General features: G+C 36.8%; 1 protein-coding gene across 7 annotated transcripts; it reads left to right on the plus strand.

The window, feature by feature from the left end:
* The first annotated feature begins 13,347 nt into the window (after positions 1 to 13,347).
* On the plus strand, positions 13,348 to 114,741 carry PCMTD1 (protein-L-isoaspartate (D-aspartate) O-methyltransferase domain containing 1). 7 transcript variants are annotated; one of them, XR_008448617.1, is made up of 7 exons: positions 13,348 to 13,507; positions 31,510 to 31,936; positions 35,848 to 35,950; positions 50,766 to 50,937; positions 52,479 to 52,602; positions 113,906 to 113,996; positions 114,490 to 114,732. XR_008448617.1 is itself a non-coding variant. In XM_054059198.1 (7 exons), exons 3-7 carry the CDS (start codon positions 31,630 to 31,632, stop codon positions 57,833 to 57,835), a joined length of 1,077 nt encoding a protein of 358 aa, XP_053915173.1. In that variant the 5' UTR covers positions 13,350 to 13,507; positions 15,423 to 15,591; positions 31,510 to 31,629; the 3' UTR covers positions 57,836 to 58,115. The 7 variants fall into 7 exon arrangements, 6 of the variants coding, with proteins under 6 accessions (XP_053915175.1, XP_053915172.1, XP_053915173.1 ...); XM_054059198.1 differs by lacking the exons at positions 113,906 to 113,996; positions 114,490 to 114,732 and adding exons at positions 15,423 to 15,591; positions 57,465 to 58,115 and having other exon boundaries at positions 13,350 to 13,507; XM_054059199.1 differs by lacking the exons at positions 113,906 to 113,996; positions 114,490 to 114,732 and adding exons at positions 15,423 to 15,548; positions 57,465 to 58,115 and having other exon boundaries at positions 13,350 to 13,507.
* Positions 114,742 to 288,358: the final 173,617 nt, after the last annotated feature.

Raw genomic sequence — 288,358 nt, forward strand, 5'->3', positions numbered from 1 at the left:
GCTGTGGAGTTAATGCCCTAGATGGGAGGAGAATAATAGTGTGATGCTGACTAAACACAAATCTCCCTGCAGCTGTTTAATAAACTTTCCTCATTACAGTGCTGACATAAATAGGATGTTTCAAAGAATTTTTTGTTAAATTTGAATCTTATTTTATGAAAAATCCAAGGTTCCACTGAAAACTACTAACGATTAGTTGTGGAACATAACTCCCTCCTTCCTTTATGTTAACCAAGGACTGTGTTTCTGAAAACAACTCTTGCAAAATCAGAAAAGTTCTCAGCAAAAGGATTACTACATCAATATCATAAGTTCAGAAGCTATGCAGGTGAGATGCAGTAATAAAACCACATAAGGACATTCCAGGTTCCAAAATAATTTACACTCCATTATTAGGCAGAGGAAATAATGAAGATATTTTGGATGCTTGCGATACCACTGCCCTTGGATGTTACTGACCTGCTCTGATCCTTGCAAAAAATGAAAGAAATGTGTAAGAATAACTCTAAGAATATTTAGATGGTGCTTAAATAATAACCATCAAGGAGGAAGTTTATCAGAGTTTTTTTTTAAGTATATCTATTTATATTTGCACTTTTATTTATATTTAGTAATTTTTTATGGCTTCAGACAAAATGTAGGTATTGAGTAAGTTGCTTTGACATTTTTGAAACTGGTTATAGCAGGTCAGATTACATTTTAGCATGCTGGAAGGTTTACAACATGTCTCATTAAGAAGGCAACTGGAATTATTCAAACACTGGCTCTTTACCTTTCTGTGTCTCCTTGTCTTTTCCCTTCTATGAAAAGAAGAGTATAGTTTATCCTCTAACTATAAATGCCTTCAAACATTGCAATTTCTTGCAGCTCTGAATCACAAATCTAGTACTAATTACAGTCTGGACTCTCAGTATCTGGTTGTGTTACAATTCCGAAGTTCTGATTGTGATGGATGGTGTCACTCCTCTACAACAGTAAAATTAAGTTTTCAATAGTCACACAAACACTACAACCATATAGTTGGTTTATTTCTGTTGCAGAAAACTGATTAGCCTGTGATAAAAGAAATTAATTCTACTGTTTGAGGGGGCGTCAGTGAATCAATTAAATGATGGTTGTTCAAGACTTCTCTTACATTTAATCTCCAGAATAAAAAAGAGCAACTGTTGTCTTCGGAAATTATCCTTCCTGGATGCAGGGTAGAAAGTCAGAAAAAAGAAAACCAAGACATGGACTTCATTAATGTCAGTGACAGTAAAGATAGTACCAAATAAAAGGCCATGAAAAAAGTCTTAGAGTCACTTGGAGATGAACTTGCAACAGCAGCATACCCACATGACAGAAGGAATTGAAGCTACCCTGACAGTCAAAGTCTAATGGGCCCAAAAGTTCCAAGCAAGAAATTTCACAGAAATTTCTAAGGATCTGGGATGAAGTTGGATTGTACAACATCTAAAGCTGCTTCTGTGTCATAACAAGAAAAAATTCTAAACTAGAATCCAATAAAGTGTGTCATTTGTAAAATTATTCAGAACAACTCTTAGATGTCTATGATGCACCATTCACTGTGGCTTTCTAAAATCTGTTGCTTGTGAATTATCCAGAAAATATGATGCTTCTGCTTTCTCCTCTTCCCTCTTCACAGCTGAGGTTCAGGAAATTACCTCGGTTTTCGTCAATGGATTTTTTTCTTTTCATGCAGTTATGAAAATTAAGAATTGATTAAAACAATTAAATAATCCATAATCCCTATGAAGATTTATAGTTGTTTTATTAGCTAATATTTTAAGGGCTTTTTTGTTACTTATTTGAGTTAGTAGAGAATTCAGAACTGCCAGGAGTCAAGATGAACCAATCCTCCACGATTGAAAGGGTGGAGACTTAAGCCCTTTCTCAGATCTTCTGGAGTACAAAATGCTCAGTCCTGGAGTTGTATACAAGATCAAGTAAGTTTTACCAAGGCCTTCCTTAATTGCCAGTATGTTGTAAGGAGAAAACATTGGCCTTGGCATTTGCTCAAGGCTTAACACACGCACTGCTCTGTTTACTTGTCCTTAAGATATGTGCATTGGGCCAAATAAAACAAATGAGAAAGATCACAAACCTACTTAACAGTTAGCCACATAATTTCTACAAGAGACCTAATGACTACCTAAGGTCACCTGAAACAATCAGAAGATTTTTAAGTTGGTGTACCTTAAATCAACAAAATTAGTAAACAAACCAATCACTACAAGTTTAATCTGGTTATTATACCCTGCACTCCTGTATTCAGTGTAAAGTTTGGCCTACCGAGTTATGTCATCAAAGAGCTCCATTTGGACTCGATCAGTTGAAAAGCTAAATGTCAGGGCTGCACGCACCGATAGGCTGTAACAGCCCTGATGAGCCCCATCTGGGACTTCTGCTCACAATCTCTGCCCATGTACCCAGATGATCAAATTTGCCTCAGGTTGCTCTATGCTATAGTTGTACCTACCATCCGCAACCCTGCATTGCCGTTCAGACTTCCTGGATTCAGGTTAGATCTGGCTTGTTGCCTTGCTTTTCCCTTATAATTCCTGGACTGTTCACAAGGTCTGTTGCTGTTACCACTGTGCTCAGCTTATCCAGCTCAGGTGCTATTGGACTGTGCTCTGTCAATGAGAGCACTACTCATCCTGTGCTGTGGCTGCTTTCAGCTCCTGCTTCACCTGTAACCTTAGGAGTCCCACTTTTCCTGCTCCCTGGTACTCAGTGGCCACCATTACTGTTAGAAGCGAGTCTCTCTTAGAAATGAGGCACCCAAAAGCACTCAGTATATCGTGCAAACAGCTATGCATGGAGGAGCCCAAGTCTACCACTCTCATGATCTGCAGACATCACAAGATTTGCCTTCAGTATCTTTTTTGCTTTCTTTTCCTTCTTTAGACGGCCTTCAGAACCTTTCCAAAATGTGCTTGAGACACTTCCTCCACGTTGCATACACTATGAGGTCCAGCTGTGCTTTACTCTATATGGCTTTTCATGAGAATAGCTGAAGGCAGACAAGATCTTGCAGTTAGCACCAGTGGAAACAGCTGCAGAAATGGCCAAAGAGAGAATTGTGTAGTCATAAAAAAAAAAAAAATTAAATAGCTAAAATCTTGAGCTTTGTTTTGCACTGTTCTCATTAGCTGTTTTTTGCAGCCTTCTGTAGCTTCTCAGATCCCAGTTTCTTTTCTCTCATCCTTTGTTTCCTGCCTTGTCCTTTTACTCATCTTCTCCTCCCTACCTTTACATGCCATAAAGTTGTGAAAGTAACCCAATGCTTGCTACTGCCATATAGTTCACTCATAGGCATATTGTTCTCCATAGCTGTATTTAATTAATTCATTTCAACGCTGATATCTTACCTAGCTAGTGTCTCATAATTTTTACTTCTCTCACCATTGCTTCAAGAGCTGGTGGAATAAAACAGGGGAGAATATTCAGGCCATTTAATTTCATGTACTGTGTACCTAAAGGCGTGGTGTGCAACCACAGATGACAGATTCTAGGAAAGTAATCTAATTAATTAGTTGAGAGCAGATCTGTTCCAGAGATCCTTTACATCTCTTCTAACAATCTAGTTTCATATAACTTACTTAACAATGTGCTCCTGAGGGATAGTTACGAAGTTTCAGTTTTACAGCTCTAGGCATCTGTACAGACATCATAGACTTACTAATAGTCAATTATATCATCCAAAAAGGAAAAATAAGTAAAAAAAAATAAAAAAGGTGTAAAACTTGTGACAAATTTGGAGAAAAATATCAATTGTTTTTTTGGGAAAGCTTTAAGAGTTTGGAGGAGGCTAAAAGAAAAGATTATGTTCTGTCAGAAGACCTTTAAAAAGCAATCTGCATCCTGGACATTAAGCTCAAATCTTTTGGTAAGTCAGCTGCATCTAATGTATTCTTTCTCTGTTTCTCATAAAAAATACTTAAAATGCAGAATTTATATCCTATGAACTTAAAAAATATACTATGTTATTTTTAATGATCTCTATAGAAGAAATGACTGTTTCCTTGTCTTTTTGGTAGCCTGTTGGAAAAGGATGGTTTTATACAGCTCAAAAGAAAACTAAATTAATGTCTATAACAATTCAATCCTATTAAGGTATGTAAATTCTCTTAGGAAAAAAAAATCCAAAAAGTTAACCTTCTCACTTTGCCAAAATATTAAATGTGTTAGAAATGAAACTAGAGATATTTGATTTTTGACATATTTACAACATACAGATAGCTTTCCTCATCTTTCCTACTTAGAAGTAAAAGCAGCATCTAAGAAATAGTTACCTAATAGATTATTGATCTAAGTAAATGGCTGGTCTTAAAAACCTCTGACATTATTACACATAGGCCAGCTAACCATCAGTATGAGGATTAATGATAGTGTATTATCAGCCCATGCATAGAAGAGAGGCTCTAAAACTTAAATGTTAATTCATATAAATTAAATTACACAATGGTCCACATTTGATTAAGAAGATCAAAATTATGGGCAAATTCATACAATTATAGAATCATTACAGTTGGAAAAGACCTCTAAGATCAAGTCCAGCCATCAGACCTCTAAGATCATCAAATCCAACCGTTAGGTCAACACACAATGTCTACTAAATAATGTCCTGAAATGCCAAGCCTACACATTTTTTGAACACCTCCAGGGATGGTGAATCCATTCCCCAAATGTATTAATTTCAGAATAAAACTTTTGCTATTATTTAAGATACAAAATGCAGCAACTTCTTTTCAATATGACTCATTCAAGGGAAGCTCATAGACTGTTTGGCTTCAAACTATTAATCATGGTGGCATATAATTTTTTTCAGTTGAAGGACTGTGCTGCTTCTAAAAAAATAGCATTATAAATTTAGCAAAACACCCAATTGATTTAAAAAAAGGATGATATAAAGAGTCTGTTCTTGACTCACTGTCAGTTACAGCCAGAGACAAATCAACATATTTCCATGGAGAATGTCTCGTGCTTGCAGTTTACAATCAATGAGTAGGATAGAGGTGATAATATATGACACTTTCTGCGACACATTCATTTTGTGTCTTAATATACTTCTGAGACAAGTTACAAATGGTTGAAAGCAGAAACACTGAAGAAAGACATTTATGTTGCCATCATGGGTCATGGAAAAAAAAAAAAAGTAATGAAAGTAGGTATCCATAATCTTCTGAAAGAGAATAGCTTAATATACCCTATCATTTGTAAAGTATCAGTACAGATGAATAGATTACTTCTAGACATGAAATCTAAAAGACAAACACTTGTCTTGGTGCCAAATCCTAGAATATTTTTTTTAACATTTGATAGTGTGACTAGATTTTATAGTGCATCACGGTGTGATCATTTTATGGTTATGAACAACACTTGGTTAAACGCATATCAGTGACTACAGGCCACAGGAGCCCTTCCATTGTAGCAACCTCTGACTTGTTCTTAACAGGAGAAGAAAACATGAAGGCACATGCAGTAAATTGGACGAAGGCCAGACAGCAGATCATGAGAGACACATCCTTAAGATCAATGTCTATGGCCACAAATTCCATTTAATTTCATTTTTCATTTCAGCCATTTTCATCTTTGAGTTAAAATAAATATTTTTTTTTCTGTCACATACTTTCAATGCTTTAAAATATGAACTAAGCATAACCAATGTTCTGACAGCTAAAATAATACTTCTGGCTCTGCATCATCCTTTGCCTGCAGTCAGCAGCATTTCCAACACGACTGCTCCAAGGGCCCTGAAAGTGCTAACACTGCGCTAGCAGAGGATTTAATGGCAAGGGGGAAAAAAAAAACCTCCTGCACTTCCCTAGCTAGATATATGCAAGCATATAATCTTTGGCAATTATCACTGCTATTTCTGCTTGGTCAGGGCAACAAAAGATGACATTTCTGCTGCTGTTGTATCACATTTCCTCTAATAAAGCAGGTAAGAGTTGTGATCACTTAAATGGGGCACGAGAGATGTTATGCGCAGATAGATTAAAGGTAATCCAAAAAAATATATGTGATTCAAACTCCAACATAGTTTAGTTGCAATGGTTTCTGTGTGCTTTAGAGCAACATGATCACGATCCACAGCATGTGTAATGCTGTTCAATTGCTTAATGAAATTCATGTCTGAGAAGGCTGTATTTCAAAATGTACAACAATGAAGATCTCTATTCCTAAATATTGCAAATGCCTTAGCAGGGTTACAGCACTAACTGCCTCTCTGAAGTGGGTGGGAAAGGGACATAGTGAGTAGTTCCAAAAGAAAATTGAAGTGGCAACTAAGTATTAGAGACCAGTAGAAATACTTTATGAAGTAACCTGGCATATAAAGATGGCCTGGTTTAAAGAATGATTTCCTCCTTTCAAAGATGCTTTTTTTCAACGAAGTAGCTCTGGAGCTTTTGAGACGGGCTATTCTGATCTAAAGCTTGATCAGCATATGACCACTTTTGTCCAAGAGAGTTATGCTGGTTTTGTTTACCGAAACTGCAGATTAATAAGACCAAAGATGCAGAGGCGCTAGAGCTTGCATACGTAGATCTTACCGAACTTAGAAAGCACTTGTCAAAGCAATACCATACAACTGTGACTAAATTACTTTCAGAGCCAGGCCCCACCTGAAGCAGTGTAGCTGCATTCTGGTTTCAGAGGTCCACATCAACAGCCTACAGAGCCAGCTTGGTTTTTGTCTGCCGATGCAATATCAGGTAGTACTTACTCAGATCTTTGTATAGTCCCACTCAAGCCAATTAATCTGAACAATAGAGAAGGTCTGTGCCTTAAACATTAGCTTCATAGATCAGGCTATCTATTTACTATTTACTATTTACTATTTATCAGTATTTTGATTGTAACTGATTCTACATTGGTTCATCTCTATTTTACTGCTCTGTTGGGATATTTTTTTACAAGGGTTTTCTGGACTAAAAGGAGACCCAAAACTACATGCTGATTTATTTTTTTATTTAATTTTATAGCCTTCAAAAAGCATCAATGGAAAAACTGAAGCAGAAGTAACTTCCAACAAAGAAGAAATTCTGATAATTAGAGATTCTGATCTTGAGGCCCCCCATCAATTACTACTTATTGTTTCTCTGACTAAACCTCTATATAACTAGATACTAGTTATAACAAATACGGTTGAAGAAGTTAAGTGTTGACATTCAGAACACTTCTTCAAATGTTTGTCAGTAGGGAAAATCAATGGCAGGTAACCAACAGAACAGTAAATATCCATAATTAAACCAGCTGCATTAGAATTTGTTTCTATGTCATTGCACACAGTGTCTTTTTCACTCATCTAAAGTGAAAGCCAAGGCAAAAAGGAAAAGATGGAATGAAACATCACCAGAAAAAACTGGCTTCATTAACCACAGAAAAGAGCAGAATCAGAAAATGGTAACTATTTCAAAGCCACTGTAAATTTGGATTATTTTCTAAATAGTTGTGTCAACATTCAAATACACGCACCACAATGTGAAATAACTAACTAGAAATAGGGCTAAGGTGTCTCTTCCATCCTCCTCCTTGCACTAGCTTTCCACAGCTAAACAAGCAAGTAAAGAAATTCTTACTTGATTGGTAAAATACTTAAGAAATCCAACAAAACATTAAAACCTCATTAAAATAAGACTGTATTGAAGGACATAAAAAACATTTCAAACACTGCCAGCTAATGCATCGTCAAAAATAATAGAAGTTTAAGCTTTACTCAATTAACAAATTGGCACATATTTTTTTTTTAAAAAATATCAAAACAATACTTGTTTTGTATATATTTTCTGTAGCATTTGCAAATATTAAAAATCGGTTATTCAGTAACACCTAACATAGAGTTGAAACTGACTCAAATCTAGACAACTTTAATCCAATGATATATAAACAGTTTTCATTAACTAAATTGAGATATGCAAAGAATATAAGCAGTATAAATTACACATTATTTGTCAGTTTTATGTTAATTACATTCACGGAATGGAGTTTGCACCACTCTACTAAAGCGCCATTTTTAGGAAGGCCAAAATGCCGTTTTAGTCCGAAGAACAATTTCCTTTTAGTAAATAAGAACTCAAATACACCTAACTATTCAATATGTATAACATCACCTTAATTTAGAATAATTCTCATTAAAAATAGCTTTGCATATCTAATTTTCTGCTCAATACTGTAAGAGTTAAGTCTCAGTATATAACCTTAATAATACCCAGTACCAAATTTCCAGTTTACCTATAAAATCGTAGTCTAGAGTACTCACTTTTGTATAAGTCATCTCACTATTATAACCTTTGTCTATAGTATAGAATGAAGACAAACTGGAATCTTCTAGCTAGTTCAGTGTCTTTATTTGCATGATCATGAAAAAAATAACAGGACAAAGTATCAAAAGAATAAATAATGCATAAATGCACCCAGAGAGTAGTGGTCAATGACTCAATAGAGATCCGTGACCTGTCCCTCAGGTCTTTCTACTGGGACCAGTGCTGTTTAATATCTTCATCAATTGTATAGACAACAAGATTGAGTGCAGTCTCAGCAAGTCTGCAGATGAAACCAAGCTGAGTTGTTCACTTGTCAGATGAAAAGGACAGGATGTAATCCAGAGGGACCTGGACAAGCTGGAAAAGTGGGCCTGTGTGAACATCATGAAGTTCAACAAGGCCAAGTGCAAGGTCCTACAGCTGGGTCAGGGCAATCTGCAGTTTCAATGCAGGATGGAGGATGATGTGATTGAGAGTATCCCTGTGCAGGACTTTCAGGTGCTGATTCATGAGACGCTCGGCATGAGCCAGCAATGTGTGCTCGCAGCCCAGAAGGCCAACTGTATCCTGGGCTGCATCAAAAGAAATGTGGCCAGCAGGTCAAGGGAGGTGATTCTGCCCCTCTACTCTGCCCTCGTGAGACCCCGCCTGGAGTACTGTGTCCAGTTCTGTAATCTTCAACATAAGAAGGACATGAAATTGTTGGAATGGGTCCAGGAGGGCTACAGAAATGATCATAGGGCTGAATCACCTCCCATATGAGGACAGGCTGAGAGAGTTGGGGTTGTTCAGTCTGCAGAAGAGAAGGCTCCAAAGAGACCTTATAGTGGCCTTCCAGTGCCTGAAAGTGGCCTACAATAGAGCTTGGGAGAGACTTTTTACAAGGGCATGTAGCGATAGGATGAGAGGGAATGGCTTTAAATTGGAAGTGTGAAGATTTACATTAGACATTAGGGAGAAATTCTTCACGGTGAGTGTCTTGAGACAGTGGAACAAGTTGTTCAGGGAAACTGTGGATGCCCCCTCCCTGCAAATGTTCAAGGCCAGGTTGAATGGGGCCTTGGATGGCCTGATCTAGTGGGAGGTGTTCCTGCCCATGGCAGGGGGGTTGGAATTAGATGATCTTTAAGGTCCCTTACAACCCAAACCATTCTATGACTTTATTATCTGCAGAGAGATTAAAAAAAAAAAACAAACAAACTTTCACAGAATAATGAAGTTTTGGGAGCACATTAGCCTACACAATATCTTGTTTTATAAGGGTGAAATTATGTTCACTGTGCTTCAATTAAGACGTGCTCTACATGGGTTTTGAACTTAGCCAATTTATACAGAGCTTTGATGGTACTGCCATGTAATACTTAAACGATGCTTTTTGGGAATATTAACTAATACTCAAAAGATTGCCCAAATTATGCAAATCTCAAATTCAAAATAATGTAACAATGAATATATTTCTCACCAAGATGCAGAAGTTACATCCTGCCACAGAAAATATATACCTTACTTCTGGTTTGACAACGGATAACGGGTTAGAGCAGATTTGGAGAATCGTACATGCCTGAGTCAAATTTTCTGCTGAAGCTTCTTTTCAGCTCTGAGAGGAGATGGTAGAATGACCTTCCTAACTGCATGTCCACTGTAAGTGGAAAAAATGGTATCAGTTCAGGCATAACATGGTAATTTACAGGGGGAAAGCAATCTGAAAAAAATGTCTTCAAAAATAACCAAAATATGGCCATAACTTTTGTCCTAAGTGAATACAGATTAAGCATACCATATCTGACAGGCAGTGAGCATGCCTTAGTCATACATGAGAAGATCTAGGAAGTGATGGAAAGAGAAGGAATGCAAACCAGGAAACCCTCATCCATACAACAGATGGGGAATTACACACACTTATTACATCTATCTAAATATTCTTAATAGAAAAGATATTTGATACTCAAAGGCAGCAAGCAATATTTAAGTTCACTACCCAAGTACAAGGTATATTTCAGTCTAAAAATGGAATTTATTTGTTTCTCCTCCCCTCTTTCTCTCATGCAAGGGGGCATCAGTCACAGCTGCAACATTACAGCAATTCGTAGGACTGTTTGAATCCCTTAGTCCTACTCACAAATGACAGAATTGTTTCTCAGTCATAGCCTAGCAGAAATTCTCCCCCGTATGTTGCTAATTATCTCCACCTCAGTTGTTGCCATTTACAACCATTGTTTGTTGCAGGTATTAACTAATTCGATCCCCCAACAGAGTAATACTCACTCCTGGTCTCTCACCAGGCATGTTTTGGTGCACTTCATTTCTCAGGGCTTTTACTTAGAAATCCTGTTCCACCAGTACTCAAACTTTGGCCAAAGCTCAAAACTGTATGCCTCTCAGCTGCATTTTGCAAAACTCTCAATGCTTAAACCACTCCAGATTAAATTATCATTGCAAATGTCACCAAGTTACCTAAAGCACTGTTTTTTATTGTAATATCCACTCTAGAGCTTCAGGCTTTCACATCCAGAAGCCTGAAATCCATAAACACTACACTTTTTGCCTTATCATTTGGTAAATATGAACTCAAGTGTTCCACAAATGTGAATATCATCCATTTTCTGATACCGATCTTGGGTGTTTCCCATTCCTTTCCCTAATGGAAAACTGATCAGCCAAGCTGCTGCAAGTCCTGACACCTGTGTACTTTTGTTTCTTAAAAACACCAGGAGCAGCCTACTTTCCTCACTCTGACTCCTGAAATCCCACGTCATTCCTCCAGCCCCTTTCAAAACCAAACACCAGGTGATGCTTTACAAACCATACTTGAGACGGAGGCTCAGAATGACCCCGTACTTAATGATCAACTCGGGCTTCACCAGCTGCTACCAGCGCCTGAGGCTGTTTCAATCTGCCCTCACTCCTGTCTATTTCCTTCCACAGTACTTTCTCCTTTCTCAAATTCTGTGGAAATCCCACTTCCGGTAGTTTGTCAAACTATCTCATCTTTCAGAGCATCAGCTACACCAAAGCCTGAAACCTCTTCTCTCAGAAGCACCAGTGCCACTTTCTTGCTCCCTTTGATACTAAAAATGCCTGTAAATAAAACTCTCTTTGACTTGTTTTGGAGTTTCAGAAAGCAAGCAGCCTTTAATTAGGCCTGGGCAACATGAGGGAGCAATCTCCATCAATCATGTGCAACGGGACAAAAGCTATTACAGAATATATTTACCACTTACATGCATATGGATAAATTCTCCCAGAAATCTTACGCATATTCTATTACTTTCTAAGGTCTAATTTTAATGTTGTTACCAACCTTACAAGACTCAAAACTCTTGCTAATAACTCTGGCTCCAGCTCTCTGCCTGACCTTGCATTTGAGATAGGGAGGGACTGCAAATAGAGGTGATTACAGAGCAAGACGCATCTATTCAGCACAGATCATACTTCACACAAGATATTACCATCTTCAAAGAATGAACAATGTCTGGAAAATACATTGTCTGAAAGAAAACATGCTCTCAGAGGGACGTTCCGTCTAACTTCCAAAAAATACAATTACTTAGACTAAACTCAACTCTACTTTAGCCTAAAAAATATCCCACTTTTTGTAATAGTAACTACTTCTTGTATCACACTCGTGAGAGGCCCTGGGACACGGGATCCGAGGAGACCCTGGCCTCCCCACTGCCTCTGCTTGTCCAAGGTGGAAACACCATAAAAGCAGGAGGACCAGTGAAAGCAGAGCAATTTTGGGTGGACACCAGGCATTCTTTAAAAAACGCGTGCCCTCCTTTGTCCTCCTGCAGTGCTGCTCCTCCCCTCTGTCCCTCCTCAGTTTAAGAACTCGGTCCTGTTTTCCTTCCCCAGTGGTTCATGGGGAGAGACAATCGGCCGCCTGCCAATTGACAGGGACATTGCAGATGACACCAAGCTGAGTGGTGCAGTTGCCACAATGGAAGGACTGGATGTCATCCAGACGGACCTGGACAGGCTGGAGAAGTGGGACAGTGAGAACCTCATGAGGTTCAAGAGGGCGAAGTACATGGTCCTATAACTGGGTCGGGGCAATCTCTTATTTCAGTACATGATGGGGGCTGATGTGACTGAGAGCTACCCTGCAGAGAGGACGTGGGGGTGCTGGTTGAGCCAGCCATGAGCCAGCAATGAGCTCAACATGAGCTGGCAATGTGTGCTCGCAGCCCAGGTGGCTATTAATGTCTTGGGCTGCATCAAAAGAAGCGCGGCCAGCAAGTCAAGGGAGGTGATTCTGCCCCTATGCTCTGCTCAGGTGAGACCTCATCTGGACTATTGTGTCCAGTTCTGGAATCCTCAACCTAAGAAGGATATGGAGCTATTGGAACAGGCCCAGAGGAGGGCTACAAAGATGATCAGAGGGCTGGAGCACCTCCTGTATGAGGACAGGCTGAGATAGTTGGGGTTGTTCGGTCTGGAGAAGAGAAGGCTCTGAGGAGACCTTATAGCGACCTTCCAGTACCTGAAGAGGCTTAAAGAAAGCTGGGGAGGGGCTGTTTACAAAGGCTTGTAGTGATTGGATAGGGGCAATGGGTATAAATTGGAGAAGGGCAGATTTAGACGAGACACAAGGAAGAATTTCTTCACTATGAGGGTGGTGAGGCACTGGCACAGGTTGCTCAGGGAAGTTGTGGCTGCCCCATCCCTGGAGGTATTCAAGGCCAGGTTGGATGGGGCCTTGGGCAGCCTGAGCCAGTGGGAAGTGTTCCTGTCCATGGCAGGGGAGTTGGAACTAGACGACCCTTCAGGTCCCTTCCAACTCAAATTATTCTATGAGTCTACACAGGGCCAGAGACATCGCGGCCCAGTCAGGTCCGGTCCCAGGAAGCGGTTTCCAGCCCACTAGAAGAGAAGAAAGCCCGTGCCCAGGCGCTACCGCCTCCCCAAGCGACTGCTGACGAGCGCCGCGGACGCCGCCCTCCCATTGGCCCCCGGCTTGGCCAAGCGCGGCCAATCAGGGCTCTCCCCCCCATCCCCCGTGTGGCGGAGGGAAGGGGGCGGGCCCGGCCGCCTGCAGGGGCAGGGTCACGTGACCTTCTGTTTACATCCTCTCAGCTGTTGGGGCTCCGCCTCCCCTCGCACCAACACAAACGGCGGCGGCGCGCGGGGCCCTCCGTGGTGCGGGTCGAACGCCGGTCCCGCTCCCTCGGAGATCGCCCCGCATCCCCAGTGAGTGTCGGTGCTGCGAAGGGTCCGGTGTCACTGCTGAAGGGGTGAGTGTCCTGTGGGGAAAAGGGAAAAGTCGCACGGGGTATCGCGCAGAGCTGTGCTTTGCGGCACGGAGGCTGCTGTCCTGTAGTCGGGAGGGTAAGTTGTGGAGGGGAGCCGGTTCCCTGCGCCCCCCCCCGGTCCCGGTGACTCCGTTTCCCATTGTCCATGGGCCCCGCACGCAGGCGCGGGGCGGGGGGGGGAGGTTGTTTTCGTGCAGCTGAGGGGGTTGGGAAGGGAAGGGATGGGACGGAGAGAGCGTCCGTGCTTCCTCCGCAGTTCTTTCCTTCTTTTCCTCCTCGTCCTTCTCTACCTGATCGTTCCAAGCGCCCCTTACCCCCCCCCCCCCCCCCCCCCCCCCAATCCGTCCTTTCGCCGCCTGCGTAATAAATAATCTCTGGCCCGAAAAGGGTTGGGAGGAGAAGAAGTGGTGTGTGGTGGAGCTGCCGCGGTCCTGGGGCAGGTGTGAGGGGATGGGGCCGAGAGAGAGAAGGTTCCAGCCATGGGATGTGCGCGGAGGAGGGGGCAGAGGCAAGGTGAGGGCGGCTTCCCCCCCCCCCCCGCAGCAGCTCTGCTCCCTGCCTTCTCCCGTGACGGCTGCTTTCTGGCCTGTGAGCAAATAACAATGAATAGAGGAGCTTAAGATATATTTTTTTCTTTTCCCTTCCCGAGTGCTTTTAACTTAAGGGTCTTTTTGGGGCTGCGTATTCCAGGCCACGGCATTTTAGAGGAGGCAAAACGTTTTGTTTTGTACCGAGGAAAACCTGTGGGCTAAGGAAGGGCATATCTCCATTCGGGAGGAGAGGCGCTGTAGCAGGACTGAGGGGAAAATAACTTTGTTTACGTAAGCAAAGTGTGCAAAATGCACGGTAACTTTGCTTTTCGACCCTTAACGCACGGTGGGTCGGCGGCTGTAGGAGTCGATGGGGGTTCCTGGCGACGGGCAGGAAGGAAAGTGAAGGCTGCCCCTGCCCCCAGCTCCGCCATAAACGCACATTTCGTCTCTGTTTACATTGTGGTCTCTGTTTTGGCTGGGAGCAGCATAAGGGGAGGAGCAGAAACTCGCTTCAGGGCAGCCACCTCCTCCCCTCTCTGTTTTCTTTGTTGTTATCTGTTCGGGGGAGGTGTCCTAGGCTCACGTTTGCCTGTAGCTGAGCTGCAGTCTGGGGTTAATGGGATTCTTTCTCGACCTGAAACCTCGGGCCACCCTCTTGTTGTGCATGTGCAGGTCTTGTCTTTCCAGTGTTGCCCTCCTCCACCCCCCCGCCTTGGCAGTTGTCAGCAGCTCGCAGCGAAGTTGGAGGAAGGGGAAGGGAGGGTGGAGGGGGAAGGAATCTTGGCATTTATTTGATATGCAGTCAGCAGCCTGGGCCTGCTTTGTACAGCTCTGTCGTATTTGACAGCAAAAGGGAAAAAAGAAAAACCTCTTGGTGGGAGGAGGGTGCTGTTCATTTTTCTTGGTGGAAGACTGAGGACAACATCTTCAGGGTCTGCATGAGAGAAGAGATGGGATTACCAAACTGCTGCAGTGAATGGAGAATGCTTGTGTCCTTGCATTGCTTACCGGGTTGCCTGTGTAGCTACTGTTCTTCTAGTGGGTATTTTTTACTCCTGTCAAGTAAAAGTCGAGCACAGTTGAAAAGCAACTAAGGTTTGTTCTGATGAAAAGCAGTAAACTTTGAGATAGACACAAAAAAGACACAGGTAGTGATAGTCTTAGTGACTTAATGAAGATACCTAGTTCCTCTTGGCTATATACCCTCTGTATTACAAACAATGTTTTAAGATGCTATGCAAAAAAATCTGATGCTTAAAGTTAGTAAATGACGAGACTGTGTTGTGAGAATGTCTTTTTAACAGTAGTTCATTATTCTTGCAAATTAATTGTAACGTGTGAAACATTTCCCTCTCTCCCCCCAGGATCTTTACTTTACTCTGGGCACTGGGCAGATCATCTCTGAAGGACTCGGGCTTGGATAAGTGGGGATGTCTTCTGCAGTACTCCTGCCTGATTTTTTGGGGAAGGTTGAAGAATATTTTGGATGTGTAGGTGACAAATCTGTGAAAGGTCTATTAGTATTTTGACTGTGTAAGTAAGTATAATATAATGATAGGAATGTAAAAAGTATGTGAGTGTGGCCAGAGAGCCTCTGTGAAGGCTTTGGGATGGACACTTAGCCAGATGTTCTTTACAACAGTCAGCATCCTTCAGAAATGCAAGGAAAAACAATTGTGTGCTGTTGGGAGGTCAGCAATAAGGAGAATAACGTGAAATCACAGAAGCAGAAAAAGAGTATGTAGTTCTGGATGGCCAAATGTTGTCACTGGTGCTGTGCAGGATTAAGGTCCTTCCCTAATCTTCACTCTAGTATTCTTGTAGTAATCTTTCTGCCTCCCATTGGCTTTCTCTCTGGGTTTTCTTCATTCAGCTGCAGACTTTATGACTTGCTTTATGCATGTGACCAGCCAGTTTCAATTTTCAGTGTTCTATTTATAATTTTATTAAATCTTGCCATTTTTATTGTCTTAATCTTGGCAGTTTGGTGTTTTTTTGTTGTTGTTTTTTTTTATTATTGCTCAGTCTTCTATTTTTCTGTCGGTGACTTCCACAAGCTACAGCAGTTCCTTTCGAAGAAGCTTTTGTCTAAGAATAGAACCTGACTGCCAGACCTTTGCCTGTGCTGGACCAGAGCAGAGCAGAGCAGTCACTTGGTCGTTGCTCTAAAGTGGAAATGCAGTTACTTTGAAGTGGTAAGCGGGTATCCTGAAGCTAAAGGTAGACTTAGGCGTGATACCAGTGCTGGTGGAAGTCTCTAAAAAGCATGTTGCCTGTGCCTTTCTTTAGTCCAACTTGAAAGAAGAAACAGTAACACAAAGATCAAATTTCAAGTGCCTACTACGTGATGTGGTTAGTCATTGAGGTCTTTTTGTTTTCCCCAAAGATGCTCCCAAAACTCAGTACAGGCAAGATAACTTTTCCATGCAGTGTTCCAGAAAGGATTACGCTGGGGGTTTTAAGAGTTCTGTAATACAAATGACTATTGCAGAATTGCTTTTAATGTATGCAGTATGGGAATGCTCATGTAAGTCTTCAGTGCATGGTGAGAAACACCTGAGAAAAGTCATTGATGCTGGTTGAGAAGCATCTTCATACATACCTGTTATTTTCATTTCCTGCTTCATTCTCATTTTCAGCAGGAGTGTTGCAGAGATCTGCTGTTTTACCCTGATGAACTGAAAATGGTGCTCTGCAGCTGATCATTAATTAGTTCTCTGTGTAAGAAAAATGCCTTGAAGTGTGCAGCAGTTGGCACTCTTGAATGCAAACATCATTGAATGTTATCTATTTTACTTACTTAAAATGTAAATTCCTCAAAGCAAAAGTGGGAAGAAACTAAGTGCCATCTTGTTTTGCAAATTAATAATTGGGTATGAGACTGGCCTAAGGCACTCCAGGAATCTTCCGATAGGGACAGAAGTTGATCTGTAAGCTTCATCTTCTCCAACTGAGTGTGGATTTTTTTAGATGTAGAATTCTTTTTATGTATCTGCTTTGCAGAAGTGTGATCACACTGTTCCACTTCTGTGGAATTCTAGGGAGTAAAGTGAAGTAGTTTATATTAAGTATTAAGGGTATAATTACATTAAAACATCAGGAAAGAACTACTATGCTCCAATTCCTTTGGGACTAATTCATGTGCACTGGATGTTAATGAGAGCCTTCAGGCCTGCTTAACCTCTTAAAGCAGTTGCCACTGCTGTGTTGTTTAAGAAGACTGGGATGGACTTTGGTACTTTGAAGTAGAATTTCGCTTGTATGTTGTGATTGCTATTAGTATGTGACTAATTTCTCAATTAATTTTATCAGTCCTTTAAATTGAAGTACAAATATATAACTCCCCTTTTATTGTGGGGAGAAAACAGCAATTGAGCAGTCATTGTAGAGCAGGTAAAACCAAAATAAAGATGAAGCTCTGAACTCCACACCTCTGAAATAGTCAAGGTGACATCAGGAGTCACTGTGGTAACTCAGGCTACAGATTCTGGTGTTTCCACATTGGAGTTCTAGAGTGGGAAGGTGACCCTGGAGCAGGAGTAAACTTCTCTGGTTAAAGGGCAGTCATTTGGCAGAAAGGCTTGGGAGTCCCCTGCTTAGAGGAGGCATTTAGTGAAGGCTGACTTTAGAGCTCTGGTTTAGTTTTGCATAGTGCTTAGCGAAGAAAAGATCATAGAATCGTAGAATAGTTTGGGTTGGAGGGGACCATAAAGATCATCTAGTTCCAACCTCCCTACCATGGGCAGGGACATGTCCCACTAGATCAGGATGTAAAGATCTGGTTTGTTACAGGTGCGTAACATTGATTTCTACAAGTTGCACAGTGTTGGAAATTTAAGATATTGTGAGTGTTGTTAAGGTGACATAAAATATTGAGACTTAGAATTTCAAGTATTGCATTTCACTTCAGGGTTTCTTGAAGTGGTATTTGCTCAGCATACAGTTGCAAAACAAGTGCTGAATTTGGATTTGCAGTGTTTCTAGGATGTACAAGATGACCAATAGAATTATTGTTTTTAAAAATTGTTTGAGGAAACAATCCAGAACTTGACAACAAAACTTTCAAATTAGGTTTAAAAACTAATTAAAAAACCCCAATAGGCTTAGAGCAAGTGGTTTGATAGTGACATGGGATGTTTGGAATCCTGCATCGAGGACACATATGAAAGTGCCATAGCACATCTGAGCTGTAAGCATGAAGCCATTAGGTATGAGATAGGGTTTACTGAAAGCCTGCATTTTTCTGAAGTAAAGAAAAAAGATGCCAGGCAGGATAAAGCTTAAGTAGAGTTAGCAGAGCACTTGGAGAAGGGGCAGCCTTTGTCTTGTTTGCTAACGTGGATGCTTTACTAGGGGTGTGTCTGTTTTATCTAGTTGCTTTTTCAGTCCCAACTAATTGTGTTCCTTTCAAAGGACAGGTCCCCCAGCTTTATATGGTTTATGTTCTGTCTAGGAGTCTTTAATCACACAACAGCAGCTCTTCTTGCTGATTTGCAGGGAACAAAGGCAGGATGTGGCCAGAAGAGTGTTTTGTTGTGTTACTTAACAGTTACTGTCATATTATAGGCCAAGTAGTATATAGTTAGTGTGAGCATCTAGAATAGCACTACAATTCTGTGTTTAAGCACCTGAATCATCACATAGCGTAAAAGGTTTGTTGTTACTGTTGCAAGAGCTTTTATTTTAATGATTTCTAAATATATATTGCTTGTTATAGCCGTCAGTAATTGTGATTATTTCTTCCTTTTTTTAACAGTTAGCTTTTCAGAGTCCTAAATGATAGATGTGTATTTTTAATGGCAAATTAAGCAATCTTGAAAACTGTTTTCAGGATGAACAACAGCTTTGTGATATTGGATAATGTTCCACCAGGAGGCATCTGCTTGGGATGTGATTGGGAAATTTGTTTTTTTTCCGGCTAATGTCTAGAAATTTTTTTATAGGTTGAGCAGTAGGAGTTGAGTCAAATCAAGAGTTCTTGTGCAATAGTTGTTTAAGATGTAGTGAAGGGCAGTATATGGTAATATAGTAAACACAACATAAACAATCCTGAATGTAACTATTCAAAGCAGGTGTATTTGTACTCTTCTTTAAGTAAAACAAATGTAATTTGCTTTCAGTCCCTGTCATCTTCGGGAGTGGAAGGGAACTAAATTTCAAAGATAATATCTCAGAGATGACTTTGCACTTAATTATTTGCTCATATTTTTTAATAAATGTCAATAAAACTACTTCACCTGCATCCATGTATGGCTTCTACAAGTGAAGTGATAGTTACTGGAATTGTTTATGGTGATGGTCAGCTAATGAATCATATCTAGCAATTTGTGTATCCCTGTCCTGATTCTAAGGCTTGATTGCTATAATTTATTGTTTTAACATTGAAAGAGAAATTAGGAACATGTGGGTGGGAGAAAATGAGAAATAGTTACTATTTTGAGAATTTGTGCTATTTCTGTATAAAATGTTTTCAGTGGATATTCAGAAATTACCATGTAGTTTTCTTGACACATATTTGAAAGAAAAAGCCAAGTAGTACTCTTCAACCCAGTTGGGACCACTGTGCTATAAAATAGTCTGTATGTCAAAGTTAGAAAAAAATTTGAGCTGCTAGCCTGGTAATCATATTTTCAACACAGTTTGTTTTTGCTTGATAGGTATGAGTAAAACATAAGCAAGTTCACATTGCTGAAAGAATGAACTCTGAAGTTCACTAAAGGAGATGTTTAATTTCAGCAAAGCAAAAGGTTTAATATTCTTGCAGTACTAAGCATTTCAAGTAAACAGGAATGCTCTGAGTATTTCTACTAGGACATCAGTTTGCCATTATAGGATTTGACTTCCATCTGAAAATCTTTCCCTGAGACCCATGAAGTTCTTGTTTACTCTTGTTGTTCCTGTTGGATTCCGGCAGGTGGAGTTTTGCTGGCTCTTGTGGTGCTAGGGTATGTAACCGTGCTGTTTGTTTGTAAGACTTTGCCTTTTACCCTTTTGATAATGAACTGTGTGGGTTTGTTTCTGTTTAGTGTAGTCACCTGCTGTCCAGTTTTTAAGCATTGCTGCGTTCTTCTTTCAAGAAACTCTAAATCTGACATTATTGCAGTCAGGAGATCCATGAAACTGAAAGCACATAGAAAAGTTGAGTTGCTGAGTTTCTTTATGAATACTGATGAGCTGACAGTTGTAACATAAATCCCATAGGCTTTAGTATCTGCTTATTTACTTCAGTTAATTATGCATTCATTATGAATAAGACTCATTACTGCTGAGTTTCCTGAGGTTCTGTGATATTTTCTGGAGTAACTCAGTTGTCAGAAAAAGTCGGTGTAGGATTTGACTTCTCCATTCTGGGATGATCTGGGTAAACTGGAGTTGTTGCTGATATAACTAAATCAGATTATGTGACTATAGCAGCCTCTTGTGTTATATCTTTAAACTACAGTTCCCTCAGGTGAAAACCATATGCTTTATATGACTTAAAAACCCTGATAGAGCCGGATTGTGGAGATGGAAGATACTCTGATGCTGTGCAAGTGTGTGGCTGTGATATCTAGCAATGGTAAAAGGTTCGCAATTTTCATTTTTTTTGTGAAATATTTGTATTATTACCTTGACATGGTCACTGAAGCTTTCCCAAATGTCCCAAATCCTCTCCAGACCACATCTGCTGTTTGTACTATAAATAAATCATAACTTTGAGCCATGTTTGTGATAGTACTTGATTCATACCTGGAGACAAAGAAAAACAATAGTGCAGATACATTTTCAAGTTACACGCGCTTATGTATTTTGGCTTTTAAAGGCCTATAAGGAGTTTTGTTCAAGTATTTCTAGTGCTTAGTTCAGACACGCATGGTCCTAGGCCCAGCCAGTAGTGAGGCTGAGCACATATGCTCAGTAGCCCACTACACATATTCAGCATGTATGTATACAGATGCATAGTTGGCCACCACATATACACAGAAAACACAGCACTAATGCAAGCACAAACAGTGCCAATTGCCTTAACCCGTTGTCCTTTTTAGATGGTCAAGTTGAATGTTTGCTACTGGCAAGTGCATACATGTATGGATCCTTGTAGTTTCTGGGTTTAGACAACCATTCTGTCCTGAAACTGGCCCTTAGGTTCATTTATGCCCCATTGCCTATTGCAGACACTTATACTCACCTGCCACCCCCCGCAAAGCACCACAGGTTTTCCAGCAGCTCACTTGGATCCTTCTTTTCCGCAGCAGCAAAGTCCTTCAGTTGTCTTACACAGTCTGCCTGCCGCTGGTTCCCAGGCTACTCTGCCAGTTTGCTGGCTAGTCCATCTTGGTACTCACCGTGATTGCATCCTGACCTGAAAAATCTCACCCCTTCCTTTGCTTCCTTTGTTCCCTTTTGCTATGGATCACCACAGATCCATAGGCCCCTGTGGTCTGACTCCACTTCTCATGTAGAAATGTGTACACTGAACAGAGCCCCAGGAAAAGAGTTTCAAAAGGAGATTAATGGGCAAACAGGGCAGAAAGTGGTAATAGAAAGTGGTAATTTGGGAGACAGCACAGCTAGATACACATACTGACCTGCAAGCTGTTCACGTGACCTGCTGCACTTGCCATCATAGCCCTGTTTTCCCATGCTTGTTTCTCCCCAAGCCACTTTGATCCTTCCCTTTTTCCACCTTCAATTCCTCTTCTAAACATCCCGTAACAGGACTTGTGCAATTCTCAAGTGCTTTTCCCCCTCGTCCCATGATAAATCTAGTAGCTTTGTAAGAAGTCACACCTCTCAAAATGAAAAGTGACCTGGAGATGACTAGTGGTAGTAGGTACATGGGGAGAGCCTGTGGTTCTCCTTTGGTAGCATTGGAACAGCTGAGTGTTTGGGTGGATTCTGCCATCTGCAACCATGGTTCTTTGCTCCTATGAGCGTAGAATAGCTTTTTGTCACATAGCCTAGCACTGGTAACTTTACGTGCTGGCAAATTATATGCTTAATCATTTGCAAGGAAGGTGGAAAACTTACTCTAGAAGTTACTGGCTGGCCACAGAGATGGCAATTACAGTGATACTGTTAAAACAGTAGTACTTTGAAATGTTGCCGCAGTGCAGCCTGTTTTAATAGCAACAGGAATAGGGAGAGTAGTAAAATGATGACATGAAACTTTGGAACAGGCTTTGTTAACAATGCTAATGCTGTAACCTTTTTAATTGTAAAATAAGGAGGTCTTTTTTTTCTGGATGATTTGCATTTATGTAGAAAATTCTTTTGTAGATTTTTAAAATAAGTTTAGTTCATACTTGATTTGTATGTTGTGAAAGTTTTGATCAATCATCCCTTTCCTTTGGTAAGAACCATGAAGGGATAGTTAATCTCTTCTTTATATGAAGTAGCTGTAGGATATTTTAAGAAATAAGAGATTTATGGACAAGGTCATGTGATAGTAGAGTATGTTATTTATGGTGTCTCTGGAGAATGAGGCAGACTGTTACTTGGACCTTAAAGTGTGAGGCACTTGGAAATTTGGGGATTAAAAAGAAGAAAGTTATGTGCAAGTGAGTATCTGTCACTTTCTTTGACAAGATACATTAGAGTAACTGTCAGTGTGCTTGTTTCAATAAACAAGTTACATTTCAAAAAAATAGTGAATCTAGTGTGGTGCTTCTGCAAGATTGCATTGGTGAAAGAATTATGTGTTCTGGTTCCAAGGAAGAGAAACGGAAAACAGAGTAGGCCTTTCTTGTTCCTCTGTCTTGAAGATTACAGGACTAAGTAGTAAAGTAACTTCTCAAACATACTATTATATTGCAGTCGATTATTTTAAGGATCTATTAAACAGGATCAGGACTTGAATTTTCTGTTTATTTAGTGTCTCATAATAAGGGTACGCACAATAAATACAAGTTGAGAATCTTAGGCTGCAAAAATCAACATTTCAGTCATACAGTATTAAGAGTTGTTTATACTGTGATTATTGCATGCTCTTTTTATGCTTTTCAATACATTTCTAAAAAACAGAAACACCAAAGACTATAGTGCACTTAGAGCCTGATACAGTTGTTATTTTTGTTTATTTGTGGCTTTTTTTTTTTTAAGGGACTGCAGTAAATGCATAGCTCTGAGATGAGGTTTCAAGTGTCAGGAATGTAACCATCTTCTATTTTTACACTTGACCTCATTTCTATTTTTTTTTTTTTTTGCTAAAGGCAACAGGCGTATGTTGTTCTGTTGCTGCTGGAAGTGAGTTATTTAAATAACTTGAAATGTTTGTGTGCAATAAGCTTTTGAACTTTAGCACCAGCTGAAATAGTGAATATTCTGGTTTTGGCCACATTTAACCTACCTAATTGTAGGAACTGTGACTTGATCTGCACATTCCAATTCTTGTACTAAACCTGCTTTGTATTTCATTATGCAAGAGGATTCTCCTCTCCCTGCTCTCCTACCCCCCACCTAGCTATAGTTGGTTGCTTTCTGAAGATGGTACTGAAAGGAACGTCATATTGTGCTGTGGTTTGGTACCTTCTAGTCACCGCAAAGTACATTAAGTGTTTCCTTTCACAAAGAGAAATAGTTTGTTTTAAAAAAGTTTGAGTATTTGGCTTGTCTGTTATGCCAAGGAGTCTTAGTTGACTTATGATCAGTATAGTAAAATTCACAGAAATGTTTGTCACTTCTGTGCCTTAGGCTATTTCAAGCTAAGAAGGATATTTCAAAGGTTTTTTTTTTACACATCTCTCTACAGCTCTTCTTAACATTTGACTGTTGTGGCTTACATAAACCTGCTCGAAATGAGTATTCTCTGCTAAATACTGTTGCACAAAGCTGTTTATTGTGACAGTGAGTTTTGCAGCCTGGTCACTGTAGTCACTAGTTCCTGAGAAATATGTGCGCAGACAGCAGTTTCTCTTCTGAAGAGCAGGTGCATGATACAGACTCAGTGAATATCAGGCATCTGTATGAATTGAGCATCACTGATAAATATCTGTCTTACGAAGTCCTGATATTTTAGTCTTGTCACTAAGCAAGCCACTATTACTTGGTACATCCTGTTTCTGGCTAGATTCAAAATGATTTTACGTATGCAAATCCTAAGGATACTATGTATTTGAGGTGGGGAGTAGGGAGGAAATCATATTGTGTAGATGACCAACAGGTGGTCTTTACTAGCAATTGAGTCACTAAGTTAGTGCAGTGAGGCAGCTTTTCTGTCTTTCAGCAGGAAGTTTTTGTAGGGTATAATTAAAGGTCAGTTAGTGACCCAGAGGATATTCTGGGGTATGAAAACTGGAGCTGAGTCTTGGTGGCCATAGTGGAAACTATTGGAGAATTGTAAGCATAGCCCTAAACAGGTAGAGAAGAGCTGAGGATTTGCTCTTTGAGGACATAGGGCTGCTCTAGTACTTACTAGGTACAGAACTCCACCTTTAGAGTTTGTAAACTATCCTGTACTTCCTGTTTCACCCCAGCATGTCAAACTACACTATCTGTGTAGGGTGGAGATAGTGAACTCTCAATTTTTTGTTTTGCAACAGTAATTCAGAACACATTCATGGTGTCGCAGGTGGGAGACTTTGAAGAAGAAACTGCTTCTGAAGCCTGGGAGGCTCAACTTTGCAAAAGTTTTCTTGGTTGCCCAGATATTAGGTGCTAAGGAGAACTGAGTCAGGATGTGATGTTAAGCTGCACATTAAAAGTTGCATCCAGGAAATGCATAGGATTCTTTTCTTTGTAATAAAAGGTAATGAATTCTTATGTCTTTATCAGCATACCTGAAAACAGGTCTGGCATATAAGAACTGGTGTGTGGAAAATGTTTCAGCATTCAGTCCTTGCCATCATGTGAAAAGGGTGGGTAGAATTTCAGGTGAGAAAATCCAAATTCAGTACAGAAAAAAAACCCCAACCTGGGAAAGCAATGTACCCCATTCAAAAGAAGGAAAAAGTGTGGGTTTTTTTCTGGGTGGACAAGCAATGAAATCATGTTCTATTTTATTAATTTCACTTTAAGATCCTGTCAACTGTCTCCATTTAAAAAAAACAAGCAGCTAAAGTTCAGTAGACATTCAGCAAGTTTGGTCCAAAAATTATGCCCTTGTGTAACTACCAAGCTTAAGGTCATTTGTTCATGAAATCTGCACTGTTGTGCTTGTCACTGCCTGTATATTTGCTGAGTGCTGTAAGCTTCAGTGCATCTTCTAAAAGAAATTCAGTACCATGTGTGCATTTTGGTGTGATCAAGTGACTAGAGGTGGAGGAAGAGTGAGAGCAAGCACACACCTGGAATGTTATATAAACAGCTGTTGAGGGTCTAAGCACAGGAGGATCAGGCCTTAAGCTTACATTGGACTTGACAAACATTTTCTGCCCAAGTAGGTCAATGCAGTTCAGGTTAAGTCAGTAGTTGTAGCTGTTTACATTCATTTGACTTAACTTTAATCCTGTGGGCTATTTCTTGTTCCATTGCTGTATTACAAAGAACTTTGAAGTATGCTTTGTGGAGTGCATTACGTCGAAGGGCTGACTGTACTTGTTTTTGAAAGCTGCTTGACATGGTCCACTGAACAGTAGGTTAGGAGTGAATGTTTTTGAGTGAGATGAGTATAGACTTAAACGTGCAGTGTTTCCAATTGTTTTCCTTAATGCAGCAAGTAAAATGTTAGTATATCATGAAAGCAGTGGTTTTCTTTCATTCTAAACTATTTAGAGGGACAAAACGGATAACTGGAAGAGAAGGCAGTACAAGTAACACCTACTTTTCCAAAGTGTTCAGACTTTTCTTTGCCTTCTTTAGCAGTTCAGTAGCAATATGTGTAAAAGTCTAAAAAAAAAAAGTTTGTGGAGTCTTTATTCTGAAATACTGTCCCACAGTTTATTCTGATTTTTGTAGTCGTGTACTACAGTTACTTCTAGCGCACAGTTCATATTTTGGTTTTCGCCAACCTTTGGGTGCTGAAGCTAATGTTACAATTTCTCTTTTCATTTGAGATAGCAATCTGTCATTCTGTTTATTCAAAAGGTCCTGCTGAAATCTTAGACTCAGCTCTGCAGTTTGGAGTTGAATTTCCTCTTATGTGGCACCATTGTGATGCTTGAGAGGAAAGGGGAAGTTATGGAGTCCTGCTGTAGGAGTTATTGGATGGGAAGAGGACAGGCAAAACCAGATCTTGGGTTCATTACAGCTGCAGAAGTGGCACAAATTCAGTCTGAACAGAAATAGGTATAACACTTGGATGGTGGCCTGAGAAACGTAAACCTCTGATGATGGTGTTGCTAACTTCTGCCATGAGTAAACTGAAACCATTAAATGGACTGAAGTGTTTCAGGCCTGTGTGTGCTTTTGTGGTTAATTCCCTCCTCTTGCCAGTTGCAGAATATTCCTTTTTGGTGAAATATAACGGCTGATTCCTATGTCTATATGAGTGAGTACTTTAGTGGTTTATTGTTATCTCTTCCCCCTCTTTGCTTCATGGGTAAGAGGGAAGGTTCACCAAGTAATTTTGTATGCCATCCGTGGTTTAAAGTGATGTATCGCAGTCTTGATTCAGTGTGTTGTAGTGTGCTCCAAGCTAGTATCTTAGTAGAAATAGTTCTGAGGAGGAACTGTTTAAATATGGCTGATCCCATTTATTATTTTTTCTCCTATTTTTCACCCTTTGAAACAAGATAGTAAACGTCTAAGATATTTGACGTTATATGGAGTTAGCAAAGGCAAAGTTGTCTGTCAAATTAAGTGGATACCTTGCTAGCATTATATTCTGTATTGTGCAGTCCGTAGTGACCTAAGGAATTAACTGAAGTGCAGATATATTTGTAAAAATCCTGAAGTGTGCAAAACTTCTGTTTGAGAGCTGGCAAAAAAATCTTGGCAAACTTTGGTTACTAACTTGTCACATAAATTTTGTGTAGCTTATGAAATGATAAAAGATTAAAATGCACTCAAATTGTCAGCACTTCTAAGATTCATATAGTCAAAGAATAAAATATTAAAAAAAAAATTAGGAATTCCAGTAAAATTTGTTACAGGTTAGGTCAGAAACAGTTGGGTTGATTTTTACAGAAGTAAAAAAAAAGTGTTGACATTTCATTTTTGTTGTGAATATAAGAAACCTCAAGTTGAAGTGTTCCAACTTGTAAAAATAAATTCATGAATAGCGTGGAATGAAAAAAAACAGGTTTTTTAATTGTAGTTGGTTTTAATCAGTGAATGAACTCTTCTATTCAAGACTATATTGAATGCTTAACTCCTAAACTACAATTTCCATTGGCTTCTTTATTCCAAAGATTCCTAAGGCTAAATTGCTACATGTTGTCAATGTTATACATCCTTTCCTTTTCTTCCGAGATTTCTAGAGCTCTTGGTGTAGTAGGTTTCAGAATGCTGCTTGTTCTCTGTAGACTGTGTTGTGATTTAGGTATCAGTGAACTGGACAAGATGCTTTCTGTGAGCTTTGCAGCTATCTATAAAGTTTTATCATAATATGCTCTGCTGTCTTCACCTTGGTCTGGGTCAGCTGTCACAAGGAAGCCTTGGCTAGCTTGCCATTTATTTTCAGCTGTGCTGAAATAGCTTGTGGGGTGGTTTCTTGTGTGTGTTTAAAATTGTAGAAAATATTTCTGACTTCACACATTTGTTGCCTCTGTTAGAAGCAAGTAATTTTACTTTCATAAGGTAAAAGCTTACAAAGATAAAAATAAAACTTGAGGGAAGTAAAGTATCGCAAAATATTTTTCTGCAGCACGAGGTCACTTTTCATGGAAAGATCTATTTCTTTAGTGTCCTAGGATGTTTTTTTTTTTTTAACAGAAATACTTTCCACTTAAGTAAAATTTTTGCTTATTTATAGCTATAGAGGCCAGAGTAGAGCACCATAGTTGATAACAAAAGCAAACCAAAAGGAAGATATTTATAAAGCAATATCACTGTTTCTAACTAATGCCACCTTTTTCAGCTGGGGCAGTGTATCTAGAATATGTCCTAACCTTCAGCCACGCTTCCAGCTGGCCACTCTATTCTGCTGCGTAAGCGTGTTGTTCTTGAGAGAGGCTATCTGTTTTCTCCCCCACTTTCCACAATGTCATGCTGTGTTTCAGACGTTTTCTGTTCTTGCCATTAAGATTGTGACAGCCATTAATGAAGGTGAAACACCTGGTGGGAGTCGCCAGTGGAAAATCTTGTGATACTAAGGTAACTTTAGCTATCAGATAATACCAAGAATATAAAACTTACAAAATATATCAAGAAATTAAGAGCTTCAGCATAGTGACTATATAGAAATTAGTAAATGTTATTTATAGTAAAGGATTCTTATATGAAAATAGTCAAGGCATTTTTGATAGAAGCCGTGAAGTTTTAGATTTGGAAGAACAGTTTTTTTTTTTTTTCCATATGAGCATTTTGTGTTTGCTCACCAGTAAAGTGTAGATAGTTGGTGAAGTTCTCCATCTGCTGGTGCAAGAGAGTGAATGCACTCTCCAGGTGAGGCTGGAGGTGGTATTTCTGTTTCTGGAATGTAGCTGCATGAGTTTTCAAGAAACTTGGTTCTTGTGTTTACTTTTCAGTTAAGATTATTTCCAAATGTATCTCAAGACAATCCCGAACTTTTTAGGATGAAGGGATGGCAAAAACTTGTTTTAGTCACTGTGGATGAGCTTATTAACTGTCATTTGATTCAGTAGTTTGTGGAACTTTTAGGGGTGATGCAAGTGCAGACAAATGAGCAGAGCTGGAATATTTTTACAAATTGTTTTTTACTTTAAAAAAAAATTCTTCCTGAAGTTCCACATTTCCCATCTAAATTATCCCTTAGATTTTTGGTAATAGACTGTTCTGTGTCTGATGTAACACACATGAACATATTTTTCCTGCTCTGGAACACTCTGATGTTGAAAAGTGCATTTTTTTTTCTAGTTTCAGCAAAGGTTTTCGTTCTGGTTGACAATTGTACCTCTTAAGTTTCTCTGTCTTTCCATGCCAGGGTGTCAGTAAGAATTGGTTTTCTTTAGACACAGTGAAGAACAGTTAACATTTCACCTAGGATTTTATCAGGGCTCTTGCAGCCCTAAGTATTCTGTGCCCCCTCTCCTCCTCCTCCTCGCCCCCACCTGCCCCATTTATGTATGCTTGTAGTTAGGGAGAAGCATTGTGACAGGATCTGGTAATTTGAGTTTGTGTGCTCAAAGTGTGAAATTCTAAACCTGGCTGTATACCTTAGCAGTGATACTACATGGTTCATCTTTATTAGTGGGTTGGTGTTCTTTGAAAATTAATGCAAGGCAAGGATTAAAAAAACCCATTCCTTCAATCAGAATTGCTAATAGAAAAGAGATTTCCTTTGTGAGAGGACTGTTTTGTGATGGCCATCTAGGCAGGGGAGGGGTAGGCATTGTATGAGATCTGACACAAAACAAGACTGTGCCTGTAACTCTTTATTTAACAAATTAAGAAAATCAACTATGATCACCTTCAAAATAGTTCCCTTCTGAGTTGGCGAACAGCTGTGTATAGTGCTGCCAATATTTAAAGCAATTCAGCAGATCATTTTCTGAAAGGCCATTGAGGATCTCTGGTTTTGCTTTCACCACTTCTACTGACAGAAAAATTGGGTTCCTTTGAGCACCAACTTGATGTTTGGGAAGAGGGAGCCAGACCTGGCAAGTAGAGTGGGTGCTCAGGCACAGTGATGATGTTATTGCCTAAAAACGGCTTCACAGACAAAACATTGTGAACTGGCACACACTTGACATTTTCTGACTGAAGGTAATACCTGTATTTGAACGTGCATCTCCTTGTACTGAGTGAAGCAATCAAGTTGAGTGTTGTCTCACTGTGACAGGTTAGAACGTGTTCTGTAACTGTCTCTTCCCTCCCACTCCTGGTTCCCAAGCTATAGGGTTAGTCTCTGTTTTGTTTTGGTTTTTTTTTTTGTCAGACCTTGTACAACTTTGGTGTTGGCTGTACAAACTTTTAAAGCAAGAAGAAAATAGGAAGCCAAGACAAATTTTGAAGTTTAATAGTAGTTTTCACTTTCTTAGGATTATGTGCATCTTTATATATGTCCTTTTGGCACAAATCTTATTTTTAATATTCATTTGATTCTGAGCTTGATGTTCAGGAAAGAGAATCTAATCACCAGACTGCAGTCCCGTCATGTGAGCACATTTTTTGCATTCACAAGGATGTTTCAGTGCTCTACTTCAGAATTGTTGCTGCTCACTGTTTAATCCTGCAGAAAAATTTTTCAGATGTCAAAAGTCTGTGTTTAATGTTGCAGTGGGGGGAAACAAACTATCAAATGTGAAATTGCTTGTGTTTTCTGGAAGTTTTCATTTGGTTTTGTCAAAAGGTTTATTAGTGCTGTTTTGATAGAGGCCTATTAAATGTGGAAAGGATTCATCACTGTTCTAAGGAGGTTCTTAGTTTGAAGTATTTAACCATAAAATTTATGTTGAAGTGATTCCCCCAGTGTAAATTTAGGAACCAGCTTCACTCTGTTAATTTAAATGACGTTGGGCATCTGGATTGTGTTTGTGAATTCCCAATTCACAAATTTACACAAAGCCAAGACAGGAATATACAAAACCAGAATTTGCTGAATTGAGTTGGAGGATATATTGTCTATGGCCATGTCAAGGGGCTGGAACTAGATGATATTTAAGGTTCCTTCTAATGCAAACCATTCTGTGATTCTCAGATAAAATTCATAATTTTAAAAAGAATGTTCATTGAAATACCTTTTGAAGATAAAGGTGGAATTTTTTGAAAAGTGCTACTCAGCAATGCGATTTAAAGAGTGAGGGGTGAGTAGTTTTGTTGGTTTCCCCCCCCCCCTTTAACTGGGTTACCTACAGCAGGCATCAAGATTCATGGTGGTCTTTCTTTTGGCAGTCTAAGCTGACTTGGTGATCAATGTTAATAACTCACTCACTGTAAGATACTCTGTTCATCTAGAAGTGGTGGATTAAACATCTTTGTTTCCGTTTCTTCCACCTTTCTGTTGCTATTTTACTGGTAGTTCATGCATCACCACTAACTTGTCTCCTGCTATGGGGTGATTTCAGAGCATGTAAACCAGGTTCCTTTCAAATGTAACTGAGTTGGTGTGTGCTCCAGCTGCTGTTGGGTATTTTGTTCTCAGGATGGGACTAGTGCTAGTCCAAAGGTAATTGTGATCTCCCTCAAATATATATGTATAATATGGGTGATAGATTCCTAGCACTGTTTTTTGTTTGTGTAAACACTTTAGTGCTTTCTGATGTAGACAGCCCATGTTGACATGTTAAAGCTAAGCTGAAAAACACTAGATTGAGTTAAAATTTGAAAGGCAGATTTTTGGTTAAATACTAGCTGTCTTTACTCTTAATAGCTATCCTTTATAAAAGTTATCCAACACTAAAAGTATAACCCTCTAATAGTTGATTTGTTTCTCCTCTGAAACTCAAAGTTATGTAAATATCTGTTTTTCAGGAGACCGTTGTGATGTGCTTCTGAAAGAAGAACTGAGAAGTGATTACATACTTACACTTTTGGGAAAACTCTCCTCCTAATGTATTTTGCAAACTAATTGAACTGTCATAGAAATTCAGCATGGGAGGAGCTGTGAGTGCTGGAGAAGACAACGATGACTTAATTGATAATTTAAAAGAAGCTCAGTACATTCGCACTGAGAGTGTGGAGCAAGCCTTCAGAGCAATTGATCGTGGTGATTATTATCTGGAAGGTTACAGGGACAGTGCTTATAAAGACTTGGCTTGGAAGCATGGAAATATACACTTGTCAGCACCTTGCATTTATTCTGAAGTAATGGAGGCATTGAAGCTTCAGCCTGGATTATCTTTTCTAAATCTGGGTAGTGGAACCGGATACTTGAGTACAATGGTGGGATTAATATTAGGTAACTTGAATGTTTTTATTTTAATACAAATATTAAAATATTTCTGCATATTCCTAGAATATTTCCTGAAGATTATACAAGCCCTGTAAAAATTTACTTTCACTTCGAAAATGACAGTACTATACTTCAGACTGGGTGTTTGAGATATGTTGTTTAAATACAGTACATTATCTATAAGCTGTTCACTGACACTGCTGTTCAGTGCTGTTTCATGATTTTTTTTTTGTGAGAGGCAATTGTTCTGGCTTGCCTTACTATAGTCTAGAGTTCTCATTTCAAATGAAACAGTCCTTTTATTGCTTAAAAGGAAAGGGCACAGAGGAACTATTTTTGAGGACAAAATTTTTAGCCTGCATTTGCATTATGGTTATGCCCTTGGTCTAGGTTACTGGTTCGACCTTCAGTTTCTAGAAAGAAAAATGTAAATTGTAAAGGCTAATGACTCTATAAGAAACTTAATTGAAAAATAAATCTATCAGTGGGCAAACAATTTTTTAAAAAATACATTTATTTAAATGCTTCACTAGAAAGTTTTGGGATGTAGAATGATGAGACTGTTTATGCACTTGCAGGTCTTTAGGTTTTCAAATTTTTTAACAGATCAGCACTGTGTTTTTTCTTCTATTTTCAAATAAATTTCCTGTATTGAAAAAAAGGTGAAATATTGCTGTCTAAATTTAAAAACCTACCTTAGAAAAATGTTTTAATTTTCTCCTCCTTCCCATATAGATAATGTGTACTAAATATTTTTTCTTAAATGCATTTCATTACATTGAATAACTTCATTTTAGTACGTAGGTTTCATAGATGTAATTTTATTGACTGTTACATGGAGTTTTCGTATTTCCTTGATTGCAGAAGACTTGCTGACAGGTAGTATACAGATTTTGAATCTATTTACATATACAGCTGAATTGCGAAGAGTTGATTTGTTAATTTTCAGTTAGTTTAGTTAGGTTTTTGTCATCCATTTGCATAGATTAAAGAGTAGAATAATGCCTAATAGTAGATAAGAAACATTTGTTGGCATTTCTGGTAGTGTTTTTTGCTCTAGGTACTACCCATTGAGTTTATAGGCATTATGCTGTTCTCTGGTGGAAACAAAATATGTTCATTCACACATTAAAAAAAAGCTTATTACTATAATAGTGTTTCTTTGCCTTTCTCAAGACTGTTTCTCTTTAGAGAGTAGATATTTTTAATTAGATTGTAGTATTTTAAGTTCAGAGTTTTATTTCAGTATTAAACCAATTAGTAAATATTGATGCAATTTGCTTTCTCTAAAATGTGTGCTTAGGTTGTATGTGCTTAGTAAATGATAATATTCATTTATTTCTCTGCCTTTTGGAAAGTTTTATTTCATTATTCTTAATTATGATATTTTATAAAGAAATTGTGGGTTGTGGATATTGCAAATGTCTGTGTATTGATCTAACTGATTCGGAGTGTCTGTTAATTGGCTGTTGAATGTTTCTGGATTTGACCTCTCCTTATAAGCAGGAATTCCTATCCTTCAGAATATTGTATATGGAGTTGAAAAAAAAATAACAAATGGGAAAAGGCTTGTGTTCCACAGAGGCCGAGACTGGCTGACAACCCCCAACGAGCACAGTTATACTACAGATACCCAGCAGGGCTGAGAAGCATGCAATGACGACTGCTCAGCTACTTGCAGAAGCAAACTTTCCATGTTTCCGTGGTGCTGTACTGTATCTGGAAAGTCTGCTTAGTGTTGTAATGTGATCTGAGTGCTAGGCTGAGACCTGGAAAGTGTAAATAAAATTTGTGTGCCTTTTTCTTACTCTGCTCCCTTGGATAAAATTACTAGCTATGTATAATCATTCTGCTTTATTTAGTGTTTGTTTTAAACCAAGGAGTAGTGGCTTTTAAAAAAAGTCAAAAAATGTAATTTTCTGACAAATAAACCATATATATTTTTAAAAGCTCACTTTTTAAAATCATATTTCAGGTTGTGCTGCAATTAGTGATAGAGAACCATGTGTTTTTTGACAGTAGTTGGGTATCTTTCAATATGACTATATAGTGAGTAGTATTTCTGCCATGTTGGCAGTGTCAAAATTACTAAATTTGAAACTGGCAAATACTTTTAACTTAAAAAACCCCACCACTTCATGGAGACTAAATGTGCTGTTGTTCATACTGTTAAAATACAGATGTAGTTCAGACTAGATGATAGAATTGCCAGTGTATTTTGCTGAAAGAGATCACTTGACTTTAGAGAGTAGCAGAGAAGTTCGTTTCACGTTTTTAGGATTGTTGACTCTTTACTTGTGTAGAGTTGTGACTTCTCTGATGAAAGAAGAGAACATGTTTCTCATATTTATGTTCAAATTGTGAATACTGTGGTGTACCATGATGTGGTGGTGTCCTACTGTCATAGATTCAGTTTCAAGTTGTTGGGGCAACTGAGAGAGGTTTTTTTAGTTCTTTGTTTTTCGAAATCAAATATTGAAAGTATGTGAGTTTCGGGACAGATTATATTGATGTGTTTTTAATTAGCTTTAAATTATGAGGTTAAAAGGAATGCCAAATAACTTTTAATTAAAGGAGACATCTTGGATGCTGTTGCATGCTGTAGAACTGTAACTACACTGGGTAGAAATATCAGTCTATTAATGTGCAAGGGAACACTACATAGACATCTTAGGAAGGGATTACCTATGCTAACGGTAATCTTAATCTGATAGGTAATAAATTTACAGTAGATGTAAGTCTCAACAGGAGGTTCACATCTTCACAAGTTCTAGGAACTTTGTTGGATGATCTGTTTTGCTCTTGCCAGCTATCAAAAAGATCTTATGAGCACTGCATATGGTAACCTATTGGATTAGTTTTATTTCACCTAGTAGAATGTGTTCTATGTTAAAAATTATTAATCAGCTTAGTGGCATATACTGTTCTTTTTCCTGCAGTGAAATGAAACCTCTCTCAGTAACCCTATATGTGTTTTGTTAATCAGTGTCCTAGAAATGACAAGTTGTATTCTGTTTCGTTGGGGCAACATCTTTGAGCTAAATGTTTAGGAAAGATTGAGAATGCGGTAAAGGATACAAATATAAGTTTTGTCTTATTGATATTTACCTTCTGTTCTTGCCCTTCTGTCTCTGTATTCAGAGTCTGTTCTCCAGTGACTAAAGTCTCTCAGCTATGACTGCGTGTTAAATATAGAATCCCCACAGCAAATGTGACTGATTCAGATTCCTTCCTGATGCAGATAATCCTTGTAAAACTGATATCTTCTTGTTCCTGAAAAACAGCATTAACTTCTGGCACACAAATTGACTTGGAAATATACATGGAGTTGATTGCAGGGATGCATTATTGCAACTACGATAGGATTGTGATGAGTGGACATAATGTGGTTGCTTTCAGTGTTCAAGATGGAAATTAATCATTATATAAGTGAATCAGGAGCAGACTTCTGATTTTGGAACCTGCGAAATAGAAGAGCAGATGTGGCTAAGGAATATAATACCTCATCTAATACCTGATTTTTGCCTTAAGAAAACTTTTCAAAATTCAAATACCAAAATACAGAAGTGACAGTTTGAAATTGTTAAATTCCAACTACGTACTGTATTGAAAAAAGTTGCTCAGAGTGACTTAAGTGTAGTCAGATTTTTTTTTTTTCTGCATGCTTATAAAGAAATGTATTCTATAAGCTTGTTTTGCCAGAGTTCTGTTCCTGTTCTTTCATTGATCCTTTGGCCTTTTACTTTCCTCTTAAGCATTGATAATGCAGATGCAAAACATCCCTTTATCTAGCAGTATAGAGACTTCTGTGTTTTATGTAATGTTAATGCTTCCACAGGTGAAAGGTACAATGCTGTTCCTTGTGCTGTGCTTAAAAAAAAAAATCTAACAAACCCCCTTGCTGTTTTTGTTTACAGGACCTTTTGGGATAAATCATGGAATAGAGCTTCATTCAGATGTGGTAGAATATGCCAAGGAAAAATTGGAGAGCTTCATAAAATATAGCGATAGCTTTGATAAGTAAGTATCTCATTTGTTAAGTTCACGTCGCAGCAATGTTTGTGTTTAAAGTGAATGTGTTATTGCATACAAGTTTATAATGGCGTCTCACAACCAAAACATAAAACTTCAAGTTTGTGACAGTGGTTCATGAGGTAAGTTAAGGCTTGAGAAAGCACAGTGTATAAGTGTGGGAGTATTCCTGATGTATAGTATTTAAGAAAATAGATTTCCCTGCTTTTTGTTGGTGTGTATGCATACAAAGGCAGAGGTATTTGTGCACATACATAGCGTATATACATAGGTACTTAAGAGAATGATGCAATATGCAGATGTCTTTGCATGTATAGGATAATTTGTATTCATTAAGTCTCTTTTTATTATATATTTGGACATAATCATTCTGTACAGTATTAATTTTTCTCTAATATATCACTGTTGATGTAGACATAAGTAAATTTATATGATTGTCTTCATGTTTGTTACCTGAAGAGATGAATTTAAAAATTCATCTGTGCTTATACACCACTCATGTTTGCTGGTATACTTGTGAATTACAGAGCTTTGAACCCTACTGATTTTTATCTACTGAATGTTCTTTTGTTATTGGTTTTAAGTTGGCCATGAGAATCTGGATCTTGAGTACCTCCACCTTCATGAAAGGAAGAACAAGGTTCTACCTAGGGTTATTCTGTTTTCTGTAAAGTCTTTTTTCTTACAGGCAGTTAGTTCTCCAGTAGTGATTACAAGGTAGCTTCTGGAAATGCAGAAAAGCTTCTAAATTGTAGCAGTAGCCTTAAAATTTGTGCGTCCTACACCTCTTCCCTTTACCTTTGTTGTAATGTGCTTTATGAACTTCTGTACTCTTAGTTATGTAGACTGGAGCTTAATAGACTTCCCATGTCCCAAACTTGTGGAGCTCTGACCACAAACCTTCCTCCTCCAGCTACTAAGTAGTGAAAGTCTCTTAATTAGAGTATATAAATAAGGTTAACTATCATTCTAGTGTTACCTGTATCTGAATTCAGTTCTGTACTTCTGATAATGGCTAGACGATTTTAGTACTATTTTCCCCCATTGGAATAAATAACATCATGTAAGAGGAAATGTTTCATTAATACAGTCTTAATTTTAATGTAAGAACTTGCGTTAGCTGAGGTTAATACATAACAGAAGCAGGAAGAAAAAAAATAGATTCAGTCTAGAACTTTACAGTCCACTTTATATGATCTATCATATAGGGTGAAACGTGGTCACTTTTGATCATTACTAATATTGCATTAGTCATTCTTAATTTGGGTGTACTTAACCAGCTACTTTATTCCTGCACAAACCTGTATTCCTGCATTCCTGTTGGTGTTTGTACTCAGATATACAAAAAGCTGGTTTTGATTGAAATATCTTTCCCATCTGGTGATATGTTTATGTACAGAAATAAGGAGAAACCGAGTAAAGGGGTAGCAAGGAAGTGTTCTTATCATTTAATCAGTGTCTGATTAGGATATTTATGTAAATGATTATCAGAAAACTAGGGTTTACACTTCAAAATGTGCAAGAATTGGAAAAAACCTCAAAGCTGCTAAACTTTGCATAAGTGCCAGCATTATGTATATTATGTTTGAAAGAAATAAGTGATCATATATAGTAAATGATCTTAATTTTGTTAAAGGAGAAGAGGTGTATTTTCCTCCAATTCAGTGAAGATCTGGGGACAGTCTTATAAATGCTGATTGCTATTTACAATGATAATTAAATTGATCTTTAGTTATAAAGTCTTTATGCAATGAGGGGAAAAAGTCAGCAGGTTGGTGAACGTAATCTAAAATTTACTGCTTTGTATACTATATCATGGCAAATGGTATTTACCAATCCACCTTTTCCTTGCAACGGTAAAATACTAATAGGTGGCTACAGAAACACTTTCCTCACCAACCTAACAACAATTATAGTTACGTGAAAATGCTTTTTGATATGGATCTACTTGGGAATAGTTGATTACATGGTTGGATTTTGTTTTGCAGGGGGTGGGGGTGTAACTTATCTGCATAGCTGATTGTGCTTAGTTTGTAAATACTTAGTGTGTCAATGTAGTTAAGATGGTGTGTGAGTTTTCCCATGGTGGGTTCCTTCTTTCTTCTTCTTTTAAATATAAGTGAATTCATACAGCATGTCTTGAATCTGCATTTGAAAGTAATGTGCACTGGGTCAGTAAGTCTGATTTTGATTCTTGTTTCAGCAACTTTTTCCTGCATCTTCATTTATAAGTGAGAGATATTTACCCCAAATTCTTTGGATTATCACATCTGAACTTAACTATTGATTTGGTCAGCTTAGTGTTTGGATGAAAGACTACCCAAGAAAAAGGTGTGCAGTGTCTGTCTACTGTTGAACACTGATGTATACCTTGCAGACATCCTCACAGTTCAAAACAGTATGTTTGAGACTGGTGTGAATGAATTGAGTGGATGTGCTTGTGATGGGGGAAATATACCTTACACTTTTCAGCAGCCTGTAAAGAGGCACATGGGGGACCAAAAGTGCACTGACCACAATCTGTTTTCTTGGCAATAATGGACTTATGCAGAAGGGGAATTCTGTAAAGCTTTGCATTACCACTTCCCTGCATTCTTTCTTTAATACGTAATGTTCTTCAGTCTGGTCTGAATATTTTAAGTGACCGCCTTTAGAAAAAGAAAACTGAGGTTTAACCTTATGGGTGGGTACTTGGAGAGCTCAAACCTAGATCCTAAATAAGCGCTTTGTGATGTTCCTTGAATTGGAGCAATAGACCATTGTCTTTGCATCTGACTTCTGCGTGGTGCTGGGTCATGATGATTTTAGGTGGGTTTTTGCCTGTAAAGCAAGATGGAGTATTGCTTTGCCTTTTTTATTTTTATTTTGGGGGGGAAAGTGGGGGGTATTCAGTGTTGTGTGGTGTAATGTAACGTTTTTCTTGATTCCTGATAAGAGTGTTATTGAGATGTAGTTAAAAATGTACTTTTCTATGATTGGGATAGATGCTTGACTAAAGACTGGAAGCAATGTAAAAATAGCTTGTCCAGAAGGATTTGAGACATGCTTTCTGCCCAAGGGGAGGGTTGTCTACTTCTGGTAGCTGGGCTTCTCTCTGTTTTGGCCTCTTGAAGTGTTCATCGGAGGAAAAGCTTTTCAGGTACTTGTTTCAGAAAGACAAATAATTCTACTAATCACTTGTATCTGTATCCATATCCCACCAATCTATAAAAATAGTTTTCCTCTAAATGGAGTTGGAGTTGTTTATTCTGAGGCTATAGGCTATAGAAAGTTCCCTGAGTCTGAAATTTGTTTAAGGCTCTCTATCATTCTTAAAACCTTCAGGATATGCATGCCAGTTAGGGGGGGGGAAAAAATCATTCCTTAAGAAGGCTCTATCTGAAACACATGTGCAAGTACCAGGCCCCGCTTCACCTGTTTATTGAAGGGGAATGTGTTGTCTTTTCTGCTCCCAGTCACCTTCTAGACCTAGAATATCCAGCTTGGAGAGAGAGCCACAGGGCAAGGCTAGGTTGCCCATCTTCTAGCACCCTATCAAAAACCAAACCTGGGTAAGCTGGTGAAGTCCCTGCTGTGAAAGAAAATCACCAACCCTTCTCAGGATCAAAAGAAACCACTTCAATGGTAAGTGACAAGAACCCTAGTAATACTTCTGGGATAACTGTTGTGGGTGAAACTTCTTCCTGAACTCCGGTAGTAGGTTGTGTCAGCATTGGAAAATAGTAAGCTTAATCTTCTAACAGAACATTTATTTGTCTTCATCAAAATTCAGGGCTCCTTGTAGGACTCTGAAGGCTCACTTCTTGTCAAAACTGTTTGGAAGCTGAAAGTTTCTGGTGTACACACAAAGAAAAGAAAGCTCCTTCCTGCCTGTGCAGCTGGTTAATGATTGCAGTAAAAATGTAAGCAGGGAAAGCAAGCTGTCCTCAAAACTCACAGGTCTCTTTTTCAGTTTAAATCTTAGTTTCAAATAATGTAAATTACTTTTTTAGTGGTGAATTAATACTTGTCACCAGAACAGCACAGGAACTACACGAATTCCAGTGGCATTCTTTGATGCTGATGATTGTTAAAAAAGGAAAGGAAAACAGGCTGTTGCAGTATTCCTTCTTGATACTATTTCTAATCCTACACCTCATAAACAAGAAGACTCCAAAAATGGCAGCTGAATCTACTCATATCAGGGAAGGGACTAAACCATTTTTTCTGAAGTATGTGATAGTTGCAGAAATATTCTTCCCGTTGCAGAAACTCACATAAAATATCATTTGTAAAATAAATCCCCTGGTGGACACTGCCTCTCTGGAAGTCTCTCATTTCTCAAAGTTTTGGTAGTATTTTGAGTGTTTGTACTTTAGAGAAAGTGATGACAACAATTAGTGTATGATTCCTGTAAAATTTGTTGCCTCACAAAAAGCCACAGTATAAAATATGACAATTTCAACCTATAAAACCATTTTTCTCCTTCACTAAAAATAGAAAGCAAATACTCTGCTGTTTCTATACACAGAGGAATTATTTTCTAGGCTTCTATGCATGTATTAGGGCCCTGACAATTAACTAGTGACAATTTTTTTCTTGCTTCCCTATTCCTATCCATGTTCCTTAAAATTCACTGGAGTTGATAAAAATTATTCCTTCAACATAATTCTTAATTTTTTCACCAACATGTAGAAGTAGTACTTTATGAAGTTTAAATTTTGTAAGCCAGTGTTCATGGGAAAGTGGGGTTAGTGGTAAGTATTTATAAGATTCAGTGTTCTAGTTTTTCTTCAGAAATAATTTGAGTAGTGTATTTTCGTCCACTTCAGTACAACCAGTTTTATGAATATCAGAAATTATAAAGAAGATAACTGAAGTAATGTAATAGAAGAGCTAAGACAGTTTTAATCAGAAATGCAGTTGACTACAAGCAGAGTAGAAATAGAGGTTTCTGTACAGCATTGCCTGGAAACGGAAAAAAGAGTCAAGACGCAGTTACTGAGGAGAATTTTTACCAGCATCACTTTTGGCTGTCACTCTAATGCTGGTTTAAATTACTGTAACTGAATGCAAAGGACTTAAAAGTTGTCATTGTAGATTTTGCTTTCAAAGAATTGATACTTTTATTGGTTTATTTTAACATTTGTAGTGTACACACGCAAAGTCGTGCAAATAACAATAATAGGTAAAATATATGTAACTTTTTAACAAACCATGCTATTAATCTGTGAGTGTGCATTTATACATGAACTAAGGACCAGTTCAAAGAGTCTGAAAGAAAACTTAAATACAGTGCAATGAACAGTGGAGAAAAAAGTACAGGAAACAGTGGAAAGAACTTAGAGTGTTGACTTACTTGTGTCCTACTTAATAGGAAAAGGTATTAACACTTTTTAAATTGTTTTCTCATATTAACTGATGCTGGGTTTAAGTTTCTTAGCTAATGATTTAGTCTTAAATGAGGATCACTGACAGGATATGACGTGGGAAGTATTTATTGAGAAACAAATGGAGAAACCTTTTCCTGCAATATGTAAGAAGTACCTCTAAGTGTCACTGATATTGGCTTTAAAGCACTTTTGGAGTCAAGAAAAATGAGAGACCCTTGAGGCCTATTTCATTACTCTGTTGCATGCTTGTGGTATGTTATACCTCACAAAGCCATGTGAGTGTTTACGTTTGTGGTTTTCAATGAATGTAAGTTTTTTTATCTCAGTTTAAAACCTGAAAAATTGACCAAATGATCTGAAAACTTCAGGGTTTCTTTCAGTGAATGTGCTAGTGTTTAAACAGTTTCTAGGAGTTCCTAGAATAAGATTACTGGTTTATGAAATTGTTTGACGTAGGAGGAGCTCTGCAAGTATTGTCTTTGAATGCAAATGGGCAAAGGAGCCAGAACCTCCTAGATTAAATTATTTGTAGCTTTTCAGTCTGTCTTAACCACAGGAAATTCTTGTTTCAGCTGCTGTAGCTTTATTTTACAAAGTTCGGCCAGTTGTGTTGGTGGAAAGAGTAAGAAGCTTCTTAAATCAATCTGCCAGATTTTTTTTATCTGTTTTTACTCCACTCTGAGGAGTCCTTTTGCTGAAAATATGGTCAGCATTATATTTGTATAAGACAAAAATAAGTGTTATTTCCTTGTCACAGTAGCAAAAGTAGTTTAATGTTTTATCATAGGTTTTCAGAGTCTGTGTTTTGCAGATTAATTTTGATGTCTGATTATTAATATATTTGATGTAGTCTTAAGGGAAGTCTGATAAAAAGCTAATTTCTTGAGTTCTTATGTTGGATTTAAATTTTTGTTTTGGAATACGTAGTAAAACTACTACTTTTTCCATGAAGAGTTCTACATGAGATTCGACTTGCAATGCTTTTGAATTCTTTATGCCATTGTAGTGCCACTGTGGTTCAAATGGCAAGAGTTAACAACTTGCCCACCTTTTCCTATGCATCATTAAAGTCCTTTATTGCCCTAGATTTCAATAAATTTAAGTAAATTTAAGTAAAATTCCTATTTTACTTAAATAAAAGGGGAGGGGAACTGCTTCAAGCAACTTGATTGCACTGAATGAGATTTCAGACTTTTTGGAGGGTTTGAGTTGACTGATTAAAGGAAAGGAGTGTGGATGAGAAAACAGTATGCTAAATTCAATCTGAACTGGGTTTTCTTTCAGTAAGGGCTGTGAACAACAAGCTGAGGTGTGTGTGGTTCGTAAATACAGTGGTAGGCACAAGTGTAAGATGAAAACCTGGTATAAGTGGTAGTTGAGAGGTGCAAAACGTAGCTGGAGTGATGCTGGCTTTAGGAACTGATTGACTTTTCTCTTAGCAAAATACGGGTTTAATTGGTTCTTCAGTATTGCCTTTTTTAAGCATCTTGTAAGATGTTTTACTCTTCAAAGACAGGCTTGTGGGTGTTACGCTGTTTTTCCTGCAAATTACTTGATTTTTCTTCCTCATTTTATTGAACTCTGTCCTTTTTAAAGAACCAAGTATGTATACCACTTAAAGAGAAACAGGCAATTCATGCCTACCTGCACCTGGTTTCATCTTCAGGAGATGTCAGTATAACATCTTGCATTCATGAAAGTTGTATAGATGGAGCTTAGCCCAAGAAGCACCCTGCACATGCACAGAGTTGGAAGTAATTAAAGGATAGGTTCTGTGGGTGGGTATTATGGTAGGACCAATGGATTAATCTACTTGTAAAAAAACCTTCTGCTGTTAGGGGAGGTTATTATATTATGCTGTCCTCTTATTAATATCTTGTTATCACACAAATAATAGATTGGTGGATATGGATACAAGAGCAACAAATTTTAATCTTAGTTCTTTGCTATAAATATTTCTGAAATGGATGTTCATTTTATTGCAGTAGTTGTACTTCATTGCCTTTATCTGTGAGGAATCTTAAAACAACATGGGCAGTAACAATCTATTCATACTTTTCTTTAGTTGTGCAGCAAAGACAGAAATGCACTTCAATTCTACAGAAAAATTTTAACATTTAGCTGGAAGAAAAGTCCTGTGACTGTGGGGAGGAATGTGAAATGCCCATTCTTAAGAGACAGATAACAAAAATGCAAAAGGTAGAAAGGTGGAATAGGGTCAATAGATGTTTTATATGCTTTCAAACTGATTATCTTGGGACATTGCTAAATACGATCTGTTGTGCTTGTTGTGGTTTAACTCAGCAGCCAACACAAAGAAGCAGGTGGAGCCCAGTCAGCAACAACTGTGAGGAGCACAGCCCGCAACGTGTGTGCTTGCTCACCCTTTCCCCTTATGCATCCTATTATAGGGAAGAGAATCAAAAACAAAGGCAAAAATTTGTGGGTTGAGATGGAGGGATCGTTCACCGTTTACCATCACTGACCAAACAGAACTGGGGAAGAAAATCAATCTTGTGTATTACTGTTCAAATTGGAACAAGGTACTGAAAACTAAAACCAAGTCCAAAAAGGAACACATTCCCTCTGCCGCTCCATTCTTTCCGAGTTTGACTATTACTCCTAATATTCTGTATGTCCTCCCACTGAGCAGTGCAGGGGAATGGAGAATGGGAGTTTGTTGGGTCATCACACATTCTCTGCTACTCCTTCCTTCTTAGAGGTGAGGACTCTTTCTTTCCCTGCTCCAGCACAGGGTCTGGTCCCTTCCATGGCACAGAGTCCTTCACAAACGTGTCTGATCTGAGTCCTTTCTGTGGCCTGCAGTCCTCCATGACGTGCTGTAGTGCAGGTTTCCAGGGGTTACAACTTGCCTTGGGAGCCTCCATTGGCTGCAATTTGGGGTCCTGCTCGGGCTGCAGGTGGGCATCTACTGGGACGACTCCTGGGCTGCAAGGGGGCAGCCTGCTTTGACCATGGTCTGCTGTGTGGGTTGCAGGAAAAACTCTTCTTCAGTTTCTGGAGCACGTACTGCTCATTCTTCTTACCTGACCTTTGTGTTTCTGCGCTGCTGTTTTTCTTGCATCTGCTGTCTGCATTATTTCTCTTGCACTTGGTGTCTGCTGTTTCTCCCATATCTCTTCTATTTCTGTGTCACTGCCCGGGACTGGTCCCCAACTGGTCAAACAAGCCCTGGCAACTTGGCCACAGGCAGGATGGGGGAGGCTATGTCTCCCTTTCTTTCCAGTGCTGTGCCCTCGCTGTTCATTCCCCCTTCTTAAGTATATTGTCACAGAGGCATTACCACCATCACTGATTGGTTTGGCCTTGCCTGGAGGCAGAGCAGACTGGCTCCAGCTTCTAGCTGCTTCTCACGGAAACTGACCCTGTAGATGCTACCCTGCTACCAAAACCTTGCCCTGCAAATCCAACACAGTGCTTTAATTTGTCCTATGACAAGTACTCATTAAAACAAATTTGCGATGTTATCTATAAAAGGAACCTGTAATTTCTTTTCTTTTTGCTATTGGTTCTCATGTAACCAAGATAAGTTTCAACTATAGAACCTAATGTGAATAAAACTTCTCCAGATGGTTCCAGCACTTCATTTTTGCCTTTTTTGACATCTGATTTCTGAAAGAACATAAGAGGGTATTTTATACTGCATAGATAATTCTATGTAAGGCCACCCTGGCCATTTGGTAGAGGTGAATAAATGGTAAAATAATACTTGGCCTTTCTTAGTTGCATTTCAGCTCAGTTATGAAGAAAACCCTAAGGATTTAAGTGAAATATTACATCATCATGGTAGGTAGCTTATGTGATTGTCAATACTGCATTTTAAAGCAATAAACCATTTGTTTTCAGCAGTATCATCAATCTAATAAAAGGTAACATAGAAGGAAATGGAATATCTGATCTGGTTTGATATCCCAAAGGCAACAAATAAAATCACTTGTTGGATATAGTGACATTTACTGCTAAAAGACTTTGAGTTTGAATAGGTCAAGTTCCATTCTAAAACAAAGTGGTTGATGCCACTTTTCATATAGCACGACTATAACAAACCTGTGATGCTGTTGGTACGTGTTCTTAAAGTTGCTTACTCTCGTGTATTTGCAGAACTTTTGTATTTGTTTTAGGTAGTTTCCTGAGCAAATGGTGGAGTCTTATACTTCAATAAAACTGAACTTAACCTTGCATATTTTAAAAATTATTTGGGTAAGCTAGTACAAATCCTCAAAGTCATACTTTACTCTGTGTTGGAAGGCCATCAGAAATTACTAGATTACGTAAGTATAAAAAAAGGTACATACATTTATCAGTTCTTTCATTTTAAATCTTCTTTCAGAGGTGCATGTATCTTTTTGTGAAATGGAATCAACTGAAGATTTAGGGAGGGAAAAGTGTCTTGTTGCGCCACTGAGGAGATTTACTTTACGTGGGAGTGTGGAGGACTAAGATTGACTGTTGCACAACTTAACTAGATTTGAGAAGTCCATAATACTCTAAGTATGAAATTCATGTACTTTAATTGCTGGTATTTTGTCACTGTTCATGCTGTAGCATGTGAATCAGTTCCTTCTGTGGGCAGCATGAATGAAGAGGATTGGCTGTTGAACTTAGAGGTTGCCATGACAAGGCAAGTGATAGCCATCTCCTCCCATTTTTTCTGCCTACTATTATTTAGTTTTCTGTGTAACAGGAAGCCTCATATGGCATTTCTTGAACTGCCTAGGTTTGAGCGAGCAGCCAGCATACCAGTACAGGCCAGCTGGCTAATGCCATTGCACGCTCAGGTGAACTGAGTTAGACCCCCTTGTTTCTCATCTGTCATAGACTAAAGGGGTGTTTTCAGAAATTACATGTACTTTAGTCCATATAGTGTTTAGTTTTGCTGTGGGAAATGAGTCTTTGGGAAAATTCTTGCTGTTGACAAATTTGGTTGAAACTGGCTGAAGCTACATGGGGGAAGGGTTTTTTTTGAAGTTAGTGGACTAACAAATAGCGAGCTGTTTTGATCATAAAACTTGTGTCTTCACAGAACTGCTAATAACGTGGAGCACAGTACAGTCAATTTGAAGTGCCTTTAGACAGCGTTGGTTTTTAGTGTTTAGCCCATCTCATTCTTATAGGTGTAGTTCTCTGTCTTCATTTGCGCTTTGTACCCGTCAGGTTGCAAGCTGTGGAGCTAAACGAGAAATTCTCTTCAGCTTTTACTGTGTTTGTAAAGACCACTGTGAATTTTCATCCACAGTTCACATATAATTTGTGGAATATCTTGAGGGGTTTTATTTAATCTTGTATTTTTGTTTCCTTGGAGAGTTTGGTGTTCATGCTTGTTTTAGGAGTGTGACAAGTTGGCTTCATGAGGTTTAGTGTGGATTCTAGTAGAGGAAGCAGTTCAAGAGCATGTGGTGGTAAACTTGCTACAGGAGCATATTTGAGATCAGCAGAAGTAGCGGAGATTACTGGGTTAGGCAGGCAGGTTATCTTAATTTTTCTTAAACTAACCAGAGACTGTATTAAGATTTGAAACTGCATTTTAGAAGTGTACTGTATTCTCTCTTTCCCTACCACCCTCCCATCCTTGTACTTCTGAAGCCCACAAATGTACTTTGCTCAAACTTCCGAATTAATATGATGATGCTTGATTTGCACTGTAGGCAACATGAAATTAAATCTGTACCGTGAACTGCCCGATTGACCTTCACTGAATGTAGAAAAATACGTGATAGTCGAAGTGCTTCTGAAATGAGATCTCTTTTTCAGCAAAGTGATCAGTGCTTGGATTTCATTTTCTTCTCTGCATTTAACCTTGCCTAATGACCTAATGTGGGTTTTTGTGCTAATCTAAAATTATTTCAACCACATGCCAGGGTGGACTAGCTGTCCATATGTGTGCAACAAGGCAGTTGTTAGATATTTTCCTTCCCTCTCTCCTTTTTTCTTCTTAATCATAGCATTTCTATGTTGGAAAAGACCTTTGAGGTCATGAAGTCCAACCACACTTGTCCACTACTAAACCATATCCCTGAGCACTTCATCTGCCTGTCTTTTAAATGTTTCCAGGGATGGTGACTTAACCACCTACCTGGGCAGCCTGTTCCAGTGCTTGATAGTGCTTTCAGGGTAGAAGCTTCCCTAGTTTCCAATCTGAACCTCTGCTGGTACAACTTGAGGCTATTCCCTCTCATCCTATTGCCTGTTACTTAGGTGAAGAGACCAACACTCACCTCTCTACAACCACCTTTCAGGTGTTTGTAGACAGTGATAAAGTCTCCCCTCAGCCTCTGCTTCTCTAAGCTAAACAGCCCCAATTACCTTAGCTGCTCCTTGTATGACTTGTTCTCCAGCCTATTCACCAGCTTCATTGCCCTTCTCTGGACACACTCCAGGACCTCGATGTCTTCCTTGTAGTGGAGGGCCTAAAATTGAACACAGTACTTGAGGTGCAGACTCACTGGTGCTGAGTACAGGGGCAGAATTGCTTCCCTGTCCTGCTGGCCACGTTGTTTTTGGTACAAGCTAAAATGCCATCAGCCTGCTTGGCCACCTGGGCACACTGCTGGCTCACGGTCACTTGGTGATCAGCCAACAACCCCAGGTCCTTCTCTGCAGGCAGCTTTCCAGCCACTCTTCTGCAGTCATGTAGTGCTGCATGGGGTTATTGTGTCCCAGTTGCAGGAGTCTGCACTTGGCCTTGTTAAACCTCATCCTGTTGGCCTCAGCCCATCAATCCAGTCTGTTCAGATCCCTTTGCAGAGAGCCTCCTTACCCTCAAGCTTCCTCCCACCTTAGTGTCATCTGTAAACTTAATAAGAGTACATTCAATCCCTTCATCCAGGTCATTGATGAAGATATTGAACAGGGTTGGACCCAGCACTGAGCCCTGGGGAAACAACATTTGTGATGGATCTCCATCTGGGTTTAACTCCCATTTGTCACAACTCTTTGGGCCTGGCTATCCTGCCAGGTTTTGATTCCCAGCAGAGGGCGTGCCTGTCCAGGCCAGTGGAGACCGGCCAGTTTCTCAGGTAGAATACTGTGAGAAACTGTGTCAACATCAGATGTCCTCCAACTGTCACATCTCCCACAAGACCTCTGTTCACACACAACAGGTCCAGCAGGGAGCCTTCCCTAGTGGGCTCACTCACTAATTGTATCAGGAAGTTGTCTTCCACACACTCCAGGACGCCTAGACTGTTCTCTCTCTGCTGTATGATACTTCCAGCAGACATCTGTCTGGTAAGTTGAAGTTTCCAACAAGGACAAAGGCTAGCAATAGTGAGACTTATCCCAGTTGCTTGTACAATAACTCATCAGCCTCTTCTTCTTGTCTGGGTGGTCTGTAGGAGATTCCCAACACAGTATCTGTATCGTTAGGTGCTCCACTGATTTTTACCCATAAGCACTCAACCCTATCATTACCATAATTAAGCTCTAGGGTATCAAAGCTCTAGGGTATCATAGAAGGCTACTCCGCTGCTGCCTCTTCCTTGCCTATCCTGCCTGAGGAGTTTATAGCCAGCTATAGCAGCACTCCAGTTATGCAAGTCATCCCACCACCTTTCTGTGATGGCAAGTACGTATCGTGGTCTTCTTGCTTTACAATTACTTGTAGTTCCTCTTGTTTATTGCCCGTACTGGGTGCATTGGTGTAGGTGCACTTCAGCAGGGCTGTTGATGCAGCTACACTCCTAAGGGGAGTAGTCTTAATTACTAGGTGACTACTCACTGAATCTTCTAACCCATCAGTAATCTTTATATCTGTACTACTATTTGAAGTGTGACACCCCCCCCCCCCCCCCCCCCCCCCCCCCGATTTCCTCTGAAGTGGGAGACCAGAGGTCCCCACCAGCAACTCATTTCCCTGACACTGGAGTGCCATTCTGAGGCTTGTTTTCTATCAAGCCTGGTTTTGTCTTCCTCTCCCTTCACATTCACTGCTTTTCAGTTTTTCCTCTGGATTTGGATGAGGAAGCAGCATTATGGACTATTGGCTACATACAGCACATGAGAGCTATGTAGTAGTTGGTAAAGGATTCTGGGTTCTGTCTGTGACTAGCCAAAGAAGGAAACATTGCATTATTTTCAAGATCAAGCATCCCATCTTGAGGGGGAAAAAAATGCTTCAAGCAGAAACCAGTTTAGTAGAATTCAGATTTATTAATGCTAGTGCTCTACATAGGAAAGTGAGCCAAGCCTTGTAGGCAGCATCCCTAAGCAGTGAAAGCTGCTAAGCCTTGATGTAACTGAAAAAATGCTGATTTGAATGTTGTCAGGTGGTGTACTGGGATTTGCTGCTGCTAGCCAAGTGAAAAAATTCTTTTCCAATGACAGCTTTAAAATTATAATATGTCTCTATTTGAAGAAGTTGTTAGAGAAATTCATTGCTTGTGGATGATGTTTGAAATGCCTGGGACTTTCATACTGCCAGATGAAGTTGCTAACCTATTCCATACAACAAGAACGTGTTAGATGTTACTTGTTTTTTTCCCCCGAAGAGAACCATAAATCCTTTCTATGACATCTGTGTAACCTCTCCTTAATTTTTGAGTGCTTGAGGAAAAGATAAAGTTATTCACTGAAACAGTTTTTTTACGAAAAGATAAATTACATTTGTTATGGTGTTAACAGCATTGAGGTGCTGCAGAGATTTGAAAATTGTCAAAAAACATCTGGACAATAGATGCAGCTTTGGCAGTGAAGCTCTATCCTTAATATCTTTCCTTTGGCATTTTATGTAGTGACAAAAAGTACTTGTAGTCCTTGCAATTTTTGCTATAAACTTAGGTCCATTTAAAAGCAATTGTGTAATTTTAATTTGCTGATTAGAACAGGTGCTTCTGAGATAATATCTTTTCTTACTTTGAGTGTGGTTTGAAAGATTACAGACTCTTCCATAAATTCATTTCTTGAGGAAAAGTGGCTTGAGCTCAAGGTAGAAAACTGTGAGGTAGAGGAAACAGTCTTTTAAAAGCCTAACATTTTTTAAAAAAGGAGGGGGTCTGTTACGAAGTAGTTATTACATTATATTATTCAGTATTTATTTAACATCCTGCATATCACACATTGTTGATAAATGAGCTGTTTTAAAGGTGTTTTTACTGTATAGCTTATGAGGTTTCTATGCAGAAGTCTATTTGCAGATAGGAAGTCTGGTCATGTTTTAAGGCCTTTTCCGTTCTGCAAAACACATTGTGAAGCAGTTATCATAATTTTTCTTTGGTCCTTTAGGTGGCAGAAAAACCCCAGATTATATTCAAAGTAGTGTTGCCATAATACAAGCTTTAAAATATGTATGCTAATCTTTTTTCATTATACAAAGGAAGATATGAAAAATATTTTTCTGTCTTCATCTGGATTGGCTTTTCTTAAAAATCCTAATTTGAAATGTATCCCCTCTTTTTTTTTTTTCTTCCCCTTAGATTTGAATTCTGTGAACCTGCCTTTGTGGTTGGTAATTGTTTGGAAATAGCCTCAGACAGTCATCAATATGACCGGATTTACTGTGGAGCTGGAGTCCAGAAAGATCATGAAAACTACATGAAAATTTTATTGAAAGTTGGAGGCATTTTAGTAATGCCTATAGAAGACCAGGTGACTTAGTGATAATTTCCCCTTTTTATCTTTCAGTGTGAGAAATGTATGATTTAAGGAATGCTTTTAACTGTATGTTTAATTACATTAATGTTCAACTAACGATGTCGTAATTCAATGTATTGCTGCAGTTAGGCAGATAGTAGTCTTTTTAGTGGAGTCTCAAACATTTTTCACTTAAACTTGTAGGAAAGCAGCAATATCCTGCTTCCAACAAAGTTTGTTGTAAAACTGTCTTCAGTGAAACTGAGATTCCATTAATAGTATTTTCATTGTATTGTACCAGTCTCAGGACTGCTTTGAAATCTCCATGCCACACAGATGTTTTCAGTCAGTACTTCAAAACAAACCACCAAGTAGACCAAAAGGAGTTATCTCCGAGAAATATGAAATAGCTGTGATTAGTGGGAGATTGTAAGTAGGGGGAATAACTGGAGATAAAAATAGGAATTTCCAGCAGTTCAGTGTTGCTTTTCCATGTTAGATTAAATGTTTTTCAGACAGGTGTTTTATTTTAATAGTACTTCATACTTTATCACTTTTCATCCTCAAATCTCAAAAGGCTTTACAAAGGTAAGTGTTACTTTCCCTGCTACAGGGAAGCTGAGAAGGACAGTTTGTGCTATAAGTTGCTTTTCTCCTAATTACAGGTAATTACTAGAATGCTTGTTAAGAAACATGCTAGTTGGTTTTTCTTCCAAAAAGAAATTATCACACTATATATCTGCTTTATCAAAATACTGAAGTGATTTAGATGTAGTCTTCATGATTCAGTTCTGTAAGTACTTCTTTTGGTTTAAGATGCTGTCAGTTGAAGTTGATGGAAGCCAATTTTAAAGTAGTCATGATTGAAAGCAAAATTAAAACTCTGAATATTACTATCTTACTTGCAAATGGCTCGGGGGCTGGACCGTGAACAGTATAAGGAGCAGCTGAAAGATCTGGGTTAATCTAGCCTGGAAAGAAATTGCTGAGGGAACACTTAATTCCTGACTTGATTTACTAAAGGGGTGGAGAATTTACCCAGTAGCCAGGAGTCCAGTTCTCCAATCAAGTGCACAGCAAACTGAAAGAAGAAAGTGATGAATGGTAGCAGAAGGGAATTCTGTCCACATATAGGGGAAAACTGTTTTTCCATAATGAGTGGTTGAACAGCAACAGCAGGTTGCCTAGACAGGTTCCTTAATCTCAGTCATAGGAGATTTTTTTAAACTTCATTGGAAGAAGCAGCTAAGCTGCCTGATTAACTTTGGAGCTGATTTTGTTCAAGCAGGAGGCGGGACTCTAGAGGTTGCTTCCAATCTAAAGTATTTTGTGATAAGCCTATGCCTTAATTTTCCAGCTGCCTCTCTTCCTAATGCCAAAGAGCCTTATTCAGTACTCTAGTGACCAAGTAATATTGCAAGGAATATGAAAGTCCTTTCTGTTCATAAAACAGACTTTATAAACTAATTTGGAAGCAAATGAAGATAGCAGTGTCAGTCTGAATAATTTTGAGTATGACAAAACTGTAACCACTGATTTATTTTGTTTTTATGCAGCTAACACAAATCTTGAGAACAGGACAGAACACGTGGGAAAGTAAAAATATCCTTGCTGTTTCATTTGCTCCACTAGTGCAACCAAACAGAAATGACAATGGCAAACATGACACTGTGGGACTGCGTAAGTATCAGTTGTGTTTATTCCCTTGACTTTATGGGTTGTAATAGTGCCTGCTGGTGATGGTTTGGAAGCGGGGAGACCGTGCTATACAGACATAATAAGATGGAACAGGAACACACCATTCAGCAAAGTAGTAGCTTACTGTTAAGTTTTTGTGCTTCTGGCACATGTTCTGTGTTGCTAAACAGTTAATATGCTGAATTAAAATGATAGTGTTTCCAGCTTATTTTTTCCAGACTTTTTTCCTTTTAGATTCAGCTTCTCTCTTTCTAGTGAGTCACAGATAAAATAGCAAGCTAATATTAGGACTTTCAGGAGTGCCAACTATCTTATAGTCTCCTAGAGAAAAATATTTCTTCTCTTTCCCCTGAAATGGAAGGGAAAGGTATAAACTGCAGCTGTGGTACTGTAGGTTAACAGCTGAGTGTGTCTGTGTGCAACTGACATAGTCACGCCTAGCTGATTTTTAGTAGTCATTGGGGTTGGCTTTTAGCTGCTATACTTGGCATTAAGTTAGTAAAGAACTCTGAAAGTACATCTGTTGCCAAGACTATAAACCCTTGCAAAAAGCAGGGACCCCTTCAGCTAGATGAGGTTGCTTGAAGTCCTGTCCAGCCTGGCCTTGAATGTTTCCAGGGATGAGGCATCTAACACCTCTCTTGGCAACCTATTCCAGTGTTTCAGCACCCTTGTGTAAAATTTCTGCCTTATATGTAGTCTAAGTCTGCTCTCTTTTTAAAACTATTACTTCTTCTTTTGTCACAACAGGCCCTACTGAAAAGTCTGTCCTCGTCTTTCTTATAAAACCCCCTTAAAATATTGAAAGGTTGCAGTAAGGTCTCCCTGAAGCCTTCTCTTCTCCAGGCTGAACAACCCCAGCTTTCAGCCTTCCTCATAGGAGAGATGTGCCAGACAGCCCTTGGATCATTTTTGTGGCCCTCCTCTGGACTTGTTCCAACAATTCCATATTCTTACGTTGGGTATTTCAGAACTGGACACAGTACTTCAGGTGGGGATCTCACAGAAGCAGAGTAGAAGGGCAGAATTCCTTCCCTTGACCTGCTGGCCACGCTTCTTTTGATGCAGCCCAGGATATGGTTGGCCTTCTAGACTGTGAGTGCACGTTGTTGGCTCATGTCCAGCTTTTCATCCACCAGTACACCAAGTCCTTCTCTGCAGGGCTTTCTGATCCTTTTGTCCCCTAGACTGTATTGATACCAGGAGTTGCCCCAGCCCACATGCAGGACCTTGTACTTGGCCTTGTTGAACCTCATGAAGTTCACATAGGTCTTCTTGAGCTTTTCCAGCTCCTTTTGGATGGTATCCCATCAAATTCACCGCTTGGCTTGGTGTTGTCTGCAGACTTCCAGAAGGTGTACTTGATCCCACTGTCTGTCATTGGTGAAGATGTTAAACACTACTGGTTCCAGTATGGACCCTTGAGGGACACCACTTGTCACAGGATGTCTGCTGGAACATCAAGCTGATGACTGCTACTTTCTGGATGTGACCATCCAATGAATTCTTGATCCACGGAACAGTTTCCTCCCACCAAATACATCTCTCTCCAATTTAGAAAGAAGGATTTTGTGGGGGACTGTGTCAAAGGCCTGACAGAAGTCCAGACAGATGACATCTATAGCTCTTCCCTTGTCCACTGATGTACACACTCCATCATAGAAGGCCCCTAGATTAGTCAGGCAAGACTTGCCCTTGGTGAAGCCATGCTGGCTGTCTCCAGTCAGCTTCCTGTCTGCATGTGCTTCAGTATAGCTTCTATGATTTGTTAAGCCAAAATTATATTTTTCCTCTGTTTGCTTTAGACCTGGTCCATTATAGGTAGAATGTATTGTGAGTAATGGTGACATACAGATGTGGCTTGTTAAGCTTTCAGCTTACTATGATTTTATACAATCTAGTTCCCTAGAAGATAAAGTAGGTTTTCAAATCTTCTTTATCACCATTGCTGAGTTTTCAGTGTGAAGATAGTACAGACAAGTAGCATTCAGAACTGGATTGTAGTACAATAGAGGTCCTTCTTTTAAGTAGCTTAATATAATAGTTTCAAGATGACTTCTCAGTGAGATGAGGAAAATAACACACAAATCTATGATTAAGTTGGTACTATTTAAAAGAAGAAAACCCCACACATTAGGGGCTTGAAGTTGCACTGTAAAATTAAATTGCCTTCTCTATGGCTCAGGCTGGTCCAGTTTTATTGTTCAGCTCAAAAAAAAAAAGCGCTGTGTGTGTAAAAAGTAGTGAAGCTCAAGAAATAAAAATCCATTCTAATTCATCTTTTATAGTAACATTGTTTCAAATCCACACACCTGTCAATTATATTAAAATTTCAGAGTAGTCTGGTAAATTTTATCCTTCTGTAAACTTTAGCCAGAAATTCCAGCTGTCACTGCTGCTAGGTAAACATGGAGTCTATGCCATACTTTGGACAACCCTTGGATGCCTTCTGGTACATATGTAACATTATATATGGCCTGCGTTTATTACTTTCATATGTGCATAGGGTTTGGTAAAATATTTGTCACCTAGTCATTCTTAAAGTAGAATCTTTTAATCATGGAGAGCTACAAAGATGTTGCTGAAACAATCATTGGTTACTGGTTAGGGCATAGTTAACTGCTGCTATATGACTGCAACCAAGTGAGACATCAAACAATTGCATCATGTTATTCTCATTTATAGAATCACCTTAATATGAGTAGTTGGATTAATGTATTTAGGAGAGAGACTGAGATGTATTGAAGGTAAACCCCATGGAAGTTCTCATGTAATGCTTAAACGATTTAAGGTGTCTTATTCAGCACTGGATTGGTTACACCTGTGTGGTATGTTGCAAGCAAAGATAAACTGCTGTGTTGGGGTAGACTGTCACTGATGGGGGAAAGGTAAAGCACCACTAGTGTTGGTAAAATAAATACTCTGCATCTCAATCAAGTTCTACATTTTAGTAGGGCGTTAGCATAGTTGCATAGCTTCATGGTTAATTTGGTGTGGGAAGTAAATTTGCTTTGACCCACAGTACATGGTGTGTACTAAAAGCTCTGGTCATGAGCCTAGTATATCACTGATAAGTCAGAATGATAGATTTTATTCATCTTAATTTTCCTTCTTATTTAATGGTAATGAGTTGTATTTCTTGGTCAGTTTGTCTTAAATTCATGAATATCAGTGAAACTTAAGGCTATTTGTTACCTGAAGCTTTCCCAAGGAGTCTTCCTGAGTAGTTCTATATTGAAACAAATTTTACATTACCTGTGTAGAAAAACTTGCCAACTGTCTCACTGTAGAACTTCCAAACTGTCTTTCCTACTTATCAAGCATTTATTTAAAATATTTAAAATACAGCAAGTCTGAAGCTTTCTAAAAGCTCATTTTCTGTAAGCTGAATGTGTGTGTGTGTCTGGAATTTCTGAGCACTACAGGGGGTACAGTATAAATTGTTGGTAGTTACCAATTGCAGTTTATGATCTGGAATATGTCTGTGAGGGACCTTACTTTGTTTTTCAGCCTTTTAGAAGTTGTTTTCAAAAGCAAGTAGAATATAGTCATAACTAGCGCTAAAATTATGGTGGTTTTATAGTGTCTTGTGGGATAGGAAAGCTCAGTTTGCTACCTTCACACCTTTTCCAGGACAGTATTTTGACATTTTCTTCTGTCCTCTTTTGAAGGAAATATTTTATCTTCTGATTTTATGAAGTCTCTTATGCAGTTCTTTATATGGGGCAAATGCCTGCTAGTCTATTAGTTCAGATTTATATATACCTTGTGCTTGCATATGCTATGATTGGCATACAATCGGCAGTCATGGCCTGATATCACAAATGTGGTTTGGTTGGTTATGTAGACTTTTGCTCTGTAATTTTGAGTTGGTTTTGTATTATACAAATGGGGCTTGTAATTGTTCTTGTTTTATTTCTGTTGGCATTAACTGAAATCAGTATTGCCAGCGATAAACGTCCTTCCTGTCTCAAATGTAACTAGCATGCAACTGCAGTCAGCGTATGAAACAAAATTATTTGAAATGTGAGTTTTTTAATCTGAATGCAACATTGGAGGTGTAATTATCAAAACTGTTTCTTTACTAACTTTTTCCTTACTATAGTCCCCATTAATTTTATGCTACTTTGTATAGGAAGAAAAATGACAATCCAGAAAGTTGAGCTGACTGCAGTTTTGGTTGGTCTACTTTTTTGGGTTTTTTGCCTTTGAATTAGCCAGCCATTGCTCATCTAAGGCAGGCATCCACTGTCTCAGCAATATTCGGTCATCATCTACCTGTCTGTAACATATGGCTCATGCCTTTTTGATACTTGTTGGACTTTCTTCAGGATTTCAGTAATTTTGATTCATTTTTTGCAGCGAACGTGTGGTGGACTTACCTGGTTGGTCAACTGTGAAGTTGACATGGCTCCTTCTCATCAGTTGGATTCAGTGGGAAGTAGGGAAAAGCATAGTGAGGAGAAGAGGGAGGCAGAAGGCTTGCCTAAACAAATGTGACATAGGGCTAGAAATTGTTTCATGGCAGCAGAATTTTTAAAGTAGGTCCTAAGACTTGGCAGGTGCTAAAAGGTGACAGTATTTGTTCTATGCTTTCTTAAATTTATTTTAATAATCTGTTCATGCCTTCTGTTTCCCCTGTACATCTGTACAAAGGCCTGATTTCCTGGACTATTCCAAGGAGTATTTCAAGGTGGCCTTGTCTGCCCCTGTTTCATTTGCATGTTGTGTCATGTACTAAAATTTCAAATGCTCTTGAACATTTGTTTTACTCTCTTGCAACAATTTTTTTTTTCATTAGAGGGAAGTTTCACATACTGTAACTCACTTTTCTTTCATTTTAGCTCCATGTGCTGTTAGGAATCTCCAGGACCTAGCTCGAATATATATCAGACGCACCCTTAGAAACTTCATAAATGAGGAGATGAAAGCCAAGGGTATTACTCAGAAGGCTCCTCCGAAACGAAAACGCAGAAGATGTCGTAGACGCAGGATTAACACCTTTGTGTTTGTTGGTAATCAGCTCATTCCTCAGCCTATAGATAGTGAAGAAGATGAAAGAATGGAAGATGATAACAAAGAGGAGGAAGATAAAGATCACAGTGAGGCCTTGAAGCCAGAAGAGCCTCCTCGAAATCTGTTGAGAGAGAAAATTATGAGTCTACCATTACCTGAATCTTTAAAAGCATACTTGACCTATTACAGAGAGAAGTAACTTGTTCTAAGTAGAAATAATGCCTACTGATAGTTCCTTTATTCTTGATAATGTAGCATTTATTAAGAAGTGGGTGGACAAATTATTATTAGTCTTTCATCAAGACTGAAGTGCAGCGATAAATCGTAACTTGTCTCTATCTTGTCCTTGCTACAAGGAAGACTTGCATTCAGCAGTAGAATCCCTTTTTAAAAAAATCTATTTTTCTTTAAATTTTGAAAATGCAGTTTTAACTCTTAATAGAAATATATATTCCATTATGCAGCACTAATCAATATTTTGCATGGTAAGTCTTTTTTTGATCCCTAACAGATTTGTATTGATGAATGAGTGAAATTTTATATATGCTAAATAATTGTTAAACATCTGCATCTGACTTGATGAGAAATTTGTCTGTATTTATTGTTATTAGGGGAACATTTTAAACATGCAGACACTTACCTTCTAATGTTGGAATCAGACCCTTTTAAAGTTTATTTTATTATGGCTTTATTGCAATCATTATTCCTATGTTGGTGTAAATGTATTCCAACAACACAAGTGCAATAAATGTATACAGACACTGAATGAGCTGGCTTTAATGAAACATGAAAATACAAGTTCTGAAATGTTAGATGACCCTGCTACTTCTGCATTTACATTTTTTTGCCAAAAGATTTTGAGAAAAGTAACAGCTTCTTTCGGAGCCTTAAAGAAACATCATATTGAATAAGAAGCAAAGCAATGCTTGTTTCAGCTCTGCTTATATTTAACTCCATTCTACACTTTCAGTATTTCTAACAGAGGCACTTCCTCATTTGTGGGAAATATAGGACAATATATTTTGTTTATTTCTACAGCTCACAGCATTGAGTCGAAATGTTTGGTATTACAAGATTGTAATTTAGATTTCAGTCATCTGTATTTACTGCTTTTAAGTAGAGGTAGAATTTCAACAAAGTTTAGTTTGTATTGCTTACTGGGATAGCTATAGTAGTAGCAGTTAGAATTTGTTCAGCAAATGCACTTTAGTAAGTGAATTTTATACTTAACATGCATCTCCAAGAAGGTAGACTTGTGCTAGCCTATATTTTGTTTCTGAGCATGGCTCTAAGCACAAAAATATTTATAAAGTCATATGCATTTTTCAGAAACAAGAGTAGCAGTGCAACTGTGGGGACCCACAATAGTGCTGATTGAAATGCTTTGATTTTTTTTTTTTCCTCTCCTAGTTGTGAAGTTACTTGCAGTTCTCATTTTTGACTTCTGTTTGCTTTTGCCATCTTAATTTCCTCATTCTGTTGTAAAATACCCATGAGGGAAAACACTTTAATAAGAACTTGGCATGATATGCATTAAAAGCCCAAATCATTGGAAACATCTGCTTCTTGGAGCCAGTGAAAAACATTCCTCTTCAAATATCCTGCACGATTCATTTTATATTAGTAGTAACAATTTTCTTTATAACAAGAAAACTAATCACATCTCTCTAAGACAGTAAATGTTGGTAGTCCAAATGTTTATAACCAGCCAATAGTCATGTGGTCTAACAGTCCAATATCGACTTCAAAATATATAAGCATTTTGTTGCATTTGAGAAGGAAGATAATACGTAATCCCATGACACTGACTCTTTATGGTGCATTTCATGCTGTAGTTCCTGGTTTTTAAGGTACATCATAATAATGTTTAAGTGGAACTTCATGAAGGCCTGTTGTACCAGCATGTGGAGTTATTTTCCGCAACATATTTACAATATAAGTAAGCAAAACTATTTGAAATAAGTATTCTGACTTATTTTAAAAGAAGGAAAAACTAATTAGAAATAGTTTTCAAATATAATGATACTAATGAAATAATTGTAATGTTGCAGCTGTAAGAATTGAACATAATCTTGTTTTAAATTGATTTTAGATGGAGTTCAAATAATCAGAAATTTGAGATGGTTTTTTGGTCTCCTTTTCTTGGAATCTACATCCATAAGCTCAAGAGTATGAGGTTGCTAAATATTACTTAAGGACTTTATACAAGATGTTTTTGGAGAATAAATTTCTGCGTTCTTTCATGCCTGTATACTTGGAAAAATGGACAGTGGATGACTTGTCATGATTCTTCAGTATGTAAGGTTTTTTTGGAGTCACTGAAAGAGAATGTTTCTTCTGTGTTCTATATGTGGATTTATTTTACACTCTTGAATTTATATTTACATAAATAAAAAGGTAGAAATGCAAAATGATTTAAAACTTAATTTTTGCCATCTCAGTTGATGATGGGGACATTGTTGGAATAAAGTGGGTTTTTTTGGTGGTTTTTGCTTGAATTTGTGTTTCTGTGCAAGTGGTTTTAGTTATTTGGAAATTCGGATACCTGCTTGTTCATAGTTAGGTCAGTAACTTAATAAAGGCTATTCTTGAACTTCAGAAATAGAGTAATAGACCTTATTGCTAAATTTTGAGTTTTTGCAAAGTTTGGAAGATAAGATGTTATTCATGACAAGGGAAAACTGTTGTGGGCCTGGTACTGTTTCGAGTTACTCATGTGGAGAGTTACTCTCTTCTGGAGAGTCCAGAAGGTATACTGGAACTATACCTTCAACAACTTTGGGTTGTTTTTTTTTTTCTTAAATACTGAGATAGTTGCTCTGCAGAGGGTGAAAACAATCTAGGTCAAAATAAAAAAGGAAAACTTTGAGACAAGAATAACAAAGGTGGTTAGTGACTAGTGAGTCACGCTCCTATTGAGACTCCCTTTTGATGCAGCGCTGTTAGAAGAATAATACAAGGTGGGTAGGTTTTGCTGACTAGCAGTACTATAATGGTGGTCACTGTAAGGAAGGATGTAATGAATTGGAACTTTCAGAGGTTTTTTATTAGCTTTGATCTAGAGGAGGTATTGAGACTAGTGCAGTCTTACAGAAGATCTGGATGTTTTAATCAGGACAAACTGCACAGCTGCCTCCTAAAAATGTGGGAAGTGGTTTTCATTGAAGTGAAGGTGAATGGCTCTGTTCATTTGGGTCCTCTTCTGCCTTATTTAGGTGCTGGCAACTTAGTCTTTTCTTTTTTTTTCTTTATTTTTTTTTGATCTTGTTGGGTTTTTTTCTTCTAAACTGCTTTCTAAACTGCTTCTAAACTGTGCTTTGTTCTGTTTAAAGCTGCTTTAAATATTAATTGATATTTCCTCATGAGTGTCTCCTTCCATTGTTGGTGTAATTGAGTAAAATTAAAAGCTACTGCCTTAGTGTCATTTGCTAATTCATTATAAAACATAAAGCAATTGCTTGCTATGATGTCCTTAAAGGTGTATACAACATTCCACCTTAATGAACTAATTATTTTGACAATGCTTGAGTTATGTATGAGTTCCTTTCTGTAGACTTTAAGAAGGTCATTTGAGTGTTACTGGGGCAGTAAAGCTTTTAAAGTCGAGTGTTTCTTGATACCCTTTCAGTATAATTAACATGGTAAAATCTAGATGGCTGACTTGATAAGTGCTGTCTATTTGGATTCTGTGGCTTCACTCTGTATATGTCAGTCTCTTGTCCCAAGTAGCAAGTGATAGGCTGAGAGGAAATGGCCTAATGGCCTCAAGTTGTGCCAAGGGATGTTTGGACTGGATATTTGGAAGTATTATTTCACGAGAAGGGTTGTCAATCCTTGGAGCTGGTGGCCCAGGGAAGTGATTTGAGTCCCTGGAGTTCGTTAAAAGACATGAAGATGTGGTGCTTAGGGACATGATTTAGTGGTGGACTTGGCAGTGTTAGGTTTAGAGTTGGAGTTGATGATCTTAAAGGTCTTAAATGATTCTATGTCAACTTTGTGAATTACTCTGTTCAAGTAAGCTGGCTTATTTAGCAACAGGCTTGCCACAGTACTTATGGCCAGTATAGAACCAAGAATCTAAGACAAATCTATCAATGCTTTTTAGCATGATGGTAACACTTTCTGTCTAGAGTCTTTTGATTTCACCCATTGTATTCTGTAATGTTTGTCAGGAGTTTGTTGTTAAAGCTGCGTCTTTCCTTGCTGCGAGTGAGGAATCTGTGTAATACCCTGCCAGGATGTTTTGCAAAACACTTCAGTGCTGGAGAGAAGCGAAAGCACTGCAGAAAGCAGTGAGTCATTTTCTCTCCATCTTCCTTCATGCAACCATGATGACTATAGACTGGAAAGAGGGGAGAGGGTAAAAGTGTATGGGTACATGTTGAATACTTTTTTCTTTCTATGAGCATTTACTTGCCATTTTGCTAGTCTCTTCCTCCTGGCTGAAAGAAGAATTCTTTAGAGTTTTCCTGTGTAGGACAGTCCTGAACCATTCTACTGCTCTGCTGGTTTACTGGACTGCCTTACATCAAATGTCTTTAGTACATAAGGATGATCTGCACAAAGTGAAAAATGTCTCTTGCAGGCAGATAAATCTACAGATGTTTTTTGGTTGGTAGACCTTTGTTAGTTTTTTTCTCTTGCATATGCGTTTGAGTTCTTGTGCCAGCATATTGGGTTTGATCACATTTCTGTATACATTTCTGAAGACTGGGGCATGTAAGTAATGAAGCTAACTAGCTCCAGAGCCATTTTCTGATATAAACCACCTTGACTGAAGTGGTCAGTTTTACTTTGTTTGGTTCTTCTCCAGCCAGCACAATTAAAGAAGATGGTTCGTTTGATATTTGGCAGTTTGGAGGCTGACAAGTCTCAGGATAAAATCAAATGGAGGGTTTATTTTGGGGGCAGATGGAATAACTAGATGCTCAGGTGCACTTCCAAGGGAGCAATTTCCCAAAGTTGCAAAGCCAGGTTTCAGTATGGTCAGATTACAATCTGATACCTTGAACGCAGCCAGGGTCACAAGAAAAAGACAACTCTGATTTAATCGGACACCGCCCCGCCCCCGCCCCCCCCCCCCCCCAGTGCCATTAAAGGAGAGAGAAAACAGTTAAGAAAAAGGTGGGGAGAGGGAGGGAAGAAAGATAGTTAAATAAAAAGAGGTCACCACTCCAATGGGCCATGGTGGATTTTATGTAGTCAGTCAAGTGGGGAGGGGGGTAGCGTCTGCTGCTGTGCCTCCTCACTATTCCATAGCAGTCTGTCCAGGACTGAGCCCATCCAGTCGGGAAGGGGAGGTGATGCTTCCTTTTACACTGCCCCCCTCCTATCGAATCCAGCAGTACAGACATGGAAAGCAAGGTGGCTGTTAGTGTTTGAGATAGCACAAATAGAGGAGTTGGTCTTTACAGGTGAACACTTCTTCTCCCTCCCATTCTCTCTTACTCTCTCTCCCCCTCCCTTTCTCTCTCCTTCCCTCTTCCACCCCAGTACCGATACATACACTTACAGACATCTTAACAATTTAAGAGTCATGGTTAGTCTAGATCTAAATGCTTTAGAGTAATGCAGTTGAGTACTGCATTAAAAAATGAAAAAGAAATAGCAGTAACAATCACAGTAACACAGTTATAATTGTTACACACACATTTTATTTCTGTTCCCTTAGAGTTATACTCAACCTCCCTTTATTTCCCTGGTATTAATCCACAACTTGCAACTGCTGAAGGGGGTAACACAGAGTTCTATGCCTCTGCAGTTGCTTGTGGGGGGGAATATTTTGTTGATTTTGCTAGTTTCTTGGTACTCCTCCAGGATCAGCTTGGGAGTCATTTGTATGTTGTATGATGTGCTTCTGCATTTTTTTTGTTGTTCAGTAGCTTCAGCTTGTATCCAAGTTTACCGTGTACAATAATTTGTGTATGTAAGGTGCTACTTTTTGTTGCCCCCAAGAACAGTTTTGTCAAGCTTTGGGTCTGCTTTGGGAGCTTCATCTCTTGCCGTCCCATGCTAGTATTCACCTACACCTGCTTCTGCGTTCCTGCTTCTCACAGCCTCTGCTCTGATAGTAGGACTGCTTTTTTTTTTTTTTTTTTCTGCAAGGTAACATTGTGTGAGAATGTTAAATGTCTTTCTCTGCCAACAATTAACTGATTGTTACTGCTGTTTATATGCAACTAGGGTTGTACCACACGAAGTTAAACATGAACGAAACAGATGGACTGTAAGGCACCAAGTCAACCAAAGAGACTGCTGATAGCTAAACTGTATAACCTATAAGCAGACTGAGGAAAGCTCGAATATAGCAAGTCCAGAGGCCTTGCAAACTCAGTACCATATTACAGGGTTACACAAAGGTGCAAATAAGCTTTCATATCTCTCTACTTTGCTACATGATTAAAAAGGATTTATTTTTGGTTTGGAACAGGAGCAAAGATAAAGGAGGAATAAAGGGTGGGAAATTTGTTTAGGAGGAAGTGACTGGTAAAGAAACAATAGCAACAGATCAGTTTATATCATAAAATATTCGCAAGAAGTTTTGATTCCTACTTCAATTTTTTTAATTTCTTCTGGTTCCCAAATCCGTCCAAACAAGAATCTTTGCATATTAGCTTGAAAGTGTGTTTTCCTCAGTGTTTTGACCACTTTAAAGGGGATTAATCATTCTAACATAAATTTATTTTTGTCCTGGCCCTTGGTTTGCCTGTCTACTAAATAGTGGAGTGCATATTTGTGCTGTAATCAGTAAGAGTGAACATAATGCACTGTATTTGTGCTTTGTGCTCCACACCTAACCTGTAATGTTGACTTTCAGTACTCTGTTAACAGAGCTGACATTTTAGATCAACATGCTACAAAACTAAGTCTGTTATTTGCAGTGCTTTGTTTTGGTTTGTGGTTTTTTTTTTTTCAAAACTCAACTGGTTAATTTTCTACAAAAATAAAAAAATAGTGCATCCCTAGAAAATGCTTTCTAACCTTGCTGAGGAACAGTGTCAGAAGTATTGTACATAATCATACCAAAAGAGGGCAGCATTGTCTTGCAGGAAGCTTGAAGGTTGTGTGCTGTCAACTGGTAGAGAAGACAATAAAATGATAAAACGATATCTGCACTGATTTTCGTAATGATATATTTGAGTAACTTGCTTAGAGATATATCTGAAAAAATGTAGAATCCTAAACTGAGTCCTTTTATCACTTTTCTAAATACTTTTCTGAATTTTTTGGGGTATAATATAATAGGTTTCTTTGAGGGCATACTTTAATGCAGTGTGAGACCTTTCCAGAGCTAGTGATGTGGATAAAGCCTCCATTCATAAAAATTTAAGGTAACACACTGTAGAAGGGTCTGTTAGGGCTTGACTAGCTGTGTAATTGGGCATTAGAGGTCTTCAGCTGCTAGCAGTATTTTGGTTTTTATACCTTTGCTAGCTTGAGACCCTGTGTGAGGACTGAATATTTGAACGTGTTAGGAAAGCATGGCTGTATAGAAAAGTGCCATGCATTATATCATCCATAGCTGTGCTTATAAACCTGTATAGCGCAGCAGCTGGCTGTTGCTCTGCCCGCTGTAAGTAGCTGCTGTACAGTGCTGCTGCTTGTCTCCAGCGTCGGAGAGCAGTGTGATTGCAGAGTCATTGGCCGGAAGGGAGGCTATTGTCGTGAAACAAGTGTGCATTAAGTGTTACGAAGCATGTGGCACTAAAGCCTGGCCCCAGCAGGACACCATGTCCCACGGAAGGTGCTGTAACGGCAAGGGGGCACCTTGGAGCAGTAAGTGCTGCTCTGCTGTCAAGGGCCCCAATAAGAGTTTTGTCCACCCCAGATCCTCTAGCTATGCCGCACCAAGATCCCCATCCTACCATTAGTGTTTGCAGTTACGACCAAACTAGCTGTCCAAGCCTCTGGATTATGCAAACTGGCAGTTTTACAGTCCTGAAGGTTTATAGTTTCTGGCAGTTGCTGATTTACTCCTGAAAACTGGGAAAAAGTACAAAATGGTGGGCCAAAATATCATGTCAGATTTAAAGCATGAGAGACAGACCTGTCATCCTGTTTCCATAGTGTGAGCTCAGCTTTGCTAATGATGCCAGTGCAGAGATGAGCATTGGCAGCAATCTTACTCAGATGCAGTTTCAGCTTCTCTTGAAATACAAAGCACATTTCTAAACTATTGTGATAGCAAAGGGAAGACACAAATGACAAATATTTAAAGGCCACAGTGAGGTTTTACATGGATGCAGAGGTTGGCAAGCTTGTTAGCTCAAATAGCACAAGGTACACAAAGTGCTGCAAGCAGCTTTCAGGCCAGAGTTTGTACATGATGAGATGTGGGAAAGGGGGAACAAGGTGTATTTGCTTATGAAAACCTCTAGTGCTTCATTCCACAGCTTCTCTTTGTAGTCTCAGACACTCCCTAAAATATACTTTGTGTCAATATATTGTGGAAAGCTGTTATAGAATCATCATAAGTAGTCAGTGACTTCTTCCATACCAGGAACTGGGATTTTAGGTTTTCTTTAACACTTTCTAAGTATTTTTAATGAAGATGTGCATCTCGGACTGGACATCAGGAAAAAATTTTTCATGGAAAGGGTCATTGGGCACTGGAACAGGCTGCCCAGGGAGGTGGTTGAGTCATCTTCCCTGGAGGTGTTTAAAGGACAGGTGGATGAGGTGCTAAGGGGTATGGTTTAGGGATTGTTAGGAATGGTTGGACTCGATGATCCAGTTGGGTCCCTTCCAACCTAGTGGTTCTATGATTCATGATCTTATCTCACTTCAAGAAATTGCACTTAAGTATTAATCAGATTTTTTTTCTGCTGAATAATATATATATATTCCATTTTGTGTGTGGAGAAAGGGAGGTAACTGTCATCTTAGGGAGTGATAGTTATGTGATACTAGCTTGAGAGTACTAATTAATGCTGATGTAAGTATTTTCATGTAAACATAATATCTCCTTTTCATCACACTAATATCCTTTTCTCAGCAGTGGTGATAGCAATTGTATGCAACAGTTTTAGTTCTGTCACGGTAACCTTGGGGTCTTTTATCCTCTTCTGCTCTTCCACCTTGTATCTAATCCCTGGACTCTAGTGGCCGCTAATTGCAAGCCACTGCCTATATAAGATGCTAGGAGGAGAAGGTCATCTCCAGGAAGTAACCACAGATGAAACGTTGAACACCAGTGGGTATTGGAGTTATGAGATCCTTTTCAGGCAAAGAAAAACTTTTAAAAATCAAAGAACTTGCATATCGTGTAAGCAAAGGTCCACAAATAAAGCTCAAGGATCCAGCTGCCACTGGAAGAACCTAAACTGAAAGTTTGTATGTCCATAGATTCTGCACTCCTACCTCTAACTCCCACCTGCCTGCTGTGGGATTTCATGTAACTCAATTGTTGCCTAAGTCCCAACAAAGATTGCAGAGCACATGTTTCCGAGTTCATCTTGTCCTGAAAGTTCAAACAGCTCCTGCTAAATTAGGTCTCGGACCTCCGAGAAGGTGAATGATGCTATTGCAGGCATTAAGAGATACTGATGCAAGTGCTTACTCAAATTCAGGAAGACAGAGGTTTTCAATTGAAGTTTCCCTGTGACATGTAAGCAATCTAACTTCTGTGTTGGGAGAATTTATAGAAGTGAGTTAACAGCCATTTTTTCCTCTCTTCACTATTTGTAGCTGGTTTAAATTCATTCCCATGTTGTGCTGACTGCTGTGAACCCCATACTGTTCCCCAGGAATTATGTCATCATACCCCAGGATGTATGGTATCTAGGTAGCAGGGTATCTATTTAACCCTTATGGAGAAATAAAAAAAAGCCCCACCATGGCTTTAGTATCCTAGAGCAAAATGTATATTTGCTTGCATGTGACTTGTTAGGTTCAAATATTTTCTTTCTTTTTTTTTTTTTGTCCTCCACAGATGGTAATTTTTGTAAGTCAGTTGCCTGCAATGATGCAGCCTTGCTTTGCTGCTAAGTTGCTCAGAGATTTCAGAATCAATATGAAAAAGAGGAGGTTGAAAAGGCTATTGGAAGTGCTTGGTCACAAACAAGAAAAGCAAAAATGCCAACTATGGTACTTTGACAATTTTTAAAGCTCTGTGTCAAAGCAATTTCCTAATTAGTGCTTGGGAATATGTCTAAGAACAGACAAAATCATTAACAAAAATAGCTGAACAATAAGCTTCTCACTGCATTGTTTTCTGACATACTAGAAATATTCTAGAAACTTCAAAGAGAATGAAATAAGCAGAATATAAATTTCTGACTTGGATTTTACCTATAACATCAGTTTGCTAGCAGCTGCAAATGTAACAATATAATTAAGTAACTGAAAAGAGTGTAATCCTGATTTCCTCCAGGTCAGTAGGGGTTCTGCTATCAGCTCCAATACATACTGGATTTCACTGTTAAAAAAAAATTCTGTCTATGAAGAGTTTATAGTATAAGACAAAGAAGAGATACAGTGTGTAAGAAAGGAATACTGTATTCAAGTAAGTGTGTAACTGGTTTCATGTCACATTAGTTATTACATTTTATTTTTTCTTAAAAGAATTTGTTCAGATTTAAAGCAGGGCCTTTTCTGGTTTGAAGTACATGAAATGGAGCCTTCAGAGGAGCATAAAGGTTTAGCTAGGATATATGCTGAATAGATGAAACAAAGTAAGGAGGAGGGAGGCTGGAACGCAAGAGGGAATTCTGAGTGACAGGCAAAAAGGGTGGACTTGGTTTGCTCTGGGGTTCTACTAGCAGGAGAGGGAGTGAGTGGGACCACTGAATAGCAATGAAAGAGAACATGCAAAATGGTGTTGATAGTGTTGTATCTTGGAAGAGCAAAGTGCTGCTTCTTAGACCTGGAGTGGAAAGCTCCTGGAGTTTTGTAAGTTTCCAAACTCTATGTGGGACCTGTTGGCTCTAGTAGGTGGTGGTTGGGCTGCTGTGGTACAGCCTTGCTTAACTTTTGACCTCATCTGACTAAAACAGATACCAATTAATTTTCGCAGATTGGTCAGCATAACTTGGAGTATGGCGAGAAAGTTTATGCCGATGCTTATAACACTTCACTGACACATTTCACTGTGTGTTGTTCACACTGAAACCTCTCAGTTCTGCAAATTTTGTTTCTCCAAACTCTCGTACTTCCAGGGTCCAATCTACAATGTATGTTAGATCTCAGAGAAAAAAAATACAGTAAGCAATAGCCCACTGAATGTATGTGATATGCAGCTTGCACTTCTGTGACAGATCAGTGTATTTGAAAATCCTCTTTGTCTTCTGAATATGCTAACTTTTGAGCTGGAGATTAGATAGAAGATGAAAAGAAATGTGATTTTTCTGAGTCTGTTCAACTGAAATTATTTTCATTTATATGAAATAAGGCAGTAAACATTAGGTCAGAGACAAAAAAATAGTCAGGTCTATCTGAAAAGGGGCAAATGAGAGATGGAGAGACAAGAGTTTGGATGAGACATCACTAAATCTAGTTTTTCCTTTCAGGAAAAAGGGACATGATGATGGGAAAGTGGTAGGAACTGGGCAGGGATAGAGCCACAAAAATAGAAACAGTTCTGACTGGAAAGAGATAAAAGGTAGCAGATATGCGGAGGCTGAAGTGGCGGGAAAAGGTCTTTGGCTGCCTGTGAAAAAGGGAATGGGATGAACTCACTGGCAGCCACAGGATACCCCTTCCTTCTCCCTGCTGGATCTGGCCAGCCCTGACCCAGACGCAGTTCACCACGACCACCCCATCTTCCAGCAGCACAGCGTGTTTCCTTCAATAGAGAAGACAAAATATTAGGAAACTCTTTCTGTAGTTATTCAGCTACTGAGGAAAGAAAGAGCTGACATTGGAACATTTTATCATGAGAAAGATGCCTGTGCTGCTCCTACCAGGAGAATGCTTAGCCCTTTCAGTCTCTATGAAGATAAACTGTGGAACTCAATAAACCAGCCTGTTGCTAACAATGTAAAATTTCAGACTCACCTTCTGGTCCTACCTTTTCCTCAGCATTTTCCTTGAGCTGAATACTTTGCCTGGCCTAGGCAGTTTCCCTGTTACCTGGCCTCGTCCTTGATTCTGGGGTGTCACAGGCACAGAGCCCACTGGCGTGCAGACACCATCCTCATTCATTACCTCAGGTTGCAGGGCAACAGCCTTGCTCTTCTGGGTTTCTTGAAAGCTTCAGGGAGAGGTCAGACCACAGATGATTACGTGGGTTGCAAGAATTTGAGTGGCAAGGAGAGATGGGCCTGGGGGCAACGGGAAGGGGAAAACTGTCCCAGTGCATGAGGAGAAACTCAAAATATTTGAATTTCTGGAAATACTGAAGGTGAAGGTGCAGTATCTCCAAAAAGCTTAGTGCTGGCAGGACCTCTGAGCAGAATAAAAGGCAGCAGCAGGAGAAAAAAATACTTAAATAGGGAGTGCCCATTTCCTGCATTGTGTGTCTACATCACACGGTGCTCAGGTGTCCCGGTTGAATAAAAAAGCTGCTTGACACTGGGGTAATATAAATAATAGGAAATGTATTTATATGCATGGATGCTGAAGCATATTGGATGGCAGCTCTATTCATTGAGGCACACGGGTGATCACTGATGGAGGAGGCTGATGTGCACTTGAAGTTCTGGAGCTTGCTAATTCTCCTTGCTGCTGAGCCACGATACCTTTTTCTGTGCTCATGAGATAAGCCTCCCACACTGTAGGTTTTAAAACAAACTTCACTGCGCAGCCAGTAATGGCAGATGTTTTTCAGCTTGATTAGTTCAACTGTCATTTAGTTAAGGTTCCTACATGTAATTTTTCTCCTTATGTTTGTACATTAGAAGAGGATGTTTGGAAATGCTTGTTTTGTGGGAGTGTAAAATGAACAAGGCACACTGGCTAATGATTACAGCAGCATGGGATTATCAAATGACTTATTTCAGAATATGTGCTTGTAAGTGATAAAGATTTTGAACCTGCCACCTCTTTGTGAGCTGTTCAAAATCAAGATTTGACTATAACTGATTAAAACTGGTGTGGACAACATGCTTTGTTTGCCCAATTCTGTATGTGTGTATGGGATGATCTGAGTCAGGAGTTGTGCTTGCTTGCCTTAAGGAAGAGTTACAGCAATGCTGACAACTTTTTAATCTTTTTTTTTTTTGTGTGTGTGTGTGTCTTTATAGCCACAATAGTGCTCTGCTTGGTGCTTTTTTGGAGCCTGGGAAGCAAGTGGCAGTTTATTAAATGGGTGAAAAATGGATGGCTGGAAATTACAGAGGAATGAAATAACTTTGGGTTGGATTTGATCACAATTGAATTTATCTTCTCAAACGTAGTGTATTACCTGAAACTGCTAAGCAGTAAGTTTTATAGCTTCAACTCTGTGTACTGTTCCTTTAAATTCTCTTTCCTTAGATCAATGAAAATTTAGACTAGACATAAGGAGGAATTTCTTCATGATGAGAGTGATGAGACACTGATCAGGCTGCCCAGGGAAGCTGTAGATGATGCCCCATCCCTAGAAGTGTTCAAGACCAGGTTGGGTGGGGCCTTGGGCAGCCTGATCCAATGGGATGTGTCCCTGTCATAGAATCATAGAATAGTTAGGGTTGGAAGGGGCCTTAAAGATCATCTAGTTCCAAGCCCCCTGCCATGGACAGGGACATCATCACTGTTGCATACCTTCCACAGGAAGGAGCGTGATTTTATATCAAGATAGTTTTTTTTTTTTTATATTATCGATGCTGTATAATTAGTGTAAAATCTTAAAAGAGAATTAAAACCACATGCACCACAGAAGGTGGAATATACATAGAAAATTAAAACTCTGAGAGCAGAGAGATTTATTTTAAAGTGTCTAATTTAATGGTAACGAAGGCTTGCAATGCATTATAAGCAGTGTCTTGAACTTCCACAGTGTACCATTTTTCAGGCATATGACCTAAAAAAACCATACAAGTGATAAAATTTCTGCTCTGTAACAGATCTGCTTACTTATCATAAGAATAAAAAAATTACCAAGCACTGCAAATGTACCCACAAGCACACTAGGGAAAAGTTTGTATGCATTTAATTGACCCTGTTTACTTTATTTATTAATTTAAGCTATAACCTTATTCTGTCAAAGTGTACAAAACTAGGGCTGTTTATTCATGAGCCAAATAAACTAAATGCAGAACTACATCTGCTTGGAAACTTATCCTTTATCTTCAGTATTAACCTGGTGATACATGTACGTGGCATACCCTTAAAGTCCCTTAAAGAGAATGAATGCCCTCATCAACCTAAAAGATGCCTAAATATTCTGCTTTTGGAAATGGATCAGAATACTGAGGGATTTTAAAAATTCTGATAATAGCTATAGATTTTAGATGCAAACTAACTGCTTGATAACAGAGTCTAGCATTGCCTCGACTATTTCAGCTGCGTGCTCTACATCACTGCAATATGTCATGCAATTCTCTGGTGAATTGTATGGGTATGTATGTGAAAGATAAACGTCAGCTAAAGAAAAAGTCAAATAAGTGCAATAGTTGGTTGTCATTTGAATACAGGCAGTGCTTTCTCAGACATAAATTTCAAATACCTCTTTAAAAGTTGGATTTTTTCATATATTTAATTTTCATTTCATTTTCACATATTGTAGGATGCATTTCTCTCACTTGGATTGTGTCAAATCTATATTAGATCTATTTACAGCATCTTTTGTTTGGATTAGAAATGAAGAGTTTACCTATTCCTGTGAAGAAATGAAACAAACTATAAAAAGAATGAGGTTGTTCAAAAACATACATTTTCATCTTGAAGAAATAATTTCTGCTTTATCTAGGACAAAGTAGGATTGTGATTGAGAGGTAACAGTTCTGATTCAAGATGTTAAGCTACGTGTTTTATTGGACCAAAAGAAGTTCATTTTTCCTTAGCAGGAATAGTGATCATCTCCAGCTTTTTCACATCTCTGATGATATGCCTAAAGCTCTAATCAAGTGAGTGGGGTAGAATTTCTTTCTTTTATCATGTGTTGTTACTCTTTCAGCTGGAAACCCTTTCAGTATGGATAAAAATAATTTTTTTGCAAGATGCTTATTAAAGCACTCGGCTGTAGATATGTGGTGAGCTTGGACCCAATTTGATACCCGATTTGCTGAATAGAGTCTTACTTCTCTATCTATCCCTCTTCACTTGATCTCTTGTCAAACCTGCCACTCACAAATAGCCATTCAAGAATAACATTTTTGTGTGTATATTAATTATGTCTAATTATGAATCTCCCAGTAGCTGACTCATCTCTTGTCACTAGCTTATATGAGTTGACTTTTGAAACCAAGAAAGCATGGATGGTGTCTATCTAGCCTGAATTTTTTTGCTTTGCAGTTTGTTATGAATATTCCTGGTGTATCACTACTCCAAAATCAAAGGAAGAAGCAAAGAAGACATGAGAATTTTATAGTAGGGATGTCAGCTGTTCAGGTTTGAGGTCCTTCAGAATGATCAAGTGATGTTAGGATTCCAGTAACTTTTTCAGTGGGTCACACTAACAAAAGTGATATATTCTTCTTCTTTAAACGTGCACTTTGTTATATGCCATCATGTGGCTGCACAAATTTGCTTTGATATTGTCAGTGTCCTGGATTGTGGGAGAGATTGTCAGATATACCTCAGGAGAGGCAGGATACTTAGGCAAATGCATACAGAAATCAGTCATGTTTAAGCTTAAAACTTCTATGTGTATCTGTTTGCATCTCATTCTACAGTTCTTAGCAGGGAGAAAGTTTTCTCTCCACTCTACCCTGCCTTGATTCTATGGTAGATACCTACCCTGATTCTAAGAGTTTCTGAAAGTATTCATGATTTTAGGTTTAAGCTTGACAAATTAGATTTAGAGCATTTTTTAAAACATCATAAAAATGTTTTGTCCAGGTTTTCTTTGGTAAGGAATATCCTATCCTTTAGTGTAAGGATAAGCAATCTTCACAATGGTTTTATGTTAACAAGACTTAAGAGACTCCTGCTCAAGTCTTACCCCATCTATGCCTGCAAAATTCTGGGGCGCATGCCAGACTCGCTTGTGAAATTTTTACTCATAACACAAACCATTAGAGCAAACTGAGCTACTGAAAATGCAATGAACCTATTGCATATGCTAATAACCAGATCCCTAGAAAAGCTACCTGAATCAGTAATTACAAGTCAAATTTAAAGTGTCTACGTATTAATACATTTAAGGAAAATTCAAGTATACTTCCTGCAAGCATAAGTGTGTCTGTGTGCCCTTTCCAGATATTGGGTGCTCCTGAGCCTCTGTTCAGTTTCCCTAAATATCTCCACAAATTAAGAAGCAAAGCATCATGGAGGATTTTTCCAGAACAATTTCCGGTGAACGATTTCCCACTCTCCAGTTTGCTCTGTTTAGAAAAGTTTCGTGTAAATGTCTCCCTGTCTCTTAGAAATCTGTTTTTTGTTCTTTTCCTTGGCTGACAAGCTGTGTTCTGGGGGAAAAAAACCAACAACCCCCCCCAAGTCTGTGGCTGTAGGAATCATCTTTTCCTCAGTTAGTGAAAGGTGGCTGCTTATTGCTGCCATTGAAGAGCCCTGTAAAACAGTCCTCTGATTTGCTGCAGTTGTAGCGCTAATGAACTGCACACAGCTGATGCCTGGGAAGCACAGCCTGTCATTCATGGAGAACATAGAAAATACTTCCAACACACTCAGCAGTGTCACTTTGAAAATAATTTAATGATATCTCCTCTTGCAATATGCAGCCAGAAATGTCTCATGTAAAATATGCAAGGAGGCATGGATAGCAGAGGAATCTCAGAACTTTGCAAAAGAATGCTTTCAGCAGAGAAAAGAAATTATTTTTGCAAAACTTTATTTAACTATGCTTGTAGGACAGTATATTGCATTTTTTTACTCCCTTTCTTTTATATATATTTGTGTTCGCAAAATTAAACTGAGATCAGATTTTATTGTATATATAGAATAGCGAGAAGTACAGTTTATTTTCATTTTTATGCAGTTCACTGGAAATTATTTAAAGAATGTTATTTCACAGCATCATTCAAAAATTGTCAGTTAAGATACTAACAGGTAATGATTTATAAAACTATAAACTTCAGTTTCTGGGTACCAATATTATGTTGTTATGAATTCACTATTTAATAAAATCCTTTATCAGTACCTTTCTGGATACTGACTCTATTACTGTGTAGAGGCGAATATAAGTTCATAGAATATATAAGTTACATAAATGTCCTTGGAATAATTTGTATAGTCTTTTGGAGATGGGCAGGCTCATTTCTGGTGTAAGAAGCGGGGAAAAAACTTTATCAGGTTATTGTCCAGTCTCTAAATATTGATAGATGGTTTTTCCCATCTGTCGATTATTAGATTTTTTTTTTATATAGTACTGGTCCAGCTGTAGACAAATCCCATATTGATTGCACTGTCAGTCTTACCCTACAAGACTGCCCGTTTCTTGTTTCCCAGCTACCTTCTAGCATTAGCTGATGACTGGGTAGTCACCACGCTCTACAGCAAATGGTGAATGACCATATATGCACACCTCTTCCTTGTCAAAACTGAGATAAAGTGGTTTAATTTAAAGTTTTTTTATTAAAATTAATTGTACAGAAGGCACCATGGAAGGTGCTGATGCTATCTTGGTGGCTACAAACACATTGAAGGGTTGGAGTCGGTGGTGCTGCAGAAGGGTTCCTGAGTGGCTGAAGACAGCTTCTGGTGAGGACATTCACCAGGGGAGGTACCAGTGGGTCCATAGGGCAAACATTCCTCAGAGGCTCAATCAGAAACTCAAGAAGTTATTTTGATAATTATCTTGTCATAAGGGGATGGAGTTAGATAGCAGTTGTGAATGGATCATATTCTTGAGAGGTTTTTAAATGCGATATAAGCATTTAAACTTTTGTCTATAAAGGAAAGGTTTCTGAGCATATGAAGCAAGTATTAGTAGAGGGGTTATAACAGCTTACAGGGAATAGTATTAATAAGTTCAATGTCAATAATGTAAAAATGAAGGACTATAAAACTATTAAAAGGATGTGCTTAAATTTGTAATGGATTAACTAGCTTAACAAAAGCTTCTGGTAATTTTTTCTTTTTCTTTTTTTTGTTTTGTTTTTGAGTAATAATGGAAAAAAATCATTCAAATTTTTCTAGGTTTGCATCTTTCACTTAACTGGAAGAGATCAAAACAGATTTAGTGTAAGTACAGATCTCATTAGTGTATGCTACTCTAATGGTGTTAATGCCTGATAATTTATTCCAGCTTCGATTGACAGTACAGCTTATGGCCTGAGCTAACAACCAGCATATTCATGGATCACAGGCAAGTTTGGGTAGGACTTGTGGCAACTGCTTCCTAATTAAATTTATCTTTTCTAGAAAACATGATAAGTTTCTTAGGCAGTTTCTCCTGATAGGCTGCAATTTCTAATGATTGCCATGCTTATTATTTTGTATTTGTTTGTGTCTTAACCTTTATGGATAAATAAGCCTAGAAAGAAATTCCTGGTTAAATAAAGTAAGTTCTCACAGGGAAAAGTGGGACTAGAAGGTACAGAGAAACCAAATTAAGCATATGCAGAGGATACTGCAAGTTCTTTGATTTCTGTAAAGAGGTAAACCCCAAAAGCTCGCTGTATCAGTGCCGGTCTGTGGAAAAATGCTTTGCATTTCAGAGGGTTGGGGGTATTTTTTCAAATACACTGCCATATTTAATTTTAAGTGGGGAATGTTTGCTTCCTGACTTTGGGATATATCTGCTGTTTTTCAGCAAGGCCAAATGCAACATGCCTTTGCTGTTGTTCATTTATTTACTCCTTGTGACCTTTTTATGATATTTTTTGAGCCTGATGCAGATTTTTGGGACAGTAAATACTGTATCAGACTACTAAAATCTGTGTACCAAAGAGCAAATGACTGCTTTGTGTACATACGCAATGCTGAGGGTCACACATCTCCATTTGCAAGGTGAGTTACTCTATCAATCATTGCAGGTTCATGTTCTTAAAAACAGTTTAAGCCATCAGTTTTGTGGGGAAGAATTGTGGAAACAAAATAAAATAGACAATTAAGTTTGCCATAGAGAATTTTACTTGATCTCTTGGACTGAAGTCTAAGTTCAGTAGCTGTGAATGTGAACTGTAATTTGTGTGTTTACACTAACAATGGGAAATATCTACCAGCAGAAGTGTATAAAAAGACAAAATTTCAATTTTCTTGAATGTCCCTTCATGGGAGAATTGTCTTAATAAGTAAGACTGAAAGAATTTATTTCATTATAAATACACTACGTTTCAGAAAGAAATTATTGGAACTTCAGAAAAACAAACCAAATAGACGAAAATTTATCAGGCATTGAACAGAAGAGAAAAACATCGAAGGTTGTGGGTCTGTGTGAAAATAGCACTGCCACAATAATTATCTTAATTGTTAATTGTAGAGAAAGTGAATTACTGTACAGTAATGAATATGGACAAGGAATTAAAAATCAGATTTGCAAGGCTTCAGCATAGACTATCTTCTCAGATTATTTAGGAAGACCTTGTACGTAAGACGTGTCTAGAAACAAATATCTCTTGTATATTTGACAAAATGCATGTCTCAGAGCTGTCTCAGAGCTTGGCTTCTATGATACAAGAAATTGTCCTGTTTTAATTTAGTGGAGAGGAAAAAATCCTTTTCCTTTCAACTTGAATATTTTTTCAGGACTCTGACTTAGCAGTGAATTTGGTAAATCGATCTTCTTGCCTAACTGCATAGGAGATAGTCTTATAACAGTGTATCAAAATTACTGCTTATTCTCCCAAAAGGAAAAGAAAAAAGTTAGAAAGGATTAAAAGAAAGCCTCTTACAGGATGCAGACATGCTCTGTTGAGTCAAATGGAAACTTTTTCAGAGACTAGCAGAAGTCATACTAGATCTCAGATAAAAATATATAACTCTTACCTGTTGTAAGTTCAATACAGCCCAAATAGTAAAACCTATGTTTAAAAATAAAATGTAATGTCTGAGGAATTCTTGCATCTTCTCCCTTTTGTTTAATCTGTTGACAGCAGCCATGATTTACATGTCATATTCTACTACAATATTAAGTGTGCACCACCACAGCAGATGCTGTTTCGAGGTATTTGGCCAGCAAAAGTCCAGGTCCCTCCCAGACAGCTCTTGATTGGTGGATGCATGGTGGCTTGAACTGACCAAAGTGGACATCTCTATACCTCAGTCTCACCTGCTGATGGCCCAGCAAAAACCCTTTTTGACTGTGTATGAATACCTGTGAGTAGAAGCTTTATGTCAACAAATAACATTATGCAGGAATTAAATGTTCCACTTGCTGGTTCCTACATGGTATTTGACTCTTAGCTGCTGATACCAGTATTATTCCTATCAAACTACCTCTGTCTGAATTTTCTGGTAATTACTTGGAGGCAGAATACTATCAAATTAAATGGTAGAAAGAATAATTGGATTACTTCAGCAAAATTTCCTTTGTGTGTAGGAAGTGGTATAGAAATAGACTCTGTTACTTTTTATTTTAAATTATCTGACTGATTTGGAACTACATTGCAATTTAAACTGCAGAAGAGCAAGGTACGCTGCATTTATCCAATCTAAATACAATTTTTCCTTCTCTCCAGAAATACTTTAATATACTTTGTGGCACGCACTTTGTGCGATTTCAATTGCCTTTCCTTTTTTAGGAGTATTTCTGCTCCTTTTACAAAGGCTGCTAATGGTAATTCTTGTTCTTTTTTATTCATGAAATTCAACATCAAACAGAAGAGCACAGCTTATCCTCCGGCTTACTTAAATTGTCTCATTACATTTGTGGTCTCAAGTAGGATTAGCAGCATTAGTCCATATGGTAGTTCTTTGCAGTGTTGCAGAGACCTAAAAATGCATATTATGCAGATTACATGACTGACAAGAATTTGATTTTTTTTCAAATTATTTTTCTTTTTGTTCCTTACTGTGTTTTATGGGAAACTTAATATCCACACAGAACCCATATTCATAGTGTTGGCTAATCTTATTCTTTTTCTGTCTCTGGTGAGAAATTTACTCATTTTTCACACCACTCAAAAGTCTTGCATAACCTGTCAAATATCTCGATAAACCAAAAGATGGGGAAATAAAACAGAAGCAGTCTAGAAATTATACTTAACCTCCTCCCCTTCCAAAATCCAATCAACTATGCCCTGAGTACAACTGAGTATAGCAAAGCCTTTTCTTGTCTCTTGTACCCAAGTACCCTCCCCTCTACATGCTCAATTATAGAAACATAAATGCATGCTGCTATACTGAGGTGCAGGAGAGCTCCCATCATCAGTAACCGTTGACCTACCACAGTCCTAGTCAGTGATCAATAGATGCTACTTTTCTGCACAGCAATTGCACAGAGAAATTGCACAACCCGCTGAGAATTTGTTTTTGACACACAAACTCAGCTGATGGCCTTCAACTGTAACAAATGTCAGAGAGTGGCAGGCACCCTGGGGCACTGTTAAAGTACTGCTGGAACTTGACTGGAGGAAAAAAAGAATGCTATCAAAATACTAAGTGCATTCCAACAAATCACATCAAAGTGGAGAAAAAGCCTGAGCAAAAGAAAATTACTGCTTTCATTTTCTTTCTTATCTTCTGCTCTGACACAGTATGTGTGCTGCCTTATGGAACGCTACCAACTACTGTACTAATGAAGAGTTCAGCTGCATGAAATGATGAAGTTTCACAGTGCTGGCCAAGGGGCTGTGTTGCAGGAGAAATTGGAGAGATTAGGAAGAATATGTACTCGTAGGAACACATTAGCTAACTTTTTATTTCTGCATATATAGATTCATAAATGTGAATATTTGCTAACATTTTACCTGTAGATGACTGTAGGAATTCAATCCAACCCAGTGCAGAGAAGAAAGCTAAATTAAACACAATTTTTCTCATCCTTCTTGTGTTATTTTACATATGCACGATATTTAGCACAGATGTTTTGCTCACTTGCAGTGCCGTAATTCCTGGAGATATTAATTCAGAGTCAGGACTAGGCTAGATAGTGTTTTTTTTAATTTGTTGACAGCTTTAGCCACCACAGTATGGTCATGATCAGCAGTACTGATGAGACTGAACATGCAGGTGACTACAGAACTACACAGGTATAGGGTCAGTTTATTCCCAGGAAATACATCAAGGACAGTTAGTGAAAGAGTTTATTAATACTTAAAGAATTCTGTCTCCCAAAGGTAAATAACAAGGTAGCTATCTCTCTTTATTTTTTTTGGGGTCTTGAAATGGGTTATTACCATTTCACCAAATGTAAAGAGGAAACATTTTAAAAATGTTAATAACATCTTCAAGTTCTCTCATCTTTGAAATACAAAGCCCCTAATGTTCCTTATACTTGCGCACACACTATGCACAGTTCTCACACACGAAAGGTCTCATTACAGACAATAGAACTAGCTTAGTACTTCAAAAGAATACTGTACTTCTGATGGCAAAATGAAAAATACATCTAGGAAGAGGGTGCAGTCCCCTACAGCTGTGCCCTACTGTAGCCTAGGGACCATGAAAGAGCAACTTTCCCAATAGTACTTTATAATGGAGATACATAATACACAACTGATCGTTGTGGCTGGGTTTAGGACATGCAAATCTCATATTGCCTTAGCCTTGCAGTGATTTTTTCCTCCGAGCAAAATGAAGAGCATCTCTTGTGCAGTACAAATTTTGTGTGTGTGTGTTGGGCCTGAGGAGATTGTGTACTCACTGCACTCCTGGACTGGGCAGGGCTGGTGCCAGTTTGCTGTGCACAGGATGTCTAGAAGTTCTGCAGAATCAGAAGCAAAATATACAGCTGACCTGAATTCTGGGGAGGAAAGCTCCGGTGTGCTTAGAGAAATATGAACAGACAACGTGGTATAAAATTAAGCATATATTTTAGATTGTAGTCCCGTACAAACTCACATAACATTATACCTAGATATTCATTATGATACAACTATTTTCTTTTTGAAAATAGTCATACTCTCAAAGGAAACTGAATTCTGTCTTGCCCTTTTGTAAGGAGTTGTGTGAAAGAGTTCTCTTAATATTTTTCTTTAAACTCTTCTTATATTTCTAAGTATGAAGTTACAAGGGGTAGGCAGTGCCAGATTTGAGTAGCTGTACGCCTCATATATATACATAGAAAATTAAATAGAGATATACGTATGCCATATATATACCTATTTGTAAAGCCAAGAGATTACTGTGAGTGCAGAAGAAATATTAGCAGTCTAATTCAAGAACCGTCATTAGCCTACATCTAATGGTACAGAAAACCAAAGATCATTGGCCTACATCTGATTGTACAGAAACCCAAAGAACAGTGTATTCAGAATACTCATACAGAAAATATCACAATGATAGTAATAAATACCACTGAAGACTGCATTTGCCCTTCTTCTTGTTTTCTTGATGTGATGCTCACCCCTTCCATACTCCAAAGGGTCCAAAAGTCGCTGGTATCTGGAGTTCTTCACCAAGAGAAATATGATGTTCATGTTACGGGTTTCTTCTCACATAACACACTTGGAATCCACCATTTGTATGTTTGCTAACACTTCTGTGCTGGTTTTTTTCATCACTGCTATGAATCTCCGGGTTATGTCCAGATTTACCATATATGGTAGTCTTTGTATATATCAGATGTTATTTCTTTGTTCTCTTTGTTACCCCAGTGTTGTCTTTTTTTTTTTTTTTTTTTTTTTAACTGACCATCTACGCTGGACATATCTCTTACCATCCCATGGTAATATTCACCTACACCACTTTCTGTCTCCCCATTTCTCAGGGCCTCTTGTCTCATACCAGGGTTGCATTTCTCTGCACTACACCATTGTGTGAGAGTCATGAATGTCTCATTCTACCAACAATAACTGCTTGTTACTGCTATCTATATAAAACTAGCTTTGTACCATACAACCATATAACAAATATCAGTAAACCACCTCTGGACATCAAGTCAGCTGGAGAGAATATTATTGCAGCTAAACAGAGTAAACCAAATCTACAGGCAGGTGAAGGAAAGCTCAGATGTAACAGCACAGAGTCCTTGCAAACTCAGTACAGGAATGTGATCTGTTACTAGTAGTAGCAATACCCTCTTACAGAGCTATGCAGCTACAGAAATAAAAAGTGCCTTGGAATACATGTGACCATTTTTAACGTGGTGCTTGTGCTTCTCAAAAATTAGCCTTGTCATCAGCTCATCTCAAACATTTAGGTAGCTTATAAAAGCCCTTTGTTTTGGATGCAAAAAACTGCTCTTCTCCAAAGAAAACTTTCAATTTCTAATACACAGCAAGAACAGCGCAATCCTATTTAGGTGTCTTAGTTCAAGGAAAGCTGTTCTGTTTGCTTTTTAACACCCTCCCACCACCCACCCACACACTCTGATAAACTTTAGCTTTTAAGATTCTCCAGCTGTGCCTCCAGCAGTAATTGGGGTCATTAGTCTTTGCCTCCCCAGGCTAATTACCAGCACAATCCAAATGCCATCCCCTAAAGAAATGGAGCTGGAACTGGTTAAAGGCTGCAGCCGCATGCAGGTAGAAATAAAAGGAAAGAGAAAAGATAAGTCAAGACTGTTTTCTGTGCCCATTAGTATTTCATCCTCTATCTTAAACAACAATTGTACTTGTTTCTGCAGGCACTGTTTATTTAATGGGCTCCTAAATCTTAATTTTAAGTAAGACAAGCACAACATAGATGTTTGTGTCTTGATTGTGTTCACATTTAACTTGTGTGCCTCTTAAGTATATGTCTTAAATAGAAATAAAGGCCTTTATATTCTAGTCTGAAGGGCGCTGTTTTCAAGTTCTAGTATCTGTTAACTTTAATTCTGGCATGGTGAAAAACTAAGAGATGTTTTCAAAGTTTAAACAATATACCAAAAGCTCAGTCATGAACTTGGAAAAGCTACAAGAGGGCTAATGCACTGTAATATCAATTCTTTTTTAAGTCAAATTTTGAAATCAATCTATGATGACTTGTATGTAAAAATACAAGTGAAGAGAGAGAAATGTAAAATGTATCTTTCTTATAAAGAAAAGTTTCAAATCTAGCCTTAAAATATAACATCAACTTTTTATCAACTCTTGAAGCCATAGTACTAATATATAGAAAGCATTTGTTTAAAAGCTTTATTTGGGCAAGTTTCTCTATTTGTGACTAGGGAAAAAGCGTACATTGAAGTGCGTTCCTCTGATGAATAGAGGAAAATTACACCAGATGCATAATTTAGCTCTAAATTGTTGGTTGTGGTTAGCATAGTAGGTACTTAATAACAGGGTAAATCAAAGGTTCTGACAGTTTCTAAAAGCAATTTTGAGGAAGAGTTCACCGTATCACCTTGTGTTGCAGATAACCTACATTCATGCTGAAAAGTAAAAATGATTGTATGAGGAAAAAAAATGCAAATTAGTGCGTCTCTAGGGCAGGATTGCAGCTATATTTTCATTCCTTTAATAAGACCATAAGACAGGAATATACCCTTCGCAATATGTTTTCCCTAGATAAGTATACAGGGCTCTATAGTGTACTGAACTTTAGGGCAAGCTTTTGGTCACTGGAGAGTGGATGTAGTGAAACTGCTTTAGGAACGTTTACTATTTGGTGTGTTTTCAGAGCTACAGCTTTTGGAGCATGGAGGGTTTTGCGTTTCTCTGAAAGGGAAAGAAAATGGAAAATAGATCCTGCTTTTTATGCAAAGTAGCTGAGTTTTTCCTTATGTGCTGTATGAGCAATAAAAAGAGATCTGAGAGTTAGTTTTAAGCCTGCTGCTTAGGATTACAAGAAAACACTTTGCAAGAATGTGTTCTCAGTAAATGGAGGAGTTCTGCTCTCCTAACCGCTTTTCCATTGGTGTTTTCAGCCTTTTTCCAAAACTTGGATATCATCAATTTACACAGTTTTGAACATCCTTCAGGCTACCTCTGGAGGATAAGTTCAGATTTAGAGAATAGAATAGTTATGCAGTTACACGGGAGATGTGACAAAGTCCTTATCTGTGAATCCCAGACCTAGCAATATATGTAGATTTGAAATCATTTGTGGCTAGTGTAGCATATTCACAAGTAACTAAGTCCTCTATTACAGATTTGATTACAGCTGAAGCAAACTGTTCTCCTTTGTGATAGAAGAGTGCTGAGTAACAGAAATCATAGACTGTATGGATACAGGAGACCTATTTAGATCTGTAAAATTTCTCTTAAAAACACCTTGTCAGTAGTGAAAAGCTTTCATTTATGACTTGATCTTTACTTGAAGAAGACGACCTTGGGTGTGGAGCAATTGCTAAGGGGCGAGAAGAGGATAAGACATCTGCAGACAGAAGACGTGGTGTGAAATATAGCATTTACTGTGAAAAAGGTGCTTATGTATTTCCACTGCTGCAGGTCATGGGTCTGGGGGTAAAAGTTAAGGGAGTAGTTTCAGAGTCCAGGAAGTCCTGAGAAGCCAGGAATGTTTTGCAAAAATGTATCTATGTGCCTGTCCCACCTTGTGTGGAGTAGAAAAGCTGGCAGCAGGTTGAGGGGACCCTATAAGCCTCCCAGCCACTTAGGAGAGGATGTTTTTCCCAGATGTGAGAACTGAAAAGTGTAATGGATTTAAAATTTTCTGCTGGAATGATATGTAGTAATGCATATTTGCAAATATTGAAATTTTGTGTGAAAATATTGACTTCTTTTTCCCTAAGAGAGCTGAAATGGAGATTTTCCAGCTTCGTACTGCAGCTGCACTGCAGAGGAAGCAGAAAAACTTGACTTGATGCCTCTTCTGTGGCTTGGCAGGGGAAATAAGCAGGAAGTGTGGGAATTACTCAAAGGCGCTTGGGGCAAAAGACTTCTCAGTCTCACTTCTCTAGAACATAAAACGGGAATGATGAAGTTCTTTCAAAGTCAGCAAGTGAGTTTCGAGTGGTATATTACTTTTGCAAAACAGGTGTTTCTGAGAAATCCGGACTGCAGTATGTTCTGCAGGCTGGATTTTTGCTGCCCTTGACTCTTCTTGAAAAGAACCCACAGTTTACCTTTAAGAACAAGTCGAGATTAAAACTTAACATGTTGTTTCATGATTAATTATGTTTTGTTAGTGTTCAAATAGCTGACATAATTTATTGCATCTTTTCATAGGCCAATTCATCTTTTTGCCTGAAAAAAAAGCTGTCAGAAAATCTTTTTATTTGGTATTGTACTATATATGCTTAGGAATATTTCTTTTTTCTTGGTAACAAATTACAAAAGTGCATTTTGAAACCTCATTGTTCCTTGGAAATTATTTTCCTCTGTAAAGAGGGTAGAATATGTATTTAGATTTTTCTTCCTCTCTTTAGTTTTATTAAATTTGTTTGACATTTGTTTTTCTGAACAGATTCTTTTCTATAACTGCAATTTGAGAGGTGCCAGCACTGATGCTGCTGTTCTACCAATTCAAATGAAAGTTTCCTGTTCAGGTGTCTCTTGTTATTAGCGTGGAGAGATTGTGCCCCAATGGTTCATTACTTAGAGAGAATTCAACAGTTTTCAACAAAACAAATAACTTTATTTACAGGCAAGCTAAGAGATTGTTCAACAGAAACACTAAAAATCTTTTACCTAACTCACTTGAACAGACTGTAACTGACTGTTTTGGGCTGGAATTCTGAATGAAGTTGCAAATTGAATGTAAATTATGAACATGAACACCATTATCTGTTTTTCCAGTTCGTCTCTCTTGTGTGGTAATTCTGCTTGTTACCCTTTCTGATTTATTATACAGCTCTGTGAAGAGGAGAAGAAGGCATGTGTATGTGTGTGTGAATGCATGTGAGACTGAATTCTTGTCAAATACTGGACCAGATCGCTGGGTTCTTAAAAAGATATTGATGTCTAAATTTTTTGTTGCATCCTCATGTGGCTACACACTACCAAATCAAGAGATTTTCTGAGAAAAAAGGTTTTTCTACTGCCTTTGGTTTTCAGCAGATAAAACTACAACTTTCAATAATAAAATATATTCTGTTATGCCTTGCCAATAGAGTTACAGCTAAATCCAACTCACTGTCTCCTCCAGGATTCCCCTCTGGTGAAGGACAAAAAGGTAGAAAATTCCCAAACTGATTTCTCTTTTGCCCCTTCTAACTCACTGTAAAAAAATGGTGTGTGAGTAGTGTGTTGTTCTCAAGCTTTGGCAATCTTTGCTTGACATAAATAATTTTTGAGATTACTTCTAACTTAAACTGGAGCCTGGCTGCAGTTTAGCTGGTAAAGCCACTATTTTACCTTTCTTCCTCTGTGCTGGATATTCAGGTCTTATTCAAAGTACTGTATGTTGTACATAGAGTCTTATGCAGTCTTAGACAGACTTCCCACAGTTTGTATGTATGGACTTCAATGACTTATACCCCTGTTTCTGAAGACTGAAAGGATAAATCCTAAATTAGTGAAATGTGGTGGGTTGGTCTTGGCTAGCAGCCAAGCACCCACCAGCTGCTCTCTCACTTTCCTCCCTTAGCAGGACAAGGGAAGAAAGCAGGAAGAACAGGAACAAGAAAGCTTCTGCGTTGAGGTAAACAGGGAGGTTGCTTACCAATTACTGTCACAGGCAAACGAGATTCAACATAGGGAAAATTAGTTTAATTTACTGTAAATTAAAATAAAAATGCAATTAGTAGTGTGTAGATAAAAGAACAAACATTGAAACAAGACCTGTCCTTCCCTCTGTTACAGACTTACTCTTTCACATTAGGCTCTTTTAGCCCCTTTAAGCCCCAAGCGGCACAGCAACGAGGTATATAGAGAATGAAGACTTGGGCTGAGTCCGTAACAACTCTCCTCTGCTGCTCTTTCTTTACCATGCTTTTCTCCTGCTCCAGTTGAGGCTTTCCATGGGCTTCCATTCACCAGGAATGGATCCAGCATGGATCCTTCAGGGGCTGCAGGGGAATTCCCCACTCTGACACTCAGAGCACCTCCACCCCTCCTTCTTCCATGGCCTTGATGTCTGCAGGGCTGTTTCTCTCACATTTTTCTCACCCTTCTCTCGCAGATCATGTGAAGCATATTTTACCCTGTCTTAACTATGTTACCACACAGCGTTGCTGATGGGCTCAGCGATGCCCATCAACAGTGGTCTGTTGATACTGGCTATTTCTGGCACAGGGCAGCCCCAGCCTGTCCTTGCAGAGGCCACCCCTGCAGCCCCCCTTGCCAGCACCCAAGCAACTGCACCCAGTACAAGAAGCAGCAGAAAGCATATCTGGGATACATTGGAAATGAACTCCAGATGCTCAGTGGCTCCTCTGCCCAGGATGTCAGGAACGTATCAGACCCCTCTGCTGCTGATGCAGTCTAGGCTTCTCCTTGAGCTAAAATTTAGCTCTTTTCTTCCAGATATTAGACAATGACAATGGCCTTTCAAAAGCAGCTCATACCCTGAGGAAGTTGCATTGCTTTTTCTTAGAAGCTCACAACTTCTTAAGATCTCTTGGACATACGGAAAGGTTTGTAAATAAAAGGAGAAGTTGAAAATTTAACATGGGTAAAAAAAATCAGAAACATTCCCTTTCTCTGTTCTGTTCTGAAATGGATGAGAAACATCAATTTGAGGATTTCTTTTAATCATCCTTCAAAAAACTAGAAAAACAACAAGCAGATATGTACTACTGCTATTTTCTTTCTTCCATTAGTGCTATGTGAAAAAGTTACAAAACCACACAATATCTTTTCTCTGCAATTCATTTCATAATCCTCTTTCGTGTATTAACAGAAATGGTTTAAATGCAATTTTAGCCATGTCTTTCATTTCAGAAGTAATTGTTTATAAGTAACCACTAATAAAAGGATATTTCTGGTGAAAGTGATTGCTCATTAAGTAGATCTTCCCAAGATGCCTCTACTGAAAACAGGTTATTGATTACTGAAGTTAAATTAGAAAAAGTTATCAAGACTTCTGGAAGCTGTTCTCTCTTTAATGCACTTAAATATTTTTGACAGACATTATTCTTGTGTAGGTGTCTTCTTGTTGCTTATGAAATTTCCGAGCAAGACTTTGAATTCCCAGTGTTGTACTTGTGGCTAAGCTATGCTTTTGTTCTTTTCCTTACAGAGGTGTGGAGGAGCCTTCTCATTGCACAGAGATATGTATACAGGTGTAAACCTTATGAAAAGAAGTTATAGACTTATTTTTTTAAAGAACTTAGGAAAAAAATGTGTTTATGAAAAAGAAAGTTATTTTGGGAAGCCAGGTATTCTTTTCTTTTCTGATAGCTTGTATAGCCTGGCTTTGGGAAACACAATATTTTTGTGGAAGCAGAAATATTTACTACTTCAGAATGAAGATAAAGACCAGTATGGCTTTTAACTTTCTCTATTCTTTACCTAGCTATGAATGAGAAGCTCAAGCTCCAGAAAATTTTAGTATAATTAATTTGCATGACAAATACTAATTTCATAAGAGGGAAAAGGTGTAATCTGCATTTAATATTCTTTCTAAACATTTTGCATTTTAGGAATCCATTATTTTAGATTATGCTAAAAGACTTTCTAAGAACAGACAAGCAAAATGAAATAATGGCCTACATAAATCAATGAAACAAAACTGATGTATGATTGGATACTGTATGACCTTTTCAGGTAAACTTTTCATGCTAGTCTCCTGCAACAGTTGTCAGAGTCAAAATCCCTCCTAGCCTGCAGTTCTGATCTATTTCTACTTGTCTGCTTTAGCATGAGATTAATCACATCCTAGAAGGCATATATTCACAATACAGACTCTAGAGGAAGCCTTGGGTGACTAGCTCAGGTTTAAATGTCTGTGCCTTAAGATTAGGGAAGAAAAACCCCATTCCTCTTACCTTATTTATTCTTGGTGCATGATGGGAATATATGAAAAGTAGGTAATTCTGTAGGTAGCCATTGAAAATACCACATTTTGAAGCATAGAGGCCTTGATTCTATTCTCAGTAATATTTCACAAACTGCAAATAGAGTTTGGTAGCTTACAGAGAATGCGTATGTTCCCGACAAGTCACCTTCAGGGAAATGTTCTTTCTTACAGTCTTGGAAAGAGAAATTGTTTAATGATATACTTCTGCCTGACTGATTTAATATCCTTGCTTTAAAGGAATGAGTATCATACTCATCTTCTTGAGGCTGTTGTTCAGATCCAATTTCACATTCTTACATGACACTTGTAAGTACCTCATCTGCACAAAATCCCATGAAGAAATGGAAAGAAGTGGAAAGCTATTTTTCCACTTTCTAGAAATAGGAATTTTAAGCATAGACAGCCTTTGATGCTGGCCAAGTCCCACAGCAAATCTATCCCAGACAAGAAGACTTGAATACATCTCTTCCAGGTCCTTGGCTTTAATTGGATCAATCTTTTTTCTTTGCAGCAGACATTGATAGGAAAGCTCATCAGTATCAAGTACAAGTATGTGATGGTCATAAATCCCCCTCGTTTCTCTTGTCACCAATTTGATTGTGTTTACCACAGACCTTGCTAATGAAGTTGTGCTTCCTGAATTGGTCTCAGTTTATCACTTTGCCATGCCTACAGAAACATACTTTGCCTCAGAAGTATTTCATATATGCCTAACATGGTATCAAACTGTGAAGTGAGTCCTAAAAGTAACAGCAGCGTAATCCTTAGTATTTATGTTCTCAAAGAGTCTGTATTTATAGAAGTGCTTGATTTCCTCTGATTGTGAAGAAACATTTTGACTTTAATAGGTTAAACCATAAAAAAATATTCAGAGATGAGTGTAACTACTAAACAAACCCAAGTCTACTAAAAGGTAGAATCATAGAAAGCTAGAATTGTTAAGGTTGGAAAATAACTCTAAGATCATCAAATGTAATCATCAGCACAATATCAATATGCCTAGCAAACCATGTCCCAAAGTGCCACACCACACCTACACATTTTTTAAACACCTCCTGGAATGGAGACTCCACCACTTCCCTGGGCAGCCTATTCCAAGCTTCACCACTCTTTCAGTGAAGGAATTTTTCCTAATATCCAATCTAAACCTTCCCTGGTGCCACTTGAGTATCTTCCTGCATGAATGGGTATCTGAAGAAATAAACAAAGTTATATTACTAGTGTGTGAATATCCATTTTTATGTATGCGTATATATGTGTGTGTGTGTACACATACGTAGGACTTACTTAGTTGGAGCTTTGTTGTTTTTAACCTAGCTGACCTGGCACTGGTAGTACGCTAGCTGAGATCAGCACAGGCTGCCTGACTTACTGTAGAGAAAGCTTTTGAATCTCTGATGTACTTTCAGTTCTGTGGCTGGACCTGTACAGGTGTTTGAACAAATTAAGCTACTTCTGGCTTGTGAATGCTGAGTAAACATACTTAGGACCAATGCATGATGAAGAGTGATCAATTTGTCTGACAGCACATGATAATACATTATTAAGTTGATTTTTTTTTTTCTGATTCACAATTACAGTTGTGAGTTACGGTCTTACAGCATCTCTGTGTTGGTTATGCATGAAGCTGCTTTTTCAGACAACTGGGAGGTTAAATTACAACAAGTTAAGTGGTAAACACTAAAGAAAGAAAATCAGTTTATGTGATTACAGTTGAAAACAAAATATCACCATTATTCTAGGCAAGGAATGAGAACTTGTAAGCAGGAGATAAAGAAGCATATGGAGTTGGGCTTATCAACAAAAAGGTATGTCAGGCATTATGAAGAACCAGATGCTGAAGGGTGGTGATCTGGCTGTAGGTGCCTGCTAAAGGCATGTAAATGCATATTGCTAGTGGTAATTTAATAGAATGACGAGCAGAAATGTGATAACAAAGAGGAAGTGGGATTTTTTCCTCTTCACCGTAACTTAAGCAATTTTTTCTGAGGCAAGCAGAACATCTTGTAATGACAAATGTGAATGTGGTAGTCTTGTCCCTGCTGAAACGACACATAACTGTAGTTTTCCCAGGGCAGCAGTATTAGCCCCAAGAGTAGACCTTTGCTGGACTGTGTATTGTATGAGCGCAAGACAAAAGCTGTCCTTTGAGCCCAAGCCTCTGGGTGGAAAATCCCTCTTCAATCTGCGAAACAAGCAAATACCAGCTGAAACATTCCTCTCCCTGGAAAATGTACCTTGTTTGTTTGTTGTGATTTTGTTTTGAATATGTGAGATGGAAGGCAGAGCCTCTGCTAAAGATTTTCCCCACTTTCCAGACAAGTTCTTTGATTTTGAGACTAGAAACTAGACCAGAGAGGAACTTGCCCCTCTCAAACCTTCTTCCCTACAGAACTGCTTTACCATATGTAGAAGAATGTATTGTCTCGGTATCTCAGTGCAAGACCCTGATGCCTCAGACACACATCCTGACTGCTTCACCTACTTTTCTCTGGCCCTGTGAATAATTGAGTGTTTTATAAAAGGTAAAACATTTCAGCTGAGACCCTGAGGGGGATGTGCATCAGACAAGTACTACTGGGTGTGTTTCTGAGCACAGTCAAGTCCCTAACTCCTGGTCTTGCTCTCTTCTAGTCTGGCCAGTAAAAAGATACTGAAAGTACTGAAAAAAAAAAGTACTGAAAGTTCAATGTAAAAACTCATATATTTCCTCAAAAGCTGCAGTATCCATGCAACATGTTTTTCTGGTGGAAAAGAAAGAAAGAAAAGCAAAATAAATTCCTACCCAGCTCTAATTCTTATGCAGACAAGAAACTCCATTATCTTCATGGGGCTGACTTGTAAAATCCACTCCTACAACTAAGAGTCTTGCAGAATTGAATTTTAAATCAATGTTTTTTCTTTTCCAAAAGCCAGACACCCCGAGGAGTGAGAAAACAGAGCCTCTGAGGACAAATTGATAGTGTAGATTTCTGCACTAGAAACAAATACTTTAATTTGTGTTTGTAGGAAAAACATTGTGCTGCCTGATGCAAACCAGACTTGTTCATTAACGTTATATTCTATCACTAACACTCTCCACCAGATAAACACCAGTTTTCCATTTAATTTCATGGTGCTTTCAGGCTATAGTTCTTTTCTATTTTTTTTTTTTCCTTTCCTAGTAACTATTAGTACAAGAATTTATTGCCAATATTAAAACAAAGTTAATGCTATAAACAATGTTTATGCAGTTTTCTTGCCATGAGTTTAATTCACTGTTGTTATTATATGAAAACTAGAATATACCAAATACAGTATGTTTTGTGATGTAGATTTTTTATTTTTTTTTTCTTTTTATTCTTCTGAGTTTGAAACACAGCCTCAGGAAATACCTGGGTGAGTTTAGGTTCTGTTTTCACCTCTGAGCTATGTGGATAATATCCCCATATCCCATTTTTCCTATCCTTTTTTTTTTTTTTTTTCCTTACGAAGCATTTTTGAGACTGTTCAGTGTTTCCTCTTTTTGGATAGAGTAGATGTTATCAGACGACCTTCTGCATTCTGAGGTAAAACATTCTATATCTCTTTCGATTCTTGTCCTGAAATCAAGCCGAGGAACTGAAAAACTTGAGTAGTTCATCAATAAACTTAAAGTTGAGGAGGAAAATTGAAAGGGAGTGGGAAACTACAGGAATTCTAGATGTATGTCTTGGATGACTTGAACAGATCCTGTCAGAGAGTATCTCACGGATAATTGCTTGAAATTTTGCACCTGGGGACCATAACCTGCTAAACTGAAAGTGGAGCCCTGAAATCCTATACCACCATAGAGGGCTTGAATTGCTGCTATTGGAAGGATTGTTCTTTTTTCTGCTCAAAGTATAAGCAGCTGCTAGAAAGCTGTGTTCAGTATTCATCCTCCCTAGTGTTTCAGAAATGGAGCTAAGGAGTGACTAACACAAATGATACCTCTCGTGTGTGTGTATGTGTGTGCCCTTATTTCACCTCAAAGTGAAATTAACAAAATTAACAAAAGTCTGGATCTAAATGACACTGAAGCAACTTGAGTCTAAACTTGAATGGGCAAGTGAGGCCTTGGAGCCACGATCTAACAGTGCTCTTTGATGAACAGAGTGGATCCTCTGCCTGAGATGAAGTGTTCCTTAAATACTTACAGGTGTCCTGGTAGCAAAGGCAGCCTTGCTGCCTGAAGAAATAGAAAAAGATAGTCATTCTCTACTAGCTCATACTGGAAAATATTAATCAGGCAAATGTGTCAGCTCAGCAGGAGAAGAGCAGAGATCCTTGAATTAGGTCCTAATAAGTATGGGGACACCTGAGCTTATTAGCTTATACATATCATCTTAAAAACATACTGCTTTTGGGATGTATGCCTGGATACCTTCATGGGGCTGAAGTGAATGGTATACATGTTTTATAATCTACTGTAAGCTCAGGGATTTCTGTGCTTTTCCTCTTTATGTGGAATAAAATCCCTAGAGAAATCAACTGCTTTCAATTTTTCTGCCCATTGCCCAGGTGACTCACCAAAATAGTTTCAAACAAAAAAATTTGGGATGAGGATAGCCGTGCACATACAAGGGGATTGCAGCAAGCATTAGGAAGATAAATGTTGTTTTGCTCCCTAATTCCCAGAGGAGAACCATTCCTTTTGTCTCATGGCACAGTATACGGGGAGATGAAAGATAAATGCATGTAGGCTGGCTGTTAGACTAGTGTCACTGCTTTTTAAAAAATATGTTGTTCCAATTGTGCAGCAAGCCTATTAGTCTTGGCCACCAATCCCAAATTCCCAAAGGTTACAAATGCTTTCAACTATTAAGTGGTAAAGAGTTCCTGATGAGCACTGGAGGACAGCTTGTCCAAGGACTGATGGGATTCTCTGAGAGACAGGATTCTTGCCGAAGGAGAAGAACATAGGTTCATAGGTGAGGATTTAAATGGTTAATCTCATCTACTGAAATTTAGGTCAGTGAGTGTTTTAGGAACCTATTTTCCAAGCACCTGTTTTCAGGAGCATGGTTAGGACATATAAAAAAGCTGCACTCCACATGCACGAAGGAAAGTTTTCTAAGGTCTCTTTCAATTTTATTGTAACAAGTTGTACCTATAAGAACCATCACATCCTTCTGATTGAGAATGTTTGTGAAGGCAGTGTGTTTGCAATGTTTGTTTACTATTGTACTCTTATTTAGGTAGGCAGTTTTGCTCATAAGTTGAAAATGTGCAGCTATAGTCCACCAAATGACTCAAAGATCATTAAGGAAATAATCAAGGAGATGAGTCATTACTGCTCTGTCCACTCAGTCTGCACAGAAGCTCAGTGGCACTCGGAATGCTCCTTGAAATAAAATATAGATTTAAATTTTGTATGGAAACTTTTAACTATACCCATGACAGACAATGTTGGGGTCACAGATGCTAATGCCAGATCTCAGGAAGTCATGGATTTTGTAAGAATGGTGCAATCCAACCTGAAACCTGCATTTAAAAATTCCCCTTACCAGAGAGCTCAGGAGTTATCTTAGGCAAGATAACTTAGGCAATGGTAAGCAAGGACTGCTGGGGATCCCTTCAGCCAGGCCTGAGCTGTTTCATTCGCAAGACACCAAATCTAACTGGGGAGTCTACTGTGTTTATACTGATCACAGGTTTAAACTCCTTTTCATGTGGTGATAGTGCGGGGAGGCAACGGAAGCGCTTATAATCACACTTTCCTGTGTTTCTTGCTTTTGTGTGCACTGACCACATAGCACATGTAACGCACATTTGAAACAACTGAACATACTACGCAGGAGACTGGAATTATAAAAGGGTAAAACGGGTTAGAAAAAAGTTATTTGCAGTCTTGAGTTCTGCTGTTGAGAAATTCTGTCTAAGCCATATTCTGTGGTACTTGTTGCTCAAGAAGTCAAGAACGAGTTGTCTCCTCCTTGTGAACCTGTTGACCTTCCAGCTGCTATTTTCAGAGCAAGGTTCGTGTTCTGTTTTTCCATTAGCAAGGAAGAAGTTTCTCTCCCTGCTGATTATCATGCTGTCAAAAAATTGGAAATTTGCCTCTTCATTTGGACAGTGTCAAAAATGTTGGGAAAGCTGATAGGTCTTCCTCTATAGCTTGCTGTCAAAAGGCATGTGTTCCTGCGTGGAGTGATTTTGAGTTCAAGACTTCAAACCTGTTTGAAACTTCTCAGCACTTTCACTTCTGCAACTGCTCTCTTTCAAATGGCACTTGCAGGAATCATCAAGAAGCTGTCCAGGTAGCGAAGTTCTTTCTGTTGTCATTTTCTCTCTTTCAGGTATAACATGTGCCTATGTCTAGCAGTGCCCATTCTGGTTTAGCCAAGGTTCTCAGCTTTGAACATAATATTTATTTCTGTTTTATTGCATCTTCCCATGCTGCCATTCCAATGGAACAAAAAATGCCTCTCAGGCTTTCTAGCAGAAAATGCTTGTGAAGGAAGCAGTTGGCATAAAGTATTTATGTGTTGAACAAACGTCCTTTTCCTGTTTTCACAGTGAATTGTGTCACCTGTGATGTGTCTAATTGCTCTGAAGTCCAGGCTTTATACTCTTTGGCAGAACATTTGCAACAAAACTCTTGTTTTCATGAGCTAAGGCAACTGTGTTAGGTAGTGCCATATGTACCAGCTGGTAGAGAATAAACTCCTAGGAGTTAAAGAGAGAACAAAATATTGTTCCAAATGCATGGAAGTATGCCTAAAACAGTCAGTTGTGATAAATAATCTATCTCCATTTCAGAAGTTTCATAATGTTTTTCTGCTTTTGTGTTCGTTTGGGTCAATGCATTGCTTATCTGCTACAGAAAGCTCAAAGTAGTTTGTGACTTCTTGTGGTCTATTTAAAAATGATTCTGTAGCTGAATAACATCTTGTTTCCAACTGTACACTTATGAACTAGATGACTTAAAGCATCCAAGAATTTATATTAAATTCTAAAATTCAAGTTATGTGACTGTTGTTGAATATATATTGGACAAAATTACTGGTTTTCTAATTCTTGGAAATGGGATGTCTATATAATGGTATATCTGAGTTATGTTTACACATTTTAATTTATAATAAAAATATTTTGCGTATCAATAAAGAAATCTTAATTTGTTTTTACATTAATGTGGTTGCCTAATAGGGAATATAAGAAAAATCTGTGAGTAACAATAATGATTAGCACCTTTATATTGCTTGGAAAAATGAACGATATAGTAGCTACTATGTGTCTTAGAGCAGGCAGACTCCAAGGTAAGGCTTCAACCGTGTGTACTGTGTATTTAAACAGAGTCAGTGCAACTGTTTCTCTTGCGTGTTTGGTCCATAGCAGGTATAATAGCTACAAAAATGCTTCATATGAAATCAAAATTTATATCCATACTTTGCGAAAAGTTTACTCAATCTTCTTTTTTACCTTTACTTGAACAGAATCCCAACTACACAAAGGAGTTTGAACATATGCCTACAGTAAAGTACACAAACCTCATTAAAAAGTACCTGGAACTATATTCATTCTATTAATGATGTATTTCTCTCTCTTTTATCCTGATATACCCTTCAATTTCTATTCACCCTTTTTGTTTTGAGCTTTTTAATTTAGTTTCTGTTGCTCTAAGAAAAAGAGTCTTAATAGAAAACTGAAATTTGCATATATGTTCTATACTGAACCAGAAATCATAGAATCATAGAATCACTAGGTTGGAAAGGACCCACTGGATCATCGAGTCCAACCATTCCTAACAATCCCAAAACCATGCCCCTCAGCACCTCATCCATCCATCCATCCATCCATCCTTTAAACACCTCCAGGGAAGGTGACTCAACCACCTCTCCAGGCAGCCTGTTCCAGTGCCCAATGACCCTTTCTGTGAAAAATTTTTTCTGATGTCCAGCCTGAACCTCCCCTGGTGGAGCTTGAGGCCATTCACCTTTGTCCTGTCCCCTGTCACTTGGGAGAAGAGGCCAGCTCCCTCCTCTTCACAATCTCCTTTCAGGTAGTGGTAGAGAGCAATAAGGTCTCCCCTCAGCCTCCTCTTCTCCAGGCTAAACAACTCCAGCTCTCTCAGCCACTCCTCATAAGAGTTGTTCTCCAGCCCCCTCACCAGCTTTGTTGCTCTTCTCTGGACACGCTCCAGAGCCTCAACATCCTTCTTGTGGTGAGGGGCCCAGAACTGAACACAGTACTCAAGGTACGGTCTCGTCAGTGCCGAGTACAGAAGGAGAATAACCTCCCTGGACCTGCTGGTCACGCCGTTTCTGATACAAGCCAAGATGCCATTGGCCTTCTTGGCCACCTGGGCACACTGCTGGCTCATGTTCAGTCGGCTGTCAACCAGCACCCCCAGGTCCTTCTACTCCAGGCAGCTTTCTAGCCAGACTTCTCCTAGTCTGTAGCACTGCATAAGGTTGTTGTGTCCCAAGTGCAGGACCCGGCATTTGGCCTTGTTAAACCTCATGCCATTGATCTCAGCCCAGCGGTGCAGCCTGTTCAGGTCCCTTTGCAGAGCCTCCCTACCCTCCAGCAGATCCACACTCCCACCCAGCTTAGTGCCATCCGCAAACTTGCTGAGGGTGCACTCAGTGCCTTCATCCAGGTCATTGATAAAGACATTGAACAGGTATGGACCCAGTACCAAGCCCTGAGGAACCCCACTTGTAACTGGCCTCCAGCTGGAGGTAACTCCATTTACCACCACTCTCTGGGCCCGGCCATCCAACCAGCTTTCAGCCCAGGAGAGTGTGCGCCTGTCCAGGCCAGAGGCTGACAGTTTCTGCAGCAGAATGCTGTGAGAAACTGTGTCAAAGGCTTTACTGAAGTCCAAGAAGACAACATCCACAGCCTTTCCCACATCCAGTAGTCGAGTCACTTTGTCACAGAAGGTGATCAGGTTATTTTGGCAAGACCTGCCTTTCGTGAACCCATGTTGACTGGGCCTGATCACCCAGTTCTCTTGCGTGTGCTTCATGATAGCACTCAAGATCACCTGTTCCATGACTTTCCCCAGCACTGAGGTCAGACTGACAGGCCTGCGGTTCCCTGGATCGTCCCTGCAACCTTTCTTGTAGCTGGGCACAACATTAGCCAGCCTCCAGTCCAGTGGAACTTCCCCAGTCAGCCAGGACTGCTGGAAGATGATGGAAAGGGGTTTGGAAAGGACATCTGCCAGCTCCTTCAACACTCTTGGGTGGATCCCATCCAGCCCCATAGACTTGTGGGTGTCTAGCTGGGCAAGCAAGTCTCTAACCTCCTCCTCTTGGATCGTGGGAGCCCCATTCTGCTCCCCTAACTCCTGGGTTTGTACACAGAGGGAACAACTTCCCTTACTATTAAAGACTGAGGCAAAAAAGGCATTAAGTGCCTCAGCCTTGTCCTCATCCCCTGTCACTGTTGTTCCTTCTGCATCCAATAGGGACTGAATATTCTCCCTAGTCCTCCTTTTCTTGTTAATGTATTTATAGAAGAACTTTTGATTATCTTTCACAGACTTAGCCAATTTGATTTCTAGTTGGGCCTTAGCCCTCCTGATTTTTTCCCTGCACAATCTCGCTTCTCCCCTGTAGTCCACCCAAGATGCCTGTCCCTTCTTCCAAAGCTCATAGACATTCCTTTTCTTTTTGATGCATCTCAAGATCTCCTTGCTCGACCAAGCTGGTTTTTTCCCCCACCAGCTCCTTTTCCAGAACACAGGGATGGCGTGCTCCTGAGCTGCTAGGATTTCATTTTTTAAGAGCGCCCAGCCCTCGTGGGGCTCCTTTGCCCTGAAGGACTGTCTCCCATGGGACTTTGCCAACCAGCCTTCTGAACAGTCCAAAGTCTGCCCTCTGGAAGTTTAATGTGGTTATTCTGCTAAACCCCCTCTTCATCTCACCTAGAACTGAAAACCCTATCATCTCATGATAGCTTTGTCCCAGGCGTCCGAATTTTTTTGTGAAGACAAACTCTGAAAAGAACCCAAACCAACACACCCACCAGTATATTAAGAAAAACAGTGTGTTTTTGTTGCACTTGATCAATATTTTTCAGTATGAATGATGAGTGAAGTTTTGGGGTAAAGAATCTAATTTTCTGTTTTTATTTTTATTGATTTTGTTTGGTTGATTTGCTGACTTATGTGTTTTATTCAGTGACCACCAAAATATTCACAGCCCCTGCAGTATCCCTCTTAACTTATTTGGATTCCAAAAGACTCCTTAGTATTTTTTAAAAATTAAATTACAAAACCTTGGCATGAAAATATCTGCTGAGATTGACACTTGTTGCTACTGTTTGTGAGTTTTTTAATCTTCAAAATCTGCTTTCTTCTGCTTGTTTCAGGTAATTAATCAGGATATTAAATGAGGTGCTACTTGAAAAATTAAGATACTACTGAAAATCGCAATAAATTTAGACAGCCACTATGGCAAGAATACTTGGCAAATTTAGAGCTGATCATATATTCTCTTCATCTTCATGGATAATTCACAAACTCACCTATTCAGGCAGAGAAAGCAGAAAACTGCTCTAAAGATACACTTATATATACTTGAATGAGTGCTTCTAGAAGCCCAGAAACACTTGCTTGTCAGCCTTCTGCATTGACACAGGAGGGCTGAGGTGGTTGGAAACACCGGTGCTCTTTATCAGGACAACACATGTGGATGGCTTTTGGTAACTTAACACCGGGGTGTTAGCTGATGTGCTTTTCTCTTAATCTCTCAGGAATACATAGTTCTTTCAGGATATGAAAACAAGCTAATGGCGTAAGTCCTGAGCTTTGACCAGGCTAATATGTTCTGTGTATAGCTAGAGATGTTGCAGCAAAACTGTTTTGTTTTGTTTTTTTTTTACATTCATCAGGTATTTGTTTTCTTTCCTTACTTAACTCTTCTTGGAGTACTGCTGTGCCTGATTTTTATATTGCTACTGCCTCTTTAGTCCTCAGTTGTTTAGGTATTCTTTCTTTGAAACCTCTAGCCTGTGTAATGTTTTTGTCTTTGATCTATAACAGTTCACTGTTGCCACTTTTTTTCAGATAATCTTTCTTTCAGATTGTCTCCCAGAACCCATAAAATATGTAAGAACTGGGCATGGAAGTTGTGAACAGTGCAGGACCTGCAGATTTTTCTGCAGGACTGCTGTGTTAATTATGTCCTATTTACCACTGGCCAGAAGGGTGATCCCATGAGACCAGTGTGCTCTATAGGACAGAACTGCAGAACAGTGCATCTTCAGTAGTCCTCGTGCAGCTGCAGGCATCTTACCAACTTTGGGCAATGCCTCTACTCACAGGCACTGGACAGGGTGATGCAGACACATCCAAGTGTTTTAAATGGAGCCAGTGCAGGTCTGACTGTGCTTGTTAGGCTTGACCTAGCCCAGCATCTGTCGGGCTGCATCTGAGCTGGTTTGTGCAGAGCTACTTTGGCAGTTCTGCTACCTGGCCTTGTAGTACTGCTAAGAGAAATACAGTGAAGCTCTAAAGTAATCTGCAGGCTGACAGGTTGTGTCCAGCAGGGCTTGATGACTGCAGGAGTTTTGAGACTGCAATAACTATACCGGTATAGCACTCCACTCTCCCACTGGAGCTGGACTAGAGCACCCTAACCCGTTTTATTTTGCAACAAGGGCTGCGAACAACAAAGCTGCTATATAAGAAGTTGTCATCTGCATCTGCTTTAAGCTGTCACTACAAAAGCTGTGACCTGGAGGACACAAAAGCAGCCTAAGTTTGGGGTTTTTTTTTAGTTTATTTTTTATTGAACACATGCTTGGCCTGGGGAAAAGAAAGCAAGCAACAGATAAGCTTTGTAACAGGAGCCGTTCCTCTACCCGTTCTTTAATGGGGGAAAAGAAAATCATACCTTTCATGAAATCCAACATAAAATCTGCTAAGGCAAAAACATTATGCTGACAAAGCCAAGTGCTTGAAAGAAAAGAGTATTCATTATCTTTGGAACAGATGCAGATGATCAGGAAAGTTGTAATGGACTACAAAACGTCTGAGGATTTTTGAGTTCATGATTATAGTGTCTTGTAGAACTCGTAATTGCCACAGAGAGTAATAAGTGAGTCTCAAATACATTCACATTGGTAGAAAATTTTGCACTGTATGTAATAGACTCTGAGTCAGACATGACTTGGATATGTTGCCTTAATGTTATGCAGCAAAAGTTCTCATAAAACACTTCAGAAGGAGGTATAGAAAGTTGAAGTCTGAAAAGACAAGAAAGAGAAATAAAGTAAGTCTCTAGTAGTTATTAATTTGTGAGATTCCACTTGAAGAATACTTCCTTGTAGACTCACAATGAAAAGAAAGTGAAAAAACTCGACTTGAAGTTGTAGTGCCACAGTATAATGTTGGCTATGATTCATATGTATTGTTATGAAGGTGCTGGAATAAAATAAAGGAACTGAATGTTCTCATTGTAATTCCCTTGATAGATGAACAGTCAGCCAGTTATCTGAGTAGAGGATGGTATCAGAAAAGAAATGCAATAAAGCATCAGATCTTTTTCAACTCAGCCACCCTTTTATCTGGCGATAGTTACAAAAAAAAAGGTGAGAAATGTGTTTTTTCTCCCTTTGATCTAAAGGAGATATTGGCACATATAAAATCTAGAAAAGTTTTTTCAATCCTTTTTGTTCTGTCTCGTAGTGGCTATTAGGAGGCATTCATCTTATGAGGGATTTTTTTTCTTTCTTATATGATACTACCTGGCTTGGGACTTCAGTGGTCTGACACAACTCTATTTACAGATTTGCATAAGCAAAGAATTTAGGATTTAGAAAATTCTGCTCTTTTCTGAGCAAATGCAGGGACTGGTGTTTTATCTTGTTGGCAGCTGTGCTCAGAGCAATGAGAGGTCTTAGGAAGGATGTATACCTGAAGCTGCTTAGTTCTCCAAAGTGAGATGTCTCAGTCCACCAGCACACCATTAGGCGATGAGTGGATTTGCTTCTTGGAAAACTGGACCATAAGCTGTTAGGAGATACTTTGCTTACTCTTCTGGTGTCTGTTGGCTTCTGCCAGGGCTCCTGAGTGCTATTTCTGTGGCTGTGTCTGAAGTTGTTCTTCATGTATAGTCTTCATTAAATATGTTCAAACCTATCAGTTATCATTTACCTATGTAAACTTTTAATTGATTATGTAAACTTGTTCAGGTGCTTTCAAAAATTTAAGTATCTGCAAAATGTTAAAGAAGTATTTATTTATGCAGAACAGCCTGTTGAGAGACTGGTGTAGTAATTCACTTTCTTGGTGCGTCACCACCACTAAAGCTTAAAAAGCTACATTTTTATTGATGCTTCTGTGCTTCTTGTGTTACAGAGAAGCTCTTTTTTTGCTGCTCTTTTTTTGCTCTTTTTAAAAACAAAAATAGTGAATAATCTGCTTTAGAAAATATGTAAAACAAGTTTCAAATTTCTTAAAAAAGCAGATAACTGCAAATCTGTAGGATGCTGTGTAAATAAGTCCTAAATAAACCAAAGTCCTTGAAGAACTGCTCCTAGTGTACAAAAAGAGTGGAACAGTACTGCAAATGCTGATCAATAGAAGAAATTCAAAAAAATTCCTCAAGCAAAAATAAATGCACCTTCTGGAAAAAAATTATTTGGCCATAACATATAAAGATAGCTGGTAAGTTCAATTACAAAGGAAAGCAATTTGGACATGAAAGAGAGGAAACTTAAACTATTAGAGTAGTTCCTCTCATCAGGAATTCTTAATCTTTCACACTATGTGTTACCTTAAAAATCCTCTAAAGAGCTATAAAGTGAGGTTAACATTACAGTTAATCTGAGTAAATGAAAATTTCTGGGTTTTTTTCTAAAAAAAGGAAATTTTCCAGCCGCTGGAAGTCCCTGTCCTCTATGAGTATCAACTTTCCATTTACTTTCCATACTGGTCACTGCCGAGGATCACAACTGTTCTGGAAGGACTTAGAGCTTAGATTCCCTCTATCTTAGATTCCACTTTAGCCCCTCTAAGAGTTTAGAGGACCAAGCTATAGCAAAAGTGTTAATGTTGACTGCTTTGTAAATGTGTGTATGTGTTGAGATACTCTTGAGTGTGCTGTAATAACTGGGTCAGGTAAATATGAAGTGATTTGGGCCATTTAATTTCCTAACAGAAGAGAAAGAAATTGTGAATTTTTGATACCTTATTTAATGCTGAAAAGATTACTAATAATATCCTTTGTCTGACATTGTGTATTAGGCTCTTTTTGCAGGCAAAAGGACAGTTTTAAGGTGGAGGTAGTGGCTGGAAGAAACACCTCTGTCTTTCCCATTTGTAGTTTCAGGCTGCTTCTCAGTCCAGCGGCTGCCCCTACTCCACCCTTCTGAGAGCCAAGACGTGCAGTGATGTACCTGGTATTTAAGCACAGCCTACCTTGGGGGCACTTCTGCTATTCAGGTAGCAACATCAAGAATTCTTCCCCTGTGAGAGTGAAGAGCTGCTGAACAGGATGTAGCAAGAATAGAGCTTTTGTGGAGCTCACTTGAGAATCTGTGTGTCATGTGTATTCCACAAGATGTATGTGATGAGCAGTGACCCCAAACCATGTTTCTTGCCTTTGGGGAAAAAAACAAAAACAAACACCTTGGTAGGTCAATTTTATTTGCTGCTTGTGGCCTAAAGCGTGAACTAAAGCATTTGAAAAATAACACAGTTCAATAAACTATGAACAGTCTTTTGAAATCAAAACTTACTAAGTGGGTTAGATATAATGGGAGCAGCATAAAATGCAGCCTATTGAAGTGAAAAGGATCCTCTGTGTTCTGCATAATCTTGATGTCTTTAAGAATGTATTAATACAAGGCAGCAGTAGGCTACTAGGATCCCAAGATGCTGCTGTCAAGTAACATCTGCCAAAAAGAGACTTGCTTCATTACCTTGAAACCTCTCCATTGCTCATTAGGTCTCACCAGATGGGGATTCGGTATTTTGAAGTCAGTCATCCTGTATGAAGTAGTGTGTTTGCGACACTGATGAGCAATTATCTACACATACAGTTGGGACTTTTATGCTGTTTATTTCAATTGAGTGTCAGCACAGGGCACTACTTTAGCGTTTAGTGGTAAGAATAATTGAAATACAAAAGGTCAATTGGGCTACGGTAATGAATAAGACTGAAAGTTTTCTATAAAAATCTGTAATTTATTTCCCTGTAATAGAATTTATTACTATAACCCCTAATAAGATTTTTCTACATAGTTTTATTTACTTTACTTTTTCAAGTACTGAAAATTCGTAATTGTCTATTCAGAAATACTGTTCCAGCCCATTCAGTGGAAGATAAACTGCTATGCATAATAACTGTTTTCTTTCTGTTGGCTGATACATGTTTAATGGTTTGTTAGAAAACTAATTGCCAGTTTAATCAGGAGAGTGACAATAATAACTCACTTAAATATTTCCTTTATCACCTTCAAAGGCTGCTGTAAACATGATTCGTTATAAATCCTGCATATAACCTATGGGTACAAATATACAGCAATCCTCTGGAAACAAAATCCTAATTTCTATTGAATAGTTTATTTTCTAATTTCTTTTGTTCATAATCCTTGTCATAGACAGACTGAAACAAAACATTGTCCCATGGGTTATGAATCATCCATCTGTGAGGTATTGTGTTGATGAATATCTGTAGCATTGATTTAAAAGTGATTAAACCTCTTAAATGATAATTTAAGACCTTTTTTCCTTCACACCTTTCAAATAACTGAAACAAAATAGGCAAATATGCAAAGATATGTGTCCATACACACATCTATGTACATATACACGGTAGAAACTTATAAGGGAAATTATCTGAAAAAAAACCCAGTAACCAAACCAAGTTAAAATTATTTCCTTTAAAATTAATAATCATATTCCATGACCAGTTACTGCCCTCACTGAATTCTCAGTAAACTATATTTTCACTGACTTCAACAGGAAAATGCCTTTAAGAAGACTTCAGAGGATAACCCCGAGGTATGCAAGTCGCCATGGACAACAGGAGGCAAACAGACCTTTTCATTGAAAATGCATGTATAACATAATTTTAAACTCCTTTTTTTGGGGGGAAATATACTAGTGTATTTAATTAACTTCAGCAGAGCATTGCCTTTTTTGAGGTCCTTTCATGGCCATAGTAAAGGAAATGGAGAAGGAGACTGTGCCAAAACCCATAGTGTCACTGACCAGTGGTTTCTTTCAACAGCAGAGGGATTTACACCCTCGTTTATGCACATTTTCAGGAACTTTTCAGTTGACTGAATAAGGAAAAGTAGAGCAAGGTTTCCCTTCTTTTACAGTATGATGAGAATTGAGGCCAGTTTATGAAAAAGGAAGCTGTCTGCTTCTTCCCTTACTTTCCAATTTGCTTGGAGAACCTAGAGTAGAGATCCTGCTTTGCAGTTCTGCTTTGGGCTCATGTTCAATAGAAAGAAACTTTTTTTTTTTTTTAAATTTCCTTCTCCCCACTGCTTATATACTTAAGTAACCACATCTGATGCTTCTGCTATTGAAGAATAGATTTTGTGCTACAAAGAGGGAAAACAAAATCTCTGTCTAAGGCTCTGATATTAAATAGATCCTTACAAATCTCAGTAATAAATTAAGTAAGGAAATAAATAAGTAAATGTTACTTTCCTTAAGGAACTCTAAGATGAACTCAAGTCTTCAGTTGAAAGTATCTGGAGCCACAGAGTATTTGAGGACCACAACTTTCCAGTAAAATTTCACCCTTATAAATAGTGTGTACCTATAATAAAAGTTAGTATACATGTATAGGTAGACATAGAGGAAGACTTTAGAAGCACTGTTAGAGCCAAGTCTACATAACTTGATTATGAACACTTCTCTTCAGAAACAGGGTGGAAATTCTTCTCTAGCCCAGACTTTAATTAAGCAAGGAGTTCCCACACCCTTCTTGAAGTTTCAAAGTCAATATATTTCTTGGTATGTAAATTAAAAAAACAAAAAGGATTATTTGTAATGAACATTGAATGAGACAGATTTACCTTTTTTGCGACTTAGGTAAAAAGCGGTGTCAGCAGGAAAAAAAACGTAGTGCAGAAAAACCATACTGAATTGGAATGGGAAGAAGATTTTGCAAGCTGGCAGATTTCAGGTTTTGTATTACCTTGGAGTGAGGAAGAGACCCGTGTTTGACAGCTCCTAGTGGAATACAGTAGTTATTTGCTGAAAAATCCCTACCTCCTCTTTCCATCAATTATGCAAGAACTGTGTATAATTGCTCCATACAGTTGGCATACTGGCTAAGGATAAGAAAGTATTCATTTTGTTGATGAATTGCAAGGAATGCATCTTTCAATATTCCTTAGTGTATTAATGTCAGCAGATTATACCCTGTAGCATTTGCAAAGTGGTGAGAGACAACTCTTCTGCCTTAATGGTAAAGTCTACTGAATCAAGGTTCTGCAGATTAGACATACTGCCTCAAGAGGGTAGAAGGATTTAACTTCATTACAAGTTACACTTTATAGATGTGCCACTTTACAGGTGACAGGATAAGCCATAAACTGACTTGCATAAGCATCAAGAAGCAGGATGTGTTTTTCCAAGTGAGAAGTTTATGGCAGTGTTTTGGCAAAGTCTGTCATTTTCGTTTCTTCTGCACTATCATGCTTTATTTTCCCATATGCTGAAGAATGGGATGTTGCTGGACCTGACTGCAAGAACAAGGTCAAATGTAAGGGCTAAATGCAACATTTCTTCAGGTTAGTGGAAGGGTGTGAATTTAATTTAATTCTGGTGGTTTTTGCTGTAAAATTAAAGATGTGCAATCATCATCTTTTCTAAAAAGGTTTATGCCTGTAATGATAGTAGTATATTTTTAGTATGTGTGTTCCTTCGCTTCAGAAATCATTTAGAATGTATCTAATGTATTTGTGTATATTTGAAAACCAACCCTCATGAATAGCAGAGACATCTTACTTGTAGTTGCATAACAGCAGAGCATCAACATCTCTGTGCTTAATTTACTTTTGTTGAAAAACCTTATATAAAATTCAGTGCTTGGCAGCTCTCAGCTGCTGTTTCCCTCAAGTTAGATGACAAGTGGCTGAGGACTCTTAGTTTAAAACACGGTCTTCTCTGGGAGAGCTGAACCAGAAAAGCTTTTCTTATTTCCCATCTGCATGCCAAAAGTAATTTATAACAGTAGTTTTATTTTTTAAGCATTTAATTTTTAATATATTTTTATTATGAAATAAAGAATATGATGTGAGCTCTGGCAGGTTTACTAGCAGCTTGTGACACTTAGGTCTTTTTCCTCCCATGGCTAGGCTGTTTCATATATAATTTACTGTGTCTAAACACTGGCCCTACTTATTGTCTATAAATACCTGACTGTTAGAAATGTGTCTGAGATGTAGCTTTTTAATGGTTGCATAATTTTCTTGGACCTGGAGTTAATGGAATAATAAACAACTTTTTGGTTGCAAAAGCAGTGAGGCATAAATGTTCCTCCATAAAAATCAGTTTATTGTAGATATATAGATATTTTATGAGAAACAAACAAATACAAATTCTTCTTATCTCAGTCATAGGAATATTTTTGACAGTGCTGAGATCATCATATCATGAGCAGGATTTGGCTGTGTGCACTCACTGCATAAATAAGAGTAAATGTTGTCACTGTAGCGAGCCTCATGATGATACTGTAAGTAGTGCCAGTAGGGACATGAATTAGATTTTGATAAATACACATGGTTTCCTCCTCTTACACAGAGTATGGAAAAAAAACCCCAAGCCTCTAAAGCATATAAATAGGAGGTAGTTAAATATGCAGTACTCAAGAAAAAGTTCATAAAAACATAGTTCATAAAAAAAAAAAAAAACAAACCCACCAGCATTCACAGACTTTGTGTCGAGTCTTAATTGTGGAGCTGCAAGGTTGAGAAGATTTGTAAAATGAGCACATCAAAAAATCAAGTGTGTTAAAGATATCACTCCATCTGAGGCAGCAGTTAAGAAGAAAGAAGAGTGAATTTACTCATCTTTTAAAAATTATTATAACCAAAACCAAAAAAAAAAACCAGAACAACTTCCATTTCTCTCAAGCAGAAATCCTATCAGAAAAATGTTCACTATCTCTCTGTATTTCTCTGTGAAATACAAGACTTGGACTACTCAAAAGTAGTTAACCAAGGCTATATACTCAGATCATCATTCTTGGTGAAATATTTATTTGGACATGAAATATGTACACCTTATCTGAGTACTGGTTATGTAAACTAGTTCTGTATAATAAGACACAATCTTATTAAAATGACAAAATGTAAAATATATCTATTATAAGTCTCTGGGTTGGTGCTAAAACCAACATCAGTTTGGTTTTGATTCTGTACTTAAACAGCTGATTATTCCAAGTAAATTTAGTATTCTACACTTCAATTGCAGGTCTAAAAGTTGAGTAACTTCTTGTCAAAATCCTTAAGCCACTTGATACCTCTCCTTATGCAATTTTGCTAAAATTGCCATCAGAAATTCTTTTGCTTTCACATCCACTGCACCCTACTTCCACATAGTTCTATGCTTGCCTTAATAAGCTTTGTACCATTTCAGAAGTTTTCCCTCCCCATATCCCTCAGCTTTGCATTAGAAATGAGCAGTGGTTCATAAAGGAGATGATTACTATCTTCTGAGTTGGCAAAACTACACAGCTCCTGAATCAGCCTTTAGAAGGGCTGTTATTTACAAGCCTCCTGCTTTTGGGCCATCTGTGAGGCTTTGAAAAAGTCCTCCTTTCTCTATTCAGTGGAATTCAAGAGCTTGTGATACATAAATATGTCTAATGTTCCAGTGAGATAGTTTAGTGTGCTGAATAAAGCAGAGCCCAAGCAGGGCAGGGATCAAGTTATCCAGTAAAGGAAGTTATATATTGGCTGCCAAGTTTTAGCAATCTCACCGTCCCTTTCTAAATTTTCAAGAAGCACTTGAAAATGTATCTGTGTTAGGAAACGTCATGAAATAATCACTATCAGTGCAATCAACCTCCTTAACTGACAGCATTACATTCAATGTTAAGTCTTTAGTGCAGCTGATAAAAGTGAGCTGCAAGAGTTGCTTCTGAACTGTACTCATTAGTTCTCCTACTTCACTATCTGATTGTTGAAGAAGAGAATCTTTTTTCTCTCTGACAATACTATTTTAAGGGGGAAAAAATCTTTGTAAGAAATTGTGGGTTTTCTACAGAGAAGTTTTTATGCTTTTATTGAAGTTCTGAATATAGACAGTGATGTACAATGGTATTAGTTGGGCTAGACTGGAGGTTAATCAATCCTGTCAGAGCCCTGTATTAGAGAATATCCCAGAACTGATATTCTTGGTCAGACAAGATCATATTTTTATGTGAAAACAATATAAGACTTATTTTGGACTTAGGAATTTTTTTTTAAAACACCACCACCCTTTTTACTTATATAAATTTTGTCATTTTTATTTACTGTGTTTTAGCAGTATGCCTGTCTTTAAAATATCAGTGAAACTATTAATTGAGGTAATCAAAGTCAATTTAATAAAAATGAATTTTGAAGTGAATCGAGGACTTTTCACATTCAGTTGGAAATACTCAAAAATGTACTTTGAGGAGAAAGGAACGTGGAAGGTGAGTGAAATAGTACTGCAAAGAACTTCATATGCATGAGTTATATGGAAAAAGGGACAAATAACTATGAAATTGTCAGATTAATCAAGCAATATCCCTTTCAAGATATCATTGAGATGTTCTTTTTTTTTAGTCTCATGAAGTGTAAAAATTTCTTTTTTTTGGCAATAAAAAGCCTTTGTGCTTGGAAATAAAGTTAAGTGCATAAAATGCACACCAAAGGGAATTTAATTTATGATGAGTTTACTTTATTATTGGTACTACAATAGCAGCAGAATGGAAACCTGAGAATTTTCTTGGCAGTCTAAAAGGTTTAATGGGGAAAAGTCAGGAGGAGAGGACTCATTTTTTTTCTTCTTTCATCTGTTTTGAAGTATGTTTGACTCTAGCAAGGCTTGCATTCAGACCAAGTACATGACAGGAATATAGACAGAAACTTTATCATGTGGTTGTGAAAGGGATGCTCTTACTGAAAGCCATCTGTTTACTTATCTACTGATGCTTCCAAATAGATTTATTCCTCAACAAAACATGCTACACAGCATTAAAATACTAATTAAAATATATTAATAAAACAGATTGCTGTAGAAGAAGCTATTGCATTGCACTGAGTGAAGTATTTCCAAATATATTGCTTAAGTTGTTATAATACTATGTTTTTCTGAGAATATCTAAGTCAACAAAGGTGTGGGGAATGCTAGTTGCATTTACATTACATTGCATTCCTGTTTAGTACATCTACTGCTTCATTCTCTAGCTTTAGAATCATTTTGGACACCCTATTTCAGAGAATATTGTGATTTCATGAACTTTAATTAAAAGTTGCCACTTTTAGCGGTATTGTCATTTTAATTCACCACCATTAGGGGTTTTCTATTAATAAGCAGACTTAATACTTCATTTTAGTCAGTTTGACGGCTGTGTAAAGAATGCATAGTTCCTGTTGATGCCAAGGACACTGTGGCATTCAAAGTATATCTTTTAATCCCTAGTGGCTCTTTTAGTTTTCCTTGTAATGTTAGACATATTTTGACTGATCCTAATGTATTTTAAAAGACCATAGAGTGCCTTCTGATCTCTGCTGGATCACAAAGCAGACTCTGGAATAGTCTCTTCTAACAGAAAGATTAATCAATGCTAGTCGTCTGAACTGATTCATCAGGGCTGGCAGCTTTCCAAAGTACCAACTTTTCTACAGTTTCAGCAGCAATAACTTTTCATTTATCATGTGTTTATTGCTTATTGAGATGTTTTAGGAGAAAATTGTCTCTGAGGATGAAAATTAAAATGGTGCAAATAAAATAGTTATAAACCACACATGAATTCTTAAAAAAGTCATTATAAATCACTTGTCATAAGAAAGTGGTTACAGCACAGTATTCTCAGTTCCTTTTACCTCAGTCTTGCTTTGATAACTGCATCTTGAGTGAAAATCATTTCTATTTTGTGTTTTTCCTTTGTTGAGGAATATTTAAGTAATGCATAAACTTGGATTTATTTCCAAAATTGTTAATGAAATTGAATTGCTAATGAACTTTGTTTTTGAAGTATTCTGAACTGAAGAACTGCACGGATGCGAACATGTTAGATGATTCTATGATTCTATGTAAGAAAGCAACCTTAGTGCTTGCTGGAAGCAGAGCTGATGAAAGTCCAATCTTTGCTGTCAGTTTGTCAGGCATGTGTTTTACTGGATCCTTTCTTTCAGGCTGAGATGATTTAGAGTGGTAAATGCTCTGGTAAGATGGGACTGTGAATGCTAACTACCTGACTGCTATAAACTCAGAATAATTAATTCATATTGTAACGCGCTAGCTGATTTACCATGTGTAGATCTTCCATAAACAGAGCTGAATCAGTTTCTAATGAGACATGAAACCATCTCTTCTTGCATGCTTGAAATCTTTCTTAAAAAGTGTTAATGAAGCCTTTACTTATAAGCTGTATATTTTTGTTAAGAAACCAATTATATTCAGTGTGCAGAAAGTGGGATGCAGATGGTTTTTCCATCATATTAAATAAAAATTTTTGTTCTCTTTAAAGCAAAAATTAAACCATATTAACATTAATATTTTGTGATACTGTTAGCTTTTTATTAACCTAGTTTTCCTGTTTGCCTTTTTTGAAGTATCTTAAAATCCATGTAGTGATAGGACAAGGGCTAATGGCTTTAAACTGAAAAGGGGTTGATCTAGACTAGATACAAGGAAGAAATTCTTCACTGAGAAGCTGGTGACACACAGCAACAGGTTGCCCAGAGAAATTTTGGATGCCTCATCCCTGTAAGTATTTAAAGCCAGGTTGGTTGGGGCTTTGAGCAACCTTATCCAGTGGAAGGTGTCCCTGACTATGGCAGGGGGTTTAGGACTATGTTATCTTTAATGTCCCTTCCAACCCAAACCATTCTATGTTTCTGTGATATCATACCAGTAACCAAAATCAGACGGGTCTTAGGATAACTACTGCCTTTTGAATTAAAGGTCCTGTTGAAGCTTATCATTCTTGGTTAAAGTGTGTTTGACACGGTGTAGCTTAGAGTAATTTTATAAGTGAAGCATATGGTTCACTTTGCCACAAACAGTGTCTTGCTTTACGTGGAAATTATGTTTTCAGTGTTAAGAAAATACTTTTGGAAAAAAAAGCAGAAGAAAAACCAAAGTTTTCAACCAAAAAAGGGGGGTGGGGTGGGATTGGCTGAGGAATATAGCTAAACACGATGGGCATTTTTAACACCTTCAGAACTGTATCCAGAGCAGCAAAATACATGCAGACAACTTTATTTCTCCCTGGTAGTGTGAGTCTCTTGTTCATGGTCTTAGGAAGGTTATAGCTAGTCTTTAGTAGAAATGAAATCTATTGCCAAGTGGCTAATTAACATTTCATTTGTGTTTATTTATTTATAGAAGAGCTGTTTTTAAAAAAAAGAAAAAGACTGTCATGGTGGTTTCTGGCTAGTGAGCAAAGCTGTTTTAACTATCTGTTACAATGTACTAATTGGATTTGATGCCTGTAATTGTAAAAAAAAAAAATAGTTCAAATTTATTATTAATTACAATTCTCTTCATAAATTATTTCTATTAATGAAGTTTAATGTATTGCTTTATTTGCAATCCATTACCAGAGAAGCTGAGAACTGCTTTTCACTGCTCATTGTCACACTATGGCTATGTGGAGAAGAGTAGTGGGTGTAGTAACAAGTTTTAGAAGAGGGGTAATATTGGGACCAAGCATTATGAGGAATCTCCCAGAAGGAATCCAGGCATTGTTTAATACCTGAGCTTTCACTTTCTTCCCTCTGTTGGGAGAGAACAGTCCACTGAGTTGTTCTTGGGAGAATGAGTAGTTGTAAAATGCTGATGCTTTTATCTAAAAAATGATAACAATTAAAAATAAAAGAAGTAAAGGGCATTGAAATACCAGAAAATGTTCATTTAAGTTTTTCACACAAATATTTTTGCTTTTCAACTTCCTAGGAAAAAATAAAAAATTAAGTGAAAGTAGGCTTTTTGCATCATGGCAAAAAATATCCCTAACTTTTCCAATTTTCCAACTTTTCCACAAAGTCAGCATTGTGGAGAAAAAATGATTCATTTGTTTAATATGAGCAATAAATGTATTTTTCACTATACCAGGCATGCATTTATTTTTCAGATATTACACCGTATTTTTCTTTTGCATACTTAATAACTACAGAGAGTAAATTATTTTCCCTGCGTAGGAATGTTTTCTTCTAATATATTACTAATTTTCTATCCTGGGGTTTTATATTTTATTCACCTCTGCCTTCATCATACTTTACCTGCACTAATTTTTCTATTGCTTATTAGGTCCTAAATGTGTCAGTGAACTAAAAACTTCTACTTATGTTTAAATCAGTGCTTTCAGCTACATAACACATTCATGAAAAGCAGATGATGGTTTCTAAAACTGTGAATGTTTACACATGGCTCAGTTTAGATGCTTAGAACAAACTAAAAGAAAACAATCTGAAAAACGTCTAGTACAAGTGTAAATGACTTCTCCAATGCACTTTGCAACTAGCAAACAGAAAAACAGTAAATTAATTGATTGCCAAGTATTCCTTCAAATTTAACTTAATTGAAGTGTGTCAACATCAAAGGCAGAGCAGAGATCTGGAAATGAAATCCTGCTTTTGTCAAAATCATTGAAAACTTTGCCTTTGATTTTAACCAGGCCAGGACTTAATTTCATTTCTTCTTTCTGGCTTTCCTTTAATGTTTCCAAGAATCTATTAGCAAGTATCCTGTGGCCCAAAACATCAAGATTCAATATTAAGTATTGGTGTAATACTTGACTTTGGTAGAAAATGCATCCTGGCTGTTTCTCTTACAATATGTAATACTTGTTCTAATGGGAAAAACCTTTCTTCGCACAAAAACCATGCAATGATCTTGCTTAGAGAATAAAAATCCCCTTTAAAATGTTTCCTGCATTAACTTTCAGAATTCTGTTAAGAACAGCGTACAGACTGTTGGAGAGCATTACTGAACTTTCACTCATTTTGTCTTTGCCTTTCACAGGAAGCTAATAGTGTGTGTGCCTGTGTTTAGGTTAAAGGGGTCTTTACTGTAATTATACAATAGCAGAAGCTGAATCCTTTCTTTCTTTCGTAATTAGACTAGTTGGGAAAAATTAGGCAGGATACAAAATTTGGGTCAAAACCATATGACCTGTCTTTTAGTGGCAACTGATTCCTACTTATTAACTTTCCGCAGGGTATAAGCACAAGGATCCCATGGCCGGGTCTGGATTCTGACCATCATCACACCCTGGACTATAACTCAGGTCCATTCTCCAGGTTCAAAGGTTTGTATTGTTTCTCTTCCTTGTCACCGTAAAAAGTGAAAAGAAAGAATAAAATCTTCCTAAATATATTTTGTGCTACAGCTACTTTGTCAGAAATTAAATTGTACCCTCCCAGCCTATCATATCCAATTTAGATTAGTATTACTGGATGGTAAGGTAATGCTCAGTAACACAGTATTGATTCTGCAACCTAGGCCCAGCGACTGGAGGATTGAGTAATGAAAATTAGCTTTATCCATACAGCTGTGTGTGTCTGTCCTTTAGCAGCTGAATGATACCTGCCCAAACATGTACTGAAAGGGTTTTATTCCTATCTTGAGTGTTCTGATTTGAGTGTAAGTAAAATCAGTTTTCTAACTTCAGATAAGTCTCATCTGAGTAACGTCATTTTCTGAAAGCTAACTGCATGTTTTTCAGGCAGTGTTTTGCTCTAGAAGTGATAACATGAAGCATTGGTATGCAGAAAGGCCATTGCTTATGTTTATTCCTGTAGAAACCAAGACCTTCCATGAGCCGGTGAAATGCTGTAAGTGAAAGGCGCAAAAAAGGGTCGTACTTACAGGGAGGATCACACAGGACAGGTGACCCAAAACTGACCAACAGGGTACTCCATTCCATAAACATCATACTGGGTATAAAACTGAGGGATTGTAAGGGTCAGTCTTTTTTCTTTGATGGCCAGAGTCTGGTATGGATCTCATCTGTCTTTTTGCCCTGATACCACATCTGTGCATTCCTGAATCCAATTCCTGCATCCAGCTCCCTCCTGCCACTGAGTCCAGCCTGGGACCTTTTCCTCGTGCCTGCTCTGCGGCATCTGTGGTCATGTAGTCACTGGGGGCAGAGGGGCACAATTTCATATATTTGTATATATTTTCTTATTAATAATATTTTCCTTGTTATTGTTATTATTATTATTTCATTAAAAATGGTTTTAGTTTTAATTTCCAACCCACAAGTCTTTATCTCTCATTTCACTTTGCCTTTCTTCTGGGGCAGGGACAAGGAATTGGGACCTCCACAAGTGGTCACGTTTAGCTGCCAGTCAAGTTGGGCTGGGACTAAACCACAACTTGGTAGACTAGAAGAAGCAGAACATATTTTTGGATGAGAAATTCCATGAGATTGTTTTATGTTACATATCCCTCAGGTATTTTATTAAAACTTGTGTTGCTCCTTTAATATTTACAGCCACAGCTCCTCTGTCTCAAAACTAATTATTTTGCTTGCTGCTCATGACGAATACTTTTAGCATTATGCTAAAACTATGTATAACTATAACCCAGGATCCCTACGCTCAAAAACTAAACTACTGAAAAATCAATGTTGTAATTAATTACACAAATATATGCCATTAAATTTTTTTATTACCACACTTTTCTGTGAACTGCATTCTTAATTAGGCATGTAGCCTCAGTGTACTAACAACATTAAACATGATCACTTTTTCAAACTAAGAGCATATTGTGTTACAAAATTCTATGTAGTTATTATTACTAGAGGGTTATGAAGTTTCTCAAAATTTTTACATCTAGATCCATTTTTTTAATATTGATGTCCATGTTGAATGAGGTTTCCAAGTTTCCTTTACTAAGGACAATATCCTGACAGCAATGAAGGTAGCTAGGCAATCCGAGCCAGGTGATCCTGAGGGGAAACCAGCTGAATCCTTGCTCCTTGATGTCCAGAGACTGTTCCGTTGAGTTCAATGAAACAATTTCCAAGGCCTTCAGTACAACTGAGTGGGAAGCTGCATTAGATTTCAGTGCTGAGACAGCTCCATTAATAAATTGCTGATGGATATATTTTTCTTTCTGATAGAAATGATACTGCAAACACCCCTTGTCTTTGAAACTGCAAAATATATAAATCAATCACAGAATAACTAAGATTGGAAGGGAGCTCTGGAGGTCATCTGGTCAAACCTCCTGCTCATGCAGGATCACCTGTAGCCAGTTGCCCCAGGAGCACGTCTAGACGGCTTTTGAATATCTCCAAGGATGGAGAACCCACGATCTCTCTGGGCAACCTGTGCCAATACTCAGTCATCCTAACAGTCAAAGAATGTTTCCTGATGTTCAGAGGGAATCTCCTGTGTTTCATTTTGTGTTCGTTGTCTCTGGCCCTGTCACTGGGCACCACTAAATAGAGTCTGGCTTTGTCCTCTCTGCAGCTAAATATCTTCTGGTATTTATATACATGGATAAGATTCTGCCTGAGTCCTGTTTTCCTTAGCAGTCTCAGTTCTTTCAGCATATATGCAGTTTCTTAATATAACAGCATTGAAGAAGCACTCATCGTTTTGACATCAAACACCAAAGTAAGGCTGGAGTTGAGCTTAGAAGTCAGAAATTTTCCAGAAATCTTGATATAATAGTATATGATTCTGACTTTGAATTTCTTTTAAATTTTATAACTTTCTAGTTTCTCAAAAAATCTTTGGAATGTAAACCTATATTTTTCTGAAATTTATCCTAATGCAATAGCATATTTTTTTTGTTCGTTTTTATGTTGTTTGTTTAATATGTAACTCCTGACAATCTCTCATCAGTCAATCCATACAAACCAAATTATTAGTAAGAATTTGTGTTATTTTGTACTCCAAATGTAGGGAGTACTGTCATTCACTTATTTTAAACTGTAGTGTATTTTGTTGTTGTATGGTCTTAAGTACAAGAATACTTGAAAAATACTTTTGAAAAATTATAAATTATTTTTGGGTAAAATATTCATGATGACTGCTGCCACTGAATAGCCTAAACTAAGTCATGGAGATAAGTTTCTAAATGCCCAAGGTAATTTTTGATAATGAAATAGTTATTCCAAGTGAATCTAGAAAGTTACTTGCTCTCATAACTGCTGGGAAACATACTCCAAAGTATAAAAAATTTTGACCCCAAACGGATTAATGAGAAATTGGATATTATTTTTTATGATGACCATTTTGAGTATGATACCGATATTTTGTCATACTCTTGCTTTTCAGACTAAAAACTAATCTGTGGAGGAAAGAAAAATTTTCTGTGGGACATATTTTTTGTTTTGATTTGTTGGGCTGTTATGACTGCCCTCACTGTGGTGAGGTGGTGCTCCTGAGAAATAAAAGAGAAAATATAATGGTTATGTTGTTTTTATTGCTCAAAAGGCAGATATAAAATTGCTGTCTATTAGATAATATTCCCAGTGTTCTAGTAAACCTTTAATAATAAGAAAGACTTTTAAAATCAAGTTTTCATTTAACGTTTCTTAAACTGTTAAAAGCATGTTATAAATGAAGTTCTGTGACAATATTTGTTGTCCTTCTGATCTGCAAATTGAATAAAATTGTGAAATATGCAGTCCACACCCACACAGATATTTTAGTGGCCTGACTCCAGTCATGGTGAAATCTGTCCTCACTCTCAAGGTGGTAAAAGATTAGCATCAGAATAACCACACTAGGTACCATGGAGAAAAAAAATGCTTACAAGATTCCTATTGCAAAGTTTACCTAAAGAATCTTTTCTACCTGATAAATATTTTAGATGAAGACTGTTTACCTCACATTAGTTTAGACCAACTGCGTGTTTTGTTTAATGTCAGTACTTTGTTTTCATCATGTAGTGGTGTCACATCTATTGCTTTGAAACTGATGCTCGTTTTTACACAATTCATAATATCATGCCTGTTGAAATGAGTAAAAAATGCTTAATATATTCATGGCGTTACTTCTGTAACATTTTCAAGGTCAGAGATTTAACTGATGTTTGATTCCAATTCTGTCAATGTCAGTGAGTTCATTTTATAAAGGGGAAGTGATAAAGAAAAGATTTTTTAAAATAACTTTTAATATCTGAAGTAGATAGAGAAAATTTTGTGAAGGTTTTACACCTGATTTATGTTGATTCTTCTACATGATGAGAACTGTTTATGATATAGTATACATTTTATTTTTGGGCAGTGGCATAATTATTGAGAGTTTTCAAGGCTGTGGCCAACGGATCCAAAATCTTTCCAAGAACAATACTGCATATATATTTGGTTCTCAGTTGCAAAAGTTTGTTTCTTCAAAGTGGATTTTATTTGGCCATATTCATAAATCTTACAGTCTTTGGAAGTTGTTTTATGAAGCTTCTACTCTCCTGGGAGAGGAGTCAGGCTGCTGGGCAAAGAAAAATTACTGAATGAAGGGTGTCCAGAGTAAACAGCAGTCTGATCATTCATCCTGGTCCCTCGATATTCCAAGCTTATGGACCACTGGTTCTTCTAGGTTGTCATCAGCCCCTTGGTACGCTTGGATAGAATATCCTTAGGCCAGCCTGCAATTCATGAAGCTGCTGGACAGCTGGAGCTGAGATATGTTGACCTTCAAATAGGTGCACTCTATTGATTTTCTGTCTTTTGCTTCAGTGTAACAATGACAGAGCTGGAAAATGTTGGGAACTCATGTTCACCAAGGGATTAATCTGACTTCCAAGAACAGAAATGGGTGAGACATAAGGACGTTCAATTAAACTGATTAATAACTCCTTCTTAGAGAGTTACAATACTTTATTTTGGGGGATTGCTATGCAAACAGAAGTAGGATGGCTCAGATTTAACTGATTGCCCCAAAGCTATCCTGATACAGCACTGAAGATACCAGTCTTAGAAAACTCACTTTGTAGACCAGATCTGTGGCTAGAAATAACATAACATAAATAACATAAATAACATAGATAACATAAATAACATAAATAACATAAATAACTCTGCAAAATAGACAGAGTCGAGCAAGCTCAAGTGTGAAAACTCCCACTAACCTTCTAAACACTTGCAAAAAAGTGAAGAAGCATGTACAAGAAGCAAGAATGACATAGTTCAGTTATGGAATGTGGAGATGAACTAGAAATGGAGACAGGAGTTGTAAAAAAATGGAAATAATAAAATGTGTCTTTTGGCATTTTTGTTGTTTTGTTCCTTCAGTGAAACTACAAATGTACTTGGAAAAGTTTCCTGATGTATTCTTCTGGTTAGTTTAATACTTGTTTCAACATACACTTGGTCCCCCTAAGTTTTAAAAAAATGCAATAACTCTTGTTTATTCAACTCTATTGAAATAAGGTGATACTGTAAGAGTGATATGTGTTGGACAGATGGTTTGTCTCCTGGGAGGTCTGTGGCCCTAAAGAATAAAGGAGAATGCAAAAACCAAAATGTAGTTAACTTTCTTTAAAAAAAAAAATGTTACTGCATTATTAAAAAAAAAAAAGTAGTTGCGTTGCAGTTTGGTTTTCTTCATTTCTTGCCACATTCTTAGGAATTCTACCTCTAATGACACAAAGTTTGATGCAGGTGTAAATTCTTTTGCTTTGCAAACCTAGGGAAAACCCCCACAAAATAGATCATATCAAATAGGGGCGAAGTAGAGCTGAAGAAGATAGTCTGGTCCATCTGTACATAGGTAACGCTGACCCTACCTAAACCATTCCCAATGACTGTGTGCCTAATCTATAATTTACAAGCCTCCAGTGATGAATTTTCACCTGTCAAGAAATTTGCTGTCTAGGCAAGTTTTAGCAATCTTCGTTATTTAGAATTCTTTTATTGTTTAAGGTCTAGCCTAAGTATCTTCTACAACACTAATTGCACCTATTATTTACTGACCTGTCCATAGCAGAAGTGCAACATAATTTCCTTGTGTCAGTCTTGAAAGTTACAGACTTTTAGACTTTTCTAGCCTAGATGCTTTAAATATCTGTTCATGGATTGTGTTCTTGAAATCTGAGTGTTCTTACTGCCCCTCTCAGACCTTGTTCTGCTGTTTCACCACCTTCTCGAGAGAAAGCCCAGAAGGGAAACGGTGCTTCAGATGGACTAATCCTAGAAACCATGCGTAGAAGGTCTTTTTTCATTTGAAGATTTGCTCTCAGAAAACAGTGACAAGGGTCATTCCTGACTGTACTCCTATACTACTTAAACTAGTCTTCTCACAAGAAATTCTTCAGTGTATGCTTTAGCAGTTAAAATATTCCAGGGACAGTTTCTCGTAAGAATGGAGCAGACATTAGGCCACTTACTTTTGGATGTTAAGGCTACTCAGAATCATAAATTTGGATTGCTCCACTGGCATAAGTGTCTAGGCATGTTTCCAGGATCACTTAGTTTGCTAGTATGACTATTATGACTGCCATTGAAGAATTGTTCTTTGTAGTAGCAACATATATTCTGCTTTAAGTTTTCTAGTTTCTTATCAGATTGTTTTGTAGTGAAAAAATATTTGACAGATGACTTTCTGAAAAAAAGTGTAGATGCACTCTTTTCTTAAGTCTCTGGTAGCCCCAGGACAAATGTTTTATTTTGAACATTTTACTGGGGATTCATGTTTTGCTTTATTTTTTTTCCATTGTTTTAAACCTGTGGTTAAAAATGTATTTGTAGCACAGGCTTTTAATGAGAGGGGATGAAGAAAAAGAGAGACATTTCATATGCTAGAATGAACAAAGCTAGGGGAGGAACTGAAGCGCAGAGCTCTATTTCTGAGGTCAGTGTCTAGCTTAACGTGCTGTTGGGTATCTGAGCAATATCTACCTGTGGAAATGTAAGAAGTGAAATATCTTGAGTTAGCTTATTCACAATGTCCTCCAAATACTTGTTCGAGTAAGATGTCTTATTACCCTCTTTTTGAAAAAATATGCAAAATTTAGAGGAAAAATATAGGTAAGTTTAGACTTTTGTCTCCTCCTTGTTCTTATATTTGCGTCTCTCTCTCTCTCTCTATTACTGTGGGGAGGGAAAAGTTCATGTTTTACGCTCAAAACACTGATGATATTTGTTCCATAGATGAATAATTATAGCTTCAATTCAGAGCGTCTCAGTTTTACTCTAGGAACTATTTTTTCACAATAGGTTGTGTTTCCTGACTTTCTGATATGCATTTGTACCCTATCGCTTGCTTGAACTCCAATTTTGAATTTTGCTCTTTAATTGAGGGTTCGGTTGAATAAAACCTACATGACTCGGATCCTTTGGATGAGCAAAGAAATGAGACAATTGTCACTATGCCTTGTTCTTTAACAGGGAGAGTTACATTTCTTATTGAAGTCTGAGTTTCCCGACTCCTTTTTTCTCTTTTTAAAAAGAGACCCCTGTGTCTGTATGTGAAACCTAAGACATTTGAACTTGAAAGGCATGACAGATCACAAGTACATAGAAGGAAATTAGAGTTAATTCATCTTCAAAATAATTGTTTTTAAAGTGACTTTAGGAGTGTGGGGATTTGGCTAATGGTTTTTGAATGACTGAGATGAGGAATAGGAAAAATAAAGACTGTGATGCATAAGATAATCAAATATTCTGTAAAACTGAAAAGCATAAAATGACTAGGTCATTGTACTTTGTCAGTAAGTGATGACAGGATATATGTTGTATTATTCTTCACTGTATACTTTGTCCAGATATAAGCTGAAGGTTGAAAGCATTCAGCCATCAATATTGATAGTGAAATCCAGTCCTCAGGGACCTCCCACTCAGGAAACTGAAGCAGAAATGATCTTATTAGAGTGTGTATGAAAGCAAATTAAAAATTATGCAAATTGTACAGCAGTGCATGACAGTGAGCTTTTTTGACATCCATGAATCACATTGCTCTGATCAAATGTAGACATAGATTTGCTGTCCTGTGATATATTATCCCTGCTTTATATTAGCAAAACCCAAGACCTTTGAAATGAGGGTTTGCCCTTTTTGTGGAGTATGAAATACTACAGGGTCTGGTGGACCTGCCCTGTCTCATCTAATCTAGGGACTGGAGATTGAACTGGTTGCCATTGTTTGGTGTCTGTCATCAAGTTGACACTGCTTGGGCCTGGAACGTACTTCAGGGATGAAGTACGCTGCTTTTTATCTTGAAACTAATGTCTGTAGTACTTGGTTTGGGTGCTCTGCTCCATATTCTCTTCTATAAAGGTGCAAACACACACACTTATTGTTAATTTGTGGGATGTTCTGAAGTAGTTATCCCTCAGCCACTGTAGTTAACACGGTTGCCTTTGTATAAAAAAATAGTAAAAATAAGGTAAATGTAATTGATACTCCCAGGTGTCCCAATCAATGACCTCTGGTGATGGAAAACATCTACAGAATCTGCCCCACTGTCTTTATTTTTGACCATTGATTTCTCTTGGATTTGTACAGCTGCTATTTCTGATTACAGTTGTCAAAATTACTGAGCGCAGAGGTAGAGATACTAGCATTTTCAGATCTCCTTCATTAATAGACACCGCATGAGTATATTCTTTCTTTGCGAGAGACATTGCCGAGTGCTGCCAACACTGCTAAACTAGGGTGCTGCTTCACTGTTACTCCTTGGAGAAGTAAGTATCTGAGCAGACTAAATACTGACCCTCGTGGCCTTTGCATGGAGGGGTCTGCTTTGCCTGAGATGCATAGAAAATACAGTATTCCAATACACAAAGAAGGAAGAGGGGAAAAAACTCATCTCCTTTTTTTCTGGTACTTTCTGAATCTGTATTTGCTTCTGGTTATGTAAAGCATAAGTTGTACTTCAGGTCTTTAGAGAGGAAGAAGAAAGAACACTTCATATTTTTTTCTGCTTATCAACGTCTGGTAATTTTTTGCCAAGTTCAAGCTCCTTTTTATGACTTGTGATCATTAGTTTTTGAGAAAGCTTTGTGTTTGTTGTTTAGTTTCTCAGTTGTGATTAGCAAGAGGTTTCCACAGATAAGACTTCACTCTGTTTTTTTATCTGTGCTTGGAAGTCATTTGAGTGTATTTCTGGGACTGACTGTCATCTGTCTAATTACTGACAACTTCAGAAAAATTGGCCTATGCAGTGTGTCTTAGCGTTTAGTGAAGCTAAACAAGACAGAGCAAATGTTGAGTCAGTGCGTCAGCTCTGTGAGGTAAAAGTCTGTCTCCTCTTCTCCTTATGTGTGGCACAGAATAGTTATCCTTTGGTGAGATAACCATCCCTGAACTGCCCATTTTTTACTGTAGGATCACCTGCAGAAAATCATGCATGTGGTATCATATAACTTTGTGCAGGCAAAGTGTAGTAGCCTTTTGTTGAGTCCCGAGGACACACACCTGGCATGAAATGACCTTCTCCTCTAGGATATCCACTTCTAGACACCAGAATGCTGCTCAACAGAAGGGTGAAGTTGCCTCAGGAGTTGGCCACAAAGTGTTAGAGGAGAAGTGGGGAAATCTGCTTTGCATAGATCCAGAAAACATCAGCTCACTCTGCCCCCAAAATAAGCATCAAACAATTTTGTCTTACTCTATATGGCTAAACAGTTGTATTATAAACTTTTGATAGCATTGTTTTATAAAATTGAAGTATACATTTGTAATAAGTATTTTGTGTATGCTTAGTTTATGTGATTTGGTGCATCTCATATTGAAATATTTCATTTTTAACTTTGGTAAAATTTTCATTTCATTAGTTTTGTGTGGCAAGTGATAAATGTAACTGTGTAAACTCACAGTAGCCTTCTGAAGGTTACGTGTAGTACTGTTTGGTAAGTAATGTCCCTTATATTTAAACTTGCGGGGAGGGGGGGAGTTTAGCAGTTGAATAGGTAGTTAGGTGATCTCTTTGTACCCAAATACCGAATAAAACCCTTCAGCTTGAGCTAAAACTCATTAGCTGGTACGGAAAGAATTATGATACTTTTTGATCTTTCTGCGTCAATCAAACATGTATGACATACTTGTTATTAAGCTCTGCCTATTTGGTCTGCTGGGCTAGTCCTATTTAATTATGTCTCACAATTCCACACTGCCTGGAGGAAAGACTGCATGCTGTATATGTATATTAGCAGTACACAACTGAAGGTATAAAAAAAGAGTTTATATATTAGTATGACTTTATTTGCATCAAATAAGACACATAAATCAGAGTGAGCACTAAGTATGTTAAATTGGAGTAATTGGTCATTTTTTTATGATATCAAAATACCTCTAGAATGTTTATTTCATTTCCCAGCATCTTTTGGACATAAGTCAAAAATATCTTATTCTTGTTGACATAAAAATCAGATGAGTTTCATGAGGCTAAATGGCATCTCTAATAAGTGTAAGTGTTTCACATGTAATAAGTTGATCCGATCTGGACTCAGAGATAAGAGATGATTTCTCCTCTGATTTTTCTGAGATGAGTTAGTGTAATTTGCTTTAAATGTTTTCTATAGAATTGTACTGCTGATAATAGCCTTAATTCACTAGCTTTCTTGGTTATTACAATTATTATTATTAAAATACTAACAGTCTCTTTATGCAGTAAGGTGTCTGTACAGTGTGAAGTCACTGTGAAAATCATGCAATTATCAAGGACAATCACTACATATATTACTCCAAATGTCTTTTCACAGAGTTATTCACAGCTGGATTTGTTCTGCAGAGAGTGCTTTCCTGGGTGTCTCGAAGCAGGTCTTGAAGGCTGTGGTGCCATCTGGAGCTGGCTGCCTTGCTGGGATCTCACCTGGGGTTTCTGCCACATAATCCCTGAGAGACTGTAGCACAGCATTTTTGGTTTAGCCTCTGACCACAGGAAGGGAGAGATGGTGCTTGAAGATGGGAAATGTGTCCTTGTTCCCAACCGGGTTTCCTATTAGGCTTCTGGGGTGAAAATTCAAGTCACTGACAGAGGAGTGTTTCCCTTATACTGTGGGATCAGGCACTGGGAACCGTGCTAACTTCTCTTGAAGAGCAGGGAAAGGAAGCTATTTACTGTAACAGATCTTTACAATACTTTACCCTTGATAGTTTCGAGACAGCTGGCTTAGATGCACTTGCTTTTACTTAAAATTTATAGTATCGAAATCTGACAAGAATAGGGCACTTTAGTTCTTTTCCTTCTTTCTCAATTGTGGGACTGAATTTATTATTTTTTCCCACTTGTTTCCATCAGGCTCTGTAGAGGGAGTGCAACTCCCAATGCTGTAGAACTTCGCATTCATCTCTAGCATTCATGAACAGCTCTATGTACTATTGACAAATTACATAAAGATACCTTGCAATTTCTTAACAGTTTCTTACATACCATACGATATTTTTGTAATGGCTATAGGATGGAAAGTAGCTAAGAAGCATATCCAAACTCTAATCCTATCTTTACTAGATGCAAAATTCTTTGAAATACTTGCTCTTTTTCTGGATTTTGTTTTAAAAGCGAAGAGACCTTTGTGATCTGATCATGTAAGCTCTGCAAACATTTGTGGAAGGGTGGTTCATCATGCAAGAACCTCAAATGACTGCTGAAGTAATTACTGTCAGCTGGACGAAAATAGACTTTGTGCCAGCTTCAGAAATGTAATGAAGCTGCTAAACTTTTAAACTCCTGTTATTTATTTAATTCATTTGCTTCATAGCTGCTCCAAAAACCAGCTACAGTTACTGCTGTACTTTTATTCTTTAAACTGAATGATAGGATTATTTCAACTTTTGTATAAAAAAAAAAACCATTAAATGAATTGCACTAAAGAAAAGTGACATATTAATAACTCAGATGATACAGCGATTTTATTTCCCAGTGCCTACTTTGGGTCCTCATCTTAACTTCAAAGCAGTTTCTTTGGGATCCAAGAATGGAACTTGAGTGTGACTTCAGCATTGAAAGATTGCTTCTGACTTTGATAATTCCTTATATATGCAGGGATAGTTCTCTCTGCCTCTATCTCTCTTCTTTTTTTTTATCTCTTTTTTTTTTTTTTTGTTAAAGCTTTATAGCTGAGCTTATTGAATGCGCTGGTTTTGTGAGCAATGATGTGAAAATAAATTCTTTGTCAGAACATTACATTTGCTTATTAATATTTCTCAGAGCAAGCTGTAAGGTAAAGGATGAGCATAATTTCTGTATCACGTAATAATATAGTATAAAAATATATATAGTATAAAAAAATATATATAGTATAAAAACAAATATAAAAAAATATATATAGTATAAAACCAGTATTAATTTAGAACAAAATAATGTTAAACTCTATCCCATAATGAAAGGAGCTAACTTTTCATTAGTAGAAGTCTTGGTAAGGTATTCTTTTTACCTGAAATAGGAGTGGATCATGTGTCTTTTGGAAAAGTGAAGAAAACCAAAGTCTTTTTCATTAGTGATACAGTGGGATGGTACCAATAATTGATTAAAATTTGTATACTGGCCCTCACCTTTTATTTACAACTACTGATACACTTTTTCTCAAGACTAGCTTGAGACTACACACCATAGAAAATCCCATTCCAAGTGAATGATGTGAGTTTCCATCATTAATTTTCAAGTCGAAAAACTTCATCCTTTTGCTGTATTGATTTGCTAATGACTACTTCTGTGTTCTCCTCTCTATGCTTCTTGTTTGTATACTGGCAGAGCTGAGGACCCAGAACGATCTGAAGGTGATAGGTGTTCTCAACTGGCCAGTTCCTAATTTATTATATCTGAAATTCCATGTCCTGAGTTTGTCTTGAAGATTCTTCTTTTCTGAAGGATCCCTATTTTCTCAGCTTTCTCTGCTTTCTAATAAGGAAAAAGATAAGACAAAAGAAAATATGGAATGCTTTGCAGACCACCAGTTCTGTAATTATAAAAATGCAGCTTCTGTGACTAGCTGCATACGTAAACAAGACAATGCACATAAAATTAGTGTCCACATAGCAGAAATAATTTTAAGATTTCTGCCTTTCAAGCCTGGTAATGCCTGAAGAACTCTGAAAATGTATTTCATGCAAAGAAGGAAGCTCTTGTCTCTTCGTCCCTTTTCCTTTATGAAAGCACTCTGTGATACTCCTTGACACCATTTATTATTATTAAGATGATATTGTGTATGAAATGTCTGTAATAAGAAAGGAGGAGATCTTTGAGGCAGTGTGTTATAGACAAAAAGACTTGTGATAGAGGCGTGTTGTAAAACTCTACTTCTATAAGTTGAGTAAAAGCTTTTTCATGTTTTCTGAAGAAAATATATTTTTTCATCCATATTCATTTGTACACTTTAATTTTCTTTTGACTTTTTTTTACTTTATTTTTTGTTTCATAAAATAATGGCAGGGTTAACAATGTTCATGGAAAAGTAAAGGTTATCAACAGGAAGTTTTTCTGTGATTTCTCTGGTGGTTGATCAGAGAAATCAGTTTCTCACTGCCTAAAGAGAAAAAAAAGGACTCTACATTTTCTCATGTTCCCATTTCCATATTTTTAAGGGGATACAAATATGTTTATAGCTTTGTGTTTATGATCTTCTTAAAGACTAATGAATAAACTCACTGTGGCCCTACTCATGCATCGCTACATTAAAACTTGAATCAAAAATTCAAGTCAAGATTAAGACTTGACTCAAATATCAGTATTTGTCTTGCTTGGAACTTTACCGGCCAGCTCTTTGGCAGATCATTGACAACAGCTATGCCCATCCTCAAGTAACACTCCCTTGCTCTGCCCAAGCACTTTGCCTTTTTCCTCCTCTCTCCCTCCTACAGCTGAAGAAAATACTGGTGATAAGTACACGGTTTATGAGCCACATGGTAAGCACTAGATCCTTAACAGAGAATCCACCTTGCTATGGACTTGCTCTTATTAGAGATCTCTCCTTGACCTTATTCTGTTCCACCAATAGAAGGGAAGATGATCTCCCACATTATTAAATATGTGAGGAACAACTTTCTTTAAAATACAGCAACTGTTAAAAATCTCTCTTAGACATCCACAGTCTTTTTGTTCCCCATATTTTCTGTGCATACACATTGCCAGTTACCTACTTCTCTATCTCTTCCTGGGACTAGGTGTACATTTGATGTGTGTTCCCTTGCTTTTCCCAAGAGGGAACAGCCACAGGAAGAGCAATTCCTCCAAGTTTCTGAAAAAACAAAAAAGCTTTCTCAATCTTGCTTCTCTCCTTTTGAGGACATCCCTCAGACTGCACTGTAATTGGCCACTACTGCATGATAATGACATTTTATTTACTTCCTGGAAGTACTTTTTCTACAGCCCTCTCGCCTTTGAGGCATCTCTGCTTTAGTGAAACTAAACTTTAGTGAAACTTAGTGCTCATATATCATGTCTGACCTTGCTGGGGTGGGACAGTAGTGCTTCCTATTGCTTTTACATTCTTTCAGTGCCATACATTTCAATAGTCCTGTAGCCAGCAGGCTTCTAAATTACCATGGTACACATATATTTCTAAAAAAAAAAAATGTGGAGTGAATTAGTGTTTCCGTCAAAAGGAAATACATAAGATGAAAAAGTTAGGAGAGGGTGGTAGTAAGAGGGAGTCAGGGAATTAAGAAAATAGAGATGTCTCAGGACAGTATTCCAAAATTATGGAAAGAGAAGAGATATTTTTACCACCTCTGAATGCTGTGGAGCATGTATTGGAATTTTAGTAGCACTCAAGCCCTTCCCCTGTTTTAGGATTAATTCAGAGTATACTTTGTGAACACTTATTAAAGCTTAAGAGGGTTCAAATTCCACAGTATTTTACCTGATCCTGGTTATACCATAAGCTTTGCTGAGTAATGAGCCATCTCTCTCATCTGCCACAGACGGAGCGTTTGGGTAATTAGGCAAGGCTGAACTGTTCTTAATAATTTCAGAAAGGAGTAATTGTTCTTTGTTCACAATAACTGCTTTTGCTACATTGTTGCCTTTTGACCTTTTCTTAGCTGTTTTATTACCCTACACGGACAATTTTTCTCTCTCTCATTTTTACTCATTCAGCTCTGCCTCTTTGTGGGTAGAAATTTCAACAAGCCGTAGATTGCAGAAAATGGGTTTTCGCATCTTAACATTTTCTGGTTGATTTTTTGCTTGTTTGTTTGTGGTTCTTTGTTTTTTGCTTTTGCTTTTAAATATATTCAAAATGTAAGTATGTAAGTGGCTAAGATCGCTCCCTTGTGCCACTATGTATTGTTTTTCAGATGTGCTGTTTGATGGGAATTCCACTACCTATAATTGTCCTGTTTCTTCTATATCCACAGAAGGTAGTAATTTATTCATGAGTTCTTTCTCTAGCATAGCAGGGCAGTTTGAGTTTCTCATCAAAAACAGGTGCTGCTGTCTGAAAGGGAACTGATATGTGCCCATTACTGAAATGCTATTGGCACAATCACAGTACATACATCTAATTTCCCTTTTACCTGCAAGTGTGAAGCAGGCAAAGCTGTCCATTTACCTTTTTCTTTTTGATCATACAAGAAACTATTTTTATTATAGTTGAAAGGAAAATATAGTTGAAGGAAAATATTTGCTGAAGTAGTTTATATTAAGCCACACGTTGCTGGAAGGTTTTTTTGGTCTGATTATGAAAGTATGTCCAGAATAAAGAATAAGATAGAAAGAGGAGAGATAAATGCGTTCTATAGAGTTGCCAGGAGAGTTATGTTACTTTGTGCTTTTAAAGTTTTTGCTTTTTCCATAGATAGTTACGTTTATGGGAAGAAAAACACATCAGAGGTGCAACAGTTCCGTCGCTTGTCTAATTATACGAGTGAAGAAGCCGCTTACAAACATATTGCTAGCTTTATCTGAGCAATTACTTTCTCCATAGGATAAACAATTTCATCTGCCACCTGAACTTGCATCTTTCAGGGGACAAGTTAGTGTACCCTTGCAGGGTACTTTTTTTTGTTGTTGTTGTTGTTGGGGTTTTTTGTTGGGTTTTTTGGGTTTTTTTAATTGGCAAAAAGTCATACGTTGCCACTGACACTATCTGGTAGCTTGCTGCTGTCAAAGGTGAGCATGGCCTGTGACTTATAGATCAAAATGTCATCCAATAATAATGAGGCTAGGAGTAAAGAATCTTTACTTTTCACATTACATTCTGCATCTACCAAAAAACCATACTGCTATCTAGCAGTTTCTATCCATTTCAATTAATTGCTTGAGTTTGAAAGTGGCCAAACTAGGAACAAATCATCTTGGTTGTACTATCTAATTCCTTGGACCTGCTTTGCTAGGACACAGTCATTCTGTTACAGATCTACCTACTGAATTGCTTGTACTGAAATAATGTTTATATGGTGCAGTGGTATTGACAGGATTAGCGGTTCTTCAGGCTTGCTTTTATCAAGGGAAGTACTGGCTTTAGGTGTGAAGCAGCTTAGGAAATTAGTTCTGTCCCTTTCCAGCTTGTATTTGTTCATTTGCAGAGCAAGCATGAACTATCTGTGATAGCATCCTGTTAGATGGTTGGATTAAAGAAGAGAAGGCTCTGGGGTGAACTTGTTGCAGTATTTCAGTACTTAAAGGAGGCTTATAAGAAAGATGGGGATAAACGTTTTAGTAGGGCCTGTAGCAATAGGACAAGGAGCAATGGTTTTAAACTAAAGGAGGGTAGATTCAGACTAAATATAAGGAAGATATTTTTTACAATGAGTGTTGTGAAACACTGGAACAGGTTGTCATAGAGATTTTAGACACCCTGTTCTTAGAAACGTTCAAATTCAGGTTGGATGGGGGTTTGAACAACCTGATCTAGCTGAAAATCTCCCTAGGGGCGTTGGATTAGATGGCCTTTAGAAGTCCCTTTCAAGCCAAATCATTCTATGATTCTATGAAATGATTCCAAACATACCTGCTTATCTTCCTTCAGATGACCTTCACAGCAATTCATGGGTTAATGTGGGACTGATCATCTGTGAACTAATGGTACAGGTAGATGTGGTCTACGGATTGTGTCACAGTAATGCATTTTTCTCTTTTTCATGGGTCTAGGGCACATATGAATAGTGGATCTTCTTTTATTTTTCACGTAGGACATTTCTAATGTCTTCCAGTTTGTGTGCATGAGAGGTGTGTCAGAGGAACTATGTAGCTTTAGATTTTTTTCCCAATTATCTTCCTTTGAAACAGGAGGAAAAATTATGTTTTGAAAATATTTCAAAACAGAAGGACAAAATATTCATATACTGGCAATTTTATCACATGACTTTCTTCACTTGGCAGGTTTAAACCAGGATGCTTTCTTCACCAGGCAGTTCTCTTGTATACATGAGAGTAAAATACATGCCTCTTCTGATTTCTGTTGCAAATCTAATGATTGCCTAAAATGTTCCACATTGCAACTGACTCAGCTATCACCTGTCTTGCAAAGAATTGTTCTAGTCTAGATCAGTGATAGGCAAACCCATGGCTGGTGCTCGTATAAAGCATTACTGAGGTACTGTGCTGAGAGTGCCGTGGTGATTCATAGAGTGTCTACAGTTGTCGCCTTGCAGAGAACTGTTTTGGGGTTGTTTAAATAAGAACTACTAGCACTTTTGGCTTCTGAATACCTCCTAATAGAACAAAATTAAATACTCCCAGGAAAAAAAGTTCCCTTCTATTCCTTTTTCTGTCAAGACTCCAATATGTCAAGGGATGGAAATCTGAAGCCCTCTTGCTTCATGTGTATAAATATGCTACCACAGTGCTCTTCAGCTGACTGCTTAACAATGTAATGTCAATATCTTTCTAATTCCAATTGCTAAGTGAATTTCACAGCTGAAAGTGTTAGTTCGATTCAGTAGTATGGAAAATACATACAGATTTTTCAACACTGGTTATAAGTCTGTATCACAGGTATTCAGTAACACACCATAGTTACGTTTTTCAAGTTTGAATATTTTTCTCACTGAGGCTATAATGTGACATAGATATAAGATACGGAAAGAAGAAATAATAATATTGTCACGGCAGGCAATAAAAGCTGAGAAAAGCTGAAATTCCATCTAAGAAACTGACATACCAAGCCAATTCCCTAACAGTTGGGTAATTGAAATGCAAGTAGTTTAGCAAGTACTCCAGGCAAAGGCTGTTTTTAAACATCAGGGAAATCGTTACATGGTACTTATAGACAGTTTGTAAGTACACAGATGCCCCCAAATGTACCCACTACTTATCCAGAGATGCAAAGTAGGCACAAAAGGCTTAGAGTTTTTCTCTAGAAAGGTAGACAGGCTTGAGCTTAGAAGGCTGCTTAAAATAAATGTAGTAATTTATATAACCATAAAATAAACAGGTATATATATCAAAGTTCTTACATATACGATACACGTTTTGTATTGTATACATAAAGCATATATTATTTGAATAAAAGAAATGCCTTTCATAATTCTGATATTATTAACTAATTTTTCTTTATTTTGATTGCTAACTGAAAAAAATCCTAAAATAACAAACCAAACCAAACCAGTAACACGTGAGAACAGACAATGAATTTCTCAGAATGAAGCTGTCAGTTAAGCTGGTAGCATCTGGATACTCTGACCTTGTACCTCTGTTGGTAGCAGTTATTGTATATGACTGGATTAGTTGTTTGGAAATTAGGGTTGTCAAAAGATGTAATGAGTTACCTCTCTATTTGCTACTTCTATTCATTAGTCTAAATGCTGTGGGAGGGTAAGCATAGACTGCTTAAAAATTAATGCAGAACTGACTGTCTGACTTATGAAATTTAGATGTGACAAAAGTGTTTGTAAAGCCTTTTGCTATTGTTGACATCATCGTTTCTGTATAACCACATTTCACAATTCAGGTATCTCAGTTACTCCTTGTAGCTCTAATTAGAGAAGGTATAAGGTAAGGTTAACGCTGTTCAACCTTTTGAATTGATTCTAACTTGCATTAATAGACACTTTCATAACTATAGAAAGGGACTTAACTATGTTTTGTCAACTACAAAATTTCTTATTGGAAGAAAAATACTTAACAGGTAGGCTATGCACAGTAAATGCTTCCAGGAAAAATTTAGAGTACAGCTTGGGTTACTTGCTTGGAAGCTTCATTTCCTCAAAGAAAAAATCCCTGTAGCAACAAAATGAAAAAACTTTTATTCTGTAAGCACTGAATACTTCATTATTGCCACCAAATATTCATTGAGAATATTTGAGTAGTTTGGGAGGACTTATTTATGTGTGGTTTTTTGTTTGTTTTTGGTTTTTTTTTTTTGTATTAGTTCAGGTTTGCTTCATTTTTTAAGGCTTTGGGGACTTCTCAGAATTTATAGTCTTAACAAGGACTTAAGATTTAAAGTTACTGCTTGTTGAGTTTTCTATTTTTTTCCCCCAAAACGTCAATTTCTATGCTGTACCTAATGATTGAGAAACGTGCTGTGTTTATGAGTTGTCAAAATTCATCCTGCTGGTGCTGGAGAAGCATCTCTTGAGGATTATCAGCTCCTCTAGTAGCAGTCAAGTAAGGATAGAAAACCATTCCCTTGTGGAAAATGCAGAAAACCACGAGGAAGTGAAAGATACATCCCCTTAATAAGATCGATCATTCCTGCATTAATGATTACTATGAATTCATTCACTAATTCTTTAGACTGCTATTATTTCAAAAGCTATTCACTGTATTGGTGTTCAGATACTGAGGATGAATTTGAATTCCTTCCCTTTGGTTAACTCTGACTTTTGAGAAAAAAAGTAAAGGACATTTTAAAATTTAAGTACAATCCTGTTACAGATTTTATATATATTTTTTTAGGATTTGGATAAAAGAAATCAGAAACTTGTGATTTTCCTTTGATTTAGCATAAAATGTTCTCCTTCAAACTAAAGATAAACTGAAATTGTGGAAGGAGAGCTTTGTTAAAGCTGTTACCATGAGCTGTCAGATAATCAAGTTTAATAGTTACTTATTTAATCTAAAATGGTTAACACAGAACTGTCAATCGTTTTCTAAATGGTACTTAGTGGATAGTGTAATGAATTGTACATTTTAAAGGCAATCTTGGCATTTGAACAATTCACAAGCTCTACTGTTTTCACTTATCTAGATCTTTATTTCCTTGCTGTGATTAATTTTAATTCCCATTGCCTTTACAGGCAGATTATAAAGTAACCCAGTCTCTTGGTTTGCTACTCTAATTTGTATGCAGCTAAGTTCAGAGGTAAGAATGAATGGGTTTTTTGTGATGAGGAGCAGATGTTCTGTGTGGTATCACTACCTGAAAAATTACAATGAGACTATATATCTTGTTCTTAATGTTTTCCTGTTAAGAATTATCCTGTTTTATCTGCCATGTTTCTGAAAAATAACATTTCAAAGTCACTTTGCAGATGATGCCACAGTAGCTCTATATGTATAGCTGCATTTGAGCACATTTTCAAATTTTTATCGTTATAGGACTTGCTTTAATTTTTAGTGTATTCATATTTTCCTTCATTGATTATTTTGCCCTAATGAATCTGAAATTCCTGCTGTTTCTGTCCTCATACTGTCCTGAATAAGAGATGACTAAGAATGAAACATGATTGTCATTCTATGGTCGGCTAGGAATTGCTTCACTGTGCATGTCTCCAGATCCTGTTGGCTATGACAATATGTACTTTAACACTTTCATGCCCATAGCACCCTAATGCCCCTTAGCATCCTCAGCATGTGCCTCTTATAATGCTGGTACATATGCACAGTTGTTTGGAAGTGGATGAGCTGAAGGCCAGTAGGATTGGAAAGCCTCTTTTGAGCACCACCTCAGGGTCTGCCTTTTGTGTGGCTCCATCTAGTCACTGTCCCCTAGACTGCAGCATGAGCTCTGAGAAGGAAAAACCACTTAGTACTATATGGGGTTTTCCCCCTCCCCAGGCTTTAGTTTCCAATATGGAAGGATGGGACAATGTTTTATTAAGGCTGGAGTAGTACTGTAGAATCACAGAACAGTTAGGGTTGGAAGGGACATTAAAGATCACCCAGATCCAACCCTCCCTGCCATGGGCAGGGACACGTCCCACTAGATCAGGCTGCCCAAGGCCCCATCCAACCTGGCCTTGAACACCTCCAGGGATGGGGCAGCCACAACTTCCCTTGTCAACCTGTTCCAGTGCCTCACCACTCCCATCGTGAAGAAATTCTTCCGCATGCAAGCCTAAATCTGTCCCTCTCCAGTTTATGTAGTTAGTGTTCTCCAAGACGATCTGCAAAGAAATGTGTGCAAAGATTTCTTGTACACATTTCCAAGTGAATATTTACATGAGAGTAAAAAAAAAAAACAAAACCAAAACTCTCTCAAACGTATATTTTTTTCTAAATACTCTAGAAACTATAACATGGGATGAATACTGGCTGAGAAGCATAAAAAAGCAGTAATGCAACTATGCAGTGGTATACAGTGCTGGAAGTAAGAGATGGAAATTGTCTGGAGTTGATGTTGAGTTGACTTTATTTTTATTTGTCCTTTAATGATATAAAAGGAAACACACAAATTTGTATAGTAGAGGCAGAAACTTATCAGCAGGAGTTGTGCATCAGTCTAATTGTAAAGTAGAAAAATAATGCAGTTTAGATAGAAAAAAGAGCAGGACAACACAGTTGGAAAAAAAATAACCCGAAGTATGGTGTTTTGGTCAAATGGAATTAGTTGAAAATCAGAAATGTAACTATCTGTTTAGAAATAGGCATCAAAATGCTTATAAGTATAAAATACAGTAAATCATCTGAAAAGTGAAAGCATGTTGCAGGGAAGGAAGGAAATAGTGTGATCAATTTTAAGTACACAGAGAAATAACATGTCATCATATGAATGATAGTTCCTGCCTGCATTGCTTTAAAGGAAACATTTCTGAGATATCCTGTGACCTCTTCACTCTGGAAAATGGCAAATGATAAATGCTGTTACTAGAAATGATTAAGCACCTGGGAGAAATATGTTCATGAGAAAAAAAGAAAAGAAAGATGAAAGACCTTTCATGCATACAGGGATTAAAATCAGTGATATGATGGGAAACTCACAGTCATTTTCTGTTCTTCACGTCCGGTGTTTGATCCTTGCACAGGCTGCAGCAGTCAGAGTTTAAGAGATTACCAGCCCATGTTGTTCAGCACTCTTCCTTCTACTCACCTTCTCCTCCTCTCCTTTTTCCGCCCAGCTGTACTGTCCCTGGCTACTTGCAGCGCAGTGCTAATATGTGTGGAGTGAGCCAGGATCCGCGAGTTGCCTGTCCTGAGATAGGGATCTTTGCAGTGCCACAGCGATTAATACCTGCTCTTCAAAATATTTGTGTGGTCTTCATAACCAGAAAGTTTCTGACAGCTCGAGTTTATTCAAAATTTTCTAAATAATAGAGATAAAACTGGGAAATATTATTATTACACCACTGGCTAAAGCCCCAGTCTCCTTGTAAGCTTACTGGTGAGTGCAATTCAAGTTCCTTCTACCTAAACCAATGTAGTTGGAGTAGAGAGGATAGCAAGAACAGGCAGCAGCCACAGCTGAAAGTACAGAATGACAACAAGAAGAGAAATTAAATAGAAGGGTATGATTTTTGAATTGTAGAGAAGAGACAGATGAGGAAAGATAAAATAAAGACCTCTAAAATCTTATAAAGAAAGTAATTTAGAATGTACTCACTTTTTCTTTTGATAAAAGGGGGACGGGACATAAAATAAAAGTGGTAGGCAACAGTGGATAATAAAACTTTGAGAGTTTTCACTGTGAAAATTGTTTAAAGTTAAGCTTAGGACTTAAGAGGAACTGGGCAAGTCTATGAGGGAAAAATCTGTGGATGGTTATTAAATAAAACACTATTTTGGCTCAGGAAATTCCTTACCCTCCTTCAGGCTGAAACAAGACCTAGGGGAACAGGATTATGTGACTCCTTTTTTCTTAGACTCTTTTCTAGCCACTTGGTCTCCGAAACAAAACACAGTATTGAAAGGACGCCTGGTCTGCCCAGTAAAGGCATTCTTACAGTCTTAGTGTTGATGCCTGGAAGAGTTCTTCCAAGACTCTTTGTAGGGTCTTCAGTTAGAAGACAAAGAGATACAATCTATAGTTTTAGTGGTATCATCCAGCTACATTAAATTTTGTCTTAAATTTTTAAGGTGATACAATACTCATTCTTACTTCCTGCCTTAAACTGACATTAGTCACATGGTGCACCCTGGCCTGGAGATGGCTGTGTTCAGCATGGGATGAATATATATTCCCCTACATTAAATTTGTAAAAGGTTTTGGGGTTCTTTGAGAATAAATGAGATATATATATGCATGCTGGCATTATGTTTGCAAAATCTGTGTGTCTGAGAAGATCAATTTTCCAGAAAAATGTCAGTACATACAACCACTTTATTATTTCTGGAGGCCAAGAACAAGAAAGGGATAGAAAATAGACTCAGCATACTGGATAAAACTGATCTATTTTGATTTCTTTTCCTTCCTGAAAGAAAAGAATGAATTCTAGCAAATATGAAATAATACTTTAGACTTGACCTTTCATAGTTCATATAGTCTGTCATCCTTCTGTATCATACCCTTTATCTTTCTATGGTAACTAATAACATACATATATATATATATATATGAGATATAGTCCAATAAATTTGTTATTAAATATTTAAAAGCATTTTTCAATTTTTTTTAATTTATTTGTTAGTAAAGTAGAAATTTGTTCAGATGCTGGTGTGTAAACAGATAGGTTTACGCACAGAATTCTTCCTTCCTGTGTATTTCACAAAGCCACATTTTAAACATTCATCACAACATATTTTTTATCACAATCTTTTCTACTGAATTTCAAAGAGGAGATCTAAAATATAGAAGTAAACTCAAGAATTTTCCCAGGGAAGTTGTGGATGCCCTCTCCCTGAAAGTGTTCAAGGCCAGGTTGGATGGAGCCTTGAGCAGCCTGATTTAGTTGGAGATGTCCCTGCCCCCCATGGCAGGAGGATTGGAAACAGATGGTCTTTAAGGTCCCTTCCAACCCAAACCACTCTATGATTCTGTGACTCTATGATTCTATGAAATTTTCTGTTAAAATCCCTCTCTTTCTAACTACATTCAAATTACAAATTTTACAAATCTTCTATAATATAGAATTTTTAAAAAAGTTCTGTAACAAAAAAGTCCTTAGATGATACATTTCTCAAATGATCTACTTGCAACTTGCTGCCAGTATTTCTTACTAAATAGGCTCATTGAAGAAAAAGATATTGTTTTGTTGCACTCCATGTCAGCCCATTGATGGTAATTTGAACCACAAGCCAGAAAGGATGCTCCCTGCAAACGACTTGGCAAGAGGAACTTAAGGTCCTGGCTCCAAAGTGTAAAAACTCCCAAGTCTGAAAACACAAAGGGGCCTGAAAAGGGAGGCCATCAGCCCTCCACTTAGAAACCTTCTGCCGTTCATTAGTTTACATTTTAGATTCTGGTGTTCCTCAGCTATCCCAACACCCAGCAGGTACAAATTCCCCTCTGTGATTTCCATTTATCTTTCAAAGTAGCCACCAGCAAAAAGTTTCTCACTGTTGCTAAGGAAAAAAAAAAAACCAAGAAGATCTTGAAAATGCATTGGCCCAGGGGTGGTAGAAGTCCTCAGGGTACGTTTTGGTTTTGCAGGAGAAAATTCTGAGTTGTCCTGTAAGAGTCCATGTTGAAACACCGTTGATTTTGATCTTTTCTTGTGATGCTACATGCAAGATCCTTAAATCCCTCCCTGAGATTCGGCTGAGAACTCCCACTGATCATGAGGCAGAAAAACAGAAAAGCTCAAAGCAGTTTATGCATTTTTGTTATGCTATTTGGTTGTTGTTTCCAACTCCAGGGCCCCGTTCTAATGTTATTTGAACTGCCAGAGTTTTGATCCTCTATACTATTGCTCAGTAGATTTTGTCATGTGTTTTCTACTAAGTTTGTATGGAAACTCAAAATGTAGAGTGAAGGCTTTTCAAATCATATGTGTCAGCAGGTATTTAGTCTGTCTTCTAGATAGTTTCTGTTACTTTGTGATCAATATCTGAGTAGTCTTTACAGTAGTACTCAGTTTGAATGTGTCAGTCCCTAGATTTTAACTTCAGCCTTTGACATAAGACATTAAGATATTGGTCCATTTATTTTCTTTTTCTTAATTTGTTTGGGTTTTTTATGCTCCTCACAAAATAGTAAAATATAAAACACCCACTTAGTATTAAAAGTGGGAATCTGAGGCACAACAAAACTAGAACCTCAAAATATTAGCTGGATGGCTGAGTTACTTGCCTCTTTACCCTAAAAATTAATACCCTATTTCATCTATACAAGAATTCTGCTTTATTATATAGGAACTTGCATGTTTGTACTAGAATAAGAGAAAATTGAACCTGATCCATGATTCAATATACATCTTTTTCCAGCCAGTGTTGACTGTGAACTATTGCAGTACCTCTGCAAACAGCAGTCCTCCAGGCACTTGCCATCTGTTGCTTACCCAGGAATGCTTTTTGGTCCATAGAGCTAAGCTGATGTAAACATTTTGCTGCTACTCAGAATGTAGTCCTTTCCCCTATTTCTCTGTCTTTGACTGCACTTTTATATTCTTTGGTTTTGGTCAAAATTTGCACTCATCTTAATTTCCAGCCGATTAACCCTTTAGAAACCTTTCTTTCTGCTGCAGGAGTTAGTCTTGTGCTGGCACAAAAAGTGGCCATATCTCACTGAAAAGTGCACAAGCAGTTTGCCTTGTTCTGTAATAAGTGACTGGCCCTTTGTAAGACCCTCAGTGACGAATTAGTATCACAGCTGTTGTTTCTCATACCACTGCAAGTAATGAGGCAGGGGGAGTCCACAGAGGCAACACTAAATTCCTATGTATGCTTTCTGAGTAGTATGGACAAATGATGTGGTACGTGCTACCGTGACGCATTCGGTGTTCTCTAAACCCTATTGCCACAAAAAAGGTTGACAAAAGGTTTATGAAAAGAATAGCTTCAACTAATATGACCAAACTTTGTCTAAGACTACCGCTTTGAATGAAATGTGATTAACTTTCATTAAGAAATATAAACATTAAAAAAAAGTATTGTTGTCAAAATATAGGGATCTGAGCAGGCCATCGTATTTTAGCTTTGGGCAATATTAATTTTGTGAGAACTGAATACATTTTAAGTGAAGCTCAACGTTTAGGTACTTTTAGATTTATAAAAGAGAAGTCTTGGTTTTGTTTCCTTTGCCAGAACTGGCTCAGTATCTTAAGGTGCCATTTAAGAGCTGGAGTAAACAACATTTATTTTTACAAGTTGATTGTACTTGTTAAAATAAAGTTGGATTTTGTGGTCATGATGTTCTAAGGATGTAACAGAGCTTAATCAGGTAGGTAATATTTTTTAGTTTGCCTATGGGTGCAGCTTGGAAAAATAAATCAGCTTTCCTTTATGTGATGCCTTTACTATGTTACACATAAGTGATAAGAGGAAGCTGCATGTTACAAATGTAAATTGTTGAGGTGGAAATATGAAGATCAGTAGAGTGGCATCTTTTGTCCAGACTGCTCTGTAAAGAGACCATAAAGGAATGATATAGGTTGTGGTAGCCTAAGGAAGCAGCTGTTTACTCATACAGGTGAAGGCTTAAGGCATTTTGCTTATAAAAAAATCTACAGAGCTGTTGCAGGTAAAGGCATAAAAAATTTTCCAACATTTAAGCATTTCAGCCCGGTTTTTCAGTAATTCTGATTTCAAGCATTTTTCATACAAGCTCAGAAGAACAGTCACTATGGTTTACTGAAAAAATAAGTTGAAAATATTGATAGACTTATCAGAGGTGTACTTGATTTACTGAATAACTGGAATCTACTTGAAGTTCAGTTTTCAGAGGCTTGTTGGTAATGAAAGTCCAATATATATATATAAAACTATTAAGTTTAAATGTTCTCTGATAGTATCCTTTAGACAGTGCTTTCACACAAAGCTATGTTTAATGATACTTTCAAGGTATCAAGATGCTTTTAAGAAAATAAATCAGTTTTCTTTCCTACATTCCAATTTTAATCCTGTGTACTGTCCAAAACTATGAAAATGCTCGTATAAGAGTTAGATGTTATGTTTCCAAAGTCTGAAGGCAGAAAAGCTGTGATGGTCGCCTGGCTGCCATGAAGCAGTAGTGCTCTGTGGAATGAAAAATAAACTGGAGCACATGATGTTACAGGTAAACACTGATAAGTCTAACTGGTAAATAGCTTTTTGTTTATTTGACCTTGGGGATTTCTTCCCTAGTGTGTTTAAAAGATAAAAATTTCTATCAAAGGAAAATAACTGCTATCTACTTGCTGCAGGAGTATTTCTATTCCCAGGCTCTTGTACAAATGCGTAGGACTGCACCGCATTGTGTGGAAAATCCCATCTCTTAAACAAGCAAATTAAAATTGTGCACGGAATAATTTCTGGATCTGTTTTTTTCTGCTACTTTTCTGATTTTACTGCCAGTAAGGCTTGTTTTTTCAGTCCTGTGTTGAGACTAGTTATCGAAGGAAATCAGCTTCATATCCTGAAGCAGTCTTTGCAAATACAAGAAGTCTTGTTCTGAGTGGTATCTGCAGAGCTGGTCCTTTGATTTATTGTTCTTCTTGCCCTTTATGTGGGATGATACTGAACGCAAGTGGAAATTCTTTCTGAAGCATATGTTTATGTGAGACAATTATATGCGGTTTAAAAACTCTTAAAAGTGATATCTTTTGACTGTCCATGCCATATATGCACTCTGTGTAGTCCTTATATTTTGTAAAAGGTCCAATATAATCAGTTATTGTGCAGAAAAGTATATGAAGCAGTGTCAAGTCTGCCCATGTCTATTCAGTGTAGTTTTTCACTTAAATGCTTTTCTCAATCTCAATCACACAAAAAAAACACCTGTAAAGGTGAAAGGAAAAGAAATCAGTCCTCTTTGGTCCTATTCCAACTTCCTTCATAAGTAGACATGCTTCTTCCTCTTCTCCTTCATCCACCTTCACCCACCACACCTCTGACTTCTACATCAAATGAGGATAAGCTCTATGCAGCAAACATAGTTTTCCTATGCAGTACTAGAAGTCCCAACAATGTGGTGTTTTAATACATGAAATGATCATGTTTTAAAAAGTCATACAATTCAAGTTAAAGCTTTCAATCAAGTTTTGTGGAGGGTTCCTTCCCTCTATAACCCGTTAAAAATAAGGAGATTTTAAATTTGTTTTTTCTGTACTTGGCAATGAGTGAGGGCAGAGAGAAACTGTTATTTGTATTCATAACATAAGCAAACAGGGCAAATTCACATTGTCAGTCTTAAGTGAAGGGGTTTTTTTTACATTCTCAGAGTTCTTTTTTACTTTTGAGAACTAAATAACTTCTTTATAATGTCGGTGTATGTAAAATAAATACGTACATACACATATACATGTGTATTTATGTCTTAATGCTTCTTCCAACCTCATATTTTTTCAGCTTTGTACGTTAATAAAACAGCTTATTATTTTATTGAAAAGATACTTTCACAAATATTCCTTTGAATTACATAGCATCTCCTGATTCATGCATATTTTACTTCTCCATTTGTAAACACAGCATGAAGTAAGTACAACTGTCTCATGTGGGTTTATGCCTAAAGGTCCTTCCAGTAGAAGTAGACAAAGAGAGACTGCTGATACCAAAAATCAATCTGCCTCTAAGAAAGCCACTGTTCTGACCAGGTTAGACCCCATGTGTAACAAGAAGTAAAAAATTAAAAATTGCATTAGGAGAAAATAAATGATTTGTCTCATTCAGTGAATACATAGAAAAATAAATTGATAGAAACTCGAATCAATTTTCATGCGATCTACAAACAGTAGGATTGCTCTGACCTTCAGATAAGATTAATTTGCAACTAATAATTCACTATGTTGTAAAACTCATTGCGTTTGCTGTTTTCATTAATCCTCTGTACTTTTTTTTCTGTCTCTTCTCCTTTTAGTCGCTGCTGTTTAGGTGCCCCGAGGGTAGAGAGGCTTGGGATGCTGCCAGGTGGTCTGGCCTAATTCCAAGCCTGAGGACTGACTCTTCAGCTATCCCTCTTCCTTATACCTCAAATAGGAAGCAAATAACAATAATGTGCTGATTATTTTTTCTTAAGGATTCAGAGAACAGATTTTAAAAGAGGTGTGAAGCACATAGTAAACTAATTTCATCTCAGTCTATGCAGAACTCGTAACCTACCACGTCGGATGCAAGTAAGACACCCAGAAGCAAGGGGCCTATTGAACAGTTACTTACCTTAATGTTGATATATCTAATATTTGTTTTTACAGATTTGAGAATTACAGGTAGAGGTGGTTTGTAAATTATTTTTACATATGCTGAGACAGTAAATTGTTTAATCTTTGCTTTTCAGGGGTTCTGCTAATGAAGGGATGGTCTTCCCAAAGTGTTATGTTGTAATCTACCTCAGTTAAATGCTGTACCCCATACATCAACTGTTTCAACTCTTCTTGAAGAACCGATGTATTTTGGGGTTCAGTTTTTATTTTGACTGTTAGCAGTGATTTTCTTCCTGTATGAAAAAATCTGCCTATGGCCTCAAGAAAATAACATTAAACAAGATAGGAAGACAAATGTGAAAATTATTGGCCAAAATTAGCATTCATGTCATAGGAATTTCTAAAGATACTGGTTGTCCATATAAATCTTATAATGTATCATGTATCTCTTGAACAAGGATCCTGTAACAAAGGATTATGAATTGTTACTAAAAAAAGCAATGAATTTTAGATGTCATGAATTCTTCTGTGAATTCAAGATTATCTCAATATATTCAGAAACTACACTTTGTATACACCCACAAACACCTCTGCTAAAAAGTAGACTGTATTAGTAGAAAATCAAATGTACTAATTGCATGTTTAAAATTAAAGCTGACTGGGTCCCACAGTCTTCAGTCTTCCACTTCTGCTGTCTATGCATGCATAAATACTCATAGAAAGGGAAAATTAGGCTCTTACGGACACAGAGAGCCAATGATTTGCAGAACAAAGCATCTTTTCTCTGAACAGCTAGGTTCTCAAACAGAAAAAGATGTGAGACATCAGTATCAGTATCAAAAGCCTGTAATCTGACTCCTTAAGCTTCAGCTGCAATAGCATTCCAATCTGTGTATTGTAACAATCAGCTATAAGAAACAAATATTTAATGCATAGTTTTCAAAATATTTATACTTCTGTGGTGACTGCCATATTTTTATACTCTGAAGTATCTCACAGTGTCAGCACTTGTTCCTTCTGAACAAGTGAAAGTCTGATGGCTAGTTTTTTTCTTGTCTCTCTTCTTCATCAGTAGGCTGGAACTAAGCTCTCCCATGGACCACCTTTAAACGTTGTTGTCAATTCCTAACTTTTAGCACTTGTGTTGTGTTTAACAGCAGTGTGCTGTGTTTATTTTTGTTTCATAGCCTGGCTGGCTGGCCAGGCTGTCCTCTTCTGCATCTCATCACTGCTTTGAGTCATGCAGTTTACAACTTTTTTAAGAATATCTAATATGTTTGATAAACTTTTTGGAGTAAGGTTTGCTATTGTGTCACCGGTAGTTCTGCTCTCATCTTCAGGAACAATGCATGCCTTTTGGCACCTTGACATTTACATGCTTTTGTTTTATCTTTTTTTTTGTGCTCAGAACTGCTTAGTAAGGGTTCATTTCAAGTCTATATCCTGCCAGAAATGTATCCTCTTGTTTTTTGTTTTCACTTTAGGCTTCAAAAAGCAGAATATATCTTGAGGTTTCTTTGTATCTACTTTATCAGTTTGACTCAACTGATCATTGATTCTGTTTATCTCCATCCGTAATGTGGTTCTTTGTACTTCATCTGATCATCTTATTTTCATTATAATGATTAAAACATGAGAGGACCATTTTGTAACTGGCAAGATGCAGGCTGTTTTGTAAAATTCTGCTATCAATATATCCTATAAATATCTGTATCTTACAGTCTAGTTTTGATGATAGGAGCTTGATCCATTTCCTACTAGTTCAGACAGATATTGTTCTACTATTTCCAATGAGCTTTAGACCTTCAGCATTTTGGAACAGATATGTCCTTTGTTTATAACTATGAAGTACTATGTAAGCAATGTGCATAATTTCTAAACTCAAATATGTTTATCACTAGACAATCTTTTAAGTGTAGTGCTTTCTTTTAAATAATTCTTTCAAGAAGAGACTTACGAATTTCAGGAAAGATTAACAGGTAAAGATATGAAAATGAGATTTTTATTTTTATTTTTTTTTTCTGTTTTTGATATCATGACATGATAAGAGTCTAAGCATTCCTGCCAGCAATCTGGTTGATGCCAAAATTATAGAGGTAGTTTGGGAACACAGCTTGTCTTGACCTTGACTGGAACTTGTTCGATACTTTGTTTTTCAAGTACTTTTATGAGGAGCTAAAAGTTAAATCAAATTAATTTCTAAATGAACTACCACATACATGAGCAGAAATGATAAAATACACAAATGAGGTCCATTATTATAATGGAATTTTATTTCCTGAGGAATAGTGAGTGAGGAAAAATCAGAATGACCTTTTAGTTGATAGCTATTTAATGACTTGCCTTTTTTCTTTTTCTTTTTTTGACTCTAGAAAATTATTGTATTGTTCTGTAATCTCATTGATATGACTGCATTTTTTTCTTAAAAGAAGGGTTGCTACTGGCACTGTATGAGGTAACCTGTAGTTTTGAATGGTAAATCTTTTGCACATGTCTGAATGGAAGACTAAAGGAGAACATGCAAACATAGGGATTTAGCATATGTAATTATTTTCTAAGTAGCAATGGAAAACATATCATGGCTGTACCTGAGGTAATAGAAATTTTTCTGTTTGCAACTTTCAAGAAGAATTTATGAATGTAGAAATCTACAAAAGTAATTTCCTCTTTGCCATGTATCTACTGTTCAGCAAATACATGGAAAAAGTTCTTGCTGTTGTTGGTTTGTTTTACATGTTCTTGCTGCCCTACTGTAAAAGAGCAGCTAATCTGGATTTCATTTGAGCAGCTAATGAAACAGGCTGTGACCTTTTAATAGTGACAGTCTCTATGAGGTACTATGTTTCTAGATGTTCTGTGTTCTCCCTGGATTTTGAAAGCGGTACCACTTCATATAGACCCTTTTAACTTAAACTTTTCACCCAGTGCTCTGCTTTCTTATATTTACAAACTGCAGCTGTTAACAAGACCCATAAATGTTATGAGAGAAGAATCGCCCCTTCAAGAATGCAATTTAAATAATCTTCCAATTCTTCCTTTCTTTTCCACTTCACTATTTAGCCATGATCCGCATAATCTCACTTTACTTAAAGAAAAATTGAGATAATTTGAACTACCTGACCTCCCAAAGCAGTTGTAGTAGAATGAATCTAAGCCTGGTGTTATGGAGGAAAACTTACTTTATCTTTAAAAACAACACAATAAAAGTTTGTCATGAAAAGCAACACTGAACAGAAAACATTTTTTTTGCATTAAAACTTCAATAACTTTAATCACTTTTCCTAATGATTTTTTTTTGATATAAAGAGTTAAAAAATGTTAGTAATAATCCATTTCTTGTATAACCTGAAAAGTTTGTATTGGTGTCACATGTAAAATTATTGAGAGAAGTACATAAACTCATGGTCTTCTCTGTGTTTCAGATTTGCATTTATAAGTACAGCTGATTTTTCAGCTAGCAGAACAAACTAGTTTTTTTTCTCTTTACAAAGCTTCCTTTGTAATTCTGTGAGCCTAAGCCTTTTCTGAATCTACTTTGAACTTCTGCTTTTGTTTGGAAATAGTTTGTTTTTTCATGTCTCTGCCTGCACCTGAGGAAGGCTTGGTTTCTATCAGCTTTGATCCATCACTTGTTTGGACTACAGTCATTGAGGTTAACTGTTCTCCATCCCTTATTTGGCCTCTGTGCTCAAATTATTTTTACAGTGTGATGACTCCATATATTAGTATATATGTAATCACATATATATATATATCTATATTAATATCTATATTTTCAAGGCCAGGTTGGATGGAGCCTTGGGAGCCCTGATCTAGTGGGAGGTGATCCTACCCATGGCAGGTGGGTTGGAACTAGATGATCTTTGAGGTTCCTTCTAATCCAAAGTATTCTATGATTAAAGTAATTTATATAACAGACAGCTTTCATCACATCAATGTCATTATCTCCGAGTTTTTAATTTTCCATGAACAGAATTTCCTTAGACTTTAGTAGAGATCAAACATTAAGCACATCTGTAAAACACAACTATTTTTACAAAGGAATTCTCACATTTAGTAATTAACTCAGTAAATAATTGTAGTGATAATGATTAAAACTATCTTGTGTATTGTGCAATTCAGACTACAGGCTTGGAATCTGACTAGCTTGTTTCTATAACAATGAGGCTGAGGACATGCCAGGACATGAATCTTCTTCTAAGAGCTCTCTTTTGTATTTTTCTGTCCTTTCCCTTTCAATTATAAGAACATTGATGGAAGAAGAAAGCCAAATACTCAGTTGCTTCATTGGCATTGGAAAGAATATTGAAGCATCTTTCCTCAACAGTACACTAAACTGAGGAATGAAATCAGAGGCAAATGACACCTTTATTTTCTAAATCTTAAAAAAAAAAAAACCAAAAAAAACGCCCAAGCAAAACAAACCCCAAACCCTCTCTTAGGCAGGGGACAGAGTAAAGTGAGAATTCCATAGGCATCAAATGTGTTTAGTAGGTAAGCAATGCAGACTCTTCTGAATCTTGCCTACCTTTGCCACTGGCTGATGGAGGTTGGGAGATGCTTAGCTAGCCTTGAGAGTCTAACTAAACGGATGTACAGGCTAGAAGCCAGGTTACACTTTATTTTCATAGAATCACAGAATCATAAAAGAGTTTGGGTTGGAAAGGGCCTTAAAGATTATACAGTTCCAACCCTCTTGCCATGTGCAGGGACATCTCCCACCAGACCGGGCTGCCCAAGGCCCCATCCAACCTGGCCTTGAACGCTTCCATGAAGGGTGCATCCACAACTTCCCTAGTCAACTTGTTCCAGTGCCTCACCATTCTCACAGTGAAGAGATTCCTCCTTACGTGTAGTCTAAATCTGCCTCTTTCCATTTTGTAGACATTTTGGTCTGGAACTCATCTGTCTTGTGGCAGTAAAAGGGAAATTAGTCACAAAATCTCTTCCTACATTCTGGCAAGAGGTCTTCCACAGTCTGTTTGGCAAGTGGACTCAACTGCTCCCCAGAAATGCTGGGGAGCTGCAGCCACAAAGGAGTATGGCAAAGCAGGATGTTTCTCTGCAGAAATTCTCAATCCCAGGGTAAACTAAGCATGTGGTTAATTACCTGGATTAGCTCCAAGCTCTTTGAACTGTAATTACCAGAAACAATTTCCAGCTTCTCCTTTTTAATTCTCCAAGATCAGTGTAATTTCAGGTGTGTCTGGTTTTGTGTTAGCCTGGTCGCTGATCCCAGGAATGAAATACAGTCAGCCTTTCAGCTCTTCTGTCATCTGTGAGGAATTTTCTTTGATTGCTAAACCAATATCAGGTGGCATTTGTGTTCCTACTGTATACCTGAAAGAAGATGATTGGATATTTTTGGCAAGATGGTAATGATAATGAAGTCTCTGATCATTTTTAAGAGCAACTGATGTCAGGAGATGTCAGTTTAGGAGAAAATTATGCTTCTTCCTGGAAAGAAATAAATGAACAACTTCTCTTCCTAAAAACCTATCCCTTGAACAGAGAGTAAATGACGGTGGAACTTATTGAAGTGGTTTATTCTGAAATGGCCAATAGTTTTGCATAGGCTTCCAATGTGTGTTTGTTCTTAATTCTGGTGTTAGTTTTATTGTTAAATATGAACACAAAACTGAGGTGAATTTCTTTAAATGTCAACACTATAAGTACAGGATAAACACTGGATAGCATCTTGGGGTTTGTCATGTCAAAGTTTTTGTGAGAGATATATACGCACAAGATGAATAATCCTATTCCCATTTCATCTCTGGTAATTTTCTAATTTTTGTTATTTTATGGCAAGAAATTGGTCTAAAACAGAGAGCTCAGAATTTGTTTACGGAATTGTAGAATTATTTAGGTTGGAAAAGATCTTTAAGATCATCAAATCCAGCTGTAAACATAACACTGGCAACTCCACCACTGAACCATGTCTCCAAGCACATCTTTTAAATAACTCCAAGGTCTTTTAAATAACTCCAAGGATGGAAACTCAATTTCTTGCCTGGACAGCCTATTCCCATGCTTGACAATCCTCTCAGTAAAGAACTTTTTACTAATATCTACTTCAAACTTTTAGGAAATGAGATGTGAAGTGTCCAGCCCCAACAGACTTTCTTGGCAGAACTTGGGGGTGGGTTTCTTTTGAGTGACTGTGTGGCAGCCATGGAAGTCATCACAATTGCTCCAGGGGTCTACTCAAAATTCCAATCTTTACTTTGAACACAGCCAAAGTTACAACTCTTTACTTTGAGTTCAAAGTCCTACTCAATTCTCGTCCGTACTTTGAAGGCAGTCAAAGTTGCAACTGTTTACTTTGAGCTCAGTCAACAACAGTTTACCACAAGACACAACTGAATTCAGCCAGAAGTGCCAAAAGAAAGAAAACTGAGGGAGATTTGAAGAGACAATCAGGACAGAGAGCGAAGAAGAAAAGGAGCAGAAGAAAGGAAAATATAATATAAAAGTAATCACTACCCTAATTAATCCACTGAGGATTTACACAGAAAATGTGGTCAGTGGAGCAGACAGTGCATGTGTGCTGCTTGGCAGGGGTAGAGGAGCTCTGTCCTCTATTAGCATATGAGGTGCTCAGAGGAAGGATCTTGCCACACCTGTAGAGTATCTATGCTTGGAAAGCTCTTGAACTGTTGTGTGCACGGAAGGTCTTTGAGGAAAGTTCTCGAATTGTGACTGGGGTCTTCAGGCATCACTGGCAGTTCAATGAACCTTTGCCAAAATAATTCCACACTCTCCTCCTCATCTCTTGCCTTGCTGCAAGGCCTGAGGGCTCTGAGCTTGGTCACAGCCGTGCTGCGTGGCAGTGCTGTGCCCGCAGGCACGGACAGGCAGTGGGCACCTGTGGGACAGAGCTGCCTCCACAACAGCCTTTCCATGAAGAGAGGGGATCTCCTCAGGGCGGTGCCTGAAGGCTCAGGGCTTCTAAAGATTTTTGCAAGAACATGTCCTAGATAGATGCCCGGATGAATATGCCAGTGTTCAGATAAGTGGGGTTTTGTGCGGCATTGGGTCGGGCTATGGTTTCCTTTTCCAGTGAGACCTCCTGAGAGGGACTTGAAGGACCAGCAGAGCAGGGTCTGGTCTGTGCCCATGTGCACTGGAGCCTGCACAGAATCTGCCCCAGAGTGATCACCCTGGAGTAGCCCCTCACAACCACCATTCCACTTGAACATTTTGGACATGCAGTTGCAGTCAGGGATGCTCCTGTGCAAATACCCCAGCACCAGATACAGTGCAGATGGTCTAAAACATCTATCAGCCAACTGCAAGCATGAGAGGGGAGGAATTGCCAGCACCTCCTCCCACATCTCCCTCTCTCTCCTCTGCTGCTATCAAACTGTTTAAAATCCAAAGCGCACACACAGAGTTTCACACCAAGATGGATGTTTAAGATGTACAGATAAATACAAATAAAGAAGTCCATCTTTACATGTGAGCCCATGGTTTAGACTACAAGGCTTAAGCCTGAGCCACATCAATACTTTCAGTTTCCCTCTTCTGTTCCAATTCCAGCCTATCAAGACTTGTACATAAATATTGAAGTGCCATTGGGTCCTTCCATGAACATACACAGGCTCATAGAAGTCATTCAGCAGTTTATGATATTGGGTTTTCTCTTTTTCTCTTCTGCTCTCAAACCATTTCCCTTCTCTTTGCTCTAACCTACATTTTCATAATGAAGAAAAATAATTATCTCCAGAGTGGAACAGGGCAGGAAGGATAGGTTAAATGTGGACACATTTAATGAGTTTCAATAGCCAGTAAATTCAGATACAAAGTGGATTTTTAGATATAAACAGCCAGCAATCCAAAACACAGTTTAACACATGCTTAATGTTAAACACATGCATAGCATAGAAATTGTATATAGGCTGCAGGCAAACTCTAATGTGTTACATAGCTTGTTTATATGTGCTCATTTCAGCTAATACTGACTCCTGTGGTTTTAATTAGGAAATCTGCTTATTTGTTCCCTGTTGCAACTGCTGACTTTTATGTTGGTGCTTGCATTTTTCATGCTATAACACAGGCAGAAATCCAAATTGTGAGACGCAGTTATTTGAATACATAAGGATATATAAATGTAAATATCTAATTCACTCACTTTATTAAAAAAATGTCCTTTCCAAACCCCTTTCCATCATCTTCCAGTGGTCCTGGCTGACTGGAGGCTGGCTAATGTGCCCATCTACAAGAAGGGTTGCAGGGAGGATCCAGTGAACTACAGGCCTGTCAGTCTGACCTCAGTGCCGGGGAAAGTCATGGAACAGGTGATCTTGAGTGCCATCATGAAGCACATGCAAGAGAACCGGGTGATCAGGCCCAGTCAACATGGTTTCACAAAAGGCGGGTCTTGCCAGACTAACCTGATCGCCTTCTATGACAAAGTGACTCAACTACTGGATGAGGGGAAGGCTGTGGATGTTGTCTTCTTGGACTTCAGTAAAGCCTTTGACACAGTTTCTCACAGCATTCTGCTTCAGAAACTGTCAGCCTCTGGCCTGGACAGGCGCACACTCTCCTGGGTTGAAAACTGGTTGGATGGCCGGGCCCAGAGAGTGGTGGTAAATGGACTTAACTCCAGCTGGAGGCCAGTCACAAGTGGGGTTCCTCAGGGCTTGGTACTGGGTCCAACCCTGTTCAATGTCTTTATCAATGACCTGGATGAAGGCATTGAGTGCACCCTTAGCAAGGTTGCGGATGACACTAAGCTGGGCGGGAGTGTGGATCTGCTGGAGGGTAGGGAGGATCTGCAAAGGGATCTGAACAGGCTGCACAACTGGGCTGAGACCAATGGCATGAGGTTTAACAAGGCCAAATGCCGGGTCCTGCACTTGGGGCAAAACAACCCTGTGCAGTGCTACAGACTGGGGAAAGAGTGGCTGGAGAGCTGCACGGAGGAGAAGGACCTGGGGGTGCTGGTTGACAGCCGACTGAACATGAGCCAGCAGTGTGCCCAGGTGACCAAGAAGGCCAATGGTATCTTGGCTTGTATCAGAAACGGCGTGACCAGCAGGTCCAGGGAGGTTATTCTCCCTCTGGACTCGGCACTGGTGAGACCGCACCTTGAGTATTATGTTCAGTTCTGGGCCCCTCACCACAAGAAGGATGTTGAGGCTCTGGAACGTGTCCAGAGAAGAGCAACAAAGCTGGTGAGGGGGCTGGAGAACAAGTCTTATGAGGATCAGCTGAGAGAGCTGGGGTTGTTTAGCCTGGAGAAGAGGAGGCTGAGGGGAGACCTTATTGCTCTCTACAACTACCTGAAAGGAGATTGTGGAGAGGAGGAAGCTGGCCTTTTCTCCCAAATGACAGGGACAGGACAAAGGGGAATGGCCTCAAGCTCCACCAAGGGAGGTTTAGGATGGACACCAGGAAAAAAAAATTCATGGAAAGTGCCATTGGGCACTGGAATAGGCTGCTCAGGGAGGTGGTTGAGTCACTTTCCCTGGAGGTGCCTAAGGGATGAGTGTACGAGGTGTTGAGGGACATGGTTTAGGGAGTGTTAGGAATGGTTGGACTCGATGATCCAGTGGGTCCCTTCCAACCTAGTGATTCTATGATTCTATGAGAATGAATTGTCTTAGGGTTTGCACAGTGTCCCTGGAGGATTTTTGAGATTTTGGTATAACTGGGAACTTCATAGTGTGTTATAAATTCAATTCTTTTTTCAGGTATTGACTATATTAGTATCTTACTCTTCTACATGTCTGTGTAATCCTGCACATACAATTTGCTGAAATTTGAAGAGTTAGAATAAACACAACTGTCAAACAGAATGAAAAATTACTGTTTGGGGTATTTCCAAAATAACTTTACTTTCACATTCATTCTGCCTGAATGTTTAAAAGTTTGCAATCAAAAGAAAAACATTTCTGTAATGTTTTTTTCAATACATCTCAGATTTGCCTTGATTAAGGAATATGTTTTCAATGTTGTTCATATTCTCCTTTCCCTACAGAGTCTTCTGTTCATATTGACAAGGAACGTGCCCGCAATTTTCTCTTTGCAATGTTTGCTGAAACATAACCCAGAAAAACATAAAAATATTAGTTGGAACTAAATATTCTAATGTATTTTTGAGTCCTATTTTAATTGTTCTTAATGAGAAATCAACTTTAATATTCTTGTGCATTTTAATTACAAAGCCATGATCCAAAATCGTCTTACTGTCTTTTTTACAGTGTTCCTAATCCTTCTAATTTTTTATTTTTCTGACAACTACTGTCAGTGGGTAAAAATGATTAATGTGTAGTCAGATGCATCCTTCAGCTAGCCTTTGTTAAAAAACAGAATTTACATTGCTCTGTTCTCACTCGAGCATATTCACACGCAGTACACATGGTTGCTCTTCTACTGTAACAGACCTTTAATTTGGACTGCAATTATTTTGAAGCTAAGATAAATTAGCTCACAAGATTCAAGAGCCTGATAGGGTAGCCTATGTTATTTGTGTATGCACTATATATTTATACATATGGATATGCTGCATGTGAGAGGCTTCTTTGCTGCGTAAACAATGTCTTGCCTGCTGCCCATTAACTGGAGTATGGTGTTATCAGCTGTGTTGAGGAATAATACAAGTGGTCTCTTTAGGAGGAAAACACAGAGAAAGAATGCACAGCAAAAGTGTGCTGACCTTCTAGCAGACTTTACTGTCAAATTTAGAGTAGACCCACTGTGCTTCTACAGCTCTGCAAAGCTGTGAAGCTGTGAGTGGCGTTTTCACTCAAAGTCATTCTGTGGTTTAAAGGTTGACCTCCTCCTGCTTGATTTCTTGTGTGGCAGGTGGCTCACAGGGAGATGGTTTGCAACATCCAGCTCTCACAACAGGCAAATGTATTAAAGGAGACAATCGGAGTTTTGTTGTGGCTGGTTAATAGAAATATACAGAGCATGGTTCAATAAAATAAAGGGCAAAAGAGGAAGTGAAGAGGGTGAGAGAGAGACATGTACAATGGAGTGAATTACTTCACTCTGAAATGAAAAGAGGATGTCGATGCTCTGAAACAATCAGCACACAATGCACTGTTGAAAGGAAGTGGGTTGCCTCAGAAGACTATTTTTCTTTTCTGATACACTAGGCACTGCTTCTTAAAAAAATCAGCTGCAAGGGGTGATGAAACAACCATGTAAAAGGAATTATCTTGGAACTGCCTCCTTTTTTTAAAAAACAACCCAAACAGTTACTTTGTAGAGAGGAGAAACAACAACAAAGTTGCCGTAGTTAATTCTGGGCTATATTTCTTTTGTATATTCAGTTACTGTTTTGTTGTATGTCAGTACAGTTCCTTTTATCCTGAAGGATAAACTGTACATGAACAGGTCATGTACAGTAACTATATGTATCATTTGTTTTCTTGATTACCCACTCTGTAGTGGCAGCTGAGCCATGGTGAACAGTGGCGCCTTTAACATGTCTCATTATGCCTTTAAATATCTTTGCATTTAACTGAGATCTTTGCTTTACAGAAATTATGATTTTTATGGTATCATTGTTTCCATTAGATTAAGCAGTTGCATTCAGTAACTCAAGAGCTGAGTTATTAACTCATGAAGTTAGTAATAGAGTAATACTATTATTTTTGAGATCTTACTTAAAACTTTTAATCTAAGCAGAGCCAGGACCACATGAGTCAAAATCACCTGCTGTCTGAGATGGAGTCACAGGCATTCACAAATGCCATTGCCTGCAGATAGCTGTTAGGTAATGTAAGTATTGATAACTGTTGGTGTTTATAGCTGTTGATGCTTTCCCATAGGTATTGACAAATATCAAAAGGCACTGATGCATATCGGTGCCAAAAGATACTGATTGTATCAACAAACCGTGTTGTGAACCTGGGATGAGAAATCAAGATTATTTTTTTTTACCAGCATGTCCAATATTTGGAGTGGTTATCTCCTACAAATTAATAATAAGCCCCTGATTTGATAAGTCCTGATTTTGCAGGAGCAATTTATTCTTTTCCTAAACACAGTGATGATCCCTTACCTTGGTTATTTTACATTCCCACATATTTGTCAATTTGTGACCAAGTAGGAAACTTAAATTAAAAATACCAATTTCTACCCGATCATTCAAGAATGAAGAATAATGAAAATGATCTGCAGGACACTTCTTATGCTTTTTAAATTCATTGGATGAAAATCTGACCCAAGTAGATATTGCCCACAGCTTCAGTGGTATCAGCATTGGATATTTAGAAATATCATTACTTTAATTTGCCAGACAAGACAGTGCAAAATGTCTTCAGTAGCAGGTTAATGATTAAGAAATTAGATATTTATCACTCAAATCCAATTTATTAGTCCTAGAATCACAGGCTGATGCAAATCGTGTTGGGATTATTTCAGTGTAGTGGTTAGAAAAGATGCTTGATTAGGAGGAAAAATTAAAAACCTCACTTAGCTAAAACCTGTTTTTAAAATTTCTGGTGGTTCTAAAATGGTAGATTATGATAACTGTCAAGATACATAGAAATATTATAATTGCACCAGGCTCTAAAATGTATTAATAGATCAGCTGTATGACTAATTTTATGGCTGTGTTTCAGCTGAATTTTTTTTTTCTGTTTTTTATAGGCTTTTGAATAATAGTCAAATTTGGAAGATTTCAATAAATTGCTTTGAGAGTTTTTAAAATCTGCAAAAACTGTAACTCAAAATAGAAATCTCACTCTGATGACCTCCAACAGCTAAACTGTGATTTTTAGTTACTAAAATACAATCCAAAATGCCTTACTGTCATGTTTTTTTCTGAGATAGAGCTGGTGTATTGCTATGTTTTGGATAATACTTGTTTGTCTTGAAAACACACTGATGATTTTAATTGCTGCTAAACAGTCAAGAACATTTCAGCTTCAACTGCAGGCCTGCCGGTGAGAAGGCAGGAGGTGCATAGGTAGCTGGGAGGAGACAGAGTTAGAGAAACTGACCCAAAATGGCCAAAGGGATATTCCATACCATCCAATGTCATGCATAGTATATAAATGGAACACTATCACTGTGACTATCACTATCACTTTTACTATCACTATCACTATTACTATTACTGTTCTTTACCTTCCACTCTCCTATTAAACTGTCTTTATCTCAACTCATGAGTTCTACTTTTTTTTCATTTTTCTCCCCATCCAGCTGGGCAGAGGAGGAGAGTGAGTGGCTGCATGATGCGTAGTTGCTGGCTGGGGTTAAACCACAACAAGTAGTAAAGCACAAAACAGTTTATTCACAATCTGCCACATTTAATTTACACTCACTGAAAATCATGCAGGTCAGCGAAGTGTGACTGCACTAATGAACTAATGAGAAATAATTTGATTCTATGTGTTTTATTCCTAGTTGCTTACTTTTGAAAAAGACTGTGTACAAGCAAGGTGATCCTTTCTGTTTTCATTGGCTTCCATTAAAATTTTAATGACTAACCATAACTACTCATGCTTATGTCTATACTTTTGGGGATTTGTGTCACTCCATTTCACATCATGTGCAAATGACAAAATATTGATGAACACAATTTTTACATTGAAGAGTTCCTGTGTAAAAAGCCATATTCACTGACTTTAATTAACTTAGATATAAATGCTTTGCACGTTTCAGGTTCTGATGAAGACTGCTTTAATGTTAATGTAATTATTGTATTAAATGTGAAAAGCACGAACCTATCAAAAAGATTCATCTTTTTATGACTGAAAGCTTAATGCACTTAATAGTTATAACTTGCACATAGAATAGATTGGGGAAAGAATTGATTGAAGATAATAATCAGGCAAATTCAATGGTGTTTTATTGAACAGGGAGCCAGTAAAATATATCCCAGAGCTCTTCAAGAATTCAAGCCGAATTACAATGTGGAATAATTAACCGCAATATCCAAGACTTTGTAGAGTGCATGAAATATATAAAAGTTTATTCAACGTGTATACTTCTACTTGGAAAAAAAAAAGGTACTCTAAGAAGAATGTTCTAATTGAGACAGTTTCCACATATCAGAAAGCCTATTTCCTGAAATAAATGTTGCAATAGTTGATTTATAAGCACCTAGGGGATAAGAACAGATTTTTCAATTACTGATAGAGTTCAGCTAACATGTTTGTTGTGACGCGTTGTCAGTCCTTCTGGCTAGGGCAGAAGCAATGGATGACTAACTTCACACACTTTCTTTCACACACTTTCATCTGATGTTCTTGTAAGCAATCTATGGAAATTAAGTCTAAATGAAGCAACTGACTAATGGGTAATCAACACATTGGAAAACTTGATTTAGTTGATAGCTCATAGCAGTCTGCTGTTAAGCTGAAAGGACAACGTGAGCAAAGTTTGTTCTTAGTTCAGCTCTTTGTTGAAGTTAAGGTGTTAGAAATCAGCAGTAAAAGCAGTTCCCTAGTCAATGTATTTATGGATGAAAGTGCTGCAGGGAAAGAAAAAGTGCGTTGTGAGTGCAGTTTACTGGAATACTCACTTACCTGCTTTAGCATTACAGCACTGAGAAAGTAAAAGATTTACCCACCAGTTACATCCAGACACTTCAGCAATGCAGAACTCATTTTATGTCACCACAGCTTCACTGTGTTTTGAATTTGTTATATTTATATCAACTCAGCTTCCTCTTGATAGTATACAAAACTTGGCTGTTCAAATTCGATCCATTTAGGCTTAGTACAACAGAGAACACATAAATCTTCCATTATATAGTGCTTGGAAAATGAACTAATCCAGGCAGAGGAATAATGTAGCATAAAGACACCTCATGTGTAACTCATAAAGTTATTTCAGTTTATGGATATCTGCAATTTATGGATATACCTTGGAAGGCAGAAGAGAGGCCTGTGTTTGCTGCTTTGAGTAAACAGGCCTGTGTCATAGCTTTGAGTAAACAGAAAGCTTATAGTTAATTTATTTATTCTCAAGGCTCCGAGGAAAACACAAAGCAAAACTGCCCACCAAGTAACCACCATGTATTGTGCTATAAATAAATAAATAAACAAACAAACAATGTTAGTGCTGTCACCTACTCCTTGTGTAAACACTTCATCTCTTCAAAAGGGTTAGGAATTGGCTTTATTCATCCAAGTGCTAATCACTGCACTGAACAGTTTATTGTTCAGACTTAACTATTATACATTAGATTTTAACTTCCTACAGTTGTCATTATATTTTATTAAAACTTCCAACATATAACCCTGGAACACTGTCTTGTATATTTTTAGCACTTTATAATCTGCCTTTGCGTGTGCTATAGTGTTCATCTAAACCATTAGTCTTTGACAGTTATGACAATTGGTCTCTTTTCTGGCTGTTAAGAGTTTGGATGGATCAATATTTAATTCCAATTTGTCACCAAGTTATATGGTAATCATCCATTTATGCCTAATATTTATAATACAGATGGTTGATTCAATAAAATCTCTACTTGTTCTTATGAATACAGATTTTACAGAATGAAGACATTGTTCAAACTCACATGTTAATTGAAAGAATCTTAAAGGGGATAGGCTGACTTAAGACTTTTTATAGCTTCTCATAAAGCTGATAAAAGCATGGGAAGCATATGTCCCAATTAAAAGACCTCAAAGCTTTTTCTAGCATACTGCCCCTTATATTTTTCTTTTTTTTTTTTTTTTTTTTTTGCCTAGTCTTTCTTTTTGTTCCTTTCTTCCTTCCCTTCTTGGGAAGGTTAAAATTAATAATACTAACTTTGCATAAGTCAATATGTCTCCTTTTTTTGTGATATTATTCACAATTGACCATTTGAGCTGGCTGGGAGGTATTTATGCTTTTCAATTGTCCACAGTCTCAGAGCTGGTCTTGGCTCCTATCATAAACACCCTTTCTAATTTCTCTTGGTGAACTGAGGACCTCCAAGCACAAATGTTCCTTTCTTGTTGTATGAATGATGTTGTATGAAATAAAGAAGTAATTTCAGAGATTTTCTGTAGTTTTGGAGTACAGAAAAAAGCCCCAGATGCTCATGCATACATTACCACATTCCCATAAAGAGGATCTAGACAACATTGCTGTATGTGGGGAAAATTCGCTTGTGTACTAGAAGAGTAATAGAGGAGATTTTGTAAGGAACCTAGTACCTTCAGTACTTACTAATAAAAGCAGGGCTGCCTGACACTGCCTTGCAAACTGCCCTTCACTTGAAGGAATTGGGACTGTAACTTAAATCTTGCAAGAATCTGGGTTGGAGTTCTTCATCCTCCTCAGGCAGCTCCTGAGGTAGATCTGCTCACCAGTTGACTGAACAAGTATAGTACTCTAGAACTGGTTCTACCCTGTTGAGAGTGCTGAGGTGTTGCTTTATAGTTGCTTGGCTGAATCTCATCACAGCTGTACTCTTGGAGCTTTGTACCAGTTAAAAGTCAGTTTTTCAGCCACGTTTTTTCAGGTCAGGATTTGTCATTGCTATGTCACAGGGTATACAATCACTTAGTTCTACATGTGGATATCAAAGCATGTACTAGGGTGATCTTTCATATTTTGAAGGCCATTATAATATCTCATTTGTTTGCCTGTTTTTCTTCTCTTTTTTTCTTTGATTATAAACCCAGTATTCTCTAAAATTATGCGTTTTCCTGACCTGTCCCCTTTCATATTCTTCTCTAGACTCTTTATATAGCACCCTAATTAGATCTCAGTCATACCATGTAAAGGGTTTCTTGACATCTCATATATAGTACTCTTACTTCTTCAGGGCACTTTTTGTACACACTTCATGAGCACTGCTCCATAACTGTCCACACCCAATTGCATCATCTTATTTCAGTAAATTTCCAAAACTTCTCACATTTTCAAATTAAAAAGTATACTCACTTGAGCACTGGACAAGGAGCTGTTGCCGTACAATCCATCTCAGTGCATGTTTCTGTTGATGACCACAGGCCATTTACAAATCAGTTTTGCCTTCATCCTGCAGTATGCTTTTCCAGACAACAGGTTGCCTCCACTGTTTCCCTGGAGCAAAAGACAACTTGAGCAGAAAAGGAAACTCAATGATACATTTTTGTGTCTGCCTCCAAGCTGCCTCCCTGTGTCACATGCAGGGAGGAGTGGCACTGAAGGTACACCTTCTTGACATCTTTGTGCAGCCAAAGGGAGAAGAAAGAAAAGCTGCCGCTGCGCCTCTTGTTGGAGTCTTGTGCACAGTATTTCCCAGAAAAAACATAACTTGTAGATTTTTTCTCTCCAGGTTACTTGCAAGGTATAGATACATTACATAGATGACTGTCATGTAAAGGAAAGAGGCTGCACAGTATAAAAAGGCATTTTTTTTATTCCCTTCTTCTCTGCTTTTGCAGAACACTCTGCTTTTCAGGAAACCATCTGGCTACATTAGTTATGCAAAGCTCATTGCATTTAACTTCTGCTGGCAACAGACCTTTTGCATGACCTTTTAGAAATCACGGAACAACTGTTGTTGCTGACACCTTGAGAAGGTGAAATCATGTAGGTGACTCATAGGTTTTGGAGGTGTCAAAGAACCTGAGAATCATCTGATCTTGGCCTAGCATGGAAGTAGGAGGCAATGAAGCAGAAGTCACTGACAGTAAAATAAATTGGGATCCCCTGTCTATATTTGCTAAGACTGCATACAACAACGCTATCTGAAGGTTGTGACAAAATCTGTAGCATAGTTGTAACACAGTCCTTTTGCTTTTTCCCTCTGCACAAGGTTTGTTATTTTGATAATTTGAAAATATTTAGTCTTGACAAGTTCACATTGGCCATCACGTATTACTCTGCATAGCTGAAATTCCTGAGCCAACCTCTCACAGACCTTGAACTTTCAATTGATTTTAACATGGCTAAGATGGTGGAAAAAGGTTATATTCTTTATAAACAAAAAAGCAACTTGGAAGAAAACATATATATTCTTTCCTATTCATAAGCAGACTACATTATATGAAATTTTGGGGATAAAATATTGTTTACTGAGATGATGCACCTAAAGAACTGACTGCATACAGAAGTGATTGAACAAATACAGGCCCTAATTCCTATCAGAAGATCACTGTAAAAAGCTTTTCTATTCAAAAAAGTCTTTTCATCATTCAAGTGAAAAACCCACCTCTGATCACTTACTTAATCTTCATACTTGTGAAAGACAGATACATCTGGGGTTTTGTGCATTATCTGCTTGTTTGACTACATATTCTGCTTATGAAAAAAATAGTTAATTTTGCCCAGATAACTGAAAAAGCAGCAGAAAAAAATTGTACAAATGTTTCTGATGGGAGTCTGTTTACCAAAATTTAAAGTAACAGATGCTGTTCCCTTTGGAGTACACTTCAGCATGCTGAATCCTTCACTCTCACCTCAGCACAAAAAAGGAGTGCACCCAGGTGAGAAAGCAAAGCAAAGCCCTTTCGTGTAGACAAATATATAGTTAGTGAAGCCTAAAAGCAGAGAGTAGCAGAATATAGATTGACTCATTCCTCTCTCACCCACCTTCCCTCCGCACAAAAAGTGAATTCCTGAGATTCGTTAAGTTTACCAGATTTGCTAAGTTTACCAGAGCATTAAATAAGAGGGAAGAACCCAATGGCAGGTTAGTGATGCAGCTGTCATGAATTCTGATACAAAGCTAACTCTGCAAGAACAGCTTTTGGGCTGCAAAAATGATTTGAAGAGAGATTTGAAGAAGCTGCTAGGTTTCAAAAACTGCGATAGCAAATTTTCTATTAATGCTTGGAAGTCACAATAGTTTACAGTGGTACAAAATGTTATGTTATTTTACGATAGGTATTAAAGAGTTACCTCAAGATAGTATTTTATTTATCAAATAATTAAAAAGAGGATGGTGAATGATTATAATGGAATTCTGTCCCACGAAACGGAAGGTGTGGTTTTCCCAGGAAATTCTCAATTGAGATTTTTTTTTAAGCAGCACTTATAGTTTTGGATACTGCCAGGGTGGAACCAGCATCTTTTCAGGAAACCATCTGGCTACATTAGTTATGCAAAATTCATTGCATTTAACTCCTGCTGGCAACAGACCTTCTAAAAGGGATTTAGGAACATGTTTCTGTTATAAATCAAAGTTGGAGGAGTTACAAAAAGGCATCTCCTACAAGTGCTGAGTGTTCCTGGCAATATAGTAATTTCCCTTGTACAGCAACAAATTCTTTATTAGCATCTGAACTAGCAGTGGTAGGAAGTCTTTACAGGCAATAGAAAAAACCAGAGATTTTTAGGTAATGTCAGCATAGGTACTAGACACACATTCAACCTATTCCAGATATCTAGTTTAGGGCAGGCTATTTAAGCCACCAAAGTTTTTTGTTTGATTGTGGGGTTTTTTTCACCTTTTAATATGCGACTCTGCAGTTTACCAGAAAGTTTCACCCGCAAGGTGTTAGTGACATATCTTGGTATCTTTGGTTCATTTTCTGCATTTAACACTCTGTAAGTCCATGTATTTCAAGTCTGATATGTTTTTTTGAGAATTGTGATTTCTATAGGACATATATAGTTCATTCAAAGTGAAAGTACTTTACTTTGTTTCCAGATGTAATCAGCAAAACTAGAAATGTATTGAAAAGCCTTGTAAGTCTTGTTTATGAAGAAGGTGGAAAGAAAGCACTATTTTATAAATCCTTTCATGTATGTATTTATTTTAAGTCTGTTATAACTCAGTGGAACAATAAACAGTTACTTGACCTAAAATCCTCTTTCTTCTGTCACTTACAAATCAGTTCATAATATGAAACAGGATCATTTATTTAAACAATAGCTTTATCAGGAAATGAAGGAATGTATAGAGGATATTATTAATTTTTTTTACTGTAGTTGTTAAATGCTTTTTACTGCTACTTTTCATCAAATGATATCTTTGCAAATGAATATTGAAAGAGTAGAGGAAATGAAATTACGAGCATATGTTGTTGGGTTTTCCACAAATACTATTCTGAATAATATATTGTACAAAAAAATCAATTTCTTTCAAAAAAAATTACAAATGAATAAGTGGATAACATAAAGTATTAATTCCCTGCCATCTATGTTTCATCAGGGGGAAGAATCTAATCTGAACTTCTTGCTTAAATGCTAAAATTTTTTGATTATAGGAAAGCTAAGAATTTGAATAAGAGACAGTTGTCTCACATGTATTTATCTTTGCAGCTATCTGTACAAGAATAAAATTCACACAGTATATCAACACGCATTTAAGGGACGTCATCTCTACAATAGCTGTAACAGACATGAAACCATTTACTGAAATGTCTGCAATAAAATTTCTAGAAACATTTTATTTTTAATTGTTGCCTTAAAATATGAGAATTTCTACTTTCGGTCTGAGTAAATTCATTCTGTAAGTATAGGCACAGTTGCCATAATTAAAATTTGCCAATGTTATCTTGTTTAAGAATAACATTAAATTAATTACAGTACTTAGAGTAGAAGGCTGTTCTCCAAACTTCTGCCGATGTAGAAATAAACGTAGAACAAACCTTCAATATTATATGCATTGCATTGATTCTTGGAAAATATTCCTGATTTCCATTCATATGAAGGGACCTTTCAACTACTTGATTCTTTATTTGAGTGCATATGTGTTGTCTTCCTCCCCTTGCCCCTGATAGTCTGAATATAGACTGGTATTTAAATTACAGCATTGAATAATAAAAAGAAATGAAATATAGTGCTACAGCAAAACAAATAAATTGCATGTTCAGTAGAATAAATGTCACCGAAACAACAGCTAAGTTATTCTGCCTTTTTAGCTGTTAGTCATTGAATATTTACCTTGAAAATTTTACCTTGAAATTTACCTTTGAAAATTAAAGATGACTTTGGATTGATACTGCAGTCAAAGTAAAGATTTTAGTTTTCTGTCATAAAACTAGCATGAAGCTAAATATTACTTCCCATTGCAAACAGATGCTGAGAATAATATTTTAAGGTCATACAATTATCAAAAACATAGTTGATTATTTCTTGAATGTTTCTGTGTCATTACTTAATTCTACCATAAAAGTACTTGTAACAATCTATGCCATATTTCAAATACCGTATATTCAATGTATCATTCTTAGAATTCTTCTTGGCCTCATTTTCTAGTATCCACACTACAAATAGTCTTTTTTTGCTCAGCTGTGTATATCAAACATGTATCTGAATTAAAGATGCAGACATTTAACGACGACAGGAAAATATTGAAATAGTGCTTAAAAATTGACTTAAGGTTCCTTCTAATGTGTTTCACTTTAATTTGCCAATTAGAATGTATTCTTGCTCTGTATGAGATTTTGACCATGTTTGTTATAAAAATTTTAAGAAATGTGTGAAGACAAATATTATCCCTGTTTTCAAAGGGAAGAACCATGCATGAAGAGTTAGCTGGCTGAACAACAAGCAGATTGATAAAGGGTTAGGAGAGCTAGACTTTGCATAGTTGAAAAGCCATATGTAGCCATAATTCTTTGTATTTTCTGAGTGACTTCATAACGTAGTTATTAAATCTGGGAGAAGAAGGAAGAACTGATTTTGCAAGGGATTTAAAAGCTTGTTTTCATTTTAATGAGGAAATTCCAAAATAATATAACCATCTGCAAAAGGAAATTGATTAAAAATAATTACATTTATTTTCCTATCTTTTGAAATACATTTGCTTTTGTAAACTAAATTTATTTCAGCTGCAACTATTTTAACTTTTTTTTTTATCTTATGCAATATACAAGAATAATACATTTTAAGGAAGATATGGATTTGAAATGAAAATTTTGAAATATTTCGTGTTGCTGACATCAAAATGTCCTCAAACATGTCATGACACACTTTCTGCTCACGGAAGGGCCACAAAGATGCTATAGGGACTGGAGTGTCTCTCACCTGAGAGAAGGCTGAGAGAGCTGCAACCCTTCAGCCTGGAAAAAGGAAGGCTCACAGGGGATCTTATGAATTTATATAAATACCGGAAGATATTTAGCTGCAAAAAAACCCAGAGCTAGGCTTTTTTCAGTGATTCCCAATGACAGGACCAGAGGCAATGGGCAGAAACTGAAACAAGGAGATTCACTCTGAGTATCAGGAAACATTTCTGTCAAGAGTGACTGGGCACTGTCACAAGTTGCCCAGAGAGACTGTGAAGTCTCCATTCACCCTTGGAGGGGGGAAAAAAGTTCTGATATTTTGGATGTAACAAAGTAATTTTTTATTTGTACATAGAGAAGTTTTTATTAGATAACTGGTAGAGCTAGAAAAACTAACTTAGAGTTGTATTAAATACATAGCAGGTCAATTGGAGCAGGGAGGGATATTAAATGAGGAAATGGAAGAAAGAAAGAATGGAGTAGTAATTTCTCTAAGAAGAAATAAAAGAGTGTATAATATGGAAATATGATTTTAATGTGCCCAAAAAGCAGATTCTTTTACCCAGTGAAATTACTAGTCAGTTATTAATCAGTTCCATTGATAATAATGAGAAAATAAAACCTATACTCCTTATTCTCTTTAAGATATTGGACTCATGATCAAAGTTCACAATTTTGCTGTTTTTCTATTTCAGCTGTCACACTCAGTTACATCCAGACTATGACTCTTTTTTTAGTTTCTCCAGCAAGAACCCTAGAATCTTAGCTTCTTCTTTAATCTGATAAGAGGACTTTTATCTGAGTCATTGAGACTTTAGGCTTTCTCTTATCTTCTACGTGATACACTCTTTATCCTAGAAAATGCTTCATAAATATTGAATCTTGAAACCTTTACGACAGATCTTTTGTTTTGCTTTTACCTTTGTTTTTGTTTTTCCTCCTGTCCCAACCACGTAGCAAGTGATGAGTAAAATTATTAATAGTACATGCATTCCTCAAAAGCCTAGGTGACTTTAGAGTTCAGGGGAATTATACATTCCCTGGCCTACAGCCAATCCTGCACATGCAGAAAGCAAGGCTGCTTTGCACTTAAGCTGTGCTCATATGAAGAAGAAACAAAACTACAGAGCTGCTTGGCTCAATGAACTTAAGCATACTGTGAAAGCTGTATACCTCTTCCCAGCAAGCCTGTAAACCAGTTGGTTAACTCTGAAAGTCGCAATGCTTTCAGTCTGTCTCACTAACTCAGTTCCCTCTTAATGATATTATCTTTCTGCATACAATATAGTTATTCATAAATCACTCGTTTCCAAATGCCAGTAGAAACAACTGCTTCTTCTTCTAAATATTCCTGTGTAAGTTTGTATTTGCTTTGCATTCCCTCTGCGATGCAGAGCACTTTTGGAACTGTATCCTTCAGAACCCTTCTTGAAGATCTAGATGTATTTCAATGTTCCTGTAAACTGCCATGTGAGGTTGTGAATGGATAACATGCATCAATGAAAACTGTATTGCCTGTTAAAAGTTTAAAGCACTCAAATGCATTCAAAATGTGATTTGAATGCTAGAGATTGTATATATAATAAATTTTCACATCTTCTGGTTATTATTCCTTCACTGTTCCTCTCTCTTTCATGCTTTCTGCATAGTTTCAGTATACTATCTCATCACTGTCTTGACTCAATCCTTGGGGTATTTTTCTGTGTGTTTGTGCATTAAGTGCCAAAGTTGAGCTTAGTGGTTGCTACTCAAAATATTGTTTTTTTTCTGCCATTGTGATATTTCAGTGAGAAAGAGCAGGACAGGATCAGCCCCTGTTGTGTTTCTACAGTAAATCATCTGGAACAAAAGACAGAAGAACTGTGGTTAAATAGCTTTGATTTAAATGTACAACTTGAAAAGAAACTTGCGACCAAGCTTTGCTTTAGTAGTGGTAGGATCAATGCACAAAATCCAAGTGCATTTTGGAAGACCTCATATTCGAAGGAGTCTAACTGTCTTAAGAACTGGGATAAAATTTTGTTCAGGAGGAGAATATAATTTATTTATTTGTTTCAAGCTCTTGCTGGTTTGCTAGTTAATTAGACTTCGGTTTTAAGTACCATAATTTTTTTATGTCTTTCTACTTAATCATATATTTTTATCAGGACTTCACAGAAATTTTGGGTCATGCTGTTTCATCTTTTCATGTATCATCCTCAGAAGAGCATGTTACTTCACTGCAGTGCACTAAAATGAGTCTCATTAACCTGTTTTATGTAACAGTTAACATTCAGAAGCAGTATTAGTTTTAAATCTTGAAACTCCACCAAAATATTCAAGTATAGATGTAAAAAGTTGGGCTTCTCAATCTGTAGCTGAAATTTCCAGATCAAAGAAACCTCATTTATAGTGAGCTAAGTGCCTTTAGATAGCAAGGTAATAAAATTCTTGTCTCACTCTTATAGCAAGCAGTTAGTTTATATGTTCTGATAAAGTCAGAACAGTGTTCTTTTTAATTATTTATGAGGAAGCTTCTTGATGTTTTATCTTTTAAAATGTCAACAAAACTGTGTTAGCATCAAATTTTAATTTCATATTTTTGAAAAGATTCAACTCCTCATTGATAAATTTCTGTTGAAGTTTAAGTGTTGGTGACCAGTAGCAGGCAAAGGAGGACAGTTTACTGAGTTATGCGTTGCATTACGTTCTCATGCACTGTAAGTATCTTGTTTATTGCTATCTGAATTCTGTTACTATCATAAATAGTCTGATAAGAGAGAAATTTCTTGTACAGCCTCTCAAAATTATAATTTCTAACCCCTGAAACCAACTCCTGAAAAATATTTTTTTGCTCTCCAACAAGTCCTTATCACAGGGGATCTCACCTGGACTGTTCCTTTGCCTACTTCTTTCTGGTACTTTTCACCTACATAGGTTTTCTTAGGCAAAATGTACATTTAATGTAAAATTCAGAATCAGCTGGGAACAGTAAAAATTGGAGCTGATTTATTTGTTTACCTTTCTGAAAATGAACCACTGGGACACTTGTACTGCTTTAGCATCATCCCAGTACAGCTTCAGCATCATCTCAAAGCAGTGAGAGAAGCACAGTGTCTGCAGGAGCATCAGTCTGAGGATGGGAAGTAAATTTGGACAACCAACACCAAAGTTGTTGGCAAGAAAAACAAATGAATAAAAGACCCTGAGAGAATGAAAACAACTGAAATAGGAGCAATATTACTAGGAGGGTTGAGTAATTTTTTTCCCTTTTTCTGTCTCTGGCAGTGGATAGTGGGCCATGGGCATGGATGCTTCATTTCAAGGAAAAGAATGAAAAGCCAATATATAAGATTATTATTGGGGAATAAGACTTCAAATGGTCAAACGATATTTGGAGGAAAAAGTGATTGTAATGCAAATACTCCATTTCAGCAAGCAAGACATTTAAAGTAACGTATATAATGGTTCTCTAGAAAGCAAATGTCCTCTTTATTCTAGAAAGTAATAAACATTAAACAGAAGTTCATAATAATACTTTAGTTTGGAAATGAATTTCATTTGTTAAAAACTTGTGCCAGGTTTTCCTTTCCAACTGATACCATCTCTAGCTGCCTATCATCATTGTCACACAATTTTATTTGTGTACGCTCTGTCATTCTCTTGCTTGATGAAAGCAAAATAAAACCTTAATGTATATATTTTACCAGGGTATCAAAATATGGTGTTTAGCCAAGATTAGTGTAGCATTTTAGAAAACCGCCGTAGATATGTTGTTATATTTTCTGAATTTTTTATCCTTTTAAACCACTTGAAATGTAACATTTCTAGCATCAACTTTTTTGTATATATATTATATACAAAACATAAAATCCTTTTTACCTTGCCCTATGCAGTTCTGACAAAATGTAAATAAGTTTGGGTTTTTTTGCCAGCTCATTAGTATCTATCCTTGACCAGTGATTATCTTTTTGGATGAATCCGTACATAAAAATAAGCTGTACAAGTGTACTGCAAGTGATTATGCAGAGAAAATGATATCACTATTTCTTACTTCTCCAGTCTAAAAATCAGCGGTGGCATTAAAAATCTCAGGATAAACAAGCTAAGAAAGTTTTTAACAAATGCATTTTGGCTGTTTTGTTTGAAAGTGACTTAATTTGCAATTCTAACAGTATAGAACGTTAACAGCAGACTGTGAATATATTTCTATCCTGTGTAGCAATAGCTTTACAGCCAAACAGTGATTAAAAGTAAATGTTTCAACATAAATGCTATTTTCTTAGTATCATCTCGAGTAAAAAGCCTTCACATATAATCCCTTTTCTTCTTCCTGTGTAGCAATTTTAATTCTCACATATTTTAAATTTTCTTTTTTTTTTTTAAGGAAAGTCTTATAATGACAAAATATTCTGTAAAAAACCTTTTCCTTGGACCACTTTTGTGTCTGCAGGTTTTGAAATAAAAATCTGACTCATTGTCTATCCTGAGATTGTTCTTCTACCTGCCATCAAAATTCTGGGTGTATCTTGTCATTTTGCTTTTTCTTTTTGTGTTTAAATCACACATTTTGCAACTTGCCAGTGACAGTGGTGAAACTGAGAAGGAAGGGGTATGGTTGACAACTCTAGAGCACAATGCAGGTAAAAACAGGTGGTGATATTACATTTAGTGGATGTAGCACCCTTGGAGATTTTTGCAAGCCATTTGGACATGGTCCTGGGCAACTGGCTCTAAGTGGGACTGCTTGAGTAGAGGTGACATTCAGAAGTTCCTTCGAGCCTTAATTATATTGTGATAACAAGTTCCTCTGAGTGCCAGGCTAAATTCTAAACCCCACAGCTGTTGCCTCAAAAACTTCAGGTTTTCCCAGTGTATTTTTTCTGATAATTATTAATTTACTTTATAAGGTAATATGTAGAAATTAACTGTATTAGAGGCTCAATTCCATAAAGGCAGGTGGTACAGTATACTCAGGTAGAGTCAAATATTGCAGAAGTGCATATATATGTATGTGCAAATGTACATTCATAGCAATTAAGAAACACACTTACTTTCAATGAAAATCTGTGTTTTTTTCTTTCAAGGATAGTATTTTAAGGGCAAAATATTTCTTTCCTAAAACTAGGGTACTGAGAAAAAAAAAATGAGGAGCAAAATTACTACATCTCCAGAGATTAGAGCAGAAGACTGGAAAATATTTTAGCAATTGTGGCTAAAAGAAGTTAGAATAGGACGCTATTCTGCAAATTCACAGCAGTTTTCTATGCATAAAATTGTTATAACCTACCATCCAAGGGACTGATTACTGTTGGTTAGGTGTGTTCAGATCTTTGGGTGAGATACTAAACATTTTCATTATTTCCCTTTTGATATCCAGCATAAGAGTCATGTAGGTACCATGTAATAATTATGATTTTTTTCCCCCCACTGAACAGAATGTAGCAGTATTCATAAAAGAAATCCACAGGGAAACAGTTTAGTAGCTATCAGCAGTTCTTTGATCAAGAATATCTGCTGCTCATTATGTGGAGATAAATTAAGAAAGCAAGCAGAGTCACCAGAAACAATTCAGAGCCAACGTTAATCAAAAGCAATCTTAAGTTTCCTTTGAATTTTATCCAGCTGTGCTCAGTTTCACTGTGGAGAAAAAGAGCAAAATAATAATAAGGTACTCAGTAAACCAACTCACAACATTGTCTGCTCTTACTTTCAACTGGGATTAGAGAAATACTCATTTAAAGTCTAACTAGCACGCTTTTGGGCTACCCAGTCTGGAGTTAGAACATAGATTTCAGTTGGGAGGTACCAACAACCATCATCTATTTCAACTGTCTTCTCCACGCAGTGAATCGTGCATTCCCAGGTTTATGCTGAGGGACAAATATTGGCCAATATGAATGCATTATCTACTGATGGGTACTACCTGCCAGCACTGTGCCTCCGTAACCTACCCCACTCTCCTTCCTCAGCACTGTGCAACATAAAACATGCATCATGACCAAAAGTCATTTTAGGATTGATGCCTTTTTTTCCAAATTTGCAGAGACTGCTTTTCACTTAACCCATACATCCAGATTTCCAGAAGAGAAAGATAAACCAAAACGTTGAATCTTTTTCATCAATTTTACAAAGTTGTCATTGGATGGAGAGAAAAAAAATAATGAAATAAAAACCTTCAAATGTTTTCTGCAAATTTTAATTTATTTGCTCTCTGCTGCTTTTCTCCACTGCTTATAAGGCATTTTCCTCATCACTTGTAAGCTATCAAGTCCTTTCTTTCCACTTATATTTCAAAGTATTTTATATCTTTCTAACATAGCCCCACTGAAGAGATAAAAGTGACCAAAAGTGGAGAAGCAAACAAAACCAACAAGTGTATGAGTATTGTTTGCACTACTAATTTTTATGAGGGTTTTTTAGCCAATATTGCCTTTCACATGTTGTCTGCTACCCTGGTCTGGTTTATTTCACCAGTCACTATTATAATAAGCAAAATGTGTAATATTAGCTGTATGTGAGTGCTCCTCTGATGAGGAAAAATTACATGGGATGTTTACAGAAATGTGAGGCAGATTTGTTGTGAAATTTAGAATCCGAAGAAAGGGCTAATATCACTCACATAAAATAGCTTTCACATTTCCATAAATGTTACTATGCTTAGTTCTATAAAGTTACTTTTTTTAATAGCGATTATTCCTGTCTTTATGTCTAAGTGTTGCTATGCCCACTGTCCTACCTGTTTTCTGTTCATGTTGATTTTGAGCAGGGAAATGCTTACTGAGTGACAGAATGCTATTTTCTCCTTAGGTTCCTGTGAGCCAGCCTATTAGCTGCTGACATTCTTCATTGAATCAGCATGTGGCTTAAATACAGAAATGAATTATAATGTAAGATCAGAGTTATGGTCTCAGAGAAAAAACAATGTTAGTACATTGACAGCTGTGATCAAAGCTGTTTCTATTTCTCTCAGAAGCTGAAATCCCTAGGTGGCAATCAAAGGTTTCATGGGTAAGAATTACAGACAGAATTCATAATGAGCTCCAGCGAAAGTAAAAAAAGGCAAAAGCTGCTACAAGCAAAATACTCTCTTTCTTAAGACCTAAGGATCTGTGGGCTAATTTAAAACATCTCCCCTCCCCAAACAACGTAGCCTCACCCCAAAATTCTGGGAAAAAATCTATCTAAACATAACATATTTAATATTTTCATATTTTCCATGCAGGATATTAAATTAAGAATATATATATATAAATATATACATGGTCATGTACTCATTTCCTCCATTAGAGATATTTGTAATTAGTGAGAAGGTCAAGTACAATAATTCTTATTTGTTTAACGGCTAAAGCAAATGCAACACAGGGCCACTGTTTTTTTTAGACAGAGGTAATTCCTGGGATCATAGAATTGTAGCTGCAAAGTGAGAGGGGGACAAAACCAAACTTGATAGAAAAAAGCCTGGGAATGGCACTCCACTGTCTGGGGAACAGGGTGCTGGTGAGGACCTTTGGTCGGTCAACTGAGAGAAAGTGGGGGTCGCACTTCAGATGCCAGCACAGTTATAAAGATTACTGATGGGTTAGAAAATTCAGTCAGTAGTCACTTAGGAACTGAGACTATTCCCCACAGGAGTGTAGCCACATCAACAGCCCTGCTGAAGTGTGTCTACACCAATGCACCCAGCACGGGCAGTAAACAAGAGGAGCTAGAAGTAATTGTAAGACAAGAAGTCTACAATATACTTACCATCACAGAAAGGTGGTGGGATGACTTGCATAACTGGAGTGTTGCTATGTCTAGTTATAAACTCTTTAGGTGGGATAGGTGAGGAAGGAGAGGTGGTGAGGTACATGTGTATGAGGTAAATACTCTATGTTGGAGAGTATTTTGATACCCTAGAGCTTAATGATGTTAATGGTAGGGTTGATTTTTTATGGGTAAAAATCAGCAGACCTTCATGGGAGGGCAGGGCAGGGCAGGCAAGGCAAGGTAAGGCAAGAGAAGGCTAGATTTGAACATCCTCTTGGTAAAGAAATGTTTCTCAGCGTCCAATCTAAACATCCCCTGGCACAGCTTTGAACTATTCCCATGCATCCTATGCTGAATCAACACCTCCCTCTCCAGTATCCCTTCTCAGGAAGCTGTGAAGAGCAATGAATTTGCCCCTCAGCCTCCATTTGTCAAAACTAGACAAGCCCAAAGTCCACAACCACTTCTCACTGGATATTTCTTCCAGCCCTCTCACCACCTCCTTTGACCAGCTGGTTACAAAGTGTTTGCTACATCACTGGATGCGGTTTGCCCACTTGGCTGCCAAGGCACACTGCCAAGGCCTCTTGTCTACCAGCATCACCAGATCCCATTCTGCAGGGCTGTTCTCCAGCCACTCCTCTCCTAATTCATATTTGTGCCCGGGGTTACTCTGTCCTGGATGTGGAATCCAACAAAGAGTTCTTGCAAATGTAAGAACCAAATATCACATTTCACTTTGCATTACTTTAAGTTTATGTGCCTTAAATGTCTTAACTTCATTTTTGTTCTTTCCTGTTCACTTATATCACTTTTTAGTGGTGTATTTTTTCAACGGAAAAAAGAAATAAAGAGACACTTTATCTCATAAAAGTGTGTGTTAGTTTAGCCCTTAGCTGGCAGCTAAATACTATGCTGCTGCTATATCATCCCTCCCTACCTAGGGAGGAGAATCAGAAAAGGAAAGGAAAGCTCGTGGGGTGAGATGAAAACAGTTTAAATAGGACAATGAAAGAAAATAATAATAATAGTAGTAATAATAATAATAATAACAATAATAACAGTAACTGTAACAATAACAACAACAACAATAAAATGTACAACGATACTCAGCCTGTCCCAAGTAGCTCACAGAATATGTGCTCCAAACAGTAAACACCATAGGCAAACACAGTGAGCACAACAGTTCCAGTAAGCCCAGAGGTCACAACCAATGCAGAGATCACCAAACATGTAACACCAAAACCACAGCACCAAAAGCTGGACTCTGAGTGCAGGGTGCTGCGACCTCAGAACACCAAAAGCAGCTCATCTTCAGCAAAATTCCAGCTTATAAATGGATCGTGACATTCATAATATTGAATATTTCCTTTGGCCAGTTTGGGTCAGATATCCTGGCTCTGCTCATATAAGATATATAAGCAGTGTTTATACACCTGCTTACTCATAAAACATGAGAAAACTGAAAAAAAAATCTTGACTTACTAGCAACGATCAAAAACATTGACATATTTTTCAGCATTCTTCACATGCTTAGAGCTAGAAAAAGAGCAGCTTTTGGAAAGAAAATTGACTCTATCTCAGCTGAGTAATAAACATTACCTGGCAAAACCTAGAACAATATATGTTTCCACATTATTCTTATACCAAATCCAATATACAGCAGTTACTGAGAAGACAATTGACTCTTCCCAGCTCAAACTGGGACAAAATATTTTTTTTTTTAATTGATGGTAAATTATGTCTGAAAGTCAAGAAGGTACTTTCATCTTTTTCTCTTTTCTCACATCAGGAAATAATAGCTTAAAGTTCTCATTGTGTTTCCTTTGTCCCTATAGTTATGAAAAAATAACATTTCTAAGCTCCATGGGAATTCTTGACTCAGCAGTCCCCAAACTAAGTCAGCATTCTAGCATCTATTTCTAAAGAGTTCGGACTGAGCTCTTTGCTATCAAGAAATGCTCAGTATAAGAAGGATTTTCACAAAGCACCCAGGTGTTTCCAATACTTTTGGAAAACTTAGGAAAACTTAATTGCACATATAAAAATCTATGAATTCATAGAATCATAGAATTCTTAAGCAATGTTTGAGTAAAAATATAAAATGTATTTGCATTTTAAACTTAGTTGTATTATTGTTGATATTTTGACACTCTTAAAAAATACTGCAAGAAATCCCCAATGCCTACATCCTTGGCTTACTCCTCATCAAATTGTAGGATCAAAGGTGAATACTGGAGAAAACAGAGCACCGTATGATCCATCAAAGCATGCTGAGTGAATAAGGCTGTTATCCTGGCCAAGAGATATTAAGGATTGATATCACTTGAGATTGCAGTTATTCCCTCAGAGTTCTGTTGTCCTGTCAACATACACATGTAATCCCCATTAATGATAATGAAAACTACGTAAATATATAGAGATAAGACTAGGTTATAGAGAAAAGTAACATTTTAAACTTAAGCCCACCACATATGTAAACTATTCAAAGAACGAGAATGTGAATATTTCAAAGACCATATTACATATCTCTTTCAGATCTCAGTTTCTGCTATTTTACATTGGGTTATGTATTCATTTTGATTTAGTCTTCCAAAATTCAAAACTGAGTCACTAGGAGAGGCGAAAGCATTATTCCTCTGATAATTATTAAAGAAAACTATGAAATTTCAAAGGATGCCAGGCTGTTGGTAAATTCTTTAAAACATTTTCCTATATTTAACCTTTCCATTTAAAATAGTCAAGATAAAAGAAATTCTTAAAGATAGTCCTCATTTTCCAATGGGAATCAATTTACTAAAGAACTTGCAAAAGCTATTTAAGCATGGCAATGTTCCTTAAAGAAAAATGCTAAGTAAACAAGCCACTGCTGGGATTGAGGAGGCTAGCAGTACACTGCTGCTCTGCTTTCATTTGTCAAGTCAAGACTGGGATAGGAAATTGATTTATTTATTATGAATTGACCATAAACCATACCATCATGGTAAGATACAATCCATCAGCTCATATGTGATAACGATAAATGCAGAATTCTGCAACAGGACATAATCCTTTTTTATTGTATGGCAAATTAAATAGAATTTCTTTCATATAAGGTAAAAGCAGAATAGCAGGCAGCTATTGTACAACTAATTCGACAAAACTTGTGAAGTAGAACTGAAGTATTCACACATCTTCACCTACTGTGCCTTAGATTTCTGTCTGTTAGAGGGGACAATAACACTTCAAAGTTCTCCAAGTAAGTGTATTAAAATCCTTGACTTTCTGAAGTGCTGTATTTTTGGGACTCCTAAGTATCTGAGAGCAATAGAAATCAGATTGACCTTATTATCTTGACACATTTCTTTCAGACTGACAATCCAAAATGCATCACAACAGGCTTGGGTGAACAACATCACAAAAATAACTGTAAAGATCGTGGCTGTTCCGTCAATTAGTTTTTTATGTTGATAGACATGAAGAATTTAGTCTTCAATCTTAAGGCAATCTTACCTTACCACTGTGAAATAAGACATACTTAAACATAACTTTTTGGAATTTTTTTTTTACTATCTGACATTTATAAGAAAATATTTATCATTTGAGTGAAAGTGTTGTATAGAAAAAAGAGTTCTTAAAACTAAATGGTAGCCCTTAGGAAAATGCGTATGAAGGGGTTGGTTAAGTCTCTCCCTAAGTGACCCTGTGTTGCAGAGGGTGGTCTCTGCTGCCATTCATCTGAACACTAGGCACATTCAAGTTTTTAAACATTTGTTCAGTGGGATTTGATGTCTAACTTAATTTCTTTTCAATCTGTAATCTCAAGGAAGCATTAAGTAAATATTCACCCATCATCCCGTAAGGTCAATTTTTGCCAGCCAATAAAAAAATGCTACTTTTGGAAGTGAATTACATAGCTGTCCAATTTAAAGACCTCTTCGGGTCTCCAAACTGTAAGGAGACAGGCTGAATTTAGTAGCTCTGTAATGGTGGTGAGAAAAAAACATTCCCTACATCTCTTTCCTCTCCAAACTACAGGGTAGTTAATGACAATTCTAGTTGCTCAAATAGGCAATAAAGTTACAGCCATTATTTCAGCTAATTTCTTCTGTTGACCTGGAAAGAAATATCCTACTTCTTAGCTGGAAGAAGCATAAAATGAACTTATGCTTCTTCCTTTGTGGTGTTGTCTACACAGACCTTTAAGGAAGCATCAGCTGTAGGGATAGCTGTACTTTTCTAGTACAGACAGATTGAACAAGGCCAATTGCAGGTCCTGTACCTGGGTTGGAGCAGTACTCGTTATGAATACAGAAAAGGGGATGAATAGATTGAAAGTAGCTCTGCAGAGAAGTGTATAGAGAGTTTTTGTAGAGACATGGCTTGAGGAGAAGGGACATGAGAAAATACAGCTGGTGAAATAATAGCAGCCTTGTACAAGGCCACAGTCTCCTTGAGCAAGAAGTTAGGTGATAACAGGGTGTAAAAACAAGACCTAGAAAAACCACAAACATCCTAGGAATGTAGCAGTAGAGGCAGGGCTGACATTCTGTATCGGACCAATGATGAGCCTTACTTTTGCAATATGTATGAGCCTTATTACTGCTATTATAAAAGCATGCCTATCGTATCAATAAATTGAGACTTGTTGATCATCATCGGATGTGTTTGTCTCCCGTCGACTCCGTCAGAGAAGGACTTGGCGGTACTGGTGGTTGAAATATTGGATGTGAGCTAACAGTGTGTGCTTGCAGCCAGGAAAGCAAACTGTATCCTGGGCTCTGGTGACACCTTACCTGGCACGCTGCATCCAGCTCTGACTCCCCAACTACAAGGTAGACATGGACCTGTTAGACCAGGTCCAGAAGAACGCCACAAAATGATCAGAGGGATGGGACACCCCTTCTATGAAGAAATCCCAACAGAGCTGATGTTGTTCAGCTTGTAGAAGAGGCGGCTTTGGACAGACCACTCAATATGTAAGGGGGATTTGTAAGAGAAACACAGAGACTTTTCTTTAACCAAGGCCTGTGGAAATAGTACGTGTGGCAATGTTTTTAAAATACAAGAAGGCAGGTTTAGAATGGGCATAAGGAAGAAATTTTTTACATTGAGAGTGGTGAGACACAGGAACATGTTGCCTAGAGAAGCTCTGGATACCCCATCCCTGGAATTGCTAAATGTCAGGCTGGATGGGGCTTTGAGAAAAATGATCTAGTAGAAAATACCCCTGTCTGCGGCAGAGAGGATGGACTAGATGAACTTTAAAAGTCTTGTCCAACCCAAACTGCGTGATTCTATGAACATCCCTTAAAAGATTGAGCCCTGTGGCTCAAATTTGCTTGAACTTACAGGAATCTTGTCATTAAAGTTGCCGTTTTTAAAGAACATGTTTTTTAGGTCTGCCCTATTTCAAACAAGACTTTACTAACTAATTATCTGTGATCTTCATCAGTGGGAAATACCAAGTCTTAGAATTAAAGAGTGTCTGTCCTGCACAGATGTATGGGCACGTATTAATTAAAAAACTGTTCTGGAGGGAATGCATCAATGTCTTAAATGTAAGAGTAGCTGTTAATTGAATCAAATGCGCCATTCTTTAGCATTAATTGCAGAATTTATTCTTTCATGCGCGCACAGTTTTGTCACTGTGACTTAATATTGTTGGTCAACTTAATAAAAGAATAAACTAATTACAGGCTTATCTAGGCTGCTGCAAACTGAGACTACCCAAAGAATCTTTAGGCAGAACAACTGGCTCTTTAAGAACTCACCACAGTTAAATCCTTCTAGTAAGCTGTCTGCATGTGTCTTTGGACTTCCGCTGAAAAAAAACATCGGAATTCTGATTTTTAACTTTACAGTTTTAATTTAACTTGTTTAAGCAAACTTTACAGGTAAGTATTTAAAAAATGAATTTGTGATTTTAGAAATTTCTAAAATGAAGGATTTTTTAAGTTATTTTGATTATACATCCTTTTTTTCTTTTGTACATACCATCTCAATTTTAGTAATTTCTGCTGGATATCTTAAAGTAGTTCAGTTCCCTCTGTTATCTGGTAGTCATTAGGAGTTTTCAGTTAAATATTTTATGGATTATATACAGAAATAGTCTAACTAGTTATTAGTCAAAATTCACCTTATTGTCTTTCTATCAACTATGGCATATTCAGTAAGCCCTTCACCTTCACAGACAATAGCGCCTCTACTTGCATGCACAGTAAATAATTTCATTGATGGTATTGGAATTGTTCTGACTGCTGAGCTTATGATTCTGAAAGTACTTTCCAGTTTTGGTCTGATTTCTTTTTTCCTAAAATTACTTTTTAGAAGCTACTTAGTTGAGATTTTGCTATTAAAAATGTGCTAATAATGAAACTGCAAGAATAGGCATGTTAAATTATGTTACTTGATAAAAGCATTAAAATGTGAAGATTCATATTTGATTTTTTTTGTGCTTTAACTTCACTTCATATACACAGATACACGTATACAGGTAAATAAGGGATCTTCATATATGTGGGCCAAAGACTTGTTTAATTTTCTTTCTGGTATATATATACACTTCATAAGTGACTTTGGTCTTTGACAGTAAACCAGCCTGAGTACTCCATAGCCTCTAAGTATATCAATTTTGTCTTATGATCATTTTCTCCTTCATTATGGTAGTATCTCAAAACTGATTCCTGTGGAAGTAAAATTTATGCAGAATATAACTGTGCAGCTGCAGAGCTGCACTACAAACATTAACATGAGGTAAACCCTTTCCTGTTTATTCATTTCCCATTAAAAAATGAGGATATAAACAAAAATATTTTTTAAAAAATGGGTGAAGTATGGGTGTAGGGAATATTTGTACATTCTTTTTAGCTAAGTGCATATTTTTTAAATGCAAGATCACTATAACTCAGTGTACGTTTCCATGGCACTTTTCATCCAAAAATAGACACTTTTTTTTGATTCTCTAAGCCAACCAGAAGATATGTGGCTGTACTTAGCAACATGCTGGTTTAAGTGATTGAAACCATATTGAATTTTTATAAGGTAGAGAGGAAAAAAAAAAGAAAAAAAAGAGTCAGTGTTTGGAAAATGTTGACTACAACCTGCGTGTGAATAGGAAGTTTCTTCATTTCTGAAGAATTAATTTCACTACTGCTTATTACAGAGTTTCTCCTCCCCTGTCATTGGCACCAGCTATGATGTTAAGCAGCACAAGGCACTGATGGACTATTGCTGTGATGACATCACTCTGAGGCAGGATCTGATCAGCCTCCTTCACTCTCAGAGTTGACTCAATAAGGACATTTCTTTAAGCACAGTAAGAAGAACTTCAGCTTGTAGCTTCCAAATTATCCAGATTTCCTGGAATCAGATTAAGCATCCCTCACTTATCTAAGAGTCTTGAAAACATTTACTGAGGTTATGGTATTGGGAGTCTGTCTGACAAGTGAAATAGTTACAGATTTAATAAGAGATTAAAATAGCTTAATGTTTACTGACCATAGAAAACAAAAAAGCAGTAAAATATAATTTACTTTCAAAGTTATTTCAAACCAGAATTATCTGAATATACTAAATTTCAACAGAAAAAAATATGAAGCCTAAAGCCCTTAATCATAAATTCAATTATCTTCAAATTAATTTATCTTAAGGTGAGAGGTGATTAACAGTGATATTTAACTTAATGTCACCCTATTTTTGTGATCTTTTATGACAGATTAAGGCCACGAGACTTTTCGTTTTTGTCAATGAATTTTTAAAGTGCTTACTCATTTGATAGCTTATTAGGACATCAAAATATTAATTAAAAGTTCTGCTTCGAAAGCTTCTTCTCTGAGACACCCTCTCTACCCCCGTTTTTGTTTCAGCTGAAACAAGACCCAAAAAGGGGTGGCAAATTTTCTGCCATTTTAAAATATCATAGGCCAGGACAGGAAAAGTATTGCAGCTAGAAAATCATAAATAGGACACACTCCAATTTAAAAAGCCTTGTTATTTAATGAAATAGATATTCAGCAATTAGTAATGCATCATTCTGACTATGATTCTAAGCAGTTTTCTGAGTACACAAACAGTACTTTGAATACAGTAACATTTCTTTGAAGCCAATTAATGTTATTGACAGCCTGTCAAAGGTAAGATATAACCCTAATCTATAATTAATATTGATGGGCTGGTGAAAAATACATGGATGAATACTAACGAAGTAACAATAAATTATGATTTTTAAAACTATATACTAGTGCAGATGTGGAGAAGGCTTTAAATGTTTTTTGATTTCATGTGTTTTTTTCCTCTTTTGAAAATATTATTAAATGCATCATCAAAATTGTTACAAAACAGTTACAAATATGGAATTTTTGTAAATGGAATTGTTGGAAATGGGTTTTGAAGAAGAAAAAAATCAATGCTTTAGCACAAATAATTTCTAGTTATAAGAACAAATGAACAGAGATACTTTATGTCTGAAAATGTTGAGTCACTTTCCCTTTCTATTTTGACTTCCAAAATTTAAAAACCATAGGAAACACATATACTTTACTATAACACTGAAAACTGAACACTAAGTGTAATTAGTATCGTAGGTGACACATGTAAATTCATATTAGTGTGACATCTTGAACAGCTTTGTTTTGTTCTTTGGAATTCAAATTACCCACTATTTAGAGTTTGGTTCCATAATGAATCAATTTTAAGATTAGATTTAAGGTTTAGATTTAAGATAAAATTATCCCATTTTCCTTAATAAACTTTTTGTTATCTTTTAAGGTCACACTAAGGAAACTCACTAACATACTTAATTTGAGATACGTTTTAATATCTACTCTATCCTTACCTTTTTCCCTTCTATCTAGAGAACCTTACATTATGTCAGAACTGCATGTAACCCTAGAGAAGGTTGTTTATTTCACCTGCACAGCAGAAGGAAAACCTTCAGCCAGGATAATTTGTATACACATCAAGTAAATGATAACCAAGTGGTTCATATGAATGTTGTTCAGTTTCCAACAAGGCTTTGACTTTGGCAACTCTATGGCTACTATATTTCACACATCCATATGCGTGGGAGTGACAATCGATGTATATAGATGGCTGATTTTTTTTCTGATTTAACGGATTCTAAAGAAAAATAGCTATCAAGAGATCTATGGATAAAAAGTGCTGCTGAAATACATTTTCTTAAAGGCTTTCAACTTCAGCTATTTTAAAAATGATGCAAATCGCAGCATGTAGTGAAAGCTTTCATCACGTTGAAATGTCCTGCTCTTATAGGAAAATTGTGAAAAGGGTTTTTTTTTGTGAGATAACGTTGAAAAGGAAGTAAGGTTTTAAATAGTTTGCCCAAGATAATAGTTGTTATAATATTCCTGTAAAACCCCATGTTTCCAAGATGCAATCACTAAACTAGAGTGTCTCTGTGAAGACCGTTTTGATATTAAATTTATTGACACCAATATTGCTACATATATATTGCTAGACACAAAGTCTACCAATTATGCAGACTTTGTAAATGTTCTAAAAGCTCTAATATAAAAGTTATGTAACAGTGAATACTTTTTATTTGTGTATTGTATTTTTTAAAATATGCAATAAGGAAGAAAAACAATGAACAGATTAAAAAAAAAGTTCAATTCATAGTTAAGACATTACCTGTAGTATTGACTCTGACACTCCTAATTCTTCTTTTGCTAAAAATCATCAATATGCAAAAATACTATGGAGCTCTTCTAAAGAAAAATGGTGTTACACAAGGATGTGTCAGTGAACAGCCATGATCAGAGGCCAAAATACGTGAACCAAGAGAAAGGGCTTGGAGATGATTTACAGATCACTCTCTTCTTGTTCTTGAACCTCAGTATTGAAAACCCAGAATTTCTTCATATATTCCATATGCCAGCATCAAAGGAGTGTATTGGGGCAGTCACAGATCCTCAAAGCAAAGTATTTTATCCCTTAGCTTCAAATCCTTCCTGATATCTGAATACAGAGATAACAATGGCATTTTTGCCTACTGCTTGTGTTACAAAGAAGCCCATATTCTGTTACTTGGGAAAGAGTTACCCCTACACACCTCATGCCTTTGTATGCAGTGCTGAAATTGCTAAATTCTCTCCTATTTGCTTTTAAAGTGCTAACTCAGTCAGTCAAGCCACACGGATACAAATATTACAGTGTTGATATAGTTGTGAGTTCTTACTTTTCCATAGTTTTAACAGATCAGCTAATATTTACTGCACTAGTACAAACACAGTAAAACTATACTTGTGTGACTGAGGAGCAAAATTCCACCCCCTGGGGGCATGTAGTCCACACATATTCCTAAAATCAACAGATAGGGTTGATTTATAACACCTATACTATAAAAAAAAAACCATAAACTTTTCAGTCTCTTTAGCCAAGACCAACTACTTGTACTGAAAAAGAGAACAAAGAGACTATGTTCTCCCTTCAGGATATACATCCCATATTCTTCTCAAGAATATTTATTACTAAACTATACCAAATATCCAAAGCTATTTGATTAGCTGACATTTCCCTTTTAAGAATGTCTTTTTTAAATTTGAATATTATAAACAAGTTGTTTAAAATAACTAATAAAAATTGCTTCTTATGGTTACATATTCATCTCAAGGAAAAGATGGGAATAGTGAGTTTGCCTGTTTGTCCACCACTCCCACTGGAGATGCTCCAGTTTCACATGTACATGTGCACTGCCCTGCAATTCCCTAACTGTATCAAAGTAAGCTATGGCTTGTGCTGTTTCCCGTTCCAGATTTCCTCCCACTTCATTGCAAATATTTGTGCTTCCTCTATGCATCCTTTCAGGATAAACCTTCTTTGCCTAGTTACTGCTTAACCCACCTCATTGTTATCTTAATCTCCAGCATTATCAGCAGTGGTAAATGCCCCTACACAGTTTTGTGTGTCCCGTTTGTGTGCACTATTACGCATTCCCTACATCTGCAATTCAACTATTTTTCTAAGGGCGGGTTTTGTGAGCATCTCCACAAATTGGAAATAATTAAATACATTTCTTTCCAGTTTATTTAAGTATTGCTTCCTCACTGTGACCTTTTCATTCACTATTTTCATGCTTTAACACATTAACTGTGCAAATGCTGAAACTTGGAACCGTAACGGTAACACAGAGTATATGTAAGATAAGGTGAGCTTTCTGACTTGTCTTGAAGCCGGATAAAGATGCATATGGAAGAAAAATGGTATTTCATAACTCTGTGTTTTGCACCTTTTGAGGCAAACCTTAAATAGAGACTGTTTAAGAATATTTTATGGTAATAGGAATATGCTTATCACTCAGTATATTTGTTAGTGATTTTGACACAACAAGAAAAAATATTCTGATGACAGGGTTAGTGAGTTTGATCACTGTGAGATGGGTCAGAAGACTGTACAGGACAGCCTTCTGTTACGTAGATCAGGTGAAATACAGCTGTCATGAAACTACACTTAAATTAATTCAATAGGGCTATTCAAGGACAAGCACCAAGGTGCTTTGCTGGAGCCATGCAGCTTTTTTCTCCATACAGCTAATTAGCTCCATTAATTTCATGGAACACTGCAAAATGCAGGGGTCTTGCTTTGAGGGGTCTTTGGTAACACATTCAGAGAAACTACATAACCGGTGTTACATCCCACCGCAGTATGCAAACATAGCTTTAGAGACTAGTAATAAGAACTGCAAGAACACTCTTGTTTTGAGAATGATCAATGATCAAAAGTACAAATTTGTGCATTTTGTGAATCGTGAAAGGGTATGAATTGCTGCTGCTGCTGCTGGAAGAAAAGCAAATATAGTGCTAAGAAGAGTCATAGATGGAATTCTAGTTTCAGACTAGGAATCTGAGAATTCTTGTACCTGGTGAGACCTACTTTAATTGTACTATATATAGTGTTGGTCAGCCATGTTTTGAGATTGAACTGTTTGAGCAAATGAAGTGAACTTCTCATTTTTAATCTCACTGCAAAGCAAACCCATGGAAAATAACAGAATATAGTAACTTCTGGCTGAGTAGTTTTCACCAGCTTAGATTTGACCAACTCTGACCCTCATACAATATTACATTAATTTAATTTTTTTTATTTTTTGACGCAAAAAAGGTTATTCTTCATTCCAAGTTTTCTGACCTTATACTTTCACCTTAATAGCTTGTATCTACCTTTTGAGCTCTTTTGCCTGGATCTAAGGTGACTAAAATATGCATATCACTGACATCATTAGAATCTGAAATGTAGCTTCTCAGCTTTAAAACAATATGATAGAAGTTACCATCTGCTTGTCCTTCCATTCACTTTATGGTTTCCTTGTTACTTGTTATGTATTGTGGTTTTTAATTTACTTTAGCCGTATCATTAATCAGCCAACTGGTGTGCAAAAAGCAGCTTTTAATTCCTTCCAAAGCAGCTTGCATTTTTAAGGATATTATGCCTTTTTTTTTTTTTGTCATTTCAGCAGATGTTTCATTTCTGTGTCTATGGTACCTCTCTATTTTGCTTCAGTAACTGAAGAAAAAATTAAAATATCCCCAATGTAGACTGCCTCAGAAGTTATGAATAAAATTTAAAAAGTTCATGTTGAAATGTACATGTCAGTGAGTAAGCCAGGTACTGTATTTTTTGTGACATAGAATAATTAATATTGTAAGTAAGAATTCATTCCCATTATGTATCTTTATAAAGAATGGTGAAGCAAATATTGCAGTGGCTGATTTTAATCAGACTATAAATCTTTATTTATGTTGTAAATATAAAAATAATAGTAAGTCTTTACAAGAATTGCCAGTGGAAATATTTTTTTCCATGTGATGTTATAAATGTTCTTAAAGTTTGGAGGTACTTATGGGATTTTAACCTGATAAAGGTATGAAATAGGCAAGTTATCACCAGACTATAAATACCAAACTGTCTCTAATTTAAAGGTCATTTCAATTTCCAGTATTTTCTGAGTTAAAGCATGGTTTCCCAAAGATACTATCTAGCAAGAGACAAAACAAGAGAGAGATGACAATGATAAATCCATTTTCATTTTAGTCTCTGCTTTTCCCTTTCAATAGTTAGTATAAGATTTTGCACGTATTTTTTGTAGTTCAAATTAATTCTCTAAGACATCTACTGCTACAATATCCCCTGAAAGTATTGCTGCTTAGGACCTTAGAGAAAAGTCTCATTACACTTGATGATATATTGCCATTACTGAACTGCTCTGGCAAAAAATTAGTGTCTTTTGTCTGTGACACCATAATTAACAGTAATTTTTTTATAGGATAGCTCTTATGGGGGAAGAAGTATAAATAGTTATTAATTTCCAGGGAGTTACAGTCTTTACAGGCTATATGAATGTTTCTGTAGTAAGTGTTCCATTTTAGTTCACATGAAATGGGTGCCATTATTTTAATAAAATATAAATCCAATCATGCAGCCATCAACTTTGCAAAGATTATACTACAGATTCTTAAAGCAATTAAATGTGATTGCTAGATAGTGCCCATTGAACACTGGCAGAGACGGCATCAACAAGAAAATAAGATGAGTGGGTACATCAGTACCATGGGTTTAAAATGCTGTACAAGATTTCTATACTATTCCTGAAACCAAATACCAGGAAATTCAGGTTAAGATCATTCAACATCTGAAATAATTTCACTAGTGCTGAGGCATGAAAATCTATATTTTAGGAACAATCATTACCCTGAACTTCAAAGATCATCATAAGGGAAAACCAACATTAAATTAAAGTAATTTTAAAAAGTCACATTTACGTATTCTAGAATTATATTCAGTAAGGCATCTTATTTGTAATGGCATATTTAGCAGACAGGCATTTAGATACGATGGTTACCTGTATGTGCAGTCAGTAAACATAACTTAAATTTGTTTGGAAGAATCTTTCAGGATGTGTTGAAGCTGGCAACAAGAGAACAATTTGAATGTAAGCATATTTTTCAGATAAACGATTTTGTGATATCGTTAAAAAATATATATTTTCAAATAATTTTTGATCACAGATGGCTGTCATACAGTGCTTATATTAATTTTGCTAATTTTGCCTAATTTTGCTTAATTTTGCTTAATTTTGCTAATACAACTGAAGGAAGCATTCAGTTTCATGCCTTTTTTTTTTACAATACTTTTTAGTGGTTTGCTCTGAACCTAGTCTTAATTGCCTTGAGTTTTGAAATCCTTCTTTCTTATGATTAATTTCTTCTGTGCTATTCTTTTAAAATTTCTGATTTAGGGAAGGCAATATAATTACACATCTCGTTATCAGCCTGTCTAGCCCCAAATAAGCATTCGTTGCATGGAGATAAAATGGAAATAGAAAAACTCTTCACTAGTAGGAAATTTAAATGTAGGTGTTACGATATATACAATACACATGACGAGGAAGGAAGTTAAGAACACAGATTCTTTTTCAGTCATTTTTTCTTCTGAGAATTACAGGCAAGATTTTAAGTTTTTCAGAACTATAATGGTTTCATTCTGCCCAGCACCACTAAGTCTGGAAAAGTAGGTTTAGAGTTTTGCTTTCGATTCATGATTATAGATGTAAACATGTGCACTTATTTCTGTACATATTTACTTCTTAATATTAGCATTTAAATGAGGGTGAATGTTATAGTGAATGAAGTAATTTATACTTTATTGGTTGCTGGGGGCAAGGGAGCTTGTAGCTATGAGGATGAATTGTGGTGAGAGGCATCGTCTCTTTCCCATCTCCTCTTTTCTACTAGTTATTTATTCCTTGTTCAATCAGCTTATTAATCTTGCACTGCTTAAAAAATTCTTATTGGAGAATGAGTTTTTTAATAACACAGTAATCTTGTTTTACTACAAAAGAGAAAAAAGTTTTCCAAGCTTCCAGTCTGTAAACTGTAGCCAGCCATGTTACCTTATCTTTCTACTTCGCCATTTAAGACTGCCTCTTTCGTTACACAACTCATTTTATTTTTGTAAATGCAGAAAGACACGCTGTATTCAGTAACAATTACACATTTTCTATATAAATGTCACAGTGCCCGGAATTCTTTCATTGAATATCTTTATGGAAGGACTTTTCTTACCCATTCAAATTGTCTCTTATGTTCTGTTTTATCACAAAGCACTAAAGAAGAAAGAAAGAAAGAAAGAAAGAAAGAAAGAAAGAAAGAAAGAAAGAAAGAAAGAAAGAAAGAAAGAAAGAAAGAAAGGAAGAAAGAAAGAAAGAAAGAAAGAAAGAAAGAAAGAAAGAAAGAAAGAAAGAAAGAAAGGAAGAAAGGAAGAAAGAAAGGAAGAAAGAAAGAAAGGAAGAAAGAAAGAAAGAAAGGAAGAAAGAAAGGTCTTATTATATGGAAGAACAATATTATATCCATATAAAAAACTTATGACAAATTAAATAAAAAGTTTTGAGAAAGAAGCCTTTTATATATGGCCTCCGAAATTTTTAAATATTGAACGACCTATGACAATAATTTCTCACGACTATTTCTCAGTAGTTTAATGTGCTATAGGAAGCTGACTTCCACACAATTGATGTTGAATTCTGTTGCCTAATGAAACTTTACACATTGCACATGGGGCCCTGCAGGATCACAACCAGTATGAGTCAACCTATCATCATGTTAGGGAAGGTGAGAGTGACCTCCGAGTTGAGTGTGGAACCCAAAGCTAACATCCTTATCCTTTAGATGGATTTTTTAATTATTATTATTTCACTTAATTGTGAAATTTTTGGCAACCTGGATTTATATTGTAGAGAACTGTATTGCAAAAAAGAACAACCTAGAACAAAGTACTAGGAAGGTACACAAAATCTTCAAACACACACAAAAATGTATAGATTAGGGCTTTTTTCAAACTTGTACCTTTTCTAAAAACTATTTCCATCTATTGCAGAGATAAATTCTTGATTTTTCTTGATTACTGAGTTTTTTCTCCTATGCTCTGTACCCAAACACTGGGAGAGACAGTGTGTAGCAGCTGACTAAGGACCCTATGTTTTAATCTAAGGAGGGAGTGTGACATTTAAGAAAGGAGGATATTTGGCTTCCTCAGGCTTGTGTAGTATGGGTCATGATGAAAAATATCTAATAGAATTTATTTGGAAAGTGACTTCTTTTTTTTGTAGAAATACATCATACTTCAGACTGGAAGGAACATCTAGCGGTCATCTAGTCCAGTTCACAGCCCAGAGAAGAGTCAACTAGGTCCTGAATTGATCTGGTTTGATATATTGTAAGCTGGCTTCATCCAGGTTACAATAGTTTCTGTTACAGCATATTGGGTTTTCATATCTGCTACTCATGGATAAATTTGTCCTGACCTTTGGTATAAATTGTACTTCAACTTCTGAATGCATTGAAGATATTTGAGATAGTCTTTACATGTACCTACTTTTTTTTTCACATTTTCTCTGGTTATATTTCTAAGAAATTATGTTTGCCACGATAACACATGATCATTTTCACCACAACATAATATGCATTATCCCACTGATACCCAAAATTCATAAAGGGGCTTCTCAGCTACCATCAAACATTTACAGTACTGTTGTTGTATCGGATATATGTTCAGAAGAACTTAGGGCTTACTTATTCAGGAGTATGGTCGCTTTCATATTTTAACCAAGTAGGATACATTTACTAAACCATTAAAAGTTTTAATACATTTAATGCATGGGTATAAATTTTATCCTCATTTCTTCTGAGACGATAAGGGATCATCAGAAAACTCTGAAATGGAATAATTATCATGGGATATGAATATTTTAAACTATGGTAATTTTGGAAGACAGGAAATGATCAGATTTGAAAGAGTAGTATAGCAAGAAGTTAGAGGTTATATGTTTAAAGGACAAATTTGACTTGAAAATTGAAATAAAATTGCCTTAGAATCATATGGAAATCAACCATCCTTCTTAATAGACATAACAAATGCATTAGGAGCATCCAAATCAAATTTATAGAAGATAATTCAAACTTTTCTTTGCTTCAGTAGTTGCAGAGATTCCCTGTCTTGTGTCATTTACAGCATGTTATTTTATGAGAGTCTAATTTTTGTTTTGTCAGCTTCAAGAGTCTCAAAGAGCTGAATACCACTGTCAGCTCTCAATTATTCCCCCAAATTTACTGTAGCCTGTTATGCCATTTTGAGGAGGCAGGGTTCAGCTGACAATGAATAAACTAGGTATTGTGAAGGTTATTTGACCAGAAAAACACACCCATAAAATGAGTTGTTTCTCTCATTTTCCTCTTATTTCAGCATGGTTTGATCATTTGTTCATTCCAATAATTTCACTAGACTGTGGTAATTTTTTCTTGCATACCTTTTGAAGTCAACATTACTGTTACAACTTACATTAGCTCATGATCTGCACTGGAATTTTCAGTTTGATCCATAGCAAAGATAATCAGTATTTAGACAAGGACTCCTGTGTATGCTGAAAGATAATAATTAAGTAAAGAAAGTTTTTTTTTTTTTTCCTTAAATTCTGCATCTTTGCTTGTATTTATTGACCACAATTCATCCAAGCTACAATGTTTTTCACCTTCTTAGAAATTAGAAAGAACACAAATATTCTTTGAGAAGCAGTTAGACAGTTAGTACATACAGATGAGCAATCATTATTGCAATTACAATGTGCACATAAAACATAGGGATTAACATATCAGTGAGAATGGAGATGAATAACACACATACTACTTCTCTTTGTTTGTTGTTAAAGTCAGCCTGGTCCTTCTCTTTCAATACATCCCTTCAGAATTTTCTGAGAAACCTTTGCAAGTGATGTTTCATTTAGGATAGGATTTCGGCTGGTTTAACAATGAATTTGACTCTGACTTTTTTTAAATGGAAAAATAGAAAGAATTTGTTAAGATGTATTTTGGTTTTGTCTGTCTTTATTTGTAGGCTGGCACTTCAGTTATGAAAAGTAACAAGTTCCCTTGTAAATTCTGAGGGCAACCTTACTATCAGAAATGCCAGCCATGCACAGCTTTGCAAGTAAGCATCTTTTAAAATAAATGTCAAATTGTTAACATGGTTAGATAGTAGAACTTCTATAGGCATAAAGTTAAATTATGACATATGTTTCCAGCATAGTTGAAATACTTGTGCATTCCTGCAAAAAAAATCTGCAGATCTCAATACATTAATTTGTTCAATAACTCTGACCCATAATTTTCACGGAATAAACGCTAAGAAAATCTTCTCTGGAAACCAAAATGTAACACAAAAGGCAAGATGGAAAGTTGTTTCAGACTTAAAGTTTCTTAGTCATAGAATCATAATTTGGGTTAGAAGAGACCCAACTTACAACCCCTCTGCCATGGGCAAGGATGCCTTCCACTACATCAGGTTGCTCAAAGCCCAATCCAACCTGGGACTAGACATCCGAAACATCTCTAGGCAACGTGTTCCAGTGCCTCACCTCCCTCAAGGTGGAGAATTTCTTCCTTATACTGATTCTAGGTCTACCCTCTTTCAGTTTAATACTATCGCCTGAACTGTGTTCCGTTTTGAGCCCCTCATTACAAGAAAGACATTGAGGTCCTGGAACATGTCCAGAGATGGGCAACAAAGCTGGTGAAGGGGCTGGAGAACAAGTTTTACAAGGAGTGGCTGAGGGAAATGGGGTTGTTTAGCCTAGAGAAGAGGAGGCTGAGAGGAGACCTTATCACTGTCTACAACTATCCAAAAGGAGGTTGTAGAGGGGTGGGTGTTGATCTCTTCATGCAATTGATAGGCAAGAGGATGAGAGGGAATGGCCTCAAGTTGCACCAGGGGATGTTCAGATTGGATATTAGGAAAAGTTCCTTCATCAAGAGGGCTATCAAGCAGTGGAACAGGCTGCCAGGAGATGTGGTTGAGTCACCATCACTGGAGGTATTTAAAAGACAGGTAGATGAAGTGCTTAGGGATATGTTTTGGTAGTGCACAGGTAAGTTTGGACTCGATAATCTCAAAGGTCTTTTCCAACATAGAGATTCTATGATCCTATGATCGCTTGCCTACCACTATTGACCACACCATTTTTGATACAAGCCAGGAAGCTGTTGGCCTTCTTGGCCACATGAGCACACTGATGGCTCGTGTTCATCCAGCTGTCAAACAACACTCCCAGGTCTTTTCCAACAAACTTCTTTCCAAGCACGCTTCCCCAAGCACGTAGCTTTGCATGGGACTATTGTCATCAAAGTGCAAAACCTGGCATTTGGCACTACTGAATCTCATACAGTTGGCTTCAGCCCATTACTGCAGCCTGTCCAGGTCCCTATGCAGAGCCTTCTTGCCCTCAAGCAGATTGATCCTTACTCCCAGTTTGGAATTATCTGCAAGCTTAATAAGGGAGCACTCAATCCACTCATCATTAATATCACTGACAAAAATATTAAAGACCAGACCCAACACTTGTGACTGGTTGCCGACTGGATTTAGCTCCATTCATTACAACTGTCTGGGCTTGGCCATGTAGCCAGCTTTTCACACAGTGAAGAGTACACCCATCTAAGCCATGATCCACCAGCTCCCTCAGTATCCTTGGTTGGATCCCATGTAGTCCCACGGACTTGTGAGCGTCCAGGAGGCATAGCAAGTCATTGACTAATTCCTCCTGGATTATGGAGGGGGTTATCCTGATCTCTATCCCTGCCTTCCAACTCAGGGGGCTGAATACCTTGGCGATAGGTGGTCTGACTATTAAAGACTGAGGCAAAGAAGGCATTAAGCACCTCAGCCTGTAAATGATATGTAAAATTGTGAATAGTAAGGTGACAAAACTTATTGAAGTTATTGAGTTATTCGGGGCAATGAAAATAACTGTGAATGATTTCAGAAAGATGAGTGCTTTCTGAAAGATGACTGAATTTGTAACAGCTCCTATCTAAGTACTGTCTAAATAGGTCAGAATGCAGTTAAGCTGTAGGACTTCTTGTGAAAGCATTAATGGGTGCTGAAAATTTTTCAGACATCACACAGCAATTTTGTCTCTTCATGGCAGAGAAATCAACTTAGACTATGGAATATAAATCTTAGTGTCAGTAAGTCCTGAAGGTGCAAATTAGAAGAGCTGGGATCATATTCTGGGGAAGTAACAATCCACATTTCCTTTGTTCCAGACAAGATCTGTTACCCATAGGTGGAAACAAAGCTCTGTTGGGATGGATCTTCAGTCTGACTTATACAAAGATCCTTGTATGCTCTTGTATGTCAGAGAGGTGGGGATATTGCAGGACCACTGAGCTTTTTGGATGTTTTTGTTGTTTCTGTTCCTGCGTTTTTCATAATGCTCACAAATGGACTCGATACATTCTGTATATGACCTCCTCAAAAAACCAAAACAAAACAAAACAAATTTTTTTCTCATTTACTCTCATTTAATTTTTACTTTGTAATGTATAGCCATAGTCCTTGGATGTTGATAGAAAGCAAAAAGCACATGGGAAGTACAACATCTGTTTGAGAGATTTCATGCACTTACAATTTATTTTATCTCTTAGGATGTTAAGTCTCTCCTAAGGATTGTAAAGTATTTAAGAACTGTTACATTTCAAACCCAGATATTTAATCTTCAGAAGTCATTTTTTCTATTCCTTGAACACAGTTTCATCAGCCTTAGCCATAGAGAGATCTATTAGGATGAAAAGCGTGTCAGTCTATATTTGCTCCATAACTTTTCAACAACACATATAGTCTAGAAATATGGGAGGGAATTTGTTTTAGGAAAACTGTTAAACAGCTGGTTATAGTCAATAACCAAATCTGAATTAGTTACATAAAGTTAAAAGACTCTTACCATTCCCATGAAAGTTCTTCTGGATTTTCATACCAAATCTTCATTATATTTCTGTCAATGGGATGTTTTGAAGTTCCTTTGTTCTTTTCAGACTTGCTGTGCTTTGAGAGTGTGTAGAAGTCCTGTTTATGTCACACAAAATTTAAACTTTTTGTTTAAAAGTGAAAAATTTCTTGAGCTGTGAAATTTTTGCAGGAGCACAAGACAGACAAGAAAGTGATATTTATATCTATGTTTGATCATCTGTTCCCAGAGGTTTGGCAGAACAATTAACACCACAAGAAGAAAATTTTTTTCCACAGTAAGAATTTTTTATTCTGCTTACTTTCTGTCACTTTCTTGAACTGCAAAAGTGGTACATTAATATAATTATCAAAAAACTCTTTTTCCCTTCTAGCAGTCAAAAGTGAGCTGCAACCCTTCATGGTTTTCTGGAGGGGTAGGGGCAGGTAGCTTTGGGGTTTTGCCTCTTGTTGTTAGGAAAATTTTTGTCAGGTATTTTTTTGTTTTTAATTGCGGTATCAGATACCAACCAAAGACAAGGAAGCTATTCTTAGTACTTACAAATTTCCCAGTCATTTCTCAATTTGTTTCTTTGTGTAGTTTTATGATAAGCCAATTTACAGAAGACCCCTATCTCATGGTTTCGTAACATCAACAAGAAATTACAAAGAATATCCTCAAAAAAAATGTTTATTTATCAACAGAACCTCCTTCTTGCAGAACAGAGACAATATATTTTTTTCTGTTAGAAATTTTCCTAACACAGGGAAGTCTTAACACAGCATTATATATTATGAATATTGCATGTTGTATGTCCACAATACTATCTCCAAACTAAATGATGGGAATTATTCATATATTTGCAACAGCTGCTGTTAAGTTTCAGAAAATGCTCATCGATCCTGACTTTCATTTTACAATTGTATTGATGAAATGTTATCTTAAATGTGAGTCAGATAAAGCCCTTTTTTCTCCCCATGAATTTTCTTAGGATTTTTTTTTTTTTTTGGTAAAGCAAGAGGAACAAAAACATTTGTTTAATTATTGGTGAATCCTTTTTTCTGCTTCTTTCCTCAGCTTCCTAAACTCTTTCTATTCTTCTTGCTGGCTGACATTTACACATTTTATTTGCTTACTTTCTTTAAGTGTTCCACTTGCATATTTTTTTCTTAATTTGAATAATCCCTTTCTGTAACCCTCAAGGTCTTCTATTTAATTTGAAGTTCATTTTTTTTGGATTATCTCCTTCAAAATACACACATAACCATCTTCAGTCTTACAAATTCTTTTAAATTCAATAAATTAAATAGAAAAGCAATGATATTAATTTATTTCTGTAAGAGACAATAACATACTTTTCAGCCAGATACACATTAATATGCATTATTTTGTGTACTGGTCTTGTATTTGATTCTCCAATCTCCTCTTCACTATCCAGTGATTTTCTCTGTCCATCCTAAATATCAGTTTTAATATTGGAAAAAGAGATAAAATCAAGTTTTGAACTCACCTTGCTACAAAAATGGACTATTTCTTTTGTACAGAAAACCTGTCAAACAGAAGAAAAGCGGCATATAATTTTATGAAGTTCCATGTAATTCTGAAATGGTTAATTAACAAAGCTGTTGTGTAAGTTGTTCCTAGGGGTACTTTTGTGAGAAGTGCTTTGTTCAGGTATTTGTATAAGAGATATCGCTGCATATTAGCAATGTAGATTTATTAATGCTTGATTCGCATCCGGAAAAGTAAAGTTCCCCGCAGTGTTTCCATGAAATTTCATGTGAGATAGATCAGTCTGTTAGTTTGATCATTCACCTTAGTACGTATTGTAGGAACTGCTAATCATATTTGTGGAAAGCTGACACTTCTATAACTACAGAAGCCAATATGAACTTCCCGTTCCTGTCAAAACAAACAAGTAAATCTGTCATCCATCTTCTAGCACCATGGGAGATCCGAACTTGAAATTTGTTTTGGAAGTTAAACCACTACACTAAAAGTGAGGAAAAGGTTTGTGTCAAAGCTGAAACCCTAAATACTACCTTGTCATCATAGAAATAACAGATCAGGCTGAGAGACCTTTACACACAGCTTTCCCCTGTGCAAAATAAAGCTGACAACATTTAACGTTTCTTATTTGGAATACTTTCCATGCAGCATAAATGTACAAAAAAACCCCTTTCCATCTGCATTTACAAATAAAATATGTTGACGAGAAAAAAATATGTTCTTCACATTTTTCTCAGATTTTTGAGTAGAAACTGGAAAATATTAAAATTAATAGATAAAATGCAGTTTCCCTGAGTATTGTAGATTTCTGAAGCCTGACATTTATTTTGCTATTGCTTCCTACATTCTTTAATTCATATAACTTTTTCTAATTGAGTAGATCTTAATCTTACAAAAGGTTGATATATAATAATTTATAAGCAAAAAGATTTAACTTCCAAGTGTGATATCCTAAAATTTTTCAGGTGATATAAACAATACAGGTTCCTTTGTCCAGGAGCCAGGCTGTTTAATGTTGATTTTGTTACCTGTTTGTACCTGTAGAAGACCTTGAAACGCAAAATAACATTGCTCATAAAAGTATTATGCTCTCAACAAGACTGCAGGGCTTTAGCATGGATAATTTCATGGTTAGAAGGTTACAATGCTATAAAAGACTGATTTCATAATGACAATAAAATAGAAGTTTTGAGAGCTTTTCATTAAGCTGAAGGGCTTAAGGGAGCATACAGAACAGTACCTTCGGGAGCACAGGGTCAAGCTGAAATGTTTTCAAGGCTGGACAAAATGAATCACAGTTGCAAAACACCTCCTTCATAATGTGTTTTTCCAGTTCAAATGAAGAGTTTGAAGGGCACAGGTGCAAATAGCAAGGAAGTTGCATAGAGGAATTTAGTATGCATTTAAGGAGCACGTGAAAATTTCATTTTAGAAATTAGGAGGGAGGGGGGTTAGCTCTTCCTCTGTCCCTTCCCTCCCCTTTTTAAATAAAGGAATACGGCTTGCATTTAGTGACAACTGGTTACTCTTCATCAAGCAATATACTTAATGTCACAAAGTGAAATTTTTCCTCAATAAGAATACATATTTTTAAAGCATATATTAGCCTAATTATTATATTAACTGTTTAAAGAGAAACCTAGTGCTGGACATGAAATATGCCTATGCAATCCCTAATATTTTTCCTATGTAGATCTATATTTCAGTCACTACTTCCCAAGGATATCAAGCATTCATTTTTTAATACTACTATGAAAACACCAAGACAATTTCCAAAGGTCATACAAAATTAAAAGTCTATTTGTTCATGAAACAGTGCTGTAGTTTTACATTTACAGTGTTATTATCCATTAAATTGTGCCCATTAAAAAATTTTAAATTCAAGAAAATATGAAAATAAATTTTAAAAATATCAGTCAAGTTCTGAGTTTCTGCCATACTTTACATGTATTTAAGTAGACAGCCTTGCACATCTCTGAGCATAATTTTGTGGCTTGTACTTACGGTCGAAGACAAAACTACTGGCACAAGAGAGGGACCAGTTCTAATGTGTCTTTTTGTACTTAAATTTTAACATCTCAAGTATGCACAGCAGTAGTCAAGTTTATGATACCGAGGCTTTGTCTGAGGAGTGCTAATTTTACAGCACTTGTAGTTTACACATCAGATTTAATAGTGTCTAATAATTTCCATTATTCCATTATGACTTTGTATAAGGAATTCTACCACTTGATTGAGAGATAAATTAGGGAAAAATTATAATTTTTAAATAATTCAAACTCCCACAATACTCCTCTTGCTCAATTTTCAGTCTGAATTGTCAGAATTAGCTAAATAAGGATTAAAAATATTGTTGGGGTTTACACTTTACTGGCATACCAACCACAGCCTGAAGCGAGAACAGGACAGGACAGTTTAGCACTGGGAGACAGTCTTAGCACAAGAGTAAAATTTGAATTTAAATGATGGCATTTATGAATGTTTTTCAGCTTATTACTTTGAAAAGAAAGTATTCAGTAGATCTGCACTGAACGATCAAATAGCCTCTTGCTGCAAATAAGTAAACAAACCAGCTTAGCTGACTATAGCTTAACCTCCAGGTCCTAAAAGATATTTGAATTTCTCTGTCTTCTTTTCTACATAGGAGAATTTTTCAGAATTTGTTAATCAACACATGCTATGGTCATTAACTATATTCAGGGTTTTCACGTAAACCCAGGGTTTAAACGTAAACCCCAGACTTTCTCATCTATCAGTTCACAGACACAGTGGCCATCAGAAGCAGTTATGGTCCTCTGCACATTTCCATGCTGCTTCCCAATGTCAAATTTCTGGATTTGCTTCTTCAAATTCAGAAATCCTTCAAGGTAAAAGCTGCACACTCAAAGTGTTGATAAGGAAATACCAATTTCTTTTTTTTCCAAGTATACTGCTAGAATCATTATGACTGACTGGACTGAGGACAATCCTAGAGATGAGCACAAGTGTTCTGGCTGCAGGCAGGGAGTAATATAACTAAATCTAAGTGATTATTTAAGTATCTCACTTAATGGCCCAAGAACTGGACATTTTCTTCGTGATCTAATCAGACTTAATCTTAAAAATTTCTGGAACAGGGGCAATCAGGGTATAATAATAATAATACCTTATGTAAAAAATACTAAGATTCAGTAGTGAACTCCAGCTTAAATGATGACTGTATCCTTTAATCTTCTCATGCCTTCTTATCATGCAATAAAATATGACATAGAGGAGAAAGAATAGGGAAAAAAAAGGATAATTTTAACCTAAAGTTCAGGATAATTTAGTGGATTTTGAGCAGGAGAGCATGACCTTTCCTACTTTGCTATTATTTATCTATTTTGAGCTAACCTTATTAAATCTGAACACAGTGATTTGTAATGAGAACATACTGTCACTACAGTGAACAATTTTTAATCTAAAAGGTCTTAAAAAATACTGTGTGCTGCTGTCATGTTGCTACCACCAAGAATGTGTGAAGAGATTACTTTTGAAACCTTTTATAAGGAATACAGTATAATTGAATATTTTTGGTCTCTTCTTTCCTCAAATAAAGTCTTAATTCTGAAATTATGAAGAAATATGATAATAGAAGCTAGAGCATACTCTAATATAGATAATGAAGGTAGCTGTGCTTTTAGCAAATTGCCAGTTTCTTATTTTCATTCTAGATTTCTACATGCTGAATTTTAATCATTAAACAACTTTAATGTATATTAAAGTACATATAAGATGAGATACGTGGAGTTTGAAAACTTGTTTCAATACAAGATAAGGCTATATCATATTCAAAAGAACTATGTAAGATCATAAAATCTGTGAACTAAATAGAACAAATGAAAGTAAATAAAAATATTTAACATGAAAGCCAATAATTGGGTTTTTTATCCTAGAGAAGAGAAGGGTCCAAGGGAGAACTTATTGCAGTCTTCCAGTACTTAAAGAGGGCCTACAGGGAAGCTGGGGAAGGACTTTTTACCAGGGAGTGTAGTAGTAGGACAAGGGGTAATGGTTTTAAGTTGAAAGAGGGGAGGTTTGGATCAAATATTAGAAAGAATTTTTTTTCTGTGGGGATTGTGAGCCACTGGAATAGGTTGCTCAGAGAAGTTGTGGATGTCCCATCCCTGGAGGTGCTCAAGGCTAGGCTGGATGGGGCTTTGAGCAACCTGATCTAGTAGAAGTTGTCTCTGCCCATGTCAGGAGGCCTGGAACTGGATGGCCTTTAAGGTCTCCTCTGTTCCAAACAGTTCTATGATTCTATCATAGATATCTTCCCCAATATTTGCATTCTCTGGTATTATCTTTGCCTTATTATCACTGTTCAGCACCATGTTCAATACTCAGGTAGTATTTATAATAAATTTATTTTATTTGTTTATTTATATATTGTCTGCTAAATAGATCTTTGTATTAAAATCCTGGACTTTTCACAAACTCCCAGTTTACTCTCTTTGTTTCGTGTGCCCTGTGACAATGGTGACAACATTCAATAAATCCAACCTGATGTCCTCTTAAAAAGGAAAATGTCCTCTGGATTTAGTCAGTTACAACAACCCCTCAACGATCAATCTAAAAATTTGGCAAAAATGCTACAATGACCTACAGCACTCTGGAACAGAAGTAGCAGATGGAAAGTCCAATTCCAAACTAAGAATGTTTATAAAATGCTAGAATTGTCATTTAATATACTAATATATTAAATATAGTAATTAATATATTAATATAGTAATATAGTAATATATATACTAATATTACATATTTTGACAGGATATTTAGAAGGTGAACTGAGTTTTGAATAATAGTTTTAGTTTCAAATACTGCAGTTTCTTGGTCAAGTGCCCTGTTGAAAAGGCTTGTCTTGAACATTTATGTTACTTCCTGTAATACTGTAAAAGCCAAAAAGGCTCTCGAAAAAGAATATTTTTGCCAACAGAGAGTGACGAAGTTTCTCACTAAAGTAAATACTCTGATGTGAACTTACTTTCAGTGTTTATTCCCTTTTAGCAGATTTAAAATATCCACCTAGTTGAATTTATTTAGGCATTAACTGGAGAAGACTGCTTATCATTTACTAGAGTTAATAATTATTGTTGTTTGTAACTGTTATGATTGTAATGTATGAAAAGTTGAACTAGTAATTTTTCCTTTGGGGCCAGTTTAGAGAGAATATCTGCAGATACTTTAGAACTACAAATGAGTTTTTTCCTACCTCAGGACCACAGATTTGGAAACAGTGTGACCTAGGTTGGATTCTTAATGTTTTAATACTATGTAGTTATCCAGTAATTATTTTTTTTGTGGGATATCTCCCAGTTGTGATTTTCTGCTAAGTAAGAAGAAAATTAGTCAAGCTGGTTTTGAGTTATAAGTCATTAGCCTGAATATGAAGCTACTCTGTAAACATACAGATTGGCATAGTAAATGCTTAATATAGCTTGCAAGGGTTCACAGAGAACTGTGCCCCAGCTGCTGCTCTGCAGAAGGGACAAAAAAGAAGGAAATGGTTCTGAAGTTCAAGGATGATTTGAAAGTCAAGGGAGGGTATCATGCATGTTGTGCTTTAGCTTTTGCGGCTCAAAGGTACAAGAGAAGTAGATTTTGAGGTAAAGTACATGTTCTTCCTCAAACTGTAGGAAACAAAGGAAACTGTGAGTCTTACATGACTCATTAAGTTAGGATGTAATTAGAGAAATGAATGCTGTATTAAGTACTGAGGTGGTTGTCACCACCTGCAGTCCTCTGCAGTCAGAAGGGTTGTGATATTGTAAAGGATTTCCATCCCTCTGTAAACTCACCTGTCCTTTATAAGTGAGTCACTATTTTGAACAGCCAATCACAACTAGGGTCAGGCAAAGCGGGTAGAAAAATCAAGTAGGTAATTCTGGTTTTGATTTCATAGAATCATGGAATCATAGTATACCACGTTGGAAGGGACTTCAAGGATCGTCTGGTCCAATATTTCTTGGCAAAACACAGTCCAGACAAGATGGCCCAGCACCTTGTCCAGACAAAACTTGGCCAATGCTGGGGAATCCACCACTTCCTTGGGGAGATTATTCCAATGGTGGACTGTTGTGACTGCAGATAATTTTCTTCTTGTGTCCAATCAGAATCTCCCCAGGAGTAACTTGTACCCATGACTTCTTGTCTTTTCCATGTGACTCCTTGTAAAAAAGGAGTCTCCATCTGCTTTTACACACCCTTTAAATACTCTAACATGACAACAAGGTCTTCCCTCAGCCTTCTTTTGTCAATGCTGACCAAACAGAGTTGTCTGATCCTTTCTTCATATGTCAGGTTTCTTGATCCTTTGATAATCTTTGTAGTCCTTCTTGGACCCTCTTCAGCCTGTCCACATCTCTTTTGCATATTGGAGATCAAAACTGAACACAACATCCCAGTGTGCTCTGACAAGAGCTGATTAAAGAGAGGAAAATACTTTTTTATCCTTACTGGTGATGTCCTCATTGATGCAGCCCACCATACTGTTAGCTTCTTTGCTGCAGCAGCAGCACACTGTTCTCTCATATTGATCTTGTCCACCAAGATCCCCCAGGTCCCTGTCTACAGAGCTGTTCCCCAGCTAGATCGGTCCCAGCCTGCTGAGCTGCACTCCTGGATTATTTTTTCCCAGGTGCAAGACCTTACTGTTGTCTTTGTTTAACTTCATAATATACTTGTTTTCCCACTCTTCCAGCCTATCCAGTTCTTCCTGTAGGAAGACTTCTGTGATCTGATACTGGTAAAGGTGTTCCTAGGAGTTGAAGCTTTTTGGAAGAAGACATAATTCCTGAATAAGGAAAGCTTCTCTAAGGGATGCATGGGCTGTGGGCTGGCCCAGAACATACTGAAAAATAAAATGCCTATGTCACTTGTATATAATTTGGGAGCTTGAGTTAGTTCAGCACCAGTTTTAAATGATCCACCATGACAGGATCATGTCAGGAAGCTCAACATGAGCCGACAATGTACGCTTACAGCCCAGAAGGCCAACCATATCCTGGGCTGCATCAAAAGAAGCGTGGCCAGCAGGTCGAGGGAGGGGATTCTGCCCCTCTACTCCTCTCTTGTGAGACCTCATCTGGAATATTGTGTCCAGTTCTGGAATCTTCAAGATAAGAAGGATATGAAATTGTTGGAATGGGTCCGGAGGAGGGTCAGAGAGGTGATCAGAGGGCTGCAGAACCTCTCCTATGAGGACAGGCTGAGAGATTTGGGGTTGTTCAGCCTGGAGAACAGAAGGCTCAGAGGACATCTTATAGCAACCTTCCGGTACCTGAAGGGGCCTACAAAAAGGCTGGGGAGGGAGTGTTTACAAAGGCTTGTAGTGATAGGACTAGGGGCAATGGGTATAAACTGGAGCGGAGAAGATTTAAACTAGACATAAGGAAGAATTTCTTCACCATGAGAGTGGTGAGGCACTGGCACAGGTTGCCCAGGGAGGTTGTGGCTGCTCCATCCCTGGAGGTGTTCAAGGCCAGGTTGGATGGGGCCTTGGGCAGCCTGATCTAGTGGGACGTGTCCCTGCCCATGGCAGGAGGGTTGGAATAGTATGATTTTTAAGGTCCCTTTCAACCCAAACTATTCTATGATTCTATGATTCCTTGATCTTAGCTGTATCCAAGCTGCTATGTACCTGATTTCATCGCATTTATCACACACAATTTTGCAGCCCATCAAATCTGTAACCACCAACTGTTACATAAGGAGAAGAATTTGTTTTCTGACCATAGCAAGAAGGTTACAAAGATCTAGATTTTATTTTTGATATTGTCTAAAACATGAAAAACTGTCACTTTGATACATGTATAGTTTTGAAAGACATCCTCAGGGTGTCCCAGGAGGAAATTCATATCAGCCAGTGAGAGAAGCATTTCTATCTGAAAGAAATGCACATGAGCAAAGCCTTCTAGAGCGAGATTGGAAAATGTTAAAAGTATAAAATAGAAAACTGAAGTGAGTTTTTTAGTCAAGGAAAGAGCTTTTCTGCTAGTGAGCTGGTGGAAGGAGTTGGTTATGTTTACATTTAAAAAAATTTAAAGGACCATATGAGATTACATAAAAGTAGGAAGAAAAGGGAAAAGTGATGCATGTCTGTTATGTATGTCTCTTGTCTCTATGTGAGACAAGATATTGTTTCTCTTTTTGTCCATAACACAGCAATCAGATCATAAATCTGAGCTTTAATAATTGTGAAACTACAGGATGTAAGACCTCATCTGAAATGAAGATGTATGTACAAACTTCTTTGGAAATCATAGAAACTGTTTTGGAAACACTCTGTCCATTCCTGATGCTCATCCCTCATGTCATGTTTTAATAAGGGTTGTATACAGGTAATAAAGTTTTTCTCTGAGTTTCTCAGAGATTTACGTGATGTCACTCACTATTTTCACATGTGCATAGGATTATTCTGCTATGATTACTTTTTTGAAGTATTTTATTTTAGAGTGCTTTCCAGAGTTTTGACTTTTCTTTTATTAATATATCTATGCATTATTTTGTCTCTTCAGTTTGGTGTTATCTCTTTCCCTTTGTGCTTCTCTCACATGTAATTTGAATTTTCAATGTCCTTAGACCTGGTATATTGGTCCTTGAGCTTTTTACCATAATAGATGTTAACAAGTTGTTCTGAGATAGTAAAGAAACCCCAAAGTTTGAGAAAGTGCCTTATGCCATAAAGTTAAACATAACAACTAAACCCCTAAACAAGACCAATTGTAAAAAAATGTAAAAAAACAATTTTATGGAGTAATAATCTCATTAAAGTTTGCTATGAGCTGTGGAATTCTGACTTTCTGCAAATGTGTTTGAAGACACTGTTTTCATTAATCATGCAGCAGCTTTTACTGGAATTAATTTATTAAGGAAATATTTGGCAGTGTACTAGATCTCATGCTATGTAAAATTTCAAATTTCTTTAGTCAGCAACAAACCTAAGTACTGTGAGCATTTCATCTATCCCACAGACACTTGAAAAATGTAAAACACAGCTATTTCAAATACCCAGGAACTTTAGCATCAGAACTTAATGTGAAACTTCCATCTGCAAATTACAAGGCCAGATGGTTGTATAAATCCCAGTAGAAAACATACATCTGTCACTTTTTTTTTGTGTAACTGGTCCTATTTTACAAAGGATTTATTTAATCATCTTGGCACATCATTTAGTTATTATTCCTCTCAGCCTGTAGCCTGTAGCTCTCTTTGTATCAAGTCCTCTTGCATTTGTAGAATGCAATGAAGGTAATAATTTCTCTAACCAAGATGACTGTTGATTTAAATTGTTTTATGCAGAAGTGTGATGAAGAGGGGATGAATGTAATTGAGTAAAGTTCTTCAGTAAAGATTCTTGCTGTCAAGTCTACCTAGATTATGAACAACTGTCAATTTCTCTTCAACATACCAAGGAAAATCTTTAGCATGGTAATGGAAATAAAAATTTTAATTAAGGGAACCATGCTTTAGGGTTCTATGCTGCTTCATTAATCCAGATGAACAAAAATAACTTCTGAATCCAAAGTCTATAAAAATTTAAACTCATGCAAATGTCCAACTGGACTGTCTTCCTAAGAATTCTTTAAGCCAGTACTTCAGAACAGAATGTGAACATCTACAAAAATACTAGTAAAAAGAACATAAGATGAGGGGGTTTATTCTGGATTTTGTTATAATCTATTTGACAAGATAATTATGTGCAGTAAGAAAATAAGAGCATTAATTCTCTCCTAAGATCAAAATCTTCTGTGTGTTTAATTGCATTAGATGTTCCTAAAATTTCCCAAGAAATGTTTGGAGAACAGCCCCGTGGCCTGAGTTTCAGAAAAAGTTGCTCACTACAAACAGACAATACACAATATACAATATATAATGGAAGTAAATTATATCATGCATATGTGAATTACTTAGTTTTCACAAATAGATTTCAATTGTAAAAATTGCCGTTTATTATTACAACGTTTTTAAGGACGCCCTCCTGTCAGGGAAGGGAAATAGCTAAGGTCAAGTAATTTGAATAAAATTAAAGTTCTTCCATTTAATAGCATACAAAGTACCCCTTTGAATGATACAAGTTTTAACCTGTAAGCAGAGCCAAAGATTTCAAATTACCTTTGTCCTTATTTAATCTCTTTTTACCTGATGAAAATGAAATAAATCTGAATATATTGTACTACTCTGAGCAAACAGAAAAAGCAAATAATTATAAAATTAAAAGCCAGTCTATTATTTTCAGGAAATTAGATGCAGTGGAAAAAGCAAATAAAAATAAATCCATTTGATTATATTATTAATAAATGAACAAGTTTGATTCAGTGGGTTCTGAAAGAAGGCAGTTTTCTTGCTGAGAAACAGTGTTCATCACTGTTATTTTTTAATTAAGTGATTAGAGGAGGTATTCGTGGTAGCCAAAAACTTCACATTTTGTTCAGCCTGCATGATGAACCAACCTACCTTAGCCTGCATTCTTGCCAAGGGGAGCACACTGTCAATGAGCAACAGTTACACTTGTGGAGGCTTCAATTTTATCCTTCTAAGGCATCAGCGTCACCTGATTTCCTTGCTGCATACTCATCTGCATCTTCTTCCACTTTCACTGTGGTGTTATACTTACTGGGTCTTGGTTTTATTCTTCAGTTTGCAGAGTAGCTGATAATATTTTGAAAAATTTAATATGAGGTGTATTTTATCATTCATAATAATAACCATTTAATAATACTGAGTCTTAACCTAAAAAGAACATTATTAAAAGTAGTTAGTTGGAAGAGATTGATAGCTCCTGAAGAGATCCTGGGTGACTCAATTTCTCCACAGCTATATGCAGACATTTAAGCGCTTACAAGTTCTGCGCTTCTCACCTACAAAACAGACAAAGAAAAGTGCAGCACAACCTCTTTGTACTTCAGTTCTCATGAATCTTAGCTCTCATGCTGTTTATAAGATAGAACCTATCAAGGACCTTTAAATGGGATTGCCTAGTTACTACTAAAGCTGTCAAGCAGGCCATCATCTTTTTGAATCATAGAATGGTTTGAGTTGGAAGAGACCTTTAAAGGTCATCCAGTTCAATCCTCCTGCACTAAGCAGGGGAATCATCAAGTAGATTAGGTTGCTCAGAACCCCCTCCAACGTGACCACGATTATTTCCAGGGATGGGACATTTACCTCCTCTCTGGGCAACCTGTTCCTGTGTTTCACCACCTTCAATGTAAAAAATTTCCTCCTTATATCTAGTCTAAATCTACTGTCTTTTAGTTTAAAACCATTACTCCTTGTCCTCTTGCAACAGGCCTGCTAAATGTCCATCCTTATGTTTCTTATAAACCCCCTTTACGTACTGGAAGGATGTAATAAGACCTCCCCAGAATCTTCTCTTCTCCAGATCAAACAACCCAAACTCTCAGCCTTTCTTCACAGAAGAGGTTTTCCATCCCTCTGATCACTTCTGTGGCCCTCCTCTGGGCCCGCTCTGACAGCTTCAAGTCTTTCTTGTACTGAGGATTCTGGACCTGGATCGAGTAATCCTGGTAGGGTCTCAGCACAGTAAAGAAGAAGGGCAGAATCAACTCCTTCAACCCACTGGCCATGCTTCTTTGGATGTAGACCTGGACATGGTTAGCTTGTTCGACTACGAGCACATATTGGTGAATCATATGCAACTTTTCATCCACCAGTACTCCCAAGTATTTCTCTGCAGGGCTGGTTTCAATCCTTTTATCCTCCAGTGTCTATTAATATTGGGGGTTGCCTCTAGCCAAGTGCAGGACCTGGCACTTGGCCTTGTTGAACCTCATGGTGTTCACATGGGCCTACTTCTTGAGCTTGTCTGTGTTGTTCTTGATGGTATCCTGTCCCTCAGATGGGTCAAATGCACAACTCAACTTGCTGAATGCGCATTTTGTACAGATGCATGATGCAAATACAACTAGATAGTACTTCTCGCATCTTGCTTTTATTTAATTAATTATTACTTTTCCTTCCATCATAGTAAAAGGACTCAAGGAAATGGCTGTGACCTTGAGATTTTGCTTTTTTTTCAGATTGGTTTTTCTAAAGACAGGAAAATATAGTGTTATATTTGTATGTTCTTACTTTATCCTTCTATATTCAAAGTTGTAAAATGAATTTATTGTATATGTTTCTCCAGATATGTACTATGCACATAATTCTGTAGAATTTAGGACAAGGAACATTGCTGTATTTTGGGTAATTTTTAGGGATCTTGGAAGTTTCTAGGTCAAATATGGCATAGACAATTTCCTTGATTCTTTGATCTACTGCAATTTGACTGTATCTACAGTCAGTCTTTATTTTCATTATGAAGAAATTACCCTTCCCAAACCCTAAAACCTATGGTATCTTATCAGGAATAAAAGAAGAAAGGAAATATAGACGTGATGCTAGGTTTTATATTGCCACCCAAGATGGATTTGTATTGTTTCAGAATAAGTGAAAATGGAGTCTCGGAACCCTTCCTCTTGTTATGTAGCAATTAAGTCTAAATCTGTCATTTTGCAACTCTTTTTTTTTTTATATTTTATAGTGTCCAGGGCTAGTGAAAATACTCGAGCTTGATATTTCTTTTCTCGCTGTACTGAAGTACTGAATTTATTTCTACCCTGGTAAGAGTATTTTTCTGACAAAACATTTACATAGTCTTGAGGGGGCAGTATATTTTCCCTCAACTTTGTGTATGTTTCTAGAACTCCATTGTTCTGTTTGGTGACCATAACTAACAGTCAAAAGATTACTTATTTTTTATGAATAAGTAAAGTACTTTTTTCCACTTTGCTCATATTTACAATATATTGCTTTGTGGGTTGAGTCGACACTGACCTGAAAAAATTCTGTGTTGATGCACTGAAACTATCTTGAAGTTATTGAAATGTCTTTGTTTTAAAATCAACACTGATTGTTTATTTTAGTCTACTACAGACTACAAACACTGAATTTGACAAATTGTGACTGATGACAAAGTCTTCAAACTCTATTTATTCCATCCGGGAATACTGGCAAGTTAATAAACTCTACCAGCTATGAAACACAAGGGTATCTTTGAGGGATTCCAACACTAGCAGGAGGTAGTATTCAGAATACACTACTAGTCCTCTGTCATGGGATTTTTATGACTCTGAATGACAGAATACTGATTTTGGGTCTCTTAGAGGCAGCACACTAGAGCACTTGTCTGTACTTTCATTGTCTGGTTGTTTCTACTTAGTACTCTTGACTTAAAACATTGAATCCTAGTGTCATTTCAGAAAGGTATTTAACAATTCTCCCCTTGCTGCTCCCACCAAAATTCCAGCCAAAAATCACAAGAGGTGCATAGTCTTATCAGACTCCCATATGTTATCTGTTTAACTCTAGTGGAAGGAACATCTCAATATATTTGGCATGTTTATGCACTCATAATACCTGACTATGAGCTTAATTTCCTTCATCTCTCCTGGACTGGTCCTGCTGCGTTAATTCCTGCTACTTTTAAGTTATCTGACAGCAATATTGTAAACGTAAGTACCCTGATTTTAAGGATCACTTCACCCAGAGAGGTGGAGTGCCTTGTCATTTATCACATCACATAACATCAACTTTTCTAATAGATTTCCAAGGATAAAGTACTAAATTTACCTATCTATTTTGCAGGAATGAAGAATTTTTTTTTAAAAAAAAATCTTTGTCAGTTATATGGAGAGTTCTTATTCAACTGTTTAAAGATTCATTGATAAATGCTTTTATTGCACTGTGTGCAAATATTCATGAAAGAAGTGTAACTAGTTACATATCTGTTCTTGTTTTTATGACCATCGTGAGCAAAGGCTGAAGGTAGTGACTGCATTGGTATGTCTATTATACATGCCACCTTCTGCGGATGCTGCTGATTTTACTAGGTATTCTTGTGACAAGGTACTCTCTCATAATTTCCAAATACATTTGAACATCAACAACTTGTGAACTCTAACTCTGGTCTCCTGCTTGTCATTGGAGTAACTGCTGCCAACTCAAATTCATCACTTGTATTTGAGCAATTGGCGTAGATTCTGAAGTTAGGAAATCAATCCTAATGCCAAGTCTTGTGTTAGTTACACAGAATTCTTTTTGTGAAGTTATTTTCATGCTGGAGAGTTTCCATTTCCAAAGAACCTACCTTTTAAGTATCTTCTACTTCTCATAAGTAACTTGTACTTGTTGGTTTAATCAAATACTCCTTTATGGTAGTCAATGCTATATGTTATTGGAACTATAAATGTATAGGAAAAGGGATTATTTTGTGCCTTACCGAGAAATGGCATTAGTCCACCTTTTAAAGTTAGTCCACAGCTTTTAAAGATGATTATCTCAGTGGTATTCCTGAGTTTAAACAACGGTGGTCATGCTAAAGTAACCAGATTCAAGTCAATGTATTTATTCCTGTGAGTAGGAAAATGAATGGGTGAAATGTGTAAGTTACACAGAACAGCAGTGAAGCAAGATGTAGCATCACTGTTGTTCAAGCACACTGTTTTTTTCAGCAGCAAAAATAAGTCAAGACAAAAGCTGGAAAAGTTGTCTTTTAATAACAAATGAAAGAAAATACTAATACAACTGTTTCCTGGGCTGACCAGAAGTCAAAACTGAATCTCAGTCCCTAATATTTCCCTCTTTTGGACAGGTATCTTGTGATCACCTTCTTTCAGATATGTTGACTGACTTTGATTTGAAATTCACAATCTTGTTCTCCAGAGACAGCAGCAGGGCTAACTGGCAGCTTTCTTATGGTATTTCCATAAAAGAAGCATTCTGAATTCCACATTTGCAAAACATTTCTTCTGTCATATCTGTTAACTAATTCACGGGACATCAGCTGCAAAGGAGTAGTCTTGGCCCACCGTTCAAAAAGGACAGAAATTGTTTTGTGCTGTGGAAAGACTATTTCTGCTAGCCATACAGAAAAAATGTATGAAATCAAGAAATATGAAAAGCTAGAGGCAAACTAAGGAAAACAAACTCAGACAATCTATTTTACTGGATTCCTAAACATCTAATGCGTGTGGCAAGCAATAGTTACTTCATCCTTAACAAGCTGTGCTCACCATTAAGCTAATACTGCGTTGTGGAAGCTCTTTCAAGTTACCTGTTTTGTCTTCAAACAAATTATCTGTAACCCATAAGACAATTTTTTAGCAACTTTAATTCTGATTAGAGCCAGGATTTAAATATCCATTCAAGAAATCCGTAGCATCAGTGTCTGCTGAGAGTTTAACAGTGGTGGTGCACAGAAATGTAAACTCTGAGCATCTTTTTTCAGAGTAATGCTTTGGTCTTTTTTAATGTGAAGTAGTTTTAGAAAACACATTTTTTTTTAAAAATGCTATCAAACTGTTTTCAAAAGCCCAAAGGAAGTGAAGTAATTGGAATTCTAATGCAATTTCTACCCCATAGATAATAAAAAAAATTGTATCTGCAAAAATTAAGGATTTATTTTGGGTTCATTTCGGGTCTGGTCATCTTTATTTCAGTTTATTATAATTTCATTTCTGAATGATAAAGGTTATCTCAGAGTCCATTGTTTAATATTTGAAGCTAAAACTTGTTCCCCCCATGTATGTAGTTTTATCTGCTTACAATTTCATCTACAAAGTCAGTCAACCTCATAAGTTCTTTTTCCAGATCTTCATAATAAGCCTTTGCTTTCATTATTCTCCCCTCACTTATCATTCCTTTCTCTATACTATTTATGGATATATTGAACAGTAGAAGCCTTAACATTGTTAAATGGTGAAGACCTTATTCTACCTCAAATAAATTCTTTTACCTCACTGTAATAGAATTGTGTGACGTTCCTTTGAGATTTCAGAATTTTTGTCTTGTGAAAGAATAACATAAGGAAGTGAATGCTGTTCTAAATTTTCTCCAATTTTTGTTAAATTTTCAAGATAAAATATGTGATTTCCTTGTGAAATCTGTCATTTAGATGTAATTTTATTATTTTCCAGTATTTATTTTTTATTTCATAGTGAAAAAACTCACCATAGAAACATAACTGAGGGAAAAAGCAGTTCCTGAATAGTGTTCAAAACTTTTCAGTTTGCTGCCAAAGCGAATATCATCACAGCTTTCAAAATTTTTCAAGTGGACCTGTCACTCTTTGAAAAATTATTTCTCATTACACAATCATAATTTTCTTCTAGAATTGTCTGAGTGTTCCGACTCTAGAGTACTTAGTGATAATACATAAAGTATGTTTGATTCTTGCAATATTCTATTTGAGCTGCCCATTTATACTTACTGCTGCTTCTACTAAGTAAAATATCAGTCTAAACAATTACCTTTTGAACAATTGCATTATTCACTGGAACAGGCTGCCCAGGGAGGTGGTTGAGTCACTTTCCCTGGAGGTGTTTAAGTGATGGGTGGATGAGGTGTTGAGGGGCATGATTTAGGGATTATTAGGAATGGTTGGACTGGATGATCCAGTGGGTCCTTTCAAACCTAGTGATTCTACAATTCCATGATTTATGATTCTATGATTTTGGAAAAGCTATTTATAAAGCATGTTGAAAACATTATTTTCCTTACTTCCTAGAGGTCAGTTTTTACTTGTAACAGGCCTAAGCTGATTGTTATAAATGTAATTAAACTACAATTTTGGTGGAAATTATACCCAGTCTGCTGTAATTAAGAAATACGTAAATTATTTTGTGGTATTAACGTGGTATTGCACAAGTTTGTCTTCTGCAAGAATTAACCATGAAAACACTTAACTGGAATTGTGCAGTAATACATCGTATATGTTTAATTAGACATAAAAGGACAACTTCATTTAAAAACCTTTCTCTTTGGTTCATTGAGGAGGATTTGCAATTTATGACTCTGTCTTGTAGGCAATAACATGTGCTTTGGAATACTCTGGAGATCCTGATTTTAATCTTTTTTAAATACCTTTCCTGTGTCTTAATCAATTTTTATAACAATGAAGTGCACACACTCCTTTAGAAAGTGCTTGGTTCAGAGAATTTTAAAATAAGAGGTGATTATTATTCTACTTCTTTTCCTGGTGCTAGACATATGATATTGTTACTTCCTCTGGAACAAGTTAGCATATAGGTGTGGCTTATTTTTTGTTTATTTGTTTATTTCTTCGTTTGTTTGAGTCATGTTCAGGAAAATTTGCAGGATAAAATTTATTTGAATTCTGCAAGGCTGAAATTCTTCATTTATATAGTGAGTAAATATATGTATTACAATAGCAGTTAGGACCATATCAGCAACATATTTTGTCAGTTGTGAGCTGAATGTACCTTACACAGAATGGATTTTCACATGGATTTTTTTTTGTTTATTTCTATTGAAATATATTTTGTTGAATGTATATAATAAAATTCCCAGTAACTAAAATATGAAACAGTATTTATCATGAAATTTCAGTGCTTTATGCCTGAATATGAACATAGTGTATTTAATGAGGGTGAATATTTTTTACTACCTTTTTTTCAACCTACCAGTTTATGAACAGCTGGCAAAGAATAGGTTAGTGCTATACTCTACATGCATCGTTCCATGGATGTGATCTAAACACTATAAAGTGCTTAATCCATTAATTTTGGTAATAAAACTGCACATCAGAATATGAATTTTAGGGACCTGATAATGCAGTGCTTAGGAACTAGATAAATGAATATAATTGAACGGAAAATTTATTGAATGACAAATATCCACCCTTGCACCAAAGTCAGATCCTTACAATTTTCATTGTGCCATCATCACTGTTATTTCCAAATGGAACATTTTGTATTTTCCACTATGTTCAGTGGCTGTTATTTTGAGAATTATTTCAAAAATCTTCTTAATAAATATTTGCTTGGAGGAAGGGATATGCAAAATGAATTAGCCTTCCATAGCAGGCAAGCAGGTGGACAAACAATGTATCATAGCAGTCACTTTACTTTGGCCATGAAGAGCAAAATTTAAAAAGAATTTGCAAGAGATTCACTCATTTAGGGGATGTGTTTCCCTGTCATCATCATAATCATTATTTTGCCATAATCTTTGAAGGATTAAGAACGATGTCTTCTTTAAGCTAATGTTTTACTCATTATCTCATTTTGCAAGAGTCAGTGTCAATACCTGATCTAATCTGTTTGCTTTTGAGAAACATTTCTACTTAAATATGAAAGATCTCCAGTCAGTCAAAACAATAGGAAGTTAACGTTCAGTGGCAGTTGCCTATGTTTTGAAGGTATCATGAGATGCCTGGATGGACAGATAGACAGACACAGCATAACAAGAGACAGTTCAGATGCTGCTTATGATGGAACCTCTTATGTTACTGCACTAGTGGCCATACACAAGAAAAATTTGAAAAGGAATATGTTAGTATGTGAGCTAGTGATAATAAAATTCATAGATATATTTATATAGGCCTGACCTCTTCCAGCATGTGGCTGTCAGAAAATATCTTACTGGAATTCCTAAATTCCTTGTTAATACTTAGAAGAACTCTTATTCCACTGTGCATGTGGAACTCCTTTTCCATGAATTTTCAGTTGTCTGAAGGCTTTATAAAAGAATTCTGTATTCTTCCATTTTTCCTTCCTTTCTTTCTTCTTCTTTCATAATACTGTTGTTCTACAACAAACTCTTTTTCCCAGAAGTAATCACCAAAGTGAATCTGAAATTACAAGTTGGAGGTGAATTACATAATACGGAAGTACGAATAGAACAAAGAAATGACGCAGACAACATGCAATTTATAGTCGTTGAATGATACTATAGGTTGAAGTTTAAAAAACAGCACACAATGAGAAAGTGCTCAGATGAATGCCATATGAAGAGGAAGAAATTCTCTCATCGTGAAAAGAAGGAGAAAAGACTTTCAGTGCTCTGATTGTGGATGTACTTATGTACTTAGTTATTCTCTGTGTACAATCTTATGTACAAATGCAAATGTTTATCACTGTAAACATGCATCTTCATCAGAGATGTACTGGTAGACATGCAGAAACATGCATAGCAATATACTGTGCAGTCACTTGGTGATCGTCCATAGATCATACGGGAAAGAGCAGATTGCATTTGATACCCAACTCAGAGGCACAAAACCCAATGAAACTGAGTGGAATAGGGCTAATGAAATCTGTTCCATTCTATGTCTTTTGAGCCAAAATATCAACAAGAACTATATATTAGGACAATTTATATTAAACTGCAGTCTTCGTGATAACCAGAAAAATAGAAATAAAAATGTGAGAAAACCAGAAATATTTAAGAAATCTAGAAAGCTAATTTTATACTTTATATTTGAACCGAAGTTTGTGTTTCAGAACGTGTATTTTGAATGAGTACATATGCAAAGGCCTAAGCTATATAGATTTAGAAAATGTAGTTTAATTGAAGAACCCATATGGTGTAGTAATAAGTGTTTCCAAAAGTAAGTGTTAAATGCTAATCTCAACATTAATATATTGTTATAACTTCACATTCTTTGAAGAAAGGCAGAAGAGAAGCATGTCCCTTCTTGGCTTGATTTCTCAGATATACGAACCTTGTAACTTTGTGGTCAATAAATAGGAGAGTTTGGTACATGAAGAAGTAATTTCGAAGTGCATTCAGTACACAAAAAAAAAAAAGTAAATTCTTTAAAAATAAAAGAAAACACTTTCAAGCATAACAAAAATCTCCACCAAGCCCAAGCAGTGTACTGTTTCAGCACGATTTCTATCCTTTGTCCCTTTGTGTACTCACACTTTTTTCAGCTTTCTGCACAATCAGTATGCTACTGACAGGCAGTTTTGTAACAGTTCAATATGTGAATCATTGCAGTGATGCAGAAATATATTTGAAATGAACCAAACCAACTTGCCATCAATTTATACACATTTAAGCCATGAAATGAGTTTATTATATATAAAGCTAGATTTGCTACCATAGTCAGCATATGAACTGTAGACCACTTCTGATTCTAAGTACTGCTGTGGTGGAAGATGTTGAAGCATAAACTAGTTTGATTTTGCTGTTAAGAGCATTGAAGTCTGAAAGATAATGCTCTATGACATGTAATATAGTAAATGGGCACTACTGCTGAATGGACTCATCCATGTTTATCCTGTTTCAGCATACTGTCATGTAAGAGCACACCAAGGGAAAAAATTATGAGACATTTTTGTGAGTCTTATAGCTATGTGTGGTCTTCACTAATGTATGCTCTACATAATCTGCAACAGAGAGTAGCAATTCATATTTCAGGCTTTCATTTCAGGAAAAAAAAAAATTACTCTGAGGCACAGTATTCTGTCAAATTAGAACTTCCACCAGAAAATAAATTTGCAGTACTGTAAAACTACTGATGCTCCCATTTTAAGTATAGCAGTGTCTATAAGTGCCACCCAACTGCGCTGAATTTTCTTGTATCATCTTTTGTATTTGAAAGACAATGTTCTTTTTTGAACATAATTTTATTTATTTACTTAAGGCTAGGTTTTAATTATACTCAGATATCTCAAAAAATACTATGTGCTTTTGAGGTCCTTTAGGATTCTTTCTTACCCAGACACAGGCAATGAAATGCTCTATCTTACGTATTACTTACTGTTAACTACAGAAATTAGCTGAGTTATGAGTCTTTTATTATCACACTTGTTCTTTATACCTTCTCTTTTCCATTAGCATTTCAGCTTCAGAGAAAATTCTCTCAAGTTTCCTGAAAGCGATGAGATCATGCCATGACCTTTATTAGCTGTAATGAAATCATATACGTGGAGGAACTTCTTCACTCTTTTTTGATAAGCGGATTATCTTGGAATAGCTGCAGCTTGTATTTCACCTAGTACAATGAAAGGTCCCAGTGTAGGAAGACTGTAAATTTTTGAATACGTGGCTGCTTTCTCAGTCCTCACATCTGATGTGTCTGGATTTGCTTTGCATATCACCCCTGGATGTGAGAGTTTGCACTGTATGATAACTCTGAGCCCAATGTGTTATCTGTTTAAAGTCATCATCTATTCATACCACATAAACAATACAAATATTCAAGCATAAACTTTAACAACCATTACATTACACAAGGGAAAAAAAAAAAAAGTGAGACCTTGCTCTAACTTGAACGTGTCAACCTGCTCTATCATGCACTGCAGTGATGTTGGACAGAAAATTGGAATGAGGTTTACCTGTCAGATAGACATCAGCATTGCCTCCTTGAAAGTCATGTGATATCAAAAGGATGTGCCAAGCAAAACCATCCATTGGATGTCTTAGGAAACCTGCCACTGCGATCTGGATCTCTAAGAGATCTTGACTGTATGAATGCACAGTGCAAGGTCAGGAAGAGTATGAGGCCATCTTCTTATCTTGGCCCTTGAAAAGCGTCATATGTGTATAGAGAAGGTATTGAAGGTCAGAGAGCCAGGGAGATTTCTAGAAAGATCTGGTCAGGGAGCTGACTTGCCAGTAATGGCTTTGAGATTGATGCCTCTTGTAGAATAATTAGGGCTTATGTGACTACCAACATTAAGTGCTGTGTGACTTTCCTGCAGAGTACATGGCATTTGAGGTTCTAGTATTCCACTGTTGAAGCCATCATGAACTGATGGGAAGTTTCAAATCTGAAAAAAATGCATATATGCATCACAGGCATGATCTTCCTTTTTTTATTTTGTACTGTTTTGGCAAGTTAATAAAAATCCCAGGACTTGATCAAAATGTATCAAGAACAGACTCGTGTATTTAAAGATATGTTTTCACATTCCGCATACAGATTTCATTAAACTGCTAGTACTTGGCATTCCTGCAAAATAAAAATGTTGGGATTAGAATTCAGAGGAAATAATCTCTAGAAAAAAGTTTCTTGACTGACTTCGTTAAATGCTGTGAAAGGGAGGAATCATACTTAATGTGAAGTGGAATGTAGCCTTCTTTTTCTAATATAAAGCATAGATTTAATCTAAATTTCAAAGCAGAAAGTAGTACCTATTCTGCCTTGCTCTTTTGGGTAGGTCTTTTATTTTTCATGTAACTGATAGGGACATCAAATATGGATAAAAGTGCAATAATTGCAAGAAAATTAAATATTAACCATAGATGCATTAAGGGCAGGAAAAAAAATGAAAATACAGATGACTCACACTGAGGGCTTTGTGGTTTGAAATAGTTTTAAGGCTTTAGGATTTCTTAAGCTTTATTTTCTAGTCTTTCTAAGAACAGTGATTTACTAAGTTGTGATACTCCTTGTCTCAGTTTCTATCTTTTTTCTATCCTACTTCCCTCTGCTTTCTGCAGATAAACAAGCTGGAGGCTTGCCTTAGGCAGGAAGGCTGCATAGACAGTAATAGGACTCTATGGAAAAAAAAAATGAACACTGGAGGAAGGAAGACTGCATTAGCATGTAGCTGTTAGGTATGTGCTGCTGAAAGTTCCTCTACAGTTTATTTTCCTCTTTGTTCTGTTATAAGGCCAACTGCAGCAAAATATGAACGTTTTCTTGTAACTTTCTGTAGTGTAGGGGCAGTAGTGAACATGAATCTGTCAGTGGAAGTCTAAAGATTTACCATAATAATGAATAAACAAATAGAAAAAAAGACACTTGTGTTGTATTAAATTCTTATTTTGATGCTGTTGTGTCTTATTTTGCTAATTCTTCAGTAAAATAACTGTTAGAGGTGCAAGCTGTTATTTCTTCCTCTCTCTGAGAAGTCTAGTAAGAGCAGCTTGTTCTTGACTATATATTTAATGTAGAATTTACGTTATCTTTCTGCCATTTTGGATCTTCTTCATGGGATTATAATCTTGAAACATAACAGACTACTATTAATTGATACACTTTTTTATATGCTCCAGCAGCTGTTCACCTTTTATCCACCACACATATATGCTCTCTATTCTGTCTTCTTACAGAACCAGCTTTGGCACCTTCAGTAATATCAGAGAGACTACTACATCCTTGTTCCTGAGTATTTTAGCCAACAACAAGAAGAAGGAAAAATCTACTTTAATATGCAAAACCTTAACTTGTTGTACTTGATATCAAATTCATATAGTGCAGAGAAAAAACAACAAGTCTCTCCCACTTAAGTTTTGATTGTTTCCCTCAGGTTAGAAATGAAGGACTATAAAAAAACATCCTGTGTGCAAGTGGTAGGAATTAAATGGACGTTGCATTATCCATGCATCTTTCTACACTGGAAAAACATAATCTCCTGATGTTCACTTGTATGAAATGTCTTAAAGATCATTTCTTTATATATGCTATAGAAACTATGTATCCCAGCAGAATTATTTGCAGGCAATTAGTTGAGAAGGGTCTATTTATTTAGGTTTCAGAATAATTTCTTCTTAAGACAGTCTCTTTTCCATCTTGTTTGACTGCATTTGGAATTTATCTAAATAATAGTTATCTTTTTTAAGAAGTACTTGACATGCACCTGCTTTGTGTTTTTGTATTCTATTTCTTTGATTCAAAGGCCTGAAAACCTGCAGATTTTAGGTGAAAATATGCCAATGTTCTAATGTTTCTTTCTAGAATGGCTGAATCATCTGTACTGTTGAAAACTATGCCTTAATAAATCATATAGTTTCCACAAAACTAGAAGGAGAAAACAGTCCGGTGTTTGAAGTTGATAATAATAGCACAGAAACACCAGCTAAATTGAATACTACTCTTCTGAAAATGAGCAACTTTTGCAGCTATCTGATGGAGGATATAGCTTCCAAATGTGTGTATCTGCCAAGCATCTATTAATACTGCTGATTATACAATGTGCACTAGAATGTTTGATTTAAATCTGCATGATGACTAAATCGTCATGATGATGGGGATCTGCTTCATAATTACCTTTTGTTATCCTTAAATATTATGGATAGGTGAGGAACATAACGAAGGAATGTACTTAAAAGCCTTTTACAATTCAATGTATGTTCTGATCTGATATTAGAACATTTTATACATTAGTTTAATAAGTTGAGCTGCAGATTTTCTTTTACCTTTTCTATTCTGGTCAAGAAGTCAGGAAGAAAAATCAGAAGCATAATATGTCTTTGAACTTCAACGTTCCAGCAAAAAATGAAAGATCTTTCTGAAATTCAAGCTCATTTTAGTAGGGTTTTCTTTGAATAATATCTTTCTGGACAAAAGTTCTAGAAAAGAAGTGTGTGTGTGTGTGTGTATGTGTATAAACATATATATGGCCTGCGGTATTTTCTTTTTTTGTATTTTATTTTTACTTCTTTTTTTTCATATTTTACTTTTTTGTAGCCCTATATTATGGGAAACTGTTTCATCCAAAGCTCTGTTCTGATTCCACATTAATATTATGATGGCTTGTTTCTATCAGAGTCGAAATAGGGTAGAACAGTTCCTTGAGAATTAATGGTGAGAAATTTAAAGCCTGTGTAGGTGATTTTGCCATTTCTATACATGTGTTGACCCAAGAAGGTATTCTCCTTTTATGTGCGTGTGCACATATTCTTCACACACAGCAAAAGCTTGCTTGTGTGTCTTGTCCATATGCATAGCATCAAAGTAGATGCCTTAACAAGAGTATTTTATAATATGACCACTTATGTACCAGATTCTGAAATAGAAGTATAGTTAACTTAGTTACAAGATGGGATTTTTAGGATGTTGATAAAGTTTATACATAGTTTTCAGGGTGAGCTAAGAAACTCTGGCAGCACCATGTCATTTATTTCTATGAAAGATATTAAAGTATATTTTGAAAGCGGTATTATATGAGGGTTGTGTCTCTCTTTCAGAAATCTGGAAAAGCTATACCTTCAAAATTCAATACATCACCCTAAACCCTATTAACCTACTGATTGTAGTTATAATTGAAGCTGTTGTTCTCGAACTTGATGATCTAGTTTTGAAGACAGCTTATTCAACTTCAAGGGAATGTCTAAGATCTTTCCTGTTTTCCCACAGTATCAGTTGGTCTGACAGCAGAAGTACCGCTTCTGTTACAACAGCGCTTCTGTTATAAACTTAACACTTCATAGCTACAATGTCACTGTTGCATATATGCAGTTTATTGTAAATGAGCTTTATTGTGCAAGCAAGACTGAATCAGCAGAATTTAGACTTTAATGTCAGCATGTCCAAGCACATTTTTTACAGTTTCAATGGCATGACATCTCTTAAAGGGATCTGTAAAAACTGCCATGCTACATGGCTGGAGAACAGGTCTTATGAGGAGTGTCTGGGAGAGCTGGGGTTGTTTAGCCTGGAGAAGAGGAGGTTGAGGGGACACCCTATTGCTCTCTACAACTGCCTGAAAGGAGGTTGTGGAGAGGAGGGAGCTGGCCTCTTCTCCCAGGTGACAGGGGACAGGACAAGGGGGAATGGCCTGAAGAACCTCCAAGGGAGGTTCAGGCTGGACATCAGGAAAAAAAAATTTCATGGAAAGGGTCATTGGGCACTGGAACAGGCTGCCCAGGGAGGTGGTTGAGTCACCTTTCCCAGTGGAGGAGGTGCTGAGGGGCGTGGTTTAATGAGTGTTAGGAATGGTTGGACTCCATGATCCAGTGGGTCCTTTCCAACCTAGTGATTGTATGATTGTATGATTCTATGATTGTATGATTCTATGATTTGCTGGACCCGAAATGATAAAATCTGCACTGCTTCCCTCCTTCAATTATTTTCTAACCTTTTGCCACCATTGAATTTTTACAGTAGATTACTTTTTAATGGTATAATTAACATAAATATCCTAATAAGTATAAACATTGCACAAATGTCATTAAACTACATTCACAAAATAGCTAACAAATAGATACTTATTCACAAACAAATCTACTAGTTATGCAGGGCCAGAAAAAATCAGAAATCTGCCATTTAAAAATCTGCACTCATATACAGCTGACATAACAATGAAAGTGTTGTAATCAGAAAGCAAAACATGAATAATCAGTTTCATGCTGAACTATGTTGAAGAAATTCTACTGAAAGTAACGCATACATCTGTAAGAAGATACATCACAGCTCTCTAATTAGGCAGATTATTTTAGAGGGTTATGAATAAAGATTTTCTTTATGACACTGCAAGGTATGTTATAAAACAGACCAGGATTTGACAGTTTATATTGAAAATGCTCATTTCTATTGACTTGATAACTTACCAAGTTAGTATATTTAAGAATTTTTAATTAAAATAGTATAACACCAAATCTTTAATAGTTAAGCTATGATAATCATTGATATGTACTTACTGAATCAATGCTTGCAGCTGAGTTACATACTTTAATAGTTATGTGGATGTGTGGATGGAACATAAATGATATGCATACCTTGGTCTGGCTTTGCATATAGTATTAAAAAAACTACAAAATTTTCATCTGATTGTGTCATTTTTGTACATTGTGCTCTGAGTGTTCACAAGAAACACTACTAGTTGATAAGTGATTAAATTAGACAATTTTTTAAAAGAACAGAAAGAAAGCTCTAGGAATCATGTGTGTTAGGTCAGTACTTAATTATTCATTCTCTTATAAACAGTGTCACTGTGAGGACCTATACTTATTTGCACAATTTCATTGAGATCAAATATAGATGTTTCGTTGAGAAAAATTTGCAAGAATGTGTTTTCAGTTCTTTGTGGCCTTCATTTAAAGGATGGTTCATACAAAAGTGAAAAGTAATTTCTGGGTAGGAAAGCCAAAATAGATTCAATGCAATTATTAAAGTTCTCTCAGCCAGAGCAACAGTGTTATCAACACTGTTGAAAAATCCATACCTCTCAAGCATCTGTAGCACAACAAGTTGGAGGTTTTTAAACAGATCTATACGGCAGTTTCTGAAGCTTCCAGTTCTGACAGTGCAATATTTTAAGTACTTTCCAATATTTCTCTTGAATCTGAGACAGTGGAATCATCAGCGCTCTGAAAACTGCCCCTAGAAAGAAGATTTTTATGCATACAGGTAAGAGGAGAAAATATTTGTATGGCAACTGTTATGAGTTGTTGACAGTGAATTCTGTCTTCTGAAACCTGCCTTCCATCCTGCTGTGGAAATTTTTGACTTCCCAGGTGAAAGGAACATGGATGTTTTATCCCCTTTCTCATGCAGTGGATGAGGAACTTCAAGAAGAACACATACAATGGCTGCTACTGACCTAAAAGGCTTTAATCACAGCCATTCAATAGTGGAAGTTGTAGGTGGACAACATATTGCCAAGAACACTAAAAAGTTTATAAATAATCAATTTTAGGGCTCTTCAAATGAAAGAAGTGAAGTATACCAAACGCATAAATCAAAGTCATGGCTGTGACAGTATCAACCTAGAACTTCACCAGTGCTGTGGTTATCATCGCATTAACTCTCATGCTATTGAAGAAGTGGTTTTAAGCTTAGATGTCTTCCTGAAAAAACCTTCCTCTTCCACTATGCAAGAAGCTACCACAGCTTCTGGTTTGTTTTTGTTTTTTTTTTTTTTTTTTTTTTTTTTTTAATTTCCCCTTGACAGTTCTTATGTAAAGATTCAAGTTAAATGCAGTAATTCACCAACACATCTTGTCCTAGCCCATATTAAATTACAATATCATGTCTTCTTCTCTGCTCTACTGATTATTTAAGAGCTAGAATGGGTGCAAACTATAATTCAGTGTTGATATGCCCCAGCTACAAATTATTTCGGTTAGGACATAGAAGATTAGAAGAGGAAAAAAAGAGCTCTGTTAAGTAGCAAAGTTCAAGTTTTATGTCTATAATATAGGTTATAGTAGAAAAAAATAACGTAGAGAGATTATTCTTGCTTGAGAGAAGAGATAAAGAACAGAAATTGTACAAAAGCTATCATGGTAGAGTATTTGACATTACAAAAGTCAAAATTATTATTTAGTAAAGAATATTGTTACAGTTGTATGACAGTAATTCCCAAAGGCACAAATAGTGAGATCAAGGCCTCACTGTGCTCAACGATGTGTATATGCATACTAGGAAATAATCTCAAAGGCCAAAAGATAGCAGTGTAAATAGCTGAAGGCAGAGAAAAGAGAAGAAAAATTATTTCTTTCTGGTAAGATAGTAAAAGAGTAGAATAGCCATTAATAGTAATATAGCCATTACATCACTCTAAAGCATTGCAGTTAATAGATTCAAGTAACAATATTGCTTTGGGATGCAGATTGTCTCCAAGTAAAGCAGGACTTTACTGCAGCTGCACAACAGAGCAATCATAATAAACAAAATGAGATTTGGTTTTAAAATTAGATAATCACCTAGCATCTGAAACAAACAAAAAAAAGGTGGCTAATTAATTACTTTTTGTATTAAAACTTTTAATATTATTCTTTTTACATACAGCAGTATCAAGTTGTTTGTATAGGTAAGAAGGTTCCATGTTCATGAGAAATGTACTGTGGATGTACTATAATTCAGCTGGGGGTTTTATAACTATAATTTATAGTGGAAGATATTTATGTTCTCTAATTGCAAAATAGTGTCTTGTTGAGATCTATTGAAAATAACTACCACAGACAAACACATTATTTATAACATAACATAACATAACATAACATAACATAACATAACATAACATAACATAACAAAATGATTTTCATCTCCTCAGTCCTTTTAAACAAATCATCCTCAATGATCAACATCTGAAGATGAGGATGACGATTACTTTTTAGACAGGAGATTATTATCTGGGAAGAATGAAAACTTATTTCAGGCATACATGAAGACATCGATAACTAATGTAGGTAAGTTGCAATAACCCAAATTATATCTTTTTACAGTAATAAAAGTAGAAAAATCATATATGGTGTTGGGAATACTTAGAATGACACAGCGCTAACTTCTCTCAGCTTTCTCATAGGACAGAATAGAATGAATAAAGTACAACAGAATAGCTTGAATGAAGCCTTTGGCACACGTAGAAATAACAAGTGTCCTCTGAAAAAGATGATGCGTTTTGGTGATAATTTAAAGCCATTTGCCTTATGTACTCAAATACACCATTAGACTATCATCTATGATTTTGCAGCATTAAGTGTCATGACTTCTTTCATTTTTCAAGTGTCCATAATCCACAATTTTAATTTGTAGCCTCCGGGAAAAAGCTGGGTTTAGAAAGTTCCGGCCCTACTTTTCTAGCAGTCATTGACCAGCAAGGAGGATAAATTAATAAAATGTAAGATTTTAATATTCTTAAAATGTCCTTGTAAAAACACTGTGCATTCTTGCAATGCTGTTCATTCAGGTTAACATTCTAAGAGATTGTGTACCTTATTGACTCTTCTAATTTCACTAACTGTATTCTCTGGTGAGGATGCAGTTTGTTCCACTAGCTTCTTGAACAGCTGTGAAATAGGAAATATAACCTGTACAGGTTATTCTCAGAAATGAAAACACACTGAACTTGGAAAGTTAAAATCTTTAGCCCTATTGACTTCAGTTAGACCAAATAGTCATTTTTAATAGCCATTGCTGCAAAACTTTAAATTGAGCACCTGCAAATTGAAGACCTAGAGTTCTTCACCATCATTTGTTTATTGTCAATTTGTGCTTATTAAAAATGTATAAGAAACTTGTTTTAAGTCTCTGCTGACAGTAAGCCCTCTGTAATCCAAGCATTTCAACACCATTCTTATGCTGAATCTGGGAAATAATATTCACACCTGCTCTATTTAACAACACTGATTGTGAGAATTCTAACATTGTTTTTCCCTTTTGTTTTCCTGGTTTTTTTGATTGATTCTTAGACAATTTCAGTGTGCATCTGCATGTGAGATTCACAGCAATGTATCTGCATAGAATATCTCTCACTTGAAAGGTAATAAGTAGAAATATTAAACAAACTACACATCAGATTCAAGTTTTAGAATATTATTTTCTTCTACTCATCTTGAAATTGACTACTGACTTTGTGAGAATCATGCAAAAATTGCGAGTCCTGTAGATTTTGGAAAGAAAAGCCATCATAAGTGTTAAGCCAGACTATCTCCAATCCTTCACCTAGTTTGCTCTTAAAGATGTGCCTGTTAGCTGTACTTTCAAATGCTACTGCCTTCAGATGATTGTTACTGCAAAACGAAATAACACAGTGCAATGTTTCCCTAAGTACCTTTTGGACATAAAAGCAATCCACGTTAAAATTTAGTACTGTTTTTTTTATCAAGTCCAAGAATACATTTCACACTCCAAGCTGAAAAGGAACCAGAGTGGAGATGTCAGCTGAGTGGCTTATCTTGTTGTTATGCTTGTAATATTTGTCTGCTTTTAGTGGAAAACTTCCTTGCTGTCAAATTCTGTAGAATCATTATATGAAATTAAAATGAGAAGTTATTCTTTGCAGTAGTATGTTCAGCTTTGTATTTTTATGACTGTACTTTGTACTAACAAAATAAGGATCTTATAGCAGTAGATGTTTTGAAACTTCATTCTTTAATTTCACTAAGTCACTATGGTGTTGGAGATTTTCATCACAGAGGTAATCAGAAGCACTCTCTGATAAAGAGCAAGTAAACATCCTCATTCATTACATCAGTGACGAGGCATATGACATTCTTGGAAATTTTCCGTTTAGGACTGCTGTAAAGATGAACTATACAACTGTTAAAAAGAATTTTAATGAAGGCTTGCCCGGAAGTGAAACTCAGTGGAACAGCAAGATTTTACCATGTAAGGCAGTTTCACACCTGTTTTTATCACAACTGTGTATACATTAGAGAAGCAGAACAGCTAGAGAGATTCCTTAGTCTGGGTTGTACCTGGATGGTCAAGCAGCTCAGTGAAAAAGAATTTTATCTGAGTCAGTCAAAGAAGTGCAGTCAAGAAAATAAATGATTGAATTTACAGTGGAATGTTCTCCTAATTAAAACCACCAGCTCTTTGAAATTCTATCTTCTACAAGACGTCAAATTAAATAAAAGTAAATGAAAACTGCCATGATATTTAATTGCTCCTTTTGACATTTATCATGTCTTTCTCTACTGAATAGTTTTAAGAATTTTTTCAAATTGACACTTTTCTACTTGTTTCGCTAAAACTATGTGCAAAATCAGAGACAAATCAATAATGGTCCCAATTCTGCTCTAGAAAGCAGTGATCAAATAAGAAGTACATCTGCAAGAAAGAAGACTAGCAATATTCTGCTGAGTGATTGCACTTTTATTAGTTATAGATTAGAAATATTACAATTATAGTAGCTTTCCATGAAAGCTCCACATAGAGGCATTGTGTTAATCTCTGGAAGGTTAGATTGTGTCTTTGGAAACATTGTAGTTAAAAATAAAGGCTTATTTTAATGCTGAGAGTAACTCTTGGAGATCTGCTTTTGCCTCTGTGCTGGATCCCGTCTATGTACATCACAGTGAAGGTAAGATTTCAAAGAGGAATTGGGAAAAACCCAGAACTCATATGCTTTTGACAGAGAGTTAGTGCTACTGAAGAAGAGAAGCAGAACCGTGCTGTGCATCACAGCTTTGCTCCTCAGTGCTGTTGTCTCGCAAGTTAGACAGGTTTATTTAATCTAGATCAAGGAGCATTGAGTTTAGTATGTATATTCACTGAGTCCTGCAGTTATCTGGTCAATCAGATCAAGGACCAGGAAGAACACAACACATCTCCTTTCTCATTCCGTTAAACTGATGTAAATCCCATGGGAATCAAGATACAAAGGGAGTTGCAGAGGAAGATTGGTATGTACTCAGGGCTCCTCCTGCAGTCCAGGTGGGACCGGAGGGTGCTACTCTACTTTGCAGTACAAATATGATCTGAACATTCTCCATTATGCTAACAGTCACAGTAAGATTGAAGAGTATATCTGTACTGCAACCACAAATGAGCTATACTATGTTCAAGGTACTGAAATTTACTAGCAATGTCAAACCATGAAGTTGCAGTAACTCACATGCTGTCAGCTGTTAATTTCACAGCCAGTGTTAGAGAAGATAACTCTACAGAAGTTACCTCTGTTTGATTCAACATGGTGGAAACAGAATTATGGTTTCAAGCATAGATATGCATTAAGAAAACCTTTCCCTTCTATGCCAATGTTTAATGTAATGTATAGAATCTACTAATATTTTCCAATAAAGCAAATGAAGGGGATAAATATTCTTCACTGATTTCAAAGACGAAGAAAGTTTTAGAATATACTTCATGATGTTTTCAACAATCCAACATTAGATTCACATGAGCTATTTTAATAAAAATTACAAACTGATTTAATATAAAATCACAGGTTGCTTTTAATATAATTGTAAACTGTTTTTATTTACTGCAGACAGGTTAGAATTAAACACATGATCCTCTGTTCTGCATGATTAATTTGGAATTAAGTCTGAAGGAAACTGTACTTTGCTCAAAACTAAAAAGAAGTGATTCTAAAGGTATATTTACCAGATCACATGCTCTGTGTTTTGTCATTTTTGTCTAGGACTGACAGTAACAGTACGATAATTTGAGCTGGGAGAAGACTAATATTTCTAGAAGTGCAGATGAAGATGCAATGGAAATTTGGAGAGGTAGTTCACTCAACCCAGCTTCTGTTGGGTTACTTTAAGTGAAGTGTGGTAAGAACGTTTGTATAAAATTATAGATAATTTGATATACTCCTAATAAGATTAATCACGTAAATACGAACACAGACTGATGTGAAACTTTTTATAGGAAGAGGAATCTAAATCTCCGTCAACTTAAATCCCTGTTTTTTCCAGAGTATTTGATAAGTAAAGCAAATACTGTAGCGTGATTAACACATTCTTTTGTACAAAGAGCTTAGTTTTTAAACTATTGTAGTCCACTCTGTAGACCTCTGTTAGCTGACAGAAATCTCTTCTGTAAACCAGGAGACTATAAATTAAAGTGGAACTCAGACAGTTGTGTATATTCTGTAGCGTTGCTAAGTTTTGTCTCTGATCACTCAAGAGTCACACAGCAGAAACTGCCATCAGTCATCCTCACCACAGTGAACCCAATTTAATATTCCTATCTTTGGTTAGTTTGGAATTATTCATCCTGATAGTAATTTGTGTGCTCTTATCTAAATCTGTTACAAATCTATACTTTTCTTCAGGTAAACGGTCCAGTGACACATGGATAATGATCAAGTACCTGCTTTCTTGTATATAAACGGATCAGCTACCTTCCAATCTCAACCTTGGCAAGCTGAAGAGCGGAGACACTTTTGTGTGTCAGCTGAGGCACTTACTGTGCCTGTAGCAAGAATAGTCTATCTCCTTGTTTTCTTCACAATGGTTTATGTTGCAGTCTTCTTGAATCAATATATTCCACACTCTGGAAAATAGAAATGCTTTCAAATGTTCTTTTTACTAATTTGTTAGGCCTGTACATCCTTATGCATGCAGGAAGCATGGTAAACAGCATGTAGATTTATAGAATATCTGAACGAGAGTTTTTGCTAGATTCCAGCTGTTGCACAGGTTTCTGTTTTATTATCATTGTAAAGAATAGCTATTAGACATTTCAATAAGTTATGACTCAAGCTGTCTAGAAATAACAATGACAATATGCATGTTGATCTGTGTTTCTCTCATTGCCTCATCAATTTCCTTTTTGTAATGTGGTTTTACACGAAGTGTGCCTCAAATTTTTAAAATTTGTTTAACCGCTACTACTTTTTTTTTTGTTGTTTTATCTCTTCAGTGCCTCATTCTCTATTTGATAGTGCCATCAGGCATTTCCCAAAGGTTAGGCCAAGAGAGATCAAGAAACTGATGCTAAGAATAGTAAGCTGCATCATATCTATCTACAGATGAAAGATCTGATCAAGCTTCAGAAAAGCTTAAAAGACTTGAAAAAGCTGTAAGTTAAATCTTTTGCATTAAGGTGGATTAATTGTTCCTTATTTATTATTCTTTCAATGACCTCATATCCTTTTGTCTTCCTCAGATAAAAGAATAATGTGCTAAATGGCCAATAACTCAATGTTACCTTTTGCAAGCTGAGTAGTATGGATTCTTTTCCATGTTTTTCTTCCATTTTTTCAGCTATACACATATTTAAATGGGAATATAGATGTACTTAATCATATGTTTGTGTGCTCATTAACTATTGCACCTTAAAGTAATTATGTCAAATCTCAAACCATTATTGCACTGCATTACTTAAATATGAAACGTGTGTGTGTGTGTGTGTGTGTATAATACACACACACACACACACATATCTCCCAATTAGTTTCAATAGAGGATGGGGGATGATGTGATTGAGAGCAGCCCTGTGGAGAAGGACTTGGAGGTGCATATTGATGAGAAGCTTGACATGAGCCTGCAATGCACACTCACAGATGAAAAGGCCAACCATATCCGCTGCTGCATCAAAAGAAGCGTGGCCAGCAGGTCAAGGGAGGTGATTCTGCTCTTCTATTCCTCTCTTGTGAGACCCCACCTGGAATATCGTGTTCAGTTCTGGAATCCTCTGCATAAGAAGGATATGGAACTGTTGGAACAGGTCCAGAGAAAGGCTACAAAGATGATCAGAAGGTTGCAGAACCTCCCATACGAAGACAGTCTGGGAGAGTTGGGGTTATTCAGCCTAGAGAAGAGAAGACTCTGAGAAGACCTTATAGGGAGCTTCCAGTGCCTGAAGCGGGGGTACAAGAAAGGTGGGGAGGGACTTTTTACCAAGGCATGTGGTGATAGGACTAGAGGGGATGGCTATAAACTGGAGAAGGGAAGATTTAGACTAGATGTAAAGAGGAAGTTCATTACATGAGGGTGGTGAGGCACTGGCACAGGTTCCCAGGGAAGTTGTGGATGTCTCATCCCTGAAAGTGTTCAAGGCCAGGTTGAATGAGGCCTTGGGCAGCCTGATCTAGTGGCAGGCATCCCTGCCCATGGCAGGGGGTTTGGAATTATATGATCTTTAGGGTCCCTTCCAACTCAAGGCATTCTATGATTCTACGATTCTATGATTCTATGGCAATGCTTCCAACTACACTGCAAGCTTCTATACATGACAGTAACGTTAGCAAACTTCTCCGAATATTAGTTTCTTCATACAATTACTGGTGATGTGCAACTCACGCAGATTTCAAGGGTGTGTACCTTTTTCATTGCCCAATGTAAAAGTGAGTTTGTGTGCATCTACGAGACAGGAAGAAACATAGCCTTCCAAAATCAAAACAGATGTCTTTATATCCTCCAATCTCACATGTATCCTGTGTACTCATGGTAGATTTTAATATTTTCTAGTGAAAAAAAGAAGCATAAAAATCCAAAATATAAAGCTTTTAGGAGGATTGTAACATCAAACAAATTAGATTTGTGTGTGACTAATTGCACTGATTTCCTTCCTTTTTTCATTTTGTTTTTCTTCATCTTCTTTTCATTTTCTACACTCATTTGAATTTGCATAAGGTATATATGAAAATTTTGCTTTCATTTTCTGAACTAATTAAAATGAAAGAAAACATTGTTTTTGCTTGTGCAAAATTATCTTACAGTTTAAGGACTGTATGATTATTTTCAGTGTCCTTTTGCCTTTATTATTTTATTCTTTTAAAGTAAATGCTATTAATGTCTCTTAAAAACGCATGGGATTATGTACAGTTATTGCAGAGAAATAAAAGGGAGAGGACATTATCTGGAAAGTGCTTTTGTTTGTAACCACTAAGAAGAAAGTATTTCCCACCGCAGTCTGTATTTCCAGATGATTTCCTTTGTGTCGTAAAAGCTAGGGATAGAGAAAGAGAGTTTCAAGTAATCTAGTCCTTCTCCCTGTCATTGCAACTATTCCCTATTGTAAAACTGGACTGGTGTGTCTAATGCAAATTGACCAGAGTAATGGAAAACTCATTGTTGAAAAGTACAGACTTAGGTCTGAATTTTCAGTTTCATAATTTTATCCAATTACTCTGCTATTTATGTACCTACTGTAGAAACTTGAACTTCATTCTTCCTTGATATTCCTCAGTTGATATATTCAGATTACTCTGATGATCTCCCACACTAAAGCCTACCTAGACCACACATATTTGATTATTTTAGTATTTCTTATCAGTCAATCATCACAATTGATTAATTCATTGTCTTTCTTGGATATATTGGTTTATGAGCCCATCTGTAATAAGACAATAATGCTATATGAGGACAGATAAGATCATCCAAACACATAATGATGAATAGTCACATATTAATAGATGTTTCTACATTTCTAGTAGCAAAAAGTCAACCATATTTCTCTCATATAAATTGGTATCTAAAACTCTCTTGCACCAGTAATTCTCAGTTTCTTTTACTGTAGTTTTCTTTGGATGGGTTGGAAGCCATATTAAATTCCTATTTGTTTTTGTCTGCAAATTTCTGAACATATTTTATTCTATATTTCAAATTGTTGTGGCCCTTTGTGTTATTTCTCTGCATTTGTTGTAATATTTCCCAATTTAACTGTCAGTTTCATCAGTTTTTTTTCTACTTCCTCTTACAAAATGTAAATGAAGATGTCAAAACTAAATTTAACATAATTGCTGAAAATATACCCCACTTCAGCTTCTCATAACTGAGTGCATTACCCTTTATCATTAGCCTTTGTCAAGAAACCTTAAGTCACTTCTCAGTTCAGCTCCTTAAGCTGATTTTATTTAAGCTAATTCTGAGGTATGTATGCAAAAGGTGACAACGTATGCTTGTATGTGACACTACTGATACTCTGAGCACACAACCTTATTCATAAAACAGAATATTTTTCACAAATTCACCGTGCAGATCACCCACTACTAAAGCAATCCGAGATACAGAGCATGTCCCTGATCTCTGCCCCTTAGACCATAATGCTGTAAGATTTTTCATTGCAGAAATTTGTCATAGACTGCTTAAAGTATCTCGTGGCTTATGGCACATAGAAGCTGATGAAGTAAATATTCTGCAGTTATGCACATAGTTATATGTAATACCAGAGAGTATAACTCATCACTTCAGGTATTACTCCATAAACTTTTGGGTTCACTATGTTAATTTATTCATATTCAGTGACATATTTCTATGCTTATATTGTTATTGACTTTATTAAAATCATGTAATTACACATGGAAATAGGTCATGCAAGGTAAGCAGATAAAGGTGTTGCTCTATGTAAATGAGGTAAAAAATGAATTTTTAACTTATTTCTACATATAATTTTCTTCTGAAAATAATCATTCAGACAGCTTTCTTGATGTTTAAGTGAATGTACTGGTACTGTTCATAGACCTGATATCCTGAAGGTCTTTATATGAATATTATCACTTTCATAGACAAACAAATTTCACTAGATATACTTCTTTATTCATGGTTATATAACTATAAAATCAATTGTAATGGATTTTTTAAATGAAATCAATGCCCCAGAGGCAATTATATGAATGCCGGTGGCATAGAAACCACATATTTCATATATGCAATCAGTTTCTAAACAGCTCCCGAAACACACAATATAGTGTGCGTTGCTCAGTGCTCCTGAGCTGAATCATCAAGAATAATGCAAAGGCTTTATAGAGGTCCTTTTTTCAAAACCAATATTTTTACTGAGAAAAGCAAATTTAGAGCTTAATTGAGAATTCATGCTTCCTCTTCTGCTTACTTAAAAGATTTTCTGACCTGAAATGATAAATGTCTCTGAGTCAGCATCTTTGGAAAAAGTTGATGCAAGGGGCCACAAGGGCTGACTCCTTTGCAAGGAAAGGCAGTGTGACAGCAAGGGAGGCAGAGGAGGTGTCCTCTTAGGACAGAGGGTCAGTTCTGGAGAATATGAACAAGAATTGTAGGGCACTGTGTTTGTTAAGAATGATCCATGTATTTGCTAAAGCAAGAAGGTCCCTGAGACATACAGATTGACTTTGATATCTTAATACCTCTTTCAGAAGAGAGTTAAGTCCCATCACTGACAACGGCTCTCCCTTCAGAAGCAAGTATGTCCCATTTCTGGTTTTCCTGTCTGATTAAAAACTCAATTCAATTATATGACTTTCAAAAATAGTTGAAAAAACCTTTTATTTTTCATAAATTGTCCTGGAAGACATAGCTAGAAAAATGCAAGAAGCAGCATGCTTGAAAGCAGTGGCAGAAATCATTGTTAGAAGACAGGACAGGAATGAAGAAGATTTGTTGCCTTGTAGATGATCTGTCGCATAATACAAGTCACCCATAAACTTTGACATTAAAACTTTAAATATGCAATGAAGGGTTGAAATGTTGGGCTCTTAAGTATTTCTATGCTAAGTCAATGATGCCTGTATTAACACTGTATATGAAAACACCATATATTGTTTTGTATATAAGGGCAAAGCCATGCTCCCTGTTTCCAGTACCTGCCTGTGACACACTCAAGAAGGTTCAGGCTTGATAGAAAGGTGTCAGGAGCTGGCAATGACTGTAAGGCTAGAGATGAATTTCATAAGACTGCTTGACAGAAATGTTACAGAAGGGGGTTGCAGCCCTATTTGTGTATATGAAAGAATCGAACTGATAAACCTGTGAGAAAATTATTAAATGCGTGAACGAAAGAAGAGTACAATGATCAAGTGCTGCATAGGTGTTAATTTACAGAAAGATCTTCAAAGTTTGGAGGCGTCTCTGAAGATGTAGTCAGCCTCACTTACGCAGAGAGGTAACACGCCTGAAATCAGTGGCAGAAGTTATCTAGGGATAACCGGCCATATCTGAACATACCATGTACGTACCATGAAGAGCTTTCAAAACCAAAACAAGTGCCAACTCTGTAGAAAGGAAAACTAGAAAGTTCAGACATGAGATACTTAATTGTTCTGCATGTATAGATTTTGTGAGCTTCTTTTCCAGAGTCTGTGGATATCACAACCCAGTGGTAATAAAATTTGAAGTGCATTAGTTAATCTTTGTTATTTTCAGCTGTGGGAACACAGGATGCTTAATGAACCGAGGAAATCCTGTAATGGTCAAGTGTAAAAAAAAAAAAAGCATTTTTGTAGTTTTATTTTTGCTCAGTATACAAGGAGGAGTGGAAAAAAGGAAGTCTTAAAGTGGATAGCTTTAAAATGCCAGTGGAATAGATTGTAAGGCTGGACAGAACAGTGAAAAATCTCACGATAAAGTGCTAAAGAGCAATATGTATACTGAACCAAGAGAGTAAAGATTGGAAAAAAACAGGAACAATCACAAGACTGCAGTTCCTATTACATAAAGATAGTTTTGTCGTGTTCATACTTGCTGGTTTTTGATTTATTAAAATGTTGAATGTACACTTCTTCTACCAGAGACACAAAATAATACAAGCTTATGCTCTAAGGTTGTAGAGATATGCATTTTTTTGAAAGCTAATATAATTTTTCATGTTATTCTATCAGGCCTTGTGGGGTGGGAGATTGTGCTGGGTTTGTTTTTTTTTTCTTCTCATCTGCAAGCCAAGGATTTATTAAAAATTGGAAGAGATAATCCATTCCTATCCTTCTTTCTGAGTCTTTTAGTGTAAATGTTTTCTGCTTACTGATGTTCGTTACTAAAATTTTATGTATATCCATGCCATCTCTAATAGGATCATAGGATAATTCAGGTTGGAAGACATCTCACCCCCTTACTGTCTTCACAAGTATTTTTTTTTGTAATACAGATACAAGCAGAAATAAGAATATAAGGGTTAAAGGCCTTAGACTGTGCTTTTTTCATACAGCATTGGTGTATAAGATCTGAAGTGGTTTATTTATCACTCTATATCAGCTTTCTTTGAGATTTCGGAGTAAATTGATCACTTTGCCATTTTCTTTTTTTTTTTCTAAAGAATGGTAGGCATTTTTTAGAGCCATATTACTCTATTTTCTTTGTTAATTACAATACAAGCCCACAAAGTGAAATTTTGAAGTTTTTCTTAATCTTGATTCATATAGTGAGCCTGGAAGTCTTTTAAGGAGTACAATAAATTTATTAAATTGTAATTGGAATGTTACATTCATTGCAAAAAGTGGAAGTCTCACTTTAACTCATACAAGGTAGGTAAAGGTTTATTCATCATTATTGTACTCATTATTAAACCTTTAACTGCATATTCATTAATTAGGCAGTTTCAGGCATATGTAGTTATGGGTTAAAACATGGACCATTAACAAATGTAACAGTGCATTACGTCTAGTTATTATGAAAACTATTCCAGAGGTCAGAAATGGTTATCTATTTCACAAAGTACATAGAAAATGTGCTGTTCAACTGTGCACAAAACTGGAAAGTTAGGTAACAGAATCTTGTTTTTTAATGATTCACTCTGATATGTTCAGAGATATAGTAAACTAAGAGGAAGTAGGAAATAGTTTAGTATTTGCCAGTATGGTGACCACTTAAAAGACTGTGCTAACTTAAAATCAATAACCATAGTTGATCTTCTTAAGTGATGATAATGAGGTCTCTTTACGCAGGCTGTCTGTCTCCTGTTTATGTGTAACGACAAACAGTGCCTCTGGATGGGTCTTTCTTTGCTCATTAGCTGAAGATAAAGGTACTATTAAGAATTAGATGTCTTTTTATATCTCTTTGCATGTAATTGTTCACCTGTTTAGTGAAAGATGTGGCCTCATTTGTTATCAGATTCTCAACAGCACTTGTTTGCGTATCATGTATTTCTTCATAATAAATTTGTTTACAATAAATGATATTTCTCATTAGAATTATTCTTGCATCTAAAACTTTTGAAAGGCCTGTTTATTTTAATTATTTGAGATTCTAACTTTTTGTTGGAAAATACATGTATTTCTGCAGTTCACTTCTTCAGAACCTATGAAAACATGAAACCACTGAGTTTATAGGATAGGGTAGGAATTAATCAAGCTAATGACCTCAATATTTCTTGTCATAAGAATTCCTACTGATATCAATGGGATACTCCTCATATGTGGTCCTATAGAAAGGATTATATTTTCAGGATTGAATCTAAAAATGATACTTTGCCTGAGTCCATACGAATTATAACAAAACTTGCAAGCTGCTAGCTCCTGAAAAACTCAGAAAAAAACACTTTGGATTTCAGATTGTCTAGAAAACAAAATAAAATATTTTCAGTAGTCTTTATAGTTAGAGAAATCACATTTTTCTTGTGCAGCATCAAACAAATCAAAAGGCGTATAAAACCAATTCTGCCTTTTGCCACAGTCAGCTTGAAAATGAAACTTGTTCCCTAGGTCTCCTATTCTTACCCTGCAGCTTCCATGGGTTTCAGATTTTAGAGAACCATGCAATATCCTTTAAGTTTCCCTTAGAAAAATGTCTTTGTTATCTCAGAGGTTTTACTGAAACCTTTCAGAACTCCACCAGCGTCATTTCTGCTGCTAGCTCCCTGCTTGCTGGAGCTCTCCAAACTTGCTCCATTCTGTGCTCTAGAGTTTCTCTGGTTGGAGGAGCTTGGCTCTATCATTCCTGGGAGGGAACACACAGCTCCTGGAGGACTCTAGATGACAAGGAGCACCACAGCCAGAACAAGGCAACACAAGAGCTTTCTCTTCTCTTGGTTACTCATATCCCTTTAGTGGACTAGAGCAGACAACAAAGAATAAACTTGCAGGCAAGACCCCTGGGCTCATTTTGAGAGAGATACTGAAGCTCACTAGAAGGATTGCCAAGCATTGGAACAGACTGCCTCTGGAAGTGGCTGAATCACTCCTCCTGGAGGTGTTTAAATGATGTGTAGAAGTGTAGATGTCGTGGACATGGTTTGGCAGTGGGCTTCGCAGTGTTAAGTTAGCAGCTGGACTTTTCCAGCTTTGGTCTTTTTTAACCTAAATGACTATGAGTCTGCTGGAACATACCTCCCACTCCCTGCAAATGCGTGGGTTGATGGGACTGATACAAATTTACTGTTATCTAAATACCCCCATAAACATTGTTAGACTAAAATCAAGACTGGACTAAAAGTAAGAGTATCTTTTCAGCGACACAGTGATCTAGATCCCCTTTTATTTCCCTTTTTTCCTCACATAGATGCTCTATGTAGTAGTAGTAGTATGTAGTAGTATGTTAGTAGTAGTATGTAGTAGTCTGTAGTAGTCTGTTAGTAGTTCTAACAGACTAATGCGTACGATTTAAGTATCCTTTTCATTTCCTTGTTTAGGTGATCAGTCTAAGAATAAAAGAGCTCAAGAATCTGGTCCTGTCACACCAAAGATACATGCCAGTGGAGTCAGAGGGAGGAAGTTTTTTCATGATTACTAATGGTGATATGTTACCTCCATTTAGTGTAGGGACTGAGGCATTTCTTTGGTTGTTTTCTTCAGGAGCAGGGGAATCACCCTAGGATTCCCAGCACAGGAAGAATCTGGGCCTGGCCATAGATACTGTTTCTTTTTTTAGTCCTCATTTTAAAGACTATTTTAATACTGCTCAGAATTCTAAATTAGCAAGTATTTAAAAATTTATTATATGCTACAAAGTATATTATATTTTAAGAAATAAAATTAGATGCAACATCTGTGTCTGTTTTCTGAGCAAGTCTATTTGGCATTGTTTTGGGGAAGCGTACTTCAAGTCTTGCAGAACAGCTAATGTCAGAGTTCCCTAACGATTGCAGTTGTCCACTCGGTCCTTCACCATTCTGTTCACATTCTGCTTCAAGTGGAGCAGATGTTAGTTTTAGATGTTTGTGTTTCCAGAGGAATGAGAAATTTTGTGTCACTCTGTTCTAATTCAGGACAGACCTGCTCTGCAGATGTACTAAACACTCAGATTAGAATATTATGTATTGATATATAGTCAGGTACTGATATATAGGGACAGATGGTCATATACTCAGTGAATGCACCTTTTTCTCCAAGTACCCTACTTAAGGGATCTCTTTCTCTCTGCTTTATATTCGTTAAAATTCTGTGAAGATAGCAAGAATTGTTCAGAACTTACTCTTTTATCTCATGTTTTATCTCATGCTAGTGTTGTCATAGGTCTGCTTGTTCATTTCTTTATAAACCTTTAAAGTTCAACATTTCGTAAACATATGACCACTCAGAATTCTTTAATCATCAGCATCGTAGTATCTTACTTGTTAGGAAATTCACAGTTAATTTTTCTGCAGTCTTTTTGTTGCATGGTAGATGCAGTAATCTCTTACAGGCAAGGCAGAGATGCTAAAAAACTTTTGGAAAAAGTGTAGTGGATGGAAACCTAAAGATTAATTTCACAGACCTGCATGATAGAGAATTAAAAATTAAATGTGTATTGAAAATGAAACCTTCATACCTTTGAGTGTAGTCTATCTCATGATTCATCTTGGCAAAGCCAAGGTGCTTAGGTGATCTAGTCTTCTTAACTTTCTCCACTACCCTAACATCCTTTCCTGAACTTCTAATCTTTACTTTCATCCATTTGTCTCATGACCCCTGCAACTGATTTTCCACTAAAATCACCAGATATGTTTCTTGGTAGGATTGTGATTTTCTGTCTGTTCTCATAATACACTTGATGTAGTTCAACTGAAAGTTTTACAGTATTGGTGCTGAGGTGTTCTTCTACCCCTTTCCATTTCTCTCTGCAGAGAGCACATGAGGTGGTCTATTCAACCTCTATGTCTTGCATACCCATTGCAGATAAATCCTCTGTTACCATGTAATGACATCCTCAGGTGCTCAGTTACAATCTTGTGTTTTTCATGGAATTGTTCTATGAAATGGTGTTTCCCTGTAGCATGCTTTCTACCATTTGAATGTTGTGAAGTATCATCACATTAGGGGGCTGTCCAACATATGGTAACTGCACTCAGCTCTGCATGTAATGTTCTCATTTCTAGGGAGCTAATAAAGTTAGTTATTCAAAATCACCAAGTATACCATTAGCATTAAAGCAGGCCTTCTGATTTTTTCATTCACTTATTTCACTCAACATCCTGCATAAACTCTTTTAAGACTTCTGCTTCATAGTGTTATACATCTGCTCCTTTGTTTCCTCTAAGGGAAATCTTTGCATAAACAGTACGTGCTGAAGCACTCTAAGGAATTTAAGCATACATTTCTTGGGAAGAAATATACCTTTTATCATAAAGCAGCACAATAATCAGTTTCAAACTTTCCACATGTGCATTTATGCAAAATTTATACTTTCTAATAATGTTCTGGGTCATATAACTTTTGAGGTTTTTTCTCTATCCCCTCTCCCAACTTCCTACTGGCTGTTGTTTTCCTTTAAAAAAAAGGATTTATATGATGGTTAAATCATGTAGGGATGCCAAAACCTTAAAAAAATAAAAAAGGGATAAATATTTATAATTAAATGCCCTTTTCATCATTTATGGCTTTCATAAATTCAGTGAGATTCAATGAATATTGCTGCAGCAGGTGAATGTTTTGCTTACATTTTTTAAACTGCGAGATTTGTTTCCGTAGAATTGTCTGTTATATTCCACTGCACTTAATGTGATATACCAGAGTAAATGTAGTGACCTACAGGTTAGGAAACTTCTAATAATGAATTCTTTATGTCTTCCTGACTATAAGAGCTTTCAGAAAAGTATTTTACCGGCAGTCCTTGTAACAGAAATGCATATACGTGTAATCGCTTCTTCCCCTAATTACACTGTAAGAAAAGCTTGACTGTGGAGGTAGGGCCTTTAGTCACTCTCTGCTCTTACTGCTATAATTCTCTGAGACAAGTATAATTACTCTGCAGCAAACTACCGTAATTACCAGGAAGTGCAGTACATAGTATTTCTTCTTTCCAAAACCAGAAATAAATACCAGATTACAGCACAGCAGAAGCCATTTTAAACTTACTAGATAATTTCTTCTTCAATTATCATAGCTGCCAGGTATCTCTTAGGTTTTATTTGCAAATTTATACAAAAAGACAGTTTTGAAAATTTGACCTCACCTCTTTAGCAGCTTCCAAAGTAGACATCAAACACAAGTGAAAGAGAAATCTGTGTAAGTCAGAAACTGGATGAGACAGCTCAAGGAACTTCACATTCCTTCTGGTTTGAATAATATGGATAACAGCTTGAAGGAAAGTCTTCATAAACAAAACTGTTTAGGTATTTCATATGAAAAGATTCTCTGTCTTTTACCTTGCAAATAAGAGCAAAAAAAGAAGTAAAAGTTTTGAGATGGACAAAATTGTAAAGATATAGATCTGAGTTGTGAACCCAACTCATGCTGAAAGTACAGAATTCTTAGGTCTAAGGTTCTTCACCTTGGTTTGCCTTGGTTTTAATTAAAAAAGCTATTTGCAATTTAAGATATTTTTCAGGTCAAAACATTATGACTGATGATTGGGCTTTAGAACTGCACTTCAATTTTCTATCAATTGAATTCAGTTAACCTGAATTGCTCTCCATCATTTTGTGATTATTTGAAGGTTCACATGAGTGTGTTCTTCATTCTGATATAGACAAGACAAGAACTCTTGATTACTTTTTGGCATTTTTTTGACCAGGAGTTGCTGTGTCATCTCTTCTCTTGGGTCTCCATAATATTTGAACTTAGTTTTGAAGTTTCTGAACTTCTATTTAGCACTCCTTTTTTAAACAAATGTTCCTAGCTGTATTTTGTGACTGTTTTACAAGTTATGAAGACTCCAATTCTGCTTTGGATTCTGGGATACAGTTTTCTGCATGCTAGTAGGATTAAGTCCTGTTCCTGCTGTACTGCAGGTCAGAGTCTTAGTGAACCTCTCCTTCTGGTTATATGCTCCCCTCAGGGTGCAGCTAAGGCAGTCAATTATCTGTAGGAAATCTTTGTAAACCTGTCATATACTTAAAAAAAGGAAGCTCAATAAAGCAAATTTTGAAAATAGCCCCTAAAATGTAATCAATAATTGAGAACATATCTGCAACAAGTGTTTAAAATATGGACATTGATATTTTGTCTTCCTGTCTTGTATTGACATTTGCTTATAGATTCATAGTTTGATGCTTAGTTGAAAAAGTTCCCTTTTGAAAGAGAATTCACTGAGTAGGACTGGAAAAAAAATATTTTTTATTGCCTTCAGCATAATTCTAAATTGGCTTCCATTTGGCAGAGCAATGCTAGGAAGATCTGTACTGAATATTAGACCTTGACCCAACAAGGTTTTGTCTGTGGTGAGTTGATCTTTGTCAGCACTCAAGAACTCCCAGAGGTGCTCACTCACTCCCCTCTCCTGCAGGACAAGGAGAAAACAGAAAGAAGGCAAGAAGAATTGTGGATCAAGATAATGGTGGCTTAGTAGTAAAAGCAAAAGCTGCGCACCCAAGCAAAGCAAAAAAGAAACTCATTCATGGCCTTCCAGTACCTGAAGAGGGCGTATAAGAAAGCCAGGGAGAGACTTCTTCAAGGGCATCTAATAATAGGACCAGGGGGAATGGCTTTAAATTGGAAAGGGAAATATTTAGGTTAGACATTCAGAAGAAATTCATGATGAAGGTGGTGAGGCATTGGCACAGGTTGACCAGGGAAGTTGTGGCTGCCCCATCCCTGGAGGTGTTCAAGGCCAGGCTGGGTGAGGCCTTGAGCAGCCTGATCTAGTGGCAGGTAGAACTAGACGATCTTTAAAATCCCTTCCAACCCAAACTGTTCTATGATTATGTGATTTTCTTATTCTTTGATTCTCTGATTCTGTGATTCCCATTGGCAGGCCCATATTTATCCACTCTCTAGAAAGCATGACATGTAACTCATACTTCGGAAGACAAACACCATACCTATGAACATCCTTGCTTCCTCCTTTCCCCCAGATTTCCTTGCTGAGCACGCCATGTGGTTAATTCACATCATCTGTCACAACTTTTATAGTTCCTTATTAGTATATCCTGTAAAGAGCACTGAAAATATAATCTGAAAGTGTGTAGCTCATTGCCTGACGTATGTCGCATGCCTAGCTAAAAACTTATATAATTGTTAGAGAACCTAGTGTGGGAGCCTGATTCTTTTATTCAAACTTGAAAAATTCATGGTTTTAACTTTGTGACACCCAATGGCGAATGATTATTATTAGAGAAGCATAAAATTTCTCCTTTATTGTCACTTGCACAGGTAAGAAATATCAAAAAAATGTCAAGTTCTTGATAGTACACAACCTGCTTCGCTGTCATTCGAAAAAAAAAAAGATCGTCCTAATTCCTAATATTGCATATAAACATCACATTAAGAGGATTCAGTTAAGCAAATAAAGCCAAAGAGCAGAGACATTTATTAATGCTGCCTATATTTTTTTAGTAGCACTTGCATAGAACTACATTATTGCTAAAAACAGGCAGCAGAAGTTTCAGGGATAGTTGTGATATACAGAATTTGATTTAGACAAAAGGCATAGAGTCTAACTGAAAAAAACATGTGCCTATGGAAGTTTATGGGCTGATAGAGTGAGATATTGGTAATACTGTCTAGTCCCTGGTAAAAAGGTCATATCATTTATGTAATGTTGACATTTCTGATAACTTCAGAGATTAAAATAATTGTTTCATCTGTTTAATTTAAATGAAAATAATATATTACAATGCTGTGTTTGATAATGTTGTCTCAAACCATATAGTTCTAAACTAAATCACTCTTCTTCACTAGCAGAATTAGAACTCAGTAAATGTGAACATATGGAGAAAATTCATCACTTCATCTAGCCCTGTTGAATCCTAATCTCATTTATTCTTCTCCAGCCTCTTTTTCTTTTTTTTTTTTCCTTCCTGTTATGTGCTACTCATTTACACAACAGCTAATTTATTTATTCTCTGCTTGCCGAACTTTCTGTTCAGTCACCACGTGCCATGGGAAATGAGACAATCAAACAACAAGTTACACCCCTGGACTTCAGGAGAACATATATTAGCCTATTCAAGGCTCTGCTTGTCAGGGTTCCACTAGAGACTGCCCTGAAGGACAAGAGACTAGGAGAGTTGCTCGATGTTCAAGAACATTCTCCTCAAGGCACAAGAGCAGCCTGTTTCAATGAATAGGAATTAAAATCAGTAAGGATGAAAGTGGGGCTCCTGATGGAGCTCAGATGCAAAAGAAAGTGCACACAAGGTAGAAGTGGGATGGAGTTACCCAGGAGGAACACAGAGGCAATTGTACCAGTTAGCAGTACATTAGAGAACTCATCAAGAATACAGAAAATCATGATGTACTATTGCCTCTTCTCTTTCTCAGGGGAAGTTAATTTGCTTTCAGATTTTTTTTTGCAATAACCAGTGAAAATAATATTGTATTTAATCTCATTAATCAAATGAATTAGTCTCCACAGATACTGACCAATAAAATAAAATAATGCAGTGACTACCCAAAATATAAGTTTAATAACATGGCAATTGCTCATTAGCATTCAATTCTAGTGTTACATCCTGGAACACATACTGGAACAATATGAATGTAAAATGTCTTTCACTAGACAAATATTCATAGATCAAGCAGATGCTACCGACCGTACCGGGTTACTGCAAAATGCTGACTTTATACTTCTGGTGTATAAGTTTTCTTATATTTCTGTATACTTCTCATAAAAGTTTTCATTTTGGGAAAATTAGTTGAGATTTTTCACTCCTGTGCTCATTTTTCCTGACTGAAGTTAGCGGATTTATAATAAATTTGTATAATTCAGTATAAAACAGGACAATTTTTTTTAACCTTTTTTAACAGTGTAGTTAAGCTTTTTCCGAGAAGACTTGTCTCAAATTCCTTATAAGCTTTTGCTTCTCTTTATTTTATTTGTTTATTTTTGGAGAAGAACAAAACCTATCAATGCTTGGTGATATTTTGGTCCCTTTTTAAATGTGTGACAAAACTCAAATGAACTAAGAAGGCTTTTATAGTTAAAATTGCTGAATATTTTTGCAAAACTTCTCTGTTGTGTACACTGTTGGAAGCAGTGCACAGTATAGTACATGACTATATTTTTCTACATTTAACATTCTGTAATGCAAATATGCTTACAGAAAAATTTATAGGTGCCAAAGAAATAGAGAACATCAGTATTTATTCGTATGCTGATTGGTTAAATTCATCAGTAAACTCGTTATGTAATTCTTCAATTTCTAAGTAAACACAGTTTAAAAGAGTACCTTTCCTTCAACCAGAGGCAGACTCAACTAGCAAGGTTTTCCTACTAATATGGTAGGATATCATCTTGTAAGCCAGTTGAAAACTGGGATTTCGATTTAAAATGTAGGATTAAGAAAAAAAATTTCATTTTCTGTTATTTTACTCTTATTGCATCTAAGCTTTAAGTGAGGGCAGTACAAATGGTATTTCACTATTTTTAAAGGTTAATCAAATGTTTTCAAACAACTTTGATTACAAATAAAAGTATTACGGTAGTTCTTTCATAGATTATTACAGTATCTTACACCCCATATTATTTATCTGGGAGATAATTAGGAAATATATCATGAAAATTCCTATGGTTAAAGTAAAATCTGACACAAACCCTTTTATTATGCATCCATTTTTAAAAACAAAGAATTCATAGTAAAGAATATGCATTTATTTATTTTCAGTATGTAAACCTTCAAACACTTGATAATCTTCTTTTTATTTCCCCTAGTATTATACAAGTTTTGAAAGACACAAGTATAAACTCATCCCTGCTTTTCTAGTCATGCATACGTCCAGAAATATTAAAGGAAATTATTAAGATGCACAGTAAGAAGAGAATATAATAATCGTTAAATTCCCTCTTAAAATAATATTGCTCTGATGAAAATATGTGGTCTCACTTGAAGAGAAACAGACCTTGGATTAATTTAGAAACTTTTCTCAAAACGTTTTTTTTATTTCATCCGAAAAGTAGGACAATCAACACCTGTCTTCTTAGAAAAGCAATCAGGATAATAACAGAATCCTACCATGAGAGTTTCCTCTTAAAAAGTAAAGAAATATACATGACAACAATTTTTTTTTTACCTGCAATGTTTTTTATTTTCAACTGAAAGCAATGATATGCAATAATCGATCTTTACTATTTTCTTTTAAGCAGTGGTGAATGCAGCTATTTAAAGCTGATATTTTTTTAATAAAGACATTGGAAATAACACCACTGTCCATCCCTTCTTCATTTGAAAATTCTGAAACCAGTATTTTCAATATAATCTTCAAACTGTATTATAAGTTACGGCTTGGGGCAATACGTATTTAGTGTCATTATTTATATACAATCTACAGACACAACTTAATTTTTTCAATTAATTACTTTATTGATTTTATAATCAACTTTTTGCTTTCACTGGTGTCAATAAAATCTAGAAAAGAGACTATGATTTTTTTGTTGCTGAATAGTTACTGCTTTAATACTCAAGCTTTTAAATTATAATCCAAATGAGAGTAGAAAATGTGCTCATTTCCTAATTTTGCAAGTGGATTTCATAGACATCAATCTCTCTTATAATATATAATAATAATAAAGATGTTAGAAAGAGTCATATTATATTTTAAGAATTTAATACATTTTGTTTACTCTGCCCTTCTACTTACTGTGGTAGAGAGCTAACACCAATGGAATTTCTTGGCAACAGTGTGACCCCGATGCAAAATACCAGTACGGACTTTTTCCTATAATACCATCTGGATACTAATAATTTCAGCATTTTTTTTTCCTGGCTATTATCTTAGCATGCTTAAATTTTGGATGTTCTCCAGTAGTGGATTTGCTTAAAAGGACAAATGAGGGTCAGTCAGCTTATTTCCTCTGTGTGTCTAAGCACCATTTTTATTTGTTAGAATCTTGTCTCTGAATAGCTCGTCTTCTATTTATATGTTAGTATGCTTTTGTACAAAGAGTATTTCTATGAAACTTGATATCAAGGCTTTATTTCTCTTTAAACCTCATCAGCAGAAGAATCTGCCAGCGCTATGTCTGCTATGCTTAGGAGCACAAAACAAGCAATTAAAGCAGCTAATTATTATACTACGTATTAGTGTTCATAAGTATTTTGTTATTAAAGTAGTACATACTACAAAATGCCAAATGTAGCAGATAGTTCCCTAAGGAAGAGTTTCAGTACAGATGTTTTCATGTCTATATTTGTTAAAGAAAATTTATAGTTTGATTCTGAACTCTCATTTTTGTTGATGATAGACTTGAGTGCTTTCCAGTGAATTCCCTTAATGGAAATCAAATCACAATCATCTTCACAGCAGGCTTTAAGTAAAGCATTTGTTTTGCAAACTTCAATGAACATAACCTTTTCTCTGTCAGTAGCGTTTTGTGTTGCTTGGATGAGAAATTTTGAAATTATTATCTCTCAATCACTTATTGGCATTGTTAACTATTTATATTGTTGTAATAACCAGGGTCACTGCCACAGTGTTCGGCAGTCACAGGATATGAAGTACAACATGATCTGTGTTCTGAAGTACTGAGAACTGAAAAGACAAGGAACAGAAGTCCCATGGGAAATTGCAGACTAATGATAAACATGAATAGTGATCTTACTAACTTTTTTCTTCTGGCTCCATGGAAAGAAGCACTTTGGAAAGGCATAAGAAAGTCAAACATGCCATGTATATACTTAAATGTGTATTCATGTATGCATGTACATGTGAATGTACATGTGTACATATGTATATACCAACATACATATGTATATACAAACATATCCATGTAGGTAATATTCATAATCATATTTAGTAAAATTCAGCAAAAATGCACATATAGGTTTTCACCTGCAGGTAACTAATGGAGTTGTCCCAGTAAATGATTCTTGAAAAAATATTTAAAATAAAACTCTATAGGAGACTCATGAAATTGTTTGTGAAAGGCATTAATTCAATACTCAGTGGATACTGTGACGGATAATAAAACAGATATTTGTGAAGTGGGAAACCAGACTGCTGGCCCTGTGCTACTGGACAAATCAAGAGTTTTATTTCAGAGAATATAAACAAAATACTTTTACAGTTGTCTGAGAGAAGCTTAAATTTGTTATACAAGGAAAAAATAAGTGATAGGTATGTATTTAGATTGGCAAATCCTGGTAAGTGTGACTGACAAGATAATCCTATGATTTTTTCTTTGTTAGTAGCTAATGGATCTGAGCAATAAAAGGAGTCAGAGATAAAAGGAGGCTGCAGTAGCTGTAATTAGAGACTTAACCTTCTTAATTGTGGAGAAAAAAAAAAAAAGGATTTTTAGAAATTTTGGTGCATTTTAATAGAAAAATATTTGTCTGCTTAGAACTGATCTGGAGATGGAATCTAAGATGAGCAGCAGACAGATTGCAGAAGCAAAGGTGAACTAAAGAACAATGGATCATGCTCAGGAAGATTGTTCCTGTGGGAAAGCAGGGACAAGAAATAGAAAGGACAACTTGGGCATGCATATCGTCCAAGGTACAAAGCAGTGATAAAGCAGAAGAATGAGAGCAAATGCAAGAGTTCAGACACAATCTACTCGCTCTTCAGAGAGTCAAGAGACTAATTTCTTGATGCAGATGACTAGAGAGGGGGAAAGTGGGTAAACATAAAGTCTTCCAAAGGTAATCAGTGGGCCTTCAGTTGTTGACAGACAGAGACAAAGGACATCTCCACAGGGGATATTAGAGACAGAATCTGAGCAAGATTAACCTATAAATGAAGTAAGAGAGGACATAAACTGGTAACCTAGAAATTGAGGTAAAGGAGGAGGATGGTCCCCTGGCAAGGGGCACCAGAACTATAGAGTTGGAGGGAAAGTCAGGATTTGGTCAGTTGACCGTTTGGTTATTGACAACGACATGTGGTAGGTTCTGTAGGCCAAATTTGCTATTTTTTGTTCTAAGGGCTTGTGTTGTAACAGGTATTAGTTTTATGGAGGTCATATCCATCTCCCAGAATGCACTTGAGGACTATCAGCAAAAGAATTACAAAGGACCTTTATGTGGTATAAACCACAATCTTTTGAAAATACATCTGGGTAACAGAGACTTCTTTCCTGCAGAGCCTACAATCCAATCCTTGAAATAATTCAGCAGAGAAAGATTTAAGCTTTAACAATTACTCAGTTTCTTTCACACTGTGACCCATCTGTATAGGTTTTCTGTTTAGTCTGCTTATTTCCTATTGACAAGACTTTTGGTGATCTTGCAAGGATACTTGACCTAATTGTTTTTCACTTGATTTTGCCTTCCACAAGTTTCCTTCCTGTCTTGTCTCCCCTAGTAAAAACAAACACTTATCTTCCATGCACAAATGGAGAAAAACTGTCAAGCTGAAATTAAGAAAAACACACCTTTAAAAACACAGATACTTTCAAATGCACTTACTTATTTTGCAAGGTGTTGTGTTTTAACACTTTGAGGTGTTCCAACACGACTTCATGCAGAGCCACTGGTCCTTCAAGGTGTACCTGCTGCAACATGGACTTCTCCACAGCCACAGAGACTTTGAGGTATACCTTCTCCAGTGTGAACCACAACCCCTTCAGAGATATGCCTGCAGTGACACAGACAAAACCATTATCACTGATGATTATATGAGCTTATCGATGAACACTGATGTTTTGGAATGTCTTGCTCCCACATGAACTCATCCACAGGTCAAGATACCTTCAACTCAAGTTCACGCTGAAGTTCCAGCCAGTCCAGAACAGCAGCACAGAAACAGTGATGCCCTGGTCATTTGCCAGTCCAGGCATATCACCATTTTTATCAAAATGTCCCCAGGCACAGTAGAGTAAGATGATAAGCAGTACAGAAGTTCAGCAAGTAGCAAAATAAAAAAGCAGGCTCTAACAGGCACTAAACTCTGATATACAGTAAATCAAGCAAGCCTGATGGCAAACAAATGAGCCTGTCAATAGATAGCTAAACAGGAATAACAGCTGTAAATTTTGTCTATGACATTCCAGTCATATCTGCCGTTATCTCAAATGTTTAAGCAGCACATTGGGTGCCAAAAAGGATTGTTATTGTTCAACCTCAGCCTGTAACTAAGTACTACACAGCCACTTGCACACTCCCTACCAGTGGGATGAGGGAGAGAATCAGAAGAGTAAAAGTGAGAAAAGTGGTAGGTTGAGATGAACAGAGTTTAATAGATAAAGCAATTAGGAATTATTTCACTTTTCAGGTGTACAGCAGGCAGATGTACAGCCATTTCCAGGAAAGCAGGGCTTCATCACATGTAATGGTTACTTGGCAAGACACATGTCATCACTTCAAAAGTCCCCCCTTTCATTTGTCTTCCCCCAGATTTATACACTGACCATGATGGTGTATGTTTTGAGATATGCCTTTGGGCAGTTGGGGTCAGCTGTCCTAGCTGTGTCCCCTCCCTTCTTGCTCACCCCCAGCCTACTTGGTCATGGGGTGATGCGAGAAGCAGAAAGGGCTAGACACTGTGTAAGCCTTGCTCAGCAATGACAAAAAACATCCCTGTATTATCTACACTGTTTTCAGTACAAATCCAAAACATACTACCATATGAGCTGCTATGAAGAAAATTAACTGTCCCAGTCAAAAACAGTACACAAAGTTGTTCTGAGACATAATTCATTTGTGGTTGGTGAAAAGGCAGGAGAAAGAAATCATTAAAGTTGTCGAACAACCACAAAGCTGCAAGTTTGCTTCATAAAGTCAACAGGGGATGAAACGAGTGGATTTGTCTGAGATAATGAACAAGATGTCCCATTAAATCACAATTAATAATTCTAAGATACAAGGCTGGATGAATTACAAAAAAAGCTTTGCTGACAGTTTTATTAAAATTGTTAACAGTGCTATAAAATGGGCTAGTCTTAGCTTTCAAGGAGTGCCTCTTCTATTCTAGTTTAATAGATTAGACAATGAGTTTCTGTATTTCTGGAGGCTATAGATGATGCACATGCTGGTGAAGCAAACGCTTGGAATAATGTAATACTTGGAAGAATTTAATTACCTGATTAAATAGCTGTAATAAAATACCATGTGTCTTAATACAAGCAGAAGTTGAGAAATCATCTTCCCACTGAGTACAGCACTGGTATAACTGCTGCCAGAACAAGGAATCAAACTTTATTAGCCCAAATTCATGGAAGTTTCACATTCAGAAACAGTGCAGACATTGGAAAACCTGTCTTATAATCAACATTTTTGCAGCTCCATTGGTTTTGCTCATTAACAAAGAGAGTAGGTATTATCTTCTTGTAGTTACTTACACAAGGGAATTATATCCCAGAGTAGGAGAAAGTGGACTTTTAATTGAAGGGATATAGACTGAAATTAGGGAAATATAATCTGGAACAAGGTCACAAAGCCCTATTAATGAAAGTAGTTAGTACTAGAGCAGTTTGGGACAGGCAGTCAGGGTGTTTGCTTCATTAAATTTTTCTTCACTTCTAGAAACAGTCTGAATTTTCTGAGAACCAAACCAGTTTCTCCACAATTACGGTCATTTCTGAGAGATTTGTTCAGCCTGGTGAAGAGAAGGCTCTGCAGAGACTTCATAGCATCCTTCCAGTACTTAAAGGGGGTGTATAAGAAAGCTGGGGAGGGGGTCCTGATCACGGAGAGTGAGCTCGTGAGGCACTTGAAAAAAGTTGCCAGAGAAGCTGTGGAGGAGTTCAAGGTCAGGTTGGGTGAAGCTTTGAGCAACCAGGTAGAATGGAAAGGGTCCCTACTCATGGCAGGGGAGTTGGAAATACATGATCTTTAAGGTCCCTTCCAACCCAAACCATTCTATGATTCAATGATTCCATGATTCTATGATTCTATGATTCTATGATTCTATGATTTCCATTTCATACATTCATACAATTTCATCAAGAATTCATTGTAACACTGCTGATATATTATCTAGCTGCTGGGAACCCACTCTCCATCACAGTACCCTGGGGAGCAAAAAAACCCAATCAACATGGCTTTTAACTCTGAACAACTCATGTATGATTTTTTTGGTCTTGGGGATGTTACTGAATTCCACTGTATTGATTCTCTCTTGGTTTTCTGGATCATACTTGTACATAAATATTCAAGTTTCATCACAAGTTATTAACAAATTCAACAAATCTGGTTCATCCTCACTGCATTGCAAAATGTCCAAACATAATTCCTTGTGACATTCTTTTTGTTCATCCAATTGCGTTTTTGGTAGTATTCTGCATGAATACATTTTAATGTTTAGTTCTTCTGTTAGAACTTGTTGAACTCTTCTCCTGTCCAAATGAACTTTCACAGCTACCTCTAGAACACTCAACCTCCTCTTTTTTCGAATCACATCTCACGCTATTTTATGTTGTCATCAGTAACTGCTGTACCTGGGCGATCATCATCTTTCTGCTTTCTCTGCCTTCCAAAAATCATTTGGGCCATTCAAACACAAGTGCATTAAATATGTAATCTTCACTGTAAGCCTCAGTCAATAACTGAAAAGTTTGTGTCTTGGATTTCTTCAGCTTCACAAGAAACTTGATGTTAACTCACTGTTCACCCTCTGACAAAGGATAACAAAATGTCTATATTTGAACATGTGTCCACTGGTACTGAGTGAAGTGATCAAGCTGAGCCTTGTCTCACTGTGACGAGTTAGAATATGTCCTATAACCATCTTTTTTTCTCTCCTCTCCCTCTCGCTGGAAGCTGAAATATAGGGTTAGTCTCTTCTTTTGTGTTGACCTCATGTTCTCCATATTCAGCTTTCGATACTTCAAAAGAGGGAAAAAACCAAAATTTGACCAAAAAGAAAAAAGTATTTCTCCTATAATCAGCTTCTGTGGATTATTCTAGCTGACCTTTTCCTTTAAAACAAGTTTCTCTATTACTCTTGTTTTTATAATACTGCAAATCTATTAAGATAATGATTAAATTAAAGTCTCAAGTTTCAGAACTTCAGCGAGTCATACTTTCAAGGTCAGGAAAGTCTATTTCCTCCGTGTGGCTACCCATTTTATTTAGTTTTGACCCTCCTTCCTCTGAATACGAAAGTGACTTGAAGCATCCACATTATAATATCTCACAGACAAAAGGGAATATCTCTATCCTAGAAGCTGACAATTACATCCTGAGCTGTCTGCCCTATTCCCTATGCATAGGTATAGGAGCAGTAGTTACAGCATAATATTTTAAGATAAACCATCTGCAGTTTTGGTAAACTGCAAAATGCTTAGTTCTTAGCTGTGGCAGTTTAAAATCTGATTGAAAAACAGGTCAGGCATCCATGTATGAAGAATAGAAGGGACAGCAGGGAGAGTAGCCTTGTCGGCTTCTGCAGGCAAAGCAGTCCGTTCTCATCAGACATTCTTTGATTCCTTGCTAGTGTGTTTTGCTCCCAGGATGTGGGTCAACTGATAGCTAGACTTGGAGTCAAGGAGAAATCATCTGTTAACACTCAAAGCTGACTGTATTTTTATTCAAGGAAAAAAAATAAACACTTTTGCTTCCATTTATCGTAAGAGAAGAAACCTTCAAAACTATAGCAGCAGCTAAACTTGTTGGAATTATCCCCAGGCAATGTTGTGGATTTTTTTTCTTTCCTTAAAGTCGTCCTGGAGATAGTAGGTTTGTTCTTATTATTTACTAGTTTATTTGAGCTACTAAAATATTTATAAGCAATGGTCAATCAGAATGAGATATCTGGTATAACAGAAAAGTCAATAACATTGCAAATTATTCACTATGTGTTAAAAATAGTTTGGATGATACAAGTTTTAAAAACATCAGCAATAAAACTTTTCTTTGACAAAATTTTTATGATGATGATGACGGTGATGCTATGAAAACCAACCATATATAAAAAAAACTTTAGTTTGTACTGTAGAAAAATATTTTCCTGTGGTCTTTCAAACTGTTTTTTGAAAGAAAATAAGCCCAGTTCCCTGTTTTCTCCATCCTCTAATTGTATATTACAAACATCTGCTCTGGTTTACTGTATGTTCTGAAAGGAAATTAGAGTTATCTCTGAACTCTTGCATTATTCAAACAAGTTTTCCAGTGTTAAATATCCTATCTGATTTCCAATTTTACTTTGAAATTACCTGTGCAAGCCCAAGGATATTAATTATTCTCCTGCAAATTTGTTTTTCAGAATCCAGTATTACAGATATCTTTGTGACCTGCAGCTGGCATCAGTTAGCATTCATTACATCTGTTAGGAATAAATGTAAAGATTTTAAATTATAAGATGTTTGTGTTCATTGTGTTTTCCAGACAAGCTCAGTTATTACCAGAATCAAATCATATGGCCCCAACATAAAAATGACTCACAAAATTCTGCAACAATACTCTTCATAGGCCGAGCACCATACTAGATATGCTCTAGCAATTCTTGATTATTTAATGGAAATTGGAACCGTTTTTTTTCCTACTGTGTTTGGAATGATAACTCCTTAATTATGTATTTACCCAATCCTCTTCATTTCAAGCAATTTCATGATTAAGCATCTTCCTTATATTTAACAGATGCTCTAGCAAGGAATATTTTAATCAAATCCATAATTAGAGACTTTTAAATATGTATCCATATAAATAATTTGAATGAAGGGTCTCACAAGCACTCTGAAAGAAGAGAAATGTCTCCACGTAGCTCCAGTTTGAAGGCCCAAATCATGAAGAAGTGAGATACTTCCTGCCAATGATGCCCTATCTGAAATACAGACCAAGGAGGATGACAGCTGTGTACAGGTGGAAGGGTGTGAGCTTTCTACCATGCTGTAATAGCTCTGCAAGTGTCTTACGACAGGAACTTGTCGTAAAGAGGAGGAAGAAGGGAGGGAACAGGATTGTTAATCAACTTGGAAGTACTACTGTTGTGAAATAGAGGAGGATATAGAGTACACATCTTACCAACGTCGCCAATCTTAGGAAAGCAAATGCAGAAAAAAGTAGCTCAGATCTTACTGAAAGCCATGTAGTTTTGTATACATGTATGCCTCTTTTCATTTTTAATACAGTTTTACCTTGGAGATATTGTAGGTTCAATTCCAGACCACTGCAATGAAGAGAATATGGCAATACAGTCAGTCACACAAATTGTTTTGATTCACAGTGCATATAAAAGTTATGTTTACACGAAACTGTAGTCTATTCAGTGTACATTAGCATTATGTCTAAAAAAAAAATTGTATACCTTAATTTAAAAGTACTTTATTACTAAAAAAAAAACTCAATAAAAAGCATAATATATGCAAAGCACAGTAAAGCAAAGTGCAATAAAATGAGGTGTGCCTGTAGTGCCCTTTAATTATAATTTCTTCAGTTTCTAGAAATTTTTAATGCTTGATAATGGAAGTATGCTTTATTTCTTTTAGGGTATAATTAGTAGTAAATTGCTTTAACATAAAAGCAGAAACTAAATCTATTTAAAAAACTGTAAAGTGTGTGCTAAGTGAGTGTCTTCTAGAAGACAAATTAATATTAAAATTATTTGTGAAGAGATTTCATGTTTATCTGTGTTTAGTGGAGTGAGTTTCAAAACTCATTTAGAAGTTAAAGTTCTGAGAAAAAGTCATGCCAAAGACCAAAGCTACCACTGACTTGAGATTAACCTCAGCAGCTTTGTGAATTAAGGCTGCAGGAGTTTTGGCGTCACCCTCTGATGCCTTCTGTTTAATTCCCTTCAGGTTCTAGCTACCCTGAGGATCTGAGTATCAGTAATTTGTAAAATCAGACCCCATTTTTGAATCTTTGAAGCTTATGAGGTCTGTATCATGGTGATATTTATGCATACATATTTCAACTAATATTAGTAGACAATTGGGAACTTAACTTTAAATGGACTACAGTATGGGGGTATATGTCTAACTAAGATAGTCATGTAGGACTTCTATGAAGAGAAGTTAGGTCTTTCCAGTGCACCTCACATGAAAGTTCACATCAAAAATTGTTCAGCGTATCACACTCTGAAATCACCTGGAAGTAAGTGAGATGATATTTTCCTTGTAGCGTGCTGTTTAACTTGCTTAAGTAGTTGGGATTGTTCAGCAGGAACAACTATAGAAAGAATTAAATAACTTCACTTAATTTTCTGGGGATTTTTCTGCTTTTCTCAGAGTAAAGATACTTGTGCCTTTTGTTTGAAATCTATTTTTTTATTGCCTTTTTTATTATTATTTGGTCTTCCAAACAGCAACATTTACCTCATTTTTACAGCAACCACAAGATGAAAAGATAGAGTTAAAACTGAAAACCAAGTTGCAAAAGGAGGAAACTTGTAATACTGAACTTGCTAGGGTGGCAGGTAAATGTATTTTTCTTTCCTCAGTATGTTTATTTAAGCACTGATCTCAGCATATCATCTACTGGCACAGATCGGTATGCCTCTTTCTCAACAGTGTGCACATATTCTTTCGTATGTATAGATAGAACACAAAAGAAGTTGAGGGAAGAATTTGAAAAATGTTAATTTATTCTCAGTTTTCGTTGCGCCACTGCTCCTTCTCCAGGCTTGACCAGCTGAAAATCTACTGTGAATGACAGAACTAAAACTGTATTCTGCATTATTAAAATCCAATTTTAAAAGTACCCTAAATAACATGTATGTTGCCAGACATCTGGCAGATTTGCAGGACATGGAAAAATCTGTAGGTATCAAGAAGTTCCAACAAAGCAACAAATGTCTTTCAACAGTTGATTCTTTTAAGTTCTTAAAAAAAAGTAATTATTTTTCCTGATATTTTTCATTCTTCATGTGGTGTAGTTCGCTATTATCGCCTATTTTTTTCTCATTCATTATATTTTTAATTTGTTAAAAAAATTGTCTGTTTACAGATTTCCAACATATTTCCATGTACTTGTGTTTGATTTTCATCTGACGTAACAATCTTTTTACCTGTTGTAAAATCCATATATTTCTCTGTTACACCAATGCTAAACAAAACTGGATTTCACATTCTACTGTACTGAGAGGGTTTGCAAACATTGTCCCTCTACACATCTTCTAGGTTGATAGTTTGATAGAACAGTCTCTGGACCCCTGAGAGTCAGCAGCAAACTTCTGAGGTTCTGTCGCAGACCACCTGTAAAAGTCTCTTGCCAGTGAGTTTGCGCTGCGATCTTTCCGGGGACTGCAGAGAGGCTGATCTGGATCCCCCTTTTCTTGAAAATGGGCGTCACTCAATCTTTCTTATTGCCAGGGACCGCCCTTGATCACCATGATTTATTCTCACTGGAACAGTCTTCAAACAACCTTACAGGAACGTCATTGGCCTTGGGGATTTGAGTGCATTCAGCTTCTCTAGGGAGTCTCTAAATATTCTGTTATCTGTCTCCTGGTCCTCACTTCAGCAGATCTATACGTTATTTAAATACAAAGACAAATTTTCAAATATATATGACAGCTAGACCAGTGTGCAAAACACAGAACACAGTAGATGATTAATCCACTTGAACTTTGATCAATACATTGAACTTTGAAAAGGGCTTATCAGAATATTTAATGTTTTGTGAGCTCTGAGAATATTTGTAGCACATTACACTTTGCACAGAAAGCAAAGTTCACTTTCAAGAACATAAAACAGTTTAGGGAAAAATAACTCTTGAAATCTAAGTCTTCCTATTCTGAGGGAAGACGTATTATAGTTCTGATGGTACACAACATAATGAGAAATATAATCCATGAAGTGGGACTTCTCTTTTCCAGATGTAGCAGTTGTAAGCATCTGACAAAAAATATCTCATTCAGTATGTGTAAAGAAAATGTATGATGCTGTTGAAAACTATGGACAGCAGATTTGAAATATTGATACATTTAGGATTATAAGGCTAATTAGTTTAAGGGGAAAAAAAAGACGTAAAGTGCTTTTCTAAAGGTAGTATCATACCCACTGAGTTCTCACATTTTCTCTCCTGGGTGGAGAAAAATAACCCCTTCATTTCAAATAAGTTTTTTTTAATTACTCTTTTTCAAAAAGTTTGAAAAATATATAGTACTTATGGAGCAAAACATCTCAAAAATCATGTTTCCACATTGTGATATCTAAAAGTTAAGAATCCTTTAATAAACATATATTTTGGCAAGTAATTAAGTTGTTTTTCAACATTTGTAACTTCTATGCTATTCTGAGATGCATCTTGGATATCTTGATGGTAAGGATTTTAGGAAGTTCTTTTATGATAGCAGAATTCCTAAACTTCCTGCCAATAACTGTACTTTGATAACCGAAGTTTCCGTATTTTTTGCTGTCAGTGACATTTCTGGGGCTTTCCTAGCTAATAATGTGAAGTAGCTGAAAAAAATTGGGTGATGATAACAATGATTCTGCTTCAAGCATTCCCTTCTCATCAGGGTTTAAAGGATCCTACCTGATTTTAATTCAAAGATTTTTTGCCTTTAGCTGCTTGCTCCCATTAGTCATAATTAAATACTGATGATCTTTCATTTCTGCACGAAATGGCAGAGATAATTCCAAATAGAGAAAAGCAGATTTTTTGCTGTTGATAAAACTAATGTTACAATATCGAACTTAGAATTTGGACTAGAACGGACAAAATTAATGGAACCTGTCTCATCGTCTAGTTCTGTCCAATAGCCTGTCTTTACGTTCATCCATTAACATTGAGTTTGGTCTATCTGCAGTGAGTGATGCTACACACTTATTTCTAGCATAATCTATACTAATGAATTTTCCTCATGCCTTTATCAGACCAATTTCTCACAACCAGCAAGGTAGCATCACAATTCAAGTTAAGTTAGCCAAATAGGAAATGCTGTCCTAAGCAGCTATTGGCAAGAGACAAGACTAGTGAAACACATAGGAGAGAAGAAATTCATGTAAACAACATTAAAATGTAATGACCATAAGATGGCTGAATTTTATAGAATGAGATATTTGTGGCCTTTTAACAGGACTTTCTAAATTCCGCCATCTGAGAGAGAAAGTGTAGATAATTGGAAGGCAGGTAGTCAGGTCGCAAAACCAAACGAAAACTGATTGTAAGAGACTGCAACTAATTTGTTTTGTGTTTTCTGATTGATGTCAACTCTATCATACTTTGAGAATTAAGATCAAATCTCTTTAAGAAGTATTCCAGTGGTAGCAATCATAAAATAAAATAAAATAAAATAAAATAAAATAAAATAAAATAAAATAAAATAAATCTAGAAGAGATCATAAACCTGAACATCTTGAATAGTTAGGCCTCGTAGACTTTTCTCTGGGTCTGATTCTGAAGAGGTGGACCTTCATTTGGAAAAGTACATCAAATATATCTCTGGAGAATATTGCTATTTTTGAGTCATGCCATGAGATGTCAGTGTTTCAGAACATTACTTTTTTCACAATATGTTGTTAAAAACATTGTTCTATGCTTTACATAATGTGAGGTTCAATGGTCAGCAGTCATTTTTGATATTTTGGGTCTAATAACATTAACTGATTATATTACTCCCAAATAGAAATGGAAAAGGGAAAAAGAAGATAAAAAAATCCCCCATATACATTTAAGTATTGCTCTAGAATCATATATTTATTTCTTCCATCAAAAATGGCATCTTGAGCAACTCTTTGTGTTCTTGGTCTGTAGTGGGTATGCAGTCATTGTTGGTTTGTTTTTTTCCTAGAAATCCCCTTCGTGAAGCTCCTGGGTTTAGTGTGAGCCAGCAGCTAAGTCAAGCTCAGGTCTGATGCTGCATAGCTTGAGAAAGAACAGACTTATGTTCTGAGGTTTTAACTGTGAATTCACTTCCTCAGGCTGAAAACGAATAGTAACTGGCACCACAACACTGCAGTTTTCTGATAGGAAAAGTTTTATTTCAGTGGGGTGCAGGGAAAAAAAAAAGGCAGAGGGTGAAACTGTGGCAATATGATCTTGCCAAAGCCCTGTGTAAAATTCAAATATAATTTGGGATTAAGTATTTTTCCTTCAGGCTTTGGTAACCGCTGTCTGCAGTTCTAAATCGGTTTCTTAAAGGTGAAAATATACTATGAAATGTTCCAGTTTGAGAGTAATTTCTCTGGCAAATATGCTATTAATAGGTGTCACACAAGCTATGGTAAAGGATCAGGAACATTGGCTTTAAGATATGTTTTTATCAGATCAGAGCCAGGATTTTTTTCAAAGGGGATATAAAATTCTTATTGTCCTTTAGCAACTGATCATGTAAAAGTAATGTGTATATCTGGCATGTGATACACATGGAATGCATCATACAGTATTTATAGAAATGTAATGAAAAAACTGACAGTACTGCCAAACGTGAGCCTAACATGAGCTTGATAAATTAAAAACATTAAAAGAAATTTACATCTTATCTTCTGGAATTTAAGTATATTCAATTATAGCGAGTTCTGATAGTGTCACCAAGGCAAAGAAACATTGGCTTTTTAACACAGGGTTGTGGTTTTTCAGTTGGTCCACTGTTTGGTATATAATCTTTCCCACTGCCAAAAAGTGGCATTACATATATATACCATTACATATATATGTGTATATTTGTCTTTCTGGTAATGATGTAAGCACTCCAAGTCATGAGTATAAGTGCCCTGTTTTTTGCGCCATTCTACCTTGCAAGAACTACCACTGTCTTCTGCAAAACTGTTCTCATTTGCCGCTTCCACTTATCGCTTCCTCAGTACAGATTTTTAAAGTCTGCTGTAAGAGGACAAAGCTTGTTCAAAGTGCACAGTTAGTCACCCCAGCACTGATTCACAGCAACCGGAGTGTATTCTCCCTCTGTTCCTCTTGGAATAGGGTCTCACCTGCAATCTCCTGGTCTCTGAGTCATGATTTCACATCGATCCTTTTAAAATAGAAAATGCATTGTGAGTACACAAGGAAAGAAAGGGAATAATGAAATTATAACTTCCATGCATACATATTTTAATTCCAAAATATCTGCTTATCTTATGTATTTGTCAATTCAAGTTGACAAATTCCTGACAATTCTGTTGTCAGGAAAAAATGCTTAAAATTAATAAATAGATGCATTTCTTTATCTATTATCTTCATGAATTAAGATTTCCTGAGAAGCAACAGAGTTTGTCTATATTCCACTCTCACAGAAATGTGAACCAAAATAACTAGTTCAACAGACTCTGAAGCACCTGAAGGTGCTGTAGTGATTAATAATCAGCTAGGTTTATCTGCAGAAGAGTGTTCCAACTCAGAAAGGAAAATATGAGTAATTCAGCTAGTCTGCTGCTTACTGTGATCTGCTGATCATCTAACATGCAAAAGAAAATAGAGCTGATATAGCTATTGTCATTTAGATTTGCATCAGAATTTTTCTTATTCAAACATTATTAAAAAAGTGTTTGACGTGAATAAATTCATTCTCTGGAGCAAGTTCCCTTCTTCCACTGCTTACTAACAGCTAGAGGTTTTCACACTCAGTATTTTCTGTCATAATAGTCAACACAACATAGTAAGTAATTGTAATGTCTTAGATGGCTGTAAAATTGGACTGTTACAATCAACAACAGGAAAGTATTGCACTTGAGGAAAAACATGATTTACACAAAGGCACTGCTAATATTGCAATAAGAGGAGGAGAAATGAGAAAAGGAGCAATTTAAACATACGACACTGACTTACACATATATAAACACACATGTAGATATGTGTATATACCTTTATACTACTTTGTATTTCCTACGTTAGAATGGGTTTTGTGCTGATTTTGGATAATACACAACAGGTGCCTCTTAATTTGCTGGGAGTTTTTTTTCTATAGAAGAAAAAAAATCTCAAAATACCTGAAAATAAGCAGAACTACTTTTCTTTTGGTATTTTTCCTTTTTCTTATTTTATTTTTTCTTTTCTTCCCCCCTGTATTGACATGATTGGACTCCCTGTGGGAAAGAAAGATTGTTCTTCAAACATACAATTTACTGTGGAGCCTTAAGCTGTAGGCATTCAATGAACTGCTTTTGCCTTAAAGCTCAGAGGGAAAAGTTACTTGGGTTTGCAACACTCAGACATTGTTGGATTCCTTTTGAGGAGAACTGTATACGAAAAGAACCCTGATTTGACCTGTGTGGTAGCTGTGACAGATCAGTGTGTTATAGCTGCAAGTCTTGAGGTTGCAAAGTGTCAGTGGTGTGCACTGAATCCTCACCTTGTGTATGGCATACATGTATTAGGAATTTTTGCATAGTGGCCCCTGACCTGAAGCACTTTTCTCTAATGTAGTATTTTGAAAATATTTTCCAACAAACAAGCAACTCTTCACCTGGAGACATTAGGCTGTAGATGTGTCTAGTAAGTAAAGCAGATGAGACAAAGTCTGTGACTCCCAAATTAAGTTCCAGCCGCAACAACATTCTGCTGTTAACACTAAATATTCATGACTTTAAAACTTGGTCACTCCTTCTGATGGGTCCTTAGTGGCTCACTGAATCTCAGCACTTAGGTTGTGACACTGACTTGCATTCCACTTAATTCCACTTAGCTCCACAGAAACAGCACAGACTAAAAAGCAGGATATAAAGCAGGTTTTTTCAACTTTGTCCCTACACCGGGCATCTTGTAATTTCTACCTACCTCCTACATTCGTCTGTGTGGAGGCAAAGCTGTAACCATTTTCCATGCGTTTGCAGTCTTGTAGTATCTCAATAACTTTTCCTTCCCCAAAAGCTTTGGTAATTGTCCTTCAGCATCCATTCTTGATATCAAGTGTGTTGTGCATCTCTACTTTTATCTTTTTTTTCTAAACAGGCATTCACAAGTGTCCTCTTCTGTGAAATATCAGGAGTATAAAGGATTCCTGCTTTAAGTCATTGTAAGTGATGCTTTACCACTCAAGCTAGTTGATTCAAATCAGCATCAGATCACTAGCCCTGCCTCCGAAACCTAAATTATAACAGTTATTTACCTCCCTATTGGCTGAAAAGAAGAAAAAAAGTTAAATACACCCTAGACAACGGCCACTATCCTTGAACTTTGGGCTATCTTGCCTCTTCTTTTCTTAAGAGTCAATCTACTTATTTCTTTTGGTGTTGTCAGGCAGAGCTGAAATCCTTATTATTACATTAACAATTTGGTTCCCCTTGCACTGTGAAGTGCAAGGAACGTTTGCAAGAAATATTTTGCGTTCTGTCCATAGGGTGTTGATCAGAGGCATTCCCCAGTGGCAATTTTTGACAAGTCAGAAGTTGTAGTGTCTCTTGTAGAGCTTAAAAAACGTATTCTCTATACCATTCTGGGTGTTTGCTGGTTGGGTGAACACTGAAGGTTCAAATGATACTAACCATGCTTTCATAGGTATTAGATAATTTTTATGACTATTATGTTTGTAAGCTCAAAATAATTCACAAACACACCTAACCAACAAATGTGTCACACAGCTCTATATTTGCTCTAAGCAAATAATTAAAGATGCTGATAAACATTTTCTTCATGATATAGTTCATGTGCCTAGTGACAAAGCACATGTTTTGCTGATTGCAGCTCTTAATTTTCCTATTATTCATCCTCACAGATTTTTTTTTCTCAAGAATAAGAGCACAGGAATTCCTTATACTTTATTTTGATTGCAAGTTCACCATTTCTTCACTGAATTAAGTAATTTTAGATCTTCTATTTCTTAGGAATTTTAATATAATTTTTTAAATTATTCATCTAGAAAGTAATTTTAAATGCCAGCAATTTTCCACAGAAGGCTTAAAATAAGATATATAAAATTTACAGCTCCAGCATTTTCAAAGAATACACGACCTTTTTTTTTTTTCCAGGAAAAAATGTTTTAAAACACTCAACAGTAATTTCTCTTCACTCTACTTTAACGTTTTTCTTTATGAGTGTCTTCTTAAGGCATATCATATTAAGCGCTATCATTTCTAAAGCCAGACACTGTCTGAAAAACATGTTGTCAACTTTCAGTAAATGAAGTTACTTAGAAGAAACTAAGTTGAAAAGTTAGAAAATTAGTTCCAGTATAACTCAGACCAGAATAGTTTTATGGTGAACTAGCTCTAATAATTCAGCCAGAATTATGGTGTCACAGAAAAAATACAGAAAGGTTATTGTGTCTTCCAGAAAGTCCATCCCCAAGAGTCATGTGGGACCACAATTTCTTATTCCAGTTCTCCCATAGTGAAAAAAACTTCTGAAAATCTCAAAATATCTTCGTCCCACAAAATCTGCTAAATTACTAATTGTTAGTTACTAAATTGCTGGTTCTACTATGATCCTTTTGTGATGAAATTTCTACTTAAAATTGTTACTAACACCTTTCTGCCTTCAACTGCCTTCAACACTGGAATAAAGCTGTTAATGAGTGAGAGAATGTCCTGCATCGTTTTACGGCCACGTAAACCTTACACTGCAGATTCCAGACAGACAAACACACTGTTTTTCTATGCCTTTAGGGTGATAACTGGGTATATGGTATTTTTCCTATGTGAATCATAAGATTTTTCTGGAGTTCTTAAGCAGCTGATGAGTATTCCTGGTCTGCTTTAAGTTGTATTACATGACTTTCCATAATACCTGCCTCATACTCCCTGTCTCTGGACACAGAATGATACGGGTTGGTAAGGTTGTTAGGGCTTTATTTTGAATGCAGGTATTTAGTAGCTTAGATGGCGATCAATCATGGTAACAATCTGCTTTCCCTCTCTTGCATATTTCAGCAAGCACGAAGGCTCTCCATGTGTCTGTGTTAGACCAGCTCTGAGGATGAACACAGTCCTGCTCCAGAGACTTCCTCCAGACTCCATCTCCCTTGGAGATCTTTGACACCAGGTTAAGAGAGAGTGCTGGTTTTAATGTCACTTGAATTCTGGATTTGCTGGTTAATGAGTGGATGGAAAGTCAAGCTCTGCTGTTGCAGGGATGTAGGGAAACTTTCATGGCAGCAGGAATCTCAGGTTATTGATTGTGGGAATAGAGAGGTGACAACAAACAGTGTTGTGCCCAACAGCCAGTGTAGTACCCAAGCCTGAGGCTTTCTTCATTCTGGATGCAGCTGGAAGCTGACTCACAGCAAACACTGATGGAATAACCCTGATCTGCTCAAAGGCATCATGACTTTTCTCTTAGGCAACTGAAACAGAAGGAAGGTCTTAATCCTTTCCCTTGTCATACTTTCAGAGCAAGCAGGGTGGGTTACTGTTCCTGTAGTACCTTCTTTCTGCTATTTCTACTCTCACTCCTATCACCAGCTCTGTGCTCTGTCCAGGGTTAAAGAGAGAGTTTTTCTCACAACTTGTTCCTACCATGACATGCAAATACATTACAATTGCCAGATGAGCTGTGGTTTTCAGAACTTGACTTCATCCAAGGCAGCAATGCACCTACCCCAGTACAGACACCATCCTGTAGGTAAAAGTATTTGAGCTCTTGGAAGATGGCCCTAGGCAACTGTCTCCTGTGTCATATCCTCAAAGAAGGTAAAAGCCAACAGACTGTCTTCTGTCTTCTCCATAGATCCATCCTCTCTCACAAGGAATTCAGCTTTGCACTGCTTCAGGCAATGTGTGCCTTCTGAAGATATCTGGATGGGCGTCCTCAAGTAGGATGACTGAAAGCGGAGAGAAGGAATATTTTGGAACCTGTAGGAGACAGAAGCATGCCAGATGCTCAGCAACCCTAATGAGAGTTCCTGGCCCACTCAAATGTCATCTGGCAAGGGCAGCGCACCAGAGCACTACTGAAGGAAGCAACTCATGTGGGAGATCATCTGTTCCCACCCAGACCCATTAGACTATGCTCCCAGGTAGCAGCTCGTGGGTTAGCAGCAAGATGAGCTAGAGGAAAAGGAAGGAAACTGAGGACAAAACTCTGCCCTCTCCAGTAGATGTAACTAACAGCAAGTCCTTAGATATGTTCTTTGCTGTTTCTGTTCACATGGCTCACAAATTATCATTGCAGCTGCCTGTCACATTAGCTGGATTTATGAAATGAAAGCAATATAACTTATCCCAAAAACTGAAATAAACATCTTTCTTAGAACAAAATAGCAGCTAGAAAATATGAGGAGTCTAGGGTGAAAAAGCCTATATCGCTGAAACACTTTCTTATATCTATTTGAGCATATTTGTAGATTTCTGTAGCCGCTGCTGTTACAGTCAAGGGAAATTGCAAAAGGTTTCCATAACCTGGAGAACACTAACAAAGATATTCACTCATTAGCAATTGATTATAGAGACAGGTACCTCTACAGCTTTCTTGTAGCGTGGTGTCTTCTGTATTTGATGAGACATCAGTGTGTTTAACTTAAAGGATCCATACTCTCAGACACTTTGTGTTTGAGTGGCAGAAATTTTAATTCTGTTTTGATATGAAAGAGAAAAAAAGCGAAGTTGTGTTATTCTTAATCTTTGCTGCATTCTTATTTCAGTTGCCAGATGATTCACTGTCCTATAAGTAGATAGCCTACAAACAATTATGGCGCTATAGCATGAACACTACCTTATAAATAAAATGGCCACCAAGCTTGGCCTTTGCTACTGCTGAGATCAACGGGCTATGCAAAGAGGGTGTTGAGACAGATCTAATTCATGCAGGCACAGAGCTACATCTTAAGGTGATACAGAATGAAAATGTAGACCACCATGAGAAAAAGAAGATAGAGAGAGTTCATATTCCCAGTCTGTTACTCTAGCTAGTACTTTAGTTGGTGGTGTTGTTCATCGAAGCCAATAATGTGAGGATTATTTAATACTGTAGGGAGCAGTAGCTATAAATACTTAAGACAAGTATTTGACACTGTAAATTGGATTGTGTACATACAAAGTAAGAATTATACCCTTTGTTGTTGTTATTTATTACTATTTTGCTGGGTGGCATACCTTATTTGTATCACTGTTGATAAGAGTGTTAACTTCATAATAGACTTGGAAGACACAAGGCTAAGAATCTGGCTGATGCGAGTTTTACCATTGACAGGTGAAATTCATCAGCTTGTAAGTGTGCTATGTAAAAAGAAAAGTCAATAGTAAGTTTTTCTGGCATCCATACACAACTAGTTTCTTCTTTTGTCTTGGTGAAGCTGCCTCTGGTTTGCACTAGAAAACTTCTCAACTAGAGCTACATCCTAATTGTGGGACTGTAAAATTGATAAGCATCTAGCCTCTTTATTTTTTCATAAAGATGTTTCCCAAAAGGCCCCAAACCAGGTTAGAGGTCTTTGTTTTTATAACCTTGTAATGTTATTTTATCATTTTACTGCAGTAGTTCCTAGAAGACTCCAACATATTTTTTTCTCCCCTAAAGAGCAAGTTTACATTACAGGCTGTGGCAGAATGTGGTGTATTTTTCATGTAAACTAGGATCGAGAGAGGTGAATAGAGCAATCGTACCAAATAGCATTATTAAACACTTAGGAGAGTTGAGACTTGAAGTCAGTTTTTAAAGAATTTCTTACTAGTAAGGCAAGCAGAGGAATTGAGGGAGGCAAAACATGAAGCTCAGACTTTTTTATCTCCTGAATGTCAGTGTACTTAAATCTAATCTTAAATAATTTTGTGGTATCTTACAGACCATATGTTTTACCATGACAAGCTGTGATCAGATACATTTTATTTAATCTTTTAAAATAGCTGTCAGTTAGAAAACTAAACTAATTTAGATTAGTAAATAAGGATTTCATAGTCACCTTAAGGGTTACTGTCAGAAGAGTTACTAATTTCTTTCAATAAGGCAAACAGTCATCAATCCGGACATTGAATCGACATACAAAAGAAACTAAGTCATGTATTGTATCCTACAGTAGCAATTATCTCCCTGTAACTCCTTCTGTGGGGCAGATTTCTAGGCCTCAGTCTGAGAAGACATCAAACCAAGGAATTATGAAATATTCTATGCTAAAGGTTCATTACATTTTAATATTTACTATATTTATTTACCCTCCCAATTAGATTTTTATAGGTGAAAGGGTGTTGGGTTTTTGTTTCGTTCACATGTCCACATTACAGGACACTTAATTAAAGATTTTATTTTAAAGTATGTTTTCTATTTCATAATGCCAGATGCAGTAAAGATGAATTGATATTGATTTATTTTTTAATTTAAAGTCAGTCATAAAACTTGATGCAAACACATGCATAGAAAGACAAAATCAATAATTTTTACCATTTTATCTATCAAAGCTTATTTGCAAATTACTATTTCTCAGTTTTCTATTCCTAAGGCAAAAAAAAAGTTTCAGAAGAATTGTGCTCCTCATGGGAGCTGTTAAAGGGTCACACAAGTACAGTATAAATTGTTGTCACCATATAAGCATAACTGTGAATTTGCTGTATGTCATCTGCCCTGTGTTAACTGCCCCGTGCATGATCCACCTCTGTCAGAAATGCAGTGTAGCATATTCCTTCATGACAGAAATGCTAACAACTTCAAGTTATCTTTAATTTTTTGGGGGGGATAGGAGTCACATAGGAAAAAAAAAGAAAGGCTAAAGTGTAACTTACAGTGCTCTGTGTAGTGTATTCAAAGGAAAATTTATGTGAAATTTGTTAACACTAAAACAAACATCTTTCAGCTGAATGGAGTGCTTACTCTGAGTTCATTCTTTCATCAGGTTACCATTACTATGACTAAAGCATGAGGGAAATTAAAAGACCAGTTAATTATTTTTTGAAGACTGCGGAATTGGCATTAGAGGGGAGTAATCCTTAATTATTTTCTGTAAATTGATTTTTAACATAACTTGAAAAATTGGCTTGTCACCTCTCAAAAGCTACATCTGTCTTCCCCTGAAAACAACTGAATAACAGTAACAGCAGAAAGTTATAATTAAACAACAATAAGACTGGGCACAAACTGCAAAATATAAAGTTCATGTAATATCGAGACAATTCCCTTTAAGTATTTCAATATTCATAAATTTAACAAAAGAAAAAAATTAGTAAATGCCTGTTTATGATGTCAGCTCAAAACCAATTTTATCTCCAATTTCTCCTCTATTCGTGAATACATTGTGATCACTATGTATGTGTATCACTTTTAGGAACTGGCACATACAGAAGCAGAAAAATTCAGACAAACTTTTGCACTAATCTTTTCTACTGTAATATGAAAATATAATATTGCATATTTTCATATGATAGAAAACAGATTAATGTTTTGCATGTCAAACTTCACCAATCAACCAAATTAAAAAAAAAACAAACAACAAACAGAATAAGGACTTCTCTGCTTATGCCTTCTTCCCTGGGAAAAGAAAAAAAGAAGAAAAAGTGCATTTTGATACTGCACTACAATTAATCTCTCGGGTATGTTGCAGTGGTAGAATGTACTCAAGAACATGATGAGAACATTATGAACAGCTTTTTGGAAAGTCATTTTGTCAAACCCGTGAATTAGAGAAAATACTAAGAAATATAGAGATAAACAGCACTTTTTAGTGAATAAAGAAGTGTTACTCTTTAATTAATTGCAAAAATAGGCAGGTTGTAAATAAAAGGTTAAAAGAGCTTCACATCAAGCTAATATGACACCTAGAAGTTCATTGCTTTTTCCAGATATTTTCTGCCAGACCCTTGAAAGTAATTTAAACTTTATGTAAATCCATATCCTATAATTCTCCAGTGGATTGTGTCTATTTTTGACCAGGGCAAGAGCTACATCTCAGCACCTATTTGTGTAGAAGATGGTACCAAAAGGCTTTAACTTATTGAAGCTGTTTTGGAATTGTGACTATGGATGTCAGATTGACTTTGCTAGTACGGCTTATCATGTAAAAGTAGTTAAAAATCTAGTTTTATGTGAAACTTTCCAATAATTTTTGGCAGGAAATGTCTTCTCAATGCTGAATTAATACTGGTGGTTGATGGTCACTTTTTGGGGAAAGAAGGAATATAACATCCCTTTACCACTTAACCATGTTTTTTCTGTAGAGACATCAGCCTGATTGCTGGTGTTACCTCAGAGTTTTTTTCAATTCTATATATATTTTTAAGGATATTTATAGATTATTTCTTTTTTTTTATTTTCTTTTTTTTTTTTTTCCAGGTGGCTCGCTGAAAGTTTATTTGCTGAAGGAAAATACTTAATGGTATTAAATATTAAATATCTACAAATGGTTTATGAAGTTCTTTTTCTCTGAGCAAAGGAATCAAAGAACAGCAAGGGGTATTTCTGATTACTTTCTGCACCAAGCAGATATTGTCTCATATCTGCTTTCCTGGTATTATATATAGTGTTATATTCTTCTAGATGTCAGTAAGAGTTAATACAAACCACGGCAATGTTCTCTGTTTTAACTGAATGAGCAAAACCAGCAGCAAATAAACCCCAATATCAGTTATTCTATAGCACTGTGTAAGTATTCCTGCTTCCACTCCGCTCTCAAATAATATTTTCAGTTAAGGATTTCTTTTAAAACTGGTCATGCCATGTTTTCCCTGCTGTTGTTTTTCTGTGATTACTTTTTTTATGTGAGTAATACAGAATAAACTCAATAGGGAATGTCTGCGCTGGGCCTAGGTTTTTTTTTATTGTACCAGTTTTTAGTTCGTTGACTGTGATAGTTCATCAAGCAATATGAATGTCGATACGTACATGCCAAGCAAATCTTGAGTAATGCCTCAGGTCCTCAAGCAAATCAAAATTATTAAAAGTTTTAACCTCATTTCACTTGAAAGTCATTTAATTCATCCTCCTATTTGAGAGACACAGTACAGAATTTTGTTAAGAGATTCCAAAGTCCCTGACTACCATAAGAGGTGATCCCCGTGTACTTACATGGAGGATTTATTTTAGAGTGTTGTGCAACTTCCTTAGCTGTTTTCAGGTTGGTGTCATATACAGAACAAGCTTTGTCTCAAGTAAGGATAATGGTTCTCTTGGGAGACAAATGGACTGGTCCCTGTTTTTGACATGATTCATGTCAGATACAGCTGTTAGAAAGACAAAAATACAGCCTTCATTTGAAGTGAGAAAGAGATTTAGTGCCCTTGAGAAAATGCTACATGATATTCCTTGTATTCCAATTTCTTTTTCTTTTTATACATGCATGCATATAAAAAATTACTAATAGGATTCAGACAAACAAATAAGAAGCTCTACCTTAGCTGCATAGCCTCTTTTTTTTGGTGCTACATGATATGGCATGTGTGTTCCTGTCCCCAACACCTGCTTGTGTCCATCACCTTCACCTTGCAACATGGGCTGTGCCTGGCCCAATCAGTTTAAAAACGTTAACATGATTACCATATCAAACAAATTGCAGTAAATACCCTTATGTACTCCTTTAACACCCTATACCAGCTTGTGATACAAGTGAACATCATGCAGGGATTAAAACATGATTCAAATAATCTCACTATTGCTAGCACCTAGGAGTATGCACACAGTTCTTCTGCTTCACCTGGTGTTCAGTGACATTTTAGGTAACAGCGAATTGGCTCTATATCTATTATGTTCAGATTTTGTGAAGCACAGATTGGCTCCCGTGGAGTGATGGAAACATACAGTTTATTCTTTAGTAGCTTGTGGAGATATTTGCTGTGACAGAGAAGATAATTGGTTTTAACCCTGACCCTTTTCATAAGATTAAGGCTGCTGGGAAGTAAACATCAGGCATTCTGCCTGTAAGTCAGATGTACCATGTCTTAATCACAAATACAGAGTTAGAATGGGTAATTTTATCGTATTTTAAAAATCACCTACATTTCTTGATTATCTGTGTTTGTGTTGATATTCTATCTGTTTTCATGACATGGCACAATGGGTGTCCCACAAAATTAATAACTGAAAAACAAAAGGTGAGGAGGTAAGGATTCAAAATTTTGATGCAAATTTATCATTTTCTAAAGAGAAGGGGCACACTTTACAAAATAATGCAATTTAAGAACTTAACGTTTGAATATTGTTTTGATGGGAAAATCTAAGCAATTCAGACTTTTTGTTAAAAAAAGTCTTATGTTTTATCTGTAGCCTATTCAACTTCCTAAAAATTAATGTCTACACAAACCTGCTAAATTGCCACAGAGTTTCTTTTATTTTTTGTAATCCCAAACTGTTGTTGTGTTTAACATACATAGGAATAAAGTCTGAAAGGGTTTTCAGGAATCATCTAGGCCAGCCTCCCAGGTTTGGAGGTTTTTTGTTTGTTAGTATTTTTCATACGCTTTGCAAGCTTCATATAAATTGAGCTTGCTTTTGGCCCTCAGGGTTCCTCACTGAAAGCTTTCCAGACCCTGATTACAGTGGTAGCCACTGAATATGCATTTGCTTTTCTGCCGACATTGTTCTCCATCCTGAAAGAATTTTCTCTCTCTGCAATTTGCCTGTACTAACATATTTATGAAAAATACATATATATCCTTTCAGTCTTTTTTTCACTAGGCTAAATACTTGTGCCTCTGAGCTCTCATAATCTCTTCTGGTAAAACAGGCTCTCTTAGCCACAAGTTATTAAATACATTTATTTGCATTTTTTCCATATTCTAGAAAAAAAAAACCAGAAGATCATAAAATTGGGGGTCTTTGAGGGTATTCAGGGCTGGATTTTTTTAAGTTTTTCTACCCTTATGAGAAATATTTGCCTAAGAAGATGTATAGCTGCATCTGTATTTTGTCATTGACTCAGAAACAAGAATATATTGTGATCTTTCTTCTTAGTGATTTTCTGTGGGTGGTGGTCAGAGTAGTACAAAAAATCTGTTGATTAGTCTCTTCTGATTAGTCACCCAAAGCACAAAACTATGTAATTTTTGACATAGCTTAAATGTATGATTTGCACTTAAACTAAAAAATACCTTAACGTACATGATCCTCAGTACCTCCAATTCTTTTTGTGTGGTATCCCATTTTCCCTCACTGTAGTGATTCCTGCAACTCTGTGGCCAACTCCACCATAGTATACACTTCTATTTTGTGCCATGATCAGGTTTTGCAAAGGCATAAGATCCTTTGCTTCAGCTCCAGTAAGCAATTGTTGACAGGTGTTAGCTGGGAGTAAGGGATTTGACAACTCAACCATGTCCTTATATTCTCAAATCCCAATGTGTTCTCCAGCTACCTCTAACTAGACTACCCCTCTTCAAACTTTCTCCTTTAGAGATGGTATCTAATGACATTTAGTCAAAAAATAGCACCCCTTGTGCCTACCTACATTTGTATCTGAGTATAAAATGTATCCCGGGGCTTCTGGATGCAATTACCCTTCTATCTATGCATTGTCTCTGTTACCTTTTCACCTTCCCTTCCTCTCCTCTGACTTTAAATTAAAACATAAAATCTGTAATCTCTGAATGCAGACCATTTTACATACTTTCCTGGATTTCTCAGGAATAAGAGTGTTAAGACTTTTTGCTGTGTTCTCAGTCATCAGTGAGCCATAAAGAAGGACGCTTCCTTGTTGTCATATACATACAAAATATCTCCTATTTATGGTATACTGCACTAAATAGACACTGCAAACTTCAACCAAAACACAGACCAGCTAACTGCAAGGAAATAAACTGCCACAAACAACATTCAGCCAGCCACAGGACACAGGCTGCCAATTGTGCATCAGCTGTTACTGGCACCTTAAATTAACTGTTTCACCTTTAAAATAATTACATTTTACTTCCCAGTATGGGCAATATCATTACAATTGCCACTGAAATGAGTACTGTTCAAGCTCACTTTATTTCTCAAGGAAAACATAAAGGTATACTTTTACATGTATTTTGATTCATTCGTGTATTCTTTCTAATATCTATTTCCATTACATTCATACTATGTCATTACATCACTTGTCCAATATCTTAGAGAATATTCAACTGTTTTTAAGAAAAACTGTTGGGTATTAGATAATTTTGATGAAATCTTACAAAATCTTGCTTCTGAATATTTTAGAAATCAATCAGTTCTATTTTCTTGTCAGTATTTTGTCCAAGTATACTTTTCTATATATTCTGTGCCAAATTATTGTACTAATGCCACTTTTCTGCTGCTCTTTCTCAGCTTTCTGATGACCTCTGACATACAGCTCCACATAGACTACCTCACAGCATTCAGTCCAGTCCTTGGGCACCTAACTGTTACAAATTGTGGCTTTTTATCACCTTAGCTATCATTAAACCAAGAGGCATTTAACAGTTTCCATGTTTAGTCCGAGTAAAGAATAATATGCATCTTCACCAAATGAATATATATTGACTATAGATCAACAGAAAAAATTAATGGAAGAGGTGCGGTATCTAGCCCACCAGCAGTATACTGAATATTTATACAGAAGACACATGCAATTCAAGTGAATATTATGGGTTCATCTTGGAAAGACTTAGGTGGGCTTAATGGTTTTATTTTAATGAGAAATCTAACATGGAATGTCATGATTTTTACTTCCACATTTCAAGTCTGAGAATTTGAAATGGATTCTTTGAACCTAGAGTTGATATAGCAGTTTCTCCTATCCTTGGCATGGCTGCACAATAAAGCTAAATTGAGGGCAATGTACTCCTCTGGTTACTCATGTTTAGTTTGCTATAACCTGCATTGACTAGAAGAGACAAAGGAGCATTAACCTTAATCATGTACCCTTTTCCTAACGCCTAATTTGAGGAAATAAAGACAGGGAAGGTAAAGTAATTAAAGTGTCACAAAGATATGAAGCACGGGCAATAGTTCAAAACAGCGTACTAAAGTGTTGACCAAGGAGCAGAACAAAAAGCAGGAGAAGAGAAAAAGTTCTTCATAGCTGAGAATTCTTTTCAACACTTACCACAGTAAAACAGCTTTCAAAGAAGGGTGCACAGTTCAGGAATCGCTATATTTTCATCACAACTGAAACCTTACATGAATTGCTGCAGCCAAAAGACATTAATTTAATCTGTTGCTCATTGCTCCTTACTTACAGGGCTGCTAGATAAGGCTTTCATTTTCTGCTGTGTTTGATCACCAGTTGGTGAGGAGTGCAGATAGTTGATGGACAGTAGTCAGGCAAATAATCATAGTCATAGAATGGTTTGAGTTGGAAGGGACCTTAAAGATCATCCAGTTCCAACGCCACTGCCATGGGTAAAGACACCTCCCACTAGACCAGGCTGCCCAAGGCCCCATCCAACCTGTCCTTGAGCACTTCCAGGGAGGGGACATCCAAAACTTCCCTGGGCAACCTGTGCCACTGCATCACCACCCTCGCTGTGAAGTATTTCTTCCTAGTGTCAAGTCTAAATCTCCCCCCGCCAATTTATAGGACCCCCAGTCCTGTCACTACAAGCCTTGGTAAAAAGCGCCTCCCTAGCTTTCTTTTATGACCCCTTCAGATGCTGGAAGTCTCCTGAGAGCCTTCTCTTCTCCTGGCTGAACAAGCCCTACTCTCTCAGCCTGTCCTTATAGCAGAGGTGCTTCAGCCCCCATGATCCTTTTTGTAAGGTCACTTAGTGGTTTCTGTGTTACAAGAGCTGTTGGGATTAATAAAAAGGTCATTATGTGACAGAGCTAGGAAGCCTGAAGTCTCAAATTAGAGTAACTTCCATAAGCCTTTTCAGCCCTGTGGGAGACAAAGGTATTTTGCAAATTACTACTCTGACACTAAGTGCACTAGAAGGTAAAACCTCACCACCTGAGATAGTCTAAGAGGCAAAGTTTGAGGCTGATTGTTAGAAGCAACCTTGACTTTTTTGAACAGGCAGATCATGATGGAACTCAGTACTGAGGTTCAGTCCTGTCTGTTCTTATTAGACACGAATAAATAAGCTTGGCTGATGGATGCAAGAGAAAGGTGTTTTGCTTAAGTTTTCTGTGATGCATATGTGGACCACAAGGAGGTGGTCTGCTCAGAAAAGTCTCACAGAGAAACATGGAGGTTAGTCTGAACAATGTCTGGGAACTGAACTCTTTTGGTTATATATGGACAGAAATAAAGAACAAAAAGGAGATCAGGTTTAGGATGTAACTAAGTAAGGGTTCCTGGAATAGTCTAGGAAGAGAAATTCAGACTGAGTCACTGCAGCAGGTTTTGAAAAGCTCATATTTAATTAATCTTAGCAAGAAAGAAGCAAGTCATGCTGGAGACCTCCAAATGCCCATGACCTTAAGCAGAGGATTGGATTTGGATGGATCTTGTCTGGCTGGTTAGACAGTCACTTACAAGCTTGTAAATTTCAGACTTGCAGGCTGAATATTGGCATAGCTTGATAGGAAGATTTAAAATAACTGACGTCGATGAGGAAAAAAAAAGCTTTTGATTAGATTAAGTAATCTGACTTTTTTTAAAAAAAAATCACTGAAGATAAAATGACTCTGCAATCAAAAAGATATATTAAGGAAGTGTCTTTACATAACAAGCAAGCCTATTCAAAATAAGAAGAACTATAAATAGTTCTTAAGCTTATAATAAAACAGATGAATCCAGCCAGTAATAAGTTGAAAAAAAACCCTATAATGATACATCATAAATGGATTTCATTTATTTGAGGTAGAAAGAGGGAAGAAGGGGGAAATAAAACAATGCTTGCAAAAAGAGATTTGAAAATTAAAGATAAAGAACAAATAATTTTGGCATAGTCCATGTTAAAGTGTTTTTGTTACAGAGAAAAAAGGGAAGAGTAGGCAGAGCATAAGAATAGAAGGAAAAGAATAATCTTCCTAGATATTTGCTGTTTTTCTATCTTGTATTTCTTACCATTCTCTGGCTGCAGGTTTTAACTTGTAGCTTTCAAAACATGGAGTGCTCAAGTGTCTTGGTCGATTCAGGCTTTCCCATGAATGCGTTTTAATAAAAAAACCCTTGTACTCCTAGTCTTTACAAAAGGCAGAGCTTCTAAATTTATTCAAGACCTTCCTCTCCTGGCAATATTCACAACTGGGAGAGGAAAGCGTTTTCTTCATGTGAAGGTATTTTGTATTTTTCTTTCATTTTCAGGTTGGAAAACCTGCTGATAAATGGAAAGTGAGGTCTAGGCAGCTTTTTCTGAAACAACATTGTGGAAGAAAAAACAGTATTTATAACAAACTTTTTTAAAAGTCTGAATGTTGAAAGTCCTTTTAATTAAAACAATGTAAATAAATGGTTATTAAAATAAAATTTGGAAGAAAAAATAATTTTGCATCAATCACAATGAAATTGGTTTGATTTTCATGAAAAGACAATTTTAGTTGGAAAAGACCTTTAAGGTCATTGAGTTCAACCATAAACCTAACACTGCCCAGTCCACCACTAAACCATGTCTCTAAGCAATATATCCACACATCTTTTAAATACCTCCAGGGATGGTGACTCAACCACTTCCATTGGCAGCCTTTTCCAATGCTTGACAAGCCTCTACTAATATTCAGTTTAAACTTCCCATGGCACAACTTGAAGCCATCTCCTCTCGTCATATCTCTTGTCACTTGGGAAAAGAGACCAACACCCAATTCCCTACAATCTCCTTTCATGTAGTTGTAAAGAGTATTAAGTTCTCTCCTCAGCCTCCTTTTCTTCAGATTAAATAACTCCAGTCCTCTGGCTGATCCTCATAAGACATGCTCCAAACACTTCACCAGATAGTTGCCCTTCTTTGCATACCTCCAGCAGCTCAATGTCCTTCTTTTAATAACAGTCCCTGAACATAGTGTTTGAGGTGTGGCCTCACCAGCGCTGAGTACAGGGAGACAGTTGCTCACCTATTCCTGCTGGCCACACTGTTTCCGATACAAGCTAGGATGGTATCGGCCTTCTTGGTCACCTAGGCACACTGCTGGCTCATATTCATCCAACTATCAACTAATAGCCCCAGATCTTTTTCTGCTGGGAAGCTTTCCAGCCATTTGTCCCCAAACCTGTGGCATTGCATAGGGTTGTTGCAGCCCAAGTGCAGGACCTGTTGGACTTCAGCCCATTGATCCAACCTGTCCAGATCCATCTATAGTGCTTTTCCTTCAAGTTTGTTGCATTTAAATAGCCACAGTCAGCATGTGTGAATTTACAGAACATGATTGTCAACCAGTATGGTTCTTCAGGTCCTCTAATAAAACCACAAGACCACAGAATTTTCATAGCAATTTTTGATAGCAAAAGGTGATGGAAGGGAGTATCTCCAACTGAAGTCACCCATTTCAGTGTTTGGTGACAAAAAGTCTCACCAGCTAACTGCTTGCTTATACCCATCTCTACTCTGTTTTTTTTCAAAAAAACTTGAGCTTGAAAATACAGATTTTAGACTGAATCCATATTGTATGCACATACAAACCACTGTGGTTTTATCTTGGATTTTTCTTCAATAAACCCACAACTTCCTATTTTCCTAAGCATAGAAAAGCAATTACATTTGTAATACGGTTAATCTCAGAGGCATATGATAGGTGAAAATTAGGAATAATTGAAGAGTGTTCTGTCTGCATTACTGTCTAGGAGCTCAGTTTTCAGAACCACACAGAAATTTTGATCTGAGCATGAAAGAGGTGGTGATGACCTGATGCTGACCCGAGGAATTGGGAAAAGAGATAAGCATAGACCTAAATTAGAAATTAGATCAAATGCAAACAGGCCTATCAAAAGTAGACTTTGATACATTCTGATGTTATTAATGGTTAAAAGAAACTATTTTTCTACAGATAGAATGCATAGAATTTATTAGTGTTTTCATGTGACAAATCATTATCTTCTGGAAATTAGTATATGAACTACAAGAAATGTAGAGAGAAATGAACATAGCTGGTGCTGATAATATGGTGGGGAAAATAGTAGAACCTTTGTACATTTTGAGGGGAGGTATACTCTCTATTATTTTCATTAATGATTGTGGCATCACCTACGCTTCAAAAATGGCTAAGGCTGAAATAGAAACAGAGGATGATACCTAGACACTGAAACCAAAGGACTTATTTTTGATGCAAGAACACAGCTTCTCTTGTATGGCCCAGTAAGATGATGACTACAATAGAATATATATTTTCATTATTCATTTACAATTTCCACAGTTTCTGAACAGCAAAATATTTTATTATAATCAACTGCGTAACTTAAAGGCAAGTTTTCTAATGTCAAAGTAAACTTCTGAGACAAAAAATAATAGCAATATTCCTTAATAATATTAATACAGCTTTACAAAACTGTAGTTGGTTTTCTGTTCTCTGACTGTAGTTTTTTGTATTCTGCAGTCTAATGTGTGTCATGAACTGTCTCTTGAAGCACTCAGTAGCCTCTCAGTTCTCTTCCAGGACAAGAACACTTCTCATTTTCCCCTGGTTCACTACTTTACAAATTACTTTTCTTTTCCAAGGCTAAATTTGAATCTCTGGTGGTATGGGTGTTGTTTGATGAAGTTTTGGCTACAAAGCAGTCTGTTATCCTGGAACAACTTGTATTCCAAGATTACAAGACTGCTTCCTCTGCTCTACTGTTCACATATTTTCATATAATTTTTTTTCTACAATTTTTTTAAACACATCTCCTTATTTACTTCTTATTTGTATCGAAAGCTATGTACTTTATATTTTTTGAAATATCACATAATTCTTACTGCTAAAGGCAAATAACAGCAGTCATGATCTACTTTGCCAGCCATTGACATCTTAAATGTCAATTTAACATCTTAAATAGGATTATTAATCAGGGACCATGTTTGCACAAGTCTTAGTGTATGTGAAGTAGGGATAGGTTAATTCAGTCCAAATGTAATCCCAGTTAATGGGTGGAAGTACTCCTCCACCCTTGACAATTGATAGAAGCTAGGAAGAACAGGAACCTAATACAGATTCCTTACTCACCTGCTTAAATCAGTTTAATGAGTTTGAATAACAAGTGCATTAGAACCTGTTATTGTTATAAATTTTCCCACTGACTGTCTGATTTTCATTTACAGATTTATAAGGAGGCACTTCACTAAATCTAGTCAAATTCTTATACATATTTTCAGGTTAATTTTCATCCTGGTTTTTATTAGTTTGTTTTTCGCTTTCCTCTGGGACTACTCAGCTTCAAGAAGTCATTGTAGTCCTGAGGAGCTGAAAAAAATGTAATTTAGTCAGTGAAAGAATTCCATAATAACAGAACAGGCCTTATACAGCACCGTTCTTCCAATCAATTTGGCCTAGGAATCTGTAGTTGTAAAATATCTAGATCTCTGTAGCACTAAGATAAAGAGCAAGCCTGCAATCCGAGCTATCAAAGGAAGTATTTATCAGTTGGGGGGGGTGTTAAACCTAAATCCAGACCATGACAGTATCTGACATATTATTATGCTGCAGGAAGACCACATCTAGGTAAAAAAAAAAAAAAAGGAAGAAAAATGAAGAGTTCTGCCAAATGATTGATGAACTTTACAGAAACTAATGCTTGTTTCCAGAAGTAATCGACACTTCAAAGAGACAGGTAGAATTCTTGCAGTAACAGCTTTGCAAGGGTGAAATTGTTTTGAACAATGCCTGCAGACTATTAAAAGAAATGTGTTTTCTTTTGTGGTAAAACCAATATGTCATCCTGCTTTACACCTTCTGTTTTACATGTGTATCTCAATCTCAGTTTATGCCCTAGAAATAAACATATTTCAGTCACACAGTACATATATACTGGGGAGGCAAAGGCAAACATTTGAAAAGCATTTTGCTACAAATACTTTGTAAGTGGGATTTATCTATATTTATGAATATTTTTACCAGCATTGATAATAGATGCAGAGGGGAAGAAAAAAATTACAGAAGAGGTAATAAGCATCTTCACCAGTCTATATCTTAGTTAATTGGGTTTGTGGAACCATGGAGAAGCAAAGTGGTTTTTAAATTGCATTGTGACTGAAAGTTCATTGTAGAGGTAATTTTACAAGTTTGAAGTGTGTATTTATAGAAAGAGAGGAGACAGAGAGAATAATGGTAAATCCTAGTTTCTGTATAAACAAACTGGTTTTCATTCAATAGGACAATACAACCAAATCATCCCTCTCTCCTTTCTCCTCTCTCACTTTCATGTCCTGAAGAAATTATTTTAATTGACTTTCATTTCGCCTAGGTTGTTGTCTTAGAAATCTTAAAACATTCATATATTTTATAAACACTAGTGGTACTATTGGTTTTGGACAACTTTGATTCTGAAGCTATTCTCCCTTTTCAAGAACCCATCTTGTATTAAAAATATTATTTGTAACTTACTATTACAGCTGAACATATTTAATGCACAGTTTTATTTGGGACATTAGTATGGGCAGATTCTTCTAAATAATCATGGCACTTGAATCTCATAAAGAGAAAAATCCTGTTAGAAATAAATTTTAAGAAAAGTAATACAAAATAATTTGAACTGAGCCTGAAAAATTTTAAGTACATAATTAAAATAACTATATTAAATCTTGCATATTCTCTCTGGGTATCAATGAATGGAAAATACAACATATAAAAAATGAGCTGCATGAAAAGTGATTAATTTTCTTGATTTGAATAACAAGAGAAAAGAAAACTTCATCCCACATAAGGTGAGTGTTAAGGCATTTGTATAGGAGGGAGAAGAGGCTGAACCTTTTATTGTGCTATTTAAAGCATGACCTTTGTTTCTATATTACAGTTGTGAATGTAGGTGGTAAAGTAGCTTACTAGTAAAAACTCCAAATCACACAAGACAAACCTTCTGAGGCTAACTACATATTTTATCTTGAAAGCCTGTTATGCATTTCCTCAGACCTCCATTACCAGAGTAATTTACACAGTGAAAGGGAGGAATAATAACTCCTCTTCATTCACAAAGCTAATGAATATTGTTATATTCGCAAGTATTGAAGCCTCTGTTAGTTTCAGTTCATTGGCTAAATATCTACATTTGAGTTATACTTAAAATAAAAAATCCTTGCTTCTCCTAATCATTATTTCATAACAGCAAAGAATCCTATGAAATGAGTTAAAAGGAAATCTCTTGCAGTTTTTTCAAACACAAGGCTAGTATGATTAGTAAGTTTTTAAAAAAGTGTATGTTTAGGTTTTTAATCATCAATATTTTACTTAAGCATTTTCACATCTAATGATGTGTGCACATATATAATTTAATATGCAAAAATTCCAGAAAAAGCACTGTGATACTGGCATGAATATTTTCCTAAATTAATGGATCAGCTCAGTGCCTAATTTAAAGAGGTCAAAGATACGTCTTTTATATATCACATGAAGGGCCTTATACTTCTTAGGTATACCTTATACTTCTTAGGTATATAGAAATTTCATAATACTGAATCTTTGTATTTCTCTTCTATAATCATAAACTCATAGAGGATATATTAGGATACTTAAGGAACTTTATCCTGTTTCAGTATAAAAATTCTGCTAGAATAGATTAGTTGTGTTTCTGCTTTTTACTTTTATGGTTTACATTATGGGGTACTGTGGTAGTGGGCCTTTTTGGAGGAAGAATCAAACATTAAGACATAAAAGACAAAACTGATAGTGTATTTTAAACCCTACCTGGAATTTTTCGAAGTATTCTCTCTTCAAAGTGCTTGCTCTCTAATCTCTATATCTTATAAAGCTCTGCAACCCTAATTATTGAACAGATTTAGGTGACAAAAAAAACAACAAACCAAAACGAACAAAAAACCCACACAAAACAAAACAAACAAAAAACCCACAGAAGAGATCATAGTTATACAAAAAGATTTTCTCCATAGTACCTGGAATCCTTAGGAGGGCTCAGGGAGAGAAGTTTATTTATGAAATAAGACCTTTAAATCAAGGTAATCTTAATCTTAAAATGAACTCCAGTTCCATCTGAGAAAAACTTTTTCCTGGAGCTATTGTTATTTACTCAAAGGTATATCAAGGCAGTTAAAACTGCAATGGTTTTATGTGAAGTACTTTTTCTTAAGGCATACTTTTTAGTGTAGTCGTGAAAGAAAATTATTTTCACAGAATTCATTCTGTTTTGCAAGAACACACTGTGTGTTGAGAAATATCTTTGAATAAATAGTGTAAGGCAAGTTATCTCTAAAACTCAGGTACACTCCATAAACCTAAACACTGTTAGCTGTTACAACCATGAAGAACAGGAAATGTTGTCTTCTAAAACCTGAATAAAGAGACAGATTTTAATTAACTGAGAAGTGCATCAATTTCTATGTTTTCATTTAAGTACATAATTTAAATAACTGTCTGTGGGAAGAAAGCTAGAAAATATAAAAAAAAAAGTGTGTGTTGTTTTGTGTACTACATTTGATTAGATTGTTATCTATCAGTCTGTAATGCTGATTAGAAATTAAGAGAGGTTTTTGTTTGTTCAGTGTGTGGTTCCTCATCTTTTATGACGACTTCAAGGAGATCAAAAATCTCTGTTCTAGCAACAAATTTTTCTGTAATGCAATACATTAATTGCACTTCACTGAATCAAAGTTGTGTATTTTATACTGAAGTGGAAGATTTTAATAATAAGTTTTATCAAAGAAGCTCAGGTGCACACAATGTACTTCTTAGTGTAACAGGCAATAATTCATGTTTATCTCACATGAAACAGATTACATAAATGGTATGCAAAACATCTGTTCAATTGCTTGAACCCAAATAATTCCATTCTGGAGTTCCTAAAAAAAAATGTACGTTTAAGGAAATATACTAGGCCAAATCTTAAACAATGTACATTGTAAAGAATGAATGATTAAGACTACTGACTTAGTTGTGCAAGGTTCTTCCCGTGCTCTGGAGTCAGACTTAATGCCTAAGGTAGAAGAGCCAACAGTTATTGATGGTGCCTATTTTATTATTAAAGACTGAATGAACAAAGGTAATAAATAAACAATAGTTTATTGGAGAGCTTTCAACAGAAATTGACCTTTTCAATAATTTAAAGGTAGTATCAGAAACATTACTATTGTGTTCCATCTAAAATGGTATTGAAACTGCTCTTTAAATGAATTTCTCCTGTCTCTCAGATAAATTATGCATTTAAAGCAGCCCAGAATACAGAAGATATTGCTCAGTAACTTCTGCAATATGCAGTCTTTTCGAATTAGACAGAAAGAAAAGATGTAGCAGATGTAGAATAATCCTAGACTGAGAACACTTAGGAAAGGGTGTCCAGAAACCAGAGATACCGATCTCATTAGAAGTTGTCTTGTTCTGATCACAAGATAATGGAATAATGATTAAAAAAAAACCCAACTGTTTTATGAATTTTGTTGCTATTGACCATATTCCTGATTGATGACAGTGTGTTGGACATTAAATGCATTAAATTTATTCTTCTTTATAATAAAGCAGGACAAATCTTTGCAGCATCCATCCCTGCCTGCAAAAAGATTACCAAAACAAAACCAGTAGTAAAACCAATAGGCGAACCAACCCTGAAACAACAATAACAAGAAAGACCACATCTTCTGGTCAATTCTGAATGCATTTGTCTCCTGCATGCAGCGTTATTGTTGTCACAGTTCCTGATTACATCAATATCAAATGACACAAACAACACCAACAACAATGAAAACTACTTGGATCACTGACCTTGGTGATTACTAAAAATGCAAACAAAAGAAAGTATTACTAGGAGATTTTGATGCCTTGGTGATGTGTACCTTATACAGTAATCTGCAGTTAATATACGTTCGATTTCTTGTAGAGATGTCATCTGAAGAAGGACAATAGAGATTTGTGTGTTAAGGAGACTTTGTTATTTACTTCCTCTATGGAGACAAACATGCATTTCTTACTTCTAACTTCACTGAGCACTCTTTTTTGCATCTTCATTTGGTTGTTCACTGACTCAGTTTTTTCTTGAGAGGATCTTTTATAAACCTTCAGCTCATGACACGGAGTCTGTTAGCTACTAAAGGTATAATTCAAATTCCCCTGCCCTCTACCATATTACTCTTTACTTTTTCTTACTGCCAGTGACTACTGAACATGTACCTGTTTTTCTTAGACATTTTAGTAGGTGTTAATGCTCCTTAGAGCACATTGCTACTATGTTAGACCTGAAAACATAAGCAGAAATTTAACATTTTTCAATTTATTTCCTGGAGCTTTCATAGACAAGGTGTGTCTTCTCTGAAGTTTGTGACAGTCAATTTCTGTTGATCTACTTCTGGTTTTAAGGTTTCTACAGGAGTCATATTGTGTCTAAATGAGTGGAAAGCATGGCTTAGCAGCTAAGATACTGATTCTAGACTGTGGAATCTTGGGTAAACCAATTTTGTGTCTTAATTTTCCATTTTTCCATCTTCAAAATGGGAAATAGTATTTTCTACTCTCACATATATGCTGTAAGGATAAATTTTGTAGAGAATATTAATTATTAAAGAAAAGTGATGAAGCGAGTCACCTAATGCCATCAGAAGGCTGGCATCTTATCTCTTCTATCCTTTTCATCAGATTCAGATGACAACTCCAGTTCTTTCCTATTGCCTGAATGGTTAAAATATAATGTATACACTGCATGTATGAAGTACACAAGAGACAGATATGACTAGGATAGATTTATTTTGTTGACTTGACCTTTCTTCTTCACCAAGACAAGTGCGAAGGGAAACCCCTCTGTGTAACTGGTGTAAGTTACAGTTGGTTGATAACCAGGTGGCAGAAGGATACTAGAAGATCTGAGATTATTTGGGGTGGCGTAGGGCTTAGTGTTGGCAGAACACACTTTATTTTAGTACATATCATACATAAGTACTTCTAGAGGTGTGGTATCATCACAGTAGGGTGTGTAAATATATTCTTTTAGAAGTTGTTCTCTAAGCTACAGATGTTGGATAGGCTAGTTAACATTTGTCTCTTCATTTTTGAGAGTGGACTAAAAAACACCAGCCATGAAAGTCTTCTTTTCTCTAAAACCATTTATCTACAGTTTAACTTTGAAGAAACTTGTCTGTACCAGACTGTTACAGGTACTTTGTCTGGTTTCACTAGTGGACTTTTTACTAAGCTTCATATATTTTTATTATCATAAACACAGCTTCTGGTCATGGTCTGTGTAAAAATATTCATCGCAAAGCTTTTCCTGAAATACAGTTACACAACACAGAGAAATATTTCACAACATACTTCATTAAAAGTAGGCTATTTTATTTCTGAAAGAGGAATATTTTCTTGAAGTGGGCAGGTTTATGAAAGATTTTCTTATGGTATAAGCTTTCTGAACTGTCTGTTTTGCAACATGTCACAGATATGATACTGAGGAGAGTCCTTGGACCATAGGAAACCTAAATTTTGTCCCACGAGGTTCAATTCATATTTTACAAAAATGGGTTTTTGTTTTGTTTTTGTTGGTTGTCATCAGAACTTTTCATCAGCATGACAAAATAATCAATGAGCACAAAATATTTTAAAGCAAATCTTATGTATCTGCCAAAGCTGCAAGATATAAAGGGAGCACTTAAGGAATGGCAGAAGAAGGGAAGATTTTCCACAAATCATGAGTAGCCCAGTGCATTAGGAACTTCTGCCCCTTTGAATTAAGAAGAAAGTATGAATTTCATCCAGGAGTCTTTGACAGTACTCTGTGACTGACACAGTACTGTTTAAATGAACTCATGCCAAACACTGAAGTATCATGTAACTGAAACAGACATTTTCTGGAGAGAGAAAGGAGGACTGGGTTAAGTTTCTTTCTTTGCTAGTCTTTCATCTGAACCCATATACTTTCTTCTGCTTCAGAAACAACCATCCCTTATTGCCTGAGAGCAGGCACCTGACTAGTCAACCTGACTGCAGTGTTTGCAATCTATCCTTCCTAATGCTAATTAGTGGGGGCAAATTGCTGCATTGCACAGAATTTGTCTTTAACTGTAATGAGTCATATAGTCCACACTTCAGCGTATTTTACACATGCTTTATGAAACATAAGGTATTTGATTAGTGACTCCACCCTTGCGTAATGAATTGTGCAAGAAAACACGAATATAGTGTCTCTAAGCTGCACACAAATTTCCTAACTTTTGAGTGCTGCACTGAGCAAGTATAAGATCATCTTTTAAAAAATTGTTGTTGTTATTATTATTATTATCATTATTATTATTATTATATAGCTTATTATAAACATTTCCTATTTGCTTTTTGAGGTGATTTCTATGAAAGGTGCAAAATTATGAGAGTAGGCTGACAGGAGAATGATGTAATTAAAAAAGAACATCAAGATCAGGCTTTATTAAGATGGAGTTTCATTAGAAAGCATAGGAAGGAAATGAGATTTATACAGTCATCTGGTGAGACAACTAAAATTCTGAAGCAAGTTCACTTTATGCCTGTAAACCAATTTTTTTACTCTGTTTGAAACCCTCAGCAAAAATCCAGTGGGAAATCCTGTTTTTCGGTTCCTGTTTTTAAGGCCAGTCTATCCATTTCATTGTCTTTTCTTCCGAAGTTTGCCTTTCTGCTACCCAAAACTCGTTTCATCAGGGAATTCAACTAGATATTGGAAATGATACTTTGATTTCATTTGTTCAGGATTATAATAGGCAGCAAAACCTCAGCATACTGATAACCAAACTGGTAGAATCTAGTTGCCCAACAACTGGATTCTGCCAGCCTTTTATTCAATTGGAGTACCTGAAAATGTTTTGTTTAACTGAATGTCCTCTTCAGGCTTTTTTCTTTTTGCATTTTCTATAAAGACATCAAACAGTGCACCGTTTTTTCCTGTAATGCACTTCCCAAATGGCAAAATTTAATTCCCTGTTTTCTCAGGCCATGTTGTATTTAATTTTGAGAAGCTCATTACCTCTTGTCATGTCTTTCAGTTGTCTGATTTGTATAGAATATATTCAAAATTGATACTAAAACTAAGTATTTGGGATAGCACAGTAGTTTATATATCTGTGGTTATGCATTTTACTCCTAAAGTAATTCACAATAGGTCTTACAATTTTTATTCGTATTTTTATCTTTTAGCAAAAACACTTCATTGAATCTGTTAAACACATTTAATTTATATGTTTTACATTATTTTGGAGGATGACAAGAATGACTCTCAGGCGGATTCTCCATATAGACGACAGCTGCTTCTTATGTGTGCAAAAATCCTCTTTCACAGTAGCCCTTACTGAGTACTCTGGAAACTATCCTTATGTTCACAGACTTGGTATCATGTCCCAACAGCCCCCGGCCCCCAAGCCCTAACTTGAAGGGCAATGTGGTTTAAAATGGAATTCTACTAAGTAAATTGAAGTGAAAATAACACTATATGGTTCATTTGAACCAACCTATTCATTCTAAGGCTTTTCACAAATATTCAGTTATCTATTAGAGTAAAAAACTATCGATTTGTGACAAAAGCAAAGATGTATACATACATAAAACTGCATAAAGTAATAACATACTTCTACAGAACTAGAAATGCAGAGAGAGAGAGAGAGAGAGAGAAGGATCAGGGAAAAGAGAAGTAGATTAAAAAGAAGAAAAAGAGAATTACTGGAAAAAATATAGTTTCAGCTTTGCAAGGGATCCCACAAAGAAATATGAGGCCAAAATCCTTGAGAAGGTGGGAAAGCCCGTTCAGAATAGGGAGACCTCCCTCTTTTTTTCAGATGATGTTGGCTGTTTATGCCTCCCTCCCACTTTAGGAGGAGTTCTGTGTAACATAAGCTGTCAAGTGCTGGTTTTCCTGATGGACATGCACGTTTTGTCTCAGGAGCACTGAGCCCCTGCTCTCCCCAAGCCCTTCGCACAACTTCACTGACCAATGCTTGACCTCTCTCTGTGCACTTCTGCAAAGAATGCTTTAGTAGGTACAAAAATCAATGACTTTGTTAGGTCCTTTTGAACTAGTTTCAGCTACTTCATCTAGAAAACGTCTCAAAAACTGTATTTGAAGCAAATTAAAAGGAACAATTCATTTGTGACTTGAAACACAGTCATGGACAAGAGGGTACATAGTACCTTAGGCTGAGCACAAAAAGTAGCGCGTGGCTTAAAAAAAGAAGAAATTGAAATTTCATGAGCAGTTTATCCAATTTCAAATTAGGTTGCAAGCAATAGAAAAAAAATATAGTTCCACTCATTCTCTCCCACAATGCAAACATTCATTTTGAATCAGAGTACCTTCTTTTCAGGGCTAGTTACTTCAAGGCCTTTGCACAACTTAACTTTTTAAGTAACACATTGTTTAATAAAACACATTTGTACTTGCATCTAACATGTTATTGTGGAATAATCTCATGTATACTGACTTTTTATTACTCCATATCTTCCTAGTTTTCACAACTCCTTAAATTTAAGTGTCTATTGCCATTAAGCCTGGAGCATCCAGCATAGTTGCCCATTTTGATCTTAGGAAAAGACCGATTTCCATTAAAATAGTCTTAAAGACCTCTACTGACAAAGGAAAAGCTTTCAGCTTTTGAAAACCTTTCCACATTTCTGATGTTTATCGTTTTTCAACCTCAGACCAGCAGGTTTTGCCTACAGTAATCAAATTTTACTGTCATATTATGTAATGCTACCAATGCCTTTAACACTATATTGTTAAAAATCTCACTCCAAATCACACCACTGAAATCTTAGCTGTTCCATCCAGGTTTGTCTCTCATCAGCCAAGGTTTGTTGAACCCTCTAGTTCACATTCATCTTGGCAGAAGAATAGTCACTTCTGAATTTTTTTATTCATATGTTCTAACAAGCAGCAAAACACTGGGATACAGCTGGCTAAAGAAAAGACTGTAAATTCTACCCAGTTAGCAACTTGAATTCATATTCTCAGCCACTGCTTCCCCTGCATTCAGTACACATTCAAACATTTACTAGCTGGCTACAGGTCTTATGTGCATATACTGTATGTATACACAGTAATCGTGCTACAGGCATGTGTTTTTGTTCATGCAAATATTCGTATCTTTATGTGAAACCATTCTAGACTATATGTATCATCAATCATATTTGCAAATTTAGCCCAGTTAGATTGCCAAAGCATGCCTTCCTTTCAGTGTGATGGCATCAGCATTGCTTCATGTTATTCAAGATATGTATAGAAACCCAGTACATATTCCATGCAAACATCTTGCATCTTACATCTTACAGTTTCTGCAGTCATTATTAAATTTCTTTTGATATACTGTCTCCAAAACAAGATCTATATTCAAACTCAGAGTTTCATTTCACCCGATGCTGAATTCTTTGTAATACA

This window comes from Cuculus canorus, chromosome 2 (assembly GCF_017976375.1).
Source record: "Cuculus canorus isolate bCucCan1 chromosome 2, bCucCan1.pri, whole genome shotgun sequence".
NCBI classification, from domain to species: domain Eukaryota; kingdom Metazoa; phylum Chordata; class Aves; order Cuculiformes; family Cuculidae; genus Cuculus; species Cuculus canorus.

Excerpts from the sequence above, each read along its gene's own strand:
- PCMTD1 (XM_054059197.1), top strand. The coding sequence starts at position 31,630 with ATGGGAGGAGCTGTGAGTGCTGGAGAAGACAACGATGACTTAATTGAT. Across the intron at positions 35,951-50,765 it reads TATAGCGATAGCTTTGATAA|ATTTGAATTCTGTGAACCTG; the intron begins GTAAGTATCTCA and ends TCTTCCCCTTAG. Across the intron at positions 50,938-52,478 it reads TAATGCCTATAGAAGACCAG|CTAACACAAATCTTGAGAAC; the intron begins GTGACTTAGTGA and ends GTTTTTATGCAG.